Source organism: Podarcis cretensis (assembly GCF_951804945.1).
Source record: "Podarcis cretensis genome assembly, chromosome: 1".
Classification (NCBI taxonomy): domain Eukaryota; kingdom Metazoa; phylum Chordata; class Lepidosauria; order Squamata; family Lacertidae; genus Podarcis; species Podarcis cretensis.
Genome location: NC_137170.1, coordinates 113,197,275 through 113,417,171, shown reverse-complemented (window position 1 = coordinate 113,417,171; position 219,897 = coordinate 113,197,275). Strand labels below are relative to the sequence as shown.

General features: G+C 42.8%; 5 protein-coding genes and 5 long non-coding RNA genes across 16 annotated transcripts; 5 read left to right on the top strand and 5 right to left on the bottom strand.

Annotated features, from left to right (window-relative positions):
* The first annotated feature begins 9,161 nt into the window (after window positions 1–9,161).
* ABCB11 (ATP binding cassette subfamily B member 11) lies at window positions 9,162–60,333 on the top strand. The gene is made up of 29 exons (XM_079983792.1): window positions 9,162–9,327; window positions 11,393–11,487; window positions 12,501–12,522; window positions 17,955–18,008; window positions 19,499–19,541; window positions 20,485–20,726; window positions 22,187–22,274; window positions 23,923–24,056; window positions 25,859–26,030; window positions 27,003–27,127; window positions 28,817–28,991; window positions 29,742–29,855; window positions 31,061–31,171; window positions 31,281–31,406; window positions 33,021–33,224; window positions 35,479–35,649; window positions 37,041–37,260; window positions 39,711–39,774; window positions 40,441–40,576; window positions 40,717–40,881; window positions 46,425–46,529; window positions 46,635–46,796; window positions 49,288–49,491; window positions 50,936–51,177; window positions 51,487–51,643; window positions 55,949–56,146; window positions 56,647–56,853; window positions 57,361–57,507; window positions 58,459–60,333. Exons 2-29 carry the CDS (start codon window positions 11,412–11,414, stop codon window positions 58,657–58,659), a joined length of 4,065 nt encoding a protein of 1,354 aa, XP_079839918.1. The 5' UTR covers window positions 9,162–9,327; window positions 11,393–11,411; the 3' UTR covers window positions 58,660–60,333.
* On the bottom strand, window positions 19,090–22,603 carry LOC307220288. Its single transcript, XR_013840817.1, has 2 exons — window positions 22,573–22,603; window positions 19,090–19,436 (listed from the first exon to the last, which is right to left on the bottom strand). It is a non-coding gene; the product is annotated as an uncharacterized lncRNA (long non-coding RNA).
* A 3,369-nt stretch (window positions 60,334–63,702) lies between the features above and the next one.
* Window positions 63,703–70,552, bottom strand: G6PC2 (glucose-6-phosphatase catalytic subunit 2). The gene is made up of 5 exons (XM_079982162.1): window positions 69,895–70,552; window positions 69,381–69,490; window positions 66,987–67,098; window positions 66,321–66,436; window positions 63,703–65,427 (listed from the first exon to the last, which is right to left on the bottom strand). Exons 1-5 carry the CDS (start codon window positions 70,110–70,112, stop codon window positions 64,916–64,918), a joined length of 1,068 nt encoding a protein of 355 aa, XP_079838288.1. The 5' UTR covers window positions 70,113–70,552; the 3' UTR covers window positions 63,703–64,915.
* Window positions 70,553–73,781: 3,229 nt separating this feature from the next.
* On the bottom strand, window positions 73,782–79,099 carry LOC307220822. Its single transcript, XR_013841121.1, has 3 exons — window positions 78,712–79,099; window positions 75,634–75,731; window positions 73,782–73,845 (listed from the first exon to the last, which is right to left on the bottom strand). It is a non-coding gene; the product is annotated as an uncharacterized lncRNA (long non-coding RNA).
* Window positions 79,100–82,842: 3,743 nt separating this feature from the next.
* Window positions 82,843–90,108, top strand: SPC25 (SPC25 component of NDC80 kinetochore complex). 2 transcript variants are annotated; one of them, XM_079983080.1, is made up of 7 exons: window positions 82,843–83,046; window positions 85,295–85,519; window positions 85,888–85,953; window positions 87,316–87,462; window positions 88,099–88,194; window positions 89,564–89,662; window positions 89,911–90,108. In XM_079983080.1, exons 2-7 carry the CDS (start codon window positions 85,366–85,368, stop codon window positions 90,033–90,035), a joined length of 687 nt encoding a protein of 228 aa, XP_079839206.1. In that variant the 5' UTR covers window positions 82,843–83,046; window positions 85,295–85,365; the 3' UTR covers window positions 90,036–90,108. The 2 variants fall into 2 exon arrangements, with proteins under 2 accessions (XP_079839206.1, XP_079839205.1); XM_079983079.1 differs by having other exon boundaries at window positions 82,844–83,046; window positions 85,362–85,519.
* Window positions 90,109–90,632: 524 nt separating this feature from the next.
* On the bottom strand, window positions 90,633–119,667 carry NOSTRIN (nitric oxide synthase trafficking). Its single transcript, XM_079983813.1, has 16 exons — window positions 119,572–119,667; window positions 114,451–114,536; window positions 110,134–110,217; window positions 109,398–109,460; window positions 109,108–109,189; window positions 108,214–108,276; window positions 106,775–106,873; window positions 105,659–105,784; window positions 103,016–103,114; window positions 101,778–101,903; window positions 98,184–98,292; window positions 95,382–95,470; window positions 94,510–94,632; window positions 92,614–92,728; window positions 91,458–91,580; window positions 90,633–91,008 (listed from the first exon to the last, which is right to left on the bottom strand). The coding sequence occupies exons 1-16, from the start codon at window positions 119,596–119,598 to the stop codon at window positions 90,857–90,859; spliced, it is 1,566 nt and encodes a 521-aa protein (XP_079839939.1). The 5' UTR covers window positions 119,599–119,667; the 3' UTR covers window positions 90,633–90,856.
* Window positions 110,228–124,847, top strand: LOC307220298. 4 transcript variants are annotated; one of them, XR_013840822.1, is made up of 4 exons: window positions 110,228–111,417; window positions 119,208–119,462; window positions 119,665–119,808; window positions 124,773–124,847. It is a non-coding gene; the product is annotated as an uncharacterized lncRNA (long non-coding RNA). The 4 variants fall into 4 exon arrangements; XR_013840823.1 differs by lacking the exon at window positions 110,228–111,417 and adding an exon at window positions 116,626–117,887; XR_013840821.1 differs by lacking the exon at window positions 119,208–119,462.
* On the bottom strand, window positions 121,159–205,126 carry CERS6 (ceramide synthase 6). Of its 2 annotated transcripts, XM_079981393.1 has the most exons (11): window positions 204,777–205,126; window positions 180,797–180,902; window positions 177,976–178,106; window positions 160,390–160,447; window positions 143,242–143,292; window positions 141,302–141,394; window positions 138,735–138,863; window positions 135,976–136,082; window positions 129,426–129,582; window positions 128,335–128,358; window positions 121,159–127,540 (listed from the first exon to the last, which is right to left on the bottom strand). In XM_079981393.1, exons 1-11 carry the CDS (start codon window positions 204,944–204,946, stop codon window positions 127,379–127,381), a joined length of 1,188 nt encoding a protein of 395 aa, XP_079837519.1. In that variant the 5' UTR covers window positions 204,947–205,126; the 3' UTR covers window positions 121,159–127,378. The 2 variants fall into 2 exon arrangements, with proteins under 2 accessions (XP_079837519.1, XP_079837520.1); XM_079981394.1 differs by lacking the exon at window positions 128,335–128,358.
* Window positions 173,684–175,737, top strand: LOC307214562. The gene is made up of 2 exons (XR_013838211.1): window positions 173,684–173,760; window positions 175,506–175,737. It is a non-coding gene; the product is annotated as an uncharacterized lncRNA (long non-coding RNA).
* A 192-nt stretch (window positions 205,127–205,318) lies between the features above and the next one.
* LOC307199221 lies at window positions 205,319–211,283 on the top strand. 2 transcript variants are annotated; one of them, XR_013831827.1, is made up of 3 exons: window positions 205,319–205,907; window positions 206,548–206,818; window positions 211,186–211,283. It is a non-coding gene; the product is annotated as an uncharacterized lncRNA (long non-coding RNA). The 2 variants fall into 2 exon arrangements; XR_013831828.1 differs by lacking the exon at window positions 211,186–211,283 and adding an exon at window positions 207,417–207,442.
* Window positions 211,284–219,897: the final 8,614 nt, after the last annotated feature.

Genomic DNA, 219,897 nt, shown 5'->3' with positions numbered 1-219,897 from the left:
AATTCTTCCATTTATGGGTGTCCACAGGCACCTTTCCAGTGAGGAGTAAAATGCTTGAAAGGGGGGAGAGCAGGGTAGCTTCACACACAAAAGAAAGACAAACCGCAATTGTACGTTTTGTCCCATATCTCAGGGTCTACAAAGGCTAGAAACATACTCTGGTTTAACAAAGAATTCTGGGAATTATGGTTTACTAGTGGGAAAGGACTGCTCATCCCCTTCATGGATGCTCATGGTCCAACCCCTGTTCCCTCCCTCCCTCCCTTTCTCTGTGCTACAATAATTTTTGTATACATCATTTGGCAGGAGAACTGCATCACAAAATGTGGATCAGTGCACATTTCAAAAGACAGCTGTGTTTCGGTTTGCATATTGTTTTTGAAAATGTGAAGTAGGTAGGTTCGCATTCAAATCTGAACTGAACCGAGCCCCTGTGGTGATGCGTCTGAGGGAACGGGGGCAATTGGCAAGCCCCCAGCTGGTTCCAGCCCACCGCCTGGTTGCCGGTCGAACTCCAGCCCTTGGTTCTGCATCAATCAGCGACTCAGAGCTTCAGAAGCCTTTCAGAAGCTGAGCATGCAAGCCAGCAGAGATAACAAACTCTTCGCAATGGAAGGGTGAACAGAGGCATATGTAAAGCATATTTACAAGCAGTTTATTCAGCATAGATCAGGACAAAGAAAACATGTCTGCTCTCCTTCATGTTCAAGAGCAAGAAGTGTAAAGCAAAAGCTATACACATATGGAAGTTCCCAGCAAGCTAGAATGGAACATCAATATCCTAACATCCTCCCCCTTTCCGTGTAACCTGTATTATTCAGACAATGTCCTAACAGTCCCTTCCTAATCCTTGCTCCCTCCCAGGAGCCTGGAGAAAATGAACCCAACAATTTAACAGAGCCCTACCATGTTCGTCCCTTGGGAATCTTTTTCTCCTGACCTCTTGACAAAGGCTTTTGGTTGAATCAGGAGTTGTTCGGTATCTCCCCCCAGTTCTCTTTTAAGAGGTAGAAATTCAGGGGATGATGCAATGTTTATTTAGAAATTTAGCAAATGGGGCTTTGCCTATCAGATAGGCATTAAAGACCTCCAGTAGACGAACCTGGTGTTTAAAAGCCGCACTGCAAGGCCAGAGAGCTGGCTGAAAGAGCAGACGAAACCAGAAAGGGGGGTGGCAAATGTTTCCCATTGCATGAGTGTGGGAGTGTGAGGGCATGTGTGTATGTCATGGGAAAGGTGGCAACTCAAAGTCCCTATGGAATCAGCGTAGGGTTGCCAGGCAATAATTTGGAAGAATCTCCTTTCTTTCTTTTTTTCTTTTCCAACAGCATTTGTAAATATTAAAGGAAATGATAAGTAACAATAATAATAAGTAAATAATAGAGTAGACCCATTGAAACAATTGACAGGAGTCAGTCATATCCATTGATTTCATTCATAGTTTCATAGAGCTTGATTTAATCATTCACAACCCAGCGAGAAGGATGGGTGGATAGTCAGGCAGACCGACATGCCCATACAGTATGCTTCATTTTCTACCCTGTTAAGTGAGGCTATCCATATCAGTAAGGAGAAGTTAGAATAATTAATAACAATAATAATTACGTACCGTGTTGCCCTAAGTTCCCAAAGTACTCGCTATGCATTATCTCTGTCATTGCAATAACCCTTTGCAACATTATGGTCCCTGCGTTACAGGGGACTAGGTGTCTAGGAGACTATGGCTGACTTAAAAGCCCACAACAGCTTACGTTTGTTGGGGGTTTTTTAGGTGCTACAATACTCTTTGTTGCTTTGGCTTGTATAAGGCTCCCAGGTGAGTCCATGACAGTATGGAAATTTGAACCAGAGGATCACCATCTCATAACTCACACTTTTACAGCCACTTGTTGTTGTTGTTGTTTAGTCGTTTAGTCGTGTCCGACTCTTCGTGACCCCATGGACCAGAGAACGCCAGGCACTCCTGTCCTCCACTGCCCCCCGCAGCTTGGTCAGACTCATGCTGGTAACCTCGAAAACACTATCCAACCATCTCGTCCTCTGTCGCCCCCTTCTCCTTGTGCCCTCCATCTTTCCCAACATCAGGGTCTTCTCCAGGGAGTCTTCTCTTCTCATGAGGTGGCCAAAGTACTGGAGCCTCAGCTTCACAATCTGTCCTTCCAGTGAGCACTCAGGGCTGATTTCCTTCAGAATGGAGAGGTTTGATCTTCTTGCAGTCCATGGGACTCTCAAGAGTCTCCTCCAGCACCATAATTCAAAAGCATCAATTCTTCGGCGATCAGCCTTCTTTATGGTCCAGCTCTCACTTCCATACATCACTACTGGGAAAACCATAGCTTTAACTATACGGACCTTTGTTGGCAAGGTGATGTCTCTGCTTCTCAAGATGCTGTCTAGGCCTGTCATTGCCCTTCTCCCAAGAAGCAGGCGTCTTTTAATTTCGTGGCTGCTGTCACCATCTGCAGTGATCATGGAGCCCAAGAAAGTAAAATCTCTCACTGCCTCCATTTCTTACAGCCACTACATTACACCAATTAGTAAAATGCTTGCATCCCAAATATGGAATTGGTACCTACCTACTCAATCGAAGAAAATATGTTGGCAGGTTGGCTGTTAAAGGTGCGCCTTACAAGTACAGCTAGTCCAAAAACTTGTTGTGTGTTCTCTCTCTCTCTCCTTCTTCCCAGGCAATCTTCTAAAGATGATTCCACCTTTTGACTTTTTAAATTAAGGCATCACAATGAGTGCCTTCTGACTCAAGTCATAAACAAATTGCAGCTCTCATGAGTCACATTGTTGATTACATAAGTCATTTATGTTGTACAGGTGCATTCAGTTTGGCAGTGAGTCACACTTGTGTTCCCTCAGCTACGAAACGCACAGTCAAGAGTCAAGGGTCACAGTATTGGTGTAAATGAGTAATACTTCCTTCAAGTGAATTAAATAATTTAGCCAATTATTTAAAATTACTGTATTTTAATGGTGGTGTTATATTTTTGTGAGCCACCATGGGAGTTCCATTGCAAACTGGAGGGCGGGAGAAACAAAACAAAACAAACTGGTAACCTGGATTCCACCTCCTATCAGTCTCAGTCAGCATGGCCAATGGACATCATAGGAATCTTGTCCAGCAACATCTTGGGGAACACAGTAAGCCCTGCTCTGGTTGATTATCAGCTCTGGCAAGACAAAAACCTCCTTCTGGCTGGCACCATTGGCATCCTAATCAATGCTTGTTTATATCTCTCAAGGTTAAGTCTCCCCATTTCCAACTTCACTGTAGGACACCTCTGCCATTCTAGGCAAAACATGGCATTCTAGGCCAAAGCTTCATTTTGCTTCATGCAGCAATCTCTGAAGAAGCTGACTGAACTGGAAGTGGACTCTTACTTCAGCGCTGCCATTTTCTACCACAGAAGGCTAGCTTAGGGTTACTGAGCAGGCCACATAGCACTCACAGTTCTCTTCTTCAACATAGCGAATGGCGAGGGAGCTCATGAGGAAACGGCAGGAGACTGCCGCCACTAACCTCAACCCTCACACGCCACGTCACTTTGCTGAATGGTGAGACCAGTGGTTCCACAGCTACCAGCTGGCGGTCATCAAGATAAGCACCAGCAGGACTGCTACTGCCATTTTGAAACTCTTGTAACAGCCACAAAAAAGACATAAGGGGGATGAGTGGCCCCTTTTGCCCACTAAATAGCTCCATGCTCCCAAGGTAAAAAAAAATATCAGCCATCTGCTGAACTTTTGACCCACCATAGGAGCCAACTCCTAGGGGCCAAAGTCCCTTTGACCCCCCCAAAAAAATATTTGAGGGGGCAAGCCCCCCCTCCCATGATAGGCATTGTCACATAGCTGTCAACTTTTCCTTTTTCTTGTGAGGAATCCTATTCGGAATAAGGGAATTTCCCTTTTTAAAAAAGGGGAAAACGTTGACAGCTATGCATTGTCATTCCAGTGCTGTGTGTACACCGTGTCTTGTGATCGATTATGTGAGGTGGGGCTTGCCTGGGACCCCCCCAAATGTTTTGTTCAGGCTGGCACCCCTGTGACCCACCATTAGTACAGAACCCTGTTAATAAACCAGTGAGGTCTCCAATCTGAGCTAGAGGATGAATTGAATATGCAAGTTTCAACAAACATAGAACCAAACTATACTGTCCATCAGGGAACAATAATAGTACAGTCTGTCAGGAATGATAATCACATTACCCTTTTATGCTAGGAATTTTGGTTGATTCATATTCTACAGTCTTTTAAATGTGTTTGTGGGAGAGGTTATTATTTTGTTTTTCTTTGAACTATTTATTTTGTGCTTTTTGTCCTGTATTTTTATCTTGTGAACTGCCCTGAGATCTTTGGATTAAGGGCAAAATATAAATTAGGTAAATAAATAAATTTTGTGCCCTGCAGGCAGGAAAGGCAGAAAGAGGGTTCTCCACCCCCACCCCATTCACTTAATCTTCCCCTTATAGAAAAAACCCTCTAGCTCCCTTTTGGCTTTTAAAGGCATAGAAGTTCTTGCCACAGGAGCTAGGAAGAAAAAACAATTCTTTGGGTCAGTCATTATTACACAGGGAAGCTATTTCCCTTTGGTGAACATGAGGTAAATGTGTGATCAATCGTGATTCTATATTTAACTTGCAGAGCAGGGGAGAAATACTGATCAAATGAAGTAATCTTCACCTGATGCAGCAACTGAGGAGACTGGCAGCCAGTGTACACCCTGAGAGCGATTGTTCTCTCATTTTAATACCACTCCCTTTCAAACAAATACTTTCCAACATGGTGTTCATTTCCCCCCCATATTCACCACAAGAATATAGGGTGGTGCCTTATACTGAGTCAAACCAGTATAAGCTCCATATTGTTTTCACTGACTGGCAGCAGTTCTCCAAGGTTCCAGATGAGACATTCCCTAGAGTGGTTATGGATGAACTACCTATAGAAAAAGGGACACGTCAGGGGTGCCCAATATCCCCATTACTTTTTATATCGGTCCTGGAGGTCCTGTTAAATATGATTAGGGGAGATCAGCTGGTAAAAGGGATTCAGGTCGGAGCCAGACATTACAAATTAAAGGCTTTTGCAGATGACTTAGTACTGACCTTGCAAGAGCCAGACACTAGTACCAAAAGAGCTTTGGAATTAATTCAAGTATTTGGCCAGGTCGCAGGATTTAAGTTGAATAAACAAAAAACCAAGGTATTGGAAAAGAACTTAACAAATGTTGAAAGGGAAAGATTCCAAGAGGAAACTGGGTTAGTGGTGGCAAAGAGTGTAAAATACCTGGGGATTAACATGACATCTAAGAATGTGAACTTATTTAAGGACAACTATGACAAGTGCTGGACTGAGATAAAGAAAGATTTAGAAATATGGTCAAACCTGAAGCTTTCCTTGTTAGGTCGAATAGCAGTGATCAAAATGAATGTATTGCCTAGAATGTTGCTTTTGTTTCAGACATTACAAATTGTTGATAAACTGGACTGTTTCAAGAAGTGGCAGAAAGACATATCTAAATTTGTCTGGCAGGGCAAAAAGCCCAGAATTAAGTTTAAGATACTTACTGATTCTAAAGAAAGAGGGGGGTTTGCCCTGCCGGACTTAAGACTTTACTATGAATCGGCAGCTTTCTGCTGGTTAAAAGATTGGCTACTTCTTGAAAATGCAGACATTCTAGATTTGGAAGGATTTGACAATAATTTTGGTTGGCATGCATATATCTGGTATGACAAGGCTAAAGTGTATAAGGGTTTCAAAAATCATATTGTCAGGAAAGCACTATATAATGTATGGATACGGTATAAAGATTTACTGGAAAACAGAACTCCCAGGTGGCTTTCACCTATGGAGGCTAAGGAAGTAAAGAAACTTAATATGACAACCAATTGGCCGAAATACTCTGAGATTTTAGAACAAGAAGGTGGTGAATTTAAATTACAAAGTTATGAGAAAATAAAGTCCAAGGTACGAGATTGGCTCCATTATTTTCAAATAATGGAGGCTTTCAAACAAGACAGGAAAATTGGTTTCCAGGTGGAGAAATCGAAATTGGAAACAGAATTGTTAGAACCCAATACTAAGAATTTATCAAGAATGTACAACTTGCTGTTGAAGTGGAATACAATAGATGAGACAGTGAAGTCTGCTATGGTTAAATGGGCACAGGACATAGGTCATGACATTATGTTTGCTGACTGGGAGCAGTTATGGACCACAGGTATTAAATTTACGGCATGCAATGCCTTACGAGAAAACATTATGAAAATGATTTATAGGTGGTACATGACCCCAGTCAAGCTTGCGAAGATTTACCATTTGCCCAATAACAAATGCTGGAAATGTAAAGAGACTGAGGGTACCTTTTTCCACCTTTGGTGGACCTGCCCAAAGATTAAGGCCTTCTGGGAAATGATTTATAATGAAATTAAGAAAGTGCTTAAGTGCACCTTTAACAAGAAACCAGAGGCATTTCTCTTGGGTATGGTCGGCCAGTTGGTGCCGAAGAAGGATAAGAATTTCTTTTTGTACGCTACTACGGCAGCAAGGATTCTTCTAGCAAAGTATTGGAAGACACAAGAGCTACCCACGCTGGAGGAATGGCAGGCGAAAGTGATTGACTTTATGGGACTGGCAGAAATGACCGGCAGAATCCGCGACCAAGAGAAAGAGACTGTGGAAGAAGATTGGAAGAAATTTAAGATGTATCTTAAGAACTATTATAAAACTGAGGAGTGTTAAAATGCTGAGGGAAAAGAAGACGTAGAATTGCAGCGATAATTGGGTTTAAAAATTTAGGGTGGAATAGAGAAAGAGGACAAATTTATATTTAATTGGGTAAGATATGGTTGCTGAATAATGGTACTAAACTAAGGATGCAAAAAGGGAAAGGTATGGGGAAGTCCGGGAAAAGAGGGTTATGAAAATAAGGTTAAGAAAATATGAGTTTGTTGTTTGTTTGTTTTTATGTTGTTTTTTTGTTTGTGATAAAAAATTGGAAATTAATAAAAATCATTTAAAAAAAAAAAAAAAAAAGAGATGCCAAGGTTTGAACCTGGGACTTTCAAAGTAGATGCTCTACCAGTGAACTACAGCCCTTCCCACCAAGACACCACTGCCGTATCAGAGTATAACCTTTGCCAACTCCACGATATCATTAGTACAGATGTACCTCGGAAGTCAAATGGAACCCATTCTGGTAGTCCATTCAACTTCCAAAATGTTTGGAAACCAAAGCACAACTTCTGATTGGCTGCAGGAAGCTCCTGCAGCCAATCAGAAGCCCCGTAAGGCGCATCGGACATCTAGGTTCCAAAGAGCGTTCACAAACTGGAACACTCATTTCCGGGCATTCGGGAACCAAAACGTCCTAGTACCAAGGCGTTTGGGATCCAAGGTACAACTGTATTAATATTTTAAAGTTTGCAGTGGTACAAAATAAAGTGAAAAATGTGGGCGGAAGAAAGAGAAGGAATACAATACAATATATGGTAATGTAGCTATGATTCTTCTCTGCACACACAAATATTTGTTGATGAAGACTGTCATTTCTGAAGTAAGCAGGCTTGATGTCAGCCCATCGCTACACGAGGTCATTTCCTAAGAATTAATTGGTTCTTGGAAGGCTGTGCTTCCTGTGTGTGTCATGTTTCCTTTTTCAAATGTCATAAAACTGTGGGAAGCAGTGCAGCTGCGACTTTTGCTCTAGATCTCACGCCTTGCAACATTTCTGAGTTGTGTAATGTGATGGGATATGGTACAGTGGTACCTCGGGTTAAGTACTTAATTCGTTCCGGAGGTCCGTTCTTAACCTGAAACTGTTCTTAACCTGAAGCACCACTTTAGCTAATGGGGACTCCTGCTGCTGCTGCGCCGCCGGAGCATGATTTCTGTTCTCATCCTGAAGCAAAGTTCTTAACCCGAGGTACTATTTCTGGGTTAGCGGAGTCTGCAACCTGAAGCGTATGTAACCTGAAGCATATGTAACCCGACGTACCACTGTAGTCACAAAGTAAGTGCAGCTGCCGTTAGAGCCACTAGTTCGTGGTGGTGATAATTGGGTGATATAAGATGTCTGGTTTGTAATAGAAATGCCCACCCTGGGTAGGTGTGGCTCCCTCCACAGTTTGGTGACAGGAACTAGCTGGAACCTTAGTTTTACTTAGTTTTGTTTGTTGGCTTGCTTGCTTTTCTAAAAAATGAGGCACTGATATTCATCTGTTGATGAAAGCACCATGGGCGCCAGCAGAAAATGGCTGCCATGGGTAGCCAAAAGGGAAAGAAAGGTGATAGTACTCTGTACCAATGAGTACCACCACACACACAGCATTGCCTTTATTGTGAAGCAAGTCCAAGCTCATTTGTAAAAAGGACCCCGACAGTTAAGTCCAGTCGCGAACGACTTTGGGGTTGTGTGCTCATCTCGCTTTACAGGCCAAGGGAGCCGGGATTTGTCCGCAGACAGTTTTTCCAGGTCATGTGGCCAGCATGACTAAGCTGCTTCTGGAGAAACCAGTTGCATCACACACCAATGTTCAGCGACCAAATGAAGGGTCACCTGTGTATTGGCAACACACTGATGATACACATATAGCTCAGAGCTTTTGTTGTTGGCTCCTAATTGGTAAGGTCTCCATTGGGGCTCCATGAGCTCCAGAAGGGGGTTTCTACTATTCACACCAAAGAAGACCTCTTACTGCTTCTGTCAAACGTTGTTGTGGGTGGTGAACCCATAAATGACTTCTCTTGAAAGCTTTCAAAAATGCTTCCAGCCTAGGATGAATCAAAGGGGAACTTTGTGAAGCTTTCTGGCTAGTTAGCTGCTTAGCCTCCAGCTGAGAAAGATAAAGAATGAATGCTGTGCAAATTTTGGGAAAGGAACAAAGATTTTTAGCTTCAGATTTAGAGATGGACTTTCAAAGTGATTTTTGTACCCATTCCACATACATAAGACTTCATTGTTGACCTTTAATCAAGAATTATTATAATGTTGCCTTTCTGAGACTGCATAAGACATTTGTTTTTGTTTTCTGTGTAGTTTTTCAAAGATTTCTATTTTCTCATTTTGCTGTTCAGCTGTATGATAATTTTACTCAAGTTAAAATTCTACACTGAATGTCAATGAACTCTGAGGACCACTCGGTTACTGACCTTTGTGTAAATAGTCTCTGACTACTTAGAGGCTTAACTCTTGATAAATGGGTTACTACATTGAAAGCTGATGGGTGTTGAAAATGGATGTACAAACTGTTGACTAATTTCACTCCATAGGATCCTTGGAGCTTGTTTCTCTGTTTCTTCCTCTTTTTACTTCAACTGGTGAGGAAAAATATATGTATTTTTACAATGTTAGCTTTGGATAAAACAATAAGAACATGCACCTCAGCAACTTAAATAAATTACAAAATATACTGTGACTAGATTGTAATGGTCTCAAAAGTAATTAAGGAAATAAAGGAACATTCTGTGAAAAGTGTTAAGCTAAGCTGCTTTTTTCTGAAACTCTTGTTTTACTAGGTTATAGAATAAGTAATAATTTGAAATAACTATTTCAAATACTCCTGGGCACAAGATGAATTTGCTATATTAACTGAGTATTTTATGGCCAAACAGGTATAGGAGATCCATGACTGCATCACTTGATATTTTAAGTTTTATTTAAAAGCAGAGGTGTGTGTTGGGAAGGAGGAATCTAAATTTGATTGGAACAGCGGAACTGGAATATGTTGATATCTCTTCCTTCTTGCAACAGTTTTCTGATATAATACGCTGCAGCTACTCTTTTTCCTACTGGGAACAAATATTTATACTTGTAAGCATGAGTGTTCTTTAAAAGCCTACTTAAAGTCATTGTCTTAAACTGTTATTTTATTACAATGGTGATGATGATGATGATGATGCTGTTATTCGCTAACAGAACTCAAAATTCCTATAGAAGAACAAAGACCATTTGTTAATGGGGGTGGTTGGGGTGGGGGACAAGTCAGGTCTCTGTTTTTATGCTGATTATGAATTCTGGGGTGGCTGCTGTACCCTCAGTTGAATTTTCTCTTCTGTGCAACACTTAAGTATGTTTTCGCCTATCACTTCAGTACTGAAGTGGGCCAAGTGACTTCTGCTGTGATTCTTCCTTCTACTTACCCACTTACTTCTCCCATGTAAGAGTGCATAGAATTTAAACCTTAAAGGCACAGGAAATGTCTTAGGTCAGGGTAGCTACAGGCAGATCTGCAAGCTGGTGAAACTGGTGTTACATACAGTGGTACCTCAGGTTACATACGCTTCAGGTTACATATGCTTCAGGTTACAGACTCTGCTAACTCATAAATAGTGCTTCAGGTTAAGAACTTTGCTTCAGGATGAGAACAGAAATCGTGCATCGGCGGCGCGGCGGCAGCGGGAGGCCCCATTAGCTAAAGTGGTGCTTCAGGTTAAGAACAGTTTCAGGTTAAGTACGGACCTCCGGAACGAATTAAATACTTAGACATCAGGCCTTTGGTTTTTAATTATCTATGGCCTTTTTTGTATGAGTGGGATGTTTTAATCTAGCTTTTAAAATAAAAAAATAGAATGGTCTTTTAGGTTTTTTTAATGATAACTTTAATGTGTGTGTGTGTGTTTAAAATTTTAAAAATACTATAAGTTGCTTTGCGTTGCCATGGCAAAAAAACCCCCCTAATAAATTGAATAAAGAACTATGATAATGGCAGTTATTTGGGCAGCACTGGTCCAAGGCAATTTTGCTACTTGAGGCAGAGCAGCAAAATACTCCCCCTTGCCCTCCATTGAGTTATCTCTTCACAATTACACAAATGCCCCTACCAGGTGGTAAAAAAATAAATAAAAATGCAGCAATAATTAATTAAATAGGTAGCAATTTGCTGCTTTTCATGACACCCCAAATCTGTTGCCTGAGGCAGCTGCCTCCCTCTGTCACATGATAGGGTCAGCCTTATATTCAGACTATTCTGCATGAGGGGGTGGAATATTCTGAGGCTTAGGTAAGGGTGCAAACGAAGGCCTTCACTTTATTTTTCAGCAACAGCTACCCCAGGGCCCCATCAAAATATTTAGATCACTGCCACCATTTAGTTATGTGGTGGTGGTGGGGGATAGAGCTGTCAAGCAATGTAAATTGCTGTGGTTTTCTTTTCTTTTTTAAAAAGACTAATTGTAACTCTGGAAGTTGTTAAGCTGAAGCTCAGAGTTATTTTAAGTAAGTAAGTAAGTAAAGTGGAGCTGAACCATGGACCTACTGACTTATAAGAATTTCATTTTATTTTACTCAGTGAAATCATACAAGTACAAAAGAGAGCTTTAGAAAATTGTCATTTGGTTTGCAAAGTTGGGATACATTATTATCATTATCATCATCATTATTTAGCAGCATAAAGAGGAAGATCATGCCCGAGCCAGTTACTTTGCGCAGTATTAAGAAAATCGGAGAAGACAACTATGGCTTTGAGCCGGAAGAATCACGTATGATGTTTTCCATTTTATATACCTCTTGACTTTAGACACATGTCAGTAAATCTCTTCAAGACCCATTTGCTCATATCATCCCAAGCTCATGGGGTTTTTTTGGGCGGGGGGAGTATTTGCTTGCCCACTCACTACTGCTAACTCCTCCTCTTCCTCTGGGTGGAAAAGTTAACAAATTATCTGGCAAGACGTGGAAGGAGGATATGCAGCTCAAGAGGATTGTCCTCTTCCCCAAGTTCCAGTGTGAAATAGACCAGTTTGCAGGGGTTGTGGTTGGTCCCAAGACGGATATTCTCTTTTTGAGCATCTCAGAAACTTGGTTGCGGAGTGCTACCTTTCTTAGCTAGAGAAAGAGGAAGAGGTAGCAGCAGAGGTGATGAGCAGGCAAGATTAGGTCTCAGAATTTTGAAATGGAGCAACCAGCTGCCCCATCTTGATGTGGTATTTTCTGCATTAGATCGAACCCCCCCCCCACCCCCAGCAATATCATGCTTATTATTTTATGTTGTTTCAGAGTTGCTTTTTAACTTATTCCTAAGTGGAATAGGAGCCTGGATAAATACAGATAAAGAATAAAACACAGCGGCCATTTTAATATAGTGGGAATTTTCCCAGTGTTTTGTAATAATAGAAGCATCTTAAAAAACAAAAACAGAGCCTTGTTCTGACCTTGACATACAAGCACTCCTGTGCCTGAACCTAGTCAGTCTTCTGCATGCAAAACATTGGCTCCACCACTAAGTTGTGTCTCTTTCCATTTCCTGAACCTGTTTTGGGAACTGGTTTGTAGAATCAGATCTCCAACATGAATCATTCCAACTTGGTCCATTTTGGATCTTACTGGGATTTTTGTATGAACTCTTTGAGTTCTCTTTAATTAAACACTGCCTGTACATAATTAAAATAGCCATGTGTGTGTGTGTGTGTGTGTGTGTGTGTGTGTGTGTCTAGGAGTATGGATTAATTTTCAAAGAATGCTAACTATAGGATGTATTTGTTTTCCCCAACAGATAACGGCATCTGCAAACCAGAGTAAGTAATGCATATATTTACAAAGTATTTGGTTGCACAAGTAGGACATGCAACAAAATGTTGCAGTGTAGAGAGACCTTCTGTTCTGGATTTTAGCCAGCCATGCCTCATTCCATTTCCCCTCTCCTGGTTTTACACCCTCCCCTTCCTTCAACTGTCAAGGAGCATTCTGTGACTACTGAGCATGCTCAGACCTCATTTGTCTGTTTTGTTGGTTTTGCCCCCTTCATTGAACTCCCCTCCCCCCCAAATATTTTTTGCACCTCTTTGGTACTTCGTGGGGGGGGCGTCTCTTGAGCCTGCTGGTACTTCCCCCGCTGCGAGTGGATGGTGCAGTTTTGGCTATATAAAGATCCACACTATTCATTTATTTGATGCCTAGAAAGCAGTTTTCATAATTCATTAGTGTGTTTGCAACACAGGAAATGCAGCCACTTCAATTTTCTAAGCTCTAATATTATGCAACTTGTATGAGTTAAGCAAAAATTCAGAACACAATATGCAATAACAGAATACCAGAAGAAGGAAAATGCTACTATTTCAATCAATTCTTCTTACAATGCAGGTTGGATCTATTCACAGGTTTCATGGCATGATGTGACGATTAACAATTCCATGTGCAAATATTTTCCACTCTGGCTGCTTTCCTTAGATATGACATTGACTGACAGCCAATCAATCACTTTTGTGTGGGTTCATGGCTGTGGTCTATGCCGCAACAGAATATTCTAGAACAGAATACAGTATTCTTGCTGGAAAACCCTCTTACAAAAAATAAAACAAAAAACCCCAGAATTAAATACGAAGAGATTTGTACTAGGCTATAATTTGGTGAAAGCAAAACTAATATGTCTTAAAACAGAAACTTGCCTTCTGTATCACTATACAGTTAATGGAGAGAATATAGCCTTAAGCAAATTTCTGAGAAGCTGGGCTCCAGATATGCGGAAATAGAGAGAGAAAACACCAAGCCCTTAAATATGTTTTCACAGCTCAGAACCGCACTCAAACTGGTTGTCACAAAGTTTGGTGCCAGGTACACGCAGGTGGCGCTGTGGGTTAAAGCCTCAGCGCCTAGGGCTTGCCGATCGAAAGGTTGGCGGTTTGAATCCCTGCGGCGGGGTGCGCTCCCGCTGCTCGGTCCCAGCGCCTGCCAACCTAGCAGTTCGAAAGCACCTCCGGGTGCAAGTAGATAAATAGGGACCGCTTACCAGCGGGAAGGTAAACGGCGTTTCCGTGTGTGACTCTGGCTCGCCAGAGCAGCGATGTCACGCTGGCCACGTGACCCGGAAGTGTCTCCGGACAGCGCTGGCCCCTGGCCTCTTAAGTGAGATGGGCGCACAACCCCAGAGTCTGTCAAGACTGGCCCGTACGGGCAGGGGTACCTTTACCTTTACCTTTTACACACATGAATGGGATTTAAGTTTCAAATTAAGCCTTCTGGTGAGGCGAAACTCAGAGTAGCCTGGAGATGAATTCTGGATTCTGGGAGGACTGGGATCAGACTGTTTTTACCAGAAGTATAATGTAACCTAACCATCTTAGCAATATGATCAATGCCCTTCAAAACTGAAAATTCATGTCAGTACACATGAACTTTGTATACGAAAGGTTAATTTACGCTGAATTGGATGGTACTTCTCCCTGATATGGCCCATGCAGATAGGGATGAAGAAGCAATCGCATGCCTTCTCTGCCCACCAGTCTGGTCACTTACACTAAACTATGGTTTGTGCAGATGAGGGCAAACATGAGCATTCCAATGAGAGATCAGTAAAGATAGGACAGCTATCATTCAGGAAAGTGTTGGCCCCATTATCTGATTTGTATAATGAGGGACACTAATAGACTTCTGAGGAACTCCACAAGGTGGTGTGGTTTTTTTGGGTTTTTATGCCTGTGCCTCTGTAATGCAGTGGTTTTCAACAAATGGGCCGTGGCAGCCTGGGGTACCTTGAATGATGGTCAGGGGTGCCGCGGGCAACACTGGCCTCTGACCCTCTTTCCTTCCCTCCCTCCTCTGATGCCCTCTCGCATCTCTGTCTCCAAAAGGCTTGTACGATTGTTTGTTGCAGCAGCCCTGGCTACAAGCACTGCAGGCAAATGGTGCCGCTGGGACTGACCAGGGGATGCTGGTTGCCAGGAGCTGAGGCGGCCTTCGAGTAAACAAGCAAGCAAGCGGGCAAGGGATCGCAGCCAACCAGTCCACCAGCCTTTGCTGTTGGGAATGGACAGACAAGTCCCAGGTCCCTGTGGGGCAGTGTGACGAGGCATCTCTCTTTGGGGTGGGGGGGCAGCTCAGAGACTAGGGGCTGCAGCTGTGACTGCCCAGAGGATTCCCAAGCAGAGGGGAGAGGAAAAGAGGCTGAGGGAACACTCCACAAGGGAGGGTGTTCAAAAAAGGGTGAGAGGCTACCAGCTCTGTGGGCCAGGGGTGACATAACTGGGCTCCTGAGACCCACAGGGGTGCTGTAGAAAGAATGTAGTTGGTCAAGGGAACTGTGGACTCAAAAAGGTTGAAAACCTCTGCTGTAATGATTTTGGATAGAAAGGCAGCAGGAAGGAAAGGTGTTAACCATGAAGCACCCTTCTTCGCCCCCCCCCCCCACTCAACACTGCCTTTCCCCAAAGCTGCTTTTTCCTAGGAAAAGCACAGATACCTGTAGGCATTGTTGTTGTTGTTTAGTCGTTTAGTCATGTCCGACTCTTCGTGACCCCATGGACCAGAGCACGCCAGGCACTCCTGTCTTCCACTGCCTCCCGCAGTTTAGTCAAACTCATGCTGGTAGCTTTGAGAACAGTATCCAGCCATCTCGTTCTCTGTCACCCTCTTTTCCTTCTGCCCTCCATCTTTCCCAACATCAGTCAGGGTCTTTTCCAGGGAGTCTTCTCTTCTCATGAGGTGGCCAAAGTATTGGAGCCTCAGCTTCACGATCTGCTCTTCCAGTGAGCACTCAGGGCTGATTTCCTTAAGAATGGATAGGTTTGATCTTCTTACAGTCCATGGGACTCTCAAGAGTCTCCTCCAGCACCATAATTCAAAAGCATCAATTCTTCGGTGATCAGCCTTCTTTATGGTCCAACTCTCCAGAATAATCCCTGTAGGCATTATTCATGTGTAATTCTTGATGGCAGCTAAGACTGTGAGGACTTGCCTGAGGCCACTCAGGGAGTACAAGAGGAACCTAGGCCTCTAAAGAGTAAATCAAACTCTCTCTCCCTTCTGAACTATACTGATTTTTCAGTATTGTTCCAGGCTGGGGAACAGGATAGTTAATGCTCTTTATACTATAGTGGACCAATTATGGGATTAGCAGGGTCTGGGAAGGGTGCCATCCCCTGTTATATTCTTCTCTCATTGTTATAGTGCTATGTGAATTTTTTCCTCTGGGAGTGCAGCCAGATGAAGCAATGAGGTGGAATATTAAGATATATAGGATAAGACACAGCTTATGATCCTATAACCAGAACCACCTCCAACACTCTCACATCATGTACCTTTGAAGATCCTCTGAACCTCAGCATTAAGCCAGACAGTCCCAACCTTAAAATTAACGGTGCATTAAAGAATTCTTATTCCTTTCGTTTAAGAGTTCCGCTAGCACTGCCTTCCTTGTAGGAATGGAAGAGAAATTTGATTTTGCTTGCATTTTAATGAGATACATTCCAATTCACTCTTCCCCAACAAATGCATGAACTGAAATGCAGCTATACTTGAAATTTGACCTTTCTTGAATTTTTTTTTTTTAAATAATTTTTATTAACTGGCCAATCACATCAAATTAAATCACATCATATAAATTCCGAATTACAAAGCCAAATTTTTAAATTTTGTTGGGGGAACCCATACTTCAAGATCCAAAGGGGAATTCAGATCATCTTCTTATTACTGCGTTAATGTCCAAATCAGTCCCAATCAGTCCAAACAAAGTTCATAATTCTATCCAGTCTTATCTTGGTGTTGCCACATCATATCTTGTTCGTATAATTTCTCTTTTTCCCTTACAATCTCTTCTGTTAGTCTCCTTAAGCCGATAGCAAGTGTAATAATCCTGTGTGGATTTCCCGTTCCTCCACTAAGTCCACTAAAGTCCATATATCTCCTTCGTAGATAACATCACTTTATCCATCGTAAATTTTGGCATTTGTCGCTCTTAAGTCCCACCGAGGAGTTGATTCACGATATGTAAACAACTCTATTTCTCTCTTTCTCCTCCCAAACCCAAGAGCTCCCACAATGCCTCACAAAATGGCGAACGGCATTTTTTCCTGACTGCGTCACTCCAAAACTCTTAGCTTTCCAGCTTCATCTTGAAACATTGCTTTGGATCGAAAGTTTATCTCCACACAGCCTTAAATCCACAGCTTAAGTCCTTAATTTCTGACTCATTAGGGGAGGGGGATTCTTGTTAAATCACATAAAAAGGTAGAGGCAGGTTTTTTTTCCCCTCCCCCCTCAGTCATTACCGTATCTTGACGTTCTTCTCGTATTTTATTGTTGTCTTGTTATCAGAGATCTCTTCTGTCAGCAGTATTTACTCCCCTTTTTCCTTGATGTATGTGCAATTAATCATGTCCAAATTATTTCTTTTAAAGATCATTGCAACCAGCGGCGCGAATCGGGGACGGCGTTGAGGAGTGCCGAAAATCCCACAGAAGGGCTTTGTGCCTAGTGCCCCCACCTCCACAAATTCGGGGGTGGTATAGGGCACAGCAGGCAAGGGCCGTCCCCCCCATAATCCTGGGGGGGGGTTAAGGAGGCTAATTACCCCCATCATAGCCTCCAAATTACCTCGTGTGGGTCGGAGAGATGTTATTGTCAGCCATCTTCCGATGCGCCACCTAGTGGCCCCCGACCTTTCTTGAATTTTTCTATTCAGTGTACAAAAATGCATGAATTAGGGGGAAATGTCATAAAAATGAATTAATATTAGAGAAAATAGCATGCAAAAATGCATTATATATGGGGAAAATGCTTGGGAAAATATGTATTTAAGTCAAAACTGCATACAAAAATGTGTTCATGAGCAGAAATTTGCACTAAAATGCAGGTGCATTTTCATGAGAATTATTTTTTACAGTCATAAATTGGTGTAGAAATGTGAAGAGAACAGCAATGGGAATGGGTTGTCCTGGGGACTAATGTTATCAGAAGGGCACAAAAATCAGACCTGCTGAAGGAATAGAGCTTTTTAGAACCTTTGTTGTAATCTACTTTTTAAGGGGGCAGGTTTCAAGTCTGTTAAAAATAAGGTCCAGTTCCTTGTATTTCAAATGCCTCTTTTCAAAATGACGATCCTGTTGCAACTGAAGCCATAACAATGTCCCAAGATGATAACATACATTTTGATGGATAAAATAAATTTGAATGGAAGTGCATGGGAATAGGCCCCTTAAGAGTACTCACATGGATATTGCCTTGCCTTTCACAGGTATTTCCATAATAAAAAGGAGACTTCTTCAAAGAACAATACAAAAGGGAACAAGTAAGTTAAACTGGTTACTCTTCTATCAGGATAATTGCCAGGCCCATTCATTCATTCTGCTAAACTTTGCAGGAGTGACAGAGGGTGGTGAAGGAGGTAAAATCTCTGTGACAAGATGTGCTGACAGCCATCCTTCAGACAGTTTTCAAATGGGATTAGACAAATAATTCGCGGAGGCTAGGGCTAGTAACTGGCTGCTAGCCATGATGGTTGTAAACTGTGGCCAGGATCATGGTGGGGAGGAACTGTGTGTGAGAGAGGGTTATTGCCCCCTTGTGTCCTGTTTGTGGGCTCCCCAAATGTATCTGTTGGAAACTGGGTGCTGGACTAGATCTGGCCTTTGCTCTGATCTTGTGGGGCTCTTGTGTAATAAGGAAATGCAACACGTCAGTCCTGAAATGTAATAACCCAGCATGAACCCATTACTTCTTTACAAAGACCCCACCATGCACTCACATACCTCACTTTCTACCTCACAAGACCCACTTCATGCCACTGTGTAAGACAGGTAATCATTTACCATGATGTGTGTGTGTGTGTGTGTGTAACCAACAACAATTTAATACTTTAATCACCTGTATCATCCATATGGATGGTGGCAATAAGATTCTTTTCCACTTCCCTTCTACCAAGTGCTGAATTCTGGTGGGGGGGGGGCTCGGAGCCCTGCTTCTATATAATATTTCTGCTCAAGTGCAGAAGATTCACTTCCTCATTGGGCAGGGCAATACAGATTGGTGCATAATGTGTGGTAAATTCTGTCAGAATATATTGGGTGTGTGTGTGTGTGTGTTTGTTTGTGTTTTCAATGCAAGTATTGATGTCGTGCAAGTATATGGGTGGTTCAGTGACAGCAATAACAAACCACAGCTTGTAACCCTTCGGGCAGCACAAATTTATCCCTCAGATTAAGCTGCCAGCCTCTCCCATCTCTGCCTCATTGTTCCAAGAACCGCCCTGCCTTCTGTACTATGCTCACTCTTCTTCTTTTGGGGCCTAAAATAGGGTTCAGTTGTGGCTGGATCTAGAATAACAAGAGTCTCCTTTAATTTGTCAAGCAAAGCACATTCTTTCACAGAAGTCAGAAAAGGGCGTTACAGCAAACTTTTATATGCTATTTTTGCAAATATTTTGTTATAACACCAGTCAATATCAATTACATGAGGGGGGCTTTTGAGATATGCTCCTGTAGTCCAGCATCTGTAAAACACCACTTAGGGAACATGCCGTGAAACTGGACTTCTCAAGAGTGCAGTGTGTGTTTGAAAATATTGGAGAATTCTTGACTGTCTTGGATTGATTCAATGGTGGGGGGAAGAGGCTGCTACTGGTAGGATGGGAGCTGCCTTTACACATAGACTTCTTTGGCACTGTGAAGAGGTTCTTCCACTAGGCAATCCAACAAAAGGGATTTGATTCCTAGCATATCTGGGGGAAAGAATACAACTTTAATAATACAACACATTTTGCTTTCTTTCTTTTTTAAACAGGACATCAGAGAAGAATGAAATTCGAGTTGGCTTCTTTGAGTTGGTAATAAAATTGTTGCTTTTCACCACTTCATATATCTGCTGTGGTTCTATAGATCAGGGTGGTCAGATTCCCAGCTTATAGGGTCGTCATAATCGCAACTACCCTTTTGAGATTCAAGTACAAATGGAGACAGCTTTGTATTTTGTTTTTCCAAAACTGTTATGGGGAGCCTGATGTTCACTGTGAAGGTGGTGCATGTTGTTACTCCAAGAAGGAATGGTGGAGCTTAGCATTAAAGGTAAAGGTAAAGGGACCCCTGACCATTAGGTTGCGGCGCTCATCTTGCTTTATTGGCCGAGGGAGCCAGCGTACAGCTTCTGGGTTTTGTGGCCAGCATGACTAAGCCACTTCTGGTGAACCAGAGCAGCGCACGGAAACGCTGTTTACCTTCCTGCTGGAGCGGTACCTATTTATCTACTTGCACTCGATGTGCTTTCAAACTGCTAGGTGGGCAGGAGCTGGGACCAAACAACGAGAGCTCACCCTGTCACAGGGATTCGAACTGCTGACCTTCTGATCGGCAAGTCCTAGACTCTGTGGTTTAACCCACAGCGCCACCTGGGTGAAATCCAGTGCTATAGTTCCACTCATGGAGTGGCTTTTGACTCAGAAGAGCATCTATTAATGCAAAAGAAGGGAGGTGATTTGCACTGATATCTCTCTTCCATACACAACCCTTGTGCCTTCTTTCACACTTATCTAGAGGGTCCTACAAGCTTCTGCAACAGATTTTCAGTTCTCAAGGGACTGTAGCAAGAAGGTGGGATCAGAAAACAACTTCCGTTTATTTTAGTGGTCGCCTCTGCTGGATCAAAGCCATTCTGCCAGTGAAGCCTTGGGTTTCAGCCATTGTTAGTAAAAAAACAATTGGAACATGAATATACAAAGGAGTGATGCATAATTTTTTTGTGAATGCTCTTTGTCTGTTTCCCCCCACTTAAAGTTTAGATTTGCTTCTTCATCTGAGAAACTGATGATGGTTTTCGGTGGCATCTGCGCTGCTCTTCATGGAGCTGCCCAACCAGCCATGTTGATTGTCTTTGGGGTAATGACAGACACATTTATTCAATATGATATCGAGAAGCAAGAGCTTAGTGACCCGAACAAAGGATGTGTGAATAACACTATAGTGTGGATCAACACTTCCTATCACCAAAACGACAACAATACACCAGTGAGTTGTGGGTAAGTGGACAAGACATTTTGCATTGTGTCCGGTGCTAATACTACTCAGAGTAGCCCCACTGAAGTTAAAGAACATGATTAACTTGGGTTCATTAGTTTCATCAGGTAGACTATGGGTAGAGGCTGGACATAACTATACAGTAATCTCTCAGTATTTCGATATTTATAGACCTTACAAATGAGCAAAGCATTTTATCTCCTCTGTTATTAAATGACATTGTCTGAAATATGCTACATTCTTGCACAGAAGACAAACCAATGATACTCCAGGTCATTTTACCAGCCTGCCTTCATATATGTGTGATTACACCACTGGGCATTGGCTTTGTAGTTTTGCAAACTCCATGCTTTAAATAATATTCCCATACCATGTCTTATCGCAGTTGGACTAATGTCACTTCCTCTCCAGAGCTGGAGGTGTTGCTACTTTGTTCATTTCCTGGCTGATAATTGCTCATTTTAATTTATGCTTCCCCTACCATTGAGTCTAGCCAGCTTTGCCAACTGCTGGCTCTTACTAGAATGTGTAAAAATATAAATTCGTCAGTCATTTTTCTAAGATTTGCTTTGTACTGCCCTGGTTCTGTAGAAGTAAAAAAAAGAAAAAGAAAGATATATCTTTACTTTCGGCATTTAGAACTACTGTGCACAATTTCAACAGGAAATCACACAAAGGTAAATGTCCTTTGGCTTCAAAAGTTGCAGCTGCAACCCACAAGTCAATAGTGGTTGAGTACTTGGATTTCAGGGCCAAAGATAATTGAGCTAAACTTAAGGTTGATTCACTTGTCCCACCTAAGCACTGTTTTTTTTGGCAGTGGTTCAGATTCAGCACTCTTACACATGTTTACATAGAAGTAAGTCCCACTATATGGAATAGGACTTGCTTCCAGGTATATGTGCATAGATTGCATCATTAGTCTTCCACAAGGAAATAGTTTGAAACTGGATCAGTTTATGCAAATGTTGAACAATAACTAATATTCCTTCTTTGTTTTGCCCTTGTTGAATTACACATCAACGTTAGCATTTAATGCTTTTAATGTTTGATGTTTTACTGAGGTTTTATAATTTGTTGGAAGCCACCCAGAGTGACTGAGGCAACCCATTCAGATGTGTGGCATATAAATGATATGTTGTTGTTGTTGTTGTTGTTGTTGTTAATATTAATGGAGAATATGGTGGACCTATTTTGTCAGACTGTCTGCTACTTACAGTGCATATTATTTTGGAAAGTCAGTTTTTTGTTTTCACTATAATCCCTTACTCTGTCCTCTCTATCCTCTCTGAATTCATACCCAAATATTAACTGAGGGAAAAGAACAATGGAAATAAGTTCATCTAGCTGCTAATGAAGTTACATTATTTCTCATATTAATTTTGCCTGCAGGCACATCAATTCAAGATGGACTGATTTACCAAGGTCATATATCTTCTTTAATTCTTTCTTTATCTTTCAGGTTGCTGGACATTGAAACGGAAATGAGTTATTTTGCAAGTTACTATGGGGGAATAGGCTGTGCAGTGCTTGTGCTGGCATACTTCCAGGTCAGTACAGTGGTATCTCAGATTACATACACTTCAGGTTACAGACTCCACTAACCCAGAAATAGTGCTTCAGGTTAAGAACTTGCTTCAGGATGAGAACAGAAATCGGGCTCCAGCGGCGCGGCAGCAGCAGGAGGCCCCATTAGCTAAAGTGGTGCTTCAGGTTAAGAACAGTTTCAGGTTAAGTACGGACCTCCGGAACAAATTAAGTACTTAACCTGAGGTACCACTGTATTATTATTTACTTCCTCATATTGTTTTCCACAATAGAAAATGGCTTAATGTCGGTGACACTCACCTGAAAAACAACAAAAAGGCAGCTAAACTCCAGTTTGGAGTGCAACCACCCAGAAGGCCCTGCCTTGTGTTCCCATTCATCCCTCCCAACTTCCTGTGGACATTTGTTGACTGGAATCCTTCAGCGATGGGCATTGTGAGGCAATTTTTATGCTGCTGTCTCATGGTGACGATCCAGATCCAGTTATATACATGTCCATGTGTTTAGTAGGCCTACTGGAGTAGGTTTGTAAGCCTGAGATTTGTTCCCATGCTTCATGTCATGTAGAATGCACACAAAGGGACCAAGTGTTTATTTGCCCTTTAATCATAAGAGTTAACAGAAGTGGTTTGGTTTTTATACAGTTAGCTCCTCAATGTCAAGATCAGTAATGGTAAGCAAGGCTCTCTGGAGGCAGCTTGCTCACCACATTTCACCATGCCTTATAAAATGCAGCTACAATGTGCAAGGTTGGAGTATTCTAGGGTGTATTCTAAATCCTGATGGGAAGGCCCAGCTATCTCAGACAGCAGCAGTGAATTTGCTCCTCAAGAGCACTATGTGGCTTACAATATGACGTGGAAAGGGTTCTGTGGAGGTAGAAATTTATGAAAGCAATACATGTTACGACCTGACTACTGTTCCCAAGCACATAAAAGCACCCTGTTATGTACTGTACTTTTCTGTGTATAAGATGCCCCCATGTATGACGCCCCCTATTTTGGGGGACTCAAATTTAAGAAAATTGGGGGAGATGGCACGGAGTTGTTGAGTTTTTTGGGGGGAATTACGTAGGGTTGTTGCAGGGGATTGCCGAAAATCGCTCACCCGCATGCATCCAAAAATCTGCCTCTCAAATGTCCCCTCGCCGGCAGAAGCTGCCAATCTCCTGCCAAATTACGGCAGCTTCAGTCACTCAACACCAGCCATTGACACAGCAACCAATAACACGCCCAATAGCTGCTGACAGCCATGGCAGCAACCAATCAAATGTCCACCCTATGCACTATCCATGTATAAGACGACCCCTACTTTTTAGCATAATTTTTAAAGAAAAAAAACGGAAAAGTACGGTATACATTCTGTTCCTGGTTAAAGCCAGGCAATTCCCACTAATGTAACTGTGTTAATGGCTCCTGCCAGCCATTGTAGCATATATCTGTAGATGCCGGAATCAACTTATAAAGCATGTGCAGGGTTTTTATAACAGAAATAATCAATGCCAAATAAACCCAAAATTAGAATTTTTTTTCCATTTAGCTGGCTGTGCTGTCAATATTTGCATCGTGTTTTCGTAGTTGCTAGATGATCACCCCTCCCCCTTTTAACTGTGACTCTTCCTTATCGCTCATTTTTCCCTACCCCCTACAGATCAGCTTATGGGTAATCTCAGCGGCTCGACAGACACAGAAAATCAGAAAAGCCTATTTCAGGAAAATAATGAGGATGGATATAGGCTGGTTTGATTGTACATCAGTGGGGGAACTCAGTACACGTATTTCTGAGTGAGTAATCTCAGACATCCATTGGTGGATGAGGTCAGCATGTTTTTAAGATGCTGCATTCTAATGAGTAGTCTGTGCGAGGTTATGTGAGTGAAGAATAATATCTACAGTATTACTTGTACCAGACTGGGGTCTGACTCCAAAGCAGAGCTAATATTCCACTGGATTTTGCTAGCAATGTGAGAGAAAATTGGCTTGAATCTGCACTTCTTAGAACAATAAACTAGTTGAAAACAGAGCTGGCTTTCTGAATTCACATTTGTGATGCAGTTCTTCAATTAAAAATGTGTAGAAAAATGCATATATTGGGGGAAAGTGTACATTAAAAATGCACGTATTAGTGAAAATCACATACACAAAATGCATTACATAAAGGAATACTGCTGGCAAAAAAAATGTGTGCATTAGACAAAATTACATACAAAAATGCATGTTCACACCGAAACCACTTTGAGGTACATAAATTTAATGAAATAATAATAAGCAAACACTGATGCATTTCTGTGAGGACATTAAAAAAATAATAATCACAAACTGATGAGAAAGTGCTGCAAAGACCAGAAAAAAAGAGAAACTAAAAAAACCAAAACTGATGGATTTGTCCATCTTTAGCAGCTGCTGAAAACAACAGGTATTAAAAGGGTAGAAGATGAAACTATTATCTCTGCTTGAAACTTCCTACCATTAGGAAACCATTACTTTGCATGTGTGTTCAGATGTCGAAAAGGCCACCATAGGCACTTAAGCAGAGATGTAGAAGCAGGTGGGAGGAAGCAGCCATGAGCCTCACAGGGAGAGGGTGGAAACACACAGATAGCAAGGCAGGTGTGTCATGTAGACATTTCCCCAGCAAAAACATCTAAGGCCTTCCCTAAACTGGTACCTTCGACGTGCTTTGGACTGCATCATCCTCAGCCAGTGCAGTTGCAGTCCAAAACATCTGGAAGGCAGCCCTGTTTGCACCATCAACTGGCCTGCCATTTTTTCACAAGCTGCCGATGCTTGGTGAGCATCTCCTTTTGTTGCTAAGTGACCCTGCCAATGCTCATTCACCCTCCTTTTCCATGGCTGACGCATAGCACAGCCAGTCTCCAAGCTTACAAGGAGAACTGGGGTGAGGAGGAGAAACACAAGCACAGGTTTGTTGGCAAGTAGAGTCCAGGAGTTAGGGGGCGCGGGTGGCGCTGTGGGTAAAACCTCAGTACCTAGGACTTGCCGATCGTATGGTCGGCGGTTCAAATTCCCGCGGCGGGGTGAGCTCCCGTCGTTCGGTCCCAGCTCCTGCCCACCTAGCAGTTCGAAAGCACTCCTAAGTGCAAGTAGATAAATAGGTACCGCTTTATAGCGGGAAGGTAACAGCGTTTCTGTGTGCTGCGCTGGTGCTGGCTCGCCAGAGCAGCTTTGTCACGCTGGCCACGTGACCCGGAAGTGTCTTCGGACAGCGCTGGCTCCTGGCCTCTTAAGCGAGATAAGCACGCAACCCCAGAGTCGGACACGACTGGCCCGTACGGGCAGGGGTACCTTTACCTTTACCTAGAGTCCAAGAGTGGGGTGGTTCATAGGCCAAATACCTGTCCCAGAAACCCAAGAACCTACAGCCTGCCTGGAATCTAAAAGGAAAGGCTTGTTTACTTCAGACCTCAGTTCCCAAATGTCTGAACAAAGGAACAAAGAGATAAAAGCAAATGAGATAAATGGCTCTCATCAATATTTCTCCAATGTAGAAACAAATTGAATGAATATTTGGGATTGCATTGAGGGTCATATGCAACTGCTGCTTCAACTTTTTTTGTTCTTCACAGTGACGTAAATAAAATAAATGATGCTATTGCTGATCAAGTAGCGGTCTTTATCCAGCGGTTCACCACCTTTATTTGTGGATTCATGTTAGGATTTGTCAGAGGCTGGAAGCTGACCTTGGTTATTATCTCAGTCAGTCCACTACTTGGGGTTGGAGCTGCCATGATTGGCCTGGTAAGGAACAATGCTATTCATATCTAATTATGGCTGCTTTGTAGTCATGGAGAACTATGGCAAGATTTTAAAGTCGCTGGCTGTTTAAAAACAACAACTACTCCACAGAACTCTGTCAAACCACCTACTAAGGGTTTTTAAAAATCTGTCCAATATCTATTTTTCACTGTTGTTCAGCAGTGCTGTCTGTCTTTCCTATAACCAAACTGAGAGCCTCAGTAAACCCAACTGGATTTTTGCCATTGACTTCAGAGGGATGTGCATGCAGTAATGGAAGCCACAATCAACCTTTCTCAAACCCGGTGTTCTGCAGATGTTACTGGATTACAGCTGAAGTTATTGGACTACAGATGTTACTACATCTCCCATCAGTCCCAAACCAGCATTGCCAGGGTTGTTTGGAGCTGTATTCCAGCAACATCTGGGGGGCATCCAGTTGGGGAATGCTTCATTAGGTAATTTTTGTTGTGCCATAAGACTCTTCCTTGGTTTTGCTTCACAAGCAAGCACGTCCAGCCCTCTGAAAGCTGACTCTGTGGAAGGCAGGCATTTAACAAACTCCCTGTCAACCTCGTCTAAATGTTCACAGAGAAATCCTCTGTGAAGCTGGAAGGCTGACAAAATCTTTGTAATAGAAATAATAGGTGTGCTGTGTAACGGTTGTATGATGGCATATGCAACATCAATATTTTATATAGCTGATTCTAGAGCACAGTGGAATATGGTCATGCTGCCTAAAATGCACCTATATAATGCACTAGATAAGCCAACCTGATCTATCACATAAGCTATTTAGCACATGACTATGGGTAGGTGAAGTGAGCAAAAAAGAAAAGAAAAAGAAGAATGAATTTGCTACATAAATGTGTCCTTTGTAAATGTAGATAACCCAGTGTGACAGCAAGGAGCTTGTACAATCCAAAGGAGAAAAAACTTCACTGCCTAAATGAATCTTCTTACTGATTGGTTTAGGCTGTGGCAAAGCTGACAGGTCGAGAATTAAAAGCTTATGCAAAAGCTGGTGCTGTGGCCGATGAAGTGCTCTCATCCATCAGAACAGTGGCTGCTTTTGGAGGGGAAAGAAAAGAAGTTGCAAGGTTGGTCCGTATATCATGACTGACTCACAGACCTGAAGAAATTTAAAAGCAATAAAGCCTATGATTTTTAAGAGCAATAAAGCCTATGATTTTTAAGAGCATAACATGTGCAGGAAGATGAATCCTCTCCTTTGCTGTAGCTTAGATCCACAAAGTCTATCACCCCATACAGTACACTTTCCCCAAAACTTTCTAGTACAGGCATTCCTCCACTTACATGGGGGTTACGTTCCAGGCCCCTGCACACATAAGCGAAAATTGCGTAAGTGGTGAGTATCCTCTAAAAAGCCTCTAAACTCCCATTTCTCTCCTGCTCCCCTGCTCTCTCTACTGCTCTCTCTCTCTTTCTCTCTCTCTCTCTCTCTCTCTCTCTCTCTCTCTCTCTCTCCCCCCCCCTCTCTCTCCACACAACTCTATCTCCAACTAGAGTTGAAGCTCTGGGACCAGCTGAAGGACGTGCGAAAAAGTGGCTGCTGCTGCTGCTGCTGCGCTACCCTGCACACCAGCTGTTGGGTGGGGAAGCTGAGCAGCCTAAACAAAGCCCCGCTGTGCCTCAGGTCTCTTTGGGACTTCCTCCACCCTCACCGACGTTCTCTTCGGGCTCTGGAGAGGGTCTCCTTGCAAGCCACAGGGACTCTCCAGCTCGCTTCCACTATTTCCGGGGTTGAACGTATTGTATCGTATCTATCTATCTATCTATCTATCTATCTATCTATCTATCTATCATCTATCTATCTATCATCTATCTATCTACATCTATCTATCTATCTATCTATCATCTATCTATCTATCTATCTATCTATCTATCTAATCTATGTATCATCTATTTCCCAGCGCTGTGTGTATATGCAGTGACACACCAGTCAATCATGCGTAGGTGTGGAGAATGCCTGTCTTTCAATATGACATGGGGAGGAAATAAGGTGCAGGAAGGGGAAGGTGTTCAGCACCCCTCATCCAAAAAGTAGAAGATAGACTCTTCCCCCTTGCACTAAAGATAAAGGTAAAGGTACCCCTGCCCGTACAGGCCAGTCGTGTCCGACTCTAGGGTTGTGCGCCCATCTCACTTAAGAGGTTGGGGGCCAGCGCTGTCCGGAGACACTTCCGGGTCACATGGCCAGTGTGACGAGGCTGCTCTGGCAAGCCAGCACCAGCGCAGCACACAGAAACGCCGTTTACCTTCCCGCTAGAAAGCGGTACCTATTTATCTACTTGCACTTAGGGGTGCTTTCGAACTGCTAGGTGGGCAGGAGCTGGGACCGAAAAACGGGAGCTCACCCCACCGCAGGGATTTGAACCGCCAACCATACGATCGGCAAGTCCTAGGCACTGAGGTTTTACCCACAGCACCACCGGTGTCCCCCCCCCCCTTGCACTACCCACCCCTTATTCTGAATCAGACCATTGGTCCAAATTGTTCAGCATTGCCTACACTGAATGGCAGAAGATCTCTGGGGTTTCACGTGCGAGTCTCTCCCAGTCTGACCTGGAGAGGTTGGGGACCGAACTGAACACCTTGCACATACAAAGTGCACACTCTGCCACTGAGCTACAGGCATTGCAGCATGCAAACATTCCCCTTTTGCAACACTTTCCTTCAACCCCAAACATGGCCCTTACTTTGCCCCTTTGCTGTATTTTATTTTTCTCAAATGCACTTCTTAAAGTTTCCTTTTGTTCTTTCCACAGATATGACAAAAACCTAGTGTTTGCCCAAAACTGGGGGATTAGAAAGGGAATAATAATGGGATTTTTCACCGGTTACATCTGGTGCATCATTTTCCTGAGTTATGCGCTAGCATTTTGGTACGGCTCAAAACTTGTTCTTGAAGATGAGGAGTACTCACCTGGGACACTTATACAGGTAAGGCTTTCAGTGGTTTCCCCCGTTTCCCCCCCCCTCAAAGCACTTGCACTTCCAGCCACCTCATTGCTTTGAAAAACAAAGTGGGTGCTTTGTAAACTTTTCAGTGTAACCTTAACAGGTGGGACCTGTATTGTAAAGCTGCAGTGTACCTAGTAGGAGGTATTCTGTTCAGGGTTCCAGCTAGCCTTTGTGCAGAATTCTCCTCTTCTTTTGCCACCATCCCACACATTTTTCTGTCACACCTCCCTACAGCCAGTCAGCATTCTACACTTACCAAGCATATTCACTGGGCTGGTATTTGTGTGTGGGGGGGGTGTGGGTGTCCCTTGGGGTGATTTCCTCCTCTCCCCCTCCAGCTGGCTGAGACCTTCCTCCTATGCACAAATGATGTCATTTTGACTACTCAAGGATTGCCGCTCAGACAACGAATTCACTATTAGCATATAAAATATATTTCAGAGCATCCTTTAACCTTCTTTGGAACCTCCCTCTACTCATCTGAAAATTTGAAATGTTTCCCTTAGTTGAGAAAAGAAAACAATAATGCCATTTTAAATTGCATTCCTGCCTTTAGATCTAAAAATATCTTTTTTGTACCCTCCTTAATATATCACACAGGGCGAAAACATTTTTCTGCCTTCCAGAATGATTCCTTCTAATTATAATTTAATTTCTGCTCCAATGCAATTTTTAAAACCACCCAGAAAACATAACTGTTTTCCCCCACCCCCTTTTCTTTCTTTTCAGGTTTTTTTCGGAGTTCTGGTAGCTGCCTTAAGTCTTGGCCAAGCTTCTCCTTGCCTGGAAGCCTTCGCCACTGGCCGAGGAGCTGCAACAAATATCTTTGAGACGATAGATAAAGTGAGTAGCTCAACTGGTTCAGCACCACTAGCCTGTGTTGGAAGGTGAAATAAATGAGCCTTGCATCAGCTTAAGGGCTTCTGCCAACAGCACAGATGAGAAATATTATGGTGATTAAGGGAAAAATTGATTGCAGATTAAAGCAAACCAGCGCCATGCCTGTGCATTTGACAAAGAGTGCATTCGTCCAAGTGGCAGTTCTAAATGATTGCTTATGAATATTCAAAGTATCAGCAAGCTCCAATATTTATCTATTAGGAGTCAACTCTATAAGCAGCCTGATCGCCAAGACACTCAGCTCCGCAAAGTGGTTTCAGGAATTAAGCCGCTATGGTCTCCCTTGATTTACAAGGAATGAAGTGAAGCCAAAGGCTCAGTTAAGGGCATTAATACATATAGTGTTACCAAAGCTTCAGGGAATGGAGAGAATGGAACAGCCGGCAAATCTAACCCTTTGTAATCCCATTGGGTGCAAATAAGTTACGTCCATGGCAGCCAGCTGTGCTCTTCTGCTTTTAGCCCTGACATAGCAGAAAATAATGCTTACTTAACAGCTTTGATGCGCGTGAGTAGAGAACAGCACAAGTGGGTTGTGGGAAAATGTGTATAATGCCTTGCACTTTTCGAAGAATATCTTTAGCAGTGCAATCCTGTGCATGGCTACTCAGATGCAAGCCTGAGTTCAATGGGATTGACTCCCAGGAAAGCCAAAGTGATTTCCCATGCATGGTCTGGGCATGTGGTCTCTTTGCATAGCAGGCACATTGTGCCCCTTGACTGAAAGACCAGGTGAAAGGTGAACAGCACAAAACTTGGGGGTGGATGAAAACAGGCCAAAACCTTACAGACTGCAGCGAAGTGAGCAGAGTTGGCATGGCATAGGGCCAGGATCCGTTAACATCTTTAGACTTCTCATCTGAAGTCCGATTCACCATCCCAATTCGCCTGTTGGGGAGTGCCATGGGAGTTGACCAGCATCTAGGGAGGCAGTGTGGGGGCTACCCAAGTGGCAGGCATCCCATTGGTAATCTGAAATGGGTGGCTCCATCCCCAGCCAACTCCAGGCTCTGGCCAGGAGCTGGAGCAACTCCTTAAGACCCTCTTACAAGGGTCTTCCTTATGTTTGGATTCTACCCAGTGCAAAAAAGAGAGAGAAAGCAGCTTTTCTACAAGGGAAGTAATATAACCGATTAACTCTGCCCCAGAAACCTGTTATTGACTGTATGTCAGAAGATGGCTACAAGCTGGATAAAGTCCGCGGTGAAATTGAATTCCATAATGTGACTTTCTACTACCCATCCAGGCCTGACGTAAAGGTAAGGGCTTCACTTTTCTGGCTAACCATTATAGCTGCTTCCAGGTACTGCTTTGAACATCAGGGAAAACACTTTTTAAACATGTGATCTTTTTCATTTTTATTTCCAGATTTTAGAAAATCTCAACATGGTTATCAAGGCAGGGGAAACAACAGCTTTTGTTGGACCCAGTGGAGCTGGAAAGAGCACCACAATACAGCTCATCCAGCGATTTTATGACCCTAGTGAAGGCATGGTGAGAGCTTTACCTAACTTCTTTGTAAGAGAGTGGTCACTTTCATTTTCATCCCTCCGCCCAACCTTTTTAATTAAAAATCCTGTAAAACGACTGCATAACTTCCATTTTCATTTAAAGAATCCTGGGACATGATTCACTCCCACTGTGGGTATAGAGCAGGGGTAGGCAACCTAAGTCCCGTGGGCAGGATGCAGCCCAATCGCCTTCTCAATCTGGCCCGTGGACGGTCCAGGAATCGGAGTGTTTTTACATGAGTAGGATGTGTGCTTTTATTTAAAATGCATCTCTGGGTTATTTGTGGGGCATAGGAATTTGTTCATCCCCCCAAAAAAAATATATAGTCCGGCCCACCACATGGCCCACCCACGGCTGAAAAGGTTGCTGACCCCTGGTATAGAGCAGGGATAGGGGGGAAATTAGATTCAGTTTGTATTTAAAGGTGAACATACTTAATTTGAGCTTTCTGAATCAATATATGAAGTGAAATCCAGCCAGCCTTTGAAATTCACAGTTTTCTGAATTTTGCAGTGCAGTTCTCCAGCAAAGTAGCATGTACATAGAATAGGGTAAGGTAAAAAGGTAAAGGACCCCTGTATGGTTAAGTCCAGTCAAAGGCAACTATGTGGTTGCGGTGCTCAACTCGCTTTCAGGCCTTCCAGGTCATGTAGCCAGTATGACTAAGCCGCTTCTGGTGCAACGGAACACTGTGATAGAAGCCAAAGCACATGGAAACACCACTTACCTTCCCGCCACAGCAGAACCTATTTATCTACTTGCACTGGCATACTTTCAAACTGGTAGGTTGGCAGGAGCTGAGACAGAGCAGTGGGAGCTCACTCCGTTGTGGGGATTTGAACTGCCAACTTTCCGATTGGCAAGCCCAAGAGGCTCAGTGGTTTGGCTACAGCGCCACCTGCCACCCTCATAGAATAGGGTAAGGTAAAGGTAAAGGTACCCCTGCCCGTACGGGCCAGTCTTGACAGACTCTGGGGTTGTGCGCCCATCTCACTTAAGAGGCCAGGGGCCAGCGCTGTCCGGAGACACTTCCGGGTCACGTGGCCAGCGTGACATCGCTGCTCTGGCGAGCCAGAGCCGCACACGGAAACGCCGTTTACCTTCCCGCTGGTAAGCGGTCCCTATTTATCTACTTGCACCCGGAGGTGCTTTCGAACTGCTAGGTTGGCAGGCGCTGGGACCGAGCAGCAGGAGCGCACCCCGCCGCAGGGATTCGAACCGCCGACCTTTCGATCGGCAAGCCCTAGGTGCTGAGGCTTTAACCCACAGCGCCACCTGCGTCCCTTCCATAGAATAGGGTACGAAGTGCTTAAAGGCAATGATTAGTAAATATAGCATATAAAACTGCATTGTATTAGGGAAATTGCATTTCAGAAATGTGTGCATTAAGCAATATTCATGCTAAAGAACTTCCATGGGTACTTTTTTTGTTAAAAAAAATCACGTAGTAGTGTGGAAATATGAAAACTGGGAGAAACCAAAATTGACAGATTCATCTATTCCTAGTGTAGAGTCTATTCCAATATCAAATACTGAGTGACTGAACAAGTGTATTATGACTATTTATCCTGCAAACAACTTGTTGTTGTTGTGTAGATTACTCTAGATGGACATGATATTCGCTCGCTTAATATTCAGTGGCTGCGTTCTTTGATTGGCATAGTTGAGCAGGAACCAGTCCTGTTTGCTACCACCATTGCAGAGAACATTCGCTATGGTCGGGAAGATGCCGCTATGGAAGACATCATCAGAGCAACCAAACAAGCCAATGCCTACGACTTTATCATGGATCTGCCTGGGGTAAGGCAAGCTTCAGTTTACAATATTCAAAATCCTGATGTGATTGCATGCCTATCTAGCTTGTGATCTACAAAGTTGTGCACAGCTCACCAGCCACGCATTGTGGTCTTCCGGAAGTGTTTGTCTGTTTTTGCAGCCTCTTGCAGGCATTGAGAACAGAACGTTTATCACATCTTGGTGGGTTCTTATACATGGCTGGTGGTGGACTATTACTGTGTAGGTCTATCCGCAGTGTTCAAGACAATATGGACACTTGCCATCTTCTACAGTGGCCACTATCTTCTGAAGTTTACTTGTGGTTCCTTCCTTCAAAGGAGAGAGAGAGAAAGTAGATTTTTTAGGTGATGCCAGTATTTATTGGCTGCAGTTCCAAGGTGTGTGCCTGAGCCACTCATGCACCCACTAGGAGTTTCTCGGGTAAATTGCTTCTCAGCAGACAATCCACTGTTGAATTAAAACCATTATTGGTATTTCCTTTTCCTTTTCCTTTCCCGGGTAATGAAGAGACCATAAAGTGATGTTTAAATGCACATGGTTGTTCTCACAACAAAATAAAAAAATTCCTTCCAGTAGCACCTTAAAGACCAACTAAGTTAGTTCTTGGTATGAGCTTTCGTGTGCATGCACACTTCTTCAGATACACTGAAACAGAAGTCACCAGACCCTTCTATATAGTGAGAAGGTGGGGAGGGGTATTACTCTGAAGGGTGGTGGGATTGGGTGATTGGCAGATAGCTGTGATGAGCCTGTTGACGACTCTTAACGACTGCAATAGGTCTTACAGGAAAAAGCAAGGGGTGAGAAGGTGAAAAATGGCTTTGTCATGTATAATGAGATAAGAATCCAATGTCTTTGTTCAGACCAGGTCTCTCCATGGTTTTAAGTTTGGTAATAAGTTGCAATTCAGCAGCTTCTCTTTCCAGTCTATTTCTGAAATTCCTTTGTAATAGAACAGCTACTTTGAGATCTTGTATAGAATGTCCTGGGAGATTGAAGTGTTCTCCTACTGGTTTCTCTGTCTTGTGGTTCCTGATGTCAGATTTATGTCCGTTTATTCTTTGGCGTAAGGTTTGGCCTGTTTGTCCAATATAGAGAGCTGAAGGACACTGTTGGCATTTGATGGCGTACACAATGTTAGACGATGAGCAATTAAATAGTCCCGAGATGGTATGTGTGATGTTGTTGGGGCCAGTAATGGTGTTGTCCGGGTGTATGTGGCAGCAAAGTTGGCATCTGGGTTTATTGCAGGCTCTGGTGCCAGTGTCCGTGTTAAGTCTGGTTGTAGTATTATTGTGGGTTAGGAGTTGTTTAAGATTGGGTGGCTGTCTGTAGGCAATGAAAGGTCTTCCTCCCAGAGCTTGAGAAAGAGAACTGTCATTGTCCAGGAGAGGTTGTAGATCTCTGATGATGCATTGTACTGTTTTAACTTGGGAGCTGTATGTGATGACTAGAGGTGTTCTGTTGTTTTCTTTTTTGGGTCTGTCTTGCAGCAAGTTCTCTCTGGGTATCAGTCTGGCTCTGTTGATCTGTTGTTCTCAGTAAGTTCTCTCTGGGTATCAGTCTGGCTCTGTTGATGGTTGTTCTCAGTAAGTTGACTGCTAGTAGAAGGAGGATAAGGACTTTCAATGGCTGTGTTCTACCTCCATGGTCAAAGTTGCTGGGAAGCACAAGTTGGGGGAGTGCTGTTGCATGCAGGTATTGGTTGTGGGCTTCCATAGGTACCTAGTTGGCCATTATGGCCAGGTGTTCTTCTCTTCAAAGATACATATAAGAGACTTGCTTCTTCAGGTGCCTTGATATTTTTTGGGTGGGTTAGGGTGTACAACACATGTCATTCTCAAACTTATTTTGACAATTTTGAGGGGACCTAGCCATATCTCCATGGCAGAGCACATGCTTTGATTGTGTAAGCTCCACCAAAAAGACTTAGCTAGAAAGCCAGCTGAAATTTATTGTCTGAGATCCAGGACACTCAAGAAAGATAGATAGCACCCGGTTAGGTGGATCAGACTTCTTTTCATGGTTCTGTTTCATGCAGAGAGGAATAGAAGCTTGCTTTATTTCCTTAACAAAGAAATGTGTGGATGTTACCTGCTTCGGGAGCACATGGGGGTTTCCTGCTAGACTAGAGAGATACATGAGCTCACACCGGCACTGGGAGCACAGACAGAGAATGGGTGCAGCTCTCACCATTGAATGGGATCGAGGTAAAGACCTTTGTCACTGGTTTCATATTCCCATCCCACCGTTTTAGCAATTTGACACCCTAGTTGGAGAAGGTGGTGGTCAGATGAGTGGAGGCCAGAAGCAACGGATTGCTATTGCTCGTGCTTTGGTTCGAAACCCCAAAATCCTGCTGCTGGACATGGCTACATCAGCACTGGACAACAAAAGCGAAGCTACAGTGCAAGAGGCCCTTCATAAGGTTTGGCATATTTAATGAGTGGGCAGATGGGCAGGGAATAATAATAATAATATAATAATAATAATAATTCAATATCATGGAGGTGGGGGTAGGAAACTTTTAAAAACACACCCCCACTCTTAAGTATAATCTCCTTAATGGTAGAGATTAGTCTCTTCTCCCCTCCACAACTTTCTTTTTATAATAAGTTTACATGATACAAAATTATGGTGAGGTGTGGTTAGGAGAGCTAATGTGACATAGTGATTATAGTGGCAGAGTAGGAGTGGGAATCCGATATGCAACCCCCAGATTCAGGCAGTCACAATCTCTGTTGTGAGGATGAGATCAGAGTGGGGAAGAGAAAGAGTAAAGGCAGGCTAAAATGCAATTAGCAACAACAACAGTGCTATTCAGAGCTTTGCATTTGCTCCAATGCACAATTGGTGTTCTCTGGGTGTTCTTGAAATGAAAGGAGAAGCCTTTAGGAGCAAGGCTGGAGCCCCGCTATGTGCGCTCTGGAACTTGCTGCATGTTTCCATAAGAAAATCAGTAGAGTGGATGTGAGGTTCTACAGTGTAGAACCTCACACCCACCCATTAACCAACAAACGTGCATGCAGTTTCCAGAATTGTTAGGCTTGTTAGCAGTGGAAAAGTGGGGAGGGAGCAGTGCCAGATCAGAAGCTTGACCTGTGGTAGGGAAGAGTTTACCCCAAAGACTTACCCAACACAGATCTCAAAGAGCTGTTGGGAAGAGTCATGTTGGGGAATGACATGGAAGTGGTAGTGTTTCCTGTTCTGAATGGACCCATTGAAATCCATGGTCACGACTGACTGAAGTCCTTTGATCTCAGTGGGGCTGCTCTGAGTATGTCTTAGTTAAATGAAACCCAGAGCTTTTAAGCTCCCAACCTTTTGTACTCATTTATATGGGAGTAGATGAGTACAATACCAGAACTGTACAGCCAGGAAGCGCACAAGCACAAAGGGTGGGTTAAAAAAGCGGGGGAAATTGTTCAGTAAATAGCAGGCAATGCTGGAGATGGGAGGTAGGCATGCTGTTCTTCAAACATTTGCTTGGAAATGAATATAAATATCAGTGCTGGCGTAAGACAGCTTGATGGGCACACACAGAACATACAGATTTCTGTGTACCAGTTGCCACTGGTGGGGAGAGGGCCACTGCATTCATGCCCCTCTTGCAAGCATCTCATAGGCACCTGGTTTGCAACTGTGAGCGGCCTTGATGGGCCATTAGTCTGATCCAATAGAGCTCTTTGCATGTACTTACACCAGTTGGGCTTCATTCCATGCTCCGTGACTGACCACACACACAAAAGCAAAGAGAGCAAAGCCTACCTGTTTCACTCATCTGTTTGCTTCACTGATATTTCCCCCCCATTGCTTTAGGCTCGCGTTGGGCGCACGGCCATCTCCATTGCTCACCGCTTGTCCTCAATCAGAACCGCTGATGTCATAATTGGCTTTGAGCATGGAAGAGCAGTGGAAAGGGGGAAACACGAGGAGCTGATGGAACGGAAAGGGGTTTATTTCACACTGGTAACTTTGCAAAGCCAAGGGGACAAGGCACTCACTGACACGTCGATGCAAAGCAAGTACCTTATTCTGCGTTTCTGAAAACGAGATCAAAGTTTACTAACTCAAGGAATTAATTTCCTTTTCTTTACTAACACAACTATTTCCCTATGGTCCCATGAAAAATCAGTCCTACACATAGGTACAAAACAAGCTGTGCCTTATTCCAGGGTTAGATTATTTGTGCATCTATCTCTGGATCACTGATGCACCTCTCTCTCTTTCCCATTATGGCTACCTGTGATCCTCTTAACTGGAGATGCTGGAGTTCAAATCTGGATTCAAATCTGGAGTTCAAATTCTTATGCATTCACAGCCTGTGCTCTGCTACTGAGCTATGGTCTCTGGGAGCAAGACAAACCGAATACTCTGCTTTACTAGTGTCACACTTTGATGACCCCTCAACCAGCATTCTTTGCTGACACAACTGAACAAGCCTTCTTGCTGTGCTGCAGTCCATTTTTAAAGAATGCTTCAGATTTCTGAAAGAGTTGTTGAAGCATGCAGAGCTGATATAACCTCAGACATCTTGGCGTTCTTCTAATTGAAAGCATCTTCTTACTACTCTGGGATACATTGTTTGGAAATATAAGGCACAGGGCCTACATAGCCTCAGGGCTGCTTCCTTTTATATATATATATATAATTTATATTAGTTTTTTAACATACCATTTTCAACAGTAATTAAACATACTTTTACATCTTATTCAATTTTTTTTGACTTCCATCAATCCTGTCTGAAAATTTTCCAATCTAATCTCTTAATATGCATTTCTTATCTTTCCTATTACATTTCAAACTCATAACCAATATCTCTATCTTTTTCTACTTTGTAACACTTCGTATATTTCTCCTTGCAAAACTTCTTGTAGTCCTGCTAGCGTAATTTGTTGATTACAGTTGCTCTTCAAATAATTCATATACTTCTTCCAATCTACTGTAAATTTCTGGTCCCGCAGGTTTCGAATCCTTCCTGTCATTTTATCCAATCCTGCATAGTCCATTAATTTCATCTGCCATTCTTCTTTCGTCAGAATTTCTTCTTGTTTCCATTTCTGGGCTAACAGTACTCTTGCCACAGTTGTTGTATATAAAAACAATTTGACATCTTGTTAAATTGTTAAGTCTCAGGGCTGCTTCCATTCCTGCTGTGTTTTTTAATCGCCAGTGAAGAAGAAAAGTTATAGCAGCCTTGAACCGTTGCCCCCTGCATTTGTGAGAATAAATTAAGGACAGAGTGCAATTTGTGCTGGGATTCACCGTTTCAGAGTGTAGGAGGGGAGACTGCATGTTTGAATTCTGCTTGGAATGAAACATATCTGTATCTGTAAAACCAGTACATCAGGATAAAATGGTTATAATTTAGCTTTCATATCCTGACATTCTAGCTGTGTATTCGCAGTGATAATTTGAGGTGAGGGAATATTCGAATATGCAAGCTACCCCTTGTAGCTTGAAGTGGTATTGGTAAAGGTAAAGGGACCCCTGACCATTAGGTCCAGTCGTGGCCGACTCTGGGGTTGCGGCGCTCATCTCACTTTATTGGCCAAGGGAGCCGGCATACAGCTTCCATGTCATGTGGCCAGCATGACTAAGCCGCTTCTGGCGAACCAAAGCAGTGCACAGAAACACCGTTTATCTTCCCGCCAGAGCAGTACCTATTTATCTACTTGCACTTTGACGTGCTTTCGAACTGCTAGGTTGGCAGGAGCAGGGACCGAGCAACGGGAGCTCAGCCCATCGCAGGGATCCGAACCACCCACCTTCTGATTGGCAAGCCCTAGGCTCTGTGGTTTAACCCACAGCACCACCCCCATCCCGCTTGAAGTGGTACACCCCAACAAAAACATGTAGCTTTTCTGCTCGCAGGTGTGCCAACTCGAATAAAATATTGGGGGGAGGACAGGTAAGCCCCACCCCACATAATAGATCACAAGACACAATGCATTCACACCATTTGACTGGCAATGCCTGTCAACTTGGGGGGGGGGCGGCCCTTCAAATAGTTTATTGGGGGGCCAAAGGGACCTTGACTCCTAGGAGTTGGCTCCTATGACTGCTCGCTTCTATTCTTAGTGTGGCAGCTGCTCAAGACCTTACATGTGCTAGTGGTCTGTGCTTTGTACACGCAAAGAGCATTGTTCTTCATAGCTTCCTTTTGCAAACCCAGTGATTGCCATACAGCTCAACATGGGATCATAGCAGCATGTGTGGACGACTGATGGGCTGCTAAAGGAGCACATCCAGAGTCCTTAGAAAGCCTCTCTGCCAAAGAAGTGTACTCTAAGTTAAGCTCACATTTTTTTGAACTAAAGAGTATTGCTGTGCATCAGGTTGAATATTTAGCAAACCACCATGAAGCAAAAACTTTCAGCCTTGTAACGGGTTTGCTTTATACACTGTAAAGGCATACCAAAATATAAGTAATAAAAATGGAATGGATGATCTCACTTTCTGATGGGCTTCTTTGGCTTTGTTTTACAGCAGCCGAACCAAATCTTGAGAAAACGCAGTCTTTCGTAAGGGGAAGTTATCGGGACAGCTTGAGGTAAGCCTTTCAGTGGGAGACAAAACACAACACAATGCAGCCTTGTAACAGCACGTTCCTGTTTTGCTTCAGGTAAGGAAACAGGATATACCACCCATAAACATATGACAGGCAGCAACCAGTTCCTTTTGGAGTTTGACCTGGCAGTTTTATTTTTTTAATGAGAATCAGCCCACCATTGAGAATGGGTATTCTTTGAACTGGCAAAGGGACAGGAGCAGAAGGCTTGTTAATTAATAATAACTGATTGATTGATTGATTGATTGATTGAAAGATGTATAACCTATGCCCCCCAAAATCAGGTTGAACGCTCCATTTCATTTAACCTCCCTGCAAGCAAATCAGAACAAATCAGCTAAACAAAAAACAGGCATCTTAGAATTGGCATCATATAACTTCCATTTTAAGTTTTGTGCAAACGAATCGGGATGAAGGCTTAATACTGTGAATAGGTTGTCTGGGGGAGCCCTTATTTGGAAGTATTTCCCTTTGAACTCAGTGGGACTTACTTCTGAGCAAACATGTCAAGCTTTGCGCCATAAATCTCAGGATATAGGTATTGTAAGTATTTCAGTAAACTATGATCATGCTAAGTAATAACGCTAGATGCAAACTCCTCAAACTGCTGTTCCTAAGACTTCGCCTTTTCTCTTTATTCTTTCATAGAGCTTCCCTTCGACAGCGTTCCAGATCTCAGTTGTCAAATATTGTACCGGACCACCCAATGTCAGTTGCCCAGAACCATTCAGAGCATATCTATAGCACCGGGCAGTATGAAGAAGATGGCAGTCCATTTAAGAAGGTCATTATTTGACAAAAACATCCATTTTGTTTCCTTTCTCTGGTCCTGTTGAAAAGCTTGCTGTATAACCCTTCCTCAAAGTTTCTACTGGGCAGCACGGAAAGTAGAATATCGACATATTTGCCCCTTTTCTCTTTTAGGAGCCAACGGCTGTAAAAGTGGAAGAAGTGAAGCCTGCTAATGTTACCAGAATTCTGAAATACAATGCTCCTGAATGGCCCTACATGCTGATTGGATCCCTTGGAGCAGGCTTCAATGGGGCAGTCAACCCACTCTATGCCTTGCTTTTCAGTCAGATTCTTGGAGTAGGTCATGACCAATTTCCTTCTTCTTGTATTGAATATGGTTTTTCACCACCCTTACATTATGCAGGACAACTGCGTGCCAACAGTGTGCCAAGCAGTCCTTATTACTTCATTTCCAACATTTTGGCTTGCTGCTTTTAGTAGTTTTTGAACATTCATGGTCATTTGCCCAATTCCCATGCAGAACACCAGGTTGGGGAAGGGGGCTGTTGACAATTAGCTCTCCCAGCAGACCCCAAGGACTGGGCAGCTGCATTCCAGAATCTTGAGGTTCATAGGCTTCTGGGAGTGCTCTGGAATTCATCAGTGGTGGGGGGAGAGGTGTATCTTGGGAAGGAGGGTCTTCTGTTACTATGACAGGCCCACCAACAGTTTTTGTAAACTGTTGGAGAATGTATGATTGAAACTTGTGGGTTGAGTCAGTTGCAAAAAAAGACATGACTGTTTCCCCAACAGACCCATGAACACCAGGACTCTGGAGATGAGCAGGGGGGTTGGGGTCTTGTGTTAAGAGCCAGTTTCATGCATTCTAGGAGGGGGACATATTTTCATATATGTAGGCACTATGGTGATAAAGGAGATATTTCAGATCTCCAAAGGGCTTCATTTTTCTTTCTCCTTTAAAGCAGTTATTTGAGCAGCAGCACTGGGGTGTGGGTGTGTCCAGCCTTGTTGTCCATGCATTTCTTGATTGAAATCACACACACACACACACACACGCACACACACACACATCCTGCAACTGGCCCTGCTGGGAGTGGAGAGGGGGAGACAGGCATAATTCAGGTACAGTGGTACATCGGGTTACAGACGCTTCAGGTTACAGACTCTGCTAACACAGAAATAGTACCTCAGGTTAAGAACTTTGCTTCAGGATGAGAATAGAAATCGCGCGGGGGCAGCGGGAGGCCCCATTAGCTAAAGTGGTACCTCAGGTTAGGAACGATTTCAGGACCTCCAGAATGAATTAAGTTCTTAACCTGAGGCACCACTGTACCTGTCTTCCCCTATACCCCAGTACTGTTAATTTGATTAAGCTTGGAGCATCCCTCTACCTCACACCAATGGCTACTTTCAAGAGAAACAAGTAGAAGACTCTGAGTCTTGTTTGTTTGGCAAATTCCCCTGAGTTCACGGCGACATCTCCCCATGAAACAGTGCATTGGACAGCAACCTTAAATCTGAAAAGAGAAGAATAATTATATGCCCTTTTCCCCTTGATAAATTGTCCCATTCCATGGCATTCTAGTAATCATAAATAGCTCAGTCATTAGAGCATGAAACTCTTAATCTCAGGGTCCTGGGTTCGAGTCCTACATTAGGCGAAAGATTCCTGTATTGGCAGGGGTTGGGCTAGATAGCCCTCGTGCTCCCTTCCAACTCTACAATTCTATGATTCTATAAAGAAGTGAGCAATATAATAAGGGTCTGCTTTTCTACATTTACAATATTCCAAAAAATACGTTATCCCTTTTCTACCTGACTGAAGTATGGAGGCATTTTATTATTAGACAGTAAACTCACAGACACAATAGGCAGTGCTGGTGGTGAATTAAATTCACCGGCACTGAAGCCACAAAGGCTCTGAACAACCCCTTTGCATGGTTTCATCAAAACAACAAAACAGGCATGCTGACAGACTTCCATGAAGGCATTATGTGCTTTTAGAAAGCAAATGCATATATTGGTCCCTTTTCACACCGTGCATTTTATAGTCACTTAAACTCAACGTTGATCGACTTTGGGCAGCAGTATTGGTTGAAAGTTAATGCAAAGACAGCCATAATTTATTCCGCTGCTCTGTTTTATTGTGAACAAAGCACCCCCTTTGGGGAGTCAGCTAATCCCATTTCCTATAAAAAGGAAGCACATTGGCCATCTGCAGAACACCTGTGGCAGGGGTGCCCCACCGCCATCATTGCCACTGCAGAAGCAATAAGCAGCTGTGGCTTCTGGGATCTTACAGCTCTCTTGTGAGATCTTGACAGAACCAGGAAACCACACACTGAGCAGCCCTGGCGAGCAAGGATTTGGTGGAGGGGTAGTGAGTGGCACCTTCCTGTTTCACCTTAGGTAGCAAAATGGAACACGCTCCCTCTGCCAACTGAGAGCCAGTGTGGTGTAGTGGTTAAGAGCGGTGGACTCGTAATCTGGTGAACCGGGTTTGCTTCCCCACTCCTCCACATGCAGCTGCTGGGTGACGTTGGGCCAGTCACACTTCTCTGAAGTCTCTCAGTCTCACTCACCTCACAGAGTGTTTGTTGTGGGGGAGGAAGGGAAAGGAGATTGTTAGCTGCTTTGAGACTCCTTAAGGAGAGTGAAAGGCGGAATATCAAGTCTAAACACCTCAACTAGCCCAGCATTCTGTTTTCATAGATACCTATTGGGAAGGACACCCACAGGATTTGAGTGCAATAGATAACTACTTGTGATTCACAACCACGGGCATCCAGAGCATACTGCCTCTAACAATGGGGCCAGAACTTGTGTCCTGATCCATCTACTTGCTACAGACACAAGGGATGGATCTACACACAAGGGGAAAATGCTATAAATAAGTCAGAGATTAAATTTTTATAATAAAAGGAAAAAAAGCTATGGAAAATTGCTTAGAATCCCCCACCCCACCCCTTCTCTGGCTCAGTCTGGTGTTGCATATTTATAATGCATTTATAACGCTGTTTCTTGACTAAAGTAGCTCAGTCCAAGGTTTCCTCTACCTTTAATGTTTAGATCCAAGGCAGATCCCTTCTTTTTAAGGGGGCAAACTTGAAGACTAGAATCCAGCTGGTGTGGGAATTGCTTCTGCTCAACTTAGTTTTTATTAAAGGATTTTCATAGTTGACAAGGGTACATACAGTCTCTGTTTGCTTCTTCTAATCAGTTTGGAGTACGTAGTTACAGATTAGTTGACTTACTAAGATTTGCCCTGCATAGACAAACATCAAACGGGAACACAAGCACGTGTTTCATGACCTGGTGATAGTGTAAAGGTTAGTTAGCAAGTCTGGAAGATCAAACTTAAGAGATCAGCATTTATAGCTTGAGAGCAATTGCTTAAAAAGTTAGTGTTTAAGTCTGTTGTTGTCAACATGCCTGTGAACTGGTGGCTCAAAAAACTTGTCCGAAAGACATGGTGGGTGGGGAGGGATGGATTTAATGAGCATAAAGAATGACCCCTCTTTGAGCGCTCATACTTTTTCCTATTGGTTACTTTTCCCATTCTGCCAAAGATAACAGGTAGCTTGTTGACCTCTAAAACAAATGTCCCAAAGAGTTAACAAACAGGCAGTGGCGTAGCGTGGGGGGTGCAGGGGGGGCCAGCCGCACCGGGCGCAACATTTGGGGGGGCGCGCTTGCACTCGCAGCTCTCTGCCCCTACCTGGCTCACTCACTCTCTCTCACTGCAGTGCTGGCTGTGCGAATCCGATCCGAGCTGCCGGGTCGCTGCCCACTGTGGAGGGGGAGGGTGCCAGGCGTGCGTTGTGGTGCGGAGTGGAGAGAGAGCAAGGGAGGGACTATCTGGGGGAGGGACAGTGCAGCGGCCGCCCAGCACAGCGCTGAGCGCGGGAGAGAACCACACCCGACCAGCCCAGGCAGCAGCAAGAAGAAGCTGGCAGCGGCGGCAGGTTAGGGGTTAGGGGCGCAAATTACTTGCCTTGCCCCGGGTTAGGGGGTGCAAATTACTTGCCTTGCCCTGGGTTAGGGGGCGCAAATTACTTGCCTTGCCCCGGGTGCTGACAACCCACACTACGCCGCTGCAAACAGGATCTATGCCCTCCATTGGAGGCACACTGATTATAGTGTCTCTTAATGACATGGATGTGGGGCTTTGGGCATGTTTATGAGAAAGCAGAAAACTTCCTGTTTTTCCATTTGAGTTTTGACACACACACACACACATTTAGTTTTACATATCCCAGTGAGCATGTGATTGCAGCTGACTTTATGAGGATTAGGGGAACATTTTAAATAAATGCTTGCCAAAAAAGAGGCAGTGGAATTTGCTGAGCCTTCTGCTCCTTCTCTGAAGACTTATTAGCGGATTGAAGGGCTTTTAAAACCTGACTTTTTCAAAGACTTGCTACTTGCCATTGTTCTTCTCTGGTTATTAGTCCCTTACGCCTCTTAAAAGCTGCATGGAAGATTTTTTTGTGGTTTTTCCCCCCACGTCAGTGATTTGTTTCTACTTCAGTTGGGTCCAAGTTCTCTAGTTTCTTGGTGCGGATTAATCCTTTGTTTTTGAAACCCAGATATTAAACATACCTGGGTTCAAATGGCCTAGTGCCATCAGTTATGAATAGCGGAAACACCATTTAAATGGGATACTTCCCTGCAGCAACTACTGAAACACAGTTTAATTTGCTGGCCTGATATTCTCAACAGTTCCTTTTTCTTAATGGTTTTAATAGTGTTTTATTATAATTGTGCTATTTATCACCTCAAACTACAGAAGGAAAAGTAGGATAATTATTCTATATGAAACAAATACATTTCATTTTTAAAAAATAAATTTTATGAAAGCGTATAGAGAAAAATACAAAATTTGAAACATTTCCCAATTTTTTAACCAAACCAAGACTTTTATAGAGATACAATAAAAACACAGAAATATTGGTAGAGGGGGGCGATAGAGAAGGAAAAAGAAAGAAAATACAGAGAAGAGGTTAAGAGAAAGATAGAAAAACAATATTCACTTTGTCTGATCCACTATAGTAGAACCAAATACATTTCAGATTAGAGAGAATGGCTTCTCCTCCTGACAGATTTGAGGCCTGGCACCTCCTTATTTTTTTAGTACCAAGCTGTGCTTAGGTAGAGGAAAAGTCCCTTATAAAAAAATCTATAGCCTATTGATTACATTTGGGAAAATTCAATAGTTGTTGTTGTTGTTGTTTAGTTGTTTAGTCGAGCCGACTCTTCATGACCCCATGGACCAGAGCACACCAGGCACTCCTGTCTTCCACTGCCTCCCGCAGTTTGGTCAGACTCATACTGGTAGCCTCGAGAACACTGTCCAACCATCTTGTCCTCTGTCGTCCCCTTCTCCTTGTGCCCTCCATCTTTCCCAACATCAGGGTCTTTTCCAGGGAGTCTTCTCTTCTCATGAGGTGGCCAAAGTACTGGAGCCTCAACTTCAGGATCTGTCCTTCCACTGCTGTACTAGGCAAAATTTGCTTGCAGCACTCCACTGAGTTCTCACACAAGCAATACTCAAGGCAACTGTAAAACCAAAATGTGCTAAATCAGAGGTACCCAATACAATGACCCCCTACAATTTACAACAACCATGGCCACTGGCCATGCAGGCTGTAAGTTGGAGTCCAATAACATCTGCAGGCTACCCATGGGCTAGATTGCATGATCCTATGATTTCCAGTATCATTGCAATCATGTGACATGAATTCTGAAGTAGCGGCTCTCAATTCACTACTTAGAGATGATTATAATGAAGCCGTGTATAAATTGCCTAAATAGATAATAAAATTATACTGTTTTAGTTGGCACTTAATATTATGGCCCTTTCTTTTCTTTCCCAAAAGACATTTTCTATCCTGGATGAAGAAGAACAAAGATTGCAGATCAATGGCATCTGCCTGCTCTTTGTATTGATTGGAGTTATATCATTTTTTACACAGTTTTTACAGGTAAATGACCATTAAGACTGGCTGTTCTGTTGCTTTTCTTTTCTCATTTTTAGGTGCCTTGTGGCTGGCATGTCTAGACTTACACATTCTTTAAATGCATTTCAGGGATATACATTTGCAAAGTCTGGTGAGCTGCTTACAAGACGGCTAAGGAAGGTTGGCTTCGAGGCCATGCTAGGTGAAGAAATTGGTTGGTTCGATGACCACAGGAACAGCCCAGGGGCTTTGACCACAAGACTAGCAACTGATGCCTCTCAGGTTCAAGGGGTAAGAGATTTTATATAAAAGTAGCTAATGCACTTCAGATATTGCCACATCAGCTGGGCATCCACTCAGTCAAATTGAGACAATTATTATCATGGGGTTATTGGCTAAACATGCCTCTGAAAATCCATAGAAATGAAAGCTGCTGGAAAGGTGAGTTTAAGGAGAAAAAAAATTGCTATTTTGCACCTTGAATTTTTTTTTACACTGTAGCATCTTTTAGCATTCAATGTTCAGCCAAAAGTATAAGGCCTAGTTCTCACTGAAATGATAAAGCTGTGTCTCAGTTGTACCATTTCATTCCCAAGTGTGGGCTTACATGATGGAATGATTCTTCTCAGATTAAATTCAAAGGTTCCTACACAAAAAACCAAGCACATCAGGGAACAGCCTAGGACTCTTCCCCTTAATGTTCAATTTCCCATGTACAGAGGCAATGGGGGTGTAAAGCTGTTCCTTCATTTGAGCCCCACATGCAGTCTGAAGTGGTTGAGATAGAGACCTAAACAAGAGGAGCAGACAGCATAAATGGGAATTCCTTTCAAATCCATAATTCACACTTTGGACCCAACTTATCTTCCCATATGCCACAAGTTGCTACAAACTGGGGAAAATGAACAAAGCCCATTGCAGCCACGAGGGCGGCTTAGCCATTGCAGACCCTCTCCATGAGTGTGTTGCTGATGGGCCTGTTTTCACAATTAGGAGTGCCAAAGGTTTTTCAGTGACATAGGCAGGAAAAAGAGGTGCTTTGGCAACACATCCTTGCTCAGTCTCCTTGTTCCTGAAGGCGGGTCTAGAACACTTCAGGGAAATAGATTTCGGATAAAAATCTCTGGAGAAACTTTGTAATGGAAAGAGCTGTTTGGCAGTGGGACAGACTGCCTCAGACTGCCTTCACTGGAGGTGTTTCAACATCCTGGTTACAGGGAACCAGGCAGAGGGCCTTCTTGGTAGTGGCACCCGCCCTGTGGAACGCCCTCCCACCAGATGTCAAAGAGAAAAACAACTACCAGACTTTTAGAAGACATCTGAAGGCAGCCCTGTTTAGGGAAACTTTTAATGTTTAATAGGTTATTGTATTTTAATATTCTGTTGGAAGCCACCCAGAGTGGCTGGGGAAACCTAGCCAGATGGTGAGGCATCTAATCATAAGCCTGCATTTTTATCAAGCTTATATTTTTTGATCAAGGTTGTATCTTAAAAATGAGTTCAAATTCACAAATGTTTCATGCCAGGCAGGAACTAGCCTGGCTCAGATTTTGGCAGATGTTCATCCTCTTGGCCAGAGAGGCCCTCTGGTTTATTGCGGTCATAAAAGGCTGAGAGCGAGGTCACTGACCTTGCATGTTGCAGAGTACAATTAAGCTACAATTAAGTTGCTAAATAGTAAGAATTATTGTGCCTCCCATTAGAGACTTGAGCCACATTTTCCTAAGGGCAAGAGCTAAGGGAAATAGGGAAAGAAAGTGTTTTTAAGTTTTTTCTTACTTTGAAAACGTCTTTGCTTATAAAAAAATTATATATGTTATGTATTAAATATATTGGCTTAAATGTAATTATGCAAAGGATTTAAGAAATGTTAAATCCTTATGCTAGATTCTTATTTCATATAGTTGGAAGAGATCACAGGGGCCATCAGCCACCAGCCCCCCTGCCAAGCAGGAAAGCACCATCAGAGCACTCTAGACAGATGGTTGTCAGGTTTTTGTTTAAAGGAATCTCCAATGAAGGAGATCTTTCATTGATGATGCGTACAAAAGATCTTTGATACCTGTTTAAAATAGAATTAGCCACCATCTGTTTTAGCCATCTGCTCTATTTTTAGAATTAAGGGGGCAAAGGTGATTTGGTAATTAAGGTGCCTTGTAGAGGTTAATGGCTACTTGTTTGCCAATTATAAATATAGCTTTTATTTCCCATAAAAGGCAATAGGAAATGGTTGTATCTTTTGTGATTGGTTCTAGCAAACAGCCAATAGGAATTTCAACCAGGCTGATTGGACAGAGGCAGCCAAAGGAGGAGCAAGGGGGCTGGGTTAAGGAAATATAAGTGCTGGCCAGAATGGCAGGAGGCCAGGCCAGAGCTTGGTAACTATATACCACTGTGCCTCTCATTTATTTGTCTGACAAATAAATTATTATTTTAATTTCTCTATTGCTGCGTTGAATATTTCATTCCAGCTAAGCGTTAACCACAAGCAGGGTGCTACAATGGGCGGGGTATAAATAATAAATTATTATTATTATTATTATCTGAATGGCTATCTATCAGAGAGGCTGCACTGCAGATCCTGCACAGAAAAGGTGGCTGTGCAACTGATTACCTCCAAAATCCCTTCTAACTCTTTGCTTCTCCTTGGCAATAGGAGCTGGATGTTAAACAATAGCTCTCCTTCCTTCACAGCTTTGAGGTAGCAAAAAGTGCTTAATGTGGGAGAGTGTGTTGGTGATCTTTTTCTTCTTTCTTTTTTCTCTCTTTTGCTTGTTTTAAGGCAACCGGCAGCCAGATCGGCATGATTGTGAACTCTGTCACCAACATTGGGGTGGCCATTGTTATTGCTTTCTACTTCAGTTGGAAGCTCAGCTTGGTCATCATCTGCTTCTTGCCATTCTTGGCTTTATCTGGTTTGGTGCAGTCTCAGATGCTAACAGGGTTTGCCTCTCAGGACAAACAAGCATTGGAAGCAACTGGGAAGGTAATGTTTAAAACAACTACAAAAAGCACATCATTTAAGATTAAATGAGATGGTGAGTAATAATGCAATCATCCAGTGTTGTCAGTGATAACAGGCATTTTGGGCCTGGCATAGCCATGTAGGGTTGAAATGTCCCCCCCCCCCCCCCCCCGCTACTTGTCAAGCAGTATTTTAAAGACTCTGTTCCTTGGAAACCTGATTTTTCTTCTCAGAAGGGCAGTGTGAGGGAAAATAAAGTGTTTAGCTTCTGGTTGCAATTGGTTGGATAGAGTTGAAAGACACATTTGGCATTGCATATATGGGCATCCAAATCACAAGGGGTGTGTGCTCTAAGTGGGCCTTGACATGTACTGGCAGCCAGTGTAACTGGTATACAATCGATTTTACATATTTCCTTAGCCTTCACAAGCAACTTCAGTTTGCACCAGCTGAGGCTTCTGAACTGTCTGCAAAAGGCAGCCCTGTGTAGAGTGTGTTACAGTAGTCTAATCCGGATGTAACCAGGACTACGTCTGCTTTCTTTCTCCAGTTAGGGATGCAGCCAGAGAATCAGCCGAAGCTGCTAAAAGTTTGATAATAGGACTGAAACTGACAGTATAGCTATGCAGAACAAATGGCGTAAAAGCCTACAATGAGAGAACAATGTCTGTCCACAGCTATTACCAGCAACTTAAGAATGTGATAAAGAATAGGAGCAGAACAAGCTAAGACAAGCCTTTTGTTTGTTGAGCTGTATTGTCAATGTGTATTTAAGATGCTTATGTAGACAGCATCACCCTCGCCTAGATTTGAGAACTAATGCCAGGAATTGTTTCTTGCCCAATATTGGAAAAGTCACCAGTACAGTAAAAAAAAAAAATATTAGATTAGGAAACCTGGGGTCAGGCCTTGGTCAGATTCTGAAACTAGCTGCAGTAAGAGGGCCAGAAGGCAAGAACATGGGCAAATATATGCTAGTAGTCAGGTTCCAGTGGTAGCAGACAAGGATCAGAGAGACAGAATTCAAGGATATGATCAAAGACAGGCTGCTGGTGGAGATAGACAGGCAAGGGCCAGAGGTGGAGCACATGGTCAAAACCAAAGTAAGTCTGTATGGCTATTCAATGAGGCAAGTTCCTCAGACTGAGGAGCTGATTTGGGTATGAGGGCCTAGAGTGTCTCCATTGGCCTGACCTTGGTAAGTTCAACTGAATCAGTTCAAAACTAGAGATTCTTAGTAAACTGGTGTGGAAACCAAACTTACACTTTAAAACTATAGATAGATAGGCAGATGATAGATAGATAGATGAGATAGATAGATGATAGATAGATAGATAGATAGATAGATAGATAGATAGATAGATAGATGATAGATACAGTAGCTCACCAGATGTATGGCCCATATCTCTCAGACTGACATCTAACAGTTCTTTGCTACTCCTCCATTTCTTTTTCTTTTTAACAGATTTCCAATGAAGCACTTGCAAACATCAGGACTGTCGCAGGAATTGGGAAGGAGAAAAAATTTATTGAAGCATATGAGAAAGAGCTGGAAGTCCCTTACAGAGCAGCAGTCAAAAAAGCAAATGTTTATGGATTCTGCTTTGGTTTTGCACAGAGTGTTCTGTTTATAGCCAATTCGGTCTCCTATCGGTATGGAGGATTTTTAGTTGACAAGGAAGGACTTCACTACAGCTATGTGTTTAGGTAAAGGAACAGAAACACACCCACACAAATTACCGGTATCTTTCCCAAATAGAACCTGTTAGTTGATCATGCATTCTCAAGAGACACATTTGTGGGCATGATAAAATTGAATGACAACTCAGTGTTAAGAGGCAGTATATCTCTGGATATATAAGTTATTGGAGACCAACCATGGGGAGGGGGGGAAGCTGTTGCCTTCCAGCCTTGCTTGACATAGTTGGCAGGCCACTGATGGAAACAGGATAGTAGACTTGGAGCTCTTCTTCCTAACATCATGTATAAGCTGACGTCTTTCCTTCTTAATTTCAGGGTGATTTCTGCTATTGTGACCAGTGGAACTGCATTAGGAAGAGCATCCTCCTATACACCAAATTATGCCAAAGCAAAAATAGCCGCAGCTCGCTTTTTTCAGCTGGTGGATCGTGTTCCCCAAATCAGTGTTTACAGTGATGCTGGAGAAAAATGGGTAAGAGCAGAAATTCGTGTTATTAGAATCACATAATTGTAGCATCCAAAGGTCATCCAGTTCCCTCTTCTATACTGGAGCAAAGAAGATTACAGTGTGTCAAGAACATAAAATTAGAGCTATACAAGGTCTGCTGGTACCTTGAGGGCACAGAGTGTGTTTGATTAAAGAAAACTGCATTGGCTCGAACAAATAATACGCAGTGGCGTAGCGTGGGTTGTCAGCACCCGGGGCAAGGCATGTAATTTGCGCCCCCTAACCCATGGATTTGCGCCCCCTAACCCATGGATTTGCGCCCCCTAACCCGTGGATTTGCGCCCCCTAACCCTAACCCCCAGATGTTGTGCCCAGTGCGGCTGCCCCCCCCTGCACCCCCCACGCTACGCCACTGATAATATGTGCCCAGGGTAAGGCAATTTGGGGTCAGTTGTAGTTTGAATAAAGTTAGTGCACATACCCCAGGGACCATGAATGTGGCCCGACTTTTCATTGTGCTCTCAGCTTTAGAAGAAGGAATTCTTTAAGTGATGATTCCTGGTAACTCATCTCAAGATTTATATGCTCTTTGTCTCCAGATTATCCCTCCAGTCTTAGCCCCTTGTTAAGTCCTCCCAACATACAGTGGTACCTCGGGTTACATACACTTCAGGTTACATACGCTTCAGGTTACAGACTCTGCTAACCCAAAAATAGTGCTTCAGGTTAAGAACTTTGCTTCAGGATGACAACAGAAATCGTGCTCCGGCAGCGCAGCAGCAGCAGGAGGCCCCATTAGCTAAAGTGGTACTTCAGGTTAAGAACAGTTTCAGGTTAAGTATGGACCTCCGGAACGAATTAAGTACTTAACCCGAGATACCACTGTACTGTTGTTCTTGCAGTCTTCTGTGAGCACTGATGTTTTGAAACTTAGACACATTTCTAAGGTCCTCAAGGCACCTTGGGAAAAATAGGTGGTGTGATTAAAACCAATTAGGAACTAAACCAACAACATAAAAAAACACCAGAATTAAAACAACAACAACAACCAGATGGTTAATATCATCAAACCTCGTGGTTTAACAGGCAGCAATTGTGGGTTTCCTTTTTCATAGTCTGCAAAAAATGTGGTCTGTTAGGAAATCTTTCCTAGGAAGAAGGGGAAGCAGCTGTGCTTTGAGCACCCTTGTGAACCCGGTGCCAGCATAGCCATGTACCTGCTATAGCACTGGCAAGGGGGGAGGGCTGAGACTCAGTGGCCATCGCAGAGCATTTGCTTCGAATGCAGACGGTTCCCAGTTCAATTCCTTCCATTCTCTGGGTATGTACCCTGTCTAGATCCCTGGATAGTCACGGCCATTGTGCATGGACAACTCTTCAGGCCATTTAGAACTTGTGGGAAATGTTTCCACCTGAAACAAAGCCATGAACTGAGCAGCTCCACAGAATTTTACTTAGCTTCCTAGTGAAAGTTCACACCACATAATAACTCTTCAGTGGAGTAGATTATGAACTCACCATGTTTGCCACCTGCTCACTGCAGCCATCGCACAATAACTTGAATATGTGTGAATGAAGTATTGATTCAGCATTAAGTGGTGTCTTTCTTCAATATCAATTAAAAGTCATACCTGAGACAAAATGTTGCAAAATGTGGAGGTTCAGAATACTCTTCCATTGCTCTTCCACCTGCTTTTCTGTCATTCCCGCCCAACCAAATCAGTCAATCAGCATTTTGTGGCTGCTGCGCATGCTCAGCCTTCTTGGGGCTATTTTTGCAGCCCCCTCCCACCCCTTTGGGGTTTTCCCCCTAAAGGTTTTTGCACTTGTGCAAACCTTGGGGCTCTCCAGAACCTACTAATACCTCCCTCTTATGTGTGTTTGTGTGTATGGTGCCATTCTGACTGCATAAGGCCTGGCTCCCACTTCATTCCTCCCTTGGCACAAGTAGTGCAACAAGCCATAGTCCTTAGCTTAGCATACCTAAGCCAGGCTTGGAGTTGTGTCAAGTCACACACGCCAAAGCATGGTCTAAAGCCAAGGCTCGTTCTCAGCTTCCTGATCATGTCTTGTTTGAGAGAAAACAAACCACAGTACCTGGACCCAGACATCAACTCTAAGCCAAGGATTCTGGCTTGTTGCTGCCACAAGAGCTAAGGGAGGAATGAAGTGTGAGATGTCGGCTTGTACATGGTAAGCCATGATGTGCAAAGCAGCCCACAGTTGGTCACTTTGATTCCACAAAAGAAAAGTGGAAGGTATCACTATACACACACACACAGAGAGAGAGAGAGAGAGAGAGAGAGAGAGAGAGAGAGAGAGAGAGAGAGAGAAAAGAAGAAGAAGAAGAAGAAGAAGAAGAAGAAGAAGAAGAAGAAGAAGAAGAAGAGGAGGAGGAGGAGGAGGAGGAGGAGGAGGAGGAGGAGGAGGAGGAGTTTGGATTTGATATCCTGTTTTATCACTACCCAAAGGAGTCTCAAAGTGGCTAACATTCTCCTTTCCCTTCCTTCCCCACAACAAACATTCTGTGAGGTGAGTGGGGCTGAGAGACTTCAGAGAAGTGTGACTAGCCCAAGGTCACCCAGACACAAACCCGGTTCCCCAGATTACGAGTCTACTACTCTTAACCACTATACCACACTGGAGAGAGAGAGAGAGAGAGAGAGAGAGAGAGAGAGAGAGAGAATGTGTGTGAATACAATATTTCTTGATGAAGGCAAATTTATCAAATGAAGAGCCTGGTATTGCCTGGTAACAGCAAACATTTTATTTTGCCCTTGTACAAGCCGCAGACTGTAATGCTGGATATGTAATGGACACCTGCATGTCAGTGAATTTACTGCGCCTCACTTTGTCATGGTGCAAATATGAGGAACTTAGGCAATACTTGCAGAGAAAGGTGTATTAGGAATCCTGCGCCACTTCCTTTGGCTATTGAAAGTTGGCTGTTATTTAACAAATGAGGCACAAATGACTCACTAAAAAAATGCACAAAGCAGTTCATCTAGATTAATGAATTTGTAAACTGGCGGCTGTTAGAATGGTTTCACAAAATGTACAGAACGGAAACCTCAGCGATATAGCTCACCCCGCAGAATGAACAATAGGAGAGAGTGGACTTCTCTGATATTGGGTCATACAGTACAAGGAAGCTTCCCTTGATATACCAGCCTCTGTTGCTTCATTGGTTCTTCTTTTTGGTTCAGCATCTTCAGGAACCAGACGCTGCTGCTTCAGAATTATTTCAGCCATCATACACATAAAAGTAATGTGAAAACCACTTCCCTTCCTATTGTGCTAGGGGCATTACGCTAGGTTCATTCTGAGGAGTGTCCAACTCAGAAATGACATGGAATAGATTTGAAAAAGTAGTGTTATTTGTGGGGGCAAGTCCCAGGCAGCAGTCCTATGCACACTTATATGAGTAAGCCCCATTTGAACAAAGCAGGTGCTATTCAGTGTTAGTCAGAGCAGATGCGCTGAAATCAAAGAGATTAAATGCCTTACGTAAGTCTGTTGCCAGTTGATCAATCAGTGCAGTTATTCAACTCAATCTCACAGGTTCAGATTAATAATTTGGGTAACAGCAAACCAAAGCTCCAGGACTCAGGATTGTTAGCAGGCTTTGCCAACCTAGCGCTCTCCAAATGATTTGGACCACAACTTCCATCAGCTCCAGCCAACCTGTGCAGGTTGCACACATGCTGACTCCCACTTCCTTCTGCCTAATTTGATGGGAAAGAGACTTAAAGCTCTTAGCTTACATGGAAAATGAGCAAATAGTTTACTTTTCTCAGTGATGCTAGTGCTGTGACATTGTCTCTTAGGTAAGAACCGCAGGAAACAACAGAAGTTGGTAGGGGTCAGCTGCAATCAATGTCAACATGTCGTTTAAACTTTCCACACTGTACTGAACGTGTTATATTTTTGCAGCCTGGGGCCTGGGTTTTTTTTTTTTATTGCAATGTTGCAAATGTTGCAAATCTGATTGAAATATGCATGAGGTTATTTCCTTCTACCACAAAGTGGTAGATTTTTCTCCTTTTAACCAATGTCTTGTATGTTCCCACACTAAGGTGCAACTGTCTGCTTACTCAGTGAGGTTTTGCAACGTGCAAATTGATTTAGGTTCCATCTGCTTATCATTTAAGAACTACATGGCTAATCGGTTTTAAAAGTGTAATTGATCATGACAGTTCTAGGAATAGTGGTAATAGTAATCATTACTTCCGTAAGAGTCATTTGTGAATTCAGTTCAACCGCACCCAGAACATACATTCATTCTCTCTCTCTCTCTCTCTCTCTCTCTCTCTCTCTCTGTATAATCAGGATAACTTTCGTGGAAGCATTGAATTCTTGAACTGCAAGTTCACATATCCCTCTCGTCCCAACGTCCAAGTGCTAAATGGTCTTTCGGTGTCTGTGAAATCTGGACAAACCCTTGCCTTTGTTGGAAGTAGTGGATGTGGCAAAAGTACCAGTGTCCAACTTCTGGAACGTTTTTATGACCCTGAGGAAGGAAAAGTGGTATGTAGCCTTCTCTGCTTTCATACATAGTAAAAGAGCGCCGAAGAGTTGTTATAAAGCAAACCCGCAGTTCTCCCATCACGACCCCCTGAACCCAGCAGTTGGAGGATGCAGAAGCAGTCAGTTCTGGTTTCAGTGCATGAAGTGGTTGGATGAGAACTCCTAGGGGAACCTTTCCTGACCATCAGTGCTTATGGGGCCAGAGCCTGGACTCTCGTGGACATTTCCCCCTAAGGGAGCAGGTGCATCTGCAAATCACCCAGCTTGCAGTGCAGGGAATACACCAGGTGGGAGGTCATGGAATAAAAGAGGAGTGAAGAGATACTTCAAATATAATTTTACTTAAAGGGGTTTAAGCATTTAGCATAGATTCATGTGAAAATTATTTAAAGTTTAGTAAGCTCATACTTAACTTAAAATTTAAAACTGAGGTTCCCTTACGATGGCGCCAATAGTCCATGAATAAATATTTTGTCTTTTCTGGGTTTTTTCCTGTGCAGTTGATAGATGGACATGACAGCAAGAAAGTAAATGTCCGCTTTCTGAGATCTAAAATTGGGATAGTGTCCCAGGAACCTGTGCTGTTTGGCTGTAGCATTGCTGACAATATAAAATACGGCGATAACACCAGAGAGATTTCCATGGAAGAAGTGATAGCAGCAGCTAAGAAGGCCCAGTTGCATGACTTCGTCATATCGCTTCCTGACGTAAGCATCTTCTTCTTCACTAGTGTTCAGTGTTGTGAAAGGGAACGGTGGCTAAATAAGGAATCCATGGTGTGTGAGTCACAGAATCTCAACCATTTTCCTAGATGCAGCTATGCACATGCTATAATATACTCCTGAACAGCAGCTCACTTTTGGACAGCCAGCGTGGTCTAGCAGTTAGAGTTGTTGGACTAAAAGTGAGGAAACCCAGGTTCAAATACCTTCTCATCCATAAGGTTCACTGGCTGACCTTGGTCCAGTCGCCATCTCTCAGTTATTTCACAGGTTTATTGTGGGGATAAAACGTAGATTACTCTCTACCCTGAGAAAGTTTCCATATCCCAAGGGTAGTTCACATCACCAATAAAACACGAATAAGAGTTGTTAAGTTTCATGCCACATTGCCCCCACAAGCAGCAACATTATTTTCTTCCAGTACTGCAGCACTGTGCATATTTCTGATGGTAAAAGGAGTTGCTTAAAATTCAGCCAATGTATATTTTCCAGCAATACAAAACTAACGTTGGCTCTCAGGGATCGCTGCTCTCTCGTGGGCAAAAGCAGCGCATCGCTATCGCCCGAGCCATCATCCGAGATCCCAAGATCTTGCTACTGGATGAAGCAACATCTGCTCTGGATACCGAAAGTGAACAGGTAAAGAGGAGGGAGAGTAAACCACGTGGACTAAAAAACAACAACGTAGAGCAAGTAGGGCAATTCATACTTGCATATTAACCTTTTGATGATGAGTAAGTCATCCTCACAGATGAAACTTTTCAAGCAGAACTTTATTACCAACCTTCTTCACTGTAAATTTAGGCTTTGCTCCTTGGTTGTTGGGGCAAAGCTATTTCACCATGACTGAATCCCATACCGTATCTTAAGGCCAGCTGTGAAGGAATGGTTCTGTAGCATCAATCATGCCTCAAAGATAACAAATGAATAGAATGAAAAGAGCTGCTCTCTCACTTGTGAATCACTGGGTGCAGAAACATTTCTTCGGTTCTTTCCTCTCCCATACATTCGTGTGATGATCATGCGATGATTTTCTTAATAATTAGAATGAATGCTTGGGTGTAAAGGTAAAAGACCCCTGGATTGTTAAGTCCAGTCAAAGGTGACTATGGGGTGTGGTGCTAATATCCGCTTTCAGGCCGAGGGAGATGGTGTTTATCCGCAAACAGCTTTTCCGGGTCATGTGGCCAGCATGACTAAACCGCTTCTGGTGCACAGTACACTATGATGAGTGCCAGAGCACACGGAAATGCTGTTTACCTTCCCACCACAGTGGTACCTATTTATCTACTTGTGCTGGTATGCTTTTGAACTGCTGGGTTGGCAGGAGCTGGGACAGAGCAATGGGAGCTCACCCCATTGTGCAGATTCAAACCACTAACCTTATGATCAGCAAGCCCAAAAGGCTCAACACTACTTCGGGGAGAAAGGACTTATTTGGTTACATATATATATATATATATATATATATATATATATATGTTATGTGAATGACCAGATTAGAATGCAATTGCCAGGAGCAACATTGAGATACTCTGCAGAAAGCTGCCTTTACTACCTTTACTTTGTCACTTTCTCCCTTGTCTTCAGACTGTGCAGGCTGCACTGGATAAAGCTAGAGAAGGCCGAACGTGCATCGTCATAGCTCACCGCCTTTCTACCATTCAGCATTCTGATATCATAGCTGTCATGTCTCAAGGAGTGATCGTTGAAAAGGGCACTCATGAAGAACTGATGGCCCAGCAAGGGGCATACTACAAACTGGTTACCACTGGGGCACCTATCAGCTGAGCTTTCACACTTACTCCACGACACAATCAATGTAATTTACTTGGGGATGTGATAAGACCAAGGATGAACATGTGAATAATCTTTGTTACACATTCACTCTGCTATTGCAAACGTGCAGGAGAAAGCGCACCCCCCCCCCCCCGCTTGCCAGCTTGTGACATCAGTTATTAAACTTGCTGTGGTACGAAGAAAGGCAACATCTACTCAAACAGTGATGCTGTTGGGAGAGTGCTCAAAACCTGTTGTTGTTTTTTAATCAGCTAAAGTTCTGCCGAAGTATTTATATGTCTGGATTATTAGGCTACATACCTGTGACACCAGTGAAGTCAACCACTGCAGATCTGTAGTCCCCGGTCCACCTGTTGTTGGGATACTGCCAGGGAGAACAGGCATCTCCAGACGATCCATCGGTCTCCTGTAGGACAGCATCAGTCAGTTAGTGACACAAGCCTCAGACACATTCCAGGACTCGTGCACGCCCTTGCAGCAGACTCCGCAACAGAAGATGCACCCAGAAGAGCATATTTACAACTTTATTCAGCGTTGGTCTGAACAAAGGAAAAACATGACTGCCTGCCTTCATGTCGAGGCAACAGACAGATACAAAAGCTATATACAAAATGGAAACTCCTTGTGAGCAGGAAGTACGCAGGCTTGTAACACACAACAGCCTGGTCCCTTTTTAAGGAGGAACAGAAATATCCTAACAGCTTCCATTTGGCACTCTGGGCAAACAGTGGCATCCACTGGCATGACCTACTATTACTCATTTCACAGTTGTGATCATGGAAATATCTAAATGCAGGTGTCCACATTTAAACACGAAGGAAGCGTTGTAAGGTGGCTGTGTGTGTCCATGACACCTGTTCTGCACATGAGTGCACTGCATGTGCCACTGGAGGTTCAGCAAGTTATGAAATTATATTCACCACCAATCAAACAAGGGAGAAATTTCGCACAAAGCCAATGCCGATCTATGTATGGATTTGCGTGCTGATCCATATTGCAATCATTCCAGCACACTGAACTGTCTGGATGCATCTTGACATAGGGGTGTACAGTTCCATTGCAAACCATTCAGTGCACATGAATATAAATGGATCAGGCAGGGCATGTATTGCACCAGCAAGCTATAGGTCCTGTTATGGTAGCTTTCTCAAATGCAGAAAAAGTCAGCTGCAGTTTTTCCCTTGCTCGTTAAAAAGGCATCTGGAGCTGCCGCAATGCCTTTCTCAAAACAAAGAACACTGAAAAAAACAGCTAGGGGGTGCAGGAGACTGTTCATACTGATGCTGCAGAAAGTGACAGAAAAATTACCATCAGTGCTGCTGAATCAGGAAAAGAAAACGCAGGAAAAGGCAAATGGGGCTTCACTTCACTCGGTCCTTTGGGGGTAGGGAATGTTTGTTGTCATGTGTTTGCAGAAGTGAACAACCAATGCTAACTGAATATCTAAACTAGTTTCCCCTAGCCTCCAGCAACTGTGCTAGCTGGGGCTGATGGGAATTGTAGTCCAAAACCAGGTTGGGGAAGACTGGTAAGTAAAGAATCTACACTGTATGGACGTGGAGATACAGAAAGGAGAATTTGTATCACTACTTTCCTCCTCACTTTACCACTTGGCTACCCAGCTTCTTGTGTACAGATATGTTTTCATTAAAGCAAGGGGTGAAATTTTGGGTCTTTGCTGTCTTATGTTTTCTGCTGACTAAATATCATTCTTTTAAAAAGGATGGAAAGAAGAAACTGCATCCAGAACCATTAGGCTGAGTGAAGCGGGTGTTGTCAAAGGGCAGCAAATTGTGGTTTAATTTACTGTTGTTATTATCTGGAATCAGATGTGCTACTCTGCAGTGAGGCATAGCTCAGGTTGGGTGCAGGACGAGGCTGGCAGGGACCAGGCTGGATACAGCACAAGGCAAAATTCAGGCTGGATGCAAGGCTCAGGCTGTGCTATAGCAACACAGAGCTCTGGTGTTGCTTCAGCAACAAACCAATTGGGCCCTATGCATTGGAAGCAGCTGAATCCCAATGGTTAGCTCTGCCTGCACTGGAAGGTTAAGGGAGTTTCTTCAGTTAAAGTGGCCCCAACCTGCTCTTGTAGCCTCCTACTACAGTGGAGTGGGGGAGCCTCTGGTGGGAACATAAGAAGAGTCTGCTGGATCAGGTCAGTGGCCCATCTAGTCCAGCATCCTGTTCTTACAGCAGCCAACCAGATATCTTGGAAAACCTGCAAGCAGGACATAGGTGCAATGACATCCTGCCCACCTCTGATTCCCAGGAACTGGTATTCAAAGGCAATGGTCTCACTGGGGGTTTCTGCAATGGAGTCTCCCAAGTCCAATCATTCTCAAGCTGGGGGGGAACTTCCTCCTGGCTCATCTGGTGGAAGCTGGCCCTGACTGCCTTCTCTGTTCTGGTTCAGAATCCTCAGCCTCATCCCCTGAAGAAGGGGATTCTGTCTCCAAGGCCATGATGGTACCCAGAGGTGGTTTGCATCCTCCTTATGTCCCTGACAGCTGCATGCTGCCAAGTCACAGCTGTCTTTGGCTGATTGAATGGGAAGAGCCAGGCCTATAGATGACCATACTTTCTACCTTTTCATCTGGGCAATTCATGGGATTTATTATGGGCTTTCATCATCATAATGTGGAAAGGGCATTTGAATTAGGCATCAAACAGTGACTTAGAAGTAAGGCAGCTCAAACTGATGAGTCCCAAACAAGGGCTATCCATCGTTATAGAGGTGTGATGTTCCAGAGCGTTGGTTGTTGTTTTTTAAGGGTACTTGGTAACCCCAAATCTTAAATAAGATTTGTGGGAAAGGGCTTTTTGTAAATGCAATCTGTTAATTTGGAAATATACATGCTGCCAAAAATCAATCAATTTAAAACTAGATTTCCCCTCATGTAGCTGTTAGCAATTTACAGAGAGGAAACCGTTAACAGCAAAAGAATAATTGGGATTGTAGCTGGTTTGATATAAACGGTTTTCCCAAATCCCCCTGCTCTGTGTTGGAACTCTTCATGCATTGCAAATTAAGTTCACAAGGTGACATTCTAGTATCCTCCAGGCTTGTTAAGCATCGGTGATTGTCACTTAACAGGAGAATGTCAAAAATGTTTGTGAAAATTACTGACATTTACACCAAGGAAAAAGGGGGGGAAATCCTTTGGCAATAGCTCAATAATATATTTAGAGCAAATGAAGGCAGCAACATTTATAGTACAATCCTATACATGTCTACTAAAACTTAGTCCCACTGGGTTCAGTGGTGTTTACCCCCACCCCCTCCAGGGAAGTGAGTATAGGATTGCCTCTTCTTGCACACACAGAAAAGAAATGAATGCCTCTTCAAATACAGTGCCTACTATCATCAAAAGCAAAAGATTTTTCCTTCACAATTAATATTTTATATTTACGTAAATTTAATTCACTGAAGTGTGTCGTTCATCAGCTAAGCTTTCTTTACTCAGACACCATCCCTGCTATGATGCACTTCTCTCCCTCCGTCTCTCAAAGGGAACATGCCTTTGTGCCTCTGGAGGAGTTTTGTATTTAAAATAAAAATAAAAAGACAGAACACAACACAGCAATATAACAATACAATTAGGTATGTGGCTTTTGTTAAAACAAAGCAAAAGCACTGTACTATGAATACAATATTCAGAATTGATTGTATGCTGCCTGGGTAAGGCACCCTACTTTTTGCATTTGAGAAGTATGTAGCATAATGTTATGATGTTTACGTAAACAGCCGTGGAGCGCAAGAATGCTGATGTGAGCAGAACAGTAGACACCCAGAAATGACTGAGATAAGCTGCATTGTGTGCCAATGTGTAGTGGCAGAATTAAAATACAGTACACTCATATTTGCTTATTGTGAGGATATTTTTGTCAAAGGCCTATATAGTATTTTAGAGCAAAGCTAGGGACCCTCTTGCCCTCCATATGTTGTTAAACCACAACTCCCATCATCCCTGACCATTGGGCCATGTTGCCTGGGGCTGATGGGAGCTGGGAATCAAACATCCGGAGGGGCAAATGATTCCCCATCCCTGGTTTAGATTTAGTGCATGTTTATTGTTCCAGATGCAAAATGACTTTGCCAAGTGCTGGATGTGTGTGAATGATATATAGATTAATCTTTGTGACTGCCATTAATAAAGAAAATTTGGTTAGCTTTGGTTCCGTCTAAACATCTACTTATAGCATGCATCCATGGTATTGCAGTGGATCTTTCCTAGCAGGAGCTGGGATATGATGAATTAATGGTGCTGAATTTGGGGTGCCAGTTGAATATGAAGAAATGTGGGCTTCAGGTCACACCTCTGCCATGAGCTTGGTCAAAGCATTATCTCTCACATATCTGCATCTTTCAGTTCCTTGGTCTAGCAAGGTGGAACGGCTGTGAGGCTGAACGTTATGATTCCAAACAAGTTGTATGTAGCACAGAGCATGCATATCAATAAATAGTTTGTCCTTTTCTAAGCTACAACTCTGTATACTTATCTAACAATGATTCAGCTGCTTTCAGGGGGTAAAAACTCCTGACCTGTTAAGTAATGCAGATATTACCAGTATTTGAAAGAGAAGTTTAATGTATAAAAGATGTTTCCATTTTCATCACTAGACTGCACAGTTCAAGGGAGGGTGCAGAAATACCATGCAAGATACAAAAATACAAGTGACATATCAGTGCAGAAATACTTGCCTTCCTGTTATGTAATGACCAACTAAGTAGTTACTTTTGCTTCACATTCTTGGAAAAATCTGAGGACAGCATTTTACTAGTACAGTGGTACCTCGGGTTACAGACGCTTCAGGTTATAGATGCTTCAGGTTACAGACTCTGCTAACCCAGAAATAGTACCTCAGGTTAAGAACTTTGCTTCAGGATGAGAACAGAAATCGTGCTCCGGTGGCACAGCGGCAGCAGGAGGCCCCATTAGCTAAAGTGGTGCTTCAGGTTAAGAACAGTTTCAGGTTAAGAACGGACCTCCAGAACGAATTAAGTACTTAACCCGAGGTACCACTGTAGCTACCTCACAAATTATTATATGATCCAGATAAGTTATATCATATAACAGCATAATTTTAGTAAATATTAATCACTCATTTTCTCTCATTACAGTAATAAATGAGCCCCAATATTGTAGAGCCTTAACATTTGGTACATGTACAGTCCAAAGCACCCCAGTTGCTACACAAAGTTAAAAATGGGACATTTGTACACAGCTCCTACAAAACAGAGTATTCAAAGAACACCCTCAAATGGTTGAGCATCTTCCAGGCTTCCCAGAAAGCTGAAATTTTGCACATTCATTATCCAAAACACTCCACAGTTACCTGAAAAAACTGAAAGGCTCTGAAAGGCAGAGAGTAACAGTGCAAATCCTATACATTTCTACTTGAAATCCCATTGAGTTCACTGACTCTTAAGTCCCAGCTAAGTGAGTATAGGGTTGTAGCCTCTGTGTCTCACTAAATGGGATGGGAAGATACAAGACAAAAAATATATACTCCCAAAAGGTGGTGGAAATTATGGGTCACCTAGCAAACCGAAATTTGGCACATATACAGTCCACAAAACACTGATTAATAGAAAAGTCTGACAAAATGAATATATTGGATCTTAACAGTAATAACTTGGGTCATGACATTTACCTCAGAATAGATGTCAGCATTTCCGCAGAGAGCAAAGTAAGTCACACATGGGTCACAGAGTTGCTTAAGGCTTGGATGTGAGGGAAGTGTGAGCTCTAGGGGTTGCCAGAAATATAGGTAGGTGCTTGCAGAATGCAAGTTTAATTTACTAGTAACTATACAAATGTACACATGCCCACACAAATACAGAAAATGCAGTGCTGAGTAAAACTATACATCTCCTGGGCTGAGACAGAGGAGCAGGTAGGCGAAGCACTTTTCAGTTTCAGGGCAGAAAAAAATCCAGCATGCTTTGACTACCAATACATACATATATACAAACTTTTCATAACTGTTGGAAGCTCAGGCAGCCATGTTATAACAGTCTAATTGTCAGTATTTGGGTCTTAACCGATCATTATTTCTGGTATGAGAATCTCAGTCCTGGGTGTAAGCATCTTTTCGATTTTACAAATCAGAAATATACCCACCATTGTTCGGAATGGAGAGTGAGAGAAAGTGAAATAACTGTTTTGAGTCTTCGGCCACAGAGCATCCTTGGCATCTTAAGATGTTCCAGGATCTTCCAAGGCAAACCAACCATTAATGTCTACCAAAACTTCTTTTCTGTTGGCTTCATGAGCAAGTATATGCAATACGGAACAAAGGCCACTACCGTAAGCGGTATGGCTGCACTTTTACAGAAAGAAAGGATGTAAAACAGATACTCGGTGTGGGTGGGTATCTTGATAAAATCATAGAGCTGCAGCGTGGCTAAGGATGTAGCTATGCATGACATCCTGAAACTCAGTTTATAGCCATGTTTACCTTTACAGCCCAAGATAAACATCTCAGAGTTAATGCTGAGGCCTAGCCCAAACAGGGCACCTAAGTTCCTCACCAGTCCGGCGAATGGAGTCGTGTCAATATTGATCCACTCTGGGTTGGCACACCACTTCTTTGCCTTCGGAATAGACCACAAAAGATCAATATCGATAAGCTTTAGAACCAAGTAAAAGCCGAGAGCGGAAACAAAGAGGAACACGTTTGTCTGGATATATGTTTTTAAGCTTGCTGTTTGGATGGCTGGGGCATGTTCAAACGCTTCAGCAACGAGCATGCCTGGGAATGAAGAAACGAGACATTAGAAGTGATGTGTTTACTTGAAACGGATATATTTCCACGCTTAGCCAAAAAAACCCCAAAAACCCCACACACCAGAATGAGAGTTTGTTGTGATATTTAAGGTATTGCAAAATGTATCCCTTTGTAAGACAGGAACCTTCGCTGTTCTCTTTTCGTCATCTGCTTAAAATGTTTTTGTTTAGGCAAGAGTATCCAGACATGAAGAACGCTGGCATGTATTTAATCCTTTTGTTTACTGTTGATTTTAATCATCTTTTGAACATTTTAAAATACCTGTTATTAACTGCCTTTTGTTACTTTTAATGTTTTACCTTTTTAAAAACCACTTAGAGGTTACACACACACACACACGCCCCATCTGGATTGAAAAGGTAAGCCACAGTCGCTCTGTAGTTGTGTGTCCACTTGAGAAAGTCATTGCACATGCACAGATGAGAACTTCTTGAATGGAGTTGGGTTGCAGGCATTGGGAAACCAAATAGGTCCAGCACATCAGGTGGAGGCAGTCCCACCGTCACTCTGGTGTGTACCGCAATGTGGAAATGTGACTTGAAATGCAGAGGAGTTTAAGTCACTAATGGGTACATAGCCTAAACTAAGTACACTTCCTATTCACTTAAAAGTCTTAACTAGAAGCCAGCAGCTAAAGAAGTTAAAATCAGTGTGTGAAATTTAGCCCTGCTGCCACCGCTTCTTATTCCTTATCGCCTCAAAATTTTGAAAACAACTTTAACATTGACATGAACACCTGGTTAGATATGCATTCCCACTACCCACATAATATACTTATGAACCCACTTTCCCGTAATTTCCAAAATCCTGTACATAGAAAATCCTGCCATAGAAAAAGAAAGCTCTGTCCTTATTACCAGCAATCACTCCAAGGATGACTTGGTGAGGGAAATGTGTTGCTATGAAGACTCTCGAGACACACACACTGATCTGAATAATCCAGAACATGCTCCACAGGAAAGACCAGGTGAGTCTGTCAAAGAAACAGTTGGAGGAAATAATAACAAAAACCAAATGAAAATTATTAGACTGTTTTTCCCCTCTCTCTTCTCAGCATCCAAATCTCAGTTCAGGGCTGATCAGAGTGGATGCCACAGGGGTCATTTGGCCTGGACCTCAAAGTCAAAGAGTCCTCAAATTTAGAAACTTCTTGTTTTTTATTTTGGCATTTGGCATGCCACTACTTGTTTTTCATGTCCATCAGACCAAAAAAATTGCTTTATTTTGTTTTCATGTTTTGTTATTTTTAATTGTTTCATGGTGAAAGGTCTCCATAACTGGAAGCGGTATGGGCATGTCTTTATCATCTCACCCTCCGCTCATCTCTCTTGAGTTCAGCATTAACAGCACACAAGGCTTTAAGTTACCAAAGGGATCGCTGCAAAATCTCCTTTGTATTGTTGCTGATTGAACAAAAAAACAGTAACAAAAGGTGACCGAAAGCATTTTCACATTTTCGCACTGCCCATCTTGTGGCAAATGTATAACGTTCCTAAACGGGGGGCTTTGGGAAAGAGACTGACCTGTGCAGATTAATGGTCGATTTCCCTTTCTGCCTCACCGTGTAGCTCAGGGCTGCTGACACCATCACATACCAGACACATGATGATCCCATGGCATGTCCAGAGGGGCTTCCTGTGGAGAAGTAACAAAACTAGGCAGTGGTAAAATTACAAAAGACACCAGTACATCTCCAAAGCCCACGTGTCTGTCACAAGGCAGGGTTGTTGGCATGTAGCATTCCAAACAACTTACCGTATTTTTTGCTCTATAAGACTCACTTTTTCCCTCCTAAAAAGTAAGGGGGAATGTGTGTGCGTCTTATGGAGCGAATGCAGGCTGCGCAGCTATAACAGAAGCCAGAACAGCAAGAGGGATTGCTGTTTTCACTGTGCAGTGATCCCTCTTGCTGTTCTGGTTTCTGAGATTCAGAATATTTTTTTTCTTGTTTTCCTCCTCCAAAACTAGGTGCGTCTTGTGGTCTGGTGTGTCTTATAGAGCGAAAAATGCGGTAATTAACAATACTGCAGTTACAGGGGGATCAGCAAACAGTGATCAGGAGCAGGTAAGAGGTGTTTTATAAACTTCAGATGTGCCCATAGGACTAAATTGCCTGCAGTATTCATATGCAGTTCATGCTGAGCAACTAGATGCCCAATCTTAAGATACGTCTCCCATCAGACCAGAGAAGGAGAAATCACCCACGGAAACTAGCAGCCAATGAATCTTAAAAAACAAAGAAAAGAAAATCCCTAACCATAAAGGTAACTGATCCATACTCATGGTAGCAAAATTAGCATTCTAATCTCTCATCTGTTAGAGATGGAGCTGCAGACCTTCCATGTGTCCCTATTTTCCAGGGACAATCCTGGATTTACAGAAGCCTTCCTGGTTTCTGATTTGATCCTGGAATGTCCGGCTTTTCCTTAGGACACCCCTATTTTCAGCAGAGAAATGTTGGAGGGTATGGAGTTACGTTACCCCTGAGCTAAGGAGATAAGTAACTATACCACCTTTATAAGACTCCAGAAGGCAGCCCTGTATAGGGAAGTTTTTCAATGTTAACTATTTAATAATGTTTTTATGTATGTTGGAAGCCGCCCAGAGTGGGTAGGACAACCCAGTTAGATGGGTGAGACTTAAATAATAAAAGCATCATCATCATCATCATCATCATTAATTATTAAATAGGACACCGCTAGTTTCATCAGAGAAATGTTGGAGGGTATGGAGCTGCCGGGGTGGGACGGGACAGTTATATACAAACAGCCCATTCTCATAGGCTGTTTCCTTACATCAGTTTATTTCACTTGTATCCCGTTTGCCCTCCAACTTACATGCGAAACCCAGGAGGTTTCCCATGCGATTGGCTGATGGGGCCAGTGTTCCTTTGCTTCAGCAGTAGAACTGTATCACATGTCTTCAGACTAATCTCAAGACCATGTGGTGCTGGTGCATGGCACTTGCATTTGGGGAAGGGCCATAGCTCAGCTGTTAGAGAATCTGCTTTCCATGCAGAGGGTCCTAGGTTCCACCCCCAGCATCCAGATTGGGCTAGGAGAGACTCCCTGCCTGAAATCCTGAAGTGCCACTGCCACTCAGTGTAGACAAGGTTCCACGAAACGGGCTTAGTATAAGGCAGCTTGCTATGTTTCTGTGCCTGGTAAATTGCTCACAGCTCCTTTTTGTCAAATCCATATTTCGTTGGCCTGTAGTAATACTTGGTAACATGGTATGGAAAAGCATGGCATGAAGAAACACTTCAAGCAGCTGTTCTTTGCAGCCAGACTAGATATTAACTTCTCAGGGAAATGGATACCAAGCCACTTATGTTGCTGGTCCTAAATAGTTTTATTGGTTTCCAGAACTTAAAAGCCATCCTTATAAATGATTGACTCAGCTACCCTGTAGCTGATGGGACAAATAATACCTGATCTATTAATCTGCTACAATGATGGCATTGTAGCAGATTAATTGTAGCAGATTAATTTTCCTTCTCTTCCTTCTTTCTTTTCTGCAGTTAATCATTCTTATGAAACCTACTTCTGAAGTTGAAATCTTCTACTAAGACTAGCATTTTCTACACTGCTTTTCTACAGATGGGGGCAAGGATGTGAATGTTATCACAGGCAGTTGAACCAGGTCTTTTCAGTTCTTCATGCTGTTTTAAATCATTCTGGAGAATTTCTTCCCTAATTTAAATCTCCCCCCCCCCAAATAAAAACCAGGCAGCTGGCCATTTGCAACTCCATAGTAGTGAAGGCACACACACAGAGAGACACACACACACAAAATTATTCTCACATTTATTCCCCACCTTCCTTCTATCATAGAACCAAAAGCAATGTTCCCAGGCAGGCACAGACCAACCCCAGTTCTGCTTTGCAGTGGCATCCAGATCGTACTCTATATCTTACCTGGTCCTGTTTCACATGTTATAGGAAACTGCTCAAGGCATGGGGTAGTTTGGTTTGGATAGATCATTGTCTCCTGGACCCACCAATATGGACGATGACCAAACAAAATCCTGACAGAAAAGAAAGCATTATCTTCAATGGACACACAAATCCAACACATAATTTAGCAACATACCAGTCTCCTTTATATTACTGATTCTTGCTTGACTGCTAGATCAGTTTTACCATAATATGCTGAAGCAGAAGCATTACTTTCCTTTGTCTTGTTTAAAAGGGGGGAAGATAACTCTTCAAAGCTTATATACTACAGGTTGCATCCAACTAAGGGAACAGACTCATTGGAATTAATGAGCCTAAGTTAGTTATACACATCAGTGTTAATGGATCAACTCCGGCTAGCATTCAATGAAACCCTAAATAATTTCAGTAACCAACAGTCCCCGGAAGATTTCTGATCTCAGAAGACTGTGGATCCTGCCATTCCCAAAGTTTCCAAGGAAGCAACAAACCTTACCATTTAAATATAAGATTAAACCAATCACCGATCACTGCCACCCAGATCATTTTTGTCCCAACCACTTGATTAAGCTGGAACCAAAGAGGAAAATAAATTGTAAAAATGTTCCGAGGATCTCCGACATGTGACATGAAGTTTAGAAAGCTCTGGTATGACCTGTAATCCTTCTGCAAATGCTGAATTATGAGCACGCCATGGCTATGGAGAAGATCCATCTTAACTTGTTAGAAACTGCACTAAGACCGAGTCCCTTGCATGAAGCAAGTTCCCTTTTGTTCTTTAGCTTCAATGGGAGAATTGAAACCATTGAAGGAGAGTAGACGAGGACATGAAAGCAGTGAACGATAGTTGATTTTTTGCTTTTATATTGTCCGTTCCTGGAGCATGTGACTCTTGGCAAAGACACATGGCTCTCCTGGTTTTGTAAAGAGCCCCCCCCCCCCTTTGTTTGCTTGCCATTTTAATGGAGGTAGAAAACTGAAGGACATGCTGATCTGCAGCAAATTGTGAGCAAAGGTGTGTGATGCTAAATACATGTCTTATGTAACCATTATATGAACAGTTGGGCCATGTTTGTCTGAATCTTTTGCACAGCTCATTTCTCTCAAGACTGGGCATTTGCCATTTGCACCCTTGATTAACTACTGCTGCTGCTGCTGCTGCTGCTGCTACTATAAAAACCAGAAATACATGAATAATCACTGCAGGCAGAAGCCATTAAAGCTTTGCATTTTTATTTGAAATTAAAACCTGCTTCTGTTACCATGCCCATCTCTAAGCATAGCCGAGGGCTTTTTTTTTTCAGCCGGAACTCACCAGAGTTTCGGTACCTCTCAGGTGGGTGCCATTGCCATTATAAGAGAAGAATGGATGCATTCATGGTGAGTTCCTGCACCTCTTTTTCTAGAAAAATAGCACTGGTACAGCCTATTATACTTCTAAATTGCAGTTGTAAACAGTAATAATACACACAGCAACAAGATCTTTAAAAAAGCCGTGTGCCTCCAAATAGGTTACCTTCTGTGCATTGGTCATTGTGCTGGTCTAGAAAATACTGAGAAAAAGGGCAGAACTACATGTTGCAATGTAAAAGAGGCCTGCTGTTGATAAATACAGTAGTCCATTATGAGATCTCCCTCTTTCCCTTTTGCCAAGGCCTGTTCAAGACATTTTGCCATCTGAAGTGAAGCATAGCTGTCAACGTTTCCCTTTTTTTAAGGAAAATTCCCTTATTCCGAATGGGATTCCTTACAAGAAAAGGGAAAAGTTGACAGCTATGAGGTGAAGGACAAGATGGCGCCTACCCCAAGGCACAGATAGGAACCAGCAGGACTGGTAGTTTAATCTTACTCCAATACAGTACTGGGAAAGGACAGTGTTTTCCACTGCAGTTGAGGGCCACAAGCTGGCATAGGCACTCACAGCTCTGGCTGCTCCTGGACCTCAGAATCTGCCACCTGCCTCATTCTGCCTCATTGTAGGGATGATGATGAGGAAACCTCACAGTGGGGGTGGCCATTTAAACGGCAGCGCTGTACCGTTCATAATGTGTGGTCCTTTCCTTCCTTAAGGTATCAGGTTTACATGGACAACAGCAGCATTGTAACATATTTGGCCTTAAAGCAAGCTTAAGGAGGGCTTTTTCTCAGCTGGAACTTGCCAGAACTCCATTTCAGCCCCTCTCAAGTGGGCGCCACTGCCATTACAGTGGTAGCTTGGGTTACATACGCTTTAGGTTACATATGCTTCAGGTTACAGACTCCGCTAACCCAGAAATAGTACCTCTGGTTAAGAACTTTGCTTCAGAATGAGAACAGAAATTGTGCTCCGGCGGCGCAGCAGCAGCAGGAGGCCCATTAGCTAAAGTGGTGCTTCAGGTTAAAAACAGTTTCAGGTTAAGAACAGACCTCCAAAACGAATTAAGTTCTTAACCTGAGGTACCACTGTATAAGAGAACAAGGGAGGTGTTCATGGTGAGTTCCAGCACCTCTTTTTTTCCAGAAAAACAGCACTTGTGAAGCAAAGGATGTCCACCACATCTGATGTGACAAAGTCATGAGGAGATTGTTTGAAGTTGTGCTCAATTTCACTCGCGTACAATTAGGAACGCATCTTGATCCTGGCTGTGTGAAAATGGCTGGTATCTCTACCTGGTCAAGTAATCCTGTTCAATTCTCAAGCTTTTCACTTGACATAAATACCAATTGTCACCACAGGGGGGTGCCTGCATACAAAATATTCCCCAGATGAAATTAGAATGGTTTTAAAAATATATATGACACTACCGTATCAAAAAAATAAAAATGAAAATGAATGAGGGAACCAGTCTAGGGTTGATTGTTTTGTTATTTTTATGGATGCATTTTTTAAATCAGTGTGCATGGTGCTCCTTGCCAATAAGATGAAAGAAAATGGGAATTAAGAAAACAATAAAAGTAAATAACCTCTTCTGGCTCTTTAATAAAAAATATGAGGGGGTGAGAAGATGTTCTGCCAACTATATATGTTGTGTGTTTAATGGAATCATATAAAGCTATTGCATTTGATTCACACAACAGATGGTTTCAGTGGGTGAACTTAAAGGACCTTTTCTACAGGAGAGCTATTTCACCCATTTACTTTAGCAGAGATAAATGTGTTTGAAGAAGCCTTTTAGCAGATTCAAGTCCTGCAGTGTTTGATGAAGCTATGAGGAAAGGCATCAGAGAGGTAATTTGACTTCCTAATGCTCTGGGGTTGAGAAGCATTTTTGTTATGTAATTCAGATTGGCGCATCCGCCTCCCCGCTCTTTGCCCCTCTCCTGATGAAGTGTGTGAGTGATGTCAAATTCAACCTTGCTCCACAAGATGGCTCGGCCATGTTATTGTCTTGTAGCTGGCTGGCTAGATATTAATTTAACCGTGTTATTTATCACAATATATAACATACCCATATGTCTTCACTCAACCACTCGAGAAATAAATAAATCAGCAACTGTTTAAAACAATGTAGGAACTAGTTAATGATGCTATCTCAATCATATAACGTTTAATTTCTAGGGAGAGTTTTAAGCAAGACATTTATTTATTTATTTAAAGTATTTAAACTCTGCTCGACTCTGCACAACTTCCATTCTGATTTAGACTGTGTACTCATTGCCATTGATTCTGGCTTCAGTGTGCTCCTGCCACTGGTGTTTGAAGCTGAGCACACATGAAGTTAGCCACAATCCATATTGTCCCCTGTAGTTCAAGAAATACTGCTGTTTGATGCATTTCCCCCTCAAACCAGCTTCCATCCAATTTGAAAACTTGAAGCTTAGGTGTGTACATTTGAGACAGCTGTCGTGCATGTGCACTTGACAACGCATGCACAGACGACAGCCTCCTTGAACAGGAGTTTGGTGAGGGAAAGCAAATTAGGTAATGTGCATTGGGTGAAGTGATCTCCACCCACTCTCTGATGAATACAGCAATGTGAAAAAGCGACTTGAAAAGCAGCAAAGGGAAACGATGTTATTGCATTTTAAGCCTCAGATATGTGCACAGCCTCAGTTCCACCCAGAGCCTTGTGGAAATTATTTTAGCATAAGCATCTTATTGGCATGAGTGGCCTGCCTTGCCTCCCAGTCTGCTTCGGAATGTCAAGACATCGGTCTCTCTTTTTAAAAAAGAACTTTTTATTGTTTCAACAACACAAACTAATCTGTGGCATTGAATTCTTTCTAAATGAAGCTGCCCAGATGGTTAGACTCATTATTTTTTGAGTCTTTTAAGTGCTCCTCCCTGATGGTCCAACAGCTATTTGTTTTTCAGTGTTGGCCCCAACAAAGTGCCAGTTGACCTTAAAGCAATTTACTCATGAGGGGAAAATGCTTTGTGCTCTCTTTAACGGATCAAGTCTTCGAAGAATCAATTTAATTTGGAGGTGAAAGGGGCTAGGCAGAGGTTTACTGGTGTCTTTGTAACCTGTGTATTTGTAAATATACAGCTATGAGCGAATAGCATTGAGAGAGGCAGAAAGTAGATCGGGACCTACTGTAGGCCTCTTGCTGATTTACAGTAGATTATGAAAGATTTCTGACTCCCAATGGGATTTTGTATGGAAGGACTGTGAGCTCTGTTAAGCCTTGGGTACTTAATAATAATTTTAATAAAGGAAAGCAAATTCCTGCCCTCATAATTCTTTAATTCTTAGCATATATGGCTGTTGCACCTGACTCTGCATTCGTGGATCTTGGGGTTCTGACACAAAATAAAATAGATCTCATAAGCCTGGTGTCTGCTGTCCCTTTTTACAGGTGATCAGTCAGATAAGTGCACAAGAAATGTTAGTTTCCACTGTCATCACCACGCCATCCTTTGTTCAGGGCACCCAAAGTCAACTCGCTCTGAGCAGGGAAAATGCTCTCAGATCCAGACCACTGACAAGCAGTGTGACTTCTAAGTAACTTAAACACTTTCTACACACTCCTAGAGCACCCGCCTTCCCGCTTCACATGCCAGTTTATCAGGGCTGTCTTCTCTGACGGTTCTGCTCACCTGTTGGGAGTGAGAAATGGAAGGAGGCAACTTGGCCAAGTCTAGCCTTGGCTTCTTCCTTCCTTCACAGCATAAGAAGTGATCAGCCCCTGACAGTGGTGCCTGTCTAGTGCAAAAGCCACAACATGCACTGGGTATTGGGTTCCGAATTTAAAAACCTAGGAAGCTGCCAAATATCAGATAAGACTATTTTTTGCTTCCTTAGGGAGCAATCTGGTCTCCCCATGCCCAGCTGGGATGGGTAAAACTTATCGGTTAAGGATACTCCAATATGCTCCTTTGTTCAGTGCTTTGAAACTGTGTAACCCCAATGAATTATAATGCCAAAGTGGCAATTTATTTTGCTTTTCTCTACCAGTTTCTCATTTAAATCACTTAACTCTGGATGTGGGTCACAGCTGCAGGAGCTCCTGGGGCTGCCCATGAGGTGCCCAAGATTTGCTCCTGCATGGATATAACCAATTTAAAACTAATTAAACCAATGTAGGAGTTGCACTCTCTCTCTCTCTCTCTCGTGCATTCATTTGCATTTGCAATCTGAATTTTATCCACCAAGTAGCCCATTCATTTCCTTTGGCTCATCGCTCTGCTAGTCCCAGTGGTTTTCTTTAGACGTGCATGATTAAAGTAAACTTTGCCCATCTTCATATTATCCAACTTTGCTATTTCTCTCCTTTTTTGAGTTAGTAAAGGCATAAATAGGATTGCAGCCTAGGGGATACAATCTCTACTAAATCCTGGTGCATTTTAATCATCATCATCATCATCATCATCAGTGCTTTTTTTCTTAAAAAAATGTTTAGGGGTACTCTCATTTTGACTCAGGGAAAACCACAATTTTATAGTTCAAATTGCGAAAAGTAAATACAGTAAATACAATAAAACTGACCAATCACCGTGCTAGATTACAACTCCTACTTCACACATTAAACGCTCGCTTCCGTCTGAGACTCGGGAAACACCGTGACAGAAAATGAGGCCACCATCAGGGGTAGCAACGGAACTGACGATTCACTGTGCTAAAGAAGAAACTAAAAATTTTAATTTTTTTAGTTGCTTCTCCTGTTATATTCACAAAATGTTTAGGGGTATGCGTACCCTTGCGTCCCCCCAGAAAAAAGCACTGATAATGATAATGATAATAATGATATAATGATAATGATATCAATACCACTCTTGCAATACCAATCCTTATCCTGGGAAGACTGCACCAACCTTAAAGTGGGGTGAAATGGAACTTGGAGGTGCACTGGGAGAGGTGCACCTTAGTCTGGATCCTCTGCTTCTTCAGGCGTTGATCCCACTCCTGTCACCTGCAAAAGAGTTAAAACACTCTTATGGGATTCTGTGGATTCCCTTCCTGCCCCACTCTCGTTTCTCACCACGACACAGGACTGGGTAATTCATAAGCCTGTCATGGCACATGCAAGTCCTCGCAAAGAAACAAACTACACATTTATATGGCCCGCAGACCTGTGAGAACGCAAATACACATAGGAACTGCGCTGAAAGAGTGCACTCTGCACAAGGCAACTGTCACCCGTTCTCAGTGAGTATCCAGACATTTGGTCAGTTGCCTGCTGGCCCCTGAGTCACCAAAACAAGTATGTGCAGCATCACGAGTACTGTGAGCGTAGACGCTTTACAGCAAGAGTCAGCAACCTTTTTCAGCCGTGGGCCGGTCCACTGTCCCTCAGACCTTGTGGGGGGCCGGACTATATTCTGAAGGGGGGGGGAATGAATGAATTCCTATGCCCTCAAAATAACCCAGAGATGCATTTTAAATAAAAGGACACATTCTACTCATGTAAAAACACGCTGATTCCCGGACCGTCTGCGGGCCAGATTTAGAAGGCGACTGGGCCGGATCGAGCCCCCAGGCCTTAGTTTGCCTACCCATACTTTACAGAGTCAGCCCTACTATTAGACAGAGTGAGGTGGCCATCTCAGACTCCATGTTTTGAATGACAGATAATTTATTATTACTCTTATTTTTACTGGCAGTAAAATCGTGGGATTTTCTGCCTCAGGTGAAGAAGTATTTGGCTGGCCTCAAGTATTATGTGCCTTAACATTGGGGGGTGGGGAGACAGGGAGTCATTCCATCTCGGGCAAAAAAATGGCATACCTTCCAACATTTCTCCAATGAAAATAGGGGCATACGTAATAATGAAGGAGGTGAGGACAGGTGCCCCACCTAGGCTGAAGTCACCTTAGGCCTCAAAACTGTCCAAAATTCCTTTCTCTCTTCTAAAAATCCAAAACAGCTTTTCTCTGCTCTTCTCTGCTTTTCTCACAAGATGCATAGGCAAAATGTTACTTTTATCAGTACGAGAGAACTTCAAAAAGGCTAATGAATAGGCTCTGTCATTGCCAAGAATACCCAGGCCTGGGAAGTGACTCTTATCTCATTCGGTTGTAACACATCTTGGACACACTGAACCGCAAGGCTCCTCGCTCATCCCCTTTCCTGGGAAGGGCGCCAAGAGTCCAAAAGAGTCCCAAGACAGCAGCTTTCTGTTCATGCTCAGGGGAACTCATGGGGCAGGACTCTTGAGGAGGAGGAGAAAGGGGAGGGAACTGAAGGGGAATATATGCTCTGTGCAAATGGCTGTGAACTCGTGCTTGTTTGTGAGTTATCACACTTGCTCCTTCTACCAGCCGGATGGTAGAAATAAAGCTTTTTCTCTGAAACTATTCCTTGAGTGTCTGTTGACTCCCATTTTCCCGTCCCGGGCGCAAAGCTCTTCTCACCCAAGGATAAAAAGGCTACAATAATAATTTTATTATTTATTCTCTGCCCATCTGACTGGGCTGCACCAGCCACTCTGGCTGGCATCCAACATATATAAAAGCATAATAAAACATTAAACATTTTTTCCAAAAAAAACCTTTCCTATACAGGGCTGACTTCAGGTGTATTCTAAAGGTTGTTGGCTCCTTGGCTCGGGGGGGGGGGGGTCACAGAACTCCATACCAGCCCACATTTCCCCAATAAAAACAGAGACATCCTAAGGAAAAGCGTGACATTCCGGGATCAAATTAGAAACTGGGGTGGCTTCTGTAAATCCAGGACTGTCCCTGGAAAAAAGGGACACTAGGAGGGTCTGACTTGGGTAAGCCCTGATGGTTTAAGTGATGCAGTAGAGTTCAAATCCTTCCCCTAAGAAGTCTGATGCAGATCTGCTATTCAATGGCCTATGGAGATTGCTGTATTTGGAATTGCAATTCTTCAGTCTTTATCCCCCCCCCCGCCCCCGCCCCCACCCACTGATGAAAAGGCTGGTGCTCTAGGAGAGGCTCTCTCTGAAGACTGAGCTTTTGGCTGCAGGCAGTGCTTTTTTTCAAAAAAAATGTCTAGGAGTACTCTCATTTTCCTACTCATATTGAAATACTTCCCCCCAATGAGGCCAAACTTAGATTCACAAAATGTTTAGGGGTAGTATGCGTACCCCTGCGTACCCCCCAGGAAAAAAGCACTGGCTGCAGGCCACGGTGCTCTGCAGTGCTGATCAACAGTGGCCCTCCGACAATGGTTCTGGTACAAAAACTTACAACCAATTGTACTTTTGCAACGTTTTCAGTTTACAAAGGGCCTCTTCAGACTGGGGTTTTATTCTGGGTGTGTCCTGCTGTTGCCTCCATGCCCTGCTTGTGGGTTTCCGATTGGCCACTGTGGAAAATGGTCTACTCTGCTGGTCTGGATGGCTCCATGAATCTCCTCCAGGGAGATTCCTTTATATTTTTATGTTTTGAAATTCTGTACACTCTTGATTGACATTATTTACTGGGCGGGCAGAGCGGGGGGGCGTGGAAATAAAGCAACAAAAAAACTGATAGTCCAAAGAAGAATTTTGCATGGTTTCTAAGGCCATGAATATCAACTAGGATTCTGAGGTGTGGTTCTAGAGTGCAAAGCATTTCACACAGGTTGCACCTCACTGTCACCCTGCGAGAGCCTAGGATGACTGCTAGGACACTCCCAAATTTTGTCATGTATGTTCATGACAGGTGTAACTTTGTAGTGGTTGGCAAGCTTATCTGTCATTGCTGGTCTTCTCACTGAGAAGCTCCTGATAAGCACCCAACAAGCATCTCTGGGATCTCCAGACCTTAGTTTGCAAACCTTTTAACTAATGCAAGAAAATGTCCATGATTACTATACACATATTATCAAAGTAAACATTATGTGATAACCGAGGTCAGGTGTTGCTAAGCAAATGTTTGCAAGGAGAAGGACAAGGCAGCAAAGCAAAATGACTTCTCTAACAGTGTTAGCTGAAGTCCACTTACCCTTGGTACACAATGTTTTTTCATTCATGGCAACAATAACATTAACTTCAGGCGTCATCACAGATCAGGCAGCAAATTTCTTTCCCCCTCCACTTAGAGTCAGAATGGAACAGTGATGATAAAATCCATCATCTAGAACAACTGGAATGAAAAATAATGATGATGAAGATCCAAAATTGAGTTAATTTGTTTTGTTCAGAATTATCAAATTTTGATGAGCATCCATTTATCATGTGTCCCGTGGAGACTTCTTGGTAAAACTGGTCAGAGAGCAAGAAGCAACAGGATGAGATTGCTGACCATGAGATTCCTTTTCATGCCTCACATGCAAGTTCCAAATAGTGCATCTTATAGTGCATTGTCCAGTACTGACATTTTGGACCTAATGAATATACATGGTTGCTCCTGGGCTAGGACCAACAATCACAGCAGCATTGTGGACCTTTGTCCTGAACCCCTGACTCCAAGTCCCACTGACAAATACAGTATGTCACGTCCAAAGCTCAACAGCCGTGATACATAGTCCAGGGTCAATCCAAATAGGCCAAGCACAAAGTCCAATGGTCAGGAAATACAGTGCAACCCAAAGCACAGTCCTGTAGAGGTTCTAGAGCTTCCAAGTCAAGGTCCATCAACATAGAAAGATAGGCAGACACAGCCCAACAGCCCTACTCCCCTTTTCGCTTTTGAGTCTTGATTGTAGCACCTGGGCTTGATGAGGCATGTAACCCTCACCTGTCCTGAGTTGAATCCAGCTGAGGAATTCTCTCAGAGCTAAGGAGCCCCACTTGGCAGGTTGTGGGCCTTTGCCTGCCTCAGCCTCCCAGAACATACTTCCCGTGGCTCTCTACACCTCAGAGCCCACCTTGTTTGTAGAGACCCCTTTGGCTCTGATGATGGGGCCTGCTGCTCTGGTCTCTGCACACTGAACCACATCCCCTCACTGTCACCTGTCATCACTTCCCACAAAACCACCCTCTCCCCAGCTTGCCCCCGTGGGTCCCAGTTGCAGCTACACCCATCGCCAAGATCCTCTTTCTCCTCCCCATTGTCCCGCCTGTTTGTGACAACCTTACTGTTTTGTTATGGGGTCTTGTTGAGCTGCTTGGAAAAGCATGTATTATCAGTTGTACCTTGCATTATCATCATCATGGTTGCATTTATCAGGTGAGACTGTGCTAAAGACTTTACAGGATTTCCCCACTGAGGCAGAGCTTTCTGTACTCTGTCCTTTATGAGCAGATTTGGAAAAATCTGCAAACTTTTTTCATCCTTCTCCGAGGAGCAAAGAAATAAAACTCTGTCATTGTCACATAAAGCAGGTGTGGTTTTTTTTTAATTGGAGATGAGCAGTCCTAATAAAAGAACTGAGAATTGCTAACAAACTCTGTCAGGTGAGTGCTGGCTCCTTTTTGTGTTCTGTAGATACATTTTCGTCAATGGGAAAATAATAAAGCTGGGAGGAAGCCATTGCTGCATTTCAAATGAAGTCTCTAATCAGCACCTGCACAGACGGGGAACTGGTATAAGACACGCTGGCAGCTTGCTAGACAACAGGTAAAAATAGAAGAATGCAATATAATTCACTGGATCTAAAAAGTCCAGGGAAACACAAAAGCTCTTTGGAGAGCGATGCTAAAGATCAACGCATGCTGCACAGAACTATTTTTGCAACAGGTAAATGAATGGATTCAGCTCATCCTGCTGCACACAGCACTCATTAGGAAACAACAAACAGCAATTTAAAAAGCAAGAGGATGATGTGTTCCCAAACTCGAGGCAGGTGACATGAAAGAAATATTCAGCCTACAAGTACTGAAGAAGAACCAATTGCAGAGCACACAGTCTATTATTATAAAAGCTGTTTTATTATAGCAGATCAGCTAGCAGTCTGATTCTTTGCTCTTTATCCCATTCTGGCCCAGAATTTATGAGAGGTGCAAAATAGCCATCTCACAGTGAACTCCTACTCAGAAGTAAACTCCATTTTGTTGGCACTTCCAGCCTAGGGGAGTGAGTCCTTGCAGCCTTACTGACATATATAGAGGTTGTGAAATGGAAAAGAAATATCTACACTTGCAATAAATTTAATGAAAGGGAAGTGAAAATCAATGCTAACCTAATTTATTTATTGTTAGACATTCTGTGGACAGATGGTTTTAAAAAGATTTTCTCTCTGTCTGCAAAAACAGGATTTCAGAACAACATGTTGACAAGGCAGGGAGAAAATACCCTAGTGTGCTGAGTTTTGTACAACCAGAAGTGCATCCCTATTTCCTTTCTGTGCTGAATATTTAATGGAAAGCTTAGAAAAACATTTTATTATATTGGGGATTACCACCTTACAAATACTATATATAATTTTGAAATAGGTTTTATGGGCTCATTAACTATGTACTCCATATGCTGCTAAAGCAGCTTCAAAAATATATGCCATCTACCAACTGTCTTGTAACATGATATATTTTGGGGTTCTGCAAACCCAAACATAATATCAAAGGCAATTCTTCCTGAACCAACTGTTCTTCCCCAGTGGAGATTCCTCAACATTATTACAAATAACCTATGGGATAACGAGCCTCATATAACCAACATGCTTAAGTCTAAGGGATTAAGACATAGAGTAAGCTGTACTGCCAGGCTTAGCTCACCCTTGGATGGACTAGGTCAGGCTTCCTCAACCTCGGCCCTCCAGATGTTTTGAGACTACAATTCCCATCATCCCTGACCACTGGTCCTGCTAGCTAGGGATCATGGGAGGTGTAGGCAAAAAACATCTGGCGGGCCGAGGTTGAGGAAGCCTGGACTAGGTAATCAAGCCCTTATTCCCCTTCAGTCTACCAGAGAAGTTCAAGGTGTGAGGAGGGCTCAGCTGGTTGCTGCAGCTCAGATCACATGGCTCTAACAAGCTGCTCTTGAGTTCCTAAACCAATAATTTAGAAACTTTCACCACTGTAACTAAGCCAAGTTTTATTCTTCCGAACTCTCCAGGAAAGCACATGAATCTGACCTTTGGTGAGTTTGCAAGTAAACCATTTTTAACTCACCAAACATGTGGTCATTTTCTACACTAGGGGAGGAACTTGGAAGGGCATATTTTTAAATGTATAACAGCCTATATTTCCACGCTTTGCGTTTCTGCATATTCTGTGATTTTCAATCTCTACTGGGGTTCTCTCACCAAAGAGTACTTGCCCCAAACTTGGATCATGACATCCTGGAATTCTCCAACAATTCCTTGAACCAACATAACTAAGGTTTGCATTGCTTTATTTTGATCTCAGTTGCATCTTTTACAGCTAACACAAAACCCTTGGAGTTCAGATTTATAAAAATTGTGCTGTAAAGGCCCTAGAAATCCTCTCTCTCGGCCCTTTTACTATAACATTTTGCTCAGTGCTGTGTTGGGATTCAACCGCCTGCAAGATTGGTCTGCAGCCACAGCTAACAGGATGCTTCATGTAGTGACCACAGCCTCACGTATATGTGATCAGTCTTCACTGAAACAGCACCTGTACAGTCCTTGTATTATCTCTATTACACGTTTGTTATGTACTGAGTTGAATAGGATCCAAAAGGCAGCAGTCTGATTGGTCCTAGAACAATAGGATTCAGAACACAGCAGTCTGATTGGTCCACAGGAGCCACCAGGTGGAAGGGAATCCACAACCTGATTGGCCTGCAGGAGAATCCTGGAATTACCTCCACTCTTCCCAATTTACAGATTACAATATTAACACACAATAATACACAATATATAAACAACTAGTCTGGAGCTTGGCATAGTTGGGTGGCATCGGTCCTGGATGCTTTAGTTGAGATTTTCCTGCATTGTAGGGGGTTGGACTGGATGACTTTTGGGAATCCCTTCCAACTCTCTGATTCGGTGACAAGGTAGCACCCCCCTGCGGGAAGCAGGATCAGAGAGGCCGTTCGTGATCTGAGACCGAGTATTAGGGGACGTGCTGGGCGCTTTAACCCGCTCTTGTCGTTGAGAGATAAACAAACTACAATTCCCATCATGCAGATCGTCACTCGTCATCTCTTTGGCCAAACCTGACGTCGCCGGTGACTTCAATGCACGCCGACCAATCCCTGGGTCCGTTGTGCGGCGCACGCTGAGCGCGAAGGATGAAAGCGGCCGTTGGCGGTTGGCGGCGGGCGCGAAGGCGACGCGCGATTTGAACAAAGTGGCGGCAGAGCTGAGCGAGTCGGGAGGTCGCGCGCGGGGCATGAGTTGAGTCGCAGCCCCGCTCCGAGAACAAGGCGACCTGGACGCGGACCCTTGTTCGCTGCCGGGAGACAGGCTCGGGTTTGCAGCCGCGGCGTCCCTTGGTATGGGGGGGGGGAGGAGGACTCGTCTATCGTTATATAAATATGGGGGGGGGTGTACATGCGTGTGTGTACACACACACACATATAATGATGTGTGTAGATAGTGGATATTATGTGTTTGTGTATGTGTGTCTGTAGATGTGTGTACATATATGTAGTGTGTATATATCTGGTGTATGTGCATATATAGTGTGTGGATCTATACAGTATAGTGTATCTGTGTGTGTGTGTGTGTGTGTATGTATATCTATGTAGTGTATGTATATAGATAGATAGATAGATAGTGTGTGGCTGGTGGCGCTGTGGGTTAAAGCCTCAGCACCTAGGACTTGCCGATCGAAAGGTCGGCGGTTCGAATCCCTGCGGCGGGGTGCGCTCCCGCTGCTCGGTCCCAGCGCCTGCCAACCTAGCAGTTCGAAAGCACCTCCGGGTGCAAGTAGATAAATAGGGACCGCTTACCAGCGGGAAGGTAAACGGCGTTTCCGTGTGCGGCTCTGGCTCTGGCTCTGGCTCTGGCCAGAGCAGCGATGTCACGCTGGCCACGTGACCCGGAAGTGTCTCCGGACAGCGCTGGCCCCTGGCCTCTTAAGTGAGATGGGCGCACAACCCCAGAGTCTGGCAAGACTGGCCCGTACGGGCAGGGGTACCTTTACCTTTACCTTTATGTATAGTATATATGTGTTTGTGAGTGGTGTATATATATGGGGTGGGTGGGTGTGCGCACACACACACACACACAGAGAGAATTCAGTTCTTGCCAGGCAAAGTAGAAGCTTTTTTTAAAAAAAAAAAAAGAGAGAATGCTCCTGATTTTTTTTTCCTGTTAAATAGTCTATCTCCATACTTAGGGGGTTGGGGAGCCCTTACGATCCCTGCTTAGAATCATAGAGTTGTAGATTTTGAAGGGACTCCAATGTTTAAAAACTTATTAGAGAGACATGGTCATTAATGTCGTGAGGGTCTCATTTTCAGGAAGATTCTAGAAAGAAAGAAAGAAAGAAAGAAAGAAAGAAAGAAAGAGAGTGGCCGGTCAGAAAGCAGGACTGGCTTTTTATTTACTCCGCCAACTGAATTTCAAAGAATCATAGAATTGTAGGGTTGAAAGGGACCTCAAATGTAATCTAATCCAACCCCGTGTAGTGCCGGAATATTTTAGCCCAACGTGGGGCTCGAACCCACAGCCCTGAGATTAAGAATCTCATGCTCTACCGACTGAGCTATCCTTGTTCAAAATTGTAACAGCCACTTAGTTGCTGAGGGTGAACAGTTTCATCTCTTCTTACATATGGTTTGATTTTGCTACTGGATTTCTTCCCCTGGAAAGCTTCTTTGACCCCACGCCCCTTTTTTAAAATGGTAAAGCTGGCAACACCTGGATGGAGTTGTGCAGCTTGTCTTGTGTGAGGGGAGGGATTTACACTTCCCTTGAAGGTGAGCTGTAGTTGAAGGGAGCATCTGCACCCAAACATTGCCAATGGCGGTGCCAGGAGCATCAGTGACCAAGCTAGTTTGCCTGCTACGATCGTATTCCTGGGGAAAGTCATGCTCTGACTCCTTCCAAGCTGAATTATTAGCACTGCAAGTAAGGTAGCTTTTAAAGATGGTTTGGAAACTCCTTTTGGCACAGGAGGCTGCATATTGCAGCAATTCTGTACTGGTAACATATTTTGGGTTTGGGACTTGTCTATGCGAAGGGTTGCCTGTTCATACCAAACCTTGTAACAGAAAATCAGGCCCTGCAGTCTCACCCATCACTAAGAGGCAGTTACCAAGAGCAAGGCTTTCTTGGCAGTTGATGAAACTCACTTCCACTAAAAATTTATTTGGCTCCATCATTATTTAGTATCTGCAGAGAATTTTGCTTAATGGTTGCCATCAATTTGATTTTAATTAATTTTTATAATGAAAGGTTTTTAGAATGTTGGATTATTTTGATTGTTGTTAGCCGCCCTGAGCCCAGCTTCGGCTGGGGAGGGCGGGGTATAAATAAAATTTATTATTATTTTTATTATTTGAAGAATTAAGTTGTATTCATTTTGAAGGGTTATGTGTGTGTTAGGATTAATTTTATATGTTCTGTCATGTTGAGAATTACATAGGGTCTTGTGAGAGCTTTTATGGCTAATGATAGCGTTCAGTTGTAAACAGCCCAGCACTTAACTCTGATACCTAAATTTTTGCCCTTTAAAATCTAAATGACTTGGATACGTGGGATTTTTCAATAAGCAATTAATTTACGTTTGCCCAGGAAATCAGCAAGCCTGCCTGTCTACCTGGAGAAACTTCTGAGTGACTATACCATAATCTATTTTTAGAATCATGGCCCAGGAAAAAGGTGATGATGAACTGGCAAAACTTGCAGAACACATGAAGGAATTATGGACTAAGTTCAAAACCACTTGTAGCAATGAGAAGATTGACCAGACGCTGAGGCTGAGTGATTTATGCATGGAGTCTTTATGCAAACTTTCAGGTACAATGTTATATGGGTTATTGCTATTAAGTTATTGTTAAATGACACTTCCTGCCATGGAGGCAAAGGTGCTCTACACAGAAACAGTTTCCTATGTGCAAGGGATGTTGGGAGGGAGGCTGATGGGGGAGAAAGAAAAGCCAAATTGGGTCCCATGTCATCCCATCTCCTGCACTTGTCTCTCAGCAATGTTGGGTTGGGGAGGCATATCTGGGTATCAATAAAATTTGGTGAGGGCCAAGACTTTCAGCATAGCTTATCAGCAAAAGTTATTTAAATCTGTTTTGTATACATTGTTTATAAACCAGCACAAATGTTTCAGGAGTGGGCTGGCAGATAACTCTGTTTTGTTTTGTTTTTAATTACAGATAAATGGTCGAACAGATTAATAGATGGGGACAAGATGATCACTAAATTTCATGAGTACACAGATGGTAGAGTATGAGTTGTTCATTAAATATTTTTGCATGAGTACATACCTTCTTGTCTTCCCTTTTCTGCAACCCCCACCCTGTACACAAACTAACTTGATGCTACCTTCCTCCTAAGCACCCTTTTCACCTTCTGCCCAATAATGAAGCAAATAGCCCCTCCTATTCTGAAGTCACTGTCATACTCCTGCTTTCACTTCGCAGTCATGGCCATGCTGCCCACTCCCTCCTTTTTTTGCGAACTCCCTTTGCACCTCCCTTTCCCTCCCTCCTTGTCTCAACTCTTGCTTGCACTATGACTGCCGCCATTTCCATGCATCTTCCTCCCTCCAATTCTATAGCCCTCTTACTTTTGCAGACATATCTTACTGTATCTTTAAGGTGTATGGAAATCTTAGAGCGAGCCTGTCACTTAGCTTGTTTAGTTAGAGAAGGTTAAATAATGGATGTTGAAAATATACGAGTGCTTGCTTGTTAATAAAATACCTGTTCTAAATGGCTACATGGAATCTGGAACTTAATGTAGAAGACAACACATAGTACTAGGAGTCAAATAACATTTGAAGCAGCTATGGAATGGAAGATGGAGAGGTTTGAGTACAGCAGGGATAAAGCAACACTAAGAGGGGGCGGGGTGTGTTAGTTTTGAACCATGGCTGAGGTTTGAGTAGAGCGAGCGAAGGTGGGGGACATGGGAAAATGTGGTGGTTGTAAACAAGGTTTGAATATAGTGAGAAGGGAGTTGAGAAGCGCTTTGTTGTGTTAGCTTATAGATATTGGCTTCTAGAGCTGGCCCAGCCATTAGGCAGGGTGAGGCCATGGCTTCAGGTGGCACTCTTGCAGGTACTCTGCCTTGCCCCTCCGCCAGCAGCAAAGAAGCACTGCCATCAGCGCCAATTTTGGCTAAGATCACATCCATTTTATGCAAAATCTCACCTCAAATCAGTGAGATATTGTCTGAAAAAAGCACCATCGCTTCTCTGCCATTGCAAATACGGCAGGGCGTGCAGTGTAACAGCAGGGCAGGGTGCCACTTCCTGTTTTGCCTCAAGCGACAAAATCGGATGTGCTGCCTCTGTTTCTAAAATCTAAAATGTCAAACTGTTGTTCTGTTACTAAAGATTAATCAGCAGACTTTGCATTTATGGGATAAGAGGACAGGTCCTTGTCTGGATTAGAAACTTTTTAATGAGCATGAAGCTAATTATAGGAATAAGTGGACAGTTCTCACAATGGTAGGATATAAGAGGTGGGGTCTGCCAATTATTAATATTGGTAGCAATGTGTTTCAACTTGTTTGTAAATTATCAAGAATATGGGGTGAGCAGTGAGCAAAATTTTCCAAGTTCTCCCTGTTGCATGTAGAAGCCTGTCAGAAGAACAAATCCATTGAGGAAAAACAAGCGAAATTATCCGAAGTACTTGCTGACCTTAAGGATGGCAGAAAGGAAGAGGCAGACTTGATGGCTACTATTCAAGAGCTCAGAGAAGAATTGATCATAAAAAGTAAAAGTAAGTCACAATCAAAATGGTGATAATGAATTCTAGTTCTGGAGAGATTGGAAAATGCCATACTATTTGAGAAATGTGTGACAAAGGGCCACATCACGTTAGTTTAACTCCATGAAGATGATTTCCCCATAGTGAAATGTGTACTAAAATGTATGATGTATTTGCCTGTGATTTATAAAAATCTGGCAGCTTATGCAAGTGTCACTTCTGAATAAATGCATTAAAATATGACACTTTTAGGAGCTTTACAAGTGTGTTACATTTAGGGCAATAGAAAGGACTATGACTGCAATCCCTGGCATACTTGGGAAGCTAAATGACCAATCAAAATACTTTAATATATATAAAAAAAATTGGTGGGAAAGATGTCTTCATATTAAAGTATTCAGTTGAGTAGGAACAAGCCACATCAAGAAAATGAAATTTTGATGGGGCAGGTGGCTCATCAAATAGTATATATATATATATTTTAAAATAGCATGGATTAACTCTTCATTTGTAGAATTCAGACGAGGCAGCAAACAAGAGAGGACATGATTTGATAGGTTTATCAAATACTTTTTTAAAAAATACAACTTTAGATTAATGGCATGGATGAAAAAAAAAATACTGTGTCTTATTTTGTTTAAATCTCAGTTAAAAGTAAGCCCCCAGAAGAAATCATGGAAAGACTTCATAAGTCTGAAAAACTATTTAAAGAGCGGCTTGGGTTAGAAATACGCAAAACTGGTGGTAAGACTGATGTGTTTATTTCTATAATTTCAGGGTGTGACTAGTATTGTTTTGCTGTAGCAGAATTAATCCTTAACTGCCCAATAAAAAGTGCAACAAGTGTGAACTTGAATAGAAACAGTTTCCCATGCAAGTCTGCCCTAACACCTGTACAAAAGGCTGCTGTAAAAGAGAAAGCCTTTGCCTCGAGCATATACTCGTGTCCTGCAAGTGCATTGTCTAATGGATAATTGGTGCTGATAGTTCCGGTCCTTTCTGGGTCCTATATAGATGAGTGAGAAGCAGCCACCACAACTGTTCAGTGCTGTCAGTAATCTCATTTTACAGGGGCAGCAGGGAAAAGAGGATTTTGCAATCATGGCAACAAACAGGTTGCTTTTTTGTTCACAAACCAGCTTTCAAGATGGAACACCCTAGCATTACATCATGTATGATTACGCTATCAGTTTTCTAAGTACAGTGGTGCCTCGCAAGACGAAATTAATCCGTTTCGCGAGTCTCTTCGTCTTGCGGTTTTTTCGTCTTGCGAAGCACGGCTATTAGCGGCTTTAAGAAAAAGGAAACAAACTCGCAAGACGTTTCGTCTTGCGAAGCAAGCCCATAGGGAAATTCGTCTTGCGAAGCACCTCAAAAAACGGAAAACTCTTTCGTCTAGCAAGTTTTTCGTCTTGCGGGGCACCACTGTACCTAAAGCAAAATGATGCATGCTTCTTGGGGGGGGTCATGTTGCCTATCCAATCAGTTATCACAATCTTGGATTGTTTTACTTGCATACTTCCATAAGGAAGAGGCCAGAAATTGGGGTTATTGTACACATTCTCTCTTCCCTTCCAAATGCACTTTTGATTGAGCAATATACTGTGCTAGGTATATGGAAAGCGGGTAGGATGGTGGCATTATATAGATGATAATGATCTAAGTCATCAGTTAGGGAGATAGCAGTCATCAGAATAGGAATCCTATTCACTGAAGAGGCACATGATCTAATGAGGCCTCTGCTCATGGAAAGGGCTGGAAATGATTTTTACTAGTTTCCCCTGCAGCCTGAGGCTCCCTCTCACTTGGTGTGGAGGGGCAGGGATTGATGAAACTTGCTTTTCCCCATTCTGTGAACAGGAGCATCCCATGAGCAGAACTCCATCCGTGGATCTCTGAATCCAGCCCCCCTAATCTTCAGACCGTAATTTGAACGAAATAGGATGGCTGGTGCTATCTAGTCTGAGCAGATACATTTCTATGTAATGTGAATCCTTTAACTTGGTAAAAATACAGCAGCAGTTTAAGACTTAGTAAAACGTTGCAGGGACATGAAATGCATGCAAATGAATGTTACCTGACACACTTAACGAAATACTGTTTTTGCCTTCAGCAAGTCATTTGCAGTTTATATTCCGTTGTGTTGACCACAAAGATCTTGAGAAACCATACATACTTACCCTTACCATAAATGAAGAGGGAGCTTATGAAGGTATGTATAAAGTTTCTGGGTACTGTTGCATTTCATAGTGGAACTGTTTTCTATAAATCTAATCTCAGATCATCATTCTCTCTCCACACACTGTAAAAAGGCATTAGCGTTTAGATTCTGCTTTAAAAAATCACCTAATCTTTGCAGCAAGAATTGTTACCTCCGGTATATTAAGATTCACTAACTTCGTGGTTTGGATAAAGTAGCAACTTATGCAACAACTTAAGTTTTTCCCTATTTTCTCCTAGTGATTTCTTGTTTTCCTCCTCTGGACTGTATAGAAGAACTGCAGCAAAAAGTGAGGGAAACCAGCAATTTTTCTGCATTTATTGCTAATGTCAGGAAAGCCTTCATCGCTTTGACTTATAAATGATATGTTGTTATATATGTAAATCTGTCTGGATATCTTTTCTGTTTAAATAAAAGAAAATAGGCATTTATTGTAACTACTTGACCTTCAGATAGAGTTTGAGTTGCACCTGGGCTATGCTACCTCTGCTTTTCATGAAGACAGATCAGATCCTGGGCTCCTCAGATTTGAACAGGGTTGCATTTGCAGATCAAAAAGTTTTGCTTTATTTAGAAGCACCAGTTTCTAGGTTACCACCCCTCCCCCCGCCCAGGCAGGGCAGATGTCATTTTCCCCTAAAACCTTCTGTTTCATTCAGAGCTGCCCATGGAATGTGGGCACATCAAACTCAGTCTCTGAACAAGGTATAGTAAATGTCTGCTTTCACTGTATAACTCTTAAAAAAACAACAAAAAAGTCAGTTTCCCACCCAGTACAAGCTAACACCAGTCCCATTAAATGACAAATATCAATATTGTGGTTCCTTAACAATGCAATCCTATACATGTCTACTCAGAAGTAAGCTTCAATGAGTGCAGTGTGATTTACTTACAGTGAACTGTGTACAGCATTGCAACTTTAGTGTTGGTATCACTGCTTCAAAAAAAAATTAAGAAGGAATTTGGTATTACAATTGTTTTTAATTATTGACGATAATGACAATAATTTAACGAATGAAAGTTGAGTTTTATATAATGCCTTTCAATATTTTATTTAGAACATGAAAAAGTTCTAAACAAAGAAAGAGCAGGCACTTAGAGAAGCTTGAATTGATGTCTTGTCAAAGTGAATAAATCCATATTGTTAGTTGCACTTGCAATCTGTCCCAGTTGTGGTTTTTCAGTTTAAAAAGACGTTTTGTCATCTTCATTGAGGCTCCTGGTGGTAGAGGGAATTAATTCTTTCACATATGTAGCAGGGAAAATACCTATTTTCCCATTGAGAGAGCCATACCACCATCCATCCTCTTCCTTCTGGTGAATTTCAATCACATCACCTAATAAAGGAATGTGCATAGTGTTACTTTAACTTCCTTGGTCTAATAAACCAGATCTTAAACAGAAGTTTCTTAAGGAAGCTACATGGCTTTAGAAAGTACTCTGTCTCTATCATCCTTCAAAAGAACAGAAGGGTTTCTCTGTGAAGACTAAACCAGATAAACCATTCTTGAGTATGTATGGCTTGTGCTTTTAAGTGTTCTTCCATATGTATGCTTAGAGCCAAACTAGATGGAGAGTGGGCAGGTTTTAGTCCTTCCCCCAGGAGTTTATTTCAGTATAAAGTTAAAACTCTACCCCTGGTTTTGTAGCCAGAAATGCAAGGATTTCAAGCTACTCCCTCTGTTGGCCACTGAGAACAGGATGCTGGAATAGATGGGCTTTGGGTCTGATCCAGTGGGACTTTTCTCTTACATTGAGATTAGAGGAGGGAAAATGTTACCGTTACCTTTATTCAAGCAGAGCTCGTCCTCCCTTTCAGCGTGGTAATCATATAAAGCTGTACAAGTTCCATATACTGAATCACCATTCTCTGGCGGTAGAGCTGTTGGCTTTGAATTGCTAACAGCTACTGGAAAGTTTGGACAAAAGTGATAATATTTACGGCAGGCTATAACAAATACAGTCTTGTGGTAATAACTAGCTCTTTTAAAACAACAACAACCCAGGTATAGCTCCTGAATTAATTTTTTGAGATGGAGAGATTTGAAAACAGCTTGGATCTGAAGGGCCGGGTGTATTTTGTTCCATTTTAGGTATGTTGACCCCTTTTAAATTGTTTAAGAAAACTAATGTTTGATTATAGTTTCCATTTTGGCCTGGCAGTTGTACTGCTGTTTTCCCTTTTTGAAGGGAGCATTATTTGCTTCTGGACAGAAAAAGTACCCATACTATATAGCTATATGTGCGTATTTCTAGAACCTGACAGCCCCATTTCCCACCATCATGATAAATTTGAAGGACTGGAGGGTGGCAAGCACTCAGAAGATGCAGAGCCTCACCACGGAGGAACAGGGAAGAATAATCCTATTATTATTCTTTAGAAGACATTTGGAGGAAGCCCTGTATAGGGAAGCTTTTTAATGTTTTATTATGTCAGATGGGTGGGGTTCAAATAATAAAATTATCATCATCATCATTACTAACACAATATTTGAGCTGCCAGCAGGCTCAGCTGCTTTTTATGCCTTTAATTTGTACCGAAACTGTGAGAGACATCTTACTAGCTAGAAACCTTTCACTTGCTCCTCAGCTTTCTACTGTTACAGTGCTACCTCGATTTTCTAACGTAATCCATTCTGGAAGACTGTTCCAAGTTCTGAAACGTTTGAAAACCAAAAACTCAATAGCCAACAGCTAGGCCTCAGAATCTTGCACTCAGCAGAAGCCGTGTGACATGTTCGGCTTCCGAGGCATGTTCGAAAACTGAAGCGTTTACTTCCAGGTTTACAGTATTCAAAAACCGAAATGTTCGTCAACGGAGATGTTAAAAAACCGAGGTACCATTGTACCAGAATGGCAGCCATTTTGCCAACTATGTGATTATGAGAGAGAAGAGAACCCTAGACTTCACATGCTGATCCTGCAATGGATTGTGTCCTTACCTGGTGGACAACTTCTGTTAATTCCTTCTTCACTGGTGGCCCCTGTGCTCAAAGTTTGCTTAAAGTGTTTCTTCTTAACAGGGCAGGTGATTGCCACAGAGTGATGCACACAGTCCTAACAGTTTTGGGGGAAAGAAAAAAGCATTGTTAACAGGAGAAATGCTAAAAATTGAATTGTTTTGGGCAAAAGTACTGTACCTAAAGGCACGTGAAAATAAATATACTTGAACAACACAGGGATGCAGTTTGCACATAATGCTGAGCCAAACTATAGCTAAGTGTAAACATGTAAGCATTTGCATACTCTGAACAAATGTTGGCTATTTCACTCTTTCCCAATTGCTAAGATATGTTTTGATAGTCTCCCCCTCCATATGTTATGGTGGTTACTGCAGAGAAACCCCAGACAAACAGTTATATTTTCTTACACGAAGCAGCTTTCCACAGGATTCTGTTCATAATAAGTCTGCATCTTTACAAGTAACACTAATAAACTATATCCCTTATCACTTTTGAAGTTGCCAGTAGTACAAGTGAAAAGGATCTAGGGGTCTTTGTAGACCACAAACTTAACATGAGTCAACCGTGTGATGCAACAGCTAAATAAATAATGCTGATGCTATTCTAGTCTGCATCAACAAGTATAGTGTCCTGATCAAGGGAAGTAATAGACCCTCTCTATTTTGCCTTGGTCAGACTACTATGTCTAGTTCTGGGCACCCCAGTTTAAACAGAATATTGACAAGCTGGAATTTGTGCAGAGGAGGGTGATCAAGATGATCAAGGGTCTGGAAACCAAGCCTTATGAGGAATGGTTGAAGGAGCTGGGTATGTTTAGCCTGGTAAAGAGGAGATATGATAGTTATCTTCAAATATCTCAAGGGCTGTCACATGGAAGAGGGAACAAGCTTGTTTTCTGCTCCAGAGGGTAGGACCTGAATCAATGGATTGAAGTGACAAGAAAGATTCCAACTAAAAATCCGGAATAACATTCTGACAGAGTTGTTCAACAGTGGAATAGACTGCCCTGAGAGGTAGTGGTCTCTCCTTTCTTGGAGGTTTTAAAGCAGAGGTTGAAGGACCATCTATCATGTTTGATCTAGTTGACATTCCTGCATTGCAAGGGGTTGGACTAGACCAGTGGTGGACAAACTTGGCCCTCCAGCTGTTTTTGGACTACAACTCCCATCATCCCTAGCTAACAAGTTTGGTCATAGCTGGACTAGACCCTCAGGATCCCTTCCATTCTATGATTCTAAGTTGTTTTTTTAATTATCCCCTGTACTCAGCTCTAGCAGGCAAAATTTCCAGTGGAAAAATGACCTCCCTCCTTCCTTCTCCCCGTCGCCAACCCCACAAGCTGGGGGACAGCGGGGAGGTGGAGCGCCGCCATCCCGCTGTTCCCCGACCTGGTTTGGGCTTCAGGCAGATATCCGCAAGGTGTGGGAGCCTGGCGGGAAGTCGTGCCGGTCTCCCAAGGCTTGCAGAGAGCTGCCTGTTCTGGGGGCTGGGGTTGGGGGAAGCTCGGGCTTCCCCTGCCCCAGCCCCGCGCCTGGGGGGGGGGGGGATTTTTTTTTCTTTATTCCCCCCCCAAAAAAAAAACCACTAGGTGCGTCCTATGGGGTGAAAAATATGGTACTTTGAAGAGTAATTAAAAGCTTTTGTTTAGCTGTATTGTAATAATAATAATAATAATAATAATAATAATAATCTTTCCCAAATGTATGCTCTTACCAGCAATGACATACTGGTCCCACTAATGGCAGGTGAAAGAACCAGGATGTACAGAAGGCTGTAATACTTTGTGGGATTGGGCTGTAAAAACATATCCCCCAAATTAGCCTCACACATGTTCCCTAAAAGTGCTTTGACACAGGCCAGAACCCTTCATAGTACCTTTTCCTTCCATTTTGAAATGCAGTTCCTGGGTTCGACTGGTTTGGGCATCTGCTCAATTTCTGCAAGCACAGTCGCCAGCTTGAAGTGGTTTGCATGCAGAAGGATAACTTTCAGAGATGTCTAGTAATACAGATAGTTTTTTAAAAAATAAAAATACTGTTAGTAAAATGGTATTTTGCTTCATGTTGATTTCGGGTGGGGGCAGGAGTTGACCCTAGGGATGGGTGAATCTCAATTTTGATTTCCCTTCGTTTCCCCTTTTTTCCAATTTATGTTCAGTTGAGTTCTCCACATTTTCACACGTTTGCACATTTTTTCTAATACACTCACGTTTGTATGCAAGTTTGCCTGTTAAAAGATATTTTTTGCAAAGCAATTCCCCCAATATAATTATTTTTTGTATATTGTTTTCAGTAATATATGCATTTGTAGGCACACTTTATCCTACTTATATGAATTTTTGTACACATGATTTGGTTGCATTTCCATAATTTACAGAAGTGAATTTTGAAGGATGGATGTGTTTTGGTTTTCATCCTGTTTTGGAAAATGCAGATTACATAGGTTCACCTTTAAATGCAAACTGAAACAAATTTCTGTACCATCACTAGTTGACACACACACAATCAGACTTCCTGTTTAAAATGTACTACAGTACTTCTCTTATTGTCTCTTGTCCTAAAATAAATCACACCCAATTTGGCAGGTTATTCTATTCCAAACCTGCCCAGTTGATTTTCTATTGATTGTTTGAGGCATGGGCATTGGATATTAGTGAAAGCTGGATTTGAAATGAACCAATTAAGCCCAGGCAGGCATTAAAAAGATGGTATAAAACTAATTTACAGATTACAGTCAAAAAATGTTACCTCATCAAGCTGCTCAGTGATATCATTCTGATTCTTTGCATCTGAGAACTGTGGAGATTCCGTATAAGCGTTAAGCATTCGTTCCAGACCTTTAAAAAGAATATTGAAGGAATAACCATTTATAAAAGATTAAACAATCTGTACTATAGTGTTTTTCCCCACACACAGAACATTTACTAATCTTTCATGCATATGTCTCTGGAAAACAAATGCTTCATAAAATGTTTCTGGAAATCAACTGTAAAGCGTTATAGTGCCATTAGAAAACTCCCAGGACATATTTATTTATATTAAAAAATTAAGAGCTGCTTTTTGGCTCAATAGGCCACAAAGTGGTGTACAATCATATTGTGATAAAGCAGACAAGGTAATAAAAGACGCAGCAATAGCAGTCATCTGGAGGGCCCAAGATGATCAACTGTTCAAGGAGAACAAATTAACCTAAATTAAATACTGCCTTTATTAACTTTCAAAATGGCAAGAAGGAAGAGGCTAGCCAACCTGGACTATTAAGTGGGCGATTCCTCTGTTAGCGAAGGGTGACTTGTGCATTTATTGTTTGCTTTCATTTGCTCGCTATCCACCACGGAAGATGCAACAGGTTGCCAGTTGTTTCCAAACCAATTCAAGTGTTTTAAACCCTAAATGGCTTAGGCCCCAAATATACAAAATACCATCTCCATCCCTACTGGCCCTTTTTGTTAAAACACATCAGAAGTATGATGAATGACAGCCTGAGAAGGCTTTTTCTGTGGCAGCTCCAAAATTATATACAGTCGTACCTTGGAAGCCAAACGGAATCCGTTCTGGAAGTCCATTTGACTTCCAAAACGTTAGACTCCCAAGGCAAGGCTTCTGATTGGCTGCAGGACCTTCCTGCAGCCAATTGGAAGCCGCAGAAGCCCTGCCGGACGTTCAGCTTCCAAAAGAATATTCACAAACCAGAACACTCCCAGGTTTGCGGCATTCAGTGTGGAATATAAGAATGCGGTCAAACACAACATTGCTAGAGTAGAGATGAAGGTTGTCTCAGTCCTCCAGCCAGAACTTCCTGCTTTCCAGGACAGATGAAACTTCCTATATGTAATGAGATGGGCATGGCCTCTCCTGAAGTAGAAAAGAATCACAGGCTGGCGATCATCTTGTTTCTATCAATGTCATCTTAACAACAGCACTACTAAGATGCACCCTTGGCTCCAGGCCAAGAGAAGAAAAGGGGGGCTTTCTCTCATAAGGAGATAGTCACCACATTTAAACTATGTTATAACCTTTTAAAAGTCTGCCTTCTGGGTAAGTAAAGGTAAAGGTACCCCTGCCCGTAAGGGCCAGTCTTGCCAGACTCTGGGGTTGGTGCGCCCATCTCACTCAAGAGGCCGGGGGCCAGCGCTGTCCGGGTCACGTGGCCAGCGTGACATCGCTGCTCTGGCCAGAGCCAGAGCCAGAGCCGCACACGAAAACGCCGTTTACCTTCCCGCTTGTAAGTGGTCCCTATTTATCTACTTGCACCCGGGGGTGCTTTCGAACTGCTAGGTTGGCAGGCGCTGGGACCGAACGACGGGAGCGCACCCCGCCGCAGGGATTCGAACCGCCGACCTTTCGATCGGCAAGCCCTAGGCACTGAGGCTTTTACCCACAGCGCCACCTGCATCCCTGCCTTCTGGGTACCTTTGTGTGAACAGATGATTTACTTGTAAGTGTTTTATACTTTACAGAAGACTGCATAGCATCTTATTTTAGGAGGGATTAAACGGGAAAAATACCAGGAAATATTTACAGAGACTCTAACGAGTCTGAGCAAGCTATCTGCTGTGTGTGTGTTTAAAAAGGGGGAATGTTAACTCTGCTGATTTTGTTGAACTTGTAAAGACAAGTTGAGATAGGATATCTTAGACAATATATCCTCCCCCGCATCCCTAAACATTCCCACATTCAGGAGCTAAAGTGTTTGTCAACCAAGGCACGACTGTACCTCCCCACAGAGATGCATCTAGCATCTTCATTGTACAGCTCTCACATTGGGCTAAAGAGATCACTTTCCCCTGCTCTTTGAAAATTAAGCTGTTTTGTGGAACCATCTCATACTGTTTTGTACACTGCACTGTTCCATTTGGAACACTTTTGTGTGCATTATAATTGTAATGGTTTTATCTGTTTTTATAACTGTATATTCTGCTATCGTAACTCCACCTCGGAATCTTATGCTGAAGGGCAGGTAAGAAGTTTTATAAATAAGTATAGGTAAATAACAGGGACGCGGGTGGCGCTGTGGGTTAAACCTCAGCGCCTAGGACTTGCCGATCGCATGGTCGGCGGTTCGAATCCCTGCAGCGGGGTGCAATCCCGTTGCTCGGTCCCAGCGCCTGCCAACCTAGCAGTTCGAAAGCACCCCCGGGTGCAAGTAGATAAATAGGGACCGCTTACTAGCGGGAAGGTAAACGGCGTTTCTGTGTGCGGCTCTGGCTCACCAGAGCAGCTTCGTCACGCTGACCACATGACCCGGAAGTGTCTGCGGACAGTGCTGGCTCCCGGCCTCTAGAGTGAGATGAGCGCACAACCCCAGAGTCTGTCAAGACTGGCCCGTACGGGCAGGGGTACCTTTACCTTTATAGGTAAATAAGCTGTGTGTTGAAGGGCTAACAATGCACATAGCTTCCTTACACATTTGTCTTCAATTCCAGGGGAATTGGTTTTAGTCTATCAATCTATGGACTCTTGTCTAGGCCAGTTTTCTCTAGAAGCAATGTCAGGGATTGAATGGTAATACTCAATATATCAAGGCATACAGGCAGCATTTCAAGGCACCTGCTTTGTCTTGTAACGCCTTCTCCAAGTCCTTTTGAACACGTAGTACTTTGGCTTTGATGGAAGCATGTCTCCTCTCTTTTTCAATGAGGCTCGTAGCATCTTCCTCCTTTTTGCAGGAAAATAAACCCATGTTTTAGACATGCAGTTCAGATGGAAAAGAAAAAATGCATCCAAGCAGGAAGGTGTTTATTAGAAGTGCAGAAGTACAATGAAGCCTGCATTTGGTATTACTCTAAACTCAAGCACACATTGAGTGTTGACACTGGCACGGTCTGCACAAATCAAGTCCAAGTGACAACACGGTTGACTTCACCGTGGCTTCATGCACCACAAAATGTTTCAGTATTTAGTCTCAGATTAAAAAAAGCAACACTGACGGCAATAGCTCAGTTGGTAGAGCATACAACTCTTAATTTCAGGGTTGTGGGCTTGAGCCACAAGTTGAGCAAAAGATTCCTGCACTGCAGGGAGCTGGAATACATGGTCCCTTGTGGTCCCTTCCAACTCTACAATTCTCTGATTCTAAGGCAAGGCAGCGATCCATCAAAGCACTTAGACCCCGAGAGCATTTTCTTAGAAAAGGAAGGTGAATGTCCTATCAGCCAGAATTTATGGGTCTCATGGTATTCTGGCAATCACAGGTGAAGGCAGTAGAGATTAGCAAGCACTAAACTAACCTGTATATTCTGTCCAAGACTCTAGTTTTCTGAGAGGGCCACTTAGCAGAGGTGGTAAAAGGTAGCAGACCAGGCCCAACATCTTTCTAAAGTAGACATTGGAATGTTCTGTTGCCCACAGGCACTCAATCTTTTTGCCTTCCACACTGGCAACTGGGGCAAGCTGGTCCTACTTAGAATATTACAGATTCGCCCTGGGGCTTTCAATTCCTGATCCCTACTCAAGTCTCCAGGCCCCAAGCAATGCAGTTAGAATATATCAAATAGTGTTATTTAGTCAATATTGGATTGTGCTAAATTATTATTCTCAATATGAAATAATTTGATTGCACGCATGCGGCGATATTATAAGTCGCTCGGCAAATCGCCACTTCTAGTAACAGAACTATGTGAGGTAGCATACAAATGTTCCTTTTGCAGAACTTCCTTTCCCTTTATCTTGAAATGTTAGTTTTATGGTGCAACAAAGCAAGGGTGGTACGTCAGAAGAAGCAGACATTCTATGAAATTATGCACAAGCATGGATATTATCAGAAAGATGATTTGAAAGAAGGTTCATTAAAAATCAGTGAAAGGTTTAACACACCTCTGATTCTGTCTGGCCCCCAAAACTAATGAACAGGGTAATTACCTTGGAATTCTGATGCCCATTGTGTGTGTGTGTGTGTGTGTGTGTGTGTGTGTGTGTGTACATGTGAACACAGCCCTATAGTTTTCCCCGCAAAGTCTTTGACACATAAAAAATTGAAATATGTTCCCAGCTCAGTTGAATAATAATAGTTACAGACAATAAGCTTATCCAGATCCATTATTTGGATATTCCAGTTCTGCTTATCATATTGTGCTTTTGCAATGCATAAGCATAATTGCTGTGCCAATAAAACCTTGTGATTAAGTGGCATGCAAAGCGACAGTGCTGAAAAAGCAGCTCTCTGTTGCTATTGTATTATAGCTTAGTAATTGCATGATGTTGGATTCCCCCATATAGACAGTTACAGGAGAAAGTATAATAGTCAAGAAGGCACCCGCTGTGGCTTTTGGCTCTGTGGACCTTAGTTTCTGATTTATGTCAACTGCTTCCTCTGTGTGGATAAAGCATTGGCAGCACCCGTTGATTTGTGATCAGTCCTTTGTGAAGCAAAAACAGTAGTGGCGCCAAAATATTACAAGCCCTTTTAAGGATCTTGAATGTGACTTGGCTGCTTCAGATGCTCTACAATTGGGGTGTTAATTTAGAACTTGCATTATGAGCTGAACATGGTTGCAATGGCATTTATTGCAAGAGAGAACAAAACAGTGTTCAGGTAATCACAAACCTATTTGCAACCTGTAGATCAATATTTTCATAGTGTCTGTTTATTAATACACAAACCGCTTCTCAATGTTTTGTCCCACTCTTGCAACACACTCCTGATTTTTACAAGATGTGGGCCATGGGTAAAGCCTGAATATTCCGTTTGTGCTCAGTCACAGTAAAATGCACGTATCATGGTTTATTCATATGCAGTGTTAGCATGCCAGCATAGGACCTTGAGAAGCTGCCCTGTACTAGGTCAGACCATAGAACGATCTAGCTCAGTTTTGCCCACAAATGATTGGCTGAGGGTGTCCAGGTTTGCAGACAGGGGACATTCTCATCCCTAGCTGGAGATGCCAGAAATTGAACCTGTGCAATACAGATGCTCTACCACTGGACTACAGGGCCAGCATGCCCATCTGGGCCACCAAAGTACTGGTGTGCTAATCGTACACTTGAACGGGCCAACACACATGGTAAGAGCAGTCCTAAGGAACAGAAGAGGCTGGAGGTATGCAGATGGGAGCAATCTTGAGAAATGGGATCACGGATGGCAAGAAATCTATTCAGTTCCCATATTAATTGTTTCCCCCATTTAAAGGTAAAGGTACCCCTGCCCGTACGGGCCAGTCTTGACAGACTCTGGGGTTGTGCGCCCATCTCACTCAAGAGGCAATACAGCGCTGTCCGGAGACACTTCCGGGTCACGTGGCCAGCGTGACATCGCTGCTCTGGCGAGCCAGAGCCGCACACGGAAACGCCGTTTACCTTCCCGCTGGTAAGCGGTCCCTATTTATCTACTTGCACCTGGAGGTGCTTTCGAACTGCTAGGTTGGCAGGCGCTGGGACTGAGCAGCAGGAGCGCACCCCGCCGCAGGGATTCGAACCGCCGACCTTTCGATCGGCAAGCCCTAGGCGCTGAGGCTTTAACCCACAGCGCCACCTGCGTCCCTTGTTTCCCCCATTTACTTTCTGCCAAATTGTGTCATTCACCCTGACAGGGAAAGTAAAGTGCTGCGGTTAGGCACTGGTGAAATCAGAGCAAAACCTGCCTACCACTGGGTAGCTGGCTCAGTTTTATAGTTTACACAGAATGCACCAAGAGGCATGTCATTACACTTCCTCCAGAGGTTCCTACAACAGTCAGTAGTACTGGGCGATATTTTGCTTTCAACATCATGATATAGCATTGGCTAAACATTGCGATATACTGATATGTTACAATGTCTGAAATAAGGATGGAGCTACGTAGAGGCACAGGCTGGCTTCAGTTTTTACTGCAATGTGGTTTTCGCCGGCCAATGCTCTTGTGATTCGTTGCTCCCTGAAGGAGGCGGGGGAGAGCTGAGCCAGCAGAGCTAACAGGCTGCAGGAATCAAGAGAAGCATTGGTTGGTTCCATGATTTTTCCTACATTGTGATTTTTGCATAGCACACACACAAACATCCTTATTCACGATACATTGCCAGGTCAAAAACTATGAAACCGATATCACGATATGGACTTCAAACGGGGTTTGAACGATATATCGATAAATCGTCCAGCCCTAGCAGGCAGTTCCTATTGCCATACAAACATTGCCCGTCATGATGACAAGCATCTCAGTAGTGCACTCACATAATAGTCTGTTAATAACAGCTCCAGCTTGGTCTCTGTAGCAGGCATGGACATTTCTTCTCCTAACATCTGTGTGTCCTTGTGTGCATCAACTTCACTGACTGCATTATGAAGCCTTGTGTGGCACTAGAATAAGGACAAACAAGATTCAATATGAAAAGAAGCTCTAATAATATTTAGATGGAAGTGAACAGCGCTTGGAATGAACTAGTCCCATTGAACAAAGTTCATTAACTAGTTCAAAAACTACACCTGAAAGTAGTACTTGTAAATGTCAGGTGTTCTAAAGGTGAATAAAGTTCAGTTTGGGGGTAGAACTTTGAATGATTTATAGTTCATCTTCATGTTCATTACTTTTGCCCTCGCCATCCACCAGCAGGAGGCCCGGACTCTTAACTTTCATTTTTATTTAAAAAAATCAACCAAACATTTCTAAAGAAAGTTGCAAAGCTAAATGTGGCAGGAACGGTCTAAGGCTTATTAGGCTATTGCTAAAGACACTAAGTCAGCCACTGTTGCTAAGGAATCAGAAGGAATGTGAGGCATTTCCTGCACCTGTTCCTGGACCTGTACTTCTTGCTGTAAGCTATTCAGGTTAGAAGAGAGAAATGCCTCACATTCCTTCTTTCGGATTCCTTAGCAACAGTGGTGCTTTGTGCCTCTAACAGCTGTGTAGGTGGCAGAAATAAAACAAAGTAAGTCTTCTAGTATGGAAATACAATTATGGGGAAAGTTTAACCTGCTTACGTTCTGTCTGTCAGACATCTTATTACTTGTGTGTGGCCTCCGATTTGCTTTTGGACATTGGTTCAGCATACTGGCTGGTAGAAGAGTTTGGATTTGATATCCCGCCTTTCACTCCATTTTAAGGAGTCTCAAAGCGGCTCACATTCTCCTTTCCCTTCCTCCCCCACAACAAACACTCTGTGAGGTGAGTGGGGCTGAGAAACTTCAAGAAGTGTGACTGGCCCAAGGTCACCCAGCAGCTGCATGTGGAGGAGCGGAGACGCGAACCCGGTTCCCCAGATTACGAGACTACCGCTCTTAACCACTATACCACGCTGGCTGCTGAAAAAATGTATGCCAAGGACAAACTTTTTATGAACTAAAAGGTTCATTTGGATGAACTGGAACTGAACCAGTTCATTTTGAAAAACAACGTTCTTGAACTGGCAACAGTTCCTTTTTAAAAACGAACTTTCTAACCACTGGAGGTGAAAAATCCTAATATTACATACCGCAATTAGGTTCTGTGCCAAACTGGAAAGATGCTGGCTGTAACAATTTAATGTATTGCACAGAAGATGCAGTCGCTCCTTTTCGAGTTCTAGGATGCTCTGTTTAAAGGAAGGGAGGAAGCCATTACCACAAAAAATGGGCAATCTGCAAGGATTAGATTGGTCTGCTGCACACAGAGCCACCAGAGGAACCCCGTCCCCAATCCAGTCCATGCAAAAATAGCTCCTGCAAATGAGAACCCGCCACATCCCAAGACAATCTGCTCCACTGCTGAACAGCATTACCAATAGGAAGCGTTCCTAATATGTCCCCCAAAACCTGCCCTGCAATTTCCTTCCATGGTTTCTAGTCATGCTAGAACTATTATTTGGAGCGCAATTTCTGTTCTCATCCTGAAGCAAAGTTCTTAACCCGAGGTACTATTTCTGGGTTAGAGGAGTCTGTAACCTGAAGCGTATGTAACCTGAGGTACCACTGTACTATCAACCTAGGTAAAGGTAAAGGACCCTTGGATGGTTAAGTCCAGTCAAAGGCGAATATGGGGTTGCGGCACTCATCTCGCTTTCAGGTCGAGGGAGCCGGCATTTGTCCACAGACAGCTTTCCAGGTCACATAGCCAGCATGACTAAACTGCTTCTGGCACAACGGAACACTGTGACGGAAGCCAGAGTGCACGGAAACACCATTTACCTTCTCTCTGCAGTGATACCTATTTATCTACTTGCACTGGCGTGCTTTCAAACTGCTAGGTTGGCAGGAGCTGGGAAAGAGCAATAGGAGCCCACCCCATTGCAGGTATTCGAACCACCGACCTTCTGATCGGCAAGCCCAAGAGGCTCAGTGTTTTAGACCACAGCGCCACCCACATCCCTACTATCAACCTACTCATTACATCGCACAGGTACTTAGGACCCCCGTGAGTGGAAAGGGTGTACCCAAACAGCCATAGGTACACATGTGAAGCGCATGATTCTCCCTCCACTGAAATCAACTAGTTTTAAAAGTGTTTTGCTTTGGCTGCATTGCACCCTTCGTCTCTTTTATGTAGGTGTTCCTTTAGCTGAAGAATGCTAAAAGGCTTGGAGCAGAACTCAGCATGTGATTAAAAATACAGTAACTCTGTGGAGGTGGTGATGCTTAACAGCATTTAATTAAATTTCTGCTTCTAGAAAAAAAATGATTGAGTATGAAATTTATGGCCAATCTGTTGATGCTGGTGCTTTTTTGGGGGTGGGAGGGTGTTTCTTTAAAAAGCCTCTTTGATGAATTACATTTCATTACGTTTCAAGTCAGATTATAACGTTGTCTATGACAAACCAGATGTTGCGGCCTTGTTGGATCTACAGATTTTGCCATGGGGGGTAAACGTCCACACTGACCCCATGGGTCACATTCAGTGACGCTTCTGAGCCTCTCTCCTCCCATGCCGCGTCATAGTCATGGCAGTGAGTGTTGTTTTTCACCCCCAGGCAACACACTAGGCCAAAGTACAGCTGAGCTCAACGCAGCAGCAAAAATGACCAGGGATCACCAGCAAAGAGGCTGGGATCTCCTCTCCAGGAGCCCAAATGTTTGCTTCTTCATAAAGCTTCGTTTACAGTTAGGTGCAAACTGGGGCTCTGTGTGAGCCTCCACCCTTTTGAGATGGGTGAGAATCAAGCAATTTCAAGGCTAGATTAAATTGCTTGGTGTGCTGGTGCCAAAGGGATATCTTCCCTTAAGAAACTAGGAAATACAGTGGTACCTCAGGTTAAGTACTTAATTCGTTCCGGAGGTCCGTTCTTAACCTGAAACTATTCTTAACCTGAAGCACCACTTTAGCCAATGGGGCCTCCCGCTGCCGCGGCGCCACCGGAGCACGATTTCTGTTCTCATCCTGAAGCAAAGTTCTTAACCCGAGGTACTATTTCTGGGTTAACGGCGTCTGTAACCTGAAGCATCTGTGACCTGAAGTGTATGTAACCCGAGGTACCACTGTAGAAGCAGCCCCAGAGAAGCAGGGGAAACCCAGCCAGATAGGCAGGACATAAATAACAAAATCATCATCATCATCAAGCAATTCCAGTGGATGTTGCAGGACTGACTTTTTTATTCCCCGGGACGATTTGCTATGCTAGCATGGGGTGACAAATGCATGTACAAACATATGAAGCTGTGTCATTCTGAGGAAATGCCAAGTCAGCAGTGCTCCAGGGTTTTATACAGCCTTCTCTGGAGATATGCCAGAGATGGAGCCTTGGACATACCTCTGAGTTCTGGTCTGATTCACCTGGGGTTGTCTACTCTAACTGGCTCCAGCCTGAGGCCTTTCTAGTTGTTGAGTTGGGGAACTCAACCTGGAACCGTCCTGCTTGCAGAACATGTGCTCAAATCTTGAGCTGCATTTTGATCTGCAGCTCCTCCCTTTAATGTTTATAACTTCCAAGCGTAGTCCTCTGCTCCCAGGACCTTGATTCCCACCAACCTCCTTCCCCTTCTCGAACACACAGCTGTAAATCAGGAGGTACCTCACTGTTCTCACTGAATTGCAAATCAAAATAAAAAATGGATGGCAGTGCAGAAATGAGGCTTGTTTATATTCAAGGGGAAGTGTCAGAATGAAAATGTACAACAGCACAAGAAAAGAACCTCAAACGACTTGCCTGGTGGCAATTTTCTAAAGTGCTTTCCCATTTCAACCTAGTTTTACAGGCGGCTAGATTCTTGTCATAGTAATCTTCATCGTCCTTTCCCAGTTTCGTCGCAGATTTTTCCAGGTTTCTGAGCAGCTGAAATGAAAATATAAATGCAAGTTGTTTAAAAAAAGAGAAAGATGATCCACACAACCCACATGGTTGCAGGCAGATGATTGACTTATCTCACCAGAGGCATTGTTCTCATAGCCGTGTTGGCAGGGGCAAATTATCTTCTATTTATGCACCTGTGAGGTCAGGAGAGGTAAGGCCAACAGCTTAACAGCGTGCTATGTGCATGACAACATGCAGAAAACTGTGTTTTGTGTGTAGCAAATCATGAGTCTTTGCTTCACAATGCTGAAAGTCACCCTCTCCCCTCAAAGACACCTAATAGGGTGACTCTTGCCATTTTATCTAGCAGCCTGGCAGGACCAATGCTTCAGAAAAGTAGGCTATTATTGTTACTACTTTTATAGCCCAACATTCAATTCAATAACCTCACACATGGCTCTTGTCCACCATTTTATCCTCATAAAAACCCTATGAGATAAGCTGGGGAGAGAGATAGTAACTGACCCAAGGTCATGTACGGAGCTTCACCATCAAGCATGGATTTGATTGGGGAAGAAGAAAGGAGGGAGGATAGTGAGGAGAAGTGGTAAACTTATATTCTTATAATTAATGTTTCAGTATGTTTTTATATACGTATGTTGGAAGCCATCCAGAGTGGTCGGGGCTACCCTGTCAGATGGGTGGCGTATTATATTATTATGATTATTATTTAAAAAAATTGGACGTCCCAATTTTCATCAGAGAAATGTTGGGAGTGTATGGAATCTGGGTCTCTCTGGACGTAGTCTAGCCCTCTAACCGTGCCACCACACTGTCTTCATGATTTGCCATCTACCTTAGCTTCTACTGCGGAGGAGATTGCACTGCATCATGTGACCTAATGCTCTTGGCCCAGGGGACACTGGGAATTTTCCTGGGGAAACCCATTCTCTTACACACAACCCACATGGTTGCAGGCAGGTAATCTGGCTGTGTGGAAATCAAGAGGCAAGCGCTTGTCTGAAGATTTACCTTCCTTTTGGTCTTTGGCGAAGCCAACGCTTGGGAGCTCTCTGTTTCGCGGAAGAGCGCTTCGTGGTTCTTGGTTAGCTCCTTTAATTTCTTCTTGGCCTGTCACCAAACACACAGAAATCAATTGGGATGCGAGGGGAACTGCATATTTTTCAAGCTGAGCTGGGGATCAAATTGAGTAGGGATCTCTCATAGACAATTTATTATTTGATGTCGTGATTATTGTTCTCTGCCCAGACTCGTCTTTCACTGACGGAAGGGGTTAGGGCGCGACTCTGACAGTGGGTAAGATGTCATTGTCTTGGAATGGCGAGTGTGGCGTATGGTGCAAAGGAGATCTCATCAGGCAGAGGACAAGTGATGGCTTCTCATTATGCTGCATTCAGTTACTAGCTGCTCTTGAGCAAATAAATTAATCCTTGTGTTCGTAAGCTCCACAAATGGTGTTGATCTAAAGACCTCCACTGAGATTCAGTTGCAGCAAACTGATCTGCACAGACTCACCAACAGCAACCTGGGCTGGAATTCCTGTGAAGTGTGTATCTTCTTCATCTGTGTCACAGAGGTCACATCCACACCGTGCATTTAAAGCACGTGGCTTCCTCCCAAAGAATCCTGGGAATTGTAGTTTGCTCCTCACAGAACTACAATTCCAGGCACCCCCTCAAATTGAAGTTCTCAGGATTCTTTGAGGGAAGCCATGTGCTGTAAATTCATAGAGTGGATGCGACCAGAAACCACTTGCAAATATGTACACACACACACACACACACACACACAAAATCATTTTTAACTTTGTTGATCTGGTCTGGTCTGGAACAGCAAAGATGGGCACCACAGATCTATACAGTTTCTAATGCCTGCCAGTGAAATTTTGGGTGCTGGATACCTTTTTAGTTGATAGAAACACAGGATGGTGCCTTGCACCAGAAAAACAGTGCACATCTTTGTTGTTCCATTGGGAGTGAGGGGAAGGAAAGTTCTAGAGCCAAGTGGAAGAACACTTTTTTCTTTTCTTTTTTTGGCATGCAAAAGGACCCATCTTCAATCATGATAGGACAACTAAAGATTCATTTGTGAAGCTTTGGAGAGCCACTGCCAGTCAGTGTAGACAATATAGAGTTAGATGGACCAGTGGCTAGTGTAAGGAAGCTTCCTATGCTCCATTTAGCCTATAGATCATGTCCTTTGCTGTTAAAGGCTCATACAGATGATACCACATGGGGCTGCCTTTCCTCTCCATAGATGGGTTTTCAAACTCCCTTTATATCTGCATTCTAGCATAGCTAACCAATGCCTTTTATTTCAAACCATGGGACATAATCTAATCAAGCACTTCTTAGCCCCCTTCGCATAGCTGAATTCAACGGGACGCGGAAGAGTTTCCTGTGGTTGATCTTGACTTGGTACCTTTGCAACGACGAAAAATGGAAACTTGCCTTTATTTGTTGACGCCAGTTGCCGGTCACCAGGTCCGCTGCCTTCGCAACTGTATTATCTAGCTTATGGAAGAGAAACACAATGACATTTGAGAAGAATATCATTGCTTGCTTGCTTGCTTGCTTGCTTGCTTGCTTGCTTGCTTGCTTGCTTGCTTATTTATTTATTTATTTGATTCCTCCTCTGTCCTTAACCATAACTTCCCCAGGGAGGCGACAACCATAAAATGTACAATTATATATATATAAAAAAACCAACCATGGGACATCAAAGTGCAAAAAACAATTAAAAGCAGTTACCTATATAAAAATAAATGCAAACACTTGAAAGACAATTCCATATATAAAAACGGTTCTAGTACAGATACATGTACAGTACATATCTTAACTTGTTGAAAGAGGAAGGTCTTTCAACAGAGATAGTTCTTGCCTAATATGAAACAGGAGGGAAATCCAAAGGTCTGGAATGGATCTTCTATTAAGATGGTATCCTGCAGAGCACAATGATGGATTGGGTATATGAGGGGCGAGACAATATGGCTTTGTTCCATTATCAAAGTACAGCCTAAGAATATCTAGCCACATTGGGCCTTTTAAGGAAAGTCGGAATCTAAAGATTTTAAAGGAAATATATATATATTTAGGGCATGTGGACAATAATATTAGCATCACACCAGATTTGTAAGAGGCCCTTTGCAAAACCAAATCCTCATAGACTTAGGTTGTGATCCTGCTACTGCTGATGCAACCAGAAGCCACCAGCAATCAGAAGCCATTGACTTTGACAATGCAGAACTGCAGCCTTACTTAGAAACAGAACTTTGTGCATTATGCATCATCACCTGCAGAGACATTGCACCAGATCATCAGAAAAGCAAGGTTATTTGAACTCACTGCTTTTTTCCTCTTCTCATGCTCCTCCAGGACGTGATTTGTTGGACTTATAGCTTCCATCTGAATGGCTTTGCCAAGTTTCCTGGGCACAGAACATAAAACATATACACCTGCTGCATTAACATTTGCCTTCCGAAAAATTATTTGCTAGACAACCGCTGAGGGAAATGCAGTAAATATTCTCCATGCAATCCCAGAGTAGGCAATAAAAACTGCCATGTTGATTGTACAGGTTTTAAAACCCTCCCAGCTCTCAGTGGACTTTGAATAATGGACCAGACTGTACTTACTTGTGCAAATCGGAGGCAGATTTCATCCCTTCAGAAACACATTGCCAGGCACTGCAAATATAACTGAATGGAGACAAAAAAAAAAAAAAGTGGGGGGGGGGAGGAAAAAGGAAATATAGTATACACATTTATTCTTACTTCAGCACGTCTGCTAAAAATCTGGTCTCAGACACAATACATTTTAACAGTTCTGCATGGAGATTTACATAGGATGCCATTTTGTGCAACTAACTGGGAATCAAACTCAATCCACAACAGTTGTTTTGCAAGAGGAATTGCAGCTGTTTGGCAAGCCACTGTCACCTTAAAAACACAGAAGATGACTTTAAACTTGTGCCAGTCATTTTAGAGAAAAGACAAACCTGGGAACAGCTGCCCCATTCTATTAGACGTTGGGGATTCCACTGACCTCCCCCCCCCCAACACCCCATTCTATTGTTGAGAATGTGGCAGCAGCAACTGTGTGGCAGCATCCCCTCAATACATATGCCTAGCTCAGAAGGCAGCATACTGTAAGTATGGCTGCCAAGAAGGCAGACCATTTATTGAGCAAGGGGTTTCCATTGTTGGGCACAGAAGGGCAAAGGACCAGATGCACTTCTGGAGCTCCATCTGCCATAGGAAGCAATGGGAGCCCATGTACACCCAGGGCTCTAGACTACGACTTTCCATGACAAAGGAAAAAGAAAACCCCATCGGAGCAACTGGGGTCTGGGTGGGAAATGATGTCACTTACCTGACCTTCATTTTGCCCAACGCTTTGGTGAGCTTGTGGGCCAGTTTATCCAGCCCTTTGCCATATGTGATCTCCAAATCAGCCCTGCCAACAAGGAAACCAGAGGTCATGATGCAAGCAGCTCCTTGTATCTTGACAGCAATGATCTGACATTTTGGAAGTATATTCTTCCTCTTCCATGCTGACACACAAGCCACGTCACTCAGCAGTGCCATAACCACTCCTAAGTGCTCTGCTAATGCACCATCATGAATCAGTTATGTCCTGTTTGCCTTCAACATTCATGTACTTTACCCAAGAAAATTGTTTAGCAATACTCATCCACTCTTGCTGGCTTTTATTAGAATTTGATTTCTCAATCAATGCTCTTCAAATGAGGGGTGTGGCAGGGCATGGATAGCAGAGAAACCGGAGGACAAGACCTGACACCAAATTAAAAACAATGAGCTTAAATGACAAGCTTTCCAATTCTCTGGTGCAGAAATGGCACATTAAGGTGAAATGTGTGCACAAGTGGATCTGTTTTCTGCACTGGTTCATACATGTACTGTACTTAAATTGATTTCTTGCACATCATTTAATAGCATGCAATTAAATGTTCAAATTGACTTCACTGTGGTGAAATGAACATTGTATTTGTGCACTGCCTAATCTGCACTAGCTCATTCACACATTCACGCAGGCAATAACATTGGTCACCAACACAGTGCCTATGGGCACCAGTGAGCCCATCAGTACCTTGTACGATGCCCTCAAAAAGGTCTCAGTAAATCTCCCTTCAAAAATCCACAATACACATGAGACTGTTTGCTCTTCCTGCTCCGCTCCTGCTTGCCCCAAGTCTCCTTAAACATGCCCACATGTGACTGAAGGTAATAATTTGATTACTTCCATCCCTTCTGTTCTGAAGGAAGTTGTGCAAATAGCTTTTCTCTGGGAGTGTGGCGATGACTGATGTAGGTGCTTCCTTAGCTCCCATTGACCGAGGGATGGCATGCTCACACCATTTTGTGGTTCTATTTTCCAGCTCTTTAGATGCGGCAGCCATTTTGTGTTTAAGTCACATCCCCACTGCAGCCATTTTGTAGCTGGCACCCAAGGCACTCAAAATTCCAAAAAGGTTGGAGACCCCAGCATTAATCAAAGGGGCACCAAATAAATATTCAGGGGAGGCAACCATCGCTTGGTAGTAGAGCGCACACTTCATAGGCAGAAGTTTCCATTCTTTTCATTGCCATGCAAAAGAATCAGAACAGCTGATGATGAGGCTTATATGTTCACAAGGTAAATTTATTACCCACCGACGTGATTTAATGTAGTTCATCTCATGACAAATGTCATATTTTATTATCCAAGTAGCATGGAAGTAATGATGATGATATCCCAAGCTTGTAAAAAAGGAAGAGAATTGAGGGGGTTTTGTGTGTGCCTGAATTTCACTTGTCCTACTGCATAAGTGGTAAAGCATTTCATCATATTTAGAAAAGAATTACTTTCAAAAAGGTGTCTCCTAGAAAGGGGAGCCTTGAGGTTTAAGATGCAAGGCAAATCTTCTGTGGAATGGCAATTTCTCTTTGGAATGCACAGCTAATGAAATCCTTGCTCTCTACTCAGAATATCTGACAGTAAAATGAATTAGGTTTTCAGGATGAAATAACAAGTTAGAGCTAAAAGCCTTCCTCCCAGCCTTCCCCCTTGGGTGAAATGTGTCTTAGTAAATCTTCCGAAACTCTGTTTGTGACTTTACAAAATCAATAGCAATTGCAGGAACAATATGACTGCTAAATCGGGGCACAATCCAGCAAAAAAAGGCAACCTGGTGAATCAAGTTGGTCACCTTAGTAGAGGCAAGGTCACCAGTCATACGCGCAGGATGTGGCTTTTGGCAATCCAATCAATGAAACCCAAAATTAATGCAATATTGTGGCCCTTGCGAGAGGAGCCTGTTGTTCAAATCTAGGCCTAATTGGGCCTAGATTAGGTGAATACCACCACCTGTCTCCATGAAAGATAATCCTTTATCCTGCATGACCTATCTATACCAGATACAGGAAAAAGGGATAACGCCTCCATGATCCAATCAATGCCGGAATTTCCTTTGAGGCTTTTGTTTTTGAGAGTACAAAAACTCCAGGCTTCAAAGCAACAATATTTCTGGCTTCAGGATCTGGTTACTCAGTTCCACTATGAAATCATTTGCTGGATCACTTGTGTGGGTTCTGGCTCCCCAGATCCACCCTGTTGAGCATCACTTCACTGAAAATCACTTAGATGCACATCACTCTACTGAACTGCTTAGTTAGCCAGAGCTCAGGGGTTTGCCTCCCCTAGGGGTTTCCCCTTTCTATCTCTGGACCCTTGCCTGCTGAAGGTCCCCACTTGCTTACAGATGGCTCCACTGCAACCCAGGTTAGTTTCACACTGGTTGGCCTGTCAGAACCAGTGCAAAAGTCTACTCTGGCTGGATCCAGACACACCAAAAAAGAGTTGCAGTTAAATGCGTTGCAAACTTTGTATGGAACTCCACAGTGCGATCTGGTGTCACAGTGTTAGAATGCATGTAAAGCAAATGCATTTTTTCTTTGCCAATGTAGCTGAGTCCTCTGATTAGGTTTACATAACCAAACGTGTGTCAGAACTGCAGGCAGATGCATAGATCACAAACTGAACATTTCAATGAATGGGAAACCCCAGAAAGGCATCAGAGGAAGCCGCTGTTGTTCAAGCCAAGTAGGGCTATGGAAGTTCAAGCCAAGTGTGATCCTGTTAGAGGAATCTCTAGTGGTTCCCGCCAAATATCCTCTCTGCTGCAGTTGCCGTGCAGGTGAATTTCTCCAGATTAACCATTGTGTATAATGGACTGGGTAAGTGCAAGCCTAATGAATCCCTGGAACTTCTTCCTTATCAAATGCAAACAGGTAGCCCTATTTAAGGATGACCTGGTCATAGGGCAGTGACAGTACGGTAACCTCCAGCAAACTCCTTTCCACAGTAACTGGATGAAGCCTACATTTATGTTTTCCTGTGAAATGCCTTCCCCTTTCTGCATAAGGAACATCCCAATCACCCGGCCATGAGTTCTAACTACACAGAGACCTTGGGGGGACATTCTGCCACAAGGAGTCAGGAAATGTGTGTTGATATGTGTGCAATGGCCCAGTACCTGAGTTAATTAACACTTAACAATTAACGCTGTCCACCCAGCCCTGTCCTTAATGAGATTACCCTCTGCGTTAAGAGCTAAACTCCATATGAGGGACTCTTTCCTATAACTGGGCACCTCTCAGTCTGCACTGCATTTAAGTTATTTGGGATCATCCAGTAGACTGCTCCACACCACTCTTTTTCAAGGGTGCTGCTCCAACACTTCGGATGTCAGCAGGAGCAAAGTATCGCCATCCCCACTCCCTACTCTTGCCTCTTCCCACTTCCCAGCCATGCCTGTTGCTTTTATTTTGGGTTAGTCAGAACTCTTGTGGGAAGCAATGAATCCAGGGTAGAATTGGACTTTGCACAATCTATGAAGGCTTGCCTGATTTAGGTCAAAGCAAAAAGTTCACACCTAATATTAAACTATGGTTTCGTGTCATGGGGATGAGCTGCAGGGAGCCTTGGGCTTGCAAACTCCTCACTCCCCACTTCTCACTGGTGTAGCTTGCAAGGGGATCAGCAGCTTCTACTTCTGTTTTAGATTAACCACAGTTTAGGGTTTGGACAGCATGCTAAACTCCTGTTAACAGTGGTTTGTTGAAACATACTATGGCTTCACGTTGGCTTGTTTAAACAAACTATAATTATGGTTACCCACAGTTTACCTGGTTCAGATGATGTAGCAACCTGTGCTTAACCAAAAAGGGGGAAAGCTTTCAAATTCCTCTGTGTGGCTGTCCTGAAGGAGGAGGCACATAAACCCAAGGTTCCCCTACACTACTTGTCTCAACCATGCAAAAACCATGGTTTAGGGTTACATCCAACTGAGCTCATCATCAGGCCAAAGTAAGAAAATCCACGTAACTGTATATGCTGCCTTGAAGCTGGTCCTTGCTATTAGACCTTTTCTCCACTCCCCTCCTTCACATTCCAGCAGCCACCCTAGTAATTACTGGATGAGCAAGTTATATTTCAAGTGGCATCAGACCAAGCCTTATAGAAACTGTTTGAACATGCAGGGAGGAAATGATAAGCAGCCTTGTATTATAGAAGTCTGTTCTCCCCGCTCCCTCCGCTGGCACACACATACCATTTGGAGAAAATAATTTGCCATCTGAGCAAACAAGGGAGATTGAAGTCTACCAGGTTAAGGGGACACATACATACCTCTGCTGAAGAATAGACATGAGTTGCTTGCAGAAATTATCTCCATTTTTGGAAAATCTTTTCAGATCTTGATATGCCCTGTCATACTGAAAACACAAGATACAGACTTGTTTACAGGCTTTAAGGTTTGGGCAACATTTCAGGTCTGCACTCGTTCTGCCTGCCACACAGGAAAAGCAAAGCGTAGGAAGCAGGTGTGTAGCTTCTGTGGGAAGAGAATGAGTATTCGCAGTAGCAAAGGTTTTCTTTTTCTTTTCCATCACTGAATAGGGAATGCAGTGATTGCATACTTTTAAGCCAGAAAACCAGCTGTTGATAATGTACAAGGTCCTTAGGTATGCCTGAATTATTGCTATTACTATTATCATTCCTTAAACAACAGGTAGAAGTTCCCAGTGGGTGGATTGCAACGTCTCCCTGAAATCTAGCCAAAATCTCCACCCAACAGAAATGATATCCACACACAGGGAGGAGACCTTTACAAAATCAACAGAGTTTCTGTAGCACCCACACATCTACACACCCCTTCTGGCATTGAGAGATCTCACACGGCTTAAATAAAATGGTTCTCAGGGTTCGTTTTGTTTCCCATTCCCAATTCCATCACCCCATGCAAACATTGTGCCAGGTCAAAGCCCATATGGAAGTGTTTCCATTATAACGCACTCACAGGTCTGAAAAAGAAATAATGGAGATAACTCTCCTTTCACATTAAAGGCTCCCCTCCTGCCAATTTGGGGAAAGGCCAGTGTATGGAGGGTGGATGGGGCTGTGGCTCAGTCTAAGCTTTGCATCCAGAAGATTCCAGGGTCAGTCCCTTGCATTTCCAGGTAGGGCTAGAAGAAGGGACTCCTGCTAGAAGCCTTGAAAGCTCCTGTGTTGTCAATCTTGAGTTAGAAGGACCCACGGGCCCAGTAGAAAGCAGCTTCCCATTTGGTGTGCTAGGTTTCCTCACTTGCACAAAGCATTCCTGCTCATTCAGATCTCTCTGTGAGCCAATGTCCAGTTTGTGATTAGGCAAGTCATTATTTTGAAGAAGCTCCTCTGCAAAGAGATGCTCCCCTTTCTCTTGACAAGCCAGAAGTGGAAGGTCACTCTTCCAATGCTGCTATGCATTGCCTCCTTTAATATAGTTTCACCGAACATTTTAAAAAAGGAGACTATCCTCTCTATGCTATGCTCTCTGCCTCAAATGCAAGTGTTTTGCAAAGGGTGGAGGAGATCCAGGGAGGAAGGGATCAGGATTATGCAAGAAAAGGCTTTTTTTTTGTTTGATGGAAGCACCGCACCTCCTCACATAGTCCTTTGTGAAAAGCATGCTCTGTGACAATTCAGCACAGACCCATTCATTATACCAGTAGAGTTCAACATTCGCAACCGTTACTGCATATAGCCTGCTATTTTATTATTATATTAATAGATCACTGGTTTCATTCGACATAATGCTAAGGTGAACATTCCGGCAGTGTGAGGATTTTTCCTTGCATGACAGAACCATTTCCTTCCTGCAGTCCTGGCATTCCCGCTAAATGTGTTCTGGATTCCCCCTCGACAAGCTTCCTCAGCAGATGTGGGGATGGCAAAGGGCATGCGCATAGCGAGAGGAGACGTGGGGAGAACATACCTTCCAACATTTCTCCAATGAAAATAGGGACGTCAATAATAATAATAATAATAATAATAATAATAATAATAAACCCTGCCCATCTTACTGGGTTGCCACAGCCACTCTAGGCAGCTTCCAACATATAAAAAAACCATAATAAAACAATTAAGAACTTCCTTCTACAGAGCTGCCTTCAGATGTCTTCTAAAGGTTGTATAGTTACTTATCTCCTTGGCTCAGGGTTCGCAAAATTGCGTATCTCCTCCCACCCCCACCCCCACTGAAAATAGGGGCATCCTAAGGAAAAGCAGGACATTCTGGGATCAAATCAGAAATTGAGACGGCTTCTGTAAATCTGGAACTGTCCCTGGAAAATAGGGACACTTAGAGGGTCCCAGAGAATCACCTTGGGCTCATCTTACATGCAGAAACTCATGACGACAGTTTTCTGAGAACGGATGACCAATACGCCCAACAACTATACCATGCCATAATGAAATGTTTAAATACAGTGGTACCTCGCAAGACGAAATTAATTCGTTCTGCGAGTTTTTTTGTCTTGCGATTTTTTCGTCTTGCGAAGCATGGATTTTGGAAAAGCTTCAAAAATCACCAAAGTCTTCAAAAACCTCAAAAAAGGCTACCACACCGCGTGCTATGAGTTGCTCCTCAAAGTCAAGTCGCAACTGCACCCCCTGAATGCACAGTTTTAAGAAAAAGGAAACAAACTTGCAAGACGTTTTCGTCTTGCGAAGCAAGCCCATAGGGAAATTCGTCTTGCGAAGCAACTCAAAAAATGAAAAACTCTTTCGTCTTGCGAGTTTTTCGTCTTACGAGGCATTCGTCTTGCGGGGCACCACTGTATTTCTTTGATTGTCCTTGAATCTTCCTGCCACACTTGCCATCCTCTCCTGCCATACCAGTGTGGTGCACCACACCCTTTGAGGACCAGTGTGTCAGCGCATAGAGTTTGTTGACCACCACCCTGTATTAATTTTAGTATAGCTATGAGAAATACTGCATCATGCCTTTCCACCCAAAGTGACCAAAGACAGAGCTAACGCCTGCTATAAAATATTATTATTGCTTTCATTAGTTACAATTGTCATGCTGGCAATAGCTTACGAGGGATGTTTACCCTGCAATTGATTACTAGGCATTATGGTAACATTTCTCTTTTCTAGAGATTTTTTTAGATAAAAGTATGTCAAATCCAAAGAAGCAGATTTTGCAGCAGAAACTTCTGCTGGCTGGCTCCCAGTTCTCCTGCTGTGCAAGATGCAGCTTGCTAGAAGCAGCAGCCATATTAATATTTTATATCGGATGTTAAATCTTTGCAAGGCATCGGCACTCACTGACGAAGCTGAGCTGTACAAAACAACAAAACAGCAGCACTTGGAGCAATTTCCCCCACACGCACACACATAATGGATGCACAGCAAGCCTGGAACTGCAAGTGGTCCTGCCATCTCTTAACAGAGGCAAAGGAAACAAAACGCTTGCTCAAATCCTTGGTAGATGTTGAAGGATCAACATGTGCAAGGCATCCAGCGGCCACGTGAACGTTATCCCCAGGGTGGTGTGCGGTTAGCTGGTTTGTTTTGAATGCAGCTGTACGGAAGTGTGGGTCTGTGGGGGCAGGACTGGCTGCAGTGGGGAATTGTGCTCCTCTCCAGTGGTGTAGAATGGGGGGCACCAGGGCAGTTGCCCCAGGTACAAAATTGTTAAGGGTGCCAAATTTCCCAGTGCTCCCTCAATAGAGCTTCCATTCCTGGGCTCCAGACAACGGATCAACTCTTCTCTTCTTAGCTCTGCAGCTGAGATCTCCCAGGTGACGTGGATGCCGTTGGGCAGTTGAATGTGCATGCATACTCCGTCTGTTTCCCTCCTTCCCACCCACCCCCTCAGCATGGCCCGGGGCTCAGGCAACCCACACTATGCTACTGCTCCTCTCTCTAATTGCATGCTGTGTTCCTGATCAAAACCACCCTCCCTGCGCAGTTTTCCTCCCCTCAATCTTCTGTTTAGTCAGAAGCAGATCCCATTGCGTTCCAGTGGGGCTCACTCCCAAGAAAGTGTGTTTACGATTGCAGCCCTGAACTTACGGTTATATATCTTGTCTATATCCCTGTGTCTCCCCAGACAATTCAGAGGAGACAATTTCACGTGACTTATTTATTTATGTCCTTATTTTTGATAACTCACGTTGATGGAGCATAGGGCCTCAGGATTGTGGGTTCGAGCCCCATGTTAAGCAAAAAGACTCCTGCATTGCAGAGGGGTTGGACTAGATGGCCCTTGGGGTCCCTTCCAACTCAACAATTCTATTATTATTCTTTCTCAGCTTCTCACATCCATCTTTGGATATATACCTCTTCTAAGTTCTCCCCAGTTTTCTGCTGCATATTTATCCACCTTTCCCCTCAGATTAGCTTTTCCTCTAAGAAAACCCCGTTTTATCCTCACATCAGCCCTGAAAAGTAATGAGAGCCAGTGTGGTGTAGTGGTTAGAGCGGTGGACTTGTAATCTGGTGAACTGGGTTCGCTTCCCCACTCCACCACATGCAGCTGCTGGGTGACCTTGGGCTAGTCACACTTCTCTGAAGTCTCTCAGCCCCACTCACCTCACAGAGTGTTTGTTGTGGGGGAGGAAGGGAAAGGAGAATGTTAGCCGCTTTGAGACTCCTTCGGGTAGTGATAAAGCGGGATATCAAATCCAAACTCTTCTTCTAATGACTGGCTCAAGGTAACCCAGTAAGATTCACAACCAAAGGATGATTTAAACTTGCTTCAGGGAAGTGTTACTTGGCCTGCTTCTCTGTTCCAATCTACGTTACAGCTTCTGAACTGAACTCAAGGCAACCATTCAAATGATCAGGCATCACATACACGGCTTAAGCCTAACATTTGAGTAGAGATAATCAGCAACAGGAGGCCTTGGGGCCAAATCTGGTCCTTTGAAAACGACAAGCTGTCTAGCTTTGCAAGAGGTGTGCTGGGGTGGGGGAGTTGTGGCTCTGGCAACATCACATGCCCACAATACTCTCCCAGGGCAGGGTGGGAATGCAACAACAAATATATAAAACTGCCCTGCTGCAAAATAGCAGAAACAGCAACTTAACCCCACCCAGCAGCTCTCTCTGCCTTCCAGGTTCTGACGAGGATACGACGAGACACCCACCACCTTCGAAACTCAGTCCAGCATCCTTGGCTACTCTTTGAGCTTTGCTAGGCCTCTGTCCAGAAAGCCGGTGCCACATCTGTGAGGCTGGGAAGAGGAATCTTGAAGAAGCAAACGGGGTGTATGCGTGTCGCATTGCCAGCAAAGCACTTTGGAAGATCAATGTCACAGCTCAAGGGCAGGCAGAAAAATCAGTCCCTCTCTCTGATGTAGACCACCAGCCAGGTACCAGTGGCTGTGAATCATGAGTTCATTGTGGCCCCCAAACCCCACATATACTAAGCTGAGAGAGAGAAGGGGGGGAGGGCTATGAATGAAATAAGAGGTTACTCACTGTGCAGCCTTCCAGTGGGTTCTTCATTCTGAACTGCCAGATTCTGTTCTCGTATTTCTGCCTCTGCCCTAACTTGTCCGCTTGGAATTCTAGGAGGCTGGAAGTTCCATGGCAATCAAGCTGGTGTGTCAGCCAAGTGGCTAATTAAGGGACTAACCCTGCAGCTGATTTCATCCCAGCTACTTCCTGGTAATGAAAACAAGATCCAGAGCCCCTCAAACAATCGCATACAGCAAGGTGACCAACAACTGTTATGGCCCCTTGCCTTGTTTTTCTGTTACATTGGTACCTTGGGTTAAGAACTTAATTCGTTCTGGAGGTCCTGAAATCGTTCTTAACCTGAGGTACCACTTTAGCTAATGGGGCCTCCCACCGCTGCGTGATTTCTGTTCTCATCCTGAAGCAAAGTTCTTAACCCAAGGTACTATTTCTGGGTTAGCGGAGTCTGTAACCTGAAGTGTCTGTAACCTGAAGCGTATGTAACCCGAGGTACCAGTATAATGCATTTACAAAATGTTTTGAAATTCTTTATGAATTAATTCATTAATAATAAACCAGGCTTAACTTTTAGCAAATGTTTTGCTACTTGGGTTTGACTGGTCATCTGTATCACATCATTAGGGTTGCCATACATGGGATTTCCAAGTGAAACTAGCAGCTGGGAGGAAGTTTGGGGAAATGGTGATTTTGAGATTGATTCCTAAGAAAAGCCCAACAACTTTGTGTTCCATTTCCCAAAAAAGGCTTAACAAATTTTGTGTCCTGAATTTTACTTCTAGAAATATGGCAACCCTATAACTGCACGAATGGGACACAGTTGACCTAGGGCCAGCTGCATATCTTAGGCTGAACTACCTTGTACACCTCTTGTGTAGATCAAAGGGAATGGGGTTTTTTTTTGGGGGGGGGACTCTCTAAGTGGTGTTTTTGTTGTTGTTGTTGTTTTTGCTTTTCCTCTCATTTCTTGAACATTAGGTTAAAGTCTCTCCCTCCAGCTCCAAAGCTTCTCACCCTGCCAAAACAAAAGACCAGGTTTGCCTTTCTGCAGAATAGGTGCAAGAATCACACAAGTTCCAGCCACGAGTGGATTTAAGGAGAAGAGTGTCTGCAACAGTGCCTGCTCTCATAGGAGAAACCTAGATTTCCATAGAGGGAGAAACGGGGCCAAGACATTTTTGCTGCCTGAGACAAAAAAATAGCTTTTCTGCCACTGCCGCTGGCTCCACCACCACGACCTGAAGCGACAGGAGGCAGCCTGGGGACGCCCTGGTGCACTGAAGGCAGTGGGGGAGAAAAAAGGAGGTCAGAGAGGAGTGAGAAGTGGCGGCGGCGGCAGCAGCAGCCCTGTTCTTACCAGGTGACAACTATGGGTGACAAGCGAAAGAGGCAGGGAGCAGCATGTCCCTGGACCTGCTGTTCCATGTTCAGTCCCTGGCATCTCCAGGGTCTCAGGAAGCCGGGGATGTGAAAAGCTTTGGCCTTAGATGCTGGAGAGCAACTTCCCATCAGGGTAGACAATGGGGAGATGTAAACAGACAAGTAGTAGAAGGCTATGCACACACACTGCAAAGAAGGCAAGTAAAGAGGCCTAATACTTTAGTGTTTATTATGAAAGTGTTTTCAAATCAAAATTCACAATATTGATTGGATCCAAATATTCCAGGAAGAATTTTAATTTTTCATATTTAAAAGGGGGGGGGGGGGGGAGAGAGAAAAGAAACCCAGAAGCAAAATCCAAGGCTAAAACACAGTGCTGTATTTCTGACAGTGAAATATACCAGTAAGTTATAGTTCAAACTGTTGGATTGTCTTGAAAACACAGGTGGAAAATTGCACCATTTTGTCCTGACCTGACCTGCTGAAAGTAACCACCATGCAGAGCACACAAATGTGGCTACTGTTTTCAGTATATAGAAATTTGCAGGGAGATAGAAATACACCCTCTTGTGCATCAAACCAGCGTGTACCGTTCTTCTTTGAGATGATTCTCATTACCAGTGGTCCTAGTCATCACTACATATCACTAAAGCCCTAGGCTAAAATTAAGGCCAAAATAAATACTATCAAAATACATGTACCCCCTCCTGCCCTCCATTAAAGTAAGTGGAGGCTATTTCCTAAGTGTATAACTTTATACAAGCAGATCAGTTGCTTCAGTTTCTCTGTCATTACAACTGGAACTTCCTTGTAAGAAAAAATGTGCTAAGTAACTTCTCAATAAATAAACAAATAAATACCAAGACAACTATTTTTAAAAGGAGAAGCTAAAAAATATGGGCAGTTTTTAGCAACGTCCCAGTAGAATCCAAACAAACCAAATCACACTCAAGTCATGCCTAAGTGCAATCAGAGGATTTTTGAAGTTTTGATTTGTGATTTCAAGGCAACTCCATTTATTAAACACTGTGGGTTTTGAGTATTTTGGTCATTCTCACAGTGGCCTATAGAACTGTTGTAATTTTATTATTTGACAAGAGGATTCAGTAATGAATACAGGAGGAAATATAACACCAGGAAGCCTTTAAACAAAAATAAAAATAAAACAATTGGGAGGAGGGGGCAAATAAAGAAATCCCATCTTCTTCTCATTTGTGAGAATTACAGAAAGCCGAAATTAATAGCGTATGAGTTTGGGGAGATGAGAAATATGGACTCCAATAGCCCTATATTCAGAACCCTCTACCATACACTGCAAAAGGGAATGGCAGAAGAACGTCGACCTGAACCACCAGAATACCGTGTAACCTATGCCTTCATATGTACAATGTAAAGACATTCAAAACAAGCTGGCATTGGGTTACACAACTATCTGCCCATAGTTTATTGCAAAATACAGCACGCTCACATCTATGCACGCACGCACGCACGCACGCACGCACGCACGCAGGCACACACAATAATTTTATTGTTTGTTGCAACACGCTCTGTTCCAGTAGAAGAATGACTTGAAAGGAAAGGTGCATTAATTGATAAAAGAACCACCATGATCACTCCATGGCTTGATATTGTCACTTTTTTGATTATGTGTGAAGATTGGTGATTACCCTCCTTTCCCTACAGTCCCAAATCTAGGCTTTCGGGGTTTATATGCTCATTAGTTCCTTGCAAGTTACAACATGCCAGCTGTTAAGGAAGAAACCAGCTTCACTGAATGACAGCAGGAAAGGGGGAGAACGTGCCGTGCAAATGCTTCCTAAGGGAAGCTAAGATTTCTTTGCACACCGTTTCCTCTCGTTTAGCAACCCATCCGCAATATCTCCCCCATAAACAAACTCTGGGCTAGTTCACAGAGGGTACTGGCACGTAGACCATGGAAGTGGCAGGGTACAGGGGGAGAGCTTGGGACTCATGTTCCTTTCTCTCCCTTGTATACAGCAGGGATGGCTGGCATGTTGCCCTACAGATGTTGCTGCATTCCCCGTTCCCTTCAGCCCAGCATGGCCAGACATCAGGGATGATGGGAAATGTAGTCCTGAAGCATCTCAAAGATACCACTCTTGGCATTCTTGGTATAGGGAGCTTAAATATCAGCTAGGGTTTAGACATGCCGGCATCTATGCAAACCCCACTGAAGTGTGCAGCCAAAAAAAAAGGATGCACAGATAATGTGCACAGGCCCAAGATCACATTCAAGGTTCTGCACGCAGAGGGGGGGGGGAAGCATGAGTGAATCCCAGGCTGAACCCACATCCTGCCAGATTTTGGGGCCTACATGCTGGGTCTTCTGTGAACCAGGCCTCGGATATAAACATACACAAAGGGGTGGGTGGGTGGGAGAATGGAAAGTAACTCCACAAGAAATGAAGTCATGTGTTGAACAAATTCAAAAATGGCAACGAACATACGTGTATATTTCTTTTTGGCATTTTAAAAATCTGGCACTCTACAGTCGGGATGGAGAGTGCAAATCAAACCCCACACTTCCATCCTCAAGTGGATATATATGTTGAAGATACCTGGTCTTCACTCATTTGTCCCACTTTAAAAATATACATAAAAACACACTTTTTTGTTTTTGTTTTTTAAAAAAAGTGTGTTCCATGCCAATACTTAACTGAGGAAATGCACACAACAGTAGATCTTACTCCACTACCCCAAGAGCTGGCTAATAAAAAAGTTCAGTCTAGCTAATGGCTACTAACTTCCACACACCGTTTTTTCTTCATTTTTGTCGCTACGCTACACATTTCGGTCACTGCATCTTTTACTCTACTGCTAAGAGACCACACCAAAGAGCTTTTTTTTTCTAACAAGAGCTTGTTTACACAAGACAGTTTTGATAATACTAATCCAGGATTAGTTTCTAGAAGGGCTTCCTGTGATTGATTACATGTTTTCTTTCTTCCTGGATCCAGCGGCACTTGGCATACACCATAGTGAGAGGCTAACATTGAATTTACGGGCCTACAAAGCGTATTCTCCCTAATTTCAATCCCCTAAGTGAATGGGGAAGCCCTTCCTGCATCGACAGCATCAAAGCGTCTATATCCTTGGTGTTTAAGACTGAGCTGTAATGAAGTCATTTTGTAACCCAGCTAACTTCACATCGTGCTTTGTAACAGTTTTCTGGTTGCCTGAGGCAAGGTTCAGGAGCTTTCCTCCCCTTAACCTGATTACTGTGCATTTCACTGCAACAGTGTGAGCTTATAGAAGCTAATGATGGCAGCTGTTGGTTCTACATTCCCTCCAAAAGCAATGCTTCCACATTCTGGGAAAACCAGACATCTGTCCAAAACTCCTGCCTAAGCAACGCCATAGAGCATTTTGAAAGTCCCAGCCTCCCAATCTGTGTTTGTTGTAAAACTAACCAAAAAACTGAATATAAACTATTGATGCATCCACTTTGCCTTACTATGACAGCGCTTCACAGCCAATGCCCATGAGACTCTCTTTATTCAAGTTCTATGCTGCACAGAGGACTCAAAACTGAGATGCACCGGATTATTAGTTATGAGAAACTTAAGAGCCAACCCACAATGACTCTTAAATGACAGAATGGAAAGAGAGATTCTAGTGGCAACTAATATCCAATATCCATAGCGGTTCTGATATTGTTTTATATCCCTCCACTCTAATATACTTCCTGTTCTTCAGCTCTCGAGTTACTTTTACTACATTCACTTTATGGGCACCCTTAATTTGTGTTTTGCATGTTGGCACATGTCACATAACCTTTTTTTTTTTTTTTTTGTATTTTGCAGAGAAACTGATTTTTCCACTGGGTCCTGATGGGCTGAAGTGACACTGTTGGAATATCAACACACGCAACATGAATGAACATAACACAGATATGGAATCTAACTTGTTGTGTCGAGATTTACGAGACCAATCCAGCACACCTCAACCCACTAGGGAACAGCTATTAACCAAAAACATGTTCTGTTGGTTTGGCTTCAAAAATGGCCGCATGAATTGTGATGATAAATAACCTTTCCTCTGCAAAGAACAACCACCTTTCCATTCTCTCATGTATAGAATAAAGCCAGAGTATAATAAATACTGTATGGCTTGAGCAAATGTTAAGGGTGATTTGGTTGCAGGAGATGTGCAAAAAGGATTTATGGCTCAAAATAATTTCTGATGGGAGACAGGGCTCTTATGATTCCAAGCAATTGCTTATTGCTTCTTTCCATCTTTCCCTGCATGTAGTTCTTTGGCATACATGTTACCTCTGCCCAACACCAACAGAAAACAAAAATGGCACACAGAAAAGAGAAGTTGTCTTCTTTGCCGAAACTGGCTTTACTAAGCACAGAAATAATGTGAAAGAAAGGTCGCTTTATCTAAGGATCTTATGGAAAGCAAGGAAACCTCTACTGCAGAGAGATGAAGAGTGGGGGGAAGGATCTAACTCTTGTTATTCCTGCTGATTTCCTTTAAGAACATATCAATAGCTACAGGTAAATCTTTAGCAGGAAATCAACAGGCTTACAACCACTGCCAGCTGTATTTCTCTAGTAATTAAGAAGAGCCTTGGATGCTTGTTGCTGATTCACACTGGGGTACAACTAGCCATCAGTTTTCCATGTTCCTGGGTTGCGCTCAATGGCGCCAATAGTTGCAAGTGTTGTGGGCTAAGAAAGAGAGAAAAGACTGCTATGAGACTCGTACAACCATCAAAGTTCCCTTGGGGACTCTTCTGTGGTGTGGCACAGGACCAGTATTAAGTAAACTGTCCTCTCACAAGTAAGTTGAGGAACTGGGAAGAACCAGGGCACTCTCTTCTCTTAAAATCAGAGCCACCTGGCCACACAATCTACCAAGAACACAACCTCATACCAAGCAGGGTTACTTACAAGGGTTGATGGACTGTGTCCTCGTTGAATCCCAAATGAACTGCCTAATATTTATTTTAAGTGTGGGCAAAAGCTTTCTAGCAGGCACTTAAAAGAAACCTCAGGCAGTAGAACAGGGATGGAAAACCTCTAGATGTTGTTGGACTCCATTGGCCCCAGCCAGAGCTGGCAAAGGTCAGGGATGATGTCCAACGATAATCAGAGAGCAACAGGTTCCCCATCTGAGCAATAAGGCCTAATTTTCACAAGAAGTATGAGAGGAAGTAGAACTGCGTCTGGACTGTACCACTTCAGTGCAAAAGGGGGTGGCACACGTGATTTAATGCAACGTGATATAAAACAATTCCCTGACTGACAGGAGAACGGCTTTAAGCTTGAACATCCTCAACCTATCCCATGACTTCTAGTTTCTATGCACATGGAATATATTTGTATGGCAAAAGTATTCAGTCAACTTAGTCCCCAATTGCTGTATGCAGTGGTACAGTCCAGACACAGGCTGCCAATGCACCATGCAGATATCTTCCCAATGTCTTGTATCTACTTTACTCCCAGTAAGCAATTCTTTTCTGCCTCTATTCTTCTTGATGCTGGTTCTAAATATGATCCAAGTCCAACTTTTGTATACATGACTATGCGCTCAAGTAAGCATCTTTCTTCTGAAACTAAACAAAAGGCATCTCCATAAATTTTTTAAAATCAAACTGGAGGTTAAAACTGCAAGGCAGGACTCATCTGTAAGACTTGAGTTGTTCTTACCTGATGTAAACATAGTTTGGGCACTTGCACAAACAGTGAGCTCTGATCTAATTTGCCACCAATCTTGTAAAAGACAGCTAAAATCCCATCTTACAATAACTACGGTCTCGTATGGACTGGCTCCATTACAGGCGGTTTAGAAATACTAATGCACCATTTTAAAACTCCTCTCTAGGGTGAGGGGAGTGACCACTGTGTTTGTAGTGGGAGTTTCTAAAGTCAGCATCCTTCAGCACAAAAACAGCAAATGAAAACAAAACCAACCTAGAACTAAAGAGGAACTTTTATAAAGTTTTGTTGTAACGCTAGATACCGGGCTAGAGAAATGAAGCACGGAAACGTACCTTAAAACTTGGCAGTCCCTGGCCCTGATGTGAAGTCTGAAAGAGAATCTTGCTCCCTTTCATCCACAAGTCACCCCCAAGTAAGATCTAAAATAAATAATCATCAAAGCCTACAGAAGAAAGTACTGCTCCCATCTGGTCATGTATATATATCTATATACATACAGCATGCCTACATAAAGAACATGGTGTGGCGCTGTCATTCACAAACAGGAAACACAGCAGTACGCTATCAGAAGCTTTAAATACTCCATGTGTTTTGTTTTTCTCTGATGTTGAGAAACAAAAAGAATAAGGGAAGGAAGAAAAGACAAAACGAAACGAAAAACAAAACCCAGCATTCACAACCGATTGACTTCCAGTAGCAAACAGTTCATCTTGTTCGTGTATCCGTGTTTAATCCAGGGATTAGTGTTCCTCTGCGGAGTTGCCCCCAGTGAGATACCCGTTTGTTCCGTTTGTTCCGCTCGTCCCATTGGTGGTGGCTGAGCTGTGGGAGGTCTTTGAATGAGGAGCTGTGGTGGGCTCTTCGTCTGAACTAGACTCAATGTCACTTCGGTCATCCTTCGCCTGCAAAAACAAAACAAAAAAAAACGGGTGTGAAAAAGGGGGAGGGAGGTAACGTATTGGAGGTTATTTCATAACGGAAATTAAATCAACTCTCCCCTTGTTCACACCCCCCAAATCCGAAGTTAAACATAACCTATCAAGCTTCTATCTAGCCTTTACTCTTAAAGCTTTTCATCTGTTTGCTTTCGAGTCTTGCACACAATAGTATGGTGGGGAACAACTGCTCCTGCCCTATCTCATATAAAGTGAGGTTTTGTTGTTTTAACATTGAAGGAGGGCCACATGGGTGAGGGAACCTAAATCACCTCCCCCCGCCCCCATCTTATCTCCCTGTACGCTATCAGTTCAAGCCTTTCTTCTTCCAGCCCAGCTCACTTCTGGTCTTGGAAGCAGGATGTGAGGAGGTAGAGAAAAGGGGTGGAGGTGCAGGGAGGTGGATTTGATATCCCGCCTTTCACTCCCCTTCAGGAGCCTCAAAGCAGCTAACAATCTCCTTTCCCTTCCTCCCCCACAACAAACACTCTGTGAGGTGAGTGGGGCTGAGAGACTTCAAAGAAGTGTGACTGGCCCAAGGTCATTTCCCATGTTTAAACAAACTGATACATATCTCTCTTTCACTCCTGAGAATATGCTCAATACCTTTGGGCTTGGAAGCCCTCACCAAGCATGCATTTTAAGCAGAGTGGCTGTGCAGAAAGACAACCACTGAAGAAACAAGGAGAGAAAATGCAATAATAATAATGATGATGGTGTTTGCGTGGCATGTGTGTTCATTTTCCCTCAGGGAAACTTACATGCAAAGGGTTCCATTTCCCAGCCTTCAAAGGCAGCAGAAAGAAAATAATTAAGAAGGTTAAGAAAGAAGATACATATTGTTTGGTGTTAAACAAGTGACTTCTGCTAGGACGGAAGAGAACAAAATGCAGTTCTGAGAGAACAGACAGAGAACTACCAGAATCACTGAAGGCTCAACTCCATAGAAACCACATTCTCTGACATAGTAGCACCCTGTTACTGTCTATACAGACTACACTGCAATACTATGGGGTTGCAGAGGAAGCTCTGAATTCCAGAGGCCTAGTGTGAAAGCTCAGGGCTGCTTTGCACATTGCAGTTTTAAGGTGTACCTATGGGTAGGGACGCGGTTGGTGCTGTGGTCTAAACCACAGAGCCCAGGGCTTGCCGATCGGAAGGTCGGCAGTTCAAATCCCCGCAACAGGGTGAGCTCCCGTTGCTCAGTCCCTGCTCCTGCCAACCTAGCAGTTCGAAAGCACGTCAAAGTGCAAGTAGATAAATAGGAACCGCTCTAGCAGGAAGGTAAACATGCTGGCCACATGACCCGGAAACTGTATGTTGGCTCCCTCGGATAGTAAAGTGAGATGAGCGCTGCAACCCTAACGGTCAGGGGTCCCTTTACCTTTACGAAACCCTTTAGAAAAAATGCAATGTATGGAAGCAAGCAAACCCATGTTTGCAAGTGCATAGATCATACAAATGTGTTTGCCAGTGAACTGGAACTGATAGCAGCTTCCGGACAAGTTTACATTTGAAGTGGAAGATGCAAATTTCCTGCCAATATCATGTGTTTGTGGCCTTGAGAAGTATAGCAAACAGCTTCTCTGGTTACAGTAAACAAGTTCCATAGATGAACCAAGGTAAGCCTAAGTGGAACAGCTGCCCTGAATCAGCAGCCCATGCTCAGTTCAACTGAATGCTCAGACAGTCAATATTAAACATACAGTTTCAAGACCTGATGTGTCTTCTGGAAGGGAGCGACAAGTTTTTGCCATAGATTGATAAAGTCAAGTGACTTGAGGGAACTGTGCTAGTTGGAAAAAAAATTACACACTAGAAAGCAGAAGACAGTTTTTGTTTTTTTCCTTACCTTGCCTTTCAAAATTGCTTTATAGGCTGCCTTTACTATTAGATAGGACCAAAAACAGTGGAGAACTTGAAGTACCAGAAGTAAAATGATAAAGATCGTCAAGGAAGGAAAGCCACCAACTGCTTCGGGCAGTTCAAATATTGCTGTGTTCAATACCCTGGAGAAAAGAGAAAATGGCAAGTCAATATAAAACAAGAGAGAGATGGTTCATTTCTCAACAATGCTTCCCACCCCTGCTGGAGTCATTATGAATGTAATAACAGAGCATGAAAACTGGTCACTCAAGCGAGCCCATCCACATTATCAATGATCTCCAATATGAACAAGGTCTGGAATGCTTTAAAATCAATACATCTGCATCATGGCTTCCCAAAGTGGTTGATACTGACCTCCTGGGGTCAGTGGAACTGTGCATGAGGTGAATAAAGACCTTGGGGTCAATAGGGGGTCAAAAAGGGCCTGGGATTTAAAATAGGTTTGTGAGACTGGGGGGGGGGGATAATTAGGAACTATGAGTTTCAGAAATAAAAGGCATGCGCTTCCTTTGCCAATGAGGAGCCTCTGTATTTAATAAGATGCCTCCACAAAACAACAGTACTCTCAGACTACGCTGTTTCGTTGCTAAAAGAAACTGTATACAGGTGCAGAGTTTCACTTTTTAAACAATTATTTTTATAGCATCAAAGTAATAATTCCAACACCTCCCACAAAGATATAAAAGGAACCTGTCATCTGGAAAACTTCAAGCTTTTATTGAGCTACAACCCTACCTGCTGCCCCGACTTATTCATATGCTTGTTAAAAGCCGTAATTCTCATTAGAATGCTATTATTTTCACTCGTTTTACTTCCTTACTCCTTACATGTTATGATTCCTAGTAATGGTTACTAATGACTGATAAGTGTTGACTGCATATTATTTCTTGACTTTATTTCATTTACATTCCTAAGAATTTGGGTCAGTGTCAATGACACCTTTATAAGCTCATCAATGGGTCAAAATGAGCCCTGAAATTTGAGAAACCCTGTTTCATGGGAAGCAAGTCTACACATTGCTTTGCTTTTCCAGTGACTCCCATTGTATTTTATTTATGTTCCTCCTTTCTTCTATGATGGAACTCAAGGTGAGGCTTCCAAGGCAGTCTTCCCAAACAAGACACTCACCTTAGCCATCTCTGCTTATTTATTCGTTGTTTCACCTCTGAATTATCAACCCGGGACATTCAATCTGGATGAACTAATGTATTCATCTAAAATGCTTACCAGTACTGTTTCCATTGGACTGGTTCCTGCATATTAAAAGCCCTGCATCAACACTAGCATATCATGTGACTTGAAGTACTACTGATCAGTTCCCGTAATCTCATTTTGGTGTGAATGATATATGACCCGCTGAATCCCCAAATGGACTAATCAATAATTAACAGAACATCAGCATATTGAAGACTGTACAAGCTATTCTAGGGCTCAACTGATATCAAGTTATCTAATAGAAAAATGAATGATTACTAGCAACCCTATTGTTTTATAATCTTCCAACTTTTTGTGAGGTGGGAGAGACATAGATGTATATATTGGTGAACTGGTTAATGAAATGTGTGTGTTTCATATTACATTCTTCTCTCCCACCCCCACTATGCATTCTTACCTAATGAATAAACCACCACTCTGATTTGATGCTTTTGACTATTATTCCAATGGACTGAATCATAACAGAAACTAGTTTAGGTAGCTAGACAAAGATTACTAGTGCTGCTGACACTCCAAGACACTTAGATTGATCCATGTGATAATGAATTGATCCATGTTATGACCCTGAGCTATGCTACTAATACTGTTATAAGCATTTGATTACTTAGTTTTAAAGAAAATTTAAATACACTATATAAAATGAAATGTTTATATTTTTTGTAATAAATCATTGTTGTTCAATGATAAAGACACACCTGGCTCTCATAGGTTCTGCAGTAAACATTTAGTAAGTTTGACTAAAGGGGGGGGGACTAATATGGATGATAGCTCACTGAATTAATATTTTCTACAGGGGTTGGGCTTTTGCAGCAAATATAACAGAGAGCTTTGTGGCATCTTAAAGACCAATAGATTTATAATTCCACGGAAGCTTATGTCATAATAAGTTGGTATTTATTGATATACAAGACTCTTGGCTGAATCACAGATGTAGCAGACTGAATTTAACCACTAGATGGCATGTTTAGCAAGTTAACGTCAACTGTCTATATGGCATTGGGCTTGTGTCAGTGAATCCTCCGACATACATTAACTTGGAATGCCGTGCTGTTCTGCAAACTTTTGTGGTGGAAAACTAACATAATCAGTATGGCTGGGTTTAAGCCTCACACTTGGGATGGTTGACAACTGGGGCCAGAGGTAACTAAAGTAAAGGTGCCAAGATAACTTCAGATGAAAGATGGAGAATGAGACTCATGGTAAAAAACAACACTCAAGTTAATCAGACAAAAGGCTCTGAAGAATCTTCTCAGTGCTTAATTTGGAGGGAGGAAAATGTATTCATTTACTGATTTTTGTATGTTCCTTGGGTAGTTCACAGAACAAAGAAGCCCCAAAAATGTGAGAAAGTAGCTAGGACCTGAAATGCAGAAACATCAAGTAACAGTGGGTGGTTTACAAACAAGTTGAAGCGTAGGACTTGACCACAGTTATCTAACAAAGCCCATGGCTTGGCAGGGATTTGAGTCAGTTTCCCATTGTCCTAATCCAGGTGGTTTGCAACTCACGACTTGGGAAATACTGACCTATAGGAACCCTGTTATGGCTACAGAGGAGTTAAGACCAGTTCCAATAAAAAAACCTGTACATTTGGAAAAAGTTGGCATTATTCCATTCTAAGTTGATGAGAATCTGTTAGTATTATTACTTAATTTATACGCCGCTTAATGCAAAAAACAGACTTCCAAGTGGCTTCTGAAGTATAAAAACCAGGTTTCAAAAATATCACTAAAATGCACACTAAAACAATCCCACATAAACATCCATACTGTCAACTAGACAGAGAAGAAGCAGATTATCAGTTGTAGAGCAGAGCCTTTCCTGACCTGCCTATTTCTCTTAGCTAACTAAGACAAAAGAGTTTATCATTCATAGCCTTGAAACAGGGATACACCTGCACATGTGTGGATGAGGTTAGCAATGGAGCTAGACAGTCCAGAAATATGGCCTAGTAGTGGGGGGGGGGGGGCAGGAGGCAGACCAATATAATTCAGACTCACAAATATGCCACAATGGGAATGGAGTGTGGCTGATGAAAGTTAGAAAACAGCAATAGGAAAACACGAAGAATCTTCCAGCTTAAAGTATTTAACATTTCCTACGTAAGTTATCTGTGCACTCCTTGACTGAGCTAGAAGAAATCTTTCTAAACTTTTACCGTTGCAGTAACTACACAAGCCATTAACTGCACATTGCTATGGATTCTTCGCTCTCACTGGTCAGTGCACTTGCGTATTACTGATGACATTTCTCTGTTCTCTTCTGCAAAAACACGCAGAAGTGTTAAGTCAACTACAGCAATCTAAAACTAAAGCGCACACACGCACTGGCTTTCGGGTTCACTTCTCTGTTCTTGCAGCGAGTCTGAAAGTATTTGACACAAGTACTTGCAAAATGTATGCCACAAAAGCAAGCTAACTGACAAATGCATCCTTTCATCATTTTTCAGTATGAGATAAATTAGTTTAAGCTTAATTATCCAGCTGGACTATGCATCTGAATAGGTATTTGTAAAATTTATATGCCACTAACCTGCTCACAGGGGCTATTATAGCAGGCTGCAATAAAAATTGCATGATATGCCAGTATTTATTCCTAAACAAGCCAAAAGAGAATTTCCCAGAAAGATGGCTTTTAAACAAAGGAGAAAGATGAGGTGGCAAAATGGGAACGTCCTTAGCAACTGCACAACATATAAAATTTGAAGCATTAATCATTAAAATGGTGGTGCCTTCTGTTTTAGCATTCTCCACAGAAATTTAAAGTAATGACCACCTCTGAATTTCACATATTGGACAGGGTTCTATTAATTCTTATCTGCTGAAAACTAAGGGGTATATTTTGCCATCTTTTTGCATTAATTTAAAATGCATTTTGAAACCACCCCAGACATTGGATACTAGACTTACTTAAATTTAGCCCAGAAAAATAATTAATGGTGCTTCCTTAGTTTCCCCATATTCTTTAAAAATTAGTACAGTCATACCTTGGAAGTCGAACGGAATCTATTCCGGAAGTCTGTTCAACTTCCAAAACATTCGTAAACCAAAGCGAGGCTTCCGAATGGCTGCAGGAAGCTCCTTTGGAATTGCACAAGGAAAAAAAGAAAAGAAAACCTGCCTCTACAGGGGGAGGTCATATGTAAACAAGCAGATTTTTGCAATATCTTCCTACCAAACCATTAAAAGAAGGTTTTTTTTAAATTCATGCAAATGTTCAAGGATGCACGTGAATAAACTAACACTACCAAAAAGCAGTGGAGGTAACTATTGTACAGATTTCCTGGCTTATTTATTAAATCCATCTTCCTGATACCATTAAACTAGGCCAAAGCCACAGAATTGATAATGATTACATGAAATTTGTGCTTTATTGTTCCATGCTGCTGCTGCAGAGCCAGCTGGTCAGCTGAATGCCCCCCAAACCACCTTTTGTGGTGCTCTGTTCACATGGACCGGATTAGCAATGCAACTATGATGACTTAATCAAAACAGGGTTGTTTCAACCCGATTTTGTTTGTCCTGTAGGGGCTTTGGGGACCTTCTCCAGGAAGAGCGGAAGAGTTAACTGAGGATCCTGCACAAACACTGACAGATGAAGAGCTTGAGGAGCTGGTGAAATCATGTGCAGAAAGCGACAGTAAATAAGATGGTGATGTTGAGCACGAGGCAGCAAGCTGGGACCTGTAAAAATATTCTGAACACTTCCGTGAAATTAAGCACATGAACAATATGGTTTATGTCAGGGAACTGCCATCAGCTCAGAGGCGAAAGGGCAGTTGTGTTATAGGGAACCTCCAAAAATCTTGCGAAGCAGCTCCTCCTCCGGCGAGGAGGAAAACCCCACCTCCAGTGGAGAGGAGGTGGTGGGACCAGTGGATGCTAGGGAGAGCCTCAACGCCGAGGCTGAGCAAGCCGGAGAGAAGGGAAGTACCCTTTTGCCAGCGCCCACTCTGCGCAGTAGGTTTCGGTGCAAGGAGGGGAGGAGAAGGCTGGGGGTCACGCGACTGTTATGCTGGGGGGGGGGGTACAAGGACTGCCCACTCCCAGATTCTGCTAGCGATTGAGCTGGACATGAATTTACGACGCTCTTCACTGTAAATAGTTTGCACTAAGAATAAAGCCTGGTAAAGGCAGGTTGGAGTCTTGCCTGTTTGCTCTCGAGCAACCACATCAGCACCTGACAATTTATGACTACGATCTCTCCATAAAACATACCCTGGATGACACTATGGGATTACAGATACCTCAGAGAGAGATGTTTGAAGAGGCAACAGTGGCAGGAGTGATCCTGTGAGGAAGTATTGCTGTAGGTGGTAACAATTAGCCCCCGAAGTGGGAGCATGTGATTGGGCTGGCTGGTAGGCAGCATTGATTGATTAGTAGCTCGGAGAGAGGACTCTGGAAAGCGACCCCCTCCTTGACAATGCTGGGTTGTTAAAAATTTTTTTGAATGGCTTCTTACAGGTTTTCCTTGCATTACGTGTTTGTGTGTAGTTCCCAGGAACTGACCCCATGCGTAAGATGCAGGCTTATTGTACTTGAACTTTATTTATGGTGCACAACACGAAACACACAGTTTAGTTGTCTACAGACTCAGATCACATTATATCATATTCCGTGGGTTCCGCTATGAGATAAGCTGATTCTTTAGTGGTCCTGCCAAACGAATTCAGTATGAGAAGCAGCAGTACATAAGAAAAGCAACCATAGCCCTTGAGAATGACAGGCAAGAGTCCCTAGAGCGGCAGTTCCCCAACTCATTTGGCCTAACACTCCCTTTTTGGGGGGGGGGGGAGATACTCAGTGCCCTCCCTGAAATCCACCTTCTTTAAGTGAACAAGCAGAAGGATGTAGTCACAAATTTGCATTCTTTTATGTATCTATGTTTCTACCTATGCCCCACAACACAGTAAAAGAAAGATGCTGTTGTAAATAGGCAGGCAAACTGTGACCCAGTTTCCAAGCCTGGGTGAAGCCAAAAAGGGTTTACCCAAGCCTGGGAAAGCGGAATCCAAGGGAGACCCAACGACGCCTGACCTGCCAGTAAGCATCATTCCACAACAGATGAAACATGTGCAAATGGCTTCCCAAAATTTTCTTATGCTTCCACTGCCCCCTTATTTTTATCCAATGAGCCCCATTGCACCTGAGGCTACTACCGCCTCCCCCTTGATCGTTCCAGCGTCCCCCAGGGGGCGGCATCGGCCACCTTGGGAAATGCTGCCCTAGAGGCAGGATGTGCTCTATCTACCAGACTTAAAACCCCTGTAGTTCCATGGAAGCAGCAGATTTACTCACCATAAAGGATACAATCCAAGCCTTGTAATCATGAAAATGACAGCAAACGAGAGGAAGAGGAAATCACACAACTTTTGACACTTGCAGTAGTTTGCCATTTTGGCTGCCTATAACGAGGAAGGAACACGGGTTATCTCCTTAATAAAGTTACGTCTAAAATAATTATTGTACACAGTACCGGACAATTAATATTCAAATGATGCATAGCATATCAGTGTGAACTCTTTAGTGCCCTTACCCCTTCTACTGACGATGCTTCACACAGCGGCCTCATTTGCATATCACACTAAGCCAAACCATGGCTTAGTGTAATCACACAATTGTGCAGGTTCTGGGAGAGGAGATTATGGCTGCCTTGTTCTCCCTGGTTGTTTTGTTGAGCCAAGTCATTGCTTGGCTTCATGAGTCACCCAAACACAGGCTTGCAGTTTAGCTCTCTCCAGACCGACCAAAAGCGGTAATCATGGTTTACTACTCATGGTCTCAGTACAGGAGAGTTAAAAGGACCCCCCAAAAGCCAACATTTTAGCTTTCTTTTCTGTGTCTTTTTTAAAAATAAAAATCAGAAAAACCTAGGGCAAATAAAAATTCAAACTATACTAAAAGCAGCAATAAAAAAGACAGACGTTAAGGGTGCAATTCTATATACATTTACATTGGAATAAATTCCATCAAGCAATATGAGATAACCTTCTTACCAAACATGGCATGAATAGGACTGTGCTGCAGAACACAGCAGAAACAGATTTTTGAGAACTCACATGAAAAGCGATTAGGTATTCCATAGACTTGCCTGTCACATCTCATGTGTACAGGGGACAGAAAGCAAGAGCTCTGCAGCTCACCTTAAGTGCCATGCAGGCTCACGTGGGAACAGGCAGTTCTGGAGGTAGCCTGGCCCCAAGTCCTTAAGGGCTCTGAAGGCTAAAACCAGCACTTTAAATTGATCCCAGAAACAAACAGGCAACAATGAAGATGAGGAACATGGCTAGACTAATAAGCTCCAATCTTTGGACCCTAGTCTGGCTGCCACATTTTGGACTAACTAGGACACGAATAACTGAGGGCAGGTGTGTTTTCAAGAGAGGAGGCAACAGCAGGTAAATCATTCAAAGCTGATGAAAGGAAGTCTTCACTGCTGCCTGTATACCCAAGGCGCAAATAATGTCTCTGCACTGCGCACCTGCCCTTTCAGGGGAAATATAACCCTTGTCTGCAACAGGCTTTATATATACACCCAGGTCTCCCAGAATAAAAGTGATGCTAGTTATATAGACCTTTGCTATGATTCAGCAACTACATAGTATGAAAAAGCATTGCCGTAGTCAGTTAAAATGTGGAGATTCTATGGACTCCCAAATCCTATATGGTTTTTTTCAAGAACTCAGTGAATAGCCCTGTTTGACAAGTACAGCCCAACTGAAAGCATTTTACTCAAAAGAATGTTTCACTGTGCTCACGGTGCTTAAGAAAAGCAGCACTGAGCCACCTCAGAAGAGTGACTAGTGGGGTGCCACAGGGATCTGTCTTGGGCCCGGTCTTATTCAACATCTTTATCAACGACTTGGATGATGGACTCAAGGGCATCCTGATCAAATTTGCAGATGACACTAAACTGGGAGGGGTGGCTAACACCCCAGAGGACAGGATCACACTTCAAAACGACCTTGACAGATTAGAGAACTGGGCCAAAACAAACAAGATGAATTTTAACAGGGAGAAATGTAAAGTATTGCACTTGGGCAAAAAAAATGAGAGGCACAAATACAAGATGGGTGACACCTGGCTTGAGAGCAGTACATGTGAAAAGGATCTAGGAGTCTTGGTTGACCACAAACTTGACATGAGCCAACAGTGTGACGCAGCAGCTAAAAAAGCCAATGCAATTCTGGGCTGCATCAATAGGAGTATAGCATCTAGATCAAGGGAAGTAATAGTGCCACTGTATTCTGCTCTGGTCAGACCTCACCTGGAGTACTGTGTCCAGTTCTGGGCACCACAGTTCAAGAAGGACACTGACAAACTGGAACGTGTCCAGAGGAGGGCAACCAAAATGGTCAAAGGCCTGGAAACGATGCCTTATGAGGAACGGCTAAGGGAGCTGGGCATGTTTAGCCTGGAGAAGAGGAGGTTAAGGGGTGATATGATAGCCATGTTCAAATATATAAAAGGATGTCACCTAGAGGAGGGAGAAAGGTTGTTTTCTGCTGCTCCAGAGAAGCGGACACGGAGCAATGGTTCCAAACTACAAGAAAGAAGATTCCACCTAAACATTAGGAAGAACTTCCTGACAGTAAGAGCTGTTCGACAGTGGAATTTGCTGCCAAGGAGTGTGGTAGAGTCTCCTTCTTTGGAGGTCTTTAAGCAGAGGCTTAACAACCATATGTCAGGAGTGCTCTGATGGTGTTTCCTGCTTGGCAGGGGGTTGGACTCAATGGCCCTTGTGGTCTCTTCCAACTCTATGATTCTATGACCTCTGAGACAAATTTCAACAGCTAGAAGCTTTCATGGGCTTTAGCAGTGTTTCCAAAATTTGGGTCCCCAGCACCAGCTGTTTTTTAGACTACAATTTCCATCATCCCTGACTGCTGTTCTTGCTAGCTAGGGATGATGGGAGTTGTAGTCCAAAAACAGTTGGAGACCCAAGTCTGGGAAACACTGGGCTGTAGCCTACTACTTTAAAACGTCGTTTGTTCTGGAAGAAATGTTTTGAAGACATGAAGATTTATTTTGGCTAAATTTCTCTCTCTTACTCTCACCTCCAGCACGCTGTCCACCACATCATGAAGACACATAGTTAGGACTCCCACTCGGATGAAATTGACTGTGTAGGAGAGGGTTATCAAAATGACTGCTATGATGTGATGGGTAAACATGATGGTAAAGTCCTGAGGTGGAGAGATAAACGGAGTTACAACATTTGTTCACAAAATTAATTTGGCTTTTCAAACATTTATTCTTACAGATATATAAAATTAAATAAATGCCAGATATACAAACTCTGCACATATATTTTATGAGAGAAGATTAGAATGCAGTCAGGAACTTAGCAGGGGCACAGGAAACGGCCTTGTGCTGGGTTAGCCCATTAATCCATCTATCTTACTATTGTCTGCAAAGAATGGCAGTTGCTCTCTGGGGTTTTAGGCTGAAATTCATACAGCACCTTCTGAGTCCTGATGCTCTACAGTTTAGTTTTTTTGATTGAAATATTTACAGACTGTCCAGCATACTCAAATATCGCAGTAGCGCACAGTAGTAAAGAGATTTGGCAGTGCCCACAATTTTTTTTTTTTAGCATCCTACCAAAGGTGCACAAGGTTGGAGCCTGTCTTACTTCAAAGGGGGAGTAAAATACAGCCCATTCTATTGTGATAGCCCAATTGTGATATTGCAATATTTCCATGCTGCTTTTTTCTATGTAAGCTGGTGTTTGTGCAAGTTCGAAGAATTATGACAGAGCCTGAAGTTGTAAAAGGATCAAAGTAGTTTAATACCATACCAACACCCCCAAATTCTTTATTTGCTGGTAACTTGAAGTAGCAAGGCAGAACTTAGCAGCAGCAGGAGGGCATCTGTTTCTAGGACTTCCCTTCATATACATCACAGCATTTTCAAGTATAGTAACATCTAGAAACTGCCAGGGCCTTTGCTAAAACTACATGACTGCATTTCACATGAATCCAACACATTCCTTCCCTCTCAAAAATGCAAATAAACCATTTAATTGAGGTAGCCATTTTCTAAAATCCTTTAAACTGACCTCAAAACAGCATTTCTCTCTCTCAGAATACCATCTGTCATCTGACCAAAACTCAGCAAACACATACATAAATTTGACTGATGTTAAAGTAATGACATTCTGGGGCAGCTATAAGCTTCTTAGGAGACCACACTCCCCACATGACTCTTTCTGTCTTCCATAAATACAATGTAGGAATGTGTAAAACAAACAATATAAAAACAATCACTGCCCCCCCCCAACTCTTGCAAATACATCAAAACGCAAAGTGTGTCACTGTGAACTGGTGAAAAAAGTTCATCTACCCAGTCACATTATTTTCGCGGAATGCTGAGCTGATAATACATGCTGGACTGCAGATATTGCTCATTAATCTTCAGTCAGGCAGGGATAATCTACTGGAATTTATACCCCACCAATAACTGAAAGAAGCTTTTGAACATCAGCAGTCAGTTCTATTGGAAGGTATTTTCCCGTCAGGAAATTGCTGTTAGGGCAAAGAGCAGGGTAAGCACATCTCTGTGGTAGATTTCACTCTCATTCTAGGATCACACCATTGCCGGACATGATCCAACACATCTTTCCCCTCTACAAAGAATATTCCTTCTCGCTACCAAATTGGCCCTGAAGGCCAAGAAGCTGGATCTCCTGCGAAAAGGACTTCTGCTTGCCTCTTCTCTCTGCATGCCCTCTATGCTCCCCCAAAGTGGCTCCTGGAGGGTTGGAAGAAACCCCTAAAACAGCACATCATGGGAGAAGCAGGGGGATGGCATGATCAGAACAGTGTGATGTTGAATCCCTCTTTGTATGTTCTGGTACAGAATTCTTCCAAAGCTTTTTGGAGGGGCTGGAGTTTGCTAGCAGATTGTAGTTTGCTAGTAAACTGTAGTTTCTGTAATCACCGTATGTTTGCGCAATGATCTAATAAATTGTCTTAAATGCTTTGACTGCTCAGAGCATTTATGTGACTGAGCAGAAGCCAACCCAAATTATTTGAATTAACTACATTCATTCGATAATTGAGTTAATAAAATGGATGATGAAAATGCTTATTCTTCTGCTCTCCAGAAGTGAATCCACCATCTCTAAGCACCAGTGACGTTTGTTTATTCAAAAACATTTTCAGTTGATGGGACTCGTTAGTTGAATCCCATGGCTCCCCCCAGACGGAGTTTGGAGTCTGGAGTCTGGTGAGTGCTGCTGGTTTTGTAAAGGGTTTCTAGGGTTTAGAGGATGTTTGCAGGCTTTTCCAATGTTGCTTCAAATGTACACAATGTCACTTAAATGTGTGGTGCCTTTGGAAAGTAGCCCCCACATATATGGGGAGTTGCCTACAGTGGCCAATATTGCCACACAGCACTGAGATGTTAAAAACCATTTCAAGCTGGTTTGGAAATATCAGCAAATGTTGCTGCCCCAAAATGCAGTTGTTATCCACCGCTGCCATCACTGCATTTAACTTTTACAGGAGTTCACAGCTAGAAACGGGTTGTTGCTAATTCAGTGTACAAGCGTTCACCAAAGCGTACTTTCACAGCCTTCTTTAAAAACGGTTGCTCCTTAAAACCCACAGATTGCTCTTACCTTTCTTTTGATGTCAATGAACTGAGAAAACATTAAGGACCAATAGTACGACAGCTGAAGCATGTAGTAGTAATGCATTTCTGGCATCAGCGGCTGAAAGGAGGGGATATAAATAAAGAGATTAAAACAGAGAAGTTTAAAAACCTTCAGATCCTCACTTGAATGGCAACCTCAGGCCACTTACAGAATATTTCCTATCTGGTAAGATTTCTAGTGAGTTCCTCTCCCGCATTAAAAAAAACTTACGGAGAGAAAAAACACCACCTTACCAACGCTTATCCTTTGCTTCCTCTATGTGGCTCACATTGCTTCCTTGCACTGGCCTGGTCTGCAAACACTAAACCATAGCTGAAATAAACTATTGCATAATCTGAATGAGCTGCATGCCCATTAATCAAATTGCAAGGGCTTCACTCCTCCAAGGCTCATGGTGTTTTTTCCCCCTCCAAACAAACCACAAAAGCCCTGGTTTGAATGACAAAAGGCCAGAATGTAGTTTGTTTCCCACCAGCACGGCAGGAATGAAGGAGGACCATAATAATAGTAAGAGTAATACCCCGCCCCACTCTGGGCGGCTTCCACCACATATAAAAACATAATAAAATGCCAAACGTTAAAAACTTCCTGGTACAATAATAATCACTTTATTATTATTGATAATAATATGAGCACAATTTCAGTAGTATGCCGCTCGTTCACATTCACCCATAATTTATTTTAACTATGATTTAATGTGACACATGAACCAGGCTAGCATTGACGTATTATGAGTATGGTGCAGGGCAAGCCTTTTTGATAAAGGGAAGAGCTGTGACTCTGCCTAATTCTGGAAATTAGGACCTCCTGTATGCATTCAAATGCTTTGCACAAACCTTTTTGGCTGGAAACTTTTACTTATGTGGCTGGCTGGCACGTGCAACACTTGTCGTTTTCTATTTATGGCACACTGTGGAGAAATGGGTAGGTGAACCTACCTTTGACCAAAGCAGCTGGCCTAGTCAGACTTTGGGTCCTTTCCAACTCTAATTTCAACAGCCATCACCTTAAAACCTCTATATAAATTATTCTCCGCATAATGTGCTAATTAAAGGGACGTATTTGCCTTAGTGCTGACACTGAAGCAGAGTTTTATTTATTTATGATTTGGATAACCCAGATTTGTCCCCTACCAGCTAACGGGGATTTAAATGCTGTGCTGTACAGCAAATGTATTTCGCATCACCCTTGCAAATGGATAACGTGCCAACGTCTATGCTCATTACAGTACCTTGAAAACTGTCCAACATGTTTTAAAAAAATAAAAGAAAGCCCCTTCTCCCACCCTGCATGTTCAGATGATTTTTTGTACCCCAAAAGGTTGGGTTCGTTCCAATACCTTTCAGTATGGTTTGCCTTTCAGTCTATAATCTGCTTACACAAGTGGATCCTACAACAAAATGTTGCATTGTGGCATCACCTCTTAACATTAATGCTTCTGTTCAGGGTTCTCTTCAGGCATGTCCTCTTTATGTTGTTGCATTCCACACACAGACACCCCCTCAGTTTGCCAGTTTTCCCCCTCAGTTGAAAAAGTTCAGTGTTTCATAGCTTTATCGTAAAGCCTTGTTAATTAGTGATGCTGGTGAAGTTCTTCAGAACCAGGCTCAGAAACAGGGGCTGGAAAAATCTGCCTCCAAGGAAGAGGAAATGATGATGATGACAAGTCCTGAATGCCTTTCTAGAGCAGAAGTTGTAGCTTCTCCCACCTGTCTTTGCCCCCCAGCATTCCTCCTTATCTTCCCTCCTCATTGGCAGCATGTAAGAAGTAGCAGCAATGAGTGGAGAAGAAAAAGAAGAGTGTTTTCCTTCTCCTCCACTTCTCCTTCCCTTCCATCCATCCGCCATCTAGATTAACAGCATCATGGTTTATTTTATACTCATTTCCATGCAATACCCATTACCTGATATGGGTATCCAGTCCAGCACAGCCGAGTGTTCCACACCCAGGGACTCTTTGAAAAAAAAGCGGGGGGGGGGGGGAGAGAAGAGAAGCAAACAAGTTTAAATGCTGGGAGATGTTACAGAAATGCAACTAGAGTTGGTGGTAGCTTTACATTTCCCTCCACAAAGAATTTAGACGAGCGTTTTGAACAGCCTCACAATTACTTCCATTGCATTTACAGAAACGAAGTTATTCATATTATTTTGAAACCGATCATTCATGAAAGCTCTCTACAATTAGTAGCATCCTGAAAACAATAATCTGATTCTAATCAAGCTACAGATAAGATACATATTGTCCCATTTTTGCTCCCAAAATGACAATCACTACATTAGCAAAGAAAAACAAGGGGTGTGCTGCTATTGCTTGAGAATATTTTGACACATACTTAACCAAAATTGCAACCATCATTTTAAAATGATTTGTTTTGAGAATGGAAGCACAAATTAAAATGTCAGTAACTGGGAACTCTTCCACAGAAAGTCAAAAATGGCTAGCTAGGTAGACATTTGAAAAGCCAGTAACTGTTTGGGCTCACTGACTAGTACCTTGGAAGTCAAACGGGCTTCCGGAATGGATTCCGTTTGACTTCCAAGGTACTAGTCATCTACAAAGAAGCCATTTTATTCTCTCAAACTTTCTCTTATGCCAATGTCTGCCAAGAATCCTGGTGCACGTCTATCCCCTCTTGATTACAGATTTGTGTGTTTTTTAAAAGCAACCCTCCTAAACATTCTCCTGCATTTGTAAGTATGGTGAAGAATTTTTCAACGTACCAATAATGGGGAAAGTGTGAACATTACCCAGCTGCCAAGGAACATTTTGCACCCATTGTCTTGTCTCATTATCTTTAGGAAGAGGGGCTAATTAAGCTCAAGCGTCTAGAAGCCCCAGAACATTAATAGCTACATATATAGCTCAAAGTAATGCTTTTATCTAGTGTGTGCCAAATAAAGGTCAGGTTTAATTGTGTGTGTGTGTGTGTGTGTGTGGCAAAACTGCTTAAAATTCCACCCCTCATTTTGCATTCAACACCTTTTGCAGAAAGGCAACAAAGCTCTGGGGTTGCTCCAGCTACGGCATTACTCTCTATTTTTCAGCGCTGTTATTTTTACCAAGGTTATTTGTATGTTTGATAAGGCGGAATACATAAACCATGTGCATAAAAGGGTTGATCCAACCTCTTGGTCTCTTGACATTTTCAAAATGAAAATAATTTTATTCAAGTGGAGCTGCTAAAAATTAGCATAAAAAGCCCACACCACATCCAAATCAATTTCAGCTTTCTTTTCAGCTTCCCTAAGTGGTCTCTGGACACTGGAATGACAGGATAAAAATTATTTATATGAAGAAATAGTGTTAAATGTCTGACACTTCGTTCCAATTTACTGGACCCATTCAGGTGCAGGAGCTGTAAGGCATGCAAAGACTTGCCCTTTGATGTTAGTGGCAGCTCTGCATGGGCATTCCATTCCATTATATTTTTTTCACCAGTACTCTTCTAGCAGGTGTATACATTCTAGAAAGAAGAAATTCTAAAACATCAAACACAAGGTGGTTCAAATGTACTACTTTAGTCTGCATGCTTGAAAATAGGCGTGTAACCAGTTCTTGACAAATTCCTGAAGTTTTGAAACCCAACCAGAACACCAGTTTGCTAGAGGATCAGAGGCTTCACATTTCTACCATCCAAATGAAATCCCAAATCAAAATATACAGCACTGAAAAGTGTACTCATGCAGTATTTCCCCAATGTCTTTTTAAAAAGAAAAAGAAAAAACGTTGCTGAATTAAATTTATATTTTGCCCTTAATCTGAAGATCACGGGGCGGTGTACAACACAAAAACACAAATGCATAACATAGTAAAAAACATACAGTAATCCTACTCCTACACGGAATGAGAAGGGAACAACTACAAGGGTAGTTTTACACTTTATACGGCCAATATATTTCCTGTGTGTACATTGTATTTTTAGTGACTCAGCTCAGCCACTTATTGTTATACTATGCAGGATGCCCGTACAGTTAAGCCACTAGAAAGGTCAAACTTCCTAAGAAAATCTGAACATTCCAAACCTTAATAAAATCCACAATAAAGGATTTTGAATTTTATGACCCACTGCAGGTTACAGGAACAGTCAGGTTGGTGCTATATCAGTGGTTTAACAAGATATACACTTTAAAATTCCAAAACTTTTAATTCTGATAACCAGTCTCCTGCAAGTCTTGTTTTAAAGCTGCAGGGGGCAGTCTTCTGCATGTTTGACCAAAAGTCAAACTAGCGGAGTAGCTAGTCAGGTTTATCAGAACACCACCACTTTCCTACTTGCCATATTCCACTTGTAAATTCAAAAGAACATTAGTAATCCATTTTGAAACAATGAACCAGCTATATGAGCCAGTGTGGTGTAGTGGTTAAGAGCGGTAGTCTCGTAATCTGGGGAACCGGGTTCACGTCTCCGCTCCTCCACATGCAGCTGCTGGGTGACCTTGGGCTAGTCACACTTCTCTGAAGTCTCTCAGCCCCACTCACCTCACAGAGTGTTTGTCGTGGGGGAAGAAGGGAAAGGAGAATGTTAGCCACTTTGAGACTCCTTAAAGGGAGTGAAAGGCGGGATATCAAATCCAAACAACTACTACTACTATGTTAGCCACTTTGAGACTCCTTAAAGGGAGTGAAAGGCGGGATATCAAATCCAAACAACTACTACTACTACTACTACTACTACTACTACTCTTCTTCTTCTTCTTCTTCTTCTTCTTCTTCTTCTTCTTCTTCTTCTTCTTATAAAAGGCAAACCTAAGCATGTTTCATCATTATTCACCTCCTCCTTCTACTTGCTGAAACCTCAATATAAAATGCAATCGCTCCAATATCCTTCTGCCCCCTCCAGCAACAAAGATTGCCCCTCCATGGCATCACAGGCTATCATTACTAACACACACATGGAAAGCGGAGGGTCAGTGTGCCCCTCACTGTCCCTCCTCACACACACATTGTCCTGAGCTGTTGGGTTCCCCCAATCTGCAGAGGAAGAGAGAGTGTGGGTGCACGGATGCTAAGTTGTATGCAAGCATAATATGAATGTTTACAGCTTATATGGCATGGAAGTTAAGTCCAAGAGCCTTAACCCATAGTTCCCAATATTTTGAGTGAATTTGTAGTTCTATTAACTCCTCTTTTAACTCTGATTATATTTTTAAAACATCTTCGAATTTCCATCATGCACTACAAGCGTGTCTTTCTCAAGTTCGTGCTTTCTATCAGCAAGCCCATATATGTTAGAAAGTTTCCCTTATGCTAATCAGAGGATTATATATGCATTCCACTGGCGCATTTAAACAAGTATTCTTGATTACAAGAACTTCAAGTGGTTTCCTTCCTTCATCCCATTCCAATTGCCAGACACCTGCATCTCGTTGACATATGTCAAATTGCTGTGGGGGCACACAAGGAAGTAAACGTGGTCCCCATAATGCAGCAGTCCAAAGCTTACCCAATTTAGTAGCTTGTAATCTGTATATATTTTGGATTAAGGTTTTAAATGCACTCCTTACTTACCATATTTTTCGCTCTATAAGATGCACTTTTTCCCTCCTAAAAACTAAGAGGAAATGTGTGTGCGTCTTATGGAGCAAATGCAGGCTGTGCGGCTATCCCAGAGGCCAGAACAGCAAGAGGGATCGCTGTGCAGCCTGCGATCGCTCCATAAACTAGGTGCGTCTTATGGTCTGGTGCGTCTTATAGAGCAAAAAATACTCACTTTTCCCAACACGGTTCTATAGCTGTCTTCCCAGAAATGTGCATCTGACTAATTTTGACAAGGAAATAATTTCCATCCCATTTATTCAGGAGGAACTGTTCCTATGTCCTAGAGCAGGCATGGCCAAACTTGGCCCTCCAGATGTTTTGGGACTACAACTCCCATCATCCCTAGCTAACAGGACCAGTGGTGGGAACTGTAGTCCCAAAACAGCTGGAGGGCCAAGTTTGGCCATGTCTGTCCTAGAGCATACAACTGAAGCAGGATTTTGAAAATCCCTATTGACATTTCCCTTCCTTTTGGCAAGGCTCACTCGGCTTCACTCTGCCATGTTCCAGCAGTATCCGGTGTCACTACAGTATTGCACAGAGGCAAGACACACTGAAGCATTCAGCAAAGGCAAAGGATGTGATGTTTTGGAAAGGGTCTCTACCCAAACTCTGCTTCAAGCTGCATTGAGAGTTGCACTATAGCACTGCTAGGGCTGGATCTCTGGGCCCCCAAATCCCACCAAAGGACCACCCAGAGAGTGGCAGATGAAGGGAGCAGCAGCAAACAGACCCCACATCAGGCACATTTAAGACAGACAGGACAAAAAGGGAGGGAAAGTGTGTGATAAATCAGGACTGTGCCTCAGAAAGGGGAGAGTTAATGGGTAACAGACACAGCACGTGACATTCCTATTACGCACACTGCTCAAACCCAATGCTTGCAAAAACATTCTTTTCATATTAGTCTGTCTCTCACTCTGTGCAAAGGATTGAAATATTAATAACTTTGAGGCTCAAGTCCCCCATGTCAGCAGCCTAGACATTCTGCTGCAACCAAAAACTAGGACAATCTATCAACATGAATGTGCAAGAATAGACAGTCTGGTAACACAGCCAAATATAGCAAAATATGAAATCATGCTCTGCTTCGGTAAGCTGAAAAGGAATGTGTTCTACAACACCCGTTTGACTATTATATGCCATGTGAAAGTCCCAATCCTTATGTGGAATACTGGCAGAAATTATCTGATAAGACATTCTGAATACAGTGGTGCCTCGCAAGACGAAATTAATTCGTTCCGCGAGTTGCTTCGTCTTGCGATTTTTTCGTCTTGCGGAGTGCGGATTCCCCGGGTATTAATGGCTTTAAGAAAAAGGAAGCAAACCCGCAAGACGTTTTTGTCTTGCGAAGCAAGCCCATAGGGAAATTCGTCTTGCGAAGCAACTCAAGAAACGAAAAACCCTTTCGTCTTGTGCGTTTTCGTCTAGCGAGGCATTCGTCTTGCGGGGCACCACTGTAATGAAATTACACATAAATTTACGCAAACTTAATTTATGCTGGAATGAAGGAGCTGGTTATGGGAAGTACACAATTGCTCAACAGCTAGGGAATGAGATGTCAGGGGAGGGGAGATGGACTGCATGAAACAAGAAGCAACAAGTACAAGATGGGAAAGAACTGGTTTGCCAGTGACAACTAACATCGATTGCACCAATGTCTTCTTCACTAACAATGCAATACAGAATTCAGCTGGAACTGTAAGGTTAACTTGAGTCAATATGAATACCATCATCGACAGGCAGGTGTTTTGAGATCACAATGCAGTGTATGATTATATAAAAGCAATCCCAAGTTGACAAGTCACTCAGTGAAAAGTTAACAGTAGCTATCTAGTAAGTCATTTTCCTTGCCAGTTATATGCAAGAGGAACATACAATTCCATTAAAACAAACCTTAAATGAGTGCTTCACCTCCTCTCCCTCTCCCTGATCATTCTCTTTTCACAATCAAGTTGTGCATTTTATTTTGCTACAATCTACTCTATTGATTTTTTTTACTTTTCTTTTTACTGATTTTATGTTTCCTTTCCCAGGGTATAATTCAGTGCTTCTGACCCATGTGTATCATGTTTTGCTATCTTAAAACAGAATGTGGTTAATTTATTTTGAAAAACCTGTATCTTGGAAGAGATCTAATTAGGATTTTATTATTTTTAATAGATGTATTAAATTAATTCTTCCCAAGGAAGTCCAGGATGGCAGTTTTACAGTACGTGAAGCCCTAATGTTCAGACAAATGCCAACACCTTTGAAGTTTCCAGGAGGACACAGGAAAAGCAGCTCAGGGTAATGGAATCCACAATAACTCTCAGGTATCAATGACTTACTGGACAAAATGGGTGAATTTAGAGGTGGTGCTCTTTCCTTGCGATCAGGATCTATATAATCTTCCAGGTAAAAGCTCCTCTCAGAATGCACTATTTTGCTTGGAACTGGGAAGAGCACATAAATCAGCTCAAAATGTTTAGGATACCAATTTCCAAATAAATAGTGGCAGTACCTATGGCTCCCTCGCTTCTTTTATAACTATTTTAGCTTCCCTCCTCTAAAGTCCTCCACTTTAATAGTTGCTTGTAATTTTCAGTCATTCTTATATTACAGCACAAGCACATAACCTACAAGGTTATCTTTCATCAGCTTGTGGGTATTTACCTCCTTACAGATTTTCAATATAAACCCTGAATTAAGTGGTTCACAATTTTTGCAATTAAAATAAACCAAATTATAGATTTTGACTGAAGAGCAAAACCTGTGTGTGTACTTCATCTGCTTAATTGACAACCGCAGCCTCAGCATCCATTGACGTCAGTGGGGTATATGGGTCCTAGCTGTGCATAGGATGCAGCCTTAGGTTCCAATGCCTCTAAGTGCTCTGCTGGCAGAAGTCCCACTCAGCACAAAGGCTTTATCACTATATAGGAATGCCTTTTCCAAAGCTCTGAATGAACAGACATTTGCTAGAATTTTAGGAACACGCAGTGTGGGTCTGCTTCGATCTACTTTTGCAAGGTGATTTCTCTGGGACTGAGGCCAATGGTTGCTGTTTGTTTGTTTTAAACACAGTAATATGACATGCAAGTAAAACTTGACTACTTAACAGCAGGCACAGAAATAAGTTGCTCCAAAGCTAGTTTCAACCACCTTTTGGAAATGCATTTGTAATAATTTTTAAAAGACTCCAAGGGTTTTCTGCTGGTTCCCTCCCTGCGAGAAGCAAAGTTACACTGAACCAGGCAGAAGGCCTTCTGGTTATAGGCACCCTCCCTGTGGAATGCCCTCCCTTCACATGTCAAGCAGATAAAGAACTACATTACTTTAGAAGACATCTGAAGGCAGTCCTGTATTGGGAAGTTTTTCGTGTTTGGTATTTTAATATGTTTTATATAAGCTGCCCAGAGTGGCTGGGGAAACCCAGCCAGATGGACCAGGTATAAATAATAAAATTATTATTATTATTATTAGCCACAGAAGAGTTTAAAAGGGGGACAGGTATGGAATAGATATCTTAATCACAACCTCTCTTCTCTAAACACAAGTTTAGTGTTCACCCCTCTTCTACCCCAACCTTGGCATTTAGATAAAATCCTGCCCCCCTTTGTTCACATTTGCCCACAGTTCCATATTCTAGACATTCTGCTGTTATAATTTAAATACTACTAGAAAAGTAAGGTCAGTGTGCTAAAAGAAAAATAACGAAATCAGGGAGAAAGAAGCACTTCTCAACATGGACTCAACATTTGAGCTTCATTTGAACTTGACTTTTCCAAAGCAATTTTTTTAGATGCTACCAGTAATAAATCAGAAGTACATGCAGTTTCTACACCACCACCACATTTCTGCACGTGAGAGGCCACATAGCCCCACAAGGGAAGTGAGTATTTATAGTTTTGTAATTATGAAGGGAAACCATTAGAAATCCATGCCATGTACAGTTATATGACAGCTCAAGAAAAACAGCCAAAACCTGGGAAAACAACAGTATCTTCCATACACTTTACAACATCCTGGAACACCTATACAGGGACATAATGTTCCAAACCAGCTCTCTCTCTCTATTGGGTCTATGTTTAAAGACTAGTAAAAGTTTGGATTCTGAGCCTTTCCAATGAGGCTGAATAGCCATGTAAGTATTCACCACAGTGTAGATGGTCAGGCTTCACTGCATCCCTTTTCAGAATTTTTGAACTGGAGGGAGGGAGGGAGGGAGGAAGGATTCAACAAGACTTCTTGGCAAGTCATTTTCAAGCTTTATTTTTTCCTCCAGAGGAAGCAGAAACAATGACAGCTGTTCTAGTTAGTACAACTTTTGTACATGAGCAACTTCTGCCTTGTGGGGGGGGGATATATTCCTTGGCCCCATAGCAGTTTTTAAGTACCACGTGCCTTTGGACCAGAAATATCTGGGTCTCTGTTTTGTTTTAAATCAAACATTTGCCACATGCCGAATGCCACCCTTGTGCCATCACATTTTTCTTCAGGAGGTTTGTGTGTTGGACAGCTCCCTAATTAGCCGAAACCCTGCTCTGATGTTAACTTTTGCCATCCTTTTCTTCAGAGCAAGATTATAATTGGAAACTGGGGAACTGGCTAAAAACTACACACAAATGGGGTGATTTTGAGTGGAGAACCAGTGGAGAAAAAACTTCACACACTACTTGCCTGCTTACTTTTCCATTCCAACTCCCGCCCCATAAACCTTTCCCTCTCACATGGTTTTGAATATCTGGCAGCGTAAACACACATTTTGAACTTTATACTGGGGAAGTAGCAAACAATATGTGTGGGGGGATTTGGCAGGGAAAAAGGGTTCAGCATTCCTCTTTCCCATGTTGCTGTCCAGACATGTCTCTACCCAGAGGAGTGGTTATATTATACATCATTTTTTGGCCTAAATGTCCCTGTCCCTGCAAGCGATAAACAGCATATTAATACAACAAAAATATATTATGAAATACAATAAATCAATCAAAATATAAAACAGCAAATTATAATACCATAGGGGGACAAGACTGCAAATGAAAGGATTAAATTACCAATCGTGTATAATGACACTTGTAGAAACTACAAACCTGAACAGATGATGAGATACATTTTCTTTCTTTCTTTCTTTTAATGTATACAAACACTTGCTTTTTCTTATGGGAAAGAGGGGCCACTGGGGTTTAGTCACACATATTTGCATGTAGTGCACAGTAGGGGGTACTTGTTAAAAAGAAACGAAGCATGGTTCATTATCTGAGAGAAAAACAATTATCAAAAAGCTCTGTATCAATAAAAAGTTCTCGTTTATTAGAAACAGTTCAAAAGAGAACAGTTTAGTTATCTTACCATGCATCCTCTGTTTGTAACATTATAATGTAAAACTTGTATATTATTTTAAAAATACAGGGGTCTTCATGGTGTGTGTTCCATGTTAATTTATTATTTGGCATTTTTCTAGATGCCGGAAAATTAAGCGCTGGTGCTAAAATGGGAGGGAGGGATGGTTGCTAGGAGAATGCTACTGATCTATTTACCAGCTATGTTTTGTAAGCAGCAGCTATATAGTGCTTATAAAAATTATCTTCACCGTGGTTCATTTCGACATGTGAGCTGCTTTGGGCACAACTGTGCCAGAAAGCGGCATAAGCATTTTATTTTGAAATTTCTTATCAATGCTTCCTATCCAAAAGAACTGCACAGCAGCAAACAAAACAGAAATCAGACACAACACTATAGGATCTCAAAGCGACATACAGTCACATCTTCTGAGATTTAGCTTGCACAATTTCAAACACCCGTGGTTGAAGGCAGGCTGGTTGAAATTGCACAAGTTGAACCTCAGCAAGAAGGAGAATTGAAAACCTATTTTCATGCCAGGCCTTGCTTGGGGTTGTCCAGTGTGGAAAGAGCTTTTAAGCTCTCCACTTTGTGGGGGGGTGGGGTGGGGACACCAACAGTGCATCAGCTTTGGGATGCTCTCATGAGATCTCTCAGGCCAAACCAAGTTCCCATGAGATCCGGCGAGGAGGTGAAAGGAGGTCTGGCTGCATCACAGTTTCAACAGCAAGCGGCCACACACCCCGGCTATCCCGATTAGGGGGGGTGCCGCAGCCGGGAGGCCCTATGACACAGGCAGCATCCTTCCACCCACAGCCAGGTCACTAGGAGGTCCTGGATTACTCCCTGGGGAAAGGGAGTGGACCTTTTAAGCTCTCCACCTTCCTTGCTAAGTAAAGCCCACTTGGTGCATGTGCTATGGGAGTACTGCAGATTCTCTCTCTCCTTCTTTCACCCGCCAGGTGAAGAGCTACATCTCTTTTTCCTGGCTTTTGACACCTGAGATGTACATTTTAAGACCTGCCTTATTACTGTAGTTTAAAGTTGTTTTAAACTGTTGTTTTAAAATATTGTGTAGTATAGCATTTTAATATTAATGTTGTTTTAGCCCACCCTGGAACCTTAGGGTGAAGGGCAGGTAATAATTACAATATAGTCAAAATGACACCATCCACATATACAAGGCCTGGGGGGAACCCCAGGATTTCCAGAAGAACAAATATATATATATATATATATATATATATATATATATATATATACCCTAAGCTCCCTACCGCTGAGCAGGCTTAGTTGGCATGGAATGCTGCCTGTGAAGGAAAATGGGAAACTCAGGGGATGGAGGAAGAACAAAATGGAAAATCCTGAAAAGGGAATGGCTGACTGAACGCTGAACAGGAACACTAAATTCTCAAGCATAGTGTTGCAGAGCCCACTTGTCTGCTGTTTTCCGAGAGGTTTCTGTGTCGTGATGAAATCCTTAACTGTGTTTCGGGCTACAGTGGTTTCTTGCTATCTTTCTTCTGACTTTCCATTTCCGCTGCAAATTTATCCTCTAAGTGTACCTGGATCCATTTGGACATATCTAACATTTCATAAAACTGCTTAAAGAGGCTACTATCCATAGAAATCCCTACTAAAATGGGAGAGTTCTTATTTTCTAAAATTTGTTGGCTGCTAACACGTTTCTGCAATTTGCCAACATGCATGCATGACTCTACTGGTTATACTTTGCAATGCTATACAGGAGCGCCACAGATTGAACAGAAGTATTCTGCCAGATTCTGTGTAGAATATTAAATAAGAAGAAACACAGCCTCATTTCAAGACAGAATTTGCTCTCCACTTCTAAATATACTTAGATGCTATTAACCTCCAATTTTTCTCTGTGACATCTTGGCAATGACAGCCCAATGTAATGTAATTACTTTATAAGATTATCTTTTGTTTCTCAAAGAAATAAATTACACCAAGGCACTTCAGCAAAGTTAAGGACTTTAGCAATCTCTTCCCTTAAACACCATTTCCTTGTCATCTTTGCATAATTGGGTAATACTAGCCTCTTAAAACACAGCTTGTTGATGTCTGCAAAATCATCATCATACAATACAAGAGGGAGTGATGAACACTGGGATCACCACGGATTCCAATCAATGAAAGGAGGGTGTCCTGGACTGAGCTGCTTCCCCCATTTCTATCTAAAGCAGGGCCAAGTATAATTTATGCCTTCCATTGATAGAAGTTTCCAATGTTTTCAGGCCATACTGAGGAAACTTGACAACTGGAAAAAAAGAAAGTAAAAATCTGGCGGGGTGTGGCCTGAGGAATCGTAGCAGGAGACAAGAATGCAGAAGCCCAAAGGAAAGTCAGAGATAAAATACTTTACAACAGACTAGAATAACATTTGGGGGGGGGGGAGGATCTTACTAAAATCTTTAGCAAAACTGGTCTCAAACCACAATCTCCTTGATAGTAACCTCCCTCTCCTGATGCTCACAAAACAAGCAGGTAATGAGATCCTTCTTCCGCTGAATCAAATGAATATTCACTACTCATTGCAACATCCCTTTGTCATACAAAAGAAAAAAGCATCAGAGATTGTGCTACTCTGACATTCCTCTCTGCAAAGCTATCTGGTCTGCTGAATGTTTAAAAAGCATGTTTATAGACACCCAAGCCCTAAACTCAAGTTAATCCCCAACACAGAAAAGTGAATTACTAGGCAGAAGCGTTTTGTCCATCACAATGAATTTTGAAGTACTTCTCTGTGTCACAACCAAGCAAGTGGTGGTGTAATTATGTGCAGGGATGGTATAATGTCAGAGAAGACATGCTTGGATTAGACCTCTTTTTCCAAGCAGTGTGTGGCAAACCAAACAGAATGCAACATTGGCAAAAGCAAATGGCAAGCATAAAACCTGAATGTGTGCATGGATTTGGGAGTCACAGATCTTATTTCCAACTCTTCATAATATTGCCAAACATTTATTCAGCTATCATTATCCTCCCTCTGATAAAGTACTGATATATTTGGATAAGAACTTTAAAGAGCAGTAAGCTGGTGCATCTATCAGAAAAATCCAACATGAGATAGACTTCTTCAACCTTTGAAGCATGAGTCTACAGACCTCCCCATAAGTGTTCAGGAACAAAAGCTAGCCTTTATGGGAGAAGGCAGTTATTTTCCAAGAGTTTACAATAATTGGAAATCTCTCCTTGCTCAGAATCTAGAATTGACAAGATTAAGGGCCACTTCAGACTTTCACTAGAAGCAGCAAATGGAAGCCAGAGCATCTCATTCTCACCTCCAGATTATAGCTGAAGGGAAGAGATATTCACATCACAGGGATATATATATTCTGCCCTGCATCAGTTGAACATGTACATCCCCAAAGGGCAGGGATGGAGAACTTGTGGCCCTCCAGATGTTGATCAACTCCAGCTCCCACCAACCCCAAGCAGTGCATCCAGTGGTGATTGACGACAGGAGTTTGCTCCAAGAACATTTGGAGGGCCACAGGTTCTCCACCCCACCATAGTAAATGTAGCCCCTTTTTTTTGGATCTGGCTCATATTGGTGGAAGAAGGAAGCATGGCTCACACTCCCTCTTGCAGCTTCTCATAAACATCTAATGTGGTCCACAGAATCTCGAATTCCGACTTCAGTCATAGGATCATAGAATTGGGTTGGAAGGGATCCTGAGGACCATCTAGTCCAACCCCTTGCAATGCAAGAATATGCAGCTGTCCCATACGGGGATCAAACCTGCAACCTTGGCTTTTGTTCTCATTTTTTTCTTCATCCCACCCTAGTGCCCCCCCCCAACAAAAAACACTCTTTCAAAGAAAAATGCATATTTTCTGAATTTGATGCTGCAGAATCCTAAATACAGCAGAAGCAATTAACAAAACAGTTCCCCTGCTGCATCCAAAGGCTTACTTATGGACTGATTGTACCACCGGCACAATAGATATTCTTCGCAAGAGTGTGGAGTTCATTATGTTGTATTGATTTTCATGAGTTTCTAAAATGTATTTACAACAATCAGTGAAACCCTCCAAGTGATCAACTGAATGAGGTGAATAACTCGGCGGGATACACGTCACTATTAAAAGACCCAAGATAAAAAGCATCCATTAAGCACAGAATGGTAACAAGTCTTCCTGCTAATTTCTCAAAATGGCCTCTTTGGGCACCATGGTAACGTGCCTGGAAACTAAAAAGAGAAAAAAAGGGTTTCTAAGAATTTATCCTGTGTCAAGGACACCATTGCCAAGAGATTCTAAAATGCAGCACTTGTATTCTTTGCCTCAAAGTACAAATGTACAAGTGCTGAAACTAATTTTGGACATTAAATTACTTTAAAAAAATGCATATATGTATGCAAAAAGGTTTGATGACACCACTGTAAAATGAATAGATGAAGGCAGGTTTGAAGCTGAAAGATGTCTCAATTCCACTAAGTTACAAGTGGTGAGCCCATGCAACAGTGGAGGAGCGACGGTTTCACCCATCTAGGGATGACAGGAGATGAGTCCCAACTTCATGTGTTCCCTCTGTTACCTTATGTAGCTAATGAGTCATACAAAAATCCTATCTTGCTGGGCAGGGACGCTCCAAGGTATCTGTTAGCCCATGCAGTCTTCAAAGATGCCGCAAAATACCTTTTCTAGTTATCTGCTGAACATATCATGTACCTATCATACTAATTTGACTACACCCAAATTCAAAATTACAGGAAAGACCTTTATATTATTTATAATGAAGCTTAATCCAGATAAGGCTAAGGCACGCTTAGTGCGTGGTTCCCTAAATAGGAGTGGCAGGGTTCTCCTTGTTCCCTCTGAAGAAATAGCCTGGGGATACTTCTGGATCTGCTACTGTTTCTGGAGGCACAGTAGTATGGAATGCCTTCCAGTGGCTTCAGCTGATGGCCCAGCTGTGGCTGTACCTAGATGGGGTAGTCTAACTTCTTGTCTATGTTTTGGAAAGCTCCAGGTTAGATAAATGAAATATGTTATACTGAACTGTTATATGTGGGAGGTAGTTTAGAAACTGCAGCTAATACACAATGTGGGAGCCAGACTACTGAGTAGAACAAGGCAATCCTAGCATATAATACCAATCCTGGCCCAGCTGCCTTGGTTACTGTTTGGTCAGCCCTGACAACTCACTTCCTTTTTTATTGTCTTATCGCTGTCCTGACTCTTAAAAATTTTGCTTCTGTCCTTTTTTTCTTTCCTTCTAATATCTTATCTAATGTGTTAAAATTAATTTTAGATGTAATTTTGGTGTAAGAGATGAAGCTTTTATATTTTTTGCTTTTCTTTGTGGTACAAGAGGTAAAAATACAGTTTAGATTTCATTAGTATCTTTAGGCGCCAGGCAAAAACATTCCTCTTCTCTCCCTTGCCTTTGGCTAATTAAACAATCTATGTAGTCTTTTAAACTGGGGGGGGGTATTGTTTTTGTTTGTTACTATGTGATGTAGTTTTGTGTCTTTACATTGTAAAATGCCCTGTGATGCTCAGATGAAGGGCAGTATAGAGATTTTATTAATTAATAAGGAAAGGCTTGAGTAGAAAAGGGTTCGTTTTCTTACGGAATGAACAATTACAAACAGGTTGATCTTTGCCTGACTTTTTGATTTTTCAGTCTGATCCCTGCAGAGCTATGTTGTCTGAAAGATTCAACAGATGCATAAAGTATCAAGCTTGATTTCTAAAACTTTCCTAAAACCTGGTGCTCACAGCACCAATCCATGCACTGGACTCCTTCAGATGACTGTGCTTAGTTTCACAGAATCCCACCATGTAGTTGATCTTACGAAACTGTTTCTTGCAGTATCTGAATTAATTAACAGAAATGAAAAACTCTAGGGATTCTTTTCTATCTTGTCAACTTCAGCTAGCCATCCTTGCCTGACCTCTCCCTGCCCCCACCCCGCACCTTGCCTTCTCTTCAATTCCTGTCCTGTGTTCACCTCTGATCTACAGCACTATTAAGCTACCTGAACACAGAAATTCCTTGCTCCTTAGAGCTGGCAGAGTAGCCCACTTCCAGAATCGACTCACGATAGTGATGCACATTATAATTTCAGACTGAGAAAGATCTCCACCTAAAAGCCTTGTTCAAAGAGAGAGAGATGCCGGATTAGCTCACATGTTAATTAAGATGCAAGATTCAGATCTGTATGCCTTAATGCGATTTGATATGATTTCATACCACACTGATAACAGTGTGGTACTACAACTGATACAATGTTCAAAGGCCTATTGCAAGCAACAAAATAGGTGGATGCTGTACCGCTCCGGGCACTCTTGGGTGACCCGAGATCCAACTCAGTTGCGTCAATATGACTTGCCAGCATAATTAGAGAAATTATCCGTCTAGGTTATCCACTATAACCGCCAAATGGCGTATTTGAGAGCAGCATCAGAAAAACAGTGGGCTGGAGAGGACATGGTGAACACAGATAAGATCCACAGTGTCTTCGTCTGGGACTTCATTCCTTCATCATCTGGCCCATATAGGTCTTGGTATGCAGTTGGGGTGCTGTAGCTGCCAGTCAAACTGCTTCAGGGTCAGGCGGGCAGCATGAAAGCAAAGCAAAGGACATAGTACCGACACCACAAACTTTTCCTTCTGCTTCACTTGTGCTGTGCTCAGTTAGGCAACTCTAGCTCACACTTAAATAATCAGAAGTGGGTAACTGCCTCTCTCTCTCTCTCTCTCTCTCTCTCTCTATATATATATATATTCTAAATAAGGAGTAGCAGGTTAACGCTGGCTCTCCAGGAAAGTTCTTTGTTCAGCGGGGCTTACTCTTGGTTAAATCCTTAGCTGTGAAGCCACTGCTTTCAGTTTAGAAAAACTTAAGTTCCATTAACAGATCAACCCTTACCAGAACAGAATGAGAATGCTGCCAGGAAAGTAAACAACAAAACCTTTAGCGTTCAGCACTTTGTGCTTTGGGCAAATGTACAAGTATGCAAAGCTTAGCGTCACAATTAATTCGGTCAAACAATGATCCAGCAGATTGCACAGGGCGGGCGATCTTGCCAAATGCTACTCGGAATCAACATCTGTTCACAAAATCTCTGATAGCTTGGGATACTGCCGAGGGATCCAGAGTGGTAACATAACGGCATAATCATGTTTGTGTATCATGCTCCTTGTTTAATTCTACAGCTGTGAAATATGGGCAAGTTACAGTCAGTACGTTCAGTGTGGGGAAAAATTAATCTTAATATCTTCAGCCTGCTATATATGTCAAGCTGGAAATCTAGAAACAATAAAGCTTATAGAAAAACATCTGCAGCACTTAAGTAGAAATTCTGAAAGCTAAACTGTTCATGTTTTGTTTACGTCCTCTGAACAAGACAAAATCTATTCTTTAAATAAATGCCATCCTTTCCCAGATTGCTTTCAATCCTGAAAATAATGGTTCCTGAATTTTATACATACACATACACAGCGCCATATAAGCTACCAAAGGAGCAACCTGATGCCTGATTACAGGCAAAGGGCGAACAAGAGCTAGTTCTCCCATTCATTTTGAATATACAGGGGAATATACAGGGATCCATAGTGGCATATAAAAGAGCACATTTAACATAGAATGACCAGTGAAGGCAAGTTTAAAGTATGCCAGACTGAGCAATATATTGTAAGCTTTTCATACTTCCCAAATAAAGTAGTGTGATGAATGCTCAGAAACAAGCCAATCAACCCAAACCCGACACTTGTTTTCTAAGGTTTAGAAATGTTTTTTATGATTTTTTTGACGGCCAGTTGTGGCTTAGCTATTAAATCTATGCAAATGTGATTGTCACATGTGGCAAACTCTAAGTTGGGAACCTGTCTCCAGTTCATGAGATGCTTCATTTGAGCATCCTGGTGCTAATAAGGTCTCCCACCCACGTTCTCTGGACAACCCCCGCTCCCAATGGAGCAAAGCACATAAAGAGAAGCTCTTCAGCCACATTATAAAGAAGAGTGAGCAGCAGCTTACACACATATCACAATTCTCTCCAGCTACTGTATGCAATGTATTTCTAAATCACCTTATCCTGTGTCATGATATGAAGAGGCTGTGGTTCACCTCCTAGAAGATCCTTTCTCAGACACACATAATAAGAAGCACAATGGGACATTAACACTTAATTTCATTATTCAAATGGGCCTTACCTTTTTCAAGAGTCTGGCTCCATAGGTGAATATATAAAGGTAAAATGTAAATCTCCACCTGCAAATAAAGTAAAATATATTTATCTTGTTAACCTTGCTTAGGTTGCCCTGAGAACCTGCTTATAGGAGAGCATATAAATGCCCCCTAAAACTTGTATTTTATGTGTCACACATCTATAAATCAATATTTGGGCCAGAACTGGAATCTGATCAAAAGTTTAATTCACCCATCACAGCCAAACAAATAAATATATACCGTATCTGAGAGCCAGATGAAGCCAACCAAATTAAACTCAGGTTGGTTCCCCCCCACCCCAGCTAAATGCAAACAGATCAAAACAATGCCCATGGTAGTTAAGTTTGGCTCAGTAAAAGTGTACATTGCTGAGACAACGATTGCATACATGGGTCATATACATACAGTGCATACAAAAGAATCATGGTTTCCATTTATGTTAAAGTGTGACTACCTCAATAGCCATGTTAGAAACCCAGATACATAACCTAGGCTCCTTAATGGCTCCTTAAACCAGGGTTATAGTCGGCAAAACGGAATGTCTAGTTGCCATTTTTGGACCAGACGGCTTGAAAGTCACATTATTCAATACAACTTTTTGATTCCTGAAATTCAATCTGATTGTGCAGATAAAAAATAATGGGATAGAATTCTACAGGATGTGTTGCTAGTATGTGAAAACAGTCAAGATTCAAGGGTCCCCAGGCCTGCACCTCCAGGTGGTGGAGATGTCAGGTGCCATTCTGGTGCTCAGGCATCTTCACTTGACCGCAAGTGATTGACAGCCAGGTGCAAAATGTGCCTGCTGTCTGGCGAATTTCAAACTCTGCTCTGAAACACAAATGCACTGGGAAAATGAAGAGTTACCAAACAATGGATTCTAAATATCTCAGTAAAGCTTACTGTTTCAGGGGGACAAGTAACCTCTATTAATGGACTGTAAAGTACCCTAGAAGCATTTATACCAGTGGGAGACCAGTTTTGTCAAACAGTGTAAACATTTCAGAGTCAAAAGATGTGAACTGCACAGACAACAGACTGTAGATGAGCACAGACAACCATTTAATGGATTACTGCATGGAAACATAGGAAGCTACTGTATACCGAGTCAGCCTGTTGGTTCATCTAGCTCAGTATGTAAGGTTACCCTAGAAAATGGTCTGGAAGTTGCAGCTGCTGTTGATCTACCTAGCTTTCTTGCTGCCCAATGAGTATGTGTCAACACTAATTCTGTTGCTATTTGCTACAGTTGCATATATAAACTACTTGGATCCCCACAGTTGAAGAGCTGGTAACCATATGATTGTTCAAAGGCATTCTCTTCTTAAGGAAAAGTATGACGGGCAGATTAGAGCTTGTCATTACAATTTAGGATGCAAGCAAAAAAAATTAGTTCAGTGTTTCATCAGTATCTGCACTGACAGTGTCCAACTGTTCTTTTCTGTTCACAAATTGTAACTGGAATTCTGGAAGGCATCTGTTAGCCAGGAGACATACTTAGATTATATGGCATTATTTGATTGTCACAATTAGCTTTATTTCTTAAACCACCCTCAAGTTTGTATAAGTAGCTTCATATCTGGTTTCAGTTTTTCAGTCTTAAGCTTGTTGAGGGTGGTAATATTCAGTGTTGCTTCTGCCCTTCCAGTCCACAGTGAATAGAATTTTAGAAATATTTCTTGAGAATGTCCAGAGTTCTTGGCTTACTAAGTGGGAGTCAAACTTGAGTTACTCTGGTAACAGTGAGATCTAAGCTGTTTATGATTAACTTTGCACACTGATTTTGGCGGGGCCAAATTACCAAATAACTTAATCTTGATCCAGCTCACTGTGCCTGCTGTCTAAGTGTGGTCTCTCTAATGTACGAAGGCTTGTAATAGTGGCTGTGTATAGCCCTTGTGTTCAATGAACAGCTTTCAGCTTCATTATCGTCAAGTCTTGCAAATTAGGATAGAAAATGATATAGCAGTACAGTGGTACCTTGGGTTACATATGCTTCAGGTTACAGACGCTTCAGGTTACAGACTCCGCAAACCCAGAAATAGTACCTCGGGTTAAGAACTTTGCTTCAGGATGAGAACAGAAACCGTGCTCTGGCAGCACAGCAGCAGCGGGAGGCCCCATTAGCTAAAGTGGTGCTTCAGGTTAAGAACAGTTTCAGGTTAAGAACGGACCTCCGGAACGAATTAAGTACTTAATACGAGGTACCACTGTACTTGATAATTACTTAATCCTACCGTATTTTCATATGACTGTATGGTGTAGGGGTTAGAGTGTTGGGTGGAATCTAGACACATATAAAAACCGTTCTGAAAATGCTTTTTAAAAAAAGTGTTTTAAAAAATACTCTGAATTTTCCATAAGGCTCACCATCCCCACCTAGTGTCACATTGTATATTGAACTTAAAACGTTTTATTTGCAGCTGTATAGCTGAGTCCTTGGACTAGAACCTGAGAGACCCGAGTTTGAATCTCTACTCAGGGGGTGGAGACTGGGCCAGGGGGTGACCTTGGGCCAGTTGCAGTCTCTCTGCCTATCCTACCTTGTAGGGTTCTTGTGAGGATAAAGCAAAGAGGTGGAGAAGTTTTCACTCCACCCTGAAGCAGAAGAAGAAGAAGAAGAAGAAGAAGAAGAAGAAGAAGAAGAAGAATAGTAGTAGTAGTAGTAGTAGTTTGGATTTGATATCCCGCTTTATCACTACCCGAAGGAGTCACAAAGCGGCTAACATTCTCCTTTCCCTTCCTTCCCCACGAAAAACACTCTGTGAGATGAGTGGGGCTGAGAGACTTCAGAGAAGTGTGGCTAGCCCAAGGTCACCCAGCAGCTGCATGTGGCGTAGCGGAGACACAAACCTGGTTCACCAGATTATGAGTCTGCTGCTCTTAACCACTACACCACCCTGAGCTCCTTGGAGGAAAAATGGGATATAAATGGAATAAATAAATATTTCTTTTAATGTGACCACCCAATTATTAACTGGCGTGGCAAAGTGGAATCATATGGCACCTCTCGTAAATTCCTGATATAAGGTGTTGCTATTGTTATTTGTTATTTGGAGACCTGAATGGCTTGGAGCCTCCCAAATACTTACAACTAACAACCTGACAACTAACACCTTGAGATCAACTAGCAGCTTGTTTGTGCTGCAGCCAGTAGGTGATGGGATAGTTTCTCCACGATGGCACCCCTTTTGTATTTTCCCTCCACACTGTCATTGTTTTTACATCAAACAACCATGTGTTTTGGACCAGGACTTTCAGGGAGAGTGACCGAGGCTGAATGGTCATCAGTTCCTTTCATCCTTTGCTCTGCTGGTGCTGTTTTCTACCGTTTTAATTGGTTGGTGATTTGCTACATCCAGAACTGATAAGTCCTGGACTGATGTGGGAGAAAACATAATGAACAAAATAAATTCACCACTTTTCATTGCTAGTCAGAAAAGGCTCATTTCCTGAGGCTAAGGAGCTTGGGGCTCCTCAACCACCTGGATGGCAGGCAGGTGAGTTCACACCTGTTCACATGGCTCACACCAGCTGCAGACTTAAGCACAGTTTGCCAAAGAACAGTGCAGTCTTCTAAAATAAGCCCATATTAATACTGATTATCACTAATATCACCGATAATGTCAATGTAACAAGATCTGTGACGGCAAAACAATGGAAGGGTAATATTAAAGAAGATCTTCTCCTTCAATTATGAATTTAAAGCACGAAGGCTAAGATCCACTGTATCACCTAAAATGCTATAAACTGCTTGTACTTGTTTCTATTTTTGCCCTCTCTGCATGACTCAGGACAGGATTCAAAATGTTCTGAAACCAACAATGTGAAAAAGCTTTAAAATTACATATTGCAAATTGCGAAGAACAAAAAGAAGTCAGCAGGCTTATCTCCAAACAGCTTTAGAGACCAGAAGTGCAAGCACAAATGACATTTTAAATTACAAGTTGTAACTTCTGCAGTTACTTCCATAGCTGACCAGAAAGGGAAGCAAACAAAGTAGCCAAATCTGATAAAGATTTTGTAATTGTCATAGGGCTACATATACCCATGTGGTTATTTCAGGGGATTATGGGTGGGATCACTGGCACTGGCATCTCATAGACAATCCACATCAAAGCAAAGAACTCTCAGCCCATGGAATTCTCAGGATCATATTACCTTTGACACAGCAGATTGGACCCACTGATGAAGTCTGCTTTGCGGAAGTCAATGTATAAAATGCCAAAAAAAAAGGAGACAAAGGGTCGCTAAACACTTGGGGTAGTAGGCTGGAGCAACACAACCTGAACAATCATGCCTTCATTATGACACCATCTACTCTAGGAAAAACAAACAGACAAACCGTCCCCCCCCCCCAACGCTCTCTCTACAGCTAGTGCTTCAAATGCCAGGAGTCTTCTTTTCTTGCCAATTATTTTTATTGACATTCCATATTTTTTAACAATTTGTCACCAAGTTAATACAAATTCAATACAAATTTAAAAGTGGATTTCCCACCCACCCCAGATGTCCCCACTATTTTCCTTCCTCCTTTGCTGCTCCCAATAAAATAACTTTTCCAGCTATAATTCAAAATACATTCATCCCTTCGCCTCTACACATCATCTGTTCAATGGCTTTTATACATTGTTATAACCTGTCCTCAAAACAGTTGAGTAGAGTAAATCCTCTTCTATCTATCTGTAATAGTCGTTCATCAATTTTCAAACATTTCCTTCTGATTCCTCCTGAGTAACACTTTGCTTGAGAAAAACAGATAATGCTTCCTCCCAGACAACATACAAACATTCTTCCTTAACATGGCCTTGAACATTGCTGTCTGACATGCGGCCCCAGTAATAAACAACTCAGCCTCACTGGTGCAGTGTGCAGAGGGTGAAAATGAAACCCCTAGAATTTTTTGGTATAAATGTATAATATACATTCCTCCCCCCCCCAACACTGCCAATCTCCCAGCGTCACCCACCCTTCACATTTCGCCAAATTTAATCTTCAGTTTTACATACAACCAGCTCACTAATAAATAAACACAATCCATGTCTCTTCTTTTCTGTCTGAAAGTCTCAGAAGCTGTCAAGTTGGTATACACTGTGGTCCATCTTGTCCCTTTCACTGTTCTTCTTTCCAACTTTAGGCTTCAAGTGGGTGGGCTGGTGTAATCTCAACAAAATCCATATCTCTTTTCCATCCTCCTCCCTAAACTAATTAATCTTCCTGCAAGTCCATCCTGCTGACCCTCAGTTCCATTACATCCAACTCCACAGCTTATTCTCTTCTGAGTGCTTAACAGTCAATCCAGTTGTTACCAATCTTTTCTTCTTTACTATTTTTATTTCATAATACGAAGTTCCAAGGGGTGGTCAAAATCGCTCAAAATTCCCTCAAGGTTGTTACTCTCTATCTTCTTTCAGGTAAAGTCCTTAGTTATATATATTAAAAAATCCATTGCGAAGAGGTATCTTTAAAGTCCACTCTTCCCAAAAACTTTGCATTCCATTGCTTTAGGGGAGGGTAGATAACACAGATCTCGAAAAAACCATCACTCAAAGCATTGCCTCTCCTCCTTCCACCATTCAAGAAAAGCATAAATCAGCGATTTTCATTCTTTCTGATGCTTTCTCCTCCACCATAAATCAAGATCTTTTTTGGGGGGAGTGCCTCTTCACTTGCCAATTATGTCAGAATTCAAGGGTATTCCACAGCTTGCCGTGGTAGCTTGCTGCGGCTATCCTTGGACAGAGCCAATGAGCCCAGCGCCCTCACCTTTTCATCTGGGAGACAGGGATTTCCATCCCCGCTCACACACACACACAAAAAGGCATTAACAGACGACTGTGGTTGTGCTGTTTTGATACCCTCAAAAGGTTAGGGGAGACATGCCCCTTACCCCTCATTAATCTCCACCTGGGACCCCTCCTGGACGCTGGAGCACCCAAGAGGGCGATTTGCTGGGTTCACTGCAAAACAGGAAGTCCAAACGCCAGGAGTCTTGCTTCCCATACAACCTCTTAAGCAAATACTTAATATGCAAATCTTGAATAGGAAAATTACCGTAATATCAGGCACAAATGATATGTTCTGCAGGAAAGCTGTAAGTGGAACCTCTGGTGTCTGTTTTTACTTTAATGCAACACTGGGGAGGGAACAGATTTCATCAGATCCTGCATGCAAAGGTGGGTGAACAACCACATTTCTGGGAGTGATTCTTAAACTCTTTCTTCCCATGCAATCTAAATCCTCCCACTCTCAAAGATGCTGTCAGCTGAAGGGCAGGAGGATTAATTTTTGCATGATTGCTTAAGCATTAAAATCAGCAAGAAGGTGAAATGTCCAGAGCTTTTATCCAATGCAAAAATGGTTTTACTTTTCAAAATAATATTGGCGTGTATGATTAGAACTCTTGCTAATTGAGGTTCTCATCAATCACTGAAGTTAACTCTCTGTAAGTGGGTAATTTCATAAGAAGGGTTTTTTAAAAAAAGTATCCAGGGCTTTTTTTTAACCTTAAAATATATATTTTTGGATATACTTTTCATTGAAACTTTTCAATATACAATGCATTAAAAACCAAACTAATCTAAATAAAGAGGAAGAAAGAGGAGAAAGGAAGAAAGGAGAAAAAAATATAGAGAGAGCCCTCTATCAGAGGTAGATCTTAATCATAATCCCACACAGGAGTTTCCCTTTCTTCTCCCAGCCTCCCACCCTGGGAGATCCCTTCCCTGCCTCGCAGACAGACTCAAGTTAATTGCTAGCATGTAAATTTTCAAGAATACATGCTACTGATGTTAGGTAACCTGAGCCAGGCATTAAAACTGCTGAATCTTGAACTAGACAAATTTCACAACATGGCAGGTGTAGGGATCAACTACTCAAAATTGCTCATATTGCCCTTTTGATGCATGCAAGGGAAAGCTACTTGTGGAAAATAGGGACACTTGGAGGGTCTGTTATAGCCCCACTTTGCCTTGCTCACTTACAAGTGGTTTATTTAATGGCAGGAAGAATTGGACAAATTCATCACAATGGGTAAGAAGAGCAGGATTTGCAACAGCACTCTTTATGGGCCACGAGTCAGGGGAGATCTAGGAATGCCAAATTTGAAATTGCACTACGAGGCTCTTTAGCTAAAACATTAAATTCAAACTATGATATACCATGGGTACAAATCAAAACACTGCTCCCAGCTTCTGCTGTTCAGGCACTGCCATTATCATACCTTTGCTGGCCAGCCATTCATAAGGTGAACAACCATTTCTCAAAATGAACCTACTGATATGGAAGAGAAGAAGCACTATCGATAATTCCCATTTTGGACCATCCAAAATTCTGCTCAACAGTAAGTATAAACATTTTGAACGCTGCAGTATCAAAGGGATTTGCAATATCGAAGATTTCATCCACAGGGGGCAGCCTGTGACTGCATAGCATATAAAGGGGTAAACTGAAGGATGCAAAACTAAATTGTTCCAAATAACACAGGCAACGATGTGCATTAGCTGAAGAGAGGAGGGGATCTGTTCCCTAATGGTTTACAAACACTACTGTGCTACTATTTCACTCCCAACACAAGGATTTCACTTATGCTATTTGCATGAATTTAACAGAGCAGACCATGGGTACATCGGAGGGTATTAGGAAAGTGTGGGGAAACAATCTTAGGAACAGTGGGGAAAAGTTTGGTCAAACCCTCCTCTATATACCATTTCTGTGAGAGTACAGAAAGCTATCCTAAAATTAATATTGTGTTGACACTGGACTCCTGTAAACTCTCATATCTAGCAAAGAATGTTCCTCCTCTCTTTTGGCAAAGATGTGGCGAAAGAAGATCGCTGTGGTAGAACGCTCCTCTATCTCAAATGTTTCAGAAGGAGGTATTCTCAGAGATAAATAGCTTTACCGATCAGCCATTCCACTTAGATATTAGCTCTTTTCAAACAAAGATTTGCTTGCATTGTTATTGGCTGCAGCTCATTTACATAGTAGAAAGGAGAAACGACTCCCACAAAATGTGGACAGTACGATCAAATTTGGAACATTGCCTTGTCCAAACATCTGACCCAAAACAGGAGAGTTGGCCTAGATAGGGCGAAATGAGATCTGTTTGATGCAATATGATTCTCATTTATCAGCTATGTTAATACTCATGGAGACACTCCTTGTCGTCCAGCGGCCCACGCAACTATGTGGTGTTGCCGCAAACAAAGATTGCCATGAAGATTGTAGGACTCAAATAAGTTATTGCTGTGTTTACACTCAGCAGACCTACATTGTTTGTTGATGGTTGTGTTGCGTTCGAGACTTTATGTACTACTATGAAAATCAGTAACACTATATATATATATATATATATATATATATATATATGAACAAGGAGATGCACCACTGCAAAAGGCTCTTGTTAAAATATGCAAAGTAGCAGGTAACTTATGCAAAGCAAAATCTTTCTATTGAATTACCGTATTTTTTGCTCTATAAGACTCACTTTTCTCCTCCTAAAAAGTATGGGGAAATGTGTGTGCGTCTTATGGAGCGAATGCAGGCTGCACAGCTATCCCAGAAGCCAGAACAGCAAGAGGGATTGCTGCTTTCACTGCGCAGCTATCCCTCTTGCTGTTCTGGCTTCTGAGATTCAGAATATTTTTTTTCTTGTTTTCCTCCTCCAAAAACTAGGTGCGTCTTGTGGTCTGGTGCGTCTTATAGAGCGAAAAATACGGTATGTGGTTGGAGACTTGACTGGCTTCCGGTTTTCTTCTTGGCTGAGGATTTTAACAGTAGCTTTAATATTTTATAGTAACAGCATCACTTGAGACCAGTGTTATCCTAAGCCAACATACTCACCATGCATCTCTGAGATCATCAGAGGAAAATTTAGTGAGGCCCAAAACCCAAGGGTTGGGGGAGGAGGGAGAAGAGATACAACACAATACACTACATTTTTGTAGCTGTATGCCATCAATAATATAGTACGGCTGGATAAGTAGGCCAGAAACACGCAGTTGAACAAACAGGTTTCTTAAAAAATAAAATTTCATGAACCCCTCTCCAGCTGTTCCCAGCTGCCTAATTATTCTGGCCACCTGTTCAATCAAGGTCAGTTCAATGCAATTCTTTCCTAAGAGCGTATTTCTAGGAAGGGCTTTGCAAACACTAATGGATCTTGATCATCTGGAGGAAATGCAGCAAAAGTGCTCAGCAAGGAAGTACTTTGCCACGACTCAGCCATGCCTGCAAAATGCAGCATTTAAATTACAGTACAATTCTCAATTCGGAAAGCAGATTTTTAAAGAAAATAGATGGAGTAACAGGTTATCCAATGACTGCTGCTCATCTTTGGATTTTGGTCAATTTTCCCCTCCCCCAAAATTAGCTCCAGAGAGTTATAAGTCTCTCCAAAACAAGGTGGATAATGGCATGGCAAAGAGTGAAATGGCCATCACTAATCCTCTGCTGTTTGCAGAGGTGTCCACTGGATCAAAAGCATTTCTGTGAGTGCAAGATCACCATTTGGATAATTATAGCTTTTGCCAGGGGATTAAATTGGATTGAGTCAGGGCTTTTCCCCAGCTGGAACTTGCTGGAACTCAGTTCCGGCACCTCGCAGGTGAGTGCCATTGCCATTCTAAGAGAATGAGGGAGGTATTCATGGTGAGTTCCAGCACTTCTTTTTCTAGCAAAATAGCATTGGATTCAGCTAATATCATTTCAGTTTTTACACTTACCATCTAGCTTTATTTTTAATGGGCTCATTGTTCTGATTTTTGATTTTTTTAAAATCACTTGGGTGGCTTTGAATTCCCCTAACTGATAAGCAGCTAAAATGTAGTAAAAGTAAAAGTAAAGGGACCCCTGACCATTAGGTCTAGTCGTGGCCGACTCTGGGGTTTCGGTGCTCATCTTGCTTTATTGGCCGAGGCAGCCGGCGTACAGCTTCTGGGTCGTGTAGCCAGCATGACTAAGACGCTTCTGGCGAACCAGAGCAGTGCACGGAAATGCCGTTTACCTTCCCGCTGAAGTGGTACCTATTTATCTACTTGCACTTCATGCTTGTGAACTGCTAGGTTGGCAGGAGCAGGGACCGAACAATGGGAGCTCACCCCGTCGCGGGGATTCGAACCGCCGACCTTCTGATCGGCAAGTCCTAGGCTCTGTGGCTTAACCCACAGCACCACCCGCGTCCCTTAAAATGTAGTAATAGTATATAAATTAGTTAAATAAATTTAATAAAGTAGATAGGTGAGCCACAAAATGTTAGTAAAATATCTAACTCGTCAACATTATGATGGTTTGCAAATCAACCATGTTTTATACCCGCTTTTCTCTACCATTTAACCAAAAAGAATTGCCTTTTGGAAGGCATGGGGAGCAGTTGTGTAGTTTTATATAAAGACATCAGCTCTTCGAAGAAATGCAGAACAACTGTTTGGAAATCACTCTGGCTGAACAATCTCTACCTCCAAGGGCACTATATATTCCAAGTTAATTAGTCCCTGTGTCTTGCCTTCATGGGGATGAGAATGGGAGGAGAACAAAACTCACCCACAAAGTAAAGATAGCCAAACGGATAATCAGATGGATTTTGCAAGTGTGCTATTTGCTTTGAGCAATTCCTCAGAAACCCTGATGACAAGATCAGGGAGAGATTTCACTAAGCTAAGAGAAACAAAAAGTTATTAGAGCTGGATGGATGTTCAGCCGAAACTGAACAGACTGAGACCATCAAGGATGAAACTGACCATCCAAGTCAGCACTGCATGTTTATGGCAGGATCCGATACGCACAGGATCTGATATGCAGCTGCCTTGGGGGCAGGGAGCTTTAACGGGCATAAGGAGCAACAGCACAAAATAGGGAATTTCTGAAGCCAGGGCTGAAGTGGAGAGATCTGTTGGTCCTTTGGGTTTCTTTCTTTCTCCGGTATCGATCACTGGGGCATACTGGTAGCAGTGAAATGTTTAAGCTACTTATAAATCATCCCTGTCCTTTCTAACACTTTGATGTGTTCTTTACTCAGTGCACAGTATAGCTGCAAAGCGTGTCTCAAGTATGCTTGTGGAAAGTGTTGCCTATGAGCACGTTTATACTAGACAATCTTATTAAAGAAATATTTTTGGTGGGATTCAAAAATCACACTCCAATCAGTCTGTCTGCAGAAGCTTTGCTGTTTGCCAGATGGAACAATCCACCCTCTCCTCCCTGCATGATGATGGTATTATTATTATCTTTATGAAGGTTTTACAATGCTAGAAACTGAATATCTGCATTCTCTTATGGAACATGTTCAGGAGGGTTGTTTTTGAAGGTGTTCTGGTCTTCAACTTGCCAACTTATATTGTTTCATTGGTGCCACTAACACACATCACTGACTTACCCACTAGTCAGGGCACTATGCTACATACATACGGCTTAATACATAAAAACATGCAACAAAATATTAGAAAAGTATAGTGTGACTGCTAAAGAAATAGAAGGCAGCCAAAGCAGTTGGCATTAGTAAGTAAACAGAATTTACATTCGTGTAAAAAAAAAAAAGCCCAACATGTAGAATAAGCCTCTTAAGAGCCACACACCTTTGGATCAAAAACCATTGATCCAACAACAAAAAGCAGGATATAGATAGAAGGCCTTAAAGAAGGTAACTAATCTCTTTCCATATGTTCCCATGGAATAGGGAACGTGACACAACTAAGAAATTTTTCTGCCTGAAGCCACATGGCATCTCAGTTCATCAAGGTTGGGCGTAGGAGGATGGCAAAGGAGATAAGGCAAAAGTACTTATCTTTTAAGGAAAGCACAGGGCTCCAAGGAAGAGTCTTAGACATGCTTCGCGCTTCTCAAGTAAGTGACAGAGCTATTAGGTAAAGGTAAAGGTAAAGGTAAAGGTACCCCTGCCCGTACGGGCCAGTCTTGACAGACTCTGGGGTTGTGCGCCCATCTCACTTAAGAGGCCAGGGGCCAGCGCTGTCCGGAGACACTTCCGGGTCACGTGGCCAGCGTGACATCGCTGCTCTGGCCAGAGCCAGAGCCGCACACGGAAATGCCGTTTACCTTCCCGCTGGTAAGCGGTCCCTATTTATCTACTTGCACCCGGAGGTGCTTTCGAACTGCTAGGTTGGCAGGCGCTGGGACCGAGCAGCGGGAGCGCACCCCGCCGCAGGGATTCGAACCGCCGACCTTTCGATCGGCAAGTCCTAGGCGCTGAGGCTTTAACCCACAGCGCCACCTGCGTCCCTGTGACAGAGCTATTACTGCACACCATATATAATACGTCACAGCTGCCATTTAAACTTCAAAGTATTTCCTACAGCTGAAATGAATGGTAGATTTTCTCCCACTTCCAGAAACAGCCCCCCTCCCCTGTCAAGTGATCTTCCGGAACAATATTGTAGGAATAAAGAAAAGCCCCCACCCCACCTCCATTCAGGTGTCCAGAACTGCTGCCCACTCCTGGGACAGTGCAGCAAAGAGCCCCGGATTAGACCGTGTCAACTGCAGGGCTGGCTCAGGATATAGTGAGTCCTATGCCAGTCCAGTCCTGTCCCAGAAATGCCTTGTTGTGTGGGATACCAAAAGCAGCACATTCTCAGTCCTCTGAATAATAGAGAATAAACTGAAGTTATCAAGTTTTAAGTAATCTTAAACGCTTAGTCAAATCATTATATAAAGTTTAGGAGTCGCTTTATAAAGGGACAAAACTCTAGTAGAAGGATACATCCAGGTTTTTTTTAGAGAAACCTAAATGAAGCCTGCAAATTGCTTCTTTTGCTTTGCAGGTCCTCTCCTCCCAGGAGCACGTTTGGCATGTTGTTCATGCAAGAGAAGCAGAATAATCATCAGATAATTTGCCTCTACCACAGTGGAGAGACTAATGGGATAAGCAAGTCACTTTCCATCTTGATATGTTCTTCTAATACAGTGGGAGTTGTGGGGGAGGAATGGTGTATTTGGGTCTGTTAATTTTCAATAAGGGCTGTAACAAAGCCACATTCTGTGCCAAGTTGGCAGAGGGAGGAGGAGAACAGGAATGAAAGCAAATAAACCTGTTCAGCCCACGAAAGAGGCTATTGCTTTCTCAGAGATGACAAACATTGTAATCAGGCAGCTTCTTCCCAAAAAAAGGGGGGGGGGTAGGAAAAATATAGACATGTTAAGTTTTTAAAAATCTCCATAATCTTCTCTAAGACAAAATTCCAGGCAATGTTAATGGCTATGCAGTGGTGACAAGCTGTTATCTGCTTCACACACTCCGTGTCATAAAGAAGTGTTAGCTGATATAAGAGGACAGAGCAGCTTCCAGTAGACACAAGAAATGTTTTTTGTATATTGCAAGATAAAGGGACATCACCTGCAAGGTAAAAAAATGTAAGGTAAGGACAACACCTGCAGGAAGCTGCTAGCAGTGTATGTCCTCACCTTTTTCATCTTCTGTGGGCACTTGTTGATAAAGAACTATATGCCACTGGACTTGCATGAATGGAATTTCTCCCATTGTTTTACTTTCCCCTCTTCCCTGCACCTTTTACCTGGGGCCCAGTAACAAACCGTCCCCGAAAACCCAGAAACTAGTTGGTAAAAGAGATGTTTCCAGACCTTAGCCCCTCACGGTTGTAAGACCCCCTTAGCAAGTAACACGTGCAATTCACTCGCCGTGTATAACACATGTTTTGAAGGATTATTCTCTAAAACTGAAAAGCGGTGTCTTCTGAGCCGCAACAGTTATCGGGGAGGTGAAAGAAGGTTTCGAAAACAAGGCCACGTCGGGTACAAGTTAATTATTGAAAAGACGTTCAAGGGAGCAGTGAAACGTATGGGAGGAATGGTTCATGCTTTCTCGCCTGCTTAAACATTTAGCAGCCGTGTTTACCTCTTTAGTGCAGAGAAGAGGAAAAGCAGCCATTTCCTCCAAGTGCCCTCATTAGGATCTGGCTGTTCTGTTTAGGGTGGAACACTCCAGGGATTCATCAAGGCAATTACGCCTACCACAAATAGCAGGGATGCCCAACAGGTTGATCGCTATCTACCAGTCGATCCCGGTCGATCATGCCCCAACCCACCAACTTCGGCTCATTGCCCCCCACAATAAGCTCAACAATTTTGGCTCATCCTCCCCCAAAAAAAGCTCAACAACTCTGATCAATCCAATGGGTAGATCACTGCTGGTTTTTTAATAGTGGGAATAGATCGCAGTCTCTTGGAAGTTGGACGTGGCTGCTATATAGTATTGAAAGATGAGATGGGAAAGCAAATGAAAGGGCATTTTCTTCCCTGGCACCTTGAGCTTATTGCAAAATTGGCTTTGCTGCCCATCAAATTCTATATAAAGTTTGGGGAACAGGGGCCAAGACAACATCAACTCTCCTCTTTTCATAAGTACCATCAGTCTCTCGGGGGCCTACTCCGCAATCGACTTACATGTAGTATGGCTATTCCCCAGCAATTTTGCCTCCAGATCATGTCCATAGGCTGTTTTGGGCTAGAAACACTGAGCAGGAAAACTATATACTGGACCCAGGTGCAAATTCCTGCTTAGCCACAAAGCACAAAGTCTTTTCAAAGCCCAGTCTAACCTCTCTTGGGGTTATTGTGGTGATGACTAAAACAGGAGTGAATGATTTGCAGGCCACTGCTACCAAACTGGCCAACCTGTTGACAAAAGATTTGTAGCATAAGACACGATGTACGCAGGAAGGTGCATCGTGCTTATAAATATGCAAAATGCAGTATCTGGTAGAAGCCACAACACCGAAGCCACAGAACCATGAGAACAATTCTCATTCCAGGTGTTCTCAAAACGTCATTCTAATGTTGCTTTGTTCTTTCTTTCTTTCTTTCCTTTCTTTTTCTTTAAAAAGGTTGCACATTTGGAACTAACACAGGTCTCTGGATAGTAAGTTTCAATGAGACGGGGCTCCAATTTTCAGAAGTCTAACTACATGTTATGAAAAAGGCAAATAAGTGGCAAAAAAAAATTTGACTCAAAACTTCCAATTTCTTTTCAAAATTATATGGTTGATTTCTTCATATTCTGTTACTCACAAATCAAAGTTTTTTAAAAATTTTAAAGTGCCATAGTGCACTTTCATTCGTTGTCTTACAGGTCACTAAGCAGGAAGCAACAACAGAGGACATGAATATTACAAAAGCCCTGAATTAGAAACTGTGTTCAACTGAAGAGGCAGCTTTTCCCTACAAGGCCAAGATCACAGCAACTTAAAGGCACCTTCAGTAACCTCGGAATAATCTGAGAGGCGAGGGCTAGGCTCGAGTAGCACATTATGCTCCTGCACGTTTTATGAACCTTGGTTTTATAAATTATATATTGAATAGTTCTTTAGGTGCTTTACAACCTCATCTTATTTCTCTATCCAACTTATACGTTGGATACTGCCTAAAGAGTTGTATATTACCTGTTTTTCTATCTGATGAGATAATTTATAATAATTTTCTTAATACCTGAAATTCTAAAAATAAACTGGTTCGAAATCACCATTCCCTTACCTTCAACATTTATTGCACATTTTCATATCCTCCCTTTCAGGACACAAATCCTTCTGTGGTAGCTTACAAGCTAGCAACCACTACGTAGAATGAAACCACAGCAAACAATACTAACACATTAAAAACTCAATAGGCCCCTCTCCATTGAGCAGTTGATGGTACTGCGCTCTGTTGGGGTGGAGTGGAGAAGGGAATGTCTAGTTGGAAGAGGCCCTGAGGTGGACTTCATTTGCCCTCTCCCTCCTATTTTGACTGGTGCCACCCCTAATGGTGGTACTGATGGTACAGCCCCTTCTCCACCCCCCAATGCAGCATAAGAGCACCCCAGTTCACCAGCAAAAATGACTGCTGCTGGCTCAGCCACCTTTCTACTTAGCAGCAGTGTCCCACTCCTATGGTGTCTGGAAGCATGGCAGGTTCACTTAAAACAAAATCTGCTTAAAATATTAGATCTAAGTGTTCATTCTGCCCTGATTAAACCTGCTAGCATAGAAATTTAATTCAAATTTTTGGAAAGCGATAAGAATTCAGCTGACAAATCTGAGCGCAAGGAAATCAGCTCCTGAGATTTTTAGGCAAAATAAAAGAGCTTGCTTGAAATAGACTTCAAGAAGAGAGGCATAGGGCAAATCATTTTATATATTTCCATTTTCATTTGTAAAGCTGGATTTGACCCGTTCCTCAACATATTAATAATGGGGCTACTATGGAAACTAAGCACAGGTAACAGTCTACCCAATGGTCAGCAGCCAGGAGACCTGGCAGATCAATGAAACTAGAACAAAGTAATGATAGTGTAATAATAAAGTTTAAGGTCTTATATATATAATAAATGTTCACAAATGTACCAACCAAGCACCTACATAGATAAGCACAGGAAGACCAACCTGAAACCATTTTGACTCCCAAGCTAACCAAATGTTTCTCTGCAAGGAGGGAGGAGGTGAAAAAAACCTTCCTTGTTACAGGAATTGGGTAATCACCATTTCAAAGGAATGGGCAGACTACCAAGAAAGGCAATCAGAAAAGGCATTATCAGATAACCTGGCAGACAGGAAAAACAACAACATTCAAATTTCTGTTGTAGACCACATTTTCTGTGATATAGGTATGATGTTTGTGGGGGTGGTCTTGGGTTACACCCCTTCTGTGATGGATGGATGGATGGATGGATGGGTGGTCTTGAGCTCCAGGGCAGGGAATTTAAAATGTCTATATAAGGGCAGGCACACCTTTGTTCTGGGTCCTCCTCCTTTCCTGAGTGTGAAGGGAGCACCCTGTTGCAACAGATCAATAAAGATCAGGCTTACTAGCTGCTTTGCTTTTCAATATTCTCTGGTTGGCCTCTGTTATTTTCTCCTACCAATAGGGGACCCACGTAAGGACTCTATGCGGGCTCTTGCATACCCCATAAGCGAAAAAGGGCAGATTTTGTTTACAACAATAAGCCATTTTACATCCCTACCCCACAACTGACAACATGCTCTTGGCTGGCAGAGGCTAAAAATCACAAGCCAGGAGAGCATCCTAGGTGGGGGCAGCAGGAAAAAAGTTGTTTAGTCTGGCTCCTTATAGCTGCTAAGAAGATACAGCTAAAATACAGATACAGCTAAAGCAGGTAACTGACTGGCAGTCAGGGTTTAACTAAATTCGGCCCATAGGTCTCTAATTTACCACAATTGGCATAAGGGACACTATAATCACCCTATTAAGTAGGTTCTGCTAAGATGAATCCCAGGCCACCTCAATAGCTGCGGCCAGCCTTGTACAATAGCTAGCACTGAGTTTGGATGCGGGGAACCAGATAAATGACAAATCTGTTCTCCTTATATCCTGGTTCCTTTACATAGCTAGAAATTACACCTGATTTTCTCAGCTGTGTTTGAAATGATTTTGCAATCCACATGCACTGCAGTTATGAAGCAATGCTGTACTGTGAGAAGCAAGTGGGGAGGGAGCCTATCCTTGACTTTGGGACAAAAATAAAAAATAAACAGTGGAGCAAAACAAAGAATCCGGATTGCACAGACCCCAAAAGGGAAAGGAGGGAGGCAGGAACAGTTCCTTACAAGCTTTCGCAGAACCTTCTCAGAGTGCTCGGCTTTTCCTGATTGCGTCTCTGTCGAAACCAGCGCTGAATACTGCGAACGTCCCAATCCAGTTGCTTGGAAAGCCCTTCAAGCCTCTTCTCGTCTGGATGCTACCAAACAAACAGGGAAAGGATCAAGAGAGGCACAAATACAAGATGGGTGACACCTGGCTTGAGAGCAGTACATGTGAAAAGGATCTAGGAGTCTTGGTTGACCACAAACTTGACATGAGCCAACAGTGTGACGCGGCAGCTAAAAAAGCCAATGCAATTCTGGGCTGCATAGGAGTATAGCATCTAGATCAAGGGAAGTAATAGTGCCACTGTATTCTGCTCTGGTCAGACCTCACCTGGAGTACTGTGTCCAGTTCTGGGCACCACAGTTCAAGAAGGACACTGACAAACTGGAACGTGTCCAGAGGAGGGCAACCAAAATGGTCAAAGGCCTGGAAACGATGCCTTATGAGGAACGGCTAAGGGAGCTGGGCATGTTTAGCCTGGAGAAGAGGAGGTTAAGGGGTGATATGATAGCCATGTTCAAATATATAAAAGGATGTCACATAGAGGAGGGAGAAAGGTTGTTTTCTGCTGCTCCAGAGAAGCGGACACGGAGCAATGGTTCCAAACTACAAGAAAGAAGATTCCAGCTAAACATTAGGAAGAACTTCCTGACAGTAAGAGCTGTTCGACAGTGGAATTTGCTGCCAAGGAGTGTGGTGGAGTCTCCTTCTTTGGAGGTCTTTAAGCAGAGGCTTGACAACCATATGTCAGGAGTGCTCTGATGGTGTTTCCTGCTTGGCAGGGGGTTGGACTCGATGGCCCTTGTGGTCTCTTCCAACTCTATGATTCTATGATTCTTCTATGATTCTAAGAAGTCACGCCTTTACTGACATTTCAAATGACACAGGATAGCATAAGGTCAATTAGTAACTACAATGACTAACATTCCCTCAACCCGGTTGGAGAAGATTGTTTTAGCCCATAACTAAACTTTATTTGCAGACTGTTCTTCATCAGTTAGGTAGTGATCCCAGAATATCGGAAAACAAACAGTTACAAAAGCATAAAGTTAAAAGCATCATTAAAACTAAAACATACTGCAAGCAGGAAGTGGCCACATTGGTTCACCCCACATTTCTGGGGTTTAATTTATGTATTAAAGGTATGTGTGTGCGTGTGTTTTAAAGTTTGCAATAATGCTCCTAATGTAGGCATATTACTTGGGTATAAAGCCTATTAATATTTGTGGTGCGTTACAAACTAAGAGTGCTATTATAAAAGGCAGCTCTGACAAAGAGCTTCCAAGTTTTGTAAGCTCTTCATTCAACAGCTGCATGTAAAGAATGTTCTTAAAAGCTGAGCCATATGTTCAGCAATATCACATGTTACAGTTGCACTCCTTTAGAATGTGCATGTATGGGGTGGGGTGGGGTGGAGCAGGTGGAAGACCCACCTGTTTAATGTGACCCTACAAACAGGGAGGAAAAACTCCTTGGCAATGCAGGTTGCGATCTTAAATATGCCAAGGTCTGCAACTGGTGCAATAAATGATAATAAAGAGTGAATGAAGGATTCTAAGTATCCTGTCTGTTTTTCTAAGGCAGTAATTCCTGTTGCACAGCAGAAAGCTTTAACTGAGCTTCTGGAGGGCCACCATACATGGGCAGTGGGCTGCATTGAAGTTAAGAATTGAATCAGAATGAGATTTGCAGGTGGAATAAAGGTACCCCTGCCCGTACGGGCCAGTCCTGTCCGACTCTAGGGTTGTGCGCCCATCTCACTTAAGAGGCCAGGGGCCAGCGCTGTCCGCAGACACTTCTGAGTCACGTGGCCAGCGTGACAAGCTGCATCTGGCGAGGCAGCGCAGCACACGGAAACGCCGTTTACCTTCCCGCTAGTAAGCAGTCCCTATTTATCTACTTGCACCCGGGGGTGCTTTCGAACTGCTAGGTTGGCAGGCGCTGGGACCGAGCAGTGGGAGCGCACCCCGCCGCGGGGATTCGAACCGCCGACCTGACGATCGGCAAGTCCTAGGCACTGTGGTTTAACCCACAGCGCCACCCGCGTCCCTGCAGGTTGCTAAATCTGCTAACAGGCATACAAAAAAGTATGAACGATTTCAGACTTACCTGGAAGCAAAGAATAATGAAGAACAAGAACAAACTGTCCTTTGTGGTTTTGAGATTCTGTTCCACGATAGTGCATGTACCTTTGTGCATGTACCTTGTTAATACATCTAATCATCAGCTTAACACTGTTGTTCCAATCTTGCAATCTTTCTATCTGATCAGTAGTTTCAGACAAGGACAAAGGTTGCAGAAAGTTCAGCATACACACACACACACACACACACATATATATATATATATACATACACATATACTCTGTGTGTGTGTGTGTGTGTGTATATATATATATATATGTGTGTGTGTGTGTGTGTGTGTGTATAAACATACATATATACCGTGCAACCCACATCCCAATCTTGGATCTTGGAGATGAATTGCACTGGGCCCCTTAAAACATTAATCAGTTCTTTTTTACTGCCACCTTGAGCTAGGTGACTGGGTCTTGAAGCACTTTCATGCAGCACTCACAATGTAGCATCGCTCCAGCGCATTAAATGGTGGCCCCCAGAGCCAGACACTCCCCAGAGCACTGCTACCAAACAGTAAGCCCATCAGGAAGTCCACCAAATGGCATTTTGCCAAGGGGCCCACTCCAACCCAAGTTATTTCATATTTCATGACGAACCTATCCCTTATCCCAAAGTAAACCATTTTTTTAGGTGCATACTGTACCTTTGTAATTGCAGTGAAGACTTTTTCAAGAATAGCATTAGGCTGAGCTTTCCGGGGTCCATTGGCCTGGACTTTTAGGCCTAAGGCACATGGCTTGGCTATAAACCTACAATGTTAAAAAAAAAAAGTAGAGGAAAAATAAGGCATTAGACACAAGTGGTCAGATAATCAAAACAGCTCACTGCAACTCATTCACATAGCAGGAGAATGTGTTTTCCCAGTATGTCTCAACTGGCCCCCTGCCATCAAACTTATTCAGAGAGGATGAAAGCGTGTTGCAGAAGCTAAATTGTAAATAATAATTATAGAGTATTACAGAGGCTGATTGTCCACTTCTGAAGCTTTACTCCACAGATCCTTGTGTTTCTAGCTGAAGATTTAGAGAAGTAAAAAAAAAAAACCCCGGAATATTAACCTCTGCTGCTGTTGCTTGTAACTAAAACAGAAAAGCTCACAATTACAGAGGAATTCCTGGATTACACTAATGAACAGAAGAGAGCAAGTCAAATGCTGGGTTTAAAGACAGAGAAAGCTTAACACCCAATAGGAATTTAAGCTCATTTTCAGAGAGGTGGCCCGAGACAAGAGCAGTTTCTCTCCTTATACAAAAGGGAAAGCATTTCCGCATTAGCAGACAATGGCAATATCCACATACCACATAGTAGCCAAATACACACAGAGACAAAATTGTGCCAGGGCATTCCTGGGCTGCAGCAGAAATTTATCTCCCCTAATCAGGCTTCTCTTGGCTGACTGGGTATTCACTGCATCAGAACAGACTCTCTCCCTCTCCCTCTCAGTGGCAAAAGCCAAACACAGATGAATTCAAAATGGATAAGCAAGGACAGTGGCTAACATAAGCTATGTTCAATTCATATCCCAAAGCAGCTAGATTAGGAAGCAACCTTCAGTTTTGCTCCGTGCCTTCAGTTGCAGAGCCTCCTACAAATATGCCTGGGCAGGACTCCAGGCCCCTATATCAGCTCCATGATGAGCAAGCAGCTGATAAAAGGCTTCTCGCATCCAACTTTTGAGTCCTACAAGTTGGGGAAAGCTTCAGCATATCATGTTAGCATTATTGGTGTGGGAGACTTGCCAGAGGGGTGGGGTGAAATAGCTGGCAATCCATCATACAGAAGCAGCTTAGATCCAAGGGTGGGGTGAAGTCTATCACTTATTAATTAAATAATAAAACACTGCTGAGTCACAGCCAACAAAAATCAAATCAGATATTAGAATGGAGCTGTTGACAACACTTCTGTTTATCAGTGAAGCCCGGAGACCTCCACTGAATGTAAAGAGACTGCCGACTGGGGAGGAGGAGGCGGTTATAAGCCAGCACTGGTTCCCATGATCACAACACTTTAGTCATGAGCCAGAGCTTTCTTGCACCATTGCAATTGCACCAATTGGCAATTAGCTGTAATTACTTATTTTATATCTCTACCCTGCACTTTGTATTTATAATTGGTGCTTTTGCTGTGTTGCACAGGGCTGGAATTTTATCCTGGTTGATTAGCAGATCCACAGCTGGAAGGTGGAGATATATATTTCTGGGCGATGATGGAGAGGTGACATTCCCACATTTTCCTTTTCTGTGCAATCTGAAATCAAACTGCATGGGCAGAGGGACAGATATTTGGAGGTGCTGGTTGTTATGTACTGAAGTTCTCACCCTGGGCCAGCAGGGGGATACTGTAGATAGTTATGCAAATGAAGGATCGAAAAGTGACGTTCAGTGATTAGATAGTTTGCAAATGAAGGATCAAAAAGTGATGTTCAGTGATTGGATAGTTTTAGAAAATGGCAACAGTTACATTGTTCTAGAGCTCTATATAAGCAGGCTGACTGAGCTCCTCAGTTAGTTCTGTTCCAGCTTACAAATAAAGAGCTGCTTGGAAGAATTGCTGTGTCGTCTGATATGTTCGCCCACAACTTAACACTGGTGATCAGGATAACTGGGATTTTCAGGCATTGTCAGTTTTGCAGGGAGCGTCTCCATCACATCATATGTTAGGTGTTAGGTAGGAGAGCATGCACTGAGGTAAATGGCCTTGTGGGCCAAATTAAGACCCCTGCTGGACGTAATTAAACACACAGTCCCGAGGTCTCTCCCCCCCCCCCCCGCCCCACTCTTCACTGTCTTTGTTTCCTGTCTATATTTAGCACCAAGTTCACAGGGGCTGTCACCATAGGCTGTACTCCACAGGGGAGGCTTTAATGCAAATAGTGTATCAGTCCCAGAAAATCTCATCTGTAGTCCTAATGCCTAACACAACACATACATAGACTTCTCCACAAACACCTATGGAAATGCAGCTCCTTCTCAAAGATAGACAGATAAATAGACAGACAGATAGATATATGGGGGAATGCAAGTGCATCTTCCCTGCATTAGCAAGCTAAATTCCATGCTGGCCACATCCAAACATCAGCTAGAACCAAATGCCACTTTTTGTCAAATGGCTTTCACGGCTATGTGCAGTGGGTCAGACTCCTCCATTGTAATGAGTGACACAATTCACTCAGGGTGTGTATGGGTGTGGGTGTGGGTGTGTAAATATATATATATATGTATATACACACATCCACTGTTCCCAAGCATTTTCTCTGCCAAGGCGTAAATCAAGATTTTCTGGATTTAAGCTATAGCAACTCTGTTTAAAAGCACCTGAGAATATCAGATAACTACAGACGCAACTAGAATGAGCACCAAATATAGCAGATCCTTTCAATATTTCACCAACTCATTTGTCTTTCAGGTTGTTCCCAGGGAGATAACAAAACCTCAATTCTGCTTGTTAATGTTTTTTGAACACTAATATGGATGCTATTGAGCAATCTAAAGTCTTCTCAGTTTTTAATTTAAATCCTCCAATTTAAAAGACTTAAGATAAATGACCCCAGCGTACTGCAACCTTCATAAGTCTTCAAGGAACTCAAAAGAAAAAATCCAATAACTCTTTTCCATTTGACTCATTGGACACAGAACATAATCTGCTTTAAATTCTGTTTGCAATGCAAAGGGGTGAGGTTCATTCAAAATTACCTGCCAACTAGACAAGGGTTCCACCAAAGTGTGGTCCATGGACCACCAGTGGTCCATCAGCTTCATTCAGGTGGTCTGCAGAAGTAATGGGGCAGTAAGGTGGCTTTGCCTTCCTTAGAGTATTGATGTCATGGCTGGCAGAAAGATAGGGAAAGGCACAGAGCAAAGAGGCTAAGAAGGCAGTTGAAAGGAATGGAAGGTGGGAATGAAGGATGCAGCCACAAAAAAAGGGAAGAAACTAAGAGAGGACAAGCACGGTGCATTACAATTCTGAAACAGGCAAAAAAATCAAATGGTCCACCAAGTCCGTCAGCAATTTTCAAGTGGTCCGGGGTGTGTATGCCTGGGACCCACTGAGCTCCATGTGCAGGAGCCCATCATGTGCAATATAAGCTGTTGAACGTATTATCTCCAAGAAGGGAGATGTGTTTCATATGTGAAGGATAGTCAAGTTTAGTGTAAATACAACTCCCTCACTGGGTGATGGCCATCAGCAGCCTTAAACTAACCCCCATGAAAAGAAACAACTTTGCACTTATTGCAAAGTCTGTCTGGGGTGGTTCAGGTTTGTAGATTTAAGACATAATGTGATTTCCTAAAGAGCAAAGGGATGGAAAAACAGAGGGCATGATGGGGAGAGAGTCTCTCTCATATGAAGTGGCATTTCCACTGGTATTTTGAAAAAGACATGCTGTTCCTTTTCCAACAGTTTCACAGCAGATTTCCTCACATTGCCTACATTCTGCTCGCTAAAGGGCAGACTTTTGTTTTGGATTTGTAATTGAACTAATCAGGATTTTAAAATAAAAAATAAAAAATGAGACAGTTACCCAGAAAGAAGAGGGTTTTTTTTTTCTAAATTACTGCAGGTCACCAGATTAAGTCCAGCGTTCAAGGATATTCCCCCACCCCGACTTCTAGATATGGAAAAAAACATTTATTCAAACACACAACAGATATCACTGTGCCCTTAGTCAAGTCCTTCTATAGTACTGCTTATGAAATAACTGGTAAAATATGCCAGATATATCTGAGTAGCTTTTATATTAAATGTAGGGCAAATCACAAATGCTTGCGGATGGGGATGGCGCTTTCAAGAATTACATTTGTGGGTGGGATGAGAGCCTTAAGTGGCTCAAGCTCATCAGCTGTACGCCATAAACATCACAATTATAACAAATAAAGGCTTGATATATCTCGCTTTGCATGTCATGAGTCTATATATATTATATATTAGTTTTACCTTTTAAGTTGAATTACTGAAATAAATGAACTTTTCCACAATATTCTAATTTTTTGAGTTTCACCTGTATGTACTTAATAGATACAATACACACTTTAAAAGTCCCAGCCTCCTGCTCCATAGCCTATTTTCCCCAGATGTCCATTCAGTTGCTATCCCAGGCACTCATGTTCTCACCTTCCAAAGCACTACCTCTCTTATTCCATCTCTCCTATATCTTTACTACCCACAGCCACCCATTCAGACACTAAAGTTTCATATTTTACCTGCCACACTCTGAAAGTAGCCTGCCTACACTCCTTTCCTTTTCATACTTGATATCCAAAAGTCACTTCCAAAACCCCCCACCTCTCAGACACACACATGCACGCATCACCTATGGTAAATAGAAAAGAGAAGGCAATCACCTATGGTTCAGCTCCCAAGCTACTATTTATGGCATTACAGGCAGACTGGATAGCAGCTAGGGTGGCATTCAACCAACTTTTACTCGGGGTAGATCCACTGAAATTAAATGGGCCATGACTAACTGGGTTGATTAACTGCAATAGGTCTACCCTTTGCAAAGATTTGTTGAATACCACCCTCAATCTGCTTCAGAGGATTGCTTAAGAATAAGAGAGGAAGAGGGAGCATGTGTGAAAATCCTGAGGTTTTTTGGAGAGCAAGGTCAAGATAACAATTCAGCAAGCAACTTGAACATCAGTTGCGAGCAGAAAGCTAAAGATGGCCACAGCCATACCAGCGTAGTTGCGCTTCAGGGAACTACGTAATCTTTGTGAAAGAACAGGCTACTCATTCCATACTTGCTAGCGTTTCCAGGCTGTAAGCCACAGGAACAGTTTGCTGACTGCAGCAATGCAAGAGGTATGAATCGGAATCACCAAATCTGAAGGGGAAATTGTAGTCCTCGTCAGATGCAGAAAACAAATCATTAGCCTTCCATCCAATCTTGCCTTTCACTTCCAAGCCTACTTCCCTCTTGCATAGGGAAGCCATTTCACCTACACCGTTTACTACAACTTGTAGTATCTTGCCCCAACGAGCACAGCTGGCAGAGGCCAAAAGATGCTGAATCCTAAAACCCCTCCAGCAGCATGGCTAGAGGATTAGGATTGCAGCTTTGATGATGGAATTGTTTTTATCTTTGGAGTTGCTTCTGCTGTATACCTTGTCAGACACGTTGAGTGTCTCTTTCGGAATAGAAAGGTGGGGCAGAAATTATTCAACAGATACAAATGTTGTAAGCCTACATTCATAATTGTTAGAAAACAATTTTAGAAAAGCACATACAGATGTATTGCAAAGTCAAAAATTAATACTTCACAGCCAGCTGGTGAACATCTGATGCAATATCTAAAAATAAATAGCTCTTTAGGCGTACGTTTTCCAAAACAATTGGGGTGGAGAAGAAACATTTGCTCATTTGTGCTGGTCTGGATGTTAATACTTCTAATGCATTTAACTCAGCATATCAGTGCTTTATAGGAGGAATCTTGAGTATTTATTCCTTCTTTTCTTCAGTGAACATACCACTGTGCTTGTCACACAAGTGATCTGAAACCAAAGGCTAGGAGACTCATTATTTTTGCTATAGGAATGCCACCAAAGATTAATAATAATAATAATAATAATAATAATAATAATAATAAATTTTTATTTATACCCCGCCCTTCCTGGTTCAGAAAACCAGACTCAGGGCAGCTAACTACAAATTTAAAATACTTAATTGATGCAACAAAAAAACAGCATAAAATACAGTATAAAACGTGAATAACAATAAATTTAGAATTCAAAAATCAATTTAGGGGGGAAATCCATCCAATAAACATTAGATGATCACCAGGGCTAGTTGGCCAAATTAGTCCTATTTGGGCCAGTGAGGAGACCAGGGAAGAATTAGCTGTGGGATCCCAGAGAGGGTAATCTTCATAAAAAGGGGAGAGGGAGGGAAGGAAGGGGAATAAAAGATCAGACTAAGTTCAAATTGAAAGCCAGGCAGAAAAGCTCTGTCTTACAGGCCCTGCGGAAGGAAGTTAAATCCTGCAGGGCCCTGCTCATGGGACAGAGCTTTCCACCAGGTTGGAGCCATCACTGAGAAGGCCCTGGCCCTGGTGGAGGATAATCTGACTTCCTGACCCTCTCTGGCATCTTATTCCCCTTCCCCGGCTGCCTGGCATATCTGAACGGAGACAATGTCCATACTCCTAATGCTACATCCCCCACAGTCACAGGTCACGGGGATAGAGTACGGGTGGGGATCCCATTGCCCTTCAGATGTTACTGAACTACAACTCCCATTATCCCTATCCACTTGTCATTCCAATTGCTGCTGGAGGGAGTTGTGTCCAACATCTGGAGGCCCACAAGTGCCTCACCTCTGACTTACGAGTTTCAGGACCCCAAAGGATGGTGCAAATGCTTGCAACAGTTACTCTGTGTCTGGATTCTCTTGTAAAGCAGCTTGGGGGCAACATTCATGATAGGTCCAAATGGCTATCACGCACTCCATCTCTTAAGAGTCAGTTCAGGTGTGCAACGAGCCACATGGTACCTGCCTGAAGCACAACCACACAAGACTCCTCCAAGATTCAAGCTGTTTGCATGAAGCTGCTCACTGTGCATGCAGTTCCATCAACTTTAATCACACAACAGCAAATGCACAGTGGTGGGTGGGAAGACTGGGTTTCAGGGACAACCCATATAAAACTTTATGCATCGAAAGGGAGGGAGGGTGTAGCGAAGGTCTGGCTAAAGATAAATAAAGCAATCTGTTTTTAAAAAGATGGAACAAAAGATGCCTTTTTAAAAGTGGTGTGATGAATATGGATGCACTTGGAGCAACATAGTGGAAAGACACAACGCTGAAGGGCACAGAGAACTACTTGCCCTGTGGAACTGTCTCCGTACACCTGGATTCTAAGCTACCTGCATCCATGAATCAGGTCCAACATGGATGGGTGAATCCTCAGAACATTCACCGTGTGCCCACTGTGACAACTATTACCTTAAACACTTGCTTAGAAGGGTAGGAAGAGAAAAACAGCATTTCACTATTCTTCTACCAAACAGAGGAACGGATTCCTTCTTTGGAATTCTTTTACCTGAAGGAAAAGTGCTGGAAAAGCTATTCATGATTTTTACAATTATGACAAGACAACAGTGTGCCATACTCCCTAAATGCATATGTAATCCTTTAAGACGAATAAGAGTTAGCTTCATAATTGATACAGTAGGAAGAAGGCATATAGATTTAAGATAAATGCTCTTCCTTATACAATGGAAGTATATATATATAGAGAGAGAGAGAGAGAATATTATATTTGACATTACAAGTACCTTAAAAATATGAGTCATTTTCTTGACATCTGCTATTTTGTGCCACTATCACTCCCTCTAATAGGGAACTCAAATGATGAGTGCCAATTAGAGCCAAAACGGGACTACAGAAAAAGGAACATTTTGTGTTAGTTTGAAAAGAAAAATGAAGGAAACTGGAAAGAGGAGTGGAATGTTATTACATCTTGTAACTGAGGTAGCCAATGTGGTGCCCTCTATATGTTGGACTACAACTCCCATCTGCCCTGGCCAGCAGGAACAATGGGAGTTGATGTTCCACATCTGGAGGGTGCCATGTCTGATGGTATCCTGGAGAACGGATTTAGTGACTGCAACGCTGGGCAGAAGATAGGATAATTATGTGTTGCAACATTCTGTTGCTGGTTTCACTTGAATTCTAAAGAATCCAGGTTCAGACCTCTTGTTCGTGGCTTTTTGCGAGAAGAGGGGTAATCCACACTTTGGTAATGTGTTTTAATAAATGAATATTATGGAAGACAGAATTATTTCATGTATGGCAATGAACACAGCTGCATGAGATCTCGTTTATGAGATCCCATTGGCAATATTCTTTTTTATTGATTTTATTGATTTTTTTTATTGTTTTTTATTGTTTTTTATTTTTTATTGGTTTTTATTGAAAGCTGTAAGTTTTCAGTATTATTTTTTTTAAATATACAGTATGGCAATTTAAAACCAACCAACATTATGTACGGGCTAACCTATAAAACTTGTAAGGTCAGATAGGTATTGTTAATAACCACATTTTGTCAAGAAAACTTTTTTTTTTTCATGGTAGCTTCTGGCAGTGTCAGAAACAGCCTTTGGAGATTTTTAGGTAATTGCTTCTGAAGTGCCTGCCTACTCAGGAAGCATTCCAAATGTATCATTTCAGTGATTTCAGCATGAAGGAAGTCTAACTTGTCGTGTGTACTTTTGTGACATCATCCCGTTTGCTACATCACCCTCAATTACTAAGTAGCACTTTTCTATGTTCAAAAGTGCTCACCTCCAAATAGGTATGCATGGGATTGCAGCAAAACTCATCTGCACTTTCAAGCGTTATTGTTTAGTATCTTTGCATGTGTACAAAGAGCCAAGCAAAATTCTGTCTCCTGTGAGCCAGATAATTGTGTCAGGCAAAAACGCTATATAAGCTATATGACACAAAGCTGTGAATTATACACCTGGACTGAATAAATAACCCCACAGAAGTTATTAGCCTCCTTGGATTCTATGCTGGTACAAAAAAGAGTTGGGACACTTCCTGAACGCGTGTGTCACAATAGCAATTAAAATGTAACTGGCTGTAGTTAGCTTTGACCCAGTTTTAATAATTATAACCAGTTATTATGCATACTTCAGCAAATATCTGAATTTCAAATTGAGAAAGTTTAAAATCTAAGAAGTCTGCCGTTAGCCACAGGCGACAAGGAAATTGCATGCAGGAAAGTGATCAGGCTGCTGGAGAAGGGGCACAGTGCTCTGCTCCTCTTTGGGTGAAGAGAGGACTATAAATATGGTAAATAAATAAATAAATAAGGTTGCTCACAGAATGCACAAGACTAGGAATCAGCAACCAATTTGAAGGTGGGCCAACCACCATGCGGGCCCTAGAGATCCAATAATGCTAACTGCTTTTCCAGACCTTCCTCTTTAAACTTTCCATTGTCTTAAATGTCAGTCAAAACATTTAACTATTCATCTCCCTTGCTCATCTTTCACTTGTAATACGTGCAGCCATAGGAACAAGTCCTTCTGTACTATTATATTAATCAATTGATTGGCATAATTAATTATTTCAACCAACTAAAGGCAGGTGTCTGGCAGTCCCTAATATAGAGCATCATAATCATGAAGCTCATCTCACCGCCTCGTGTCAGTGGTTTAATGTGGAGATTAATTACTGGGACACTCAACAGTTTGGAGTAGACTCCTGTCTTCTGGGAACTGGCTGGAAAAAGATTAAAGGACAGTGGAATTAAATAATGATGTACACAGAGTAATTATGAAGATACAGGACATATTAGATCACAACTTCCTCCAGATATATCAGCCAGTGTGGTGTAGTGGATAAGAGCAATAGACTCGTAATCTGGGGAACCGGGTTCGCGTCTTCGCTCCTCCACATGCAGCTGCTGGGTGACCTTGGGCCAGTCACACTTCTTTGAAGTCTCTCAGCCCCACTCACCTCACAGAGTGTTTGTTGTGGGGGAGGAAGGGAAAGGAGAATGTTAGCCGCTTTGAGACTCCCTAGGGTAGTGATAAAGCGGGATATCAAATCCGAACTCTTCTTCTTCTTCTCTTCTTATTCTTTTCTCCTTGGTTTAATGAAACAGGAAATACCGGTATTTCTAATTTGGGGTTTGACTAAGAAATCAGATGCATAGGATATGTACATTTTCCCACTAACATATAACATATAACTCTGGACTAGACCTCAAAGACATTGTTCTGTGGACAATGTGTGAGTATGCGAGAGAGAAAGAGAATGAATACACCAATCATCTGGCAAACAATTAGTTCATTACAGCTTATATTTCAATTGCAAAGATAGTAGGAGAGACCAAATCTGTGGTGGATATTTGGCTCTGAAGTCCCTGACATATCATAGTGATGGTGAAAATCACTCACTATAATGAGCCTCTGGGAAAGACAAGATGCTTTTTGTTTTACTGTGAAAAACCATCTCATGTGAATAAGTCTACCAAGAAATACTAAGTACTGTAAAAAGAGTGAGAGAGAGAGAGAGAGAGACGTTTTAAGTTGTAGCACTCTTTCTGGTGTTTCTTGCATAATTTATTTTGTGTCTGTGCATACAAAAAATGAATTTGTTCAAAAAAGCATAATCTGTACCAATAAACCAACAGATTACCGGAACCCAAATTTTAACATGACCTGTAATTGTAATTAAATTAGAATGAAAAAGGCAATAGGAAAAGAACGGTTGCAAATCCTGGAGTCAAAACAAAATTAAAAAATTCCTTCCAGTAGCACCTTAAAGACCAACTAAGTTAGTTCTTGGTATGAGCTTTCGTGTGCATGCACACTTCTTCAGATATACTGAAACAGAAGTCACCAGACCCTTCTATATAGTGAGAAGGTGGGGAGGGGTATTACTCAGAAGGGTGGTGGGATTGGGTGATTGGCAGATAGCTGTGATGAGCCTGTTGACGACTCTTAACGACTGCGATAGGTCTTACAGGAAAAAGCAAGGGGTGAGAAGATGAAAAATGGCTTTATCATGTATAATGAGATAAGAATCCAATGTCTTTGTTCAGACCAGGTCTCTCCATGGTTTTAAGTTTGGTAATAAGTTGCAATTCAGCAGCTTCTCTTTCCAGCCTATTTCTGAAATTCCTTTGTAATAGAACAGCTACTTTGAGATCTTGTATAGAATGTCCTGGGAGATTGAAGTGTTCTCCTACTGGTTTCTCTGTCTTGTGATAAGTCTTTAAGGTGCTACTGGAAGGAATTTTTTAATTTTGTTTTGACTATGGCAGACCAACACGGCTACCTATCTGTAACTAAATCCTGGAGTGTGCGCACTCACTGCTCCAGCAACACAGATGGGCATATGCAACTGAATACTGCACAATATTGCAGAATGAGAAGTAAACCCAATGTAACAAAGTAAGCGCGTGTACACCTTGGCACAAGCACAGCTTGAAATATTCGTTCCAGCATTTGCCTAACCTATCAAATGTACACCCTAAAAATAAGATTGTGAATTTATCTAACTGGAAATATAGCTGCATTTCAGGCATTTGATTTAAAAAAAACAACAGATTTATAACCAACTTAGTCTGCTATGTTGAACAGTTTGATAGAACTAGGTCAAATCTTTCTCTAGATTTGGCTCTGGCCAATCTCAGTCAATTCACCTATGTCTTGAGAATTTATTTCTGTTCTTTTCTTTTTAGTATTTATTCTAGACCTTGATATACATTGCTCCATGAAAAGGTAGAAAGTGGGAAGCAAAAGAAGGAACCAGATACCAGTAGTCTCTTGTCTATTTCACTAATTCTAATCTTACCAAGTCTGTTCTTAGTTCTTTTTTGTTAACAGATCAGTGACTACATCACTTAGAGAAAAGGGGCAGGGGTGGAGGGATGTCAGAAGAGAAATTGCTTTTTTAAATAGAGGTGACAAGATGATAAAACAAAAAGACAGCAGATGCCAAATAGCCAGGTGTATGGTTCTGAAAGAAAGAAAGAAAGAAAGAAAGAAAGAAAGAAAGAAAGAAACTTGCCAGCGAATCATATAGAAAATAAGATTTTACACAGATGATGAAGAAATGAATTTTCAGAGTGGAGCTTACAAGTTAAATGTAAGAGGATGGCAGTTGCATAGTATTTGAATTATCTTTTCTTTGTTTGCAGGATGTAGGGTGGACGGAGGCGGGTCTGGAATATGTAAGGCTACCTTACCTGATTGGCTGAGCAGTTAAGAGGCTGCTTTAGCATGTGAAAAAGTCAGAGAGTTTGGTGACCCAAGCACAGAGCAAGACCCCAAGGCTAGGCTCTCCATACTCCACCATACTATGAATACTGTCATCGGTAGACATGAAGGCATGGACAAAAGTTGCAGCCTGAAAGGGGAGAAAGCTGCAATTTGAAAAGGGAGGTTATGCACTATGAATGTCCTCTTCTGGTGACAATCAGCTGCGCACACATGCCCCATTCTTAAGTGTGCAGAGCAAAATAAGCACAGAGGAGCAATGTGCTCACTCTCAGTCAAAATGCCCACAAAGTGAATACAGTGGTACCTCGAGTTACAAACTTAATTCGTTCCAGAGGTCCGTTCTTAACCCAAAACCATTCTTAACTTGAGGCGTGCTTTTACTAATGGGGCCTCCCACTGCTGCCGCACCGCTGGCGTGTGATTTCCGTTCTCATCCTGGGGCAAAGTTCACAACCCGGAGCAACTATTTCCAGGTTAGTGGAGTTTGTAACCCGAAGCATTTGTAACTCAAGGTACCACTGTAACATAGGACTTTCCCCTTTGTGGTTCATTAGATCGCTTTCCCCAGGGTTCCCAATTGCAGAGAAAGTGCCATACACACAGGTGTTCTGCAGAGACATTCAATTGAAGGTGCATAAGTTGGGGGCACAGCATGTCACCTTGACCCTCTGATACACCCCCACGGGCATTCATTTATTTACAGGAACAGAGTCATTGCAAATTAGGGATTAGAATTTAATTCATAGGCTTGTTGAAGCTTGTTTGAAGCTCCATCTTTTAGTTTGCATCATAGCGTTGTCAGGCTGCCAGACGCAACTCCTTGAGATTTGCAAAACCAACTATTATAGCCACTGCCACACTCTGCTGCTCTTGTTATCATGCACTGGGCAGAAGCCTACATGTTTTAAACACATAACAAAAGAGAGAGGTTTTGTCATAAGCATGCAGGTTGTGCCACGAGAACTGTTCTCACATTGCACTGTAGTAAATTCTGCAAATTTTAGCTGGCATGTAAAGTGGATGGTGTAAGCACAAGAATAGGCTTTCAGAAAAGGGAGCAGAGGGACTATAGATAAAAACGATTCACCACCCACTTTTCAGACTGCAGTGAATTATTCTACCGCGCATTTCTTCTGAAACCAATATATGTCTGGGTATTGTAGAACTAGGATTGGGGCTACAGTATAAACAGAAGGAGGTGGCATTTTGTTATCGCTACACTGAAAATGTCTCGGGGGGGGGGGGGGAGTCCAAGCTGCATAAAATTAGCATAACTTTTATCAACATAAGCTGGCAGATCTCCTATAACCAGTAGAGCATTCTTATCACCTGGGTGAAATACTGTGGTAATGCAATCCAAAATTATAATTCAACCTTTAAGAAGCACCTTTAGAATTCATAAAATGTATAAAATTCAAAACAGGAGTCTACTGTTTGTTGCATACATCCTATGAAATCATTAAGCAGCTTCCTGTGCAATACGAATACAAGTCTACAGTTGATTTTAGTGTGGCCCAGAGTCAGAAATCAGCACCATCAGGCATCTGTTAAGGCCCACTCTCTGGCAGGTGGCTACAGCCAACTCTTGCTGCAGCTTCCACCTCCTCTGATGCTTTGACGTCCTCTACTGCCTTTCCCAAGCCTCCAAGACTGAGCATATGAGCTGCCAGTACCACCACCGCTGCCCTTCCCAATGCCTGCTGATACAGATTACGCAAACTGCAGTTGCCCAACACATGAAACTCGCGGTATATAAGCTAGGCGCCAAACGGCCATCAATCCAGGGTTTCAGTCGCCAAACTGGAATGCCTGGTTCCTATTTTGGGAGCAGACTGCTCGAAAGCCGTATTTTCCAATATGACTTTTGGGCTTCCTGAAATTCATTCTGATCGTGCAGATAAAAATATCACGGACAGAATTCTACAGGATGTGTTGCTAATGTGTGAAAACAGTCAAGATCCCAGGATCCCAAGGATGCACTTCCAGATGGTGGAGACACACACTGAAATACCGTACATAGCTGACCATTAAGGCTAAGAAGCCAGCAGGTTTAAGCTTAGAAAGAAAGAGAAGTAGAATCTTCCTACCTTGCTCTGCTATGAAACAGTTGATCAGGGCTCACGTATTTGGGGGGGGGGGGCTGGGGAGAGAGAAAAGAGCGCATTCCATTTCTCTTCAGTGCCAGGGGCTTAACTTCCCTGTTGAATCAGGGTCGGGCTGCCTCTTTCACCAAAGGGGACTGCTTCACTCCTGTCGCAAGACTCAGAAAATGAAAGGGTTCAGCTGCACCCAAGATCTTTCGCCTCATGACTTAGTCAAAGCTTTGGAAGTTTCCCTAACTAGTCCTTTCCTCCCCTTAAAAAAAAAAAAATAGATGACAATAACACCATGAGATGATATGCCCTTCCCCTCCAGCTGCAAGGGATGCCAAGGTAGTCTCTTCACTGGTGTCTTGCAAAGCAATCTGACAGTGGCCAAAAGTTTCCTCCCTCACCTCATAGATGGAGGGGAGCAGAGCTAACACTTGCCCATGTTCTCCCACGAACCAGCACCTGCCCATTTGCTCATGTAGAACCGCAGGCCTCCTGTGTGAAAGAGAGAGAGTTTTGCCCCACCAAATACACCCACCCACATCATTACAGGCATACCTCGGGTTGAAGTAGCTTAGGGATAAGTATTTTCGGGTTGCGCGCTGCAGCGACCCGGAAGTAACGGAGTGTGTTACTTCCGGGTTTCACTGCTTGCGCAGTCAAAATGACGTCACGCGCATGTGCAGAAGCGGCGAATCGCAACCCACGCATGTGCAGATGCAAGTTGTGTTTGCTTCTGGATGTGAACGGGGCTCTGGAACGGATCCCGTTCACATCCAGAGGTACCACTGTATGTTGCAAACAGCCAACAACAATGCTTCGGGAAACCTCAAAGACTGCTTTGTTGTCTTTGTTGTTTTTAAAAAAGTGTCCTTAAAAAACACTTTAAAAAACAACCCAATGGAGGCCAAACATGCCCATTGGGCATGGAATGCTGACAGACCCTTTGGGGTCTGAGAACAGGGTGAGAGGAGAATTGAATCTCCTGAAAAGGGCCACAGCTAGCAGGAACCCCGACCAGGAGTGCTCCGTGCTGCAACACTTTATTACAGGCACCATCTGTGCTTCCAAACAGCAACTGGGGAGCTACCAGTAGGGGAGAGCTACTGTTTTCATGTCCTGTTTGTGGGTTTATTAGAGGTGTCTGGTTTGTCACTACAGGAAAAGAGTGGTGGGTTAGGCAAACTGTCTGATCCAGCAGGATTGCTATGAATCATGAAGCAGTGCGACAATCACAATGGAAGAAACCCAAATACCACAAGAGTGACACAATCATGAGAGATTATGTTAGGGTGGGGTGGGGGGAGAGACAGAGGGTGCTGCAACGAAACCCATTCTCTAAGTAGTGATTTCCAACTCACCCTATGAAGAACAGAGATATTTCCCCTCCATCCCCTCTATTGACTGTGCGAAAAGACTTATCCAGCTTTACTGAAGATCAGCCTCTCGCTCTCATCTCTGCCTTGCAGTCTTTGTTTCTGGAGCACTCCCTCTCCCATATAACTTTATCATTAAAAGGCATTTGTGAGCTGCATTCCCTTTGAAATGAGCACTTTCCGTTAAAAGCTTCTGGACTAGCTTAGTTAAGGTTCAAAGGTTAAGAGCAGGAAAAAATAAAAAAATGAAGGACCTACACCCATTATCACAAATAATTTGGTAAAGCCTCAGTAAACAGACATTAGAATCTGAATTCTTTAAAGCTTGAGTGTAAACTGAAACTTACAAGAGAATTCTCTGAGTATTCAAAAATCAGCCCTACTGATGTCAATGAAATTATTTCTCTCTTTTTTAAAAAACAAAAACAAACCACAGGTCCCTAGCATGACAAAGAACAAGCTATTTCATGCACCTAGGAATATGATTTCCCCCCACCAGCCCTTCCCCAAGCTGCTGAAACTTATAAAATATATTTGCTTTCTTTATTACATTTATATCCCAACTTTCCTCCAAAGAACTCAAAAGGCATACTTGGCCTCTCCTCCCAATTTCATTTTTACAGCAACCTTGCAAGGTGGGTTTAGCTGAGACTAAGTGAATGACTGGCTCAATGTTATCCGGAAAAGATCATAGCTGAGTGGGGATTTGAATCTGGTCTTACCCTGTCCCTAAAGGACCCCTGACAGTTAAGCCCAGTCACAGTCCACTCTGGGGTTGCGGCACTCATCTCGCTTTACTGGCCGAGGGAGCCGACGTTCGTCCACAGACAGTTTTTCCGAGTCATGTGGCCAACGGAACACCGAAACCAGAGCAGTGCACGGAAGCGCCATTTACCTTCCCGTTGGAGTGGTACCTATTTATCTACTTGCACTTTTGCCGTGCTTTCGAACTGCTAGGTTGGCAGGAGCTGCGACTGAGCAATGGGAGCTCACCCCTGTCCTAACCCATGCCTAATCTCTTCATAACAACTGATAACAGTTTCATAACAGTTTGGTGTCAAAATTTGTGCTTGACAACTCAGCAAAACTGGAATAAAAGGTTATTTGAGCTTCTACTCCCTAGCTTCTAGCTCACAGAAAAAGCCAAGCAATTTATTTCCACACAATTCTCGCATGCAATTAGGTATTTATGGGAAGCAATTATCTCAATGTGTTGTAATTGAGAGATGTAATACTGGCACTTCCATATAGAAAGCAGAGGCGAGTTCTTGACAAAATGAGTAAGGGTACAATCCTCTGTATGTTAACTTTGGAGCCAGCCTCACTGAACTCAGCAGGACTTCGGGACAAACAAGGATAGAGAGTTACTTAAGATGTAGGAGTGTGCTTTCTGTCAAAATGGCTACAACTTTGTGTTCCTACTACATTTGCATTAAGTGATTTAAGCAACTGAGGAAAGATGAAAAGCAGAATACTGAATGGAATACTATGGTGAATAATACTGAAATCTGAGGTGGTCATGAAGACACCCTGCTAAATAGGGTGAGATTAGCACCATTAGAAGCTGTATCCATTTCTAGGTCAAAAGGAGACTTGCAAATAGACAGTAAGAAATTCTAATCCTCAAAGCAGGTTGTCAAGTGTATTGTACGTCATGTGTCTTTGGACAGACAATATTAAATCTTTGTGTAAAGCCACACGGAGCCTGATTCTACGCCTGCTTACTACATTCAATGAAACTTGCATTCAAGTAATTATACATAGGACTGCAAAGAAAGCAATCATTCTCATTAGATTGCTAGCTGTTGCAATTAGGTTATAATCAGTGAATAAATGTCAACTCATATACAACTGTATTAACTATAAAAGTGAGCGACAGACATATCTCAGCATAATAAGCAGAGATACAAGTGAGCCTTTTGTATGCCCCAGTCTGCGAACCAGCTGAAAACACTGAAAATGGACACCTTGCCTTGCATATGCACCTTCAGTCTGCAATTTTCATTATTAGCAAGGCATTTTCAAAAGAGCCAATTGGCACAAGTTTGAATGAACCTATCTTGGTGGCGCTGTGGTCTAAACTACAGAGCCTAGGGCTTGCCGATCAGTAGATCGGTAGTTCGAATCCCCGCGATGGGGTGAGCTCCCGTTGTTCGGTCCCAGCTCCTGCCAACCTAGCAGTTTAAAAGCACGTCAAAGTGCAAGTAGATAAATAGGTACTGCTCCAGCAGGAAGGTAAACGGCGTTTCCGTGCGCTGCTCTGGTTTCTCCAGAAGTGACTTAGTAATGCTGGCCACATGACCTGGAAAAACTGTCTGCGGACAAACGCTGGCTCCCTCGGCCTATAGAGCGACATGAGTGCACAACCCCAGAGTCGTCTGTGACTGGACCTAATGGTCAGGGGTACCTTTACCTTGGTTTAACAAGTTGAGATATAAATTAGCCCTTGGCCTATAGGCCCTTCACTTCTCCTTTTGTGGCTCACCTGGGTGCAATGACAAAGTCTTCACAATTAACCATAGTTTCTATCAGGGAAGCTTTGGTTACCCACTTCAGGACAAGCAATGACCTGAAACCAATGTCAAACCATCATCCTGAAATTTTGGTTAAGCGTTTATATGTAAAAATAATGCAAACACGACTCCGTAAGGAAAAAAAAATTGCTTCTGATAAAAGCAAGTAAGTTAACACGATTACTTTCCTAACTTACCCTACAAAATAAAGACCCACTGTTTTAAGACACTTAAGTATCCTTTAAAGGAGGAAAGGTTGAACCTAAGAATATTATTTAGAAAGTAACATTCACAGAAAGCCACATTCTGAAAGGACTCTGAGGCAAAATTAAGGAGACAAAACCCGCTTTAAGTAACTTGTGGAATATTCTTATGGAGTCAGTTAATAAGTAGACTCCAGGACCCCATTAAAAGGGTCTGTTAAATAAGACTTTGTCAACGAGGTAAAGGTTGGCACCTGCTTTGAGGCCTATTCGACAACCTGAAATGATGTCGTCCCCAGTGTTACCTCAGCAGTCTATCAGCTTATTTAAAATCAATATTTAAGCCTAGTTCACACGAAAGTGGTAAAACTACCCCTTCAGACCAAGGGGGGATCCCATGGGGCTGAATGCTCCCCTGTACATAAACAAAAAGCACACTCGTATGTCTTGAGAGGAGGCTGACGAGAGAGCAGGCCAGACACAGGTTTACCAGCCTAGAGAGAGCCAGATTAGAGAGCTCATTTTTATCTCCGTGTTATTTAGCACTTCAGAATAGCTTGCTTTGTCTATGCTGTGTCTAGGATAATACAACAAGCGTAATTAAAAGTGTAGTAAAATGATCCTCTGCATACGAAGGACTGCCTCTGGAAAGCGTTTGGAAACTTTAGCGATCCAGAATGTGGCAGCCAGGCAGTTTACTAGACTCTTCTTGGTGAAACTATTTCACTAGCAAACTTACAAGATCGTCACATGCTCCCAGTTTGTCTGGGGAACAATGCAAAGGGCTGGTTTTAACCTATAGAGTCACAGTATGGGGTCAACAAGAGGACCACATTCTCCCATATTACCTTGACTAGCAAGTTTTCCAGGTGTCCCCACTTTTTCTGTAGGAGCCCTGAAGGTAGAATTCCCTCTCCACAATTCAATTTGTACTGTCATTACTATCTTTTTTTTAATGCCAGGATAAGGCCATCCTGTTTACCTAGGTCTTTAATTGTAACTCATCTGCTTTAAATCAATACAGTATTTCACTTAATTACCTTAGGGTTTTTTTTTGTTGGTATGCTTTATTGTTCTAAATTGAATTTCTATGTTGCCTTTGTCATGGAATAGCAGGATAAGAATCTATTTGCATAAATAAATCTATATGGGCTTTTTATGCAAGCTTTCTCTCTCTTCCAAACCCAGCAAACAATGGTTTGTCCCCCCCCCCAAAAAAAAAAACCCAGATCAGGACCCCAAACAACATTTTGAGCACAACTTCCAAACAGTTTTGCTGGGGTGGATCTACACACACACAGAAAAAAATACTATAAACAAGAAAGAAATTAAATCGTTATAACAAAAGAAAAAAACATTATGGAAAATCACATAGATTTCTTTTTTACTCTCCAGTGCCATTTGGTGCATGTTTATAATGCATTCAAAACACAGTTTTTTGACTAATGTAGCTGAGTCCATGGTCTTTCCTAATTCATAAGTTCCAAATGTTTATTTTAGAGGGCAAACTCTTGCCCAGGGGATGGGGGGGGGCATGGTGGAAAAATCTGAAAAGCATGGGTGTGAAGAAGCTGTAGACAAAGGGGTTTCAACACATCTTTCCACCTTCTGTGTGTCTATTCAGAATTCCCATCTACCCAAGCTGCTTCTCATTTAAAAGTAAAATCAAAATACCGTAATAGGGAACAGAAGATGGCTGACATGCATTGGTGCATTAAATGTAATGAACGTATTGGGGCCAAATCTCTATGGACGCTGAGGGATTTGCTTTCCTCAAGGAACTCTGGGGATTAGAGTTGTGAGATTCTGAAAAGTCTGTTAGAGACCCATATTTCCTTTGCGGGATTTTGTGGGGAGAAGCCATGACGATAAGGGGCAACAGCTGGGCAGAGGACTCACAGCATTTTTACTTTGACTTCATACCACTTTTCAAAGACATTCCTGGAAGTCAGCAATCTTAAATTTGGCTAGTTAGTTGAAATAAACTACATTACCTACTGCATCACACCCCTCCCTTGTCCTTCTGAGGTTGCCAGCTCCCTATATTGCCATGCTACTGACACCTCGGAGTCAAGATACTCTAAACCTAGCATACTTATGTATCCCTGGCCTCCTCTGTCACCCTGCCAACAGTACAGAACAACCCATCTCTAGGCTACACGGTTTTCCCTAGTCCTACTTTTCCATTGACTTCTTTCTTCAACTCCAATTTTTTTTACCACCCATTATTCACTTCAACTCCTTACAAACTGTTCCGTCCAATTCCAGCATGACAGGGGAAGGCCTACTTTGTGCCCCTTCTTTAAGCCGCTCTATCTTGACCAAACTCTGTTGCTTCCCTTTAAGCACCGTGAAGCTGTTCTCTCCTCAGTTCCCCCCTCTCCCATTCCCTTTCACCAAAAATCTCATTCTCTACCCTTCCTATGTTCCACTTCCTCAGTCCATTGCCTATGGGGCCTCAGAGCACCATGTTTCCATTGAAAGGCTCTCAGGCACACAAGGCAACCCAAGGAGTGCTCTCTTCTCCCAGTTCCTGGGGAGGGGGGGGGACACACCAATTATGCGGAGATTCAAGTGTAAATGCAAGTACCGGTAACTAAACCCATCCTCCATAACTCGGTGGAGTACAAGAATTTATGAGCTGATTTTATCAAAAAAATGTTGTACTATATTTTGCCTCTATGGTAGTTTACCTAAGTGAGAATTCTGCATACGTTTTTCCTGAGTTTAGGCAGGAGAAAACGGGAGCTTCTATCTCTTTATAAAAAGCAACAATGTGAACTATGTGAAAGCCATATATTGACATTGCACTATATAATGAAAGGGTAGTTATAAAGGATTCAGAAATAAATATTTGGCCTGGGTATCCTGGTAAACATATGCAGAGCATCAGGTTATCAAATTGTTCAGTGTACATCCAATTCTGGGCTCTTAAAAAATGTGCATTGTTAAAGAGTTTGTTTTTTACTGGTGAAGAATAAAAGAGATTATTGGATGTTTGAAGTAGAAGGGAAGAGCAGAATTGTGACATTCCAGAAAGGGAATACCTGTGAGCAATAAAAAGCAAAATATTGTGGATGGGAAACAGCCACCTTCTGACAAAGTTGTTTTTTGTGTTACAAACACACCAGTTTATTTTTTATTTGATTAATGTCATACTAGTGTTAGTCCTATTCCTTGGCATTAGAGTATTATCTAAACCCCAGGTGGCATGGTTTCATTTTGTTTTCAAACTATAGTGTTGTCATCCTAAAAGAAGGATCCTTAAGACCAAAGTTCCTTCAGAGAGTCTCCAAGACAATAGTATGTGCTTTAGGACAATTGATGGTAAAGAGTGTTGAGAAGGACAGTCATAGCTGCAGCTCACCCCATAAAGAGATGAGATGACAAGGAAAGAAGAACCTGCAGCAACAAGCAGAGGAGAGCAACAGTTGCACCCCTCTCTTGAACTGATAGGAAGCTCCATTTTCACCTATCCAAATGGACCAGTCTCTTGCAATGGAGACTGAGAACACTTGGAAGGAAAAGAGGCAATATGAAATGGGCAGCAGCATCACCATCATGCACTCCTACCATGGGTGTACTGAGCAGACTTACCCAGCAACACCAAGGGAGGAAAGTCAGAGCTTGTGTTGCTGAGGCTACCATTGCTAAGACAGTCCTGCAGCCTAGGCAACAGTCAATAACTTTTGCTCTGTATGTCCTTCTTTTTAAAAATTCTCAAGACTTACGTGCATGCATCCATCCATCCCATAATGTGTTAGTGAAAAAGAGAAGTGGATAAGGTCTGTTTCCCCCTACCCTGCCTCCATTCCATATAGAAGATCACCTTTACCACACAGGTTAAACGCAGAAGGAGTTTAAAGAACTCCACAGCAGAGGATGGAGTGATAGAGACAATTAAGTTAATTACAGACAGGTAGGTAATGTAGAAAAGGGAGGGGCACATCACCAAGCCCTCCACTACACCAGGAGAAACAATAGCACTATGTCATATTTGAAAGCTTTGAGCTGTTATTTTGATAGGTCTAACAATCACTACAAAACAGCACTTTTTAAAAAAACTTTTTTAAAAAGCAGGACAACAGGGAAAATGCAGGAATGTAACAGTGTGGAAAGCATATTCTGAGTGTGGAAAGCATATTCCTTAGAATCCAGGAGACAAAACAAGTAAACAAATGTTGTCCATCTTGGGAGAAAAGGCTAGGGCAGAAGTACTCAAAATGACCCTCCAGGAAAACCAGACATTTTTACCACACAATATCTCCACACATTGTATTAACTGACATGTAGTGTATGATCAGTTTGGGTTAGTATTTCAGAAAAGTGATATATTCTATGTAGATCATTATAAACACCAACCTTAAAATTTAAGAGGTGTTCTCAGTTAACTATCACAGCAGTTATTATTCTGCTTTTCCAAAAAGGATTCTTTTCTGTTGTGTTGTTGTCCTGTGTTTATCATGAAGGGAAACAGCTCTTCAACGGAACAACAGGGAAAGCATAAAGGAAAGATTGTCAACTTAACCATCAGGCTTTTCCCTGGAGCAAATAATTTTGGAGGTATAACAAAGGACTGAAAACCGATAGATTCCTAGCTTAATTAATAATCAGATTGTATTCATGAAGTGTACAGCATTTTACTGTTTTATGACACTGATTCGCTTTTACTTAAAAACCTACAAGCTATGTCACCAGTATACAAGTGACCTTTTTAAGAAATGGGTTTTTTTCCAGTCAGGTGTTCCACACAGAATAGTGTTGTCAGAATTATTTTGACCAAGGACTCATAAACCCATGAGGTGTTCAAAATGCCGTACATGAGATCCGGAACATGAGGTAAAAGGTATGTGTACCTCTGGGTATGTGCGGAGCATTTTATCTCCTTCTCACAGCTTACCTACTCACAGCTGTGCTATTAGACAGCAGTTTACAGGTCTGAGGCCTGGGCTCCAGGCAGACTTGCCTGAACCCTGCTTTCCTCATTTTAGAAATGAGGTGATTAGCCTATTTCGAGGAAGTTGGTGGAGCCATCAATGTGGTGTTCCCATTTTCAAAAACAGCAACAGCACTGGATTTTTCAGCAGGGTCAAGCACATAGTCGTCGTCGTCCCCCAATCCGATACTAGCAAGCCTGCTGGTCATTTATCAATGAATTTCTGCCTTGAATGCCATCACACAGGCACGTTGCCCACCACAAAACCATCTGCATTGGTAGCATCTGGGGGAAGGAGTGACCAGGAAGGTGATCTAAAGCTTAGCTCGAAAAGCCTCTCTAATCAAAATAAAATGCCTCCTTGCCTTTTGAGTGGGCATGGTTTTGGTGTGTGTGTTTTTTTAAGTCAGTGTGGCAGCATTGGACCCATGCTGCTAACACTGGACCAATGCTGGCGACCCACACACACACACCTCTTATTCTTCAGAGAAGTTTGATCCGTACACCCCCTATAATCCCCACTCATGAGGCTGTCTGCCTACGAACTGCAAAACCCCCTCACCACCCCCAGAGCCAACATCTCCAGAGGCGGAGAGACCCCAGGGGCCCAAATAAAACAAGCCCCACACGAGCGAGTTGGGAGCTTGTTTGCCTATGGGAAGAAGTAGAAGAGGGCAGCCCTTTCCCGGGGGGGGGGGGCTGGCTTGTGGGGCTGGAGAGAGAGAAGGGAGAGAGAGCAGCATCCAGATCCCAGATCCCAGCCTCACCTTTCGAAAACCATGCGGATCATGAAGATGCAGAAGGCCAGGGGGAAGGCCAGGTAGAGGTCCTCCACTTGAGGGAAGGTGGCTTCCTCGGTGCTCTTCAGATCCGCCCAGGTGACATTGTGCGGCAGCCAGAACCTCTCGTTCCAGAACCAAGCGAGGATCCCTGCCATCTTTGCTTTGTCTGGCTCGGGCTGCTGCTGCTGCTGCTGCTGCTCCCCCACCGGCTCCCTGGCTGCCTGCTGCTGCTGCTGCTGCTGCTGCTAAGGATGCTCAGCAGCTGCCTGCGTCGCGCGCGCGCGCCTGTGCTCGTGTGTGTGTGCGCGTGGCCGGCTTAAATAAGCCTCCTGAACCCTGGAAACACCGCCCTGAGCAGCGGCCGAGCTGGGCCCGCCCAGCCTCGCAGCTTCTCTGGCTCGGGGCGAGGAGAGGGAGGGCCGCCTCTGCCTGTCACAAGGTGCTTCAGGGACGCGCCCTCTGATTGGCTTGCAGGGGCGTCAGGCAGCGGGATGCGCGCAAACCCTCGCGCGCCCGACGGCGCCTGTCGCTGCTGGGTCTGCTTGGCGCCTGGTTTAAAGGCAGCAATTTGGTGCTTGCCTTCTCTTCTCTCTCTCTCCATATTCATCTCTATCTATCTTATTTCTATACTCACAGACCGTTCGGCTAGGAGAGATTTTTTTTGTTTATTTATTTGATTCTCGATAAGTAAGAACCTATTTGCTGTTGTTGTCAGGTGCAGAACACCCCAAATGCCTAGGTGTTCTTGGGGGAAGTATGTGGGTATGCTTACTGAGTGTGCACAGAAAAACTGCATCGGGAAAAAGAGGAATTCGAGAAGGAAGTGCTGAAAGGTTCTCAGCAAATCCAAGAAAATTTGTTCTGGTTAAGATTTTTTAAAGAATAAGATAAAAATGGTGGGGGTTTTTTTTTTGGTAATTTTTCAAAATATACTCGATAATAGCATGAAAGGTACTCCCTGTTGTTAATTTTTTCTTTAGCTTCCTAGTTTGCAAATGACTGAAGATTTTGACAGATTTTTCTGAGCACTTGGGGTCAAAAGAAAGCAATTTAAAGCAAGTGTTCCTGAGACATTTCATTCTGAATCTGCTAGAGCCAGACAAAGGATGATGACAGGTTAGTGTCCTGCCGCTGGCTGACATAAATCATGGCTCCGCCTTTGGACCCTGTGCTTATTTGTTTGAATTCCCTGAAATCCCACTTTTATTGGTTTTAACATGCTTCTATGCTGCTGTTTTACTGGGTTTGCATTGTACTTTTGTTTTATTGATATTATCTTTTACATTGTACACAGTGTGTTCCTTATAAGTACTGAGTGGTTTATAAATGGTTTTAAATAATCTACACAAGCAAAGATTCACATTGCTTGACCCTGAGGCAACAAGTTTACTAGTGCCAGCAGTCAGATTTTACTAGAAGATATTTTTTTCAAACCCTAAAGATTGTGAGAAGTTTATTTGAGATGTAGGGTGTGTGGGTGTGTGTTGGGATCCTCAGTGACAGATTATTTTATTTTGTTATTGCTGCGTAGTACAAGTGCAGGAGCCCCGCAGGGCAAAAAAGTTGGCAACCCCAGTAGACAATATTTAAAACAGTAATTTAATGTTTGATGTTTTATATTTTATTGTGTTTTTAATATTCTGTTGGGAGCTGCCCAGAGTGGCTGGGGAAACCCAGCTAGATAAGCAGGGTCTAAATAAATTATTATTATTATTAAAACAAGTGTTGTTGAAACATTTCATTCTGAATCCGCTAGATAGAACCAGATGGAGGAAGATGACAGGTGGGTATTCTGCCTCCTCTCAAGATTAATTCTGGCTACGCCCATTCCTGGTCTCAGACTTATCATCCGTAAAGCAGAAAAACAAAAGGGAAAACGTAATAATGAGGGGGAGAGAGAAGAAACAAGCACACCCATGGAACAGAAGACAGATCTTCTCCTTACTATGTTTATGTGCACAACCTTTCCAGCTGAGGAGCTCAGTAGTTCTGGCCTCCCAATTTTATCCTCTCAACAACCCCACAAGGTAGGTTAGGCAGGCTGTGATATATTTTATGAATAAAGGTAAAGGTAAAGGTACCCCTGCCCGTACGGCCCAGTCTTGACAGACTCTGGGGTTGTGCGCCCATCTCACTTAAGAGGCCAGGGGCCAGCGCTGTCCGCAGACACTTCCGGGTCACGTGGCCAGCGTGACATCGCTGCTCTGGCGAGCCAGAGCCGCACACGGAAACGCCGTTTACCTTCCCGCTGGTAAGCGGTCCCTATTTATCTACTTGCACCCGGAGGTGCTTTCGAACTGCTAGGTTGGCAGGCGCTGGGACCGAGCAGCGGGAGCGCACCCCACCGCAGGGATTCGAACCGCCGACCTTTCGATCGGCAAGCCCTAGGCGCTGAGGCTTTAACCCACAGCGCCACCTGCGTCCCTATTTTATGAATAGTGGTGTATAAATATTCTGATCAAGAAAGAAAGAAAGCCCTGAGGAAGGGAACATGAAAGTGATTTGAAACACTGTCCTCCCTAAAGAGCCTTCCTAGTAGGAGTATATGAGGTATACTACGTCATGGTCCCACTCCAGGGGTAATAATTTCTACTTTTCTCCTCCCACCCTGCATTGTTGCTTCAGAACTCCAGATTTCCCCAGGAATGTGCACTTTTTGACATGATCAAATTCCACAAAATCCCATGGACCGCCATATTTTCCTTCTCAATATAAGAAATGCCCATCCAAGTTGGGTTTTCACAACTCTCCCAAAGGAAAATAATAACTTGGTGACTTTTATTCCATTTCACTGTACACAAAGATTTTAACAGTGCACACTCAGGGCACCATTCTCTTCTCAAAAGCCACTTGTTTATAAACTATAGGGATCCACAGAACTCAAGATGGGCCACTGCCACAAGAGTTAGGCTGGGAGAACATGGGGGAGAACCTGAAGCACGAGCATGGGAGGATATTTGGATGGCAACATTGCCTCTTTTTTCTCACTCTTTCCCCTGAAAGCTACTGGTGCACAGGGGTGGCACGTCCCATTTCACCACCTGAGACGAAACAGGAGTTGCTGCCTCCTACCCCACCCCAGTGCCTCAAGAACCATGGTTCTTGCCAAACTTGATAGGAGCCAAGTGTTCCAAATCAGTTTCTCCCCCACTCCCTATGGGGAGAAGGGAGCCAAGTGGCAACCAGTATACAAGAGTGCCCCAGGTCTTGCTGAACTTGCCAGAAGCCAGGCTGCTCATCAAAATGTTGCAGTTCACTCAGATTCTCTGCTCACGGACGGGGAAGATGAGCAGCAATGCTGCCCACGTGAACACATTCCTCTCAGGAGCAGAAGCTGTGCCGTAGGCGGCCATTTAACACTGCGTCTTGCATTTCCTCCTTCTGAGGGGGACACATCCTGGGTGTGGAAGATCTGGCGCATTTATAATTATGCGCTCCAGCTGCTGCCTAATGCTTGTTCTTGTCTCTCCTTCTCTGCAACAAGTTTATGTTTCCTGCCTTAAGAACCTAAGAAAAGGCCAGCATCCTGTTCTCACAGTGGCCAACTAGATGCCTGAAAGCATCACAGTGCGAGGTGCGCCCCCCCCCAGCCCAATTTTGACTGCCTAGGGGCCTCCATAGAGTTTAATTTGGGACTGCTCATTGCTGCCAGAAATTAAATCTTGGAACTACTACATGCAAAACATGTTTTCCAGTTATGGCGCTTGCTGTTCAGTGCACAGAAGCAGCCTTCTGCATCTGCATAGCAATGCTTATTTGGGTGTCGTGGTGTGGGTGAATGTATCTTATGATACAAAGAGCACTATGTAGCCCCTTCCGGAAACCACATGACCTGTTGCAAATGACCAGAAACAGAGTAAGTCCTCTTCAGAGATATGGTAGATGTTTTTAAGATGCAGCACTAATCTTTCCCTGCCTGGACCTATTCTGTAGTTGCAATATATGTGCCCTGCTGCTAAACGATGAATCCTGCTTTAGATGTGCTACCAGGAGCTAAGTATAACATCTGAGAGTTCTGTTGTCCTTCAAAATGACAAGTAAGGAGAGAACTCTTTTTTTAAATAAAAAAACAACAGCCCACCCTGCACACATTTTTTTCAACCCTTGCAACAAAATCTGTTAAAATCACAAACAGGGCTTGTTGTTTTAGCATGCACTGGAATGAAATAAGACTGATTTGGCATGGATCCCAAACTGCTAAAATCATTGTCCTTTTTTTTATAATAACGGACTGGCATGCTGCCTACATGAGCGTCCATTGTTTTGCATTACCTGAGGCACAAACTATGAATGTAAATTTGTGACGGCAAGGTCGAAATCCTTAACATAACGGGTGCAATTGCTCAGACTTGACTGTGTTGCTTTGTGCTTCCAAAGTGACTGTCGTTCAACCTCCGACAACAGGGGACACGTTTGAATATGGAAAAAAAAAAGGTTATTCCATTTTGAAATGCACAACAAATGCGAGTCATTCTGCCAATGAATCAATTTTGTTGGAATATTTTGCATTGTGAAACGAAAATAATAGCGATAATTTCACTGTTGCTTGCCTCAGAGATCATGACCAATGTTTTTGAGGTTGGCGGTCCCTAACTTCGCAGTTGCCCATGGATACAGATATTAAACTGCATCCTGTTAATTGCTGCCGTGTGGGAACTTTTTTGTTTTACTGTCGTGGCTGCTTGCATTGCTTTCCTTCAATCCTGCCTTTTGTCTGAGTTCAAAGGGGAAAATGAAATTCTGAATACAGATGAAGGCTAAACTGTAATTTGTAGATGTTTTTATCATGCTGAACAGCTGTTTTACAAAATAAAATAAAATAAATCTGTGAGGTTCCTTGGTTCCCTCACGGGGGCCTGTCCCCAGGTTGTTGCTCAACTACACCACTGAGTCCAGACTTGAGATATTCAACTCAGTTTACATTTAAATGTAAGCCTACCTAATTCTCACTTCCGAAACAGCATGCAAACCAAAGCTTAGTCATCTTTCAAATTTCGCTCACTATAAGAATTCTGCAATGCAGCTCTTTAGCCATGCAGTGTGTACAGAAATTCATATACCAGGGTGAAGTTTGTATGGAAGCAGATATATGAGTGAAAAAAGCACACAGAAATGCATTAGGGAAAGATGATTTGTGAAAAATCATATGAGGCAAAACCATAGAAAAATGTGTGTATTAGGAGGCATTTGCGATAAAATTCTGATAACTTTAACTTTTTTAAAAAAACTTTTTTAAAATGACAAACTGATGGAAATATGGGTTGCTGAAGACGGGGCAAATTATTTTTCAGTTTGTTTGAGGAAGCAGTGATGGCTTGTGATTGAATGGGGTGTTGTTGGAAGAGAGTAATGTTGTTGGATGTTTTGTTTGTTATATGAACAAAAATCTCACTTTTTATTCATATGAAGCGACCTTTGCAAATCCAGCCAGTTTTCAAACAGTTAATATAAACATGTTCACATAGCAAAGAAGTCATCTGGCAAATTCTGAATCTTTTGAAAGGCTTTTCAAGATTCAAATTTTCAGAACATTGGGCAACCATAACTTCACTCCTGACAATGAAATATGAAAACTTATCAATAAAGCATTAATAAACTCACAGCATTATTAATAAATCATGAACAAATACAAAAAAAAAACCCAGGTTGAAAAAGCAAAAACCAGAGATAGCTGCAAAATTTGGGGGATATATTTGCTAGGGACTCTCAGGCCTCAAAGCAAAGAACATACGTTCCAACTTTCCTCCAGTAAAAAAAAGGGACATCCTATTCCATAACAACAACAATTTTATTATTTATACCCTGCCCATCTGACTGGGCTGCAGCAGCCACTCTGGGCAGCTTCCAACATATATAGAAGCATAATAAAACATTTTTTAAAAAACTTCCCTATATGGGACAGGCCATTCTAGGATCAAATTAGAGACTGTAGTGGCTTCTGTAAATTCGGGCTGTCCCTGGAAAAAAGGGACACTGGGAGGGTCTGAAAGGGAGGAAGGGGGCTAGCCCCTAACTTTTTGTGATGACCCCATAGGTAGTTACTAGTTTTAGAAGGTTACAAGAAGAAACTTACTTTACCAAAATTGGAGGGGTTGATGAAGCGGCTCTCAAATAAAACTGCCACTTCCCTCCTATTTTGAGTACTGAGGACGTAATATCACCCACCACTTTCACTGAGAAATCTTGCCGATATATAGAAAGATTTTGAAACAGTAATACATTTATTTCCACTCAGTAATGTTTTCTTGTCTCTATTACTGCCCATATCCTGAAGTAAAATTATCTCATGTGTGTCGCCTTACTCTCTCAGCACAAATATACAACTGAAAGGGGCGGGGAGAGAACTACCTTCCCTTTGACACCTTTTTTAAAAAGTTGTATTTGATCCTTACAGAGTCTTCTGTGAAACAGGGTATTCCAGTCCCAGCACCTTCTTTTCCAGCAGATGTACATGGCAATGGCAAGTACCGTAAATGTTGAACCACTTTTAAGAAAATCCTTTGGTAAGAAAAATATTTGTGCTTGAGAAGTCTGCCCACTGCTGGGCTAACTGAGCATCATCCAGTCTGTGGAATTATTCTGTAGTTGTGATTTATCAAAAATCTTTTCCCTGAATTTTTGTGTACCCTCTCCCCAACCCAGATAGACAGACAGACAGATTTTTATCCCTATGTAGGGGAAACCTGTATTTTGAGATAGGTATTGGTTTGTACAATTATTGGCACCTTTGAGACTGGGAAGGATTTTGGGTTTAGTTTACTGTTTGGGCTCCAGGGATAAGTGGCAGCAGGATGTGGGAAGATCCACTTGTGGGTCAAATGAAGGCTGAGTGGGGGGTCAAATGAAGGCAGGCAATAGTGCACTGCAGGGTTGATAAATGGAGTTGGCCCCTGTATATCGGCTTAGCTTACCAGGTGGGAGGAACTGAGATATTAGGTCAGCCAGCATCCAGCCGCCGAAGGTCTAGAGCAAATAAATTTCTCAGATGGCGTCTGACTCCTAAGTTTCGATGTGGTTCCGAGCAAGAGTGCTCTGCATATTAGCCAGCTGGAGTCTCTTTTGTTATTGTTTGCTGGAGCTCCTGATAATAGAATGGTGAAGTAGTTTAACTTGTTCATGCTGTGCTATATTGCTTAAAGACTATTTCACTGCTTTGCCTGCGCTATTAATTAATAAGAACACTGAACTTCCCTCCACCTGAGCTGTTATTGCCATTGAATCCAAAAGAACTGTACATGCGCTGGTTATATCCTGTTTGGACTACTGCAATGTGCTCTGTAGATGGAGCTACCTTTGAAGTTGACTTGGAAACTACAACCAATCCAGAATTTGTCAGCTAGACTGGTTACTGGGAGCAGCCGCTGGTACCATATAACACCTGTCCTAAAGGATTTACATTGGCTCCCAGGATGTTTCCGAGCACAATTCAAAGTGTAGGTGCTGAACTTTAAAGCCCTAACCGGCCTTGGCCCAGTATATTTGAAGGAGTGTCTCCACTCCTATTGTTCACACTGGACACTGAGGTCCACTTCCAAGGGCCTTCTGGCAGCTCCCTCACTGCGAGAAGTGAAATTACAGGGAACCAGGCAGAGAGCCTTCTCCATAGTGGTACCCACCCTGTGGAACGCCTTTCCATCAGATGTCGAACAGATAAACGACTATACAATTTTTAGAAGACATCTGAAGGCACCCCTGTATAGGGAAGTTTCTAAGGTTTGATGTTTTATTATGCTTTTATATTTGTTGGAAGCCACCCAGAGTGGCTCAGGCAATCCAGTCAGATGGGCAGGATACAATTATATTATTATTTGCCCTGGTAGAGGAAGAAGTCTATTCAACAAAACACTGAGCTGGTTGGCTCAGCACAGGTGTCTGGGCAGCATTGACTCAAATATTGAACTGGCTAACTCTGCCAGCGTCATGAGATTTGGCTGAAATTGAGGGTGGCGCTGTGGGTTAAACCACAGAGCCTAGGACTTGCTGATCAGGAGGTCGGCAGTTCGAATCTCCACGATGGGGCGAGCCATCCCTGCTCCTGCCAACCTAGCAGTTTGAAAGCATGTAAAAGTGCAAGTAGATAAATAGGTACCGCTCCAGCGGGAAGGTAAACGGCATTTCTGTGCGCTGCTCTGGTTTGCCAGAAGCGGCTTAGTCATGCTGGCCACATGACCCGGAAGCTGTACGCCGGCTCCCTCGGCCAATAAAGCGAGATGAGCGCCGCAACCGCAGAGTCGGCCACGACTGGACCTAATGGTCAGGGGTCCCTTTACCTTTACCTTTAATACATGCAGATACTGGGAGGCTGGCAGAAAGCAGTGACAGGGCTAGGACAGGTCCTGCTCATGGCACTCTGTGGTACGGGGAAACAGTTGGGAGCTCCTCAGAAGAAAGTATGCCGGCAAACTGATGAAATAAGTGCTTTAAAAGAACAGCAGGTGCTACTGTGTTAGGCGTTGGGAGGTGTGCAGGGCAAAGAGGATTTAGCAGGTAAAAGGGCTGTTACCCCATTTGCTATGTTAGGACATCGCAGACAGGTTAAAAGGGGTTGCATTCATTGGTGTGTGGTCAGTGGGCTAGGGGGACAAGTCTAGTCCCCTAAATGTTCCCAGTAAATTTGGGAAGGAGGCAAGAGGGCTCCAACATCCTGTCAGAGGCCTGGCACTTTCTTCTCAAAGGCAGGGAAGCTTCTGCCCAGCTTAGGGAGCAAGGTGCAATGCTCATGTGCGCAGTGTCAGGACGTCATGTGCACTTCATGTCCCCCCCCCAATTGCCCTCGCAGCTAGAGCCTCTGGCCCTAACTGTTCCCCTATAAAAATTTAAATGTAAGCCACTGGTTGCATGCCTGACCCTCACAGAAATCTCATTAAGTCCCATGACTGGAGTCCTGATAACTGGAACTGGGACACCTGGGAGACTGATAATGATTTAGACTGGACTGTGCAGAGGATGCTGCTGATGAGAAAGATTGGGCAGCTGAAGACAGATCCCTAATTAGTAATAAATCTAAGGTGCTGTCAAGTGGCGGGGAGTACTCCAGGCAACTTGCATTTGTCAGGGACTACGGCCAGCAAATTTCTGAAAATGCCAATCAGGGTTAATATAAGCGCTGGAGCATGTGGTTAGTTTGCCTTTGGGGCCAGGATTGTATGCAAGTGAGGCGGGGTGGTGGTGCAAATTTTGACATTGCACAGGGTGCCACAGGTCAACCCCCTGAAGCCTTGCAGCCTGACATGCACCTCCTAGGCTAACCTGCTGCCTTGAGGTGCAGCTGACGCAGATACATATTCATGTATCCTAAAAGCATCTGTACACACAAGTCCCTGGCCCAATCAGGGTTCTCAGATGTATGCACATAGTGTTTAAAGAGGCATGTATAAAAAACGTGTATCATCAACACCTTTTCACATTTGCCGTTATGAATTGTGTAGCTGCCATAACTTAAGCTTATGTTAGAAGTAGCATACTCCAAGCAAATTCAGTATCCTGCCACAGGAGGGCACTGTGGTCGGCCAATTATCATTTCTAGAGTTGCATATGATGCTGTTATGGGTCTGAGCCTTACTTTCTGTCGAATTCAGTGGAGCCGATGTTTCCTATTAACACGACATGAGCAGGAACCGGCACCATGAATTCCGGTAACATTGATTGACAGGTAACGGCACCGAATCGTCAACACCAAGTGAATTTACTTCCATCACAAAAACATGCCAAAACACAAAAGATCTCTCCCAGGGAGTGGGAAAGATGAACATGTAATTTGCACTTGGTGCATTGTTCCTGGAATAAAGTATGCTTAGCACAGAGACATGAAAGCACTGTTGAAGCCATTTAAAGTAGAAGCAAATACATATGATCCTATAAGGCAGCAGAGGGGAAACCTGCGGCCTTCCTCACATTGTTGGGCTCCAATTCCAGCTCTCATCAGCCCCAGTTAGGATGGCCAGTGGTCAAGGATGATGGAAACTGTAGTCCAACCAATCTGGAGGGCCACATAAGGCTACAACATATAAACTACCTTTTCAATCAACCCTTTGGTGCAGAATGGCCTGGGTATGGCTGTGCCATAGACTTTTCATTTTCTACACATAGCAGATGGTTGTCTACCCGCTGCTTCCAGAAATAATTGCCTGCTATGGAATAGACAGATATTAATAATCAAAGAGGCACTGCACAGAGGCATAACATTAAGCAGGGACTGTTTAAGCCATGCATTTTTAAAGAGATCTCTTAGAAACATCAACTCATCCATTGCTTACAAAGTGGAGACCGTTTCCCCAAGGTGAAAAAGGTGCACTGCAAGAATAAATTAAGCCACATATTTTCTGATGGCAGAGAAACTTCTGACCCATTTAGGAGCTCCATCTACCTGTAAGCTAAACACAGAAGTGGGACAGGAGCGGTGCTGTTTTCCTAGTAAAAGAGGTGCCGGAACCCACCACGAACATCTCTCTCGTTCTCTTAGAATGGCAATGGCCACCTGAGAGGTGCCGGAATGGAGTTCTAGCGAGGACGGCACCCACTGCCATTCCCACTCGTCTTCCCTGCAGCTTCCGCACAGACAGACAGATGACGTCTGCAAAGGATTAGGGTGACACCTGTACACAATCACCTCTTTGCACACGTCATCTTGACCCTGGGAACAGGGCCAGCAGCTCAGAGGTCCCATTTCCTCCTCCACGAGTTTAGCCTATGCAGGGAGGAAAGCCCTGAGCAACCTTATAACCACAGTGATTCCTTGAACAAACATGACGTTTGAATCTGTATGCTAGCGCTCAAAAAGTGTAAGAGTACCTTTAGCTCTGTTCCTCTTGAATTAAGTTATTTGCATTTCATGTGTACCTTATTGCAAAGAGTAAACACATACATGCAATCCAGCCAGTTTGGGCTTACCCAGATCGCAATATTACCCAGCTTTTCCAATTGGAGTTGTGGCCTTGGCACACTTAAGTGGGATGGCAACTTTTACCCTTATGGTTCTGAGTCTCTCTTTGCAAGCTGTGACTAGGGGCCAAATATTCTGGTGATAAGAGTGGCTAGGGCAACCAAGGGGTATAAATATTAAAAATATAATTATTGTTATTATTAACATCAGAGCTTTCCAAACTTTTCATGTCGGTGATGCGCTTTTTAGACATGCATCATTTCATGACACAGTAATTCAGTTTTACTAGCAAACCGGAAGGTTTTTCAGCCCCAGAAGGAGCATGGAGAGCATTTGCATGGAGAGCATTCGTACACACTGCAGCCGACATACTAACATATCGTAACACACAGTTTGGAAAGCCCTGAGTTACATAAATGGCTCTTACTAAGTGAATGGGAGAAAAAGGGACTCTGATCTTGACTACTGTGAGTGGAGCATGTGGTCGAGTGGGCACACGTAGGGGAAGGCAATCTCCTAGCTAAACTGGTCCCCGGTTGTAAAATGCTTTATATGCTAATAATAACACCTTGAACTTGGCCTGACAGCAAATCAGCAACCAGTGCAGATCTCTGAGCACAGGTGTTATATGCTGACAAGGCCTCACACCAGTCAGGATTCTGCATCGGTTGCAGCTTCTGGATCAAGCGTGAGGGAAGCCCCGCGTAGAGTTCATTGCAGTAATCCAGTCTTGAAGCAACCACTGCATGAACTACTGCGGCAAGCCTTTCCCAGTCCAGCAGTGTCTGTAAAAGGCATTTCTAGCCACGGACGCCACCTGAGCTTCCAGTGAGAGCTGGATCCAGAAGCACCCTCAAACTGTGAACCTGCTCCTTCAGGGGAAGTACAACCCCATCCAGAGCAGGCAACTGACCAATTTCTCAGATACAGGGACGGCTCATCCCCAGTGACTCCGTCTTGCTAGGATTCAAGTGCAGCTTGTTCTTCCTTATCCATTTCACCACTAAGTCTGGGCAACAGTCCAGGGACTGCACGTTCTCTCCTGATACAGATGTTACAGAGAAATAGAGCCAAGTGTCCTCAGGATATGGATGATGCCTCATCCCGAAACTCCTAATGAATGCACGTTCTCTCCTGATACAGATGTTATGGAAAAATAGAGCTGTGTCCTCAGCATATGGATGGAACTCCTAATGACCACTCCCGATGGCTTCATGTCAATATGGGATAGCACCAAAGAGAGTTCCCTGTGGCACCCCCATAACATAGCCCCTGGGCTAAAAGGAACTCTCCTTAAGGTGGGATTGGAGCCACTGTAGTACACGGTGCCTAGTTCCCATTTCCCAGAGCCAGTCCAGGGAGATACCATGGTTAATGGTATCAAATGCCTATGAGATATCAAGAAGCAGGAGCAAGGTTACCATTCGCCTGTCCATCATTCCTTAAAGGAGCTCAGAGCGGCTTGCATGTCCTCCCCTTAGTATCTTCATAACTGTCGTGTAAAATGTGGTCAGGCTGAGAAGACTGCACTCAACCCATTGTAGTCCAGTAAACTCCGTTGGTCAGTGGCATACCGTGGGTTGCCAGCTCCCGAGGCCATGCAGGAGGTGAGTGGGAGGGGGGGAAACGGACAGAGTACATATGCGCAGTCAACTGCCTAATCGCGTCCGCCCGGAAGACCACAGACACAAAGATAAGAAAAGCAGAGTTTTTTCCTTATTTGGAGAGGTCACTCCCTGGTTCTCATGGAGAAGCCATTTTCAGTGGAGCCCAGCAACGGAAGTGCACAGCTGTATTGAAGCAGCACCGGGTGTTGAAATTTTGTGCCCCCTAACAATTTTATGCTTCCCATGCCACTGTCATTGCCAACTGGGGACTTGAAGTGGGTCTCTCAGATTTAACCCTGTAGGCCAAAAGCACAGGGTTGCACGCTATCCTTGCAGTTCACCATGCACATGGACTTTACAATTCAAATAAACAAGCAGAATTAATTTATACTGGTTTGGTTAGTGACCCTTAACTAGAATTCAATTCTAAGAGCTCAGTCACTCATACAAGTTACAGCAAAGTCTACTTGTGTTGCTCATTCCTTTTTCCTGTGTTGGGGCACACCTGAATAAGTATTGCTGCGTCCATTTCTACCGCAACACAAAGCCGTGTTTGAAACCTCCTGCCTTCATTTATTAAAGCAGAAACAGAGCCCGAGACGCCTGATATGTAGTCATCAATTTGAATAATGAGATGGGTTTATTCATGAGCTTGGCTCAGTCTAGAGCTGCTGATGAACGAAACAAGAGAAGAGTCCTGATGTAAAAAGTAAAACACTGACTTTGAATTTCTGCCCCAGACATTCTCTTCAGTTTTGTGTTTCAGGATGTGAAATAAGACTTCCTTTTGCATACTTATCATTGACTTCATGGATTGCAATAGAACTTTATGGTAACCTGAATACTGAGAGAGCAGGGATGTTGTCGTTCTTTTATTTTAAAAAAAGTATCAAGATATAAAATCAAAACAAAAATTAGCAAATATACAAACGGAGTGTTAAGATACTGAGCATATTAAACTATTGTTAATTATTTTGTAATATGTTTACAAAATGTATGTTGCATGCACATATCCACAATGTTATGCCATTACAATTGCAATGAACCGGTACTAGACTGCTTGGTATACTAAGGTTTTGATATGTATTCCTTTTTAGTATTTCATTTCTATACTATTCTGTCGTTTGTTGGGGCACATTTATGTAGAAAAAGCAGTAGCCAAGTTTAAATAATAAATAAAGATCAAATGAGCTTCATAGGTGAGTGGAAATTTGAACCTTGGTCTCCCAGGTCCTAGTCTGGCACCTAACCACTATACCAAACTGGATTTCCTTCCTCCCCGCTGCATCCACTGGGGACCCGCACCTTCCAAGTTTCACTAGGAGACAAGTGCACTGAACATCCCTGGGATCCTCCAAAACACATCTCTCTCTATCTGCCCCATTTCCCAGAGTTCACTGCATTTCCTGTCCTCAAACCCATCATTTCCATTTGCGCTTTCTCTGGTGCACCTGCAGGCCTCCAGTGCCACCTACCAGATGTGCAGCATCACTCACTGCTCCTTATATGGCAGGCATGGGGAACCTGTGGCCTTCCAGATGTTACAGAACTACAACTATCAGCCCCAGCAAGCAGGGATGGTGGGTACTGTTGCTCAGCAACATCTGGATGCCCAAAGTTTCCCCGTACCTCTTCTATGGCAACAGTAATATCCCCCTGCTCCTCCATCTTTTTTCTGTGTCATAGAAAAATAGGTCCAGGATAAGCTGTTGGTCCAGGCAATGCCGAATTTGTACAGTCTATGTATTATTTAAACTAATCAAGTCACTTTCTGTAATTATCCCACTCTGGGGATTCAACCTGTGCAACCATTGTTCTCCCTTGTGCCATTTTGGTGTCTGTAATCTCAAACAAATTTATTTTGAACCCTAAAGGTAAAGGGAAAGGGACCCCTGACTATTAGGTCCAGTCGTGACCGACTCTGGGGTTGCGGCGCTCATCTTGCTTTATTGGCCCAGGGAGCCGGCGTACAGCTTCCGGGTCATGTGGCCAGCATGACTAAGCCGCTTCTGGCAAACCAGAGCAGCGCACGGAAATGCGTTTACCCTCCCACTGGAGTGGTACCTATTTATCTACTTGCACTTTGACGTGCTTTCAAACTGCTAGGTTGGCTGGAGCAGGGACTGAGCAATGGGACCTCACCCCATCATGGGGATTCGAACCACCGACCTTCTGATCGGCAAGGCCTAGGCTCTGTGGTTTAACCCACAGTGCCAGCCGCATCCCTTTTGAACCCTAACTGGGACTTAATGGTTCTTGCTAATCCACATGCCTCCATCCAAGTAATAAAAACATGGTTCAACTTTCATAAGGCATGCCATGACTCTGCACCCGAGAGCTTGAAATACCACATCTCTGGGGTAACACGTTTGCACGTGTGTTGAGTGCAATCTGTGTCAATGTGGTAACAGCTTTCAGTTGCTGCAGGATAGTCTCATACTATTGATTCCCACTGATTTCCCCATATTTCCCATCTCTTTGTTTTCAGAAAGTGTAGAAAGCTGTGCAGAGGTTGGGAGAACCATGGCTGTTGCTGAACAAGAAAGAATGAAATCAATTAAACTCAAATATTAACTGAGTGGTCCTTTTCAATTTAAAAAAAATTGAGTGGCAGCTA

Coding starts and splice junctions, on each gene's coding strand:
- ABCB11 (XM_079983792.1), top strand. CDS start 11,412: ATGCCCGAGCCAGTTACTTTGCGCAGTATTAAGAAAATCGGAGAAGAC. Junction 20,727..22,186: donor AATACACCAGTGAGTTGTGG/GTAAGTGGACAA, acceptor TTTATCTTTCAG/GTTGCTGGACATTGAAACGG. Junction 46,797..49,287: donor ATGCCTCTCAGGTTCAAGGG/GTAAGAGATTTT, acceptor GCTTGTTTTAAG/GCAACCGGCAGCCAGATCGG.
- G6PC2 (XM_079982162.1), bottom strand. CDS start 70,112: ATGGATCTTCTCCATAGCCATGGCGTGCTCATAATTCAGCATTTGCAG. Junction 66,437..66,986: donor TCGACCATTAATCTGCACAG/GTCAGTCTCTTT, acceptor TTTCTTTGACAG/ACTCACCTGGTCTTTCCTGT. Junction 65,428..66,320: donor CATCCTTGGAGTGATTGCTG/GTAATAAGGACA, acceptor CTTCATTCCCAG/GCATGCTCGTTGCTGAAGCG.
- SPC25 (XM_079983080.1), top strand. CDS start 85,366: ATGGCCCAGGAAAAAGGTGATGATGAACTGGCAAAACTTGCAGAACAC. Junction 85,520..85,887: donor GTCTTTATGCAAACTTTCAG/GTACAATGTTAT, acceptor TTTTAATTACAG/ATAAATGGTCGAACAGATTA. Junction 87,463..88,098: donor ATTGATCATAAAAAGTAAAA/GTAAGTCACAAT, acceptor TTTAAATCTCAG/TTAAAAGTAAGCCCCCAGAA.
- NOSTRIN (XM_079983813.1), bottom strand. CDS start 119,598: ATGAAGAACCCACTGGAAGGCTGCACA. Junction 101,904..103,015: donor TGGCACAGAACCTAATTGCG/GTATGTAATATT, acceptor TCCTTATTCTAG/TGCCACACAAGGCTTCATAA. Junction 91,009..91,457: donor CGAGCTCTGCTTGAATAAAG/GTAACGGTAACA, acceptor TTCCTTTATTAG/GTGATGTGATTGAAATTCAC.
- CERS6 (XM_079981393.1), bottom strand. CDS start 204,946: ATGGCAGGGATCCTCGCTTGGTTCTGGAACGAGAGGTTCTGGCTGCCG. Junction 160,448..177,975: donor AGAAGGTTCTGCGAAAGCTT/GTAAGGAACTGT, acceptor CTTTATTTGCAG/GTGGAGATTTACATTTTACC. Junction 141,395..143,241: donor GGACTGGATACCCATATCAG/GTAATGGGTATT, acceptor CCCTCCTTTCAG/CCGCTGATGCCAGAAATGCA.